This window comes from Falco biarmicus, chromosome 6, assembly GCF_023638135.1.
Source record: "Falco biarmicus isolate bFalBia1 chromosome 6, bFalBia1.pri, whole genome shotgun sequence".
Lineage (NCBI taxonomy): Eukaryota > Metazoa > Chordata > Aves > Falconiformes > Falconidae > Falco > Falco biarmicus.
In genome coordinates, this window is record NC_079293.1 from 54,163,113 (window position 1) to 54,451,470 (window position 288,358).

Here is a 288,358-nt window from a genome sequence, read left to right on the forward strand (position 1 = left end):
CTAATTTTATCTACATGTCAGAGAGCATAGATAAGTTCTTACAGCATTGCTCTGGCAAAATGGATTTGCTTCCCTACTATGGAAATCATGCTATTGCTATTAGTCTCAACAGAAACAAAACAGATTCTGACTCAACTATTTCTGCTTAATAAAGGGAAAAAAACCTTTTAAGAGCTAGAGCGTAAGTAATAGCAAATAATATGATTTCTGATTTGGTTCTTTTTCTATTGTGAGCTGCCTAGGAAAACCAAATTTGCTGAAGCAATTTGATTTTCTTAGCTTGTTTGTTACATTGAATTATGCAATTATTTATGCCTCATATAGAGCTTCTTTGAAGTATTTAAGCTGTGTTGATAACATTTATTCTTATAGAGGTTGTGACAAAGTTTCACTGTCTTGATTCAGTGAGTAACTCTCAGACTCCTGTTTCCAAGGTCAATGCAATCAAATATGCAGTGTACTTGATTATTCTCTGATACCAAATAAAGCATCTAATATAGCCTTTGCATCCTTTTCTCATTGAACAAGAATGGTAGCAAAATTTTTCACCAGAAAAAATCATGACCATAAAGTTGGCCAAACAATCTCAAATGAATTTGGTTTTATCTAAGTGTCTACACAAGCAAAATAATTGTAGTAGGTCTGTAACTCCAGGCACTCTATGCATATCAATCATATTTTTTTTAAGTCATGCCGAATAGATAAAGGTATCTGTGAGGCAGCCTTTAGGAATAAAACTACATTATTCAATTTAACATTTTATTGATTTCATTTTTAATAATTTTACCTGTATCTTAAAATTATAGAAGTATTGGGATACCTGAAATGCCTTCTCCAAATCTTTTCTTTCCAATGACTGACTGTCTTAAAGTAAGGGCAAGAACTGCTTCACTACTGCAAAGGCATTTCTCAGGAATCACAGGGTGAAACCTTTGCTTTCCATGTGGGAAGACAGGCTCTGCAGCCTCACACCAATAATGAAATTACTGCTTAAAATTCTGGTTACTTTGGAATCCTGAACCCTGACTCATCTCACAGCCTCATCCCCAGCTTCAGCCCTCAGTATCTCCTTTTTAGGGACTCTAAACATCCCTCCCTGACAGGGCTGACAACTGCCATTGCACTCCTCACTAGCTTCTCATACCCACAGGAGTTTTGCTCAGGAAATTTCCCTTATGTTGAAATGGCTGCCCAGCCAAGCCAGGGAGAGTGGAACCTTGTGCACCTCTGAGCAGTGGGAATAAGGCAGGATAGCAGGTCTTCAGAAGCAGCATCACAGCTCAAGAACATACTGGGTATCTACTCCCTCCTCCTAAAAAAAACCAGAGAACATAATTTGGTTCTGATTTCTTTTACAGACAATTTTAAATAAATTAACCCAGACATCTTAAGAGCTCTTTTTCCTCAGCTGATGATGAGAAACAAAAGGGTCATGACTATCTCTGTCTAATCACTTGCCCTTATGACAGTAAAACTACTGGGTTTGCAATGGAGGAAATTGTTCTGAGAAAAGGCAAGACAAAAAACTCAGGGGAGATGAAAACAGGGAAGAGGAGGAAAGAAGGAAAGACTTTGAAGACTGACATTAAAAAAGTGTTCATTGTAGGAGGTGAAAATGAGGGATGATGCATATGGTGATGTTACTTGCCACCCTAAGAACGATGTATGGCTAACAAATTATCAAATTGTTTGGTTATCAAAAGATCAAATCAATTAAACTCCAGTGTGGCACAGGGATACTACTGGGATGGTTGTCTTTTGTGACTGGCAGCTCAGGATCTTCAAGAAACTGAAGACAACACCTACATTTTCCTGCAAAGTTCTTTCGCGGTTGAGGTAACTCTATTTTGGCTGCTTAAATTGAAAATAAAATAATTTTCATGATTAAACTACAGCATCTCTCAGAATGAAGGTAAGATCTGCTTGAATTTCTTTCAAAATATGGATAGAAAGGGAAGGAAGCTCTAGCCATGAACAGTGAAAAAAGGAGCTGCCACGGATCTCGTTCAAGAAAGGGAAGAGTTGCCTTCTCTGCCTTGGCTTTCTAGTGGCTGCTGCAGGCGATGCGGGGTTGTTAGACACCAGCTGCTTGTAGTTTGCTGTGGGTTTTCTCATTGATTTGTCATTCCCATACATTTTAGGGCATCTTCTTGCTGATGGACTTGGCACATATTTATGGATACAGTTACATTTAAGAGATCACAACAGCAGCATATATAACTAGTGCAGCTGTAGACCTTTGTTTTACTTAGCTTAGTATATGATCTGACTGTGCTTTTATTCCTCAGCACCTGGCAAGGCATTTCACTACAGGAAACGCTAGCAACAGCCACATCAGTCTTGAGAGATTAGGTACAGTGTTAGGATGGTGTTTGCTGTCTCTGGTTTACTCAGGAAAGTTGGACTCAAACTGAATTTAGAAGTATATGCAGCTCATGAGCATGACAATGGAATGAAACATTTAGACTGGCTGGCCTCACTGGATCTTTTTCCATAATGAAATGAACATCCATAACTGGTTTTGTTATCTATGTGGTTCACATTTTCATGGCTGATGTTATCAACCATGCCATCCAGGGTATGGCCATGATCCTCAGTATATTTTAACTTGAAATATGGTGCAACAGACCATGGGGTATCAGGTATCTGTGAACCAATAGCCAAGTCAAAATATGAATCCTTGCAGTGACTTCTCTGGGACGTTCTCCTGGTCTGAAAAAGGCCGTCTGTTCCTGTTGTTAACATAAAGGTGGTCTTATTAGAGCCAGTAAAATCTTGGCAGAGTGAAAGAAGTGTTAATTCCCATCTTGATTACCTCTTCAGCATTAAGCTGGAGCATTCCAGCTGGGTGAAAAGACTGTTCAATGTCCTGCCTTCAGAGCTCAGTGGAACCGGTTCAGTTTTTCAAAAGTTCAGGGAAAACCACTGTTTCATTGCAAATTGGACCATTGAGTGGGACAAAAAAAAAATGATAAGATGAACTTCTGACTTTGAACCTGGAATACTTATCTCCCACACCTCTATTAATTTCCATACATTATTATTAATTTCACAATTCCTTTGTAAACTTAATGTTGAATGCTAAGTAACATCATTAATTAAAAGCAATTGAAACCAATGACATTTCATACTCTGCGCACAGTTATCTGCATAAGAATGACTTGTTATTTCTCTGTGCATATGAAATAGAAATCATCTTTCCATCTGGGTAAAGCAGTCAGGGACTCAACAGTACAGAGCTCCTTGAATTGGCATGAAAAATGAAAAAGAAGGGGAGAGAAGCCAGAAGAAGTTGTCTGAGGTTGTTTAGTCACAGCAGCAGCAGCCATCCCACAGGAAGTATCTCTGGCCAAAAGGGAGAGGGGTGGTCCCCCTTCCACTGCCCTGACCCTTGCAGTGTCGAAGACGTGTCTGCAGGGTTTTAGAGCCAAGGAATATGCTGCTTAAGAAAGCCTGAGACATTGGAGTGAAGCAGTGAATTACAAACCATGACTACATTTGCACCAGGCAGCAACCCTGCAGGTTCAGTGCTGTCTTCGAGGGGACTGATGTGATGCAGACAGGCTACAAACAAACAACTTTCAAAATCCTGATCACAGCCAGCATTGCAAACCTCACTGCTGCTTTAGTTCACCATGATTTCTTCACTGCAGCCTCCCTTCTGATTCAATCAGATACTGTATGCTAATCAAGCAAAGAATTTCCACTTATCACTTACTAATACATCCAATGTTAGACACAACAGTCAGCTAGATACAGATGGCTGCTTCCAACAAAACTCAGCCACAGGCTTTGCCCCGCACTTAGGAGGATTCTTCAGCAATGTAGCTGGGCCAAGCTAAGTCTGTGTTTGGTTTTTAAAAGGAAAGCAAAATTATGCAGATGTAGAATTTTGGGAGGCCAGATGGATTGTATCTGGAAGTGTTTATCATTTTTAATATTTTGAAACCAGATGCTGATGCACAGACATTGCTGGTTGCAGCCATAGGAAGCTGTGTTAGAAGGACATTCTCTAACCTTTGTTAAGAAATTACAATGTTTTGATCCAGTTAAGATCAACTATTAGTTCAGAACTGGCCAACCACTGCTGTAAGCTGTTAAAAAAATAGGAAACAGATGCTCAATAGAAAGAAAGCTATCAGCCAAAGCATTCCTGATCTTTTTATAAAATGTAAACTTAAATACTTTATGTGTCCTTTAATGAACTGTTATGGAACAACTTTAGTAGTCAAAACATTTCACAAGATTACACAAATGCAATTTGTCATTTATTAATATTTTCACAGAAGTGGTGTCCCTGGGAAAAAGGGCACAGAGGTGGCACATGCCAGGTGATAAATGTAAAGTGCTTCTGCGACAAGAACTCAACACAGATCTGATACTTGTAAGACTGATGGCATTTTGATTGTAAGAAGGCAACAGCTTTTATCCCTCAAATAGACTGTGGCTGTGGGGGAAGGAACAGCCATATCTACATTATGTGGCAACATCTATAAATGTTAACAAGTATATGATAATTGATCATATTTGCAGGAAGGACAACCATAGCAGCGCTCAGAAACTGTGAATAGAGTAGAGATTTTGGTCTTGAAGTCCCCTCTGTTGTTACATTGAAGGATTAACTCTGCTTTTAAGAGTTTTTTAAACTGTCTTGCAAAGCTGAGTGATCTGGTTCTGCCCTGTTTTCCTAGTTGGAGACTGTGATGAGTGGCAGGCTCAGGGAGCGCCTGCTGCTCTCCTCAGAGCTGTGACTTCTGTGTCAGAGATGGAGCTGGACCAAGACCCTGGCGTAATTAAATTGTCTGGGTTCCCCATGTCTTCCTTTCTTTCTGTAAAATAGGGACAATAATGCTTCTTACCTCCTGCTACTTTGTCACTTTAATACAAACCAATAATGGCAATCATTGCCAAGTGGCTTTGAAATTCAGTGAACCAAACCAGCATCCTTTCCTTCAAACCACATTATACAGATTGATTTGCTACTTTGAGCAAATTGAACAGCTGGATCCTACCCTCATGGGTAGGACAACACAAGCATGTTAAAAATGGAGACATCTTAAAGGTAGTTTTTAATGTGTTCTGGAAACCAAGGCAGAATGATCCTTCCTTATGGCAGGGGTCTTCTGCAAAACACTTCTAGAGAAGCACTGAAATTGCTACCTGTCCTGCCCACTTTGTGCTCTGCCTGTGCTCTCACAGGCTGGGGAACAGGCGCAAGCAGGCAATGGGGGGTGATGGGACGGACGAGGTATTCGATCTGCATGGTCCTTCTGGGTTTCTTTCATTGTCTAAATGGTCTGGGGGAAAGTAAAATCAATAGTCATAGACGTGACTGAACATAGTATAAAGTTATCGGAGATAGAAAAGATTAAATATCAGTAGAAGGGAGTTCAGGATAAGAGTATATTTGTTTCCTTTCTTGGCCACATAGGCTGGGCTCAGTTACCATAGTCCTTGGCCATTTGTACCTCAGGTCCCAAGGTAACTCAGGCCCTCCATCCTATGGTGTAATCATGGGAAGAACAGACCATCAATGTACCCTACACCTAATGGAGGGGCTTTCAGAGCTGTTCTCTTGTGAATTATACTGGTTGATCAAAAATTTTAAAATACTGTTTCTCAAACAGAGCAGCAGTAGTTTGTTAAAACATTGGACTCAATTGCTGCACAACCAAAATAACACACGCAAAGCTCTCCTCCCCATTTAGCACAACTTCCAATGTTTATCATATGAATTCAGCTCAACCACAAACTGGATTATTTTTTTCCCTTTGTCTTTTACCCAGATTAGATGTGATTTGCACATGGGGCAAAAGGAGGGGATACCTCCTTTGCTTGTGTTTTAGCAACCAAATAGTTTAGTCTTTTGTTCACAAACAAGCTGCTGCTTCTCTTCTCCCTGTCCTTGTGTTTGGAGGCTATCCCACATTTCAGCTCATGCTAACCAGAGCTATATTACATCTGGCACTGTCCCTGTGATTGCTCAGGCAGCTGGAACAAGTTAGATTGCATTGTTTCCTACAACTTCCCCTTGCATATCAGTTGCCATTACTCCACCTCTGCTGGAGCGCTTTTCCATCTATGTTCTCTCCTTCTGTTCTTTGCAAACTGCCAGAAGTTTTCACCATTTCTTCATTTCCACTGTGAAGCACACAGAAGGCCAAATACCCAAAAGCAGACACTAAGGAAAAAATAGTATAGCTTTTGGACCAAAGTAATACAAATTACAATAAACGCTACTGTACTACTGCATTTGGGCCTGTCCCTGTTAAATATGGGCACTTCTCTTTGATGAGGGAGGACAATGTGAGATGCTTTTCTGTCATTCTTTTTTTAGTTTAGAAATCTGAACACTTCCAAACAGTGGCCTAAACCCCTGGTGCACTCTGCATGTAAAGCAGCAGTGATATTAGCCGGAAGGTTTTGGCAGGTGATAACTTTGCAAGGGGAAGCTCCCCAAGAGCTCTTTCCTTATATGAAGTGCTCATTGTCTCAAGAGTGCCGATGTGAAGCTATATCCCTGTAAATCCAGCCTGGGAAAGCCACCTTCTCTGTCCTTTCTGAGAGCTGGGAATCAGTGAGGCAGCTGGTTCGGTTTCTGTGATGCAACACAGCCACTAGTTCATGTTTCCCTTGTACCTCGCGTGCAGCTTGCTCCTTCCCTGCTAGGTATGCCTTCTGGCCAGAGGCTGGGCCCCAGCCCAGGTGGGCTTTGCAGCAAGTGCTGACATAGTTCATGTTATCATTGCACTGTGGTGCTTGTCTAAAAGCCACTTCACCACCCCAATTCACACCTCTGGAGCTACCATGAAGGATGGTGGCTTTCCCTGGCAACCCCATGAGCTGTGAGCTGCAGGTTATATTTTCTAATAGCGATCATTTGTGGTTACAAAAGAAAGAAGGCATTGCATTTCGTGTGTCATGGGTAACATGGAAGATCTATACATTTTTTGTAAAGTACAGATACACCCTAGCCATTAATTTCTGGTCCAGATTTGGATTACTATTGTTTATTTGTTAAGCGCCAACAATGTGCTCAGAGCTGTAGAAGACTTGAAATGAAGACAATCCCAGCCTTCAGGAACTTGGATATGAAATTCTCCAAAAGTCAGAAGAAGGTTTAGATCAGGTGTTCCAGTTCAGGCTCATCCCCATTAGGAAGTGGTGCTGAAAAAATCCAGATGCTTAATGAATAATCACTGCATTTTCTTGTAAAAATGTAACATTTATTGTAAATGACTAATTTTCCTAATGAATATTTTGGAAGTGATGTTCATGTGGAGAAACTATAAACTGCAATAAATTGCACAGGGGTTGCCTGGTGTCTCTGGGGGCTAAAGAGAATGGAAACTCTTGGCCAAGATGATGAAAAACTTTCAGACAAGCCAGGGAGTGAGTGCCGACATGGTGTAATCTTAGGCATCCATTAAAGGTTTCAGGCTGCATTATCTATGTAAGTGCTGGACAGAGATGGACTAAGGCACCAGAGCCTGTTATACCAAATAAATGTTAAGGCTGTGAGAATGTGTTGATATACATTGGAAACTGAGGATATCTCTCTCTTTCTAGCCGTTCTCCTGAGATGGGGGTGGGGGAGAGGAACACAAGAAGAGTGACATGCCCTTTCCTGGTGAAGTACAGAGGAAGGCCAGGAAAGAAGGGGTTAACCTTCTGGTGGGTATGGTTGGGCTTTAGCACTCAGTTCCTTGCCCAAAGCAGGTTAATCCTGTGTACTGCATTGCTCATGTATGAGACGAAATACAGTCATAAAAAAGTGTGTGTGCAGCTTTTACTTTTCCCTACACTTTCACCTCTGTTCCTGTGGGATTCTGGGCCTCAAACACCTTGCATTAATGTGGAAAACACTCACGGTAGTTGACAGGAGGCGCACATTTATTAGATGTGTAACCTGCTTTAACCAGAAGCAAAGCCCTAGGTATTCTAGCCTCAAACAATCTATTCCTCAGTACTACTCCCATGACAAATAAATCCAGCTGACACATGTGGCATGATCTGAAGTCCAGGGAAAGTCCCCTTTGATTTCGATGCCTTTTAGATCAAACCATCACTAGCCAGAGAAGTACTTAAATTGTAAATAAAAGTTATTATTAAAACCAAAAAGCCATCTCTGTTTTGTACACATCAGGGAAGAAAGCAAACACCTGTTCTTGGTAATTTTATTCCAAGTTTGTGTGAACATTTTGTTCAGCTTATTTTTCCTCCCATATTCCCTTCTCTCCCCATCTCTTCAAACTAGCCACCTTTGACGTTGCGTTAACATAACTGATCTCTGGGTGGAAAAATTACATTCCATCACTGATGTCTCTAGCCTGAAGCAGGGTGAGTGACACACCTGTGTACCAGACCTACTGCGATGTTTAGCATGGATAATAAATGAGTGGATGTGATTTGCTCAAGGAATGTGTACAATTACAGGCAAATACTGTAAACCACTCAAAAGCCTTTCCACCGGGACAGATCCTCCTGTCTTTACTCAGACGAAGTTCCCACCACTTTCCCGTCTAAACACAACCTTATTTGCAGTGTAGGTTTATTGTAGGCAGTCGGAAGGGAGAGGGGAAGGGGAGAGGTGTTGCTAGTGCTGCTGTGCTGAGAAGCTGGTCTCGAGAGGAGACAAAGAGTGGAATGACCCCTGGTGGTTTGCCTGGGAATTACTGGCCTTCAGTTTAACACCAAACCGCACTTCCACCGACATCCCACAGCTGGTCGGCTGTGCTGGAGCAGCGACAGGCACAGAGGCTGCGTGCATCGGCAAAGCCGCACTTTCGCGTCTCTGTCTCCCAGACTTTGGTTTGCTTGATTGGGAGTGGTATTTTTAGCAGCTAAACGTAAAGATGCATGAATTTCTTCTGATTTACAGCACATCATTTTGGAGGAGAAAATGGCGCTACTGCCTCCTTTAAATGCCTCTCTCCTTCAGGAAGGTGGTCCAGGTGTGTGGATAGAGGGTGTGGGCAGGAAGAGGCACAGAGAATTTACTGATTCCTGTCTACTCTGCTGTTAATGGTGGTGCCAGGTATGGCCTGTGACAGCCTACTCAGTTTTCAGCTAGAAGCACTTCAGTACGCCTCCCAAGCTCTCAGCTGCATTTCGGTTTATCTCCCTGCGTCATCTCTGGTAACTTCTACATCAGTCCATGGCTGCCTCACCAGCCCGGAGCCTGACCTCCCACGCTGGCTGCTAGGCTGCCTGCAGCCAGGTGTCTGAACCCCCCCTGCAACCAAAACGTGAGTGTGAACCAACCTTGCAGCTCCAGGCACATTATGCCCCGCTGTTTTCCCCACAGCATCCCAGGAGATGCGGGTACAGAGCACTCCATCACCAGCAACGCGGTGTCGGGAGATGGCGGTGTCTCCCCGCTGACGGCTGCCCCGCAGCGCGGCGTATCCACCAGCAGCCAGAGAAAACACGGCTACAGCAGCACAAGCCACAGCCACAGCAAGCGTTAGTCTTGTTCTCCCTTGAAATACACTCAGCTGTGTGTTTGTACAACCTACGCTTGATAAGCTGGCCCTGGAGGAGAAACTTGGTGGCCGGAGGCTGGGGAGCAGCAGTGGGACCAGTCTGTGGCACCCGCTGAGCTGGAGTGATCAGTCTGTGCTTTGTCAGGCAAGGGAGCATTGCTCCCTCTTCTCCAGCCTTCAGGGCGCCTGTCCACCCTGCTGCCACTGCCTGAGGGATGGGGACCAGGGCTGGCTGCTGGGCCACAGGCTCCCTGCTCCCTACAATTACCAGCCAGCTGGGTCAGGACCTACAGAGGCCCAAAACCAGTCTGAAATGACTTCTGCTGAGCTCTGTGCTGTGACATCAGTCTCCCCAGGGTATCAGACCAATGCAGAGAACCGTGGAAACTCCCTTCAACTGGTGAGCTGAAGACAGCAATTGCTCTGCTACAGAGCTCAGAGAAATGAGAAGCTGGTGCAAGGCAGGTGAGCACATGAGCAGTACCTCCTGTCTTCTGCAGCAGGCAAAATGCAGCTGGTCATAAACGATAGACCCTTGAGCAGCAGAAGTTTCACATTCACATGCAAAACTTCCCATAGTTCAGGTACTGAGAATCACAGTTACAGTAATCGCAGCAATATCTGCTTGGGATCAGCCTATATGAAAAAAGGGGAAATGCGGACAGATGGTGTAATGTAAATATTCATAGGCTTCACTATTCTAGGCAAGGACAATCACATAGCTGTTCACCTGTCACCCATTATGGTTTATCTCTGCTACCAGGGGCTGAGTGACAGGAGAAATAATTCATGTTTTTTTCTGGGGGGTGTTCAATGTGAGGCAGAAAGGGAGGTTGTCATTCTCCATCTCAAAACCAGCTCATAGCTAGAGGAGACAATGGCTTTCAAGCAGCACAGCAGTTCAGGAATAGCTCAAACACCGAGTGCTGCTGCAATAACCACTATACAGATCTCAGGCCCTGATCTGTACCAGCCCTCAGCCCTGTCCTAGCTCTGCTCCGTGCTTCTCCTACCCCAGTTACATCCCAAAGCTCATTGTGCACCTGATTCAATTTGGCAGTGAGGAGGGGCTATGCCTCCCAACCTCTTCTTCTCCCTTAGTGTCTCTCCTCCATTAGCTGGTCCCATGTCACATGTCCTCCCCTGCACCACCCCAGGGACTCCCAGGGTGAAGCCGGTAGAGTCCCTCTAGTTTATCTTTGTTTTAACAACAACAACAACAAAGGTTTCTGCAAAGGTCTTTCCTTCCTTCCTGGTGTTATTTTCCTAACACCTGGAAGGAAATTTATCTCTGGATATGTCTATTTTATCAGTCCCTTTTCTCTCCCCAGACTTTTAAGGACTCTTCCACATGTAGTCCAAATCACCTTTGAGAAAGATAACTGGCATTTTCTGACCAACTTTAATAGCATGTCAATCTGGGACTACTAGTCTGTCCAGAAAGTGAATGCATGCATTAGTCAGTGCTTCCATTAGTGTGATTTTGGTGCCTGAGATGGTGAAGCATTTCACAAAATCTTGTGCTGGAGCATTATGTTATTAAGATCAGTTCTACTTCCAAAATGAAAAACAATAATCTGCTTGCCATTGTGTGACAGTGGCTTGTGTCAGTGTCTGAACAGTGGTGAGGTCAAAGGATCTAGGGACCTGCAAAACATTCATCCAAAACTCGTATGGATGTCTTCCACTGAGGCAGATGTTGAAAAGTTTGTTACGTGCTACAAATACAATTCTTTTGCATGTTTCAGAACATTTAGATTTCTGCTATTACCAGTAAGTTTCATTCAGTTCCCAGAATAAAACAGGCAATGGAAAAACATGGCAAAACCTATGAATTTTTTTAAAGGAACCCTGGAAGGATTGCCATTGCAACACTGCAGCCCACATTGGTTTGCTGTTCTTTCCACCAGTTTTACCAAAATACTGAGGAGTAGAAAAGACTGAGAAGCCACTATAGCTAGAAACCTTTGGAGAAGAGAGGCATTCGGTAGTACCCTATTTTTCAGGAAACAATATTATCCCATCTTTCCTCAACCCAACATATGCTCTTGATCAATTGAACTGAAGTATGCTGAAAGTTGTAATAGCACTGGCAAAGCCTTTTGGAGACCGTCAGCTACTGTGAATAATGCTATACTAAGCCTACTATTTAAACGGCTGAGGTCTGGGGAATCTGAGGGTGTCAGATACTTACGAGATTGGCCCACCAGCTCCATTTCATTTGCTTCTCCTAGAATGAATCAATACAAAGAAAATTTGTGAACTCAAACAGGCATCCAAAAGAAGACAGAGACACAGCTTACTTAACCGCTTAGTTACTTGACTGACACAGCTGCCCAGAGAGAGCCCTGGTGGGAACACATAGCCACCCCGGTGCTGGGCTGCCAGCTGTGCCCTGCTCTTATGCCAGTATGGGACAGCAGCAGGGAGCACTCCTGCCAGAGGTGTGCCTGGGGAGAGGAACTCCTCCACTTAGTGACAGAGCTGCAGTGAGGGGGGAGCAGGTTGAGGAGTATCAGGGAGTGCTGGAGTATCAGACTGCTGGAACTGCACCCTACCTTCCCTGAGACAGGCCCCACAGGCAGACAGGACACATGATATGCAGCATTCTCCGTCCTCCCTCCACTTGACTGAACATAGTGACTTAAGGAATAGGCGGCAATGGTGACAGGTTCCCGCCCAGTGCAGCAGGTGCACCTCCTCTGTGACTACCCCAGCCTTCCCTGGTGCCCTTGCACAATAGGAATGAGGGTCTGCAAGTGGAACTGAACAATAACGGGGATGATGGTTCATCTAGCTTGGAGGTGTCACCAAGGTTAAGCCAGCCTACGACCTGTGTCAAAACTGCTTCCATAAAGAAAAAGAGACGGGTTGCTGTCATAGCAGACTCCCTTCGGAAGGGAACAGAAGGCCAAATACGCAGACCAGATCCACTTCTTAGTGGAGTCTGCTGCCTCCCTGGGGCCTGGGTTAAAGATGTGAAGAGGAAGTTCCTACTTTGGTAAAGCCTTCAGATTATTTCTATCATTGATTTTTCAGGTAGGCAGTGATGACGTTGCAACAAGAAATCCGAGGGCAATCAAGAGAGACATCAGGACCTTGGGACAACTAGTTAAGGAATCAGAGACACAAGCAGTGCCCTCCTCTGTCCTTTCAGTTGCAGGGAATGGTGAGGAAAGAAACAGGAAGAGCCAGCAGATCAGTACCTGGCTCTGAGCCTGGTGTCACTGGCAGAATTTTGGGGTTTTTGATCATGGATCCGTTTACATGATAGCAGGCCTGTTGGCAACAGAAGGGATACACCTGTCTCAAAGGGGGAAAAGGATCTTTCCACGGGAGTTAGCAGGGCTCATTGAAAGAGCTTTAAACTAGATTTGAGGGGCAAAAGGAATAATACCAGGTTCACTAGAGGTGAGCCTGGGGGCAGCATGCCGAAGTTTGAGGATGGTGTGAGAGCGAGGGCCTTCGGTCTACTGACTTAGTGGAAGTAGGGGATGGAGGTCCATGGAGCAGCAAAGACACAAGGGTTACTGATGTGTTAGAAACCACAGAAGCACCTAAGAAAGATCATGTAGGAATTAGGGCTGGGCTTCCCCCCCCCCCAAAGGTTGTGTATCAGTAGCCCAGCTGAAGTGCATCTACACCAATGCACGCAGCATGGGCAATAAAGAGGAGGAGCTGGAAGCCATTGCACATCAGGAAAACCATGACATTGTTGCCATCATGGAAATATGGTGGGATGATTTACACAACTGAAGTGCTACAGTGGATGGCTATAAACTCTTCAGAAGGGACAGGCAAGGAAGGGGAGGAGGTGGGTTATTCCTGCGTGTCAGGGAGTGTTTTGATTGTCTAGAGCTTAATGATGGTGGTGATAGGGTTGAGTGTTTATGGCTAAGAATCAGGGGGAAGTCACCATCCCTGGAGGTATTTAAAAGGTGTGTAGATGTGGCACTTAGGGATATGGTTTAGCGATGAACTTGGCAGTGCTAGGTTAACAGTTGGACTCTATGATCTTAAAGGTATTTTGCAGCCTGTACGAACCTATGGTTGTATGATTGTATGATTAAGTTTGCTGACAATTTGTTTTGCACAAAGCATGGGAATGCTGGTTCTTTTTTTTTTTAAGCTAGGGGGAGTGCAGGAACATTTTCTAGATAGTAGAATGGCCCACTCTCAATATGCTATGACCTCAGTAGAAAGGAAACTCATTCAGTGAAAATACTGGTTTTTCTCCTGGCTTCTTTGAAAATCCAGTCCTGGCTCCAGAGCTCTCATGGAATGTCTCCTGGGAATATGACTATGGCCAACTCTTGCCTTGCTAAGCACAGGGTGATAAAGTCACAGAGATCCCAATCTGCCCCTTTATCTCTGCCTGTTCTAACATGCTGAGAGCTGGAAAAGCCCCACATGCTGCAGCACAAACCCTCTGGACCACACTCCTGTCATCTCCGAAGGCTCTTTCTGTTACTTCTGTGAGCAACAATAGGTCTGGTCTGGTTTGCAGATAAATTATGCGACTCGTCTGAGACATAAATTTGGCTTACAGCAGAAGCATTTTCCTGGCTGAGAGGCGTACTGTAACAACAAATGTACTTATTGGATTGTCTACCATCACTGAAGTCATCATCTTACAGCTGAGGCCAAATGTTACGGTGCACATGTCTCCTCTCATCTCTCAAGCAAATCACAAGACTGCTTACACAACTCTGAGAAAACTTCACTGCAGATAGCATGCTATGGAGCTGACACTTTGGTAATGTTACACATGTGTGATCTCAGTTTATTGGATGACAGTCAGCTTTAGAGATAGCAATTCCAGGAAGTTTTCTCAAGTAACTCTCTCAGACACTCGCTACTTCTCAGTAAATGGGCCGTGCAGCATACTCTTCTCTTCAAACAGCCTCCAAAACATTATTGCCACATCCTAGGGAGATGCCTGACTAGTCCCAAAGGTGGGCTAATTCCAAGGCAAAATGTTTTTTTAATCCTTTAACCCCTAAACTTTAACCACTATGAAAAGGTTATCCCTTGGTACCCCTCAGACTTTGTAAGGGGCATCATCAGACAGCTGGAATTCTGTCTAAATCGCTGGATCCGATGTTGTCTGTTAACTGGAGGCAGCTAGCACACACATCAGTAGAAAGAAATGGTTAGCATTGTTTTTAAAAGGAAAACAATAATCCTAAAATAGTGGAAGTTCTTGATTACAATTAAGTAGGAGAAAGATAATTTTTAATGCACAATGGTTACAAAATGGAGTAAAAAGTGTGTTAGAGATTAGCAACAAAATAAATGATAAGAATACTGTATGAACGGAGATACTCCATCAGCAAGGGGCAAGAAAGAGTGAAATATCTAAATGTTGTTTTAGCTACCCCAGGCATCTTTGCTGAATGCACAACTATGCACTACACAGTGTAGAAGATAATTTGCTTCAGGAAAGGTGGGAGTAGGAAGAAGCGGCCAGGAAAAATACAGTGTCCATTTCCAGGTATGACTACCCTTTTTCAACATGCCATGTCCAATTGATCGAAGTAGTCAATAATTAGCTACTTTACTTTCCGTATTTTCCACAATTCCTCCTCCCTTTTAATATTGTGTGGGCAATACCACATAAAATCGAGAGAACAAATAAATAACAGAAAGAGATATGTTTTCGAAACATTATACCTGACCTGTAATTTTGACTGCCAAGTGAAGTTTTGCGGGAAGGAGCATGACAAGTTTCAGAAAAATTTAAGGTTAGGTGATGAATATTAATACCATCAATTCCATCAGTGCAAGTAGGAAGTTACACAAGTAGCCAGCTTGCTTTCTTAAACCAGTAGCCGCTGCAAGACTAGAAGAAATTTGTTCAAGATGGGTCACGGCCTCTTCATCTTTACTGAAAGTTTTTCCTTTTTCCTTGAAATACCTGCTGCTGGTCCCTGTCAGAGACAGGCTAGACCTGATGGACAATAGGTCTAATTAGATCTGATACGGCTTTTCACAAATCACATGGCACCTACCTTACTTCTGCTGAATAACTTTGGAAGAAAGACCCAAATGACTTCCACTTGTGAAAGCATCCAGAGAGCCCCAAAACAGGAAAATCCCCAAGGTGGGACAAGCTTTGAACATCTGGGCCATGGCACACTGCAAGGAGCTGCTGAGGGAGCGCAGCTCCCAACATTGCTGCAATGGGTTCTAAGCCACTGAACTGGCCTTTCACTCATCTCATTGCTAGGCTTTGTGCCTTATTAGAGACAGTTTTCTCAATGGACAATTGTTGTAATGATTTCTGTGTTTTGAAGAGCAGTAACAGAAGGAGTCTTTTGCAGGCAAGATCAGTTTATCTGAAGAAATGGCTGCAAGCAGGCAAAACGAGCAGCTGTTCCCACAGCTATTGGTTTGGGACTGCCGATAGTGCTATAAGCATCTGCTTACGTCTTAGAAAACAAGGCAGTCTTCTTTTCTTTGGGCAGCCTTATTACACTGAAAAAGCCAAACATACATGAATGAATGTGGCTTTTTGAAACCAAGCATTGATGTTACAGAGCAGTAAACTGCTGTGAAAGGGGAGATGTGTGCTCAGCCATGGAAAGGTAAGCTGGATCATGAGAAAAGCTCTGCATTGGGTAGCAATCTGCACGCTGAAAACCACTGAGGGACTCTGGATTAAGTACAGACATGGAGAGACAGGCTTATCAGCAAGGATCACATTACAGAGCCTGCATGCTCTGTTACTCAGTTTGCTGTTTTTAACAAAGGAAATATCAACACATTTATTTAGTTCCTGATTGTTCTAATAAATCCCAACAGCATGACAAAAGTTCTGGCTTCTATTCATTGCATGGTCCTGAAATCCGCAATGGTAAAAACTCTGAAAGCATTGCCTCTCCATATAAAAAAGCATCATGGAGATTGTCAATTTACTACTGTGAGAGTCAAAAATTAAGTTTAATAACAAAAAAACTCCTACAGTTACAAGGCTATGAGTATAATGTGATGATTTATCATGAAATTTTTTTTCTGGTAATACATCTCAATATTGAAATCAATGGTTACCAGAGATAAAGAGGTTCAGCCCCTTTTAATTCAGAAATATGTCAAAACAATGTCCACTTTTTTACACACCTCATCCTCTTAAAGCCATTTAAAAGGAGCTGTTACAGGGCCCAATGGCTGCTTTCTATAGCCAGATGTTTCGTTCTGTGCTGTTACTGTATCACCACAGAGATCACTGCTATGGCATCACTGCAGAGGTCACTATTGCAGAATCTTCAGAGCAGAGACAAGATTCCTTTATTAATGCCAGCAGTCAGTTTGAGTGTCAAGTGTCTGTAGCTTTGCATGCTTGAATGCAGGAGCTGCTGGCTCTGAGATCTACAGGTGAAAGAAAAGATATTTAAGCTCAGGACTACCACTGGAGTTGCAAGGAAGACTGAAATTCAGTCGACAAGCAGCTGAAGGAAGTAAAGGACCACATGTTCTCCAGGTGTTTTCCAGCATAAAGCCACAGAGTGGAGTCTGAGTGGTTCAGCAGGAGTAGGGACAAGAAATGGCTACCAACTGAAGATATATATTCTACCTAACTCTATAAAAGCGGTCAAATTACTAGATAGAAATTCAGTATCTCCTTCAGTGATTCCTCTTAAAAAACATGTTTTCATTGTCAACCTACACCAATCTTTACACATGGAGCAGAATAAAAAGTTCAACAAGGATAAAAGAAGTCACATGGGGCCTTGGCCAGAGAAGAAGAGGTACTGGATTTAGCAACAGGTAAGGGCAGAGAGATGAGGTTAGTGTGGGACATGTGATTCATATCCTGCCATGCTGTACCACCGTAAATCACTTAGTGCCTCAGTTGCCTACGTGTTAGAACAAAACAACAGTGCTTTTCCAGTCAGCAGGGAAGAAGCAAACTGTGCCTCTCTCCCTAAAGTTCTCTCCCTAGGCTTGCTTAGTAGTAGAGCACCAAATCTCTTGGTGGGGAGCTCCATGGTGGGCTTCATCTTGTTGGGAAAATGGAGGATTTCCTTGTTAGGGCAAGTTAAGACAAAAGCAAAGAAAAGAAAGGAAAAATTCTGTTGTTAAATACAAACCACTAAGCTTCTACCTGCCTACTCTGCTTTTTTTTCTGTGGGATTTGTGAAAATAGCCATGCTGAGACCCAGCAGTAAGTAAATGTGCCAGGAGAGGTCTAGACTTGCCCTGGTCAGGCCTCTGTGAACATGGTGTTGGCTGATGATGTATTTCAGAGTGTGGGAACAAGTGACGTGTTAGAGGTAAACAATGGATTTCTCTTGTAGGGTTACATCCAGGGTGCAGTGTGTTCAGCCCAGCTGCAAGTGAGGTAGGAGCTGGCTTGGGAAACCACATATAAACCATAGCCTGGCAAGCATTACTTGCCGAAGGGACTCTGCTGTTACCCACTTTAACGGAAATGACTGAATCTTCCTGATTTTTTGCTAAGAGGTGCACACCTGGCCACTGAATTTACAAAGAAGATTAGGAGATTAAGAAACTTTTTGTCAAGAAGAAACTCATCAAACTGGAGGTTCCCATCACCTACACCACTGCCCAGGATGGGAGAGGTTTCTATCTTTTGAAGGAAGGATCTCAAGCAGTGTGGACACTTGGGGCAGTAATGCTGTTTAACACTGTGGACTTGGGTAACAAAATGGATAGCAGTGCACATGGAGCTGGGAACTGCACGGCTGAATTCCAGAAAAAATGTGACAGTCCACTGGTGCACACTGCCCCCACTTCCGTGGCAACAGTGGAGGCCGGCCTTCAAAATGAAGAGGGCATCAGCAGCTGTGACCCAGGAGCCCAGCAAGAAGAGACCAGTGGCTTTCAGCTTCCAGCTTTTTGCAGTGGGACCACCATCATGAAAGGGACCAGCAGCACTTCTGCGGTGGACCAGTAGCAGGAAAGGGATTTGCCTGAGCGGCACAAGGGGTACAGCAGCGGTACCCACCTGCCAGCGGGTTTCCTTTACTCCATCCTCACTGCCACGTTCCTGGGGGCCGGCTTTTTCCCTACATGTGCCCCAGTGCCGTGGCAGCCAGCAGCAAGGGGGGAGGCCACTGCCATACATTATTTATGGTGAATTTGGGCTTATTATTGCATGGCATTCCAGCACACAGGCTCCACAGCATCTCGTGGGGAGACTGCTGTGTGATGAATAGACTGAGAAAGGCCAGGCAAACAGTATTATTATAACACTACATAAATATGTTTTTTTTCATTTAACATTAAAGCACCTGATTTCCTTTAACATTGTAAACATGTCACTTTATTAGGTCAGGGAGAGCTGATGAATTTAAAGTCATTTTCAGCAAACAAATAGCAGCCTTTCTGCGTTTTAAATGGAAGTGAAAGAAAGAAATTTTTATCATGAAAACATATGGAGGAATGAAAGGGACAGGAGAAAGCTGTCACCTGCTCTGAAGTTTCCTATAGAGAGGGGAAGAGCTGCCCAGGTGATATTGGTGGAAAACAGTTAGAAAATGGGGAATACACAGGATATAACCTCCTTGAAACAGTTGGCGCTGTCTCTGTGTTTTGTAGCTAATAAATTTAGCTTTCAGGAGGAAATTCAAATAAGCTGCATTTACTAGTTTTTAAGAATGAAAATGAATGCATTAATTATGTACAATGTTGCCATCTGCTAAACAAGGCAATTTTGGCCAGGGCTTGGCAATTTCTTGCCGGACGTGAAGTTTAAAACCAAGGCTTTTCAACCGTAAAATTACTGCCTTGTAAAAGGACAGATAAATGTCTAAGCAAGCGCCTCATTACTGTCAAAGCAATGATTTGTTGTTTCATTTTACTGTTGTGTTTTCCTGGTTATTAGAGTGAAGGCTGAGTCAGCCTTTCCATTATAAATAAACTGCTTTTAAGGAACTGCAGTTTAACTAAAGAAGAAAATTCACTGTGAGCATTTAGGTAAAATAAAAACACTAGCAAGTGCTTGGATACCCTGAACGGTTCTTGGCTTCTTGAGGGCCAAAATTAGGGGTTGGGTTTTTTTCCTCTCTGAATAGGTTCCTCCCAGCTTGGACCCCTGTTTCACTCAGAACCAGCTTAGTCTAAGGAGGGTGTAAAAAAGCTCAGAGATATTTAGTAAAGCACTGGCAGCTGCAGTTCTTGCTCCCTGGGAGCTAACCCCAGGGTTGGGGTATTGCCCTTTCCCACTGGCATGGTGGCAAGCAAAGTTGTGGTGTGCAAGGAGAGGGGTCAGGTAAGTGGGGTGAGTGCCCAGCTTGAGAAGGGACCTGGGCAGGTTCAGCCCTTTCCTTTCTCGACTGGCTGTGGGGGCCAGGTAGCTACACAGCCTCTGTTGTGGCCACCAGGCAGTTCAATATTGAATATGTTCTTCATTTCTTCTTCCCATCCCTTACCTTTCATTTCCCTCCCATCCCCCCTGATTTCAGAAGCATTCCTCTTCACTATAAGACCTCACTAGGACCTTTTTGAGTCAGAAAGCTAGAAAACAAGATCCTAATCCACACAAACTGAAAGCAAAGAACAGGAGCTTGATATGCCAGCGGAGAGCCACAGTCACCAGATTCCTGTTTTGCTGGGTAATCTGGTGGGCTCCTGATTCACCCTTTCTCTAAACAGGACTAGATATGTTCCATTCACTGACGATGGTGTACGTAGTCCCAAAACATAGTTTGGTTTCAATGAGTCAACAATTTCTAATAGTTTCCAAATAGTTTCAGTTGCTTTTTGTCATGATGAAAAAGTGTGTGCTTCCTGGTAGGGCACAGTAGGTTGTATAGTAGCATAGGAAACATGAATCACTTTATGATTCTTGCTCCTCTGCAGCAATTCATTCCCCCAGACAGTGAGAGCACAGCAGAAAAATCAAGTCAAATTAACCTCCATTCTCAGCCTGACTCCTTGATGAGATATAGTTCACTTAAATCCTGTCCTTCATGCTCCTCTGCTCTCTTGCTTCTTGTTTACTGCAGTACATATGTGAATTTCTAGTAACTTATGTTTAGATGTATGTTTGATGACCAATTCATTTGGCAAATTTGAGAAATGGTGCTTTGTGCAGCAAAGGATTTTCTTTGCTAGTCCTCTTAAAAATCAATTCGTGAAACTTTCTGGTGTTTTCTCCCTTTCTCCCTTCCCAACCAGAAAAAAAAAAAAAACCACCAAAACCTTGATTTTGTTATTAGTGGTTTCAAGTCAAGAGATTCAGTTTCTGAAAAACCAAGCCTTGACATTTGTAGAGAAACTAACATGCAAAAACAGACTATTGAGAAGTTTTGACTTTCTCAGCATTCTTCCTGCTGCCTGGGCTTTTGGCGACTGAAACAATTCCCCCAAATTTATAAACATTTGCAAAATGTTTCTGAATCCATTATTTGTTTGGAAAAAAATAATGGATCAAACATGTCAACCCTAAACATGCATCCCCCTAGAGATAATATATTGGCAACCAACAGAAGAGATACATAAATCCATTCTGAATTTCTGCTTGGTTTTCCTTGGGGATTTTCTATTGGTAATAGATAATGAGAAGAGGTTATTTTTGCACCCAAATGAGGAAGAGTTATTTCTCCACCCGTAAATGCTCTCAGGTTAATATTGTTCAGTTCAGCACTGTGAATTGTCACGTGCTATAACCCAGACAAAAGCTTTTAAGATAAAAGCCCCCAATATCTCATTTTTATTCTGATGCGACAAGGGAAAAGCTCTGAAATCTCCCGCAGTTTTAATGGAGAGGAAAATAATTTTCTGACTACCTTTTATCTCAGTCTCCTGAAATGGTACTAAGTGGTTCCTCTTCTCTACAGTCACATCCAAACCCAGCTGGGAGACACAGTGTTAAAACTACTGTTTACTATGGGTCTGTTTGCTCAGTAGATGGGCCTTCTTTATATTTTGTCCACTCTATTTTTGAAATATTTTCCTTTTCGTTCCTAAAATTGAAGTAGTGACAGATGTACATACAGAACATATATTTGTAACAGACATGCTTTCAACTACTGGGGAAAAAAAGCCCCACTATTTGCAAGCTGTCTCTTGTGGCTGAAGCACTGTGGTTACCAAGGCTCTGCCACTCGCTATGTTCCCAAGATCCTACTATCACACTTAAGTGGGCTGATAGTCCTCAGTCCCACTTTTGCCCCAAAGCCTGTGCAAGCAGACTGTGGGTGGACTGATGCCTTCAAACCAAGGTCAGCACCTCACTAAGACATGAAGCCCTGCTCCCAAAGACATTTACAAAGTTTCATGAGGCTGAGTCTCAGCTGGAGTGGCTGCTTGCCCTTCAGTAGCCCAGTTTCTTTCCTAACATCCCATGTCCATATTAGCATAACATTAGTGAGTAAATTGGTAAGGGAATTTAAACAAATACATTATGTGTCTAGACCATCAAATTAGTTTGTTCTGTTTTTTGCCCCACGGACACCACAACAAAGGTGTTATTGCTCAGGCTGCACCTGGGGCAAGGCACCTAATGTCTGGGGCAAGGCACCTCATGTTCTTGGTGAGGAAAGCTCGGTGGAGACCAGAGGGAGGTTCCCTCTAGATGCTGCACCCTGCAAACTGTACGCAGGTCAACCAGACCACATGGGCACAGGGTTGCTCCAGGCACGAACCACAGAGGCAGTGTGGACATACTTAAAAAGAGTCCAAGGTCACACTCAGTTCCTGCTAGAGACATTGTGTACGGAGGGTTTCAACCACAAACCAAGCATCTTACAACATCATATAGTGCAGAAAATGACATTTCCAAGTGTATTTATTGAGAAATAGTAAAGATGTACATAATTTTACAAGCTTTTCATTTTAATTTACATTTTCTTAAATTATGTAGGCCCTAATAAACTATAATCTGCTAATACATGACAGAGACCCTTGGCTTCAATTATATCTCCAAAATGCTGCTCTTGCTGGGATTTTGGCTCTTGTCACTTCAGCTCCTCTTCAGAGATACTAAATACCATATTCATTTAGAGCATATGCCTGGTGTCAATCCTGTAAAGCAGAGATGACTTTTGAACCGAAACCCTAGATATGGATACAACCTCACAGCCAAGACTAGTCTTCCTATCATGGGTCAAGTCCATGTTCTCCATAAACTCTGCAATTCCAACTGGCTGCAGGATTTCATCTGCACTTCATCATGAAGTGTGCTTGTATACAGGATTTTGATTTGGCCTCGTCTCCCTTGTCAGTGCTTGCACTGGAACATACTCTGCGTCTGCTTTAGATGCAGCCACTGCTGCTCACACTGGAGTCTAATGAAAACAGATCTGGGAGCTAACTGCCACCTATATCTTTGTGCACAATTTCCACAGGCATGAAAAAATAAGCATAATTTTTAGGTTTTCCTGTCCTCTTTTACTGATATACTGAACTGCACAGAGTTATATCTATTTAAGATACTATCTTGTGACTGCAATCACACAGTATTTGTATTCTGCTAGCTGACTACTCAAATGCCTAATGAACGTTCAAGTTCTGTACTGACAGAACTGCTAGAGTACCAGCAAAAGGCATTAAATTCTCTACTTCTTTTGCCCAAAACACTTGAAAACATGACATTGTGCTCAATTCTGGTTGTTGAGAGGCTGAAGGGAAGGCAGTTTCTGGTTAACATGCTGTTGATTGAAAATGCACTCAGTGTCAAAAGACCAGCCTTCAGTTTAATCTACTTAGGCCCATCTGGAACAGTCTGGCGTGACTGTGTCTCTGCCTTGGTTATTTTCTCCTCTGTACTGTTCATGCAGGAAAATGTATTGCAGTAATTTTTCTCTACAAGGAAGGCATGTTACACACTTTTATTTAAAGATATGTATCAATTTTTGCTTAGCAAGACAGTATTTGTGCTCTGAAATTTTGTTTTAGAATTTTAGTATTGCGAAGGCTTTTGAGTTCCATTCTTGAATTTTCTTTGGATGTACGTTTTCTTGGATTATTTATTTTTATAATTAACTTCTGCTATGGCAGCACACAGAATCCAAGTTAAAATCAGAACTTTGTCATGTTCTGTAAAACTTCCCTCCTTTTGCCTCCATCTCCTCTCCAGAAGTCCAGTGTATTAATTGAGCCATACCTGCCACAGAGAGCTAAGCACAACTCCAATGAAGGCACTGCAAACCTTTACAAGAACCAACGGTTGTTGCTGGGCTATTCTTTGTTCTTACATTTGATTAGGAAAAGAACACTGAAAAGCTGAACAAATAACTTGAGAAATAATATTGCTTCATGCATTTAAATAACACTATGACTTGTCCAAAAAACAACAAAAAAAGAAAAATAAGCTAGTTCACCATACCAATTTTTTTGGTTTAAGGCTTTTACATTGAGACTTCTATGCAATGTTATGATGCTGGAACTTGAGAGGGCCTTGTTTGAACTTTTTTCCTATTCCAGTAGAAACACTTTTTTCCTCACCTGAAAAACTACCAAAAGCTGGTACTACAGCTTTTTTTGAAAAACTTACTTCCAAGGCAACTTTGACTAGACAGGTACTGTAAATATAAAGAAGGTATGCGCAATTTTTACTTTTTGGACACACAAATCTACCACCCAAATAGCTAGTGTATAATGAATTCATATGTGGCAAGTCTCATGTGATGGCTTTAAACTGCCTAGTGATAACAAGTTACCATTAGTTTGTTGTGTGATGACTTGTATACCCAGTTCCAACACAGCAAAGAAATACCATTTTAATGAATTTAAAGAGGAGTTTTGCCTTGGACTTTTAGTGGCTCCAGGCTTTCACCTACCAACTAACCTTCATATAACCTACAAGGTTTAAATCAACAAAATTATGAATTGGTACTAGACATATGGTGGCTTCACAGCACAGAGAGGGAAGATCTTGACCTCAGTGCTGGCTACTGTACTTGTGTAGGCATCCTGGAGTTTACACTTAACATCTTCTCTTGCACATACCTCTTCATGCAGTCAGAGCACAAGTAACCTCAGGTGTCTCCACGTACAGTGTTAAAAATCAAAAAGCAGTTTCCATCTTCTGTCATGAGAGACGAACCACCTGCTGTTGTTCAGAGTGCTCAAAGCTGCACGTGGAGCACTAAGGTCCCTGTGTGCAATACGAACCTTACTCATTTTCCAAAGCTGAAAGGCAGCATGTTCAAAACTTGCAAGATAATTATCACTGTATGGACCGTAATTTTTAATAGAAGTGATGAAAATTAAGGTAATATATTTCTCAACATTTCTTCATAAAAATTCCCTGCTTATCCTCTCTTCAGATGCTACTGAAATTTTTGATTCAGAAACGTTTAGGGTTGTTCCTGTGTAATAACTATTGTGCAATCAAAAATGGGTGAAAGAAAATCATGTTGACCCAAACCAGAAGACACATAAATGTGGAACAGAATGGAAGAGCTACCAAAACACTGTTCTATTTACTGAAGTGGACTGTGTTCCTGAAATGGCCAACATCATCATGCCAGCAATTTCAGCAGCTTGTGTTGATCCTGAATATGCTAAATGTAGCATCATTTGTGCATCTGTCTGGTGAGAGATTCTTCAGTAATTTTTCATTCCTACCAAACTTGTGTTTTATTCCCCATCTGGGCTAAACTCCACATTTTCACCTTCCAGTAATGCCACCTGCACACTTTGTCTGCTGGGTGGAAATTTGTTATTTTAAACACAGCAGACGCACTCACTGTATGGCTTTCGGTGGACTAAGCAATTCATGAATATGGCTCTTAGTTCTCTTGTCAGAGAGTCAAGAAATGATGCTGAAGGTGTTAAACACTTTTTTTAGCTTTCAAGGTAGCGGTCCCCAGTATCAACTTCCCAACATACTCTTAACTTTCCTCAAACAATCAGTGGAATTATTCAGAATCCAAATAAAAACACAAACTTTCCTTTTATTGTTTTTTCTTACTGCAACAAATACTTAAATGCTTTGGTGCAGCCCTGCTCTTTGATTTCTTTGAATTTCAAATTTGGTCATGTCAAAAATTATCACAAAGGTTTTTTTGTTTATCTACATACTTCTTAACCAAAATTACATTATAACACACGAACACAGTCTTCTCTTTAAGGCACAACACATCATTATGCACATTCTGTTTGCCAAACTTATAAAAGAGACATTATATAACCCTCTCCCTCCCCTGCCCCCCCAAAAAAGAAAGAAAAATTGCATCCACTTCCAAAATCAGCTGCTAATAAAGTCACAGTAAATTATTTTCATCAATAATTTACACAAATTACAGGTCTAGACAGGATTGTCATTATACAGTCTGAGTGCATTCCAATTCAGATTTTCTGGGTTAGGTAGGCTAAAGTCTGGTTCAAACCTCAGTGCTGAGAATATATCCCATTTTGAGGAATGTTGTTGAACACCACCTTGTTGGCTGGAAAATGCGTGTTGGTGCTTTGCCAGTTCGAGTCCTTTGTTCTCTCCTGTCAGGGCTCACTTGGTGTGTACCAGCAACCTCCACAGTTTTAATTCATTTAAAAACGTTGCATATATAAGACCATAGAGCTTCATTACGTAGCACTAATGTTTTAACTCCATTCAGCAATCTGAATTCTTCAATTTGGAATTTTTAATTCCAAATATTTCTTCCCTTCTTAAGACAATTCATATGTGTAAAGCCAGAGGCATTGAATCACACATAAAACTTCAGTGTACTTGAAATACATATATAAAAAAAAAAAAAGGATCGCCAACTTTAGAACACAGTTACAAATACTCTAGTTCCAGTGCTTGATGGAGAGCCAAGAGGTCCGAATGACTGGATATCCTCCAGAAAGGCATGTTGTGCTGCGTTTGTTAGAGGGGGGAAAAGGTCAGGAAAGATGAACACTGTGACACAGGGTGGTATGTGACACACGAGGCTAGTCAGACTACCACCACGTATTTTACACCTTTTACACCACTGTGTTTCTGGATTGATTTTTGCTAGTAAAGTACTGACAAAAATCAGACCAAAATAGATCTGAGTTTAACAGTTCAACTGAAGCTAAAATAACTAGGTAGTCTTTCTTAATACTTCCTTTGGAAAGAGCCTGTTATTTAGTAAGGGCTACTTGCTTATTGTTAGCATGCAAACTCATACGAAGGAGCATTAACAGAAAATCCCTTTCTGCTCCACTTATTAGTTATTAGACATTGCAAAATACCAAATGATCATTTTAAGAGCTAGAAGACTTTCATTAAAAGAGGCTTCCCACACAACACTTTGAAACACATCTGAATTACATTTTTCTCCATCTAGGGGGGAAAAAAGATCTCTTTGGATAAGAAAATAACACATTTCTGGTTTATGAAAAAGATTATTTGTGTTGCAGAAAGCATCAGTATCTGTGAAAGATGCATATATATGCACTATTCTCCTTCAGCAATTCATCGGAATAGAAAAAACCCCATACTTTCATGTTGTGTTCAGATCTATTTGTAATGTTCTATATTCATTCAACTCTTGGAATTCTGTTTCCATCCATGCAATACAGCCAACGTTAAGAAAAAAAGCATGCTGAACTGGAAAGTACACAATCCAACCACCTTTGTTTAGCACAAACTATAAAAGACCCATCACCAGCACTGTACCTATATTAAAGAACCATTTGGAATGAGCATTTTAGTTATTATCATTTTGTTTTCACTCCAGCCACAACACTAAAAGGGCACTTAATTTTGGTACTCCTAGCACAATGATATTTTACTTGTCCTGTGCACACATTGTGAGACAAAAATTTTCAATTTCTGCACACTTTCAGAGGTCATACTGGGAAGTATGGTGCAAATTACTAATCTGAGCTGTTTCTGAACATTGAAAACTTATCTGGTAAAATTTAGACTTGAATTATTATCATAAGAAAATTTAATTAAGGAAAAAGTTCATTTTTAGAAACACAGATTTGATGCATGATCTCTATTTTGTGTTCATTTTCCTTTTGCAGGTATGTCTTTCTTGAAGCAAATTTTATGTTCACCATATTCACTCCAGGAAACTATAGATCTTCATCTATGTTAGTAAAAAATTGCACAGTCCTTTGGATGTTTTTCCACACTCTCTGTAACACTTCTCTTTCACCATTTAAAGAAAACCACCACTCAACCATCGTGTCATAGCTCTTTCTAGCTCTTCTGTTTATCTTTTATTTGCTTGAAGCTAGTCAGACATTTTTTCTGCATTTCTCATTTATTTTTAAAATAATTTTGCATTGAAGCAAATGCTATAATCCAAATGGTTCAATTTACTCTAAGTTTTAATCTCATCATGCTCTCGTTGCCTTGCATCTGTGGACTGAAATTATTTGTCATTCTGCAATTTTGCAACACTGACAGAAATGCAAACAGAAAGGCTTGCATTAGTAGCTATGTATCACACCAACATTTCAGAAGACAGGTTACCTTTTTTGCTGCCTGTTCTTCTTCTACACCATCCCCAATTACAACATATACTACTTTTCTGCCAAACCTTTGCATTATTCGTTCAAAGCAACTTTCTTTTCCTGGAAGATAAATGAGATAAGAGTTCAGCGTGAAGTTACCTGATTAGCTGCATGTTCCTCATCTCGTCCATCTCCAATCACAACATAAGTTATGTTAGTGCCAAATCTGGACACTATACGTTCAAAACAGCTCTCTTTGCCTGAAAAACAATGCACTACTTATTCAAGCTATCAAGTGAGTAATGGTAAAGTCCTACAAAGGATTACTGCAGGGGTAAGACATTATTACTACTACTTTTTAGAATTTCTCAGCCTTGGGATTTAGAGCCAAAACTGGTAAGAAGTACTTAATTCCCTTAGTGATGCCAAGCTGTGCCAGGTAAAACTAAATCTCTTCCTCAACAGTTACAGGAAAGTCACTAAAATAATTAGCAGCACTGCAAAAATGAATAGGTCAGTGAATGAATAATTGGGTTCAAATATTTCCCTATTATTGCAGTAATATTTTTTCAGGAAAAGCAGAAATTTTAATTCTAACGTATTTGCAACAATGAGTGATGTAGCAATGGAAAAACTATTCAAAGTACAATGGACAAGCAAAACAAATTTAGACAACAGGTTCCTGGGAGAACTTCATGAAGCATTTGGCTCTTTTTGAGAAATGTGGAAGCAAGCAGGCTAAGCCAGTAACAACAATAAACAGGATTGAAAGAGATCAAGCAAAATCAGACTGATCTTCTCATTGTACTGCAGGTTCAGTTTCAACAACAAATGCTTGTCCTATCCATCCTAAAACCGCCATAGTATGATGTTTCCACTGTTTACACAAGCGATATCCATTTTTAATTAACCATTTCCATTAGGAAGTTTCTCTTTGAAATGCCACCTACACATGCCCTATTGCAAAGAAATCACCACCTATTGTTATACTTCCCACCAACGCAGAGAACGATTATTTCTTTCCTCTCTGCAATAGCTTTTTACCTTGTTTGCTATTATGTCTATCCCCGCCCCAGGTTTTTAGTCTCTTCTCACAAGCTCATGATTTCTAGATCTCTGATTCTCACTGCTTTCTTGCTTTTTTTCAGCTGGTCACAAAAAAGGGCTTATGATTAGAAAAAGCATCGTGTCTATTAACTGTTGAGTGAGGACCAGATTTCAGTGCATGCAAGCAACAGCTGCAATTATAGTCCTGTGCTCGGCACAGTGCAGAGATCACTGACATGAAAAACAGAGAGAGATCTTGTACCCCAGATTTTGCTGTGCTCCTGACAGGGGTGTAACAGCAGCCACACTGTTCTCAGAAGGAATTCCTGGTGCAGAATTACTTCGACAGAGCCTCCAGAGACTGTGCTCCACTTCACCACCCCTTCTGTGCTGCTGGCACTATTTCTTAATGCTCCTTCCTTTGGTCCGAGTGCAATCTCAGTGACCGAATCCAACATGTACAGGCTGTATGACAGATGACATTCATTCCAGAGGCTGCTCAGTACCCTGTGGTATTTGGGATACTTCGTGCCTTGACTTAAGTTTTTAAAGTATTTGAGGCACTTCTGTCTAGAGGACTGCTACAGCTAATTAAAGGATGACCAAGGTCATAGTTTTTCCTGACACTCTTAGAATATGCATTGTTTTTTCACTTACTAAATTAGTTTAGGAAACCTATTGTAATGCTTTTGTCAATGAAGTGTCACACTTTGTGTTATATAAGGCGTCATAGTTATAGAAATGATTCATTCCTTAATTAATAATTGGTGAATCATGAAATCTGCCAAAATAATCAGTCATTGTAGGCTGTCACATTCCACAGCAATAATAACTTTTCTTGGTTTACAAGAAAATTTTGGTTGCCATTTCCAGAAAACACAGATTTCCAAACAGTAATACACAAGAGGTACACAGTTATCAACAGAACAGGGAAGTGTCCTTGTGGCATCCATCAACACAGCTTCTGTTGGTAACATTGCCATCACTGATGTACTACGCTTCCAGAAAAAGATTGTGAAGTGGTAGCCTAGCTTACACAGAACTGAAGGTCAGAGCAGAGAGTATTTTAACAGAAGTTCTGCTTAGATTTAATTCACACAACATTTTTCTTCATTATTTTCTGCACATTCCTTGTTTTCACCGTACTTAGGAGTTTCTGAGGCTTTTGATCAGTATGAGGACCTTATTCTTTCAGGCATCACTGAAAATAAGGTGAATTCAGAATTTATTGACATAAACACATCTGAACATATGCAATGCCTAAATCTCATAACTAACACTGCAAGTGTCAGGGAAGTTTCTTGGAATCCATCCATTACTGGAAAAAAAATATTGGTAACGCAATGTAGTCAGAATGGATGAAAGAATAATTTTCTTACCTATTTTGGTTGCACTGTAAATATTTTCAATAGGAAAAGCTCCTCCTAAGCTGTATAGTAGAACTTTTGCAAGTGCTGGGATAAGCTGGGTTGTTGTTACCAACACATTTACACAGTTACTCCTAAAATAAGAGAAATAGTTTAAGTTTAAATAGTTTAAAACCATTACCCAAATGCTGATGAGGTGAACCAGCTGTGAGGAGCGTATTCAGGATTCCTCAACATTTACTTTCACTCACACAGCAGTGCTGCTCAGCACCATCACTTCCAGAAAAATGTACATAAAACTTTTGGCAAAGTCCTTTAAAGAAATACACAGGATTTGTAGGAAATATTCTACACTGGTTTATAAAAAACAGGTCCTTGAAGACAAGTCAACTAAAATACAGACATTAAGTTTATCAGCTACCCCCGAAAATAGGCATTTGAATGCTTTGGAAGCATTGTTTTCATGCTGTCAATTAATTGGCAGTAGCTACCAGCCAAAGAAAAGAATGAGGAGAATGCAAACCCATCATTTGTTACTCCTGTCTTGAGGGGGAATAAAAAGCCAATTCACATTTCTGCACAATGACATTACTTTCTTCATAGAATTATAGCATCGTTTAGGTTGGAAAAGACCTTTATCATCAAGTTGAGCCATTAACCTAGCACTGCCAAGTCCACTAATGTTTCAAGAGTAAGAACATTTCTGAGAAGAGGGAGAGAGAAAAAAAATCGTGTTAATATGCTAGCAAGCGAATGGTGAGGATGAAAACTTGAATGGAGTTGTGCTAGCAGTTACACAACAGAAAACTCAGAGCCAGGCTACTTCACGTACTGACAGGCTGGAACGTGAGTGTGACCATGGTTTGAAGATGGAGCTGAGAGAAAACAGTTGCGATTTTTTCTCCCAGGTCTTCCACAAATTCCAAGCAAGACCTTAGGCTACTATTTCTGCTTTAATATATCTTGATTTTCTGCCAGTAACATATAGGTAATGTTTAGCTGCCTCACAGGGAGCTTCTGAAGATTTAAAGCTGTACAGCTCTTTGAAGACAAGACAAAGGACTTATTTAAGAGTCCTAAGTAACTCGTAAGAGTTTTCCAGGCTCATCCACCAATGCTCAACTGGCCTTCATTACCAAATGTCTTTTTGAAGACTAGCAATTTGGAAAGCGGTAAACACAATGGCTTACACAATTTTTTTACTTTTCTTTATCTTGAAGTGTTTAAGACACTTTTAAATAAACAATAAGTAAGAGAGAAACATGTTGCAAAAGTTGTTAAATTTAAAATAATTTTTTCACATCTTTCCAAGTTTGTTCTTTCCACTTGATGCTGAGTCTTTTCCCAGACATGTTCAGAAGGCAAGATGGCTAACATTGGATTTTTTTATGGTTTACAACGAGAATTTTTGAGGATTTCTGATAAGATATATATTGCATGGCTGGCTAAGTAGGAGCAGTGTTCACAGTTTTATTATTTCAAAGGAACAATACACTTTATGTCTCATTACTGGGAACACAGACTTTTAACTCAGTTAAAACAGATTTCTGCTCTTCTGAGAACTTAGATAGACGCTTAAGCATACTGATTTGTCTGGAAGGACAGAAGGAAAATGTTTTTGTGTTCTGGGATCTATACAGTATTTAGGTGGCATTGTGAATAGGCAGAAACATCGAAGGAAAGAAGAGAGAGATGTGGAGTTCAGAGGATGCTGCCCAGAAGATAATAAATTGAAGGCTGGCTCAGAATTCTACAATTCCCTTTCAATGTCCACAGGGACATTTATCACATTTTAGAAGACACTTCATACTATCTTTAGTAAATACTAGAATCACTGAAAATGTAATCACTTTGCATGGAATTTTTCCTATTCGGAAGTCATATTAGATCTATTCTGTTCTTTAAAGACACTAATTTATTGTAACTTAAAATGTCAAAAAAATAGCCATTACAAGCCCAAAACTAAAAAATTTTTTACAGTAGACTTGAATACATACCTTGTGCTAATAATTGATAATGATTTAAGTGCATTTGTTAGCCAGGAGTCTGTCAGAGCTTCAATCTCTGCTCTTAATTGCAACCATGCATCTCTTTTAGCAGGACCTAGGAGTCCTTTTATGTAAAAAAGCAAGAAAAGAAAAAAACCAAACAAATTAAGTTCTGTATTAGCTGGAATATATAGATTTTATGGTCATTGACTCTATTTTAAATTCTACTAGAACCTGAAAAAACATCAAAGAGAAAATCTATTGTCTACAAGGCTCAGTAAATGGTGCTCTGTTTTTATTTGCACTCCACTATATCAAGCAATGTCAGAGAATATTGCAGATAGCAATAATTAGTTGTCTGATTACTATGTTTCAAAGCATACCTTTCAGAAACACTTTTTTTTTTTTAAACCAACCGCTCACATACATCTTCCTCTTTAATTACCAGAGGCAGTGACAAGTAGATCCATGCCATCGGGAACATAGGGAGAAACACTCACAAATCAAGAGACTTCAGAATAAACTTGCCTTTGCAGTATCTGTGTGTGTTTAAAACTGCCCTGCTTATGACTCTGTATACAGATGAACTTCAGGTTACACATATGGAAATACATTTGTTTGCTGATGGCTTGCTCTTCACATCCTTGTAGTTAGTAATGACAGCTCTTTTTACAGCGTTTACAGCCCTGTAATGGCTGTACATCTTACATTCTCATATCTCAGTTAGTCCCTTAAAAGCACCTTAAAATTCACTTTTGGGTATGCATGGTCAGGTTTAAAAAAATACCCTGCCTATTGAATGTTGAGACATGAGTTCTTTGGAACTAAATAACCTGAATTTAGATTTGGTCCTGGAAGAGCAAGGAAGCAAGCTTCATGACCTTTAGTATCCCTCTTTTCCTACAGCATATGTTCCCACGCAGTGGTGATGACTGTCTTCAAAAATTTTAAATGAAGCAACGAAAAATACTTTAAAAAGGTTCGATCTAGCCTTCTGTTGCCTTCTCACAGCTATTTTGGAATACATGCATATGTGATAAAAAGATTTTTATAAAAGTTAAGAGGTACAGGATGAATGAAGGAACTTGCACGCTAAGGATGGAATATATTTCAGAAACAGTATTTGTGGGAGAGAATAAAAGCCTTAATACAAGTCACCAGATATCTGCACTCTGCCTTTGCAATGTTCCTTTTAGTGTGTTTCCCTATGCTGTGCTATTGGACTTAAGCTCTTACTAGGGTTAAAGGTTTTATGAAATGCAACAGCTTTAGAACCTTAGATGAATTAGGGCACATAAGAAAGCCCAGTAAACTTTTGGATAATACTGTTTGAAGCATTATTAATACATAAAAACTCTATTCACGACACCAGTGAAGGGCAAGGCAAGGCAAGTGAAAGCCAACCATCTGCTATCAGCCTTCGGTCCTACTGCTTCTTCCCATGACAAGTAAAGACTGAACTACTCTGAGTGAAAACATATATTGCAGATTTACATAATTTAGAAAATGATTAAGGTAATGAATAATTCACTGTCCATATTAGTTGTACTGTTCCTCATGTCTGAGAGACTGCAGGAAGTGTTAAAAGAACACCAGACTGTCTGGGTTTGCTGAAGGTGAGTTTACTTTAAGTTTCAGGTTCCTTTGAAGTAAATTTCAGATGAGTTGAAAAAGCCCATGCTATAGAATGGGAAAGTCTTCACTTGGGCCCCTTCCTGGTTGGGTTGGCCTCATCTTATCTTCAACTGTGGCTGGAGCAATACCTGAAGACTTGTAAATATTCCTTGTTCTTCCAGTCCCTGCAAGTCACACAGGGCTCTACAGAACATATTCTTTCAGTTCTGTTGCTTGATTTCCTACAAGCCTGCTAGCACAGACATGAGTGTGTCTATGAATGAAAACAGGAAAGCTCTCAGCCCAAATAAGACTTGGATTTCTTGCTAATGTAATGAACTGTGTAAGCTACACGGTCAACAAAAGGGGCTAGTGGCATGGCAGTGTTTTCTTGCATCCACCGGTGAAACCAGACTAGCAGGTACCCAGCAGGGAGTTTAGCAGACGGTGTGCTGTTATGAACCGAATAATGAAAATGTAGGGTGGAAAAGGTCAGCCACAACTAATTTGGGCTGTGGAAACTATTCAAACTCTTTTCTAGAATAACAGCATCTTTTAGGTAGAATAAGTGACTCAACCAATCAGTGAGTATAGCTGAGCTGGGTCTGAAGGAGGAAAATGGGCTCTGTGGAAGCTAAATGGAAGCCTGCTCAGTTTCCCCATCTCTGGTTCTGCACAACAGCACAGTATTGTCTCTGCTGTTACAGTCAGTAGCTTTCAATAGCCCACAGTCTAGTTACACCACTTCCCATTCATTCTGTGGCTTCCGAGGCACATTCCCTTGATGGGAGTTCATCGCCATGCAATTTAACCTGATCAGCATTCTAAATTGATTTTGACAATTAAACTCACCTCCTATGTTGTTCTTGTAAGTATTATACAACTCTTTTACTCTTCTGTAACGGAAAGCCAGCTTCCTCATCCAGTCAACCCCTCCTCTTACACCTGTTGGCAGACAAAGGTTTGCACTACTTGCAGCTGCATGGAAGCCATCAGTTGCAAAACTGTAGGTACTGCAAACACCCAAAATACAGTAAAAATAAATACAATGTATTCCTGTAAGTGCTCAATTTAATCTTTGAAGAAAAAAATAAATGAAACAAATGCTGTATCTTACCTTAGATCTTGTCCATTATCATCAGAAGAAACATCATCTATATGAACTTGATCACACTCCTGTTGAAAAAAAAATAAAAATGATAAATTATAAGAGAGTATGCTCATTATATGCCTAGTATAGATGTTAAGAAAAGATCGGTGCAGGCCACTAACTGCACCAGAAGATGGCAGAATATGTACACCTATAGCTTCCTATCACCCTACAAAATAATACAACCTTCAACTCCTACACTGTATGATGTATTAGTTAAAATAGGCCTTTTAAAAAGCGGTATGTAATTTTAGTGTGACTTTAGATTAAAATAATTTTAACTAAAAAAAAACCCCAACAATTGCAAGCCTCATTTATAGTCTCCCTAGCATACCAATGTTTCAAAATCACCTAAACCTTGTTTCCCCACTTCCTAAAAGCTAGTGATGATGGACCTCAACAGGCATATAATTTCTATTAAGTTTCTAGGAGTTTGGATGTTTATCAGATTCCTTTATTGATTTCTCCAAATGTCTTTGGCTGGAAAATCATAGATAATCAAGCCGTCCTGGAGAACTTAATTATTTTCTGGGTTTGGAAGGGATGGAAGTAATTCCAGGGAACTGAGATACACTGGAAAACTGAACTCCCCTCCAAGCTGGTTTTACAATTGGATTGCTATCAAATATCCCTTTCTGCCCAGTGGTTACGGCAGAAAGGTATGAAAATGTGGGGGAAGCACAAATAAATGTCAAACCATCACGCAACAGTAAATATTAACAGGCATTGTATTACTGTTTTCTGTAGCTGTTAGAATTAACCCAAGGATGCACTTGACATTTGGTGGCCAGACATTCTACCTTCCTGTATGTAAGTAACTTTTTAATATTTAAAATAGCTGTTGTTAGTGTAATATAATTTATGGAAAAGTTAAAGGATGTATTTAAAAATTACTCCCCAACTAATGTTTTCCCATAATTTAACCTCAACACTAAGACAAAATGAGGCTGAGCTTTCAGTATGTCCACTTCTGTGCCTCAGTTGAAAAGCTGCCCGACTAATCTATGTCAAATAAAGTTGCTGACAAGCAGCACTTAATTCAGACTCTCTGTGACATACAGGAGTACACAGTTCTAAATTTCCAGTCTCAGTCTCGTACCAGTGCTAAGTTGTCCAGATACAGGATAAATCTGAACACAGGAGTGATTTGCAAATGTGTATGACACAAGTTCCTGAAGTGTGCATTTGGGGAATGACCGTTTCTTCTTTTTGTTTTGTTTGCTTTCCACTGAATGAAAACTTAACAGATTTTTACCCGCATGAAGCAAGTTGTTAAAAAAAAATGAACCATTTTTCTATAAAATAAATATATCATTTCATTTTCAAATACGTAATTTCTTCGCATCATACAGGCAGTCATCATTTACAATTTTGGATCAAGACTAAAAGAACGAGTGGCCAAACTCTACTCATCTAGCTTAATCCATTAAGACAGGCATGAAAGAGCTGTGTTCAAGGACCAGAAATGAAGCATTCTTCTCCCCACCAGAGAAACACAATTTTTTCATTCTGTCTGAGGAGATTATCTTGAGCTGTAGAGTACTTTAAAGAAGCTGCTTTTGGATGTAAATAGTGAATGAAAAGAGAAAGAAAAAGGGGAAGTGGCAGCTGAAATAAACGATTCCTTGCTTTACCCTTATTTATTATTTACACTCCAGAAAAAAAATGCAACTATACTCCACTCAGTATAGGACAGGAACTCAAAAATCAGAGAAAAAGCCCCACTGGGACAAATTCTAACTCTATATTTTGCAATATCTGAGCAATATCTGGCTTCCTAACTACCTTCACAGATTTCCCTGGAATTGGTCAAAGCATAAAATAATTCTAACAGTTCAAAAATCAGTCCTGTGGATTTGAAAGTGTACTAATTAAATTGAGGGCATGCAGAAGCCCTGATGGATAAGGAGGAGTGTCTACTGCCGTCTGGGTTTTGTTAAGCCTTTCAGCTACATTGTTCCAGCCTTGAAAATTCCAGATAACTGTTCTGCTGATAATTTCATTATTAAGTTAAATATGAGTGGGTGGCAAAGGCTCAGCTGTTTACTTTTTTTTTTTTTTTTCTCTCACTGTTCTCTGAGTCCATGAACAGGAGATGAGGGAAACACGCAGTTTTCTGATTACTTGCCACCGGTCCCTGCAAGGAAGTTGTTAAGCTTGTACAGGGCTCAAACCCAACAGCACTCTCCAGCTTTCCCCCTTTCTCTTCTCCTCTCAGATCTATCACTCACCTCTTCAACACACCCGCCATGCACATTTGCTGACCAACAACAAACTCATGCTCATGACTCCTTGCTTTACTTTTTTTTTGTTTACTTATCTACAACTAAAAAGTTTACATTTTACAAATTCACTTACATGGTATGAAAATAACTTTCCAGAAAAAGAGGAAAAGCAGATGGCTTGAGCAGATTTGAGATAATTCTTTACTTTTCTCATAGGAAATGGGAAACTGGTGGCACAACACTACATCTGGTATTTGGTTTGCAGAAGATACCAAGCAGTTGTGGGGAGGAAGGAAAGCAAGCAAGCTCTCTGTCACTTTAAATGTTAAGGTGAAATAATTTTCACATCAGCTCCAGTACTAGTTACACTCAAATCACAGTGGCTTACTGTCAGTGCAAGGTCAAAACTAAGAAAGATAAAATATATTTCCTTTTAGTGAGAATACAGGAAAGGAATCTAAGTACAGTAACTGGCTGTTGCTTGAAGCAATACTAATTTAAATTATATCTGAGTGCAGTCAATTCTTTGCAGCAATTTTTAGAGCCTGAAAATTTGAGAGTACAGAATCAACAAATCATCCATACAAATTATCCTCCTGGAATGGACAGTAATTCCATTATCCAGTAAAAACAGTGACTCACCACACTGAACAAAAAAATGTTATTACTGAGGGGATATTCAGCACTATGCTTTCTCAGGGTACGCAGAACACCCCTTTTTATGTATATGCTTCAGTCTCTGTTAAAACTAGTTTGACCTGCCTCCCAAATTGAGACTTACCTAATTCTTATTTTTTATTTCTTATTTCTATTTCTGAGAAAAAAACAATGACAAAATCTTGTTTAAAATATGGCAGGATTATCATTCAAATGGAAATGTAATTCAGTTTGTCCTGAGAGTGGAGGGGGATAATGGAGTTGGAAGATTCATACCCAAATTTCTGCTTGCACTTTGTAGAAATTGGAGGTTTTGCATGCATAGTATGCCCTACCAACATTTCTAAAAGCTGTCTTAAAATTAACCCTGAGATAGTGAGAAAAACTTCGTTTTATCCCTTATCTGGTTGAGAAAAGAATGCATTAGTCTGGATATCATTACAGAATTGTGTCCTATCTCTAAGCATTGTTTAGGCACATGAACTTTCTAGAGCACCAGACTCCTATTTTCATGGCAAAACACCAACTGCCCTCCCAAGCGATACTTCTCAAGCTAACTAAAATTTATACACTGAGAATGAAATAGCTGGAGAACAGCCTAGCCTGAAATAAAAGTGCAGCTTGGCTGATTAGAACATGGGTTACTGGGTCAGCAGGGAATGTCTCAGCAGATTGGAATTTCTGCATCAGCAGTCATTGTAGTGAGACAGATTTGCATAGAGGAAGGAAAACTTTATTTTTGTATGTGATAACTTCAGTAACTTGGTTATTATTACTATACCCTGGTATGCCGTGTTTGCAACCAAGAAAAACGGCGGGGGGGGAAAGAAAGCTTAGGGAACATACTGACTGGAGCCAGTATCACAGGAATATAGGTTCATGACTCAGCACTAAAAAAAGTGAGATGAAAGGATAAGTAATCTGTCTAGTGAATAAAGTTCTATTTCACTTCCTCCAGTAAGAACTGAAGGTCTTGTGTCTTGCGTAGCCATGACCATCAGCAGCTCAGCACTCGCTTCCCCTCTCCTGGGGGAGGATGGAGAGAGGAAGACAACGAGAGAGAGATATGGAGAGAAATGAGAAACACCCCAAGTCAGAACTGGGGAATTCTTGTAATTCATTACACAGTCATCATGCAGATGCTCTGTAATATTCAGTAACGGCCATGTGCTCTGCAAACATCTTTAAACAGACAGATTTATTCATTTGCATATTAAAGACACAGGATGCCATGCAACTGTATCTTATTTGCCAAGAAGATACAAAATTGTTGTCTTCTTGCATATGCCAGAATGTGTGCATCCAGCTCATTTGAGAACAAGAAGTTTGGAATTTTGGTAATCTTATAAGAAAGTTGGTTGTGAAACAACGATGAATTGGTTAGAAGATTCTTAGCTGCATACAGAAATTTGTTTTAATCAAATCAAATTGATTGAGTTACGAGATTCTCCGAGAAAGTCCCCAAGTAGTATTTTTTGATTTATCTAAAACTGAAAACTGTTTGGATACCGTTCAAGCTGGAATAAGCTGGAGTATGAATTCTTGGACAGGATATTAAAACCATTCTATGAAGAATATACAAAATGTGATGATCCACCTACGAAAGCTGAACCTGAGATCTACAAAGAAAATAAATAAAAGGAATGAAGCTTCAACGGCCATAAGCAAAAATAAAGAGGTATAGAAAGAGGGTAAAGCTCCATTTTGCTGAACTCTTCCACTTGAACTCAGCACAAGATGGAAGAACTCTGGGCATATGCTACCGAAAGGCTTAAAGTTCATTGGGTGCCATGTGAAATCTGAACACACAGGGACAAAGGTCTGCTAAAAAGAAATTCAAGCAATGCTTTGTAAAATTGGTTTGGACTCTATTCCTGGCATGGGGCACCAGAAGGAGAACATTCACCAAACGCACTTGCATTGTCAAGTGATGATTCGCTAGGACTGCAATAAAACTCCGACTGGCAAAGGCATGTCCAGAGCTTTACTTTCTTTTGTTTCTGCTGCTGGAAGGAGGAAGTGCAGCTCAGGTACAGGGTGAAGTACATCCCAGTCTGTTGACTTAAAAAGAGCTAAGAATAAATGAGGTCTGCAAGGGACGACAAAGACAACCGCAGCCTGGTACCTTCAGCTTTTCTTATTGCCTACAGTCGACAAAGGAACAAAAGAAGTGCACACTAGGAAAATCAATGTCCCATTGAATAGAAAAATCTCACTTACCCTCATTTTTTCTATTCACTCACCAGAGACCTTTCTATTGGATTTTAAACAAAAAAAACCCCTCAGTGTCTTCCAGCTGCCATTAGTGGCAAAATCTCTTTCCATGGAGGGAGGAAGAACACAACTGATTTAGACTAGGGGAAGATCTGAAAAGCCCACAGTTTAATTTGGGAACTGTTTTTCACTGCCTGTCTCTTGACACACGTGGTTGTAAGACTCACTTTCCATATTAACAGATTTGGACTCTCAGAGTGAAACAAGAAGTCTGTGAAGCCCAGCTGATGAGCCTGATTCCCAGACTGCTGTTCCTGTGGCACTCCACCTGTGTCCCCCTGACAGGTGAGCAATCCACAATAGTCACTCTCTAGAAAGAGGTCTCTCCCTTTTCTGACTGCATGACAAATTCCATACCCTGGGTACATCGTGACGAAACATGTGGTCACCTGGTTGTCTCAGGAAGAGGCATCACTGATGTGTACAGCTGCCATAGTCCCAGCTCTCTGATGCTGCAGTCTTCAATGAGGAAAATGAAGAATATTCTACCCTTGAGCAAGAAAGGGGGGCCTGTGGCCAAAAGGCTACTCAGGTGTGTGAAGAGAAGAACACAGTCCCTTGTGGTGAGATGGCAGCACCCACTGAAAGTGAATGTAGAGAACTTCAAGAGAATGAATAGGTGGCACATATGTCCCGCCTGGAAATGACTGCAGACAGCTCTAAATCCATGGAAACTGAAAAGACAGCCATAGGACAAAAACAAGAAAGTGTAGTTTGCAGATTCTCTGTCTCACCCAGTTTCATGGACGGACTCTGGTCCCACAGGAAGTCACTGTCACCTGGCTAACCTCTCTCTGATTACAGTATGACAAACCCAAAGTCTAGGTAGGTGGAAAATGTCACACATAACAAACACTAAGGCACAGCAAAACCACTGTGTTAAAACCCCAGGAGTAACAGTGTTTATGTTCTTTTGATTCTTACCTCTAAATCATTAAAAAATAAATGTGTGTCAGCAAGATTAAAAATCATTTCTTCCATTCGCAATCCAAGGGTGACTGCCATTGGTGGATCCTTTGAACAGAGAAAACAAGGTTAACTACTTAAATACCTTTAAGTTATACCAAAATTACTTTTAAAACTGCTGTATGCAAAGTATTTTGAGAAATTAACACTGCAAGAAAATTTCTCTAAAATCCTTTCAGTATTAAGCTATTTTAATATAAGGCTACAAGAGGAGACTGCTGGACTTGTGTGAGAACATCTGGGGAGCTGAGGAAGTTGAAACATCAAGTTTTTTGGAAGTCAAGGAATTTGTAACCTGGCTAAACTGAGGGGAAAACCTGGTGGCTGTATGAAAACCTGCATAAAGGCGGCTGTAAACAGGGAACGATCTTCTCACAAAATGTAATATAAGAAACTCAATATTTATTATTGTAAGAATGCACTAATTTTTTCATCCCTGAGCATTTTATAAAAATATGTGAATATCTTGCCTGTCAATTTGTGAGCAGAAAAAAGCAGTCATGGAGCAATAACTGATTTTTCTGACTGAATGTCTTGAGTCAGCAGCAGAGGTAGGAACGAGGTTACTTCATGTGACACCCAGTCCACTGCACAATTCCACTGATCTCTTGGCTCTTTTTCCTAATTTTTGGGCACACAGAAGTTCTCACCAAGGTCATGCTAAACAGGACTAGGAAAGGTAGTTATCTCTAACAAATTATTACTCTGTGAGCAATTATCCTACACCGTGATAGGAAGGTGTGGTTTCAGAGGCCTTTTTAATTTCTAATGTCCCTGCTTTATAAAAATACAAAAGGTAGTCTGAACTTATGCCCATTCCCCCAAACTGAGTTTCACTTTGGATAAATCACCACTGCCTTGCCTATGCTTAGGCCTGTATCACTTCTTCTCCACACTTTCCGCCACTCCAGTATGTATCTTCAAACCCTGCACTTGGTCCTTCTCTGTCTCAATATTTACACTTCTTCCATATAGGCACTCTGATGAATTTCTGGGCTCTCCTTTATGATTTTATTGCAGGTATTCATTCAACAAAGTGCCTGTAAGTGTTCTTCTAAGTGTTCTTCAGCATGCCTACAATCTATGGCACAATTCTTTAGGTGGTCCATGGGAATGGGAAAGCATATGTGAGTTTGCTTGTTTGCTACAGATCATCCCTTCGTTTCTGAAGAACTATAGGATTCCTGTCCCTGGATGACATTCATTCAAAATGTTGTATCTGTCATAGGTCAGCTTTCACACCATTAAATCACTCTACCTCAACAAGATACCACAAATCTACCAATCTGCAGTAACAGTTTGTCTGAGAGGACTTAGTGTCCAGTAAATGTGAGATGATTAATTTAATTTTGCTAGTCTTGCTAGAAAAGAGTTTAAGCTAATCTGCATTACCTTACTGAGAATGCACACGGACAGTTCCTGATGCTTAACTGACACCTGGTAACTAGTTTTACCATTGCCTTAACCATCTGCCTGAGCTTGTGCATTCAGTTAACTTTTTTACGCTTAAAATGGGAGCATACGACAATGGACTTTTAAAATACATGTGATCCTCTTCTCAGTAAAATAAGAAAAAAAATCAGTATTTCATCATTTAAAACGCTGACACTAGCAAGTTTTAGAAATCCCTTCTTAAATACCTTGAGATTAAAACTCTTAACGTTTACCAGCATCTGGCTACAAAATCACAAAAAACCTTAAATGATCATTTGCTAGTATTAGGATCAAAGGCTTCCCGATCAGGATCAGACGTCTGCTACTCCAGGGCTTCGTAATGACAGAATAAAAGATGGCTTCTGCCCTCAAGTATTTCAAAATTAATGGTAAAATCTGAAACATAGACATATTTTGACCCTTGCTCATGAAAAAGTCAGACTTGAAGGGGAGAACAGTGTACAAGAAATTGTAATGATCTAAAGTTAGACCCAATTCTCTGCCAATGAAAGGAAATATTTTTATGTTGACCCTTGAACTGGTCTAGACTACCTTTCAGAAGTAAAAGCAAATGCACTGTCTAGTAACATAACTTCATCCCCTACGTCTTCTGCAGTCATGTTCAGTGGATCTGAAAGTCACGTGGCTGAAGGCAGCCACAAATGCGAAGGTCAGTTTTCCAAGGAGATGATAAAGGAACACAAGTTAACAGATTTGCAAAAACTCATGTAAGATACTTAGAACACAAATCATCAAAATACTCTGGACTCCTGCGATTCCTCATCAAGTCATAATGCTTTTATCAAAATGTCATCACATATAAACATGTGTTTCTCTCTCCTTTCTCTCGTGGTTTTTTTCAGTGCACAGTAAATTATAGATTTTTCTTCCTAGGTATAATATAATAGAGTATTTGCAATATGCTTCTAACCGCAATTCTACAAATATTAAGGCATGTGCATAACTTTATGCACAGGTGGTAACTCATTATTATTTATGTGAGTTAAGTTATTCACTGGAGCGCTTCCAAGACTGGAATCTCAGACTTTTGATTCTCTGCCTCTTTTTTCCCCTTCCTGGGTAGAAGCAGACTTAAATGCGGAAATTTGCTATAACATATTCCATTATAATCCAATTTATTTTTACAGAAACTACCAACTACGTATCACAATTTCCTGCCTTGCCTAGTATAGTTGAAAGACATAAATGTGACAAAGCTTTTATGATTTTCTTATTAACAGTATTTTTGTAACCAACTATGCCTGACTTTATTACCGTTAAAATGAGATTTCCTATGTTCCTGTTTTGACAAAGGCATGTGAATGATATTGCTAGGCACTATATGTAAAATAAAATAAAGCAAAGCGAATTCATTTCAGCTTAGCATGAATCAGTCTGGGATCTCCCCATAACAAGTTCTCATAAGAAGAGTCACTGGGATTGAATTCTTAAGACATGAACAATTCTTCCTTTAATAAATTGGCCAAAACTTGCACTGCAACTGTTTAACAAGAATTTAACATCATGTTCCAGCTCTTGCCATGTGAAGTTCATTCCTTTACATATAAAAATAGACAGAGGAAGCAGATTTGTCAGGGTCTTGTGGTTTTATGTTTGCATAATGTGGAGGAACATCCCAATCATCATTATACTGTCTTTCAATTTGAAGCCCAAGTTGCAGACTGATTCAAGTGGCACAAAAAACTGAGTGTTGAAAAGAAAGCAAGAAACATGTGCAGCTGATACAGATTTGAGCACAGCAAATTGAGAAGCTGAGTAAGAGGCAGACTGAACTTCTGCCAGAATGGTATTCTGTGCTATCTGCACAAGCATATACAAAAAAGGAAACAATTAAAAAAAGAAACAACCCTGGAAGCTTTTCCCAGATGATTTGCAGAATAAAGAACAACTCTTTGGCTCTCAGAGGCATGATTTTAGCCAGATATCATTAGCGTGCAAAAGAAGCAAGACCAGCTACAGCACTTCTGTATACCAAAATACAAATTACTTTGGTTACGTTAGTATGAAGGGCACTAAACTGGAGCCAGACTGTCTGTCTGTTGACTTCTGTACTAGACTGGTCCATCTACTGCAATGCCTCCTGGGAGACTAGATAAAAATATGCTGGGAGGACCAATATTTAAACGTTTTGACCAAGAGGAAAGCGACTGGAATAAAGCCCCAAAAGCTAATCTATTTAATATTGTCTTTGAAGGTCAGGTTTCAGCACAAAATGTTCAAAATAATTTCATTTCTTGGGAAAAAAAGTACAAACACAACAAACTAGTTTTTATGAAACCTCAGAAAACAAACAGATAAATAGATTATCAGGTAGATTCAGGAATTTGTGGTGACAGGAGTATCAGGTGACAGGGCTTTGTATGCATGAAGCCTAAAAATAAGCAAGAAAACAAACAAAATATATGAATAAAATTGTAAGAATAGATTTTTAATGGGTGGCTGTTCTGAACAGACAACAAAATCGACTTCTGGAAAAAGTGGAAATGCTTCAGTTAAGTACAACATTTTTAGCTTAAAGACACTTCCCTATATTATGTAGACATCTCAGATTTAACTTCAGCTCTCCCTCTCTCATAGGGGACACTTGTTCCCAGGAGAGCTTCATGTGGGTGACAATGGAGAATACATCTCTTCTAAATAACCATATCTGGTGGCTGATGAAGGAAGACTTATGCACTACAAAGGGGGTTTCTATTCCACACTCTCTAGAAAGCAGTATGAAAATGGACTTGAGAGGTCTTATGACAACAAGGGAGTGAAAGGAGAGGACAACTGGAGGTCATGAGAGATACACATTAATACAGGCAGACAAAAGCATATTTATGAGTGAATTTGGGAATGCTAATGGCGACAAAGTTTTTTTGTTTAATGACTGGACAAGCAGAGTGAGCAATAAAAAGCCTCTGAGCCCTTTCCAGAGAAGTGTACGAGGTTAATGTGGCCTCTCTGACAACTTTCTGTCATTGGCAGTGCTATCAGAAATGTCAAAATTTGATCCTCTAGTGTGGATCTATTTTGATTTTTGCACTTGGAAATCACATTCTCCCCCTTCTAAAGTCACGAGGGGCTTTAATTCTTTTTTAACCAGTTGCACCTGTGTCACAGCATTTATCTGGGCATCCTTGCCCTCTGGATTGACCTGGGAGAAATGAATGAAATATAAATGCTTGGAGGTAGACAAAATCCCAACTTAATCAGCCTTAAATCAGCAAGAATAACTGGAATGCAATGGAACAAAGAATACATACTGTTCACAGGGAATAAGAATGTACCTCATAAACTTTTAACAGATGATGACATCTCCTAACACATGTCCTGTCACATCATCAAATCCTCACTTAAGGGCTCAACATCGTAGAAAACTGCATCTGCCAACTGGTGCTCAGCTGCAAAAACCATCATCAGCCACACAAGTCATAATATAACTGCTCAAATGCCAATGTTCATAATTTGCTGCTGTAGTAAATAATTAAAAATAGAAATGTACTAGTTTTATGAAGTACGAAGCAGATGAGCAAATAAGCTGAACAATGAGAGGCAGTCTTACTGATGGGAGGTGGCATGGTTTCCCTGCAACCAAAGAGGTGGAGTGTCGTTTTTATTCTCTCTTTATGTTAGCTCTGGCCAGCCCTGTAACATAATCACTATACCAAAAGTCAGACAGAGACACCCACAGGTAGAAAACAGCAAGCCACAGAATATTTCTCTGGGTAAGTTTTATATTTTAAATATCAAAGTGATGCATTGACCAACCTCTGGCCAAATCTCTGCCACTTTGCCACTTCAGTGGAGTTTAAAGCTATACTCTACTGGTGTCCAGACAAGCAGCAATTTGTTTTACATGAGATGCTTACAGCTGCATCCAACAAGTTACGTCTTTCAGCAAATCACTAGTTTTTTTAAACATAGTTATTACAACAGCCCTATATAATTCTGAAATCAAATAATTATCACACCGTGCAAAATGCTGGACAAGTGTATACCAAGGAGAGTGTCCATTCTCAGCCTCAGAAATTCTCAAGCATAAATCAGAAATCTGCTGTTCTCTTGAAAAACATATAACTTGAAATTAGCCTACTGGATCAAGGCCTTCCTACATAATCTCTGTCAACGAATACCCCCATTGCTTATGGGGATGGTGGTATGCCTTTCCTTTTTCTCTTCTACGCCAACCACTTGTTAAGCTGTAGGAATCTTTTGAAAGAGAAACTGTTTGTCTCCTGGTATCACTGCAGCTCTCAAGTGCTCCTGCACTTCTGCAGTGGTCCCTCTGCCTGGCCATAACAGTGTGATGGCCACCTTCATATGCTGCACTTCCCCTCTCTGCATTCCCTGTGCAGCCTGAATTGCAGTACAGCAGAGAGATTAAAAGACTAATTTCTGAATGTTTTGTTTTCACCCAGTTACTGCAAGAAATAAGCAAAGAGCTAGTGGAAAAGGGGAATGAACGTTTACATGCCAAGGATTAGATGGGAAAGAACAGAAGGTGAATATTCTTGCCTATCTGTATATTCACATGACCGCTAAATCCAGCATCTCACTCCTTGAAAGTATGAAGTGAGCACACTTGGTATGAGAAGATGCCTTCCCTTAAAGCAATGTTCACATTAAAGACTCACTAAGCTCATTGAGGCTATTTAAATATGGGGCAGGGGAAAACTTTGCTTTTTCTGTGAGGTTGGGCCCTTTTTGTCTTTTTTTTTTTTTTTGTCATTTCTTTTTTGGGAGTAACCTGATTATGTTATACAAAACATATATGGAAGAACACAGTATGCACAGCTGAGCATTGTGTGACATCACACACCTTTATTTTTTAAAAATCAGATAGTAACTTACCACAGTTAAATAATTAGTGTCACCATTATTTTACACTACCTAGAAATTTTTTTCATTGTGAAGTAAAAATTTTATACCACCTTTCCAGTATAAAAAGCTCCTTGAACACTTTTGAAAGACCTATGCGCTCACAGGACTTACACTGAGAACCTCACAATTCATGGACTATTTACTCTCATAGTAACCCAATTCTCATAACAATCCAGACTTCACTCTGGATTAAGACCTTGTTTACAGACGGAAATCACGTGCAGAAAAGATAAGGGCCACATCTGCTAAAGGCATCATGCACCAGGGATGGACTGAGGTCCAGCTGTGCTATCTTTCCCTTTTCCCATGTCTAACTCTCAGGCGCTCAGGCTCAGACACATCCCACTTTAACTTTAGGCAACACCTCAATGACATGCAAAAGTTAAAGCCTACTCATGATGAGCTCTCCCTGTATTCCGTTTCCTAGGGATCTAGCCCTCTTGCAATCAACAATATATGTATTTGAGTTTCACTAATAATTACTCATTACCTTCTCAACAAGTTCTCTATAAACATGGTAGTCAATGCAGGAAGCAAAATGTGTACTACTTCTGTTTTACAGTGTCTGGAAATGAACATACTTCCCTAATTATGTGAATGCCACCTATCAGTAACAACAAAAAAAAGGAAAAAAAAAAAGGATTTTACTTATGAATTCCTCTTCTTTTGCTTCATAGTTGTTCATGACATTTGTTTGCTGATGCTGATCTCAGCAGTATAACTACATTAATTTCATTTGCCCTTCAGATACTCTTCGTTTATAGAAATCAACTCTATCTGCTGTCAGTACTACTGGCTGCTAACATGTCATTACTGTTTCTATGGAGACTCTCTATAAAGAGTCAATTTTAGCAGCAGATGTGTTCTTAAAGAACAGCGGTACTGGGATTTTTTCAAGTATCCCTACTCATAAGGAAGTGGGAAACCAAGAGAAATTGTATTTCTGTTGCTGTCTCTAAGCTTTCAAAGTTATCCATAGATGTTTGTGAGCTACAAAATGTGCTCTGATTATTAAAACTTTGTATCAAAGCTGACTTAGACTTTACTCATATATTACATGAGATGGAGCATGAGATGTAAACACCCTAAGGGCACAATCAAAAAAGGATGAAAGGAGTGACTGCATCACTGGGGCAATTCAGCAAATTCTGGACCCGTCTGTGGGCTACACTCAAGTGATATAAATGTTTGTGTTCAGCTAGGCTTCTCTCTTGTTTTGATAACTATGTTAGAAATGGTTCTGACAAAGTCACTGCTGTTACAGTGTTTGCAGAACAGCAGAAGAGGAGTTTTTGACAGAGTACTAAAATGGGCGCTGATTTGGCACTGTGAAGCTGCAAAACAAGTGAGGCTGTTTTTTACAAGACATGAATAACTACGCTTATCTTAGCACTCCAGAAATTTGGATTTTTGTCTGGGCCTGTGAGTTTTCTATTAGCTTTCTATTCTAATAAGCACAAAAGGCTGTCTCAAACCATGGAGGACTGGCCCACCCGTGGTTATAATCCACGGTCCTGGTTTTGGACATTCCTAACTCACTGGCTGGGGAGGTGGGTGTGGAAAGCATTTTGCTAATGTACTGTTTCTCACATCCTTTTCATCAGCATCTGAATCTGGCTAGGATAAAGAAGCAGGAAACGTGCTAAACAAGCCCTTCATCTGATGCAGTATGGATGTGGTTATGTTCTTTAACAGAAATACCTCTGTGCTAATTTCACTCGAATGGCACACCACTTAGAAACCCACATATGTACATACCAACATTCCCCCTTGTCCATTTCTTTCTTCTGTACATTTGCCCTAAGTTTTTGTTTTATCCAGGCCTTTAAGTCTACGCCTCGCAGCAGTCTCCTGGGCTTTCCAACCGGCCCTTCTCCCCCTGCCTAAGTAGCCATTGCCTGGGGTCCCACCACCGGCCCCGTGGGGCTCGCTGCTGACCCAGCAGGTGAGCTCCTACTCCTGCAGGCTGCCACTGCCTCTCTCACTCTTCCTCCTGCTCACTGCTCTGTGTCCTGAACTCCTTTTGGATCCCATTGAAAGGGTGAGGATGCGTGCAACTGCCTGCCTGGGAGAGGGATTCACTCCCCAGCATTACTCACCCCAGAGCCAGCCAAGGGAACCAAAGATACAACAGAAAAGCTGTGGAGTCCAAGAACATCCACAGCTGGCACTGAAACAGGGCAGTCACTTACTCATGCTGATTCATCAACTTCCCCGTAAATTCCCTCGTCCCTCCAGTTTATTTCTTATTTTTCCCTCTGCACATCCAGATACTGTCAGCTATTTCCATCTGCCCACCACATCTATTGTCTCCCTGCAATGCCTCTTCCAGTGTACCTCAGCTACCTCATCCTTGTTCCTCTATAAACTCTTCCCCCATTTGCAGCATCTGCTTCAGCTCTGCCTCATATATTGTGCTTAGGGTCTGTGTCTCAATTCTCCCCTTGGTTTCTTCACACTAACCCTCTGAAAATGGGTATTGTACTCTTCCCCTCTACCTTCTCCCAAGCCATGATGAACACAGGTGATTAACACGTACATGTGCAGGCCAGATAGCTCTAATACAGTGAATCAATGCAGAATTCACAGCTCACATACCTTGCCATACTTCTGTGCATAGGATCCTGTAAGCAGCGAATGAAAAACTATGATTGTTTCATCCAAATCCCAAACAAATACACGCTGAAAAAAGAAGTGGGGATAATATTATTACAAAAATCAACATCAAAGTCCCACCACCACCCCACCCAGGGGGGCTAAAAGTCAACTGAGTCCTAAAGTTTAACCAACCAGCCATTTAACTGAGCAGGTTTGCTCTGAAACTCAGCAAGAACAGTATATCATGCGTGATAAAAAGACAGGAGAGTAACTTTTGAACTCTTCAAACATTTCTTATTTTTCCTCTAAAAAGCTTTTCAAAAAAGCTGTAAAACACAAATTTCAGAAAAATGATGGGGGTCAAACAGAACTGTTAACTTAAGGATAAACAGTATTTTCACATCTCTGCACATCTTATGATTCAAGGTTCTTCTTTATTTCTACTGTATAGCTAAAATTATATCTTGGGTAAAAGTGCTATAGGTCACATATAACGTCATGCAGGATTTAAATAATATTGTAGGATAAACCAGATTAACTCACAAAAAAAAAAAAGAAACTCCTTATATTGATAAGGGATTCATTTTCACTGGCAAACTCTAAAGGAGACAGGAAGACTGAAATGTAAGAAGTTAAGAGTCTTTCCACTGGAAAAGTTAAATCCTTTGAAAAGCTAAAAATGTGTATGTTTCTGTATAAAAGCAATGGTATTTACATTCAGTGCCTAGCACTGCAGCCCACCCTGCCACCCCAGATGTGTGGCCAGCTGAGTCCCAGCAACAGTCTTGACTTCTACTGTACCCAGAGCTGGTCAGTGAAGGCAGAGCAGTGGGGCTGGCCAGAGCTGTTTGCTCCCAGTGCTGGTCTGGTGGCAGCAGGGGACACACTGCACTGGTGGGCAGCACGTTCCCCTGATGCCAGAGCTGAGTGTTTCACACACACACAGGCACTCTGCTTCCTCCTCCTCCTCCCCCTGTCACTGTAAGGCAGCACACTGCTAACACAGGAGAAATGTGACTATAATTACTCCGTTGCTAGGAGGTCACTTGTGTTTTAAATCGTCACCCCATGTATTAGGCGGATATATTTCTTCACTAAGGCACTGATATTGCACATACTTAAGTCCAGCCATAACTTCGCTAATGCAAGCTGCCTCATTGAAATTCACTGACATCACTTTACCAGCACAAGGACAAACCTGTGCCTAAGTATTTGAAAGGTTATGGTCTGATGATCCTGCTTATTTACACTGTGTTCTTAAATACATGTAATTAAGCTGAGCAATATATGTAAGATTTCCTATGCAAAATACTAAAAAAACCTGTGAGAATTTGGAATACAGAGGTCTCCCAGGTTTGTTGTTCTACTGTGCAAGAAACTGAAAGGCACGTAATCTTAAGAGCTAAAAACTGCAAGGCAGAATCACATTTACTTTTCTGCCTAACTTTTTCATACAGAACACTGATGTCTCATTGTACACGTTACAACAGCAACAAGTATCAGTTCTATTCAGTTAGTGAGACCGAGTCCATGATGTTTTCTAAAATGCTTTAAGCTATTTCCACAGCTGTAGTTTTCAGAAGTTACCTTCCATCAGAAGAAACCTCCACATTACCATTCATCAGTTACTGCAGGCATACCTCCAAGTCACTGTCCGGAGGGGGTGATGGATTATTCTTCCGCCCTCTACCCCGAGACTTTGACCCAGAACTCCTACATGTTCTCTCATCAAGATCTTTGATTGGCGTGGAGGGGCTCTGCACCGTGTCAAACTCCCCTGTAAAGTCAACCATTCATGGCAAAATTAGTGCTGGATTTTTAAATAATAAAGTTTGTGGGGTTTTTTTCTCTCAAAGCTAGCCATGTCTGCATGCAAACTCAGCCACAAGATGCACCTAAAAGAGTGGTATAAAATGAGTGATAACACGATTTGTCTTACATAGATGGAATCTGCACATGACACATACACTTTTGACTTTACCAAGGAAACATTATAAACCTTAACAGAGTAAGAGAAAGATTAAAATTACACACACGCATGTGCAGATATATATATACACATGAACTCATGCAAAATATTGATATATCCAAGGAAGATGTATTTTACAAGTCACACTAATGACCTCTTAAAACATGAAGCTCCTTTCAGTTAAAGTAGTTCATTTCCCATGTTTGTAGTTCAGCTAGACTTATTCCCAAGTCCTGTGTTACTTTCACCAGAACACCCTTTGGCACTCATCCACGCACCAGAACAGCCAGTCACCTTCCTGCTTCATCTCCTCCTCCCATGTCACCTGCTCTTTAGTAGAGTTCACCTCTTTTTTTTTTTTTTCCACCTTACCTCTGCCCATAAATTGGCAGAGGGAATTCATAATATTAAATGTAATATTCCAGTTACTACCAGAAAGAGGGTGAAGTCATACTTCTTGTATTCCGGCCATCTTTAAGTATCAGCTATTGTCTGCTGTCAGAGAGATGTGCTGGAAGGAGCTTTGATCTGGCACGGCACAGTTGCTCTTAACACTCATGCCTATCCCTGACTTACTCATTTAATCTACTTTGCCTCTCCTGGTAACAAAGGGCTTCAGAGGTGATCACAAACCAGTACCTATGTAAGGCAGACAGACTGAAGAAGGTATCTCCAGGAAGGATGGCATGGAACTTCCCTTTACAAATTACTTTTATGCCACAGCTCAATAAATAGAAAATATCCTTTTCTTCACAGCACAGTACCTTCAGTGCCTCTTTAAAACTGATACCAGTAAACACAGCTTGGCTAGGTTCCTGAATGCTAAATAACATAAATCCTCCTTCATCATCTATCTTATTAACGATTTGATTTTTCTCCATTAAAAAAAGAAAGTGTAAAACTTTGACCTGACATCTACTACAAAGTTTGATTCCAGGGAGTCCTTGTGCTGCATGTAGTTGTGCATTTCAGGGCCACTTTGGCAATATTTGTTAAAAGTGTTCACTACGTCACATCTGCACAATAGATTAACACTTGGTACAAACATTTCCCAAGAATCCTCTATGATGCATTTGATTTTGAGCTGGAATCTGAACATTTTTCATTTTTACTGAAGACCATCTTTAAGTGGCCAGTAGATCAAGTCATTTTTCTGCTCCATTCTGAACTTGCAAAACCATATCCAGAAAAACATCATTTTGGGTCCCCAAGTAGAAGGAAGATACTGACAAACTGGAGTTAGTCCAGGTGAGGGCCACCAAGGCAGTTAAGGGGCTGAGCGTGCAGGAAGAAAGGCAGAGTGACTCTTCACAGAGGTATGCAGAAAAAGGACAAGACCCAACAGACAGAAATTACAGCAAGGGATATTCCTGTTGGATACAAGGAAATAAACCCTTCACTATGAGAATGGTCAAGACCTGGGACTGGTGTCCAGAGAGGCTGTATGTTCTCTACCCCTGGAGATTCTCAAAACTCCACTGGACACAGCCCTAAACAACATGATCTAAGTTGGCTCATCCATGAGCAGGCTGGACAAAAGACCCACAGAGGTCCCTTCTAGCATGAATGATTTAATGTTTCTGTGATCTTCCCTGAGTTATTCATCTCATTCTCCCTCCACAACAAAGAAAAAACCAGTTTTGGTCTAGCAGAGTCTAAGAAGAAAATATAGACTGCAGTCTCAGTTAAGAGTCTGTGCATAAAGTAACACAATAGTTAAAATTCTTAATCTTTTCCATCATTTATTTATACCTTACAGTGAACCACATACAGAAGATTATTAAAATAAATACACTGGGAGATATATTTATATATCTTGACTGGAAAAATACTGTTGTATTTCTTGGAAGAATGAGATTTAAGCCCATAATGTCACATTCCTGAGTGAGAGCTCTAGACATTGTAAGGAAAGAATTCAAGATTTAAGGAAAGGGGAGAATAAGAAGAAAGTTAGTTGCTGAGTGAATTGTTTAGGACATTTACCTGGAGAAGGATGTATCTAGGTTCCACTACCTTCTCCAGGGTACACTTGTTTATTTGACTGAATGACTGATACATACCAAGTATAAAGGCATATTTTCATGGCCCAGAATCCACATCCCTGTACTCTCAAGTGGTAGGTGATGAAGGTTCCATAAAACAGGAGGAAATAAAATCTGTCTCACTTCCTGGGAAAGTACTCAAATTATTCTGCTATCACCTGGAAGAACATACTATTACTTTTTTCTCAAACTAGGTGATGACTACTTCAATGTCACAAAACCAACATGATTCTCTGCTTGGGCAGAACAAAGCTGAACTTTCAGGCAGCTGCTAACAAGAGATCTTCAAAACTGCAATTCGAGAATTTGTTCCAGATACCATTTTAGATAGGTCTGTCCTGATTTGGATAAGGATCATATGCATTCTAAAGCAGTTTCTCTTTCAGCTAAAACTCTCATTTGCCAAGAAATTATGGGACAATTAAGCATCAATAACAGTATCTAATGAATAATGTTCCCATGGTGTTTTCATTTGTCCCTACAGAATGGAGAGAGAGAGAGAGAGAGCGCGTTCTTGTTGACTAATCATTCCTATTCCCAGCATGGTGTTGATGTCAGTAAGGACACTGCAGGCAGTAGAGAGATCAATAAGGTCACATTATCTTAGTCTTTTCCCCATAAGAAGAAAAGCAAAATATACTTTGGTAAATACACAAATGTACAAAAGGATGCTTCATAACCAGAATCCTCATTCAGCAAAAGCCTACACTGGCTTCAAAAAGTTCTGAGTGTGAGAGAGTTCTGTACGAAAAAATAATTTCCCAGATTTTTCTGACAGAGTGGAAAAAATGTCCCAAACCAAAGCCCCAGCAATGAAAAGGCAAAAATTAAATAAGTTAGGATGAATGTTTACATTCTTACCACAAAAGTCTTCATATTTATAACATTTCAACATTTTACAACAAAATCAGGACTCACTTCTACAGTGATGTATTAAAACATCTGTTCTCAATGATTGTGTTTAATCTACCAAAAATAAAATATAAAGAAAAGCCCTGTTCTAAATCTTCTCTAAAAGTATCCAACAACTGAAATAAATAACTTCAGTTTTCATTTAGCATTAGCCATTACCAGTTGCCCCAGGCTTCTGCTTGGGTCAACACAGTACATGATTGCATAATAATCCATTAATCAGTACTGTAACTAATCACTGTACCTTGTAGGTTCTCGATATTTAAAGCCAACTTTATTTCATTACACTAATCTCTAAATCAGAATAAGCAGCTGTCTCTTACTTGAACGCAAGGTATGCATCTATTTTAGAACTGCAGAAGTCAGTAGTGCATGTTTTTTGGAGCAACTGTAGGCTTAATTACTTGACTTGCTTTTTACCAACAGCAGGCTAAAGGGGCAACTGCATTTTCTTACCCTCAGTTTGCTTTAGAAAAGAGGTCAATGCTGATAAAAGGAAAACTTACTAAAAATTCAGCCACATAACATAAAAGAATGTGAGAAATTCTAGCACCAAGGAGTACTGAAAACATTACCCTCATGAAGCGTTCCTACTGCAGCTCACATTAGACAGAAATTTTTATTGCAATGTTTGAAATTTTTTAGGTTTTTCCAACATTCAACACATGCCTAATAAATATACTTCATAGCCTCCTCCCACTGGAACTATGAGCAGCATCAGAGATCCAATAAAGCAAGCAGAAAACGTTAAAACCAGAACATGGAATGACCACTTTACCACAGATGTTCATACACATACTCATACACTGGTTCATGTCCAGCATGAAGCCTTCCATGCCATGGAGACCTTGCAGCAGCGCCAGTTAGAGGACAGGGAGTTACAGCACTGCCATTACAAATGGTGGGGGTCTCTCATACCCAGACATTTTTTCCCGCCTCTAGTTTGACGTAAACATTCCCTCCTCCCCTGTTAAAAGACAGTTGTACCACTTAAGCAGGAGGAAAGAGGTGTGGGCACAGCCTGCATGTAGACCTAATGCCATCTCCTGGAGAAGCTGCAAATGGTGACTTCATTGTGGGTATCAAATTCAGAGAGACCAAGCTCTGCTGCATCCCAGTAACCAAACTGGAGCTAATATCCTACAAGTGATTCACCTCACCTAACTCTGGACATGTGTAAGTGAGGTGCCTAAACATGAAGCTTTTACTCAGGCTTATTTCCTCTGCCAGAATTTTATCTGCCCTAGATTAAATGTACTCATGTACTCATCAAATGTACTCATCTCCTGAGACCACGTCTCAGGATTCACCTGAATTATTCCAATTTGAGATGAAGTCCCCTTGGAGAAACCTATTTGTCTCAGAGATACTCTGTGGTAACAAGTGCATTTTGAAAAATCTTAATATTGGACAGGCACAAAACAAGCTCAGAAGAGAAGTCCATGGGATGGTTAAGAAACTGAGCCTTACACAGATGAGGGATGGATGAACTTCTGAGCCCCTTCATACTCCCCTTATGGCTCGACTTTTGTTACATATTCTTAACAGACAGAGCAGGCAGAAGACGGCTTCAACATTATGTCTTTTCTTTCCTGACTTGTAATGTGTTATTGCTTGCTAACGAGTAGCAGAAAGAGTAAAGTCTATTTCAATTGTCATCTTATTTTCTTTACTTGGTCAATAAATAAAACTGTAACTGATATTAACTGTTTATCTGGTGAGGTTTTATCATGAAAACAAGAAATCTTGTATTTGTGGAGAGTACTAGAGGCTTTGATTAGTTATTTGAATTAATAGCTAGCAGAGATGGCAGAAGAGCGAAATGCCTTGCTGTGTTTAACTTTAGGTTTTAGTTGGAGTCTTAAGGACTGAGCAATAAAGGGCTGTTAGACTGAGCAAGTGAACATGGTGAGTGCTGAAACTCTGCAGTATGACCTACTGTATCTGAAGTGATCTCCAAGACACTGTACCTCACTGACGGGAATTTATTTTTACAGTGAGACAGAACCACACAGGCATGTCATGTATTTGCAAAGTGGGTGTTTCACTCTCAGCAAAGGGTCGCATGATCAGTGCAACACTTCACAGAAATAAGGAGCGTGTGGGCAGATCTGTAAGTTCAGATGCACAACCTACTTAACAGGAAAACCGGTTCGTATGTTTAAACAATCCATACACAAGAAAAATCCTTACTGTTTCACAGATGTGAAGCCTTCAATACTTTTTCAACCTGTTCAAGCTATTAAGATTCCTTTTCTTTGCCAATGCTATTCAATATTAAGGGAGTTTGTAATACATGATAAATTTATACAACATTTCTAGGAAACACAGATACACAAGGGAGAGACAATATGGGAAACACTGTCTGATTTTCTCAAATATGAACATGAAGGAATAACAAAGCAGCAAGGGAGAGTGCACAGGACGTGCAGTTATCAAAACATCACTTGTAAGTACTCTTCGCTCTCTTTTAAAAATACTTTACATTTGATTTGTGTCTGTTATGGATGTCCTGCAACTGTTGAAATTTCGCTTGATTTCATGTTACCTCTTAGCTTTTTCTTCCTAAACTTGCATTCTGAGACTACTGAATAACATTTTATAATTTCATCAAAAACCAAGGGAATGTGTGTCTCCCCATATCCATTCCATACCATACCATAACACAAACACACACATACATACACACACGCTTCAAAAATCAGCCTGAGGAAAACAGCTGACTAGAAGAAATTTCAAGTAATGCAATTCAAATTCCATTGCTTTTAGTAAATTTAAGCAGATTATATGAAGTGTGAAGCCTTGCTTACACTTTTCTATACAGTATTACTCTTCCTTTATTCATGGTTATAATGTGTTATGCTTCTCTACTACACTTTCAGCGAGATGGTGCAGTTGTTAGGATGAGAATTAGGAAGATTCATCCAATGAGCTGATTTTGTGCTTAAAGTGCATTTCCTCCCCCTTCACAGCCTAATCCAAAACCCAGTTTGAAAGTATTTTCAGAAGTGCTCACAGTCGGTGGGTAAGGCTGACACAACCCATGCCGCCCAAGTGAAGCCAGCGTCCCTGGCAGAGACTGCTCTAAGAGCACAGAGCCAGGCAGCTGGCAGCTGATAACCTCTCGCATGCATGCTACGCACAGCCTTAGTAGGCTACTTAGGTTATGAATATATGATAAAATACTGAGACAGATCTTTCAGAACTACCTATATATAATAGAAACAACACAGGGAAGTGAATGTGAAAAAGAACTCACTAATGTTCACCCAGTAATAACACCACATTCAGCTGACTCTGGCCATGAATTCCTAAACTAGCCCACCAAGATCTTCATAGCTCTGCACTACACTACGCATAATTTCAAATACATAACTTTAACTTTTCTTTACTTTAGTCTCATTTATATCAAATGGGGGAAAAGGAATTGGTGAGCTGTTCAGGAATGTAGAACTAGGAACACAACTGTGTGACAAAATACTGTGCAGTGGTGGATGTGCACAAGGGGGCAGAGCCGGGCAGGCAAGTCAGGTGTATGGATGTCTCCTAAGAACGTTCTTTTTGCAACTCCAACTACTTCAACGCTATTTTTTTAAAAGAGACTTGTGCCAATATCAGATTGCTCTATTTTTTATTACTTAAATCAGTGAATTAGCAAGCATGACTTGCATACATTTGAATAAAGCCCATGTACTCTTGCTAGTATGATTGGGGCATAATTAAAGGTACAACAGTATCTTGTTTTAAATTCTTTACAGCAATACTTCAGAACACGTAGGTGGATACAGGAATGTTCCACCATCAGTAACAGGGAGGTTATTGAATTTTTATTTCAAAATTTAGTAAAGGTTTATTACTGTACAGTTGTTTTCGGTATTAACCAATCTCTATCCAACTGTTGCAACTTTTTTCAGGCCTACCCCTTCCACAGAAAACCATCTCAGTCTGCAAAGACCTTTACTGAACTAACAAACAAAGTAGACAGGTTTCCTAACTAAACAAACAAACAAAAAGCTTATATGGCTGGTTTGCATGGCAAAGTTTTCTGAAAGGCATAGGCTTAAAATGTCAATATTCAAACAAAATGGACATGAAAATCTTGTATTTATACCAGTACAGAATAAAAGACAAAAATTTTTTTCACCTGAATGTAGATCTGTACCTGGTTGACTAGTCAGGCCAGGGAGAGAGTCCTGTAACTGGTAGGTTGATGATGATGATGAAGTGCCATCAGCTGTGTTGTTTGAGGTCATATATGCACCATATGTTGATGCTGAGTAATACTGTGCATATTGATTTTGGCCAAAAGCTGTGTATGATGGATAATCCTAAAACAGCAAATGCAGCAGAGTACTTAATTGAGTAATGAGTGATTTTTCCAAAAAGTATTTCTAAGTGTGCAATCATATGACTTCTGCAAGAGTTTTGGGGGTTTAGTGTAGATTTTTTTTTTTTAATTTAAGGATATTTAACATTTTTTAATGTAAGGATATTTACCAAAAGGCTACAGGGAGGTTGCTGAAGTATTTAAGTGCCAAAAGATGCAACTAGGCTTCCACTGGGATTTTGATTGCTTTCCACAGAAAACAGCATTGAACCACAGTGAGTCTAATTCATTGTAATAGATCTAAATTAAAGCAACGTGCTATCATTGGAGTTATAGAAATCCTTTTGTAATTGACAAATACAAATGTTAATATTCATACCTGTTGTGAACTACTGAAGTTTGTAGAATTTGAAACAGAATTGTTTGCATAAATAGTGGATGATGGTGTAAAACTAGAACCTAAAATAAAAAAATACAATTAACTGTGAGAAGTCGCTTGTGAATCAAAATAAAATTCTAAATACAATATTCTATGTTAAGATGTAGACAAATCAGAAGAGCAAACAACTTTTATTTTCTGTTTAAACAATAAAATACTGCAATGAAATTTTAAAAGAAATGAAATGGTACTTCCATGCATACAGACATACATTCCTTTTCACACCATGCAAGGAAGGTATTGGCAGTAAGTCATTACACTGGCTGAGAAAGCATTTTTCAATTTATTGCATTGTCTCACCTCTACTCAAATATTGTTTTTCTCTTTTGCCTTAATTTCTAAGTTCTAATACTTTAGCATACATTCACTTATGAAACAAAAAGCTTTTCAAAGAATATTTTAATGATCCACTTGTTTTTAATCGACCTGTAATGAGGCATGTCCTTGTTTTCAACAAGTCAGATGATTAATATTGTAATTTGTAATATTTCAAAGATTAATTGTTTTAGAAGAAGCTTAAACCTTATCCAAATAAAACAGGTTGTCAATGATCAAATAGTAATAAGTGAATTAATAATTGAATAACAAATGAAAGAATAAATATGAATTAAGGAGAAATTCTAACAAATTATGTCAATCAAAAAAGAAACCAGTATCAAATGAGGCCATACTCAGAACACGGAAACAATGAAAAGTGACTTCTGCATGCTAATAAATACAACAAATGCTTCCAGTCCTGCCATGTGATTTCACCCCATAAAAACATGAAGGTGCAAACAGGGACTGCATTGCATGGTGAGATCTAAATTAACAGATGACCAAAATGAATACATATATGCATATTAGTACTGGGAAAAAATACTTAGCTTTACATTTTAGAGGCAAAGGTAGCTGACAACAACAAGCATACTTGCGGGAGTTCACAAAAATGAAGGGAAAATATATCATAAATATGAGGGAAGAGGGCCATCAGCAGCCACGGGATGGGATGAGCCCTGATGATGGTGGCTACTCACCTGGCATCTGGTAAGAGTAGGGTGTTTGGCCTGGCTGTGGGGTGGAAAACCCTGGGCTGTAACTGAGGCACCCGCTCTGCAGTGGTGATTGGGTCTGTGAGAGCCCACTTTCCGTCTTGATGCCTGGCAACATTACACCCAAATCTGTATAAGAAATCAATTTTCAACTGATTCTTTAAAATATTTTCTTACAGGTGGGAGAATAAAGTAGAAAGAAAAAAACATTCACATCGGCATCGCTCTTACTGCTATGTAAAGTGAAGTAATAAGAGATCAAATACCGTAAGTGGGTAAGCTGTACGGCTGTCCTGTCTGGGAGTACGCTGTATAGACCGCTGGTTGCTGCATTCCTGAATACTGGGTTTGTCCGGCATAGGCAGACATTGTTTGAGCTGCTGGTGTAGAAAGAATGTGTGGATAGGGCCTAAATATCAGGAAAAATAGCATTACTGTGGCAACAAATACTTTGTATGTTGATTCAAGCAATAAAGTAAAGAAAAAGGTTTAAAGATGTCCAAAGGCAGTTCATTATTCTGCCAACTGTTTCTCTTCTGGGATTTATTCCATTCCCCACTGAAATAAGATGAAAACCACTCCAGCTCACATTCCCCATGGCAGGGTGAATACTTTGTGCTGCCCCACCACTACAATTTAATTCACAAGCTACTGTGTCCAGCTCTAGATGGACTCTGCCACCACTATACAGTTTTATATGGATATGACCCCCTTCAGCCAAGATTAGCACCCTTGAATTAGAAAAGCTCCCAAGCTTTTTTAATCCAGGGGAGGGAAACTTGGACTAGAAGAATAAAGGAAATACAGAGGTGGACGTTAAAGCTACTACATTATGTCCTCTCTGCATGGTTCTGCTTCAACAGACATATAGCCTTCTGGCTTCAACGGGAGATAGATCATGCCTATTGAGACTGGCATGGATAATATTGACAGCAATACTTTGGCAACCAGATGGTCTTTAAATGTTTGGAAAATATGGACTTGGGAAATAGAATGGAAATAAAAATGGGGTTTTATTTATGAATACTGGGGTTTTATAGAAAGATTGAATAAAATCAAGTTTAAAATTTTTGCCCTCCAGAGTTGCAAAAACATACAGAGAAACATTTGTCTTGGATTGTTTTGTAAGTCAAATAAGACTTTATGGACCAAGAGTTGAATAAACACACTCTGCAGAATTACGCTAGCTGAAACCTGGCCATTAAAAGCCATGACTAAATTTCAGATTATAATTTTTATTTTTTTTTTCTTTCTAATTAGTTCAGTACAGTTGGCAGCAGTTACTATCAGAAAAAGGATTACTCATTAATTTAGATGCCAATAAACTGTAACAGTAGATTAAAAATTCTATTAAACCTTGTTACATATTTGGCCAAAAGTATCTGATATAGTCTGCCAAAACCTGTATTAAGTGGAGTGAGGACTGTTCTTATTTCAGGCACCTACTTTCTGTATCAATACATATTGGCTACTATGATATGAATGCAATTTTGTTAAATTATAAAAAGTCTAATCAGCTACAGTTTCAATATTTTCTCTGCATCACAGTCACACAGGCAGCTGAATCCAATACATGGAAATAAATAGATGGCATGCTGGAATCACGCATCCTTGTGCACAACACTGATTGTAGACAAGCAAACTAACAGACTGTCAACTTCAAGAGTTTCATGTAACATCCTCAGTGCTTTTTCCTACAGTTCCCACCCTTGATTCATGTGATTGCTCAAAAGTCTGTTTTCCTCCAAAAAAAGGTGGAAGAAATTTTCTATTCCTAACAACGCCTATTGGCTTCAGAAATAAAACAAATGAGATTAAAAGCTTATCCAATTTATTTGATTTTTAAATCTTATGATATCAGAGAAGGAGAAGGAAAGGGTGGTTCATGACTGTGGAATGTCTGGAAGTGTGGCAATGCTGGCACTGGGAGGGTCTGTGACAGGGATAGCACTCAGTACGCATCTTGCACATGCAATTGTGATTTCTAAATATAAACTGTTTACTTCAAAATACGTATGTATACATTGACAGCACTGTTAAGATGCTGATGTCTGAGAACATAACAGTCCAATATTTTCCTTTTGTTGCGTGCAGATATTCAAGGGTATTTCTTATGCAGTAATACTGCACAGAGCAGAATCTTACTCCGCAGCCATGTGAGGAAAAAAAAAGTTGGAGAGGAAGCTATGATGGAGGCAGTACTGAGGCTTAAGTATTTTTTTTTCTGTTTCTTCTGCTGATGAACTCTTGTTTGCAACAAACCACAGAACTGCCTACAGCCAATGTCAATTCCCTATAAAATACTAGAAGAGGTGCAGACACTAACTTGGAGGGATATATTTGTGGAGAGTACTGGTGTGCTGATCTTGGGCTGTAGCCACTACTTGTTATTACTGCAAAACAGAAAACAAAAGTACAGCAGTTAGAAACATCATGAGACCAATACAGCCAAACAGTCTGAATACTAATATGCAGCAACACTAGCAGAGAAGCTTATTGAAATGAACAACTTTTCAACAGACATCACCTGAACTGCAACATCTTAATACAAAAATTAAAATTTTCCCATATCATTCATCGTTGTACAGAACTCTTTAGTTCATATGGGTGTGTCATGCTTTTTCAGCTTGACTGACATGTTTCCGAGTATATTGCAGAGGCATAAATCTCATACACCACCTGTGATCCACACACCATAGATCTTTCAAATTTGCAAGTTGTATAAAAATCGGTAGTTAAAAGAATCTTATGATTTAACATATGGTATCGCATGGGATTGAAATAATATACACATACTTTTAAAGTCTCACATTAACAAATTTAATTTTAATACTGACAGGAAAAATATGGTTTATATGGGTGTGGTTATTTTTATTCAGAATACATGATAGAAGATAACAGATGGACTACTAGAAAATGAATACTATTTCTTATCAACAGGCTGATTAGAACATATTCACTAACAGTATTTTTATTTCAAAAGTAAGCATAAATATTCCTGTCCAGTAGCCATCAAAATTGTGTATGTCTATACTATTCACAGCTGCATTCTTCCAAGAAAGCTAACAGAACAATAGCCATCTCCCATTAAAATTTCATTCAGAAGTGGTTCTCAAGCTGGATTAATTCCAAGTGTTTGGAAGTTTCTCTTTCTTTTAGCCATCTGTCTTGACTAAGACAGATGTATTCCAAATATATGTACTCTAAAGTGTTGAACCAATCCCTTCAGAGCAAATACATACTGGGCAAACATACAGGGTGTCTTTATTAGCCATCTGCTGTTCATTCACTTTTCAAAAGATTAAAGTAGTACACAACGAAGCACTGGAATTTCTTTAGTCTAATCAATCATAGTTGTACTTCAAAGTGTACCCTTTTCCTGAGTTGTTCATAATGGTTGTAGAAATGAACTTTCAGAATTATATAAGTGACAAATAGGTTTAGGTTCCTAACTATTTTATAAAACATGATATACTTCTACATCCAGGCCTAATTAACGTCTTTGCGATCTATTGCTTTGAACATATGCAGAACTTTTTATTTTGAAAGCTAGTTTAAATGCATTTAGAACATGTAGGACTTAAAAGGAAAATACAGTAGAATAAAAACAATTAGCTTCTTTTTTAAATGTGTAGTTGAGTATGGCTTGTAAAAAGAGAAGAACTGTATAATAATTTTTGGATCATATGCCACCAGATTTCATAAACAAGTTGCTGATTGAAAAGATATTGAGGGCTTGCCTGTGATGCAAATCTGCTGAATTTAATTTTGTGTGGGTATTCTTTTTTCCTGAGAATGCCTTTCTGTGGTTTAAACTTAATCCACAGACTGATCCACTATGTGTGCATACAGCTATTCCCAGAGTTAAGATGAACCTATAGCTGTATATATCAACATAATCAGCCCATAGAACTCTAAAGGATGCTCTTAGTTATTTAAGGCTGGAAGGGTAATTTATCTTCCCTGTTGGATCCCTATGACCTTTCTAAAGACAAGCAACAGCTAACAAGAGTGACCTTGGTGATTCTCAGGGAGAGGAACTTTCATGATCCATTATCAGCATATCGGATCTTTTTTGCCCATACTGCTCACTTTTTGTCTGATCATTTGCTGGATGACAGTTCACTTGATTAATCAGTTTGGGTAAAGCACATTTACCATTCCACCACACCTGAAGTAAACTACAAAAAATTAATTATTGTTCATTTAAACCACTTGAGCTATCAAAAGCTAGATTTTTTCAGCAAAAAAATGTCCTGCCTACTCTTTTATTCTTTCTGCATATACCTTATTTTATAAATTCAGACAAGAAAATAAAATACTACCAGTTACAGGGAAGAGAGAGAAAGAGGCAAGTGCCCCCAGAGTGAATTGTGTACTTTTCAAATTAAAAAGTCTGTTCCTTTCACTCTCTCCGGTAGCTTGTCTCATCAATTTGTGCGCTACATTTTAGACAGTGAGATGTTTGAGAAACAGGGTGTAAGATAACTGAGTATGACTAAGAATAGGACTCATGTCATATCAGTTACGACTGAGCAGAGCCTGTGGACCACACCTGTATCTCATAGATCAGATTGGTAATTCTAAGGGTTATCAAACTTAACAGAACTTTCACTGCTGGATAGCCTCCTAACCCTGCTTCTGAGGACTGCTGGCAATGGAAGAGATGATGGAGGCAGGTTGTTATGGTTTTTATAACTGCACCACTTTATATAGCTATTTATATGAATGGGGCTAAACACTATTTTACATTACTTATATTAACAACAAAATAAAATCTGTTTCTCCTCTGAAAAACTAAAATATTTCTACATCTTCACTAGGTGAATTTACCAGAGGAACCCTCTTCAGGGCAGGTATAAGACCTTTGATTTCTCAGGTCTCACTGTGGCACGAAGGGCATATTCCACTCCCCACTAACACTGACTCACAGAGAAGACAAGAAGCTGGCAGCCAGCTCTTACCAGTCACCCTGTTAGCTCAACTGGCCAAGGTGGCTGCAGAAAATTTAAATAACCATAAACTGTTCTGATAGTATGTGTTGAGTTCTGTATATTAACACAGGCTAGGATTTTTATTTTTTCATTATGCATCCAGAAAATTCTGTGCAAAGAGGGTACGTTAAAAGGATCTCATTTAAATAACAAATCACAATGTCTACACACAAGGGGACTAAACGTAGCTTACACAGCGGTGGCATTTCCTAACTTTGCCTTAATAGCCTTCAGAAATTGTTTTCTATATCCTTTTTGAGTGTAATAAATACTAAGTAAAAAGGATGACGAGAACTTCACATGCCTCTCCGCTCCATTAAAATGATAAACAGTTCTCAAGTTAATCCAGTATTGTAAGCAATATAAACATAAGTATGCATGCACTCGCAGTACAGCAGCTGCAGCAAATTCAGAGTATGAAAAGGCTCAGTTCAAGGCTGTCCAGATCTCCACATCCTGAGAATACCCACCCCAATGGGGGTCTACTGCAGGACCATAAAGCTTCAAATCAAGTGTACTGATATTAATTACCAACTGTCATTCTTCGAAGAAAAAGGAGGAGGAAGAGTGGTGCATGACATGACTCTCCACCTGGCTAACCCTTTCCAAGAGGCAGAGTTTCTCCCAGGGGACACTCTGCAGGACAGGAACCAGAGCAAGACGTGAGCTGCAACATCCGAGCAGAGGCCTGCCAAAAGGCCTCTGTGGTGACTGTAGCTCTAAATTTGAGATATCTATGTGCTTTATTTGTCAACTTTTCAATCAAAAACTGGAGTTCCTCACAGCTACCTGTGAAGCCTAATCTGTCTTTCCTGCTCGGCACCTCGCACAGTCTGTTTGACCATCACTTTCTGTGTTACAGCTGGTCCTTAGGGACAGAGCTGGCTACTTTACTTTGCTTTGAGCCTTCTGCTCAGCTCCAGGACATGCCACAGGTTTTGACTGCCCTTGGAGCATGGAAATCAATTTTAATGGGTAGAATATTTGAAGGAGAGGATTTCTGCATGGCAGACTCTCACATGGCTCTCAGCACCAGGAGTTGTATTTTCACCCACGTCTCATTTCATAAAATATTTGATAACATCCCTAAATCCTTCCCTACTCAACAAAGAATGCTTGAATCCATCTGACCTGTGTTTGTTTAAGACAGGGTAGGTGACATCCCTTCTAGTGGCCTATATGCCTAGGCATCCTCACAAAACGAGCTCACAGGTGATCTGAAAGCTGCAGGGAAGTACTAGCATCATCACTTTGTCATAGTTGGGAATAACACACATATGTAACTGATCATTAGGAAAAACCAAACTGCTCACTGTTGAGCTTTGTTACGCATTGTTTTCAATTGCAGATGGTTTGTCTGAAATCACATCTTTCTACTAGTCAGTATTTATTGTCTTTGGCAACCCATTAAAATTCTGAAATAACCAGTTAGGTTAAAAAGTCAGAGGAATACTTCTTCCACAAACCTGAGCCAACCAAACAGTCCAATTCGCAAGTACCAGTAAAAATCAAGTGTGAAAGTAATGGATTTACTCCCTATAAAAGGATCAGTGCGTTATCAAGGCAGCTCCGTGCCTCTCATGAAGACTGCACATCACCCACACAGGCAGACTATTGATATCCCACTGTGAATGACCACACTCATTTAATGCTTGAGTCTGTGGCCTAAACTGAGAATCAGGTTCATATTTCTTTTGAGTATGCAGGTGGCTAACAGACAAAAATGATTGTGTAAGGCTCAAATTCCTGCCTTTTTTTGGAGGCACCAATTGTTTCCAAATCTCCAAAGTGTAGAGATCTCAACACTTCTTTTGAAGTCAGTGGAAGCTAACGGGTGAGTGGCACCTGGGGAAATCGAGCTGTTACTTCACTGTCTAAACCTGGACTGGAGGCTGCAATTTTTGGCGCTCCTGCATGAAAATGTTGCCTTAGCCATGTTTTACACATGGAATTCAAATCAGTCCTAAATACATGGCAGAAGCTGATAAAACTTCACCAACAATGACAAAATCATATATAGGGTTGGACATTTTATAAACTGTAATCATTACTAATAAAATTTTAGGATAGAGTAACAACAGAGTGAAAAAGAAAAGCTAATTTTTATCCAAGAATATTAATTCTTTTATGGAACTTGTTAGACTTTAACTTGATGGGGCTCCTTTCAGCATAATCATAATGAGGACAATGTTTTCATTTTTTCTAATCAGAAATACTATACACTTGCTCTACATCTCACAAAAGACCTTTTCTTGAGGCACTAGATTTGTTACAGATACCTTTCTGAATAACCAACTTTAGAGTATATCTGCATTTACTGATGCCTAAAAAACAGTTCCAGAAACATACACTCAATTTTTAAAACATTTTCATTACACAAAAACATTATGATTTCCAAAATATTTCAAATAGGGCTTGACAACCTAAGTCTACTAAAGTAATAGTAGTATCAGTGTGGAGTGGTGACTCTGGGCATCAGTGATGTTTCAGTCAGGCCATCACTGAAATAGTGTTTTCAGACACAAGATGTAATCTCCCTCCTCTCCTTGTTAATATTTTTATTATTAGCAGTATCCATTTTAATGAATAGAAGGCAGATTATCTGTACTTTTCCACAGTTTTCCACAGGAATCTACTTAAAAATTTCTGTTTGTCTGAATTTCTTAGAAGGTAACAGAAACTTACAATTATGTGAAGTAAATTATAGACTTTATTTTCATGTAAAGAAAGTAGCTTATGGCAATCAGGTCAGTGTTTAATCTAACACACTGCTCATTGGAATAAAAAGATTAGCACTGAAATAAAATCCTTAAGATTTTAGATTTTACAAATTAAAATGGCTGTAAACAAATACAATCTATTTCTTCCTTCCTAAGATTGTACAAGACTAACACTGAGAAAAATCTACAACACAATAATAACATTCTTACTATAAAATTTTTGCATACAGTAATTATCTTAGGCATCACTAAAGCTTCTTTAAGATCATAGCTCATGAAAATTGCAAGTTTTCAATTAAAAAATGAAAAAGCTATTACTATTATTATTTATTATTATTGCTATGTATTTAAATGTTACTTTATTTTAGTTTTTTACAGATTGCTACCATGCAGTGAAATGTTCATTAGTGAAGGTTATTAAATGCCATATTAATGTGCCTCTAACAATACGTGATCTTATTATGGCTTTACCTGACCCAGTAAAAGTGTCAAGCGATCCATCTCCAGTTGTTGTTGTTGTTTCACTGCTGTTCATGGGTTCTGTTTTGACTGCAAGAAGAGACACTACATAGAAGAATAAGTAGACATGAGAATTTACTTCTAAATTTACACTGGAGTCCTCATGCCAGTCTCACTAGCTGTAGTCCAGCTACAACAAGCATGCGGTGCAACAGCTTCGACCTTCACTCTACCACCGTATTGAGACAATCTACACTTGCTGTTTGGAATGTTCATGCATCTACATAGCTTTTTATCTGTGCATTTGTCTATCTATTTGTTTTAGCAACTGGAATATCTTCTGGGGAGATTTCAACCTAAATCTAATGGATTCTAACAATTCCCTAAGAGTAGCAGAGAGGAAGGAAACATTAGCTGTCAAGGGATGTAGCATGTAACAAAAATAGTTTTGCCTGACAAGTGAAACAATAATAATATGGTTTCATGCTCATATAGAAGCAAATTACTTTCACAGTGCCAGCATTCTGCCTTTCCCCTTCCCCTTTTACAGAGTCTGCGGGGGGGGGGGGGGGGGGGGTTGAGCTAGGTCACCAGCAAGCAATTTTCCATAAATGAAGAGAGATGTTTAAAAGAAAAAGCAAAAGCAAAAGAACTAGAGTAGGACACAAATGACAGCCATGACAAGTCAGCTTCTAGCTCAGGTTACCAAACACTTGGGTTCACTCCGAACTCAATTTATTTCTTATGGATCATCATGCATCTTGCCATCCAAGCTATAACTGAAAGCACAACAGAGGCAGTCTAGATTTTATAGTTCAGTATGTTGCCTGAACAGACTGTCTGGCACAGACTTTTGTAATGCAGTTTGGGAACTGCCCTTCTAACTGTTGTAGTAAGAAACAGCAGTACAGAATACACTGCAGCTTTTATTAGATGTTTGACTGGAAAATGTGAAAACCCTCATCATATTATCACAATTGTTTTGCGAAGGTCAGTTAGGGGTGTGTGAACATTTATCATATGTATCAGCAACTTTCTTATAGATACCACAGGACTGGTGGCTGCCCAGGGGCACAGAGCAAAGTGGTAATGAAGACCTGCATAGGCCACTGCCAGGGTCATACACCAGGTATTGAAATTCCAAGGACACAGCCTGAGATTTGAGAAGAAGTCTTTGCTGTGACAGCTGGGCTGACAGAGCCCCTCCAGCAGGTCTAACATATGGCAAGGAAAGGCGCTTTCTGCCATCTATTTACCTGATGCCTTCAAGGACACCAGGTAAACTGACCAAAGCTCTTGTCTGTCAACATGGCTGCATCCATGTTTGACATCAATGGCAATAATGGGGGGGTGTGTGTGGTATGTGTGTGGTGGGGTGTGTGTGTGTGTGTGTGTGTGTGTAGGGAATTTTATATTATGAGCTAGCAATGTATTTACAAACCATGGCTCAGATTCAAGTCACCTAACTGAGGCATATAAAATGTGCATACTAATCTTCCTTTTTGTTCAGTTGAGAAAGCAAGCTACTTCCAGAGGGCGATTCAGTCCAAGCACAGCTTGAGCTGCCCTCACGTTCACCATGCCTCTTACAGTCTGTAGCAGAAAAGCTAGTGGATGAGCTGAAGAAAGGATTTGGTTTTTCTCATGGGGAAAAATGTCCATAACACCTACAGAACCACGAACCATTCTTCTATTCCTCTCTGTGTCTGGGAGCTCGAGGAGCTCACCAGGAACTGCACAGCCACCAGTACAGCTGCCTGTGACTGGCCTTGCCTGAGTTGCCTCTCCTACAGTATCACACCTGATTTCTAGTCATGCTGCTTAACGGCTCTTCAGTGAGTCATATGAGAGGCTGCAGATGTCTACAAGTGCACAAGGGACCTATGCTGAATTTGAGGGATGTCTGTTTAGATCAAGTAGGGAAAATCTAAAAAATCAGAATGCATTTGTCTCTGACAGGGAGAGTGCCCTTTGGTGTTGCCAGTGCACTGGTGCTAATCAAAGCAAATAGCACCTTCTTACACAAGTTACTACAGTTATATCTTTCTATTTACCGTGAAAGATTAAAAAATATTTGAATGTGTGTCTTTTAAGCATAAACTTCCTTTCGTTATTGCTTCTCTTCAGTATAATTGCCACACCCATATATCGTCCCTGCAAGCATCAGGATATTAATTCAATATGAAATCATCTGGGAAGAATTTTAGTAGCATTTTTTCAAGCTGTTGTGCCCTCCTTGCCATTTTCCTGGCTGTTATCTTCTCATTAAAAAAAAAAAAAAAAAAAAAAAAAAAGAAGCTGTGACAAAAATTACACAAAATGTACAGTGATTCATAAGAATAATCAATCATTCCCATTTCTCTATTTAGATGAGACAGGTGTGATTTTATTTCCATCAGATCAATAAAATATTAATCAAGAAAAAGCTTAAGGGTCATTCCTCACAGAATGATTGCCTCCACTGAAACTCAGGCTTCTCAGTCATGTTGAACATGTATTGTTACCCGAAGCATGAACAGTAACTAAATTTGTTTTCTGATTACTATATACAGGTATCTGCACATACATCCATAGGAGTATGAAAAATCATACTACTAAGTTTGAAAGATCTGTATTTTCACCTCTGAAGAACTTTGGTCATATTTTACTTTATAAGATGCATGTCTCTCTTCTCTGCAAAGTGTACACATTTACCTACATGAAAAAAACTACTTTTAGTACCTTTACCTCCTTGTATTCAAGACGGTATTCCACTATTGCCTATACTGAGCTACAAATCTATGCTCAGTATTGCATCCAGAAAGACAATACAGTATGTGTCTAACTTTTTATTTAACACAAACTTCAGTAATGAATTGAAAAGTTTACTTTAGAGTTGTGTCTAGTTCTGGTTAATGCCAGCTGCAGTGCACTTCCATCGGCACCAACAGTCACCATCTTTTTCTCTCCCTGTCAAGCAGAAAAGGATCTAAACCAAAAGAAACTCTCTCATGTACTTAACTTGAGAAGAAACATCATATTGGCACTGTGTTTTGTTGAAAAATGCATGTAGAAAGTAATTTTGTACGTGCTTGATTTTAAACAGTTCTACTTTGTTACATTCAGATTTTATCACAGTAAGGAATTCCTCAAGGTCTTTCCTCAGTGTAGCTAGAGAATTGGACTATTACCTTTCTTTCTTTGTGTTGCATGTCATTAAACCAACAGGGGGAAAAGCACAAAGCTAACTAAGAAGAAAAAAAAAAAAAGATTTCTAACATCAGATCAAAAAACTCAGGAACATTTAAAGCTGAAATCAAAATAAAAGCTGATTCCAATTAAAAACACAGAATCAGCCCTATGTTTCCCACATGCAAGATAAACTGTGGGTCTGATACTACTATGGCAACTGCTCTAGACATAATGCAAAGACTAAGAGTCTGAATCAGCATTTTGGATGAATACTTTAAAGATGATGCATTTAATATCTATTTTTTAAAGCATGGATTAGTGTTGGGTGTTTTTTGACATATTGAAAGAGTCAAAATAAAATTAAAAGCAATCTCAAGCTGGAAACACATTTGATGGTTGCTAACAGTGAAGGCTGCACATGCTAACAGAGTAGAGCTACCACGATTGTCAGGGGCTGGAACACATGAAGTACAAGGACAGATGGAAGAAGCTGGTCTTGTGCTGTCCTAGAAAGGGGAGAGCTAACTGCTGCCTGCAGGTATCTAATGGGAAGCTGCAAAGATGACAAAGAAAAATGGCACACTTCTCAAAAGGTACCCGGTGAAATGGCAGGAGGCAATAGACACAAGCTGCAGCAAGGAAAAAATCCAATCAGATGTAAGAGGAAAATTCTCTGCCATGACAGTAGTCAGGCCCTGGGACAGGTGCTCAGAGAGGCTGTGGCACCTCCACCTTGGAGATACTCAACACTCAGCTAGACGCTGCCTTCAGCAACACGATCTAATAACAAAGTTGGACCTGCTCTGAGCAGGGCTTGGCCCAGCTGACCTTCAGTGATCCCTTCCAAACTTAATTATTCTCAGACAAACTCAGAATGCAGCTCACAACAGGCCACAGCTTCTACAATGTAAGTTCTTCACTTGATGAAAGGACTTAGCAGGCCACCATGAGTACTGCTCTGCCAACCTCTTTTTTTCCTAAAGAACCGCTCTATGTTAATGACTGAAAATGAACGTGGTGTTTTAGGGGCAAGAGATGTCACTATTATGCATGAACCAGACAAACAAGCGCAATAGCTGTTAGAGCAAGCAAGTCTGACTGAAAAGCTCACTAAACCACACAGCTTGTCATAGAAACAATTTTCCTTTCTTTTAGCAAGCCTTAACGGTCTTCCTAGGAATATACTCAACAAGAAGCACAGATCTAAACTTCTGCATATGGAGAATCAGATTTAATGCAAGTAATGCAAGGACTTTCACAATACATTTCCTCACTACAGATAATTAGTACTTAAATTATTGACTTCCACATTTATCTGAACATGCTGAGTAGTTAACTGAGGTGACAGACTAAGTTAGCTCAGTCCTTCCTTAAATTCTTGTAACTGAGCAGGAGCATTCACATGGAATCAGTTATTCTAGTGCAAGCAATCTTTTGTGCTCAAGTCTGAACTTTTTTTTTTTTTTTTTTTTTTTTTTTTTTGTAAATTCTCTCTGGATATGTGACTGACAAATGGCAAGCTAATTCTGAGCACTTTTTATAAAAGGAAAGTTTTTGAGATCTGCCTATCTTTAGTCCAAACCTGCACCTGTCCAAAGCTTAAGCACCTGTGTAATGGCTTGTAGAGTCATAGTGATGCATGTTTACACCTATCATTAACCCCATATGTACTGCAACAGTGTCACATACTTGATTATTATTAATCATTACAACTTATAACAATTAATACCACATGACAGGGAACTCATTAATGAAAACAACAGCTTGCAAAATTTGGCCAAATGTTTGTGAAGTGGCAAGTTCCATGTAGTAGCACACTAGACTTCAATGAATAATGAAAGTAGTAGTAGGAGTAGTAACAATAGTGACAACCTTGATTTGTGCTCAGGTAATCATGCAATGTTGTTCCTAAAAATAAAAGAAAAAGAAATGCACATTCTGTGGAAAATCCATTGGTCTGGCTTCTAGCAATGCTGATTACTGGCAGTTCCCAATGATGTTGATCACCATGTCTCTCAGAGCATGTAGACAGTTAAGCTAATTTTAAGTGGGTTAAGTTCTCCTTGCTCATCAAATGACTTTCAAAGTATGGCAAAGTAACTGTTTATTGTAGCTTCCTACCAGTTTTCTGGCTGTGGGAAAGGCCTCTGAGAAGGGGTGGAAAAACAGGGGTGGGAAAAAAACCCATGAAAATGTTCAAACCACATAACAAACGAGCAGAGCAAACCAAGAGAGATGTCACACAGCAGTCACGGAAACACACCACCACACACATGCACTGTACCAGGGTCTCTCATACTTGTTGCAGAAGAGGGAGTACTGCAACTCAGCAACCAGTCTGCAGTATTTAACACAGTCATGTTGTCTCCTGAGAACAGGAATAGTATAATGGTTCATTCTCCCAATGTCTGTTCAGTGTATGTGAATAGTCTTCTAGACAAGTAAGTGTTTTTGCACTCTGAGCCAAGTTTTTTAACTGCATTGTATTGTTTTTATGAGTATTATTTTAACTGTTTTATTTATGCAAGTATAATATAGAAGCATTGAGTTATTTGTGTTCTTTAATGGTATGCTTGAAGTTTTTCCCTTCTCTTTATGCCAGAATAAGGACTGTATTCAAAAAATATAAATAGGTTGAACCTTAACGATTCAGCCCTTCTCTGCAGAGCTGTTACCCTCACAGGCACATACAATTTTAATTGACATTGACAGATTTTTTTTTTCTAAATAGGGATAAGTGAACAAAATGCTTTACATTGTGGCCAGAAAGAAAAATTAACAACATTTTATTGTGGTGCCAACTGTTAAAAAAAGACAGCAATGTATAAAATCCAAAAAAGAGGGCTGAAACTCTAGCTTGACTTCTGTCTATGGTGTCACTCTCATGGACACTAATGGGAACAGGACTGCCATCTCAGAACATGGTATTCCACATCCCACTGCTCCAACTCAGCTATAGTAGAATCTACTATCTGAAAGCACTGGAACATCTGTGTTGTAGCTGCATGGCAGTGCTGTCCCTACAGTAATAGATAACAGCAGTAATAACCAGTTACTTTTGAAGAAAATCTAAAAATCTCTTTATGACAAACTATCATTACCTGCCAAGAAATGGAATTACCATGTTTGTCGTGTAAAAAAAAAAAAAAGTCTAATTTTGATGCACTTCTTTCGACAGAGATTATAAACTAACCTAGATGTGCATAGCTCAGGGTATAGAGTAAATTATTACTCAGCAATGAAGTATGGCAAAAAAATGCAATCTGTTTGATGTTACCAACAGGTATAACCTTCAACACTGTTCAAACCAACCATTGGGAGATTTTCCTTGTTTCACCTTTTGTACACTTCTGTCTCTTACTTCAATCAGTGCAAAGAAAAGAAGTGCTGCTGGAATTAGTAGATTTACACTGGTAGGACTGCCAGTTTTTCATAATTTTTGCTGGGTTTATAAATGCGTTTATGGTCATCCTTAAAATTATGCTAAACATGCATATAACTAAAAATTATCCAAAATTGTCTATGTGCCAGCAGTGTCTTACACTTACCTCCTGTTCCATTTGTTGTAACTGATGTGCTACTGAGATTAAGTTTATCCAGTTTGGAACTACCTGGTGCATCATTACTTCCAACAAGATTATGAGGACTGGCTAGATCTTGCATTTCCATAGACCTGTTAAAGAAGAAGGTGACAGTATTTAAATGCATTTTTATACTGTCTGTAATAAACTGCTTTTTCTATAACAACCTTTTTACATGGAGAGTTTGTAATTGAATAATAAAAGCCGGATTAACAGATCAGTACAGGTTCCTTTAAGGTCTTTGCTTTTTACAAACCGAGGAAAGTAGCTAATAATTTGATGTGAATAACACCACCAGTATTTTTCACTTTTCCTTTAGGTAATACGAAATAAATGACACAGGATTATGAAACTGTTCAAAGAGCTTGTAAAAGATGTGCACAAAGGAGTGTGTATATATGGATGGACAGATGGAAGGATAAATGCATATATATAGTTATGTCTTAGAAGAAAACAGAAGTTAAATGAAAAGTCAGTCATTACACAAAAAGTCAGAATAGGAACTTCTGCCTCTAATTTTCTGTATTCCAATAATCAGCAGTCACTGCATGCACACTACACCATAGAAACAGACCATACAGGTGAATGAACAGAACTTTCACATACATCTGCAAGATTCTTCTCTTACAAATGTATATATTCTTATGAGCTCACTTGATTTTATTTTTTTTTTTCTTCTGAGTCATTTCTAGGAAACTTGCAAAATTTCAAGTGATTTAGACGGCAATGGATTTCAGCATGACAGTTATACTGGGGGGACTGTGGATGGCTTTCGTTCCCTGACAGCAGATCTGCCTTTCTCAGAGAAAGCAGACAGGGAGCATTTCTTGATAGACCGGTAATTGCAATCCAATTTACAGTGTGTGCTTGCCTATTCCTTGCTTCATTTATAAATTAATTATGCAGATTTTTTCCCCAAAGAAACATTTTTGCTATATAAAAGCAAAGTTGCCAGCCCATCTGCAACAGGAGAACTGTCTACCATATGTATACTACAAAGGCAAACAGAAAGATTGTCTTACAGAGCTGTAAAAGCCAAATTACACTGTAAAATACTGAAATGGCTAGGAAAGAGGTGAACAGTTGGGATAATTCAATAAAAATAATTACTCCTGTATATTCAGATATTATATGAATTACATATTCTTCATATATTCTGACCAGGAAAACCAGTGGCAAATCGTTAAGGCAACACCCAGCATCTCAAGTCTTTATTGCAAGTTTCACTTCGACATTGTCTATCTTCTGTGCTCCATACACCTTCTTCTGGAGAAAAAACAAAACAAACAAAACGCCACCATCTTTCCATCAAATAGGGATCTGCTGTCTGATTCTATTTTTTTAACTCCAAGATAAGGAAAATAAAAAAAAACACCAACCAACACCATGGAATGAAAATGTCTCCCATTTTGTGCTCCTAATTCCACTAACCTCCTGGATGCTCTAGCTTGCCTCTCCTTGCATTCATTTAACCCAAGACACAGATTTAGAGCTTTCATGTCTTGAATATGCTCCAGGAAATGTTTGAAATACTGCATCTCAACTGGGAAAATGCACCAAGGCCTTACCCAAAGGTACATGAAGGAAAGAATGCCATTTACTCCAGTAAGCGCTCAAATCAAACCTGAGATGCATTGATACTCCACTGGCAGGGCAGCCTCCCCGGCAGCAGTGTGGATGAGCAGGGGAAAACCGATATTGCAGGAGGGTATGCATTAGCAGGCAAGAATTTTATAGCCATATTCAAGGAAATGCAAAGGCAAAAACGAAGATTTGAACTGCCTTGACCCAGATTTCTTCATTTAATTGTATATACATTTCCGCACATCTGTCAGCAGTGCATTATATTCATTGTCTACTGGAAATGTGATCAGTGTTAGATCAAATAAAATGAATTCAGGTGGTTTAGTAGTCCTTCAGGTTTTATTTAGTAGTTTCTGTACAAGGATAGCAGCTAAAGGTTAAAAAAAGTCTGTGAGTTTCCATCTTGTATATATTTAAGGGAGCAGGAGAATGCTACACAAAATAAACAATATATGTTTCATTGCATATACAGTGTAATACTCCCCACGTGTTCACTTAGCAGGGTAAGTGTCATGATTTCCTGTTCAACTACTATCAGCCCACAGACACCTAATGGGCAGTTCTAGCTTAGAAAGTTCACGTGCTTTTTTTCTTGTTTAGCATGAAAATGACAATAATTTCTTTTCACACAGATATATATAAAGGCCACCGATGTGAATGCTTCAGCAATATTTTAAAAGCAAAATCACTGATATACCTAGCCAAGTGTATTTAAGAAGTATCTATCTTAAGCACTCTTCACACGCAAATGAATCAGATTTTCTTAATCGAATCAGGTTTTCTTAATTAGAAAACTAAATCCACCAATTTTCATTTGCTTGGCAAAGAATATAAACATTCCAACTTTGTAAAAGGAATAGGTTTTGTTCCATACCAGTATGAAACCTTCTGTGCAGAAAAGTATTTTGTTTGCGTTATATTTTTTTTCTAAAGCAAATGGCACCTCAGTCCACAGACGTAGCAAGCTAATTAACTAATACTATTTTAAAAGCAGTGTATTTACAAATACATTTTCTTTGCATGAGTAAAAGACATCTTGCACTTACTGATACTCTATTAAGGATAAAAAGGATATTCAAACCAATAAAAGTTTCACAAAACCATGTGTATACATTATACTTATCCTGGGTGCCCTATGTGAACAAGTAAGGGGATTATTTTAATATATCCCTAAGTGATTTACTTATTGAAGCGCACGTTACCTTCTGTGTAACAGATGTCACTCAATTCACCTTTCTAGATGCGTTTAGTTTATCTTTAGCCTAAAAAATTCTCAGTAAGATGTAACAGACCTACTAAAATCTTACAGTTTCAGTGAATAGAGGATTCAGGAAAAATGCTTAATAAAATGGATGAAATAATTCCAACATCTTGAATTAATTTTGTCAAACTAAATGTTTATCAGAGTCCTGCTTTCACTGACTTAATGAGAAGCAGGTTTGGGTTCAGTATGTGTTTTCCTGCACTAAAAAAAAAGTAAGAAAGAGAGATCTCCAAAGGACCAATTAATACTTCTAAGTTTATGCAGTTATTTATTAAAGACTGTTTTGTAGTAAATGCAGTGTGTTCCAGTGTAGATAGAATAAAGCCTATTGTTAAAGCTGCTTAAAAATCTACATTGTACAGATTTATTTTCCATGTTTTGTTTCTCTGCCAGGCACGTACCTGTTTGAGCATTAGTTCTCCCCCTCAGACGCCTTTATAGAGCAAATAAGTAAACTGCTAAATTGTATCAAAAGATACATTTTGAGAGGAAATGGTTCACTTGATAAGAAGATATTTTGATTTTCTCTTGACTGTTTGTTTGAAGAACATTAGTATGATTCCAAACTCCAGAGCGAAAACCTGAAATCTGGCAAGCCAGATTTGTCTTTTACTCTGCTTTGGCTATGCTTTAAGACTTTGAAAATTGGTATTTGCACATGTTTAGTAGATCATTTTAGGGGCTTACTGGAAAAGTCTCTAAAACATCCCATTTCACAGAACAGTCTCTCAGATGCCCGTGGTAGCTCCAACCCAGATGTGGACAATCCTACCAAACTGAAGCAGGTTTGTACCAAAAAGCCAGCTGTGCGTGATTCCTTGGCCTTCCACATTACAGCACATTTTGTTCCCTAGCTTGACATGACATCTCTTCAAGGGTTAACCTAGATTCAGAAGTGGGTTAAGGAACAGCATCCAAAGAGAGAAATTACCCCCCAAACCACCTCTGTCTTTCCAAGGGCAGGCAAACAGAACTTGTTACGCAGCCCAGACCGCCGAAGTGCATAGCCCATCACCGTAAGCCAACCTTGCATAAGAAGGTTTGACTATGGCTCATTATGACTGCCCGATTTGACAACTGCATCACTGTATTTCTGTATAGCTCTTGCTTGCATTATTTGAAAGGTAAAAAGCTCAAGCCCTGCTTCTAGGCTTGTGTTTTTTAAACTCCTGTATTTTTTTCTTTCATTGCAATCACATATTCATTTGTACACTGCTTTTCTTCAGCAGACTTAAATTCTCTTTCCTGAAAATCTGGGTTGTTGTAACTCTGTTATCCATTTGCACTTCCAAATAAACTACTATAAATGTGGACTAAAAGCTGTGTCCTTCCACCGCTAGAAACTCTGTTGATTATTCATGAATTTTACTAGTATATCATATTTAAGTAATTTTCTTCTTTAAAGAGATCATGTTTTAACATGTAAATCTTTTGCTACATAATCTACTTCTACTATAGTTGTAACTTTTTTTACTAACAAGATTGACAGTATGAAATCATTTGCCAAAGATTTATAAAATAATGAATATTCTAATGTAAAAACAGAGTACTTCGGAAACATTTTACAAATGTTAATTCCTCACTGTGCAAAATTTGCAGCAAATCCAAAATAAAAGTGATCTGAAAGAAGGACTAGCTAAAGGCTATTTAAAATTGAATGATTTAATTTAGTTTATAAATTAATCAGAATCATTTTTTTAAAAAGTATTTTAAAGGATTTTTCTTCTGAAATTTCTTTCATAGGACTTTCTCTACATAAATTTCTTCATCAGAATCTTTACTAAACTTCACTGTAGCAAAAATCCACATTATCTAGGGTTTTTTTTTGTTAGTTCCCCCTGCCCGCTTTTCTTATATCCCTCCTGTTGTAATCCCAGTTCTTACATATCCCAAACTTTCTCAGGTGTCAGCTACCTTAGAGCTTCTGAAATTAAACAAACAGGGAATTCCCTTTTACTTAAAATTAACTATTAAAGCAATATGGAAGTTGGGTAAAAGAGCTGTTCAGGCTCAGCTAAATCTGTTCCCTACTGCTGTCAGCTCAGCGCTCTGACCAACTACACAGTTTTGAAAACAAGCGGGGTGGGGTTGTTTTCCATTTCCCACAGTCATTTTTTAGCCAGATCTTTCAGCCATGTTCTGAACATGACTAGCAAGCCCACCTCTCTTCCATATACAGTCTGAGCTAGCTCATACAAGCCTTTCACTCTGATAAAAAAAAATTAGAATAGATGCACAAACACAAATGTCACTAGTCCAGTAAAATCTACATAAAACCTGCAAGAAATGTTAAAACAATCAAGAACAATAGATATTTTTTTCCTAAGGGGTTTTTTTTTAGAAAACTGTACTTTACATGTGACATTCACAGTCAGACCAGGATTTTTTCATGTTTACTTGCACCAACACAAACTGTAAATAAAGCAATGAAAAAGAAGTTACACGAACACTTAAACAGTCCCCGAAGACTACAGTGGGCAGTAAGAAGGTGGAGAGAGAAGGATTCTGGATGATGCACAGGTTTCTAGGGTATATACACATGCATAAAATACATGTACACCAATACACAGGTACATGCAAACTTTTAGTAATTGCTAAATATCCACACATACACGTGTATAATCATATAAATACACAACAAAAAACTTTCCAACATCTTTTCACCAAAGGCTTCCACAAATAGCGTAACACAACACACAGCCTAGGAACACTCCTCAAATGAGTAACATTTCCAATCATAACCCTAAAATACAGGTTAATAATGTTGGGGTTTTTTTCCAAGTGCTTTTATGCTGTGTATGGCAGCCTGTGTCATTTTTTTGCCACTGTAAAAGGTAATGAAGAAACAGCAAGACTGATGAGAGAAATTTTCTCCATTGAGATAAGTGCCTCTCCTTGTTTTCCCAGGCTCAAGCTTAATAGATGGCCAAAATAACAGATCTTTTTTCTGTTCTAGACACAATATCACAAAGCATGCCCCTCCATCATGTGAGTTCTGGAAACTTGACAGAGAGTTAAAAACAAATACTGCTGGACACTAGCAAGACCTCATTTCCATTCTCCTTGAGGCCTCGTTTCTTACCTTGTTAAGCGATCTGATACAGTGCTAAGAAGCAATAAAAAATGTCATGTTATAGGGATAAAACCAGCAAATGCCCTTCAGTTTTATTTTATTACTTTTTTTTTTAAACAATTCAAAAAACAAGTGCTAAACTTTTTGCAACCATTTGGGGATGGACGGTGGGTTCTAGCTGTATAATTTTTATTTCTCGTGGTTTTGTAAGTAGGGTGTCAACTTTCATATAAAAAAGTAAAAGAAAGAAGGCAAACTAATGCCACATTGTTATTCCAAAAAAATACTTCTCTGTCAATCTACAGCCAATGTCAGAGGGTATCAAAGGGAGGGAACCTTAGTGAAACAAAGAATTAAAACATTGGAGTTTTTCTACCATGTTAAAAAATGCCACATAGTTAATAAATAATAAAAGTATCATGAGGTTCAGCTTTGTAGAACTGTAAGTGTACAGTAAGGGCTGTGGTAAACTCCTTATGAGCATGGATGATTTATTACAAGTGTGAATATCATCATGCAGCTTCCCAGTGCACGAATTCAAGCTCATAGGAAAATAACCTTTACCCAGGGACTGCAATAACCACACCGTGGAGAGGGTCCTTCTAATATAAAGTGACAATAATCTGAGGAAAACTCAAAACTGCCTGATTTTGTTTAATAGCCTTTTCGATCTCAACAATACTGCTTATCTTGCAGAGGATGGGACTCCTTAGGTGATTGTTTGGTGCATAAAGTGGCACTGTTGTGATTGTATCTCAGTTATGTTTTCATGCCTATTGTCCTTCTCTTGGCTATTCAAGCTCTAATTCCAGAAGAAAAAACCCTCGCACAGACAGTATTACTTTACAGGAGCTGTCTGACAGGCAGCCAGTTTCAGTGCTTGGGACGCAGTTGGTGCAGAGGGCTCAGCTGAGAACGTGGGCAAGCAGGTTCAGTGACAAAGGCCAGCATTGTAGTGTGCCTCCTTATGCTGTTCACAGCTACAGAAAAAGGACACTTTTAACAGCACTGCAGCTTCTCCCCCAGCCCCCCTTCCCATTTCCCCAGTTAAACTTTTGCCATCACCCTCCCTTTTTGATCCTGTGCACCTCGAGATTCTCTGTGCTTCCTGACAACTGGGTATCAGGTATTTTTTGTCTTCATTAAATCTATGCTTCCCTCTTTCCCCACCGCATGAGTGAATGCAAAAGGCCATAGCTTTTGTTTATCTAGCATACAGTTATTCCTATAGTAATAGGCAGATATCGTTTTACTGAGACGGATATACGGCTTTCTTCCTCATGGGGCTAGTGTGAAAATATGACTAAATACTGTGAAAAATAATTGCTTACAAATTCAAGTTTATCCTTGCTGTAAAAGAAAAACTGACACTTTCTTTTCCTGCCTGAGGAATAAAACTGAAGTGAAAAGGTTAGGTTTGCTCTGGTGATGACTAAACACAGCAATGAACTTAGAAGGCTTGGATTGTTGTGCTGTATAATTGCTGAAAACTATTATTTGCTTAAAAGTCAGTAACTGTATGGTTTCCCTATTTTCTGATTGACTGAGACATTTTATTTCAGTTTAATGTCATTTAATGTGGTTTCCAGAAAACCACAGAACACTGTCTATTCTAGTGCAGTTCAGTTGGCTACAAACCCCTATTACATTGTTTTCTCACTGCTTTCTGACTTTTATTGGGAATGAACGTCATTTCCCTGACATGATTAAAAGACAATGCATAATTAATTTGGATTTCCACACTTGTGGATAAAACAGAATAATTTCTAGGAGCCATCACTGGATTCTCCTGTTGGACATGCAGTCCATTGGTCCAAAGCCAACAAGTATTAAAATTAATAGATAAAAATCAAGACAAATTGGGGTTGGGAGGGAAACATATTAAATTATTTACCTCAGCATAAACTTTCAGCTCATCCTCTCTATGCTCAGGAGATTTCTTCAGTTACAAAACACAGGCCTACACTAGCGAAAGGGGCAGGCTGTCACTGAGAAGGTAGATAATGAGAGCCTTTTTCTCCATACGGATGCCCTTCCACCTCACCTCCCCACCTTGCAGTTTGGGATTGGTTTGATTTGACAAAGGCAAATTATAATTTTATATGGGAAACTACTACATTGTGATGTAATAAACTGATGTATGCACAAAAAGCAAAGCTACGCAGAGCGATATCTTCTGGCCGGCTGGATTCCAGCCCTTGAGATCTCTTTTCTGGGCTATGCAAATATGACAGCCATAGGTTTGTTGTGATACAATTTTAGCTCAGGGTCTATGCTGCAGGCACTGGAGGAAGTATCTGGAATGAGGTAATGTTGTGTCTGAACAGATATTTCCCATCTTGTCAAAGAAAAAGGCAGCGGGTTGGAGAAAACCACTCCAGAACCCACACAGAGAACATCTAAACTAATAAGCAGCGTGTACCAGGGACTGATGGAACAGCAGAGAGAATGGTAAGGAGCTCCTTTCTCTTAGTGCACATACAAGGCTGGCCCTTCCTGAACCTGGGCTGTACCGGAGCGTGCCCGGGCACCAGTTAGCCCACAGCAGACCCCTGCCCAGCACAACCCCAGCAGCAGTCACGATCCTGTGCCACAGCTCGGGCTCAGGCAGGGGCACGTTTCACAGGCTGCCACGACCCTGGCCACACAGCCCACAGCCCACAGGCTGCATTATGTGGTTCCTAGTCCTGGTGTGAACAGAAAATGTGTGAAGGTACCACAGGAGGTTAAACTCACATTTCGCCTGGTACTTAAGAAAAGGTGACTAAAGTAGGCTTGAGGTCATTATGTGAGCATTTAAATAGATCAAAAGCGATAATGACACTGCAGTTCCACAGTGACCTGTCAGGTATCCAACTTACATGAAATACAGACTACTGGCTTACAGATACATAAGACCTAAATGCAAGTCTTTGGATCACAAGGCCACATTTTCAAAGAGCAGTTCACCCAACAGCTCCCATTTCCATTTCTGATCACTTCCAGATGTGATCGGCACTTGCAGATTCTGTGGTTCTTACAGCACGATGAGCTATGTCATGAACAAATAACAAACACTTCTGTGGAGATGGCTGCAATGCAAGCAGCAGGCCCGTGGCCTTCCCTCCTGTGCCATGTCTGCAGCACAACTGCTTGGAGTCCCATCTGAAAAACCTGATAGGAATTTCTGAGTCCTTTCTGCATCTCTGACAGCTGACCTGGTCAGTGGTAAGGAACAGCTAACAACCCCAATGGCTGGAGAATCTCACCAAGTGTGTCTTTGTTTTCTTTAAGTCTAATTTGAGCCACAAAGACTATCTCTCATATATACAGAGAAACATGGGAGATAATCAGCTCTTTCAATTACTAGCATGTTGCTACTCTGTCCTTTGTAAGACACAGCCTTCAAAGCCACATGGCTTACTGCACAGAATTTCAAAACATCTCACAGAAAACACAAGACTGTTCCTTATGGCATGACAGCCTGATTTTAAGTGCAATAAGGAGAGGAGTTTTGAAAGGGCTGTTTGAGGCCCTGATTTCCTATGGGCAATTAATAGGGGATGCTCTAGCACCTTCACTCTTTAATGAGAGGAAATGTCCTCTTCCATACCACATGTTAATGGCAGATTGAGATGGAGAGGAGCATCAAAGTACGAAAGGTCCTCCAAATCCCTGGTACTCATCCATGCAAGAGAAAGAGGATTTTCTAGGCATAACTTCATCACTATCTTATCTTCTAACTACCTTTTGCAGAGGAAAAGGGATATAATTCCCCATATCCTTTCCTAGGGGGCTGGACAGTATCCGAAACTTGCTTTTGTGATGGGGGAGCTTTTCTGTTTAGATCTGAAGTATCTGTCAAGTACCCCTCGTTCTGGGCTTGTCTGTGCAGTAGATGGTGGTACATCCTTCCTTCCCTTGACCTGCCACATAAATGCAACCACCAATGAAGATGGGACAGCTGTGATGCCTGGATCCAGATACTGGTGCCTGATATATATCTACATTATAATCGCAATATAGTAATAACATTATTAATTGCAATATAATAATGTCAACTTTATTGATGTAAAATAATATTTAAGCAAACTGAAAATTGGGAAATCAAGGATGAAAGGCTGGGAATTTTGCTTCATTGGAGCCTGGACTGCATGATCTAAGTATGAACTCATATTTTCATAACAAGAGAGCAGGAGTGGATTGTGTCTGACTTACCCTGAATTGGAATGTCTGTTAAATTTCAAACTAGTTATTGAAACCTAGTTCTTCTTCATCAGGGATTTCCCACTGGAAAATAAGCTCTTTCAGGTGTGTTCTATTAGAGTGACCATACCTCATTTTAACAAAATTTCTTTAGCCACCAGTACAGGGGCCTGCAAGACCTTCATCTATCTCCAGAAAGGATGACTTAGGATGACAGACTGGGCAGAATACAGGAGTTGCCAAAACCTTGTAGTTTTCATGTCCCATTCAAACTTCGTGTTTTAATGCAAACATTCTGAGTCTTCTCTAGTTTTGGGGGTGGGTTTTTTGGTACATATAAAACATGGAGAATTATTGGCAAGCAGTCTTAACATGGGAAACATTAACGCATCTCACTTTTAACAGTGAAGTTCCCTTTAAAAGTTAAACCTGATCTGAACCTTGGCTCCCAAGAAAAATATTCTGCAGTTTACCTCATGTGGAGCACATTATGTTTGGCTCCAAAACAGTTTGTGTCAAAAGCAATTATTTCTCTTCTCTAATCGCAGTCACAACAATGAGCTAGGTTTAGAATATAAAATAAATATATACAACTTTCTGAGAGCCTGATGCTTTAACTGCTTCAGCATCTGATTACTTCTGTAAGATGTAGCTGGGAAAAGCCATTCTGGATGGCAAAGATACATGTTGCACACATCCCTTTCCATTTTGTCCAAGAGACCTTATTACCTGTACACCTGAAAGAACAGGGAGATTATTACATTTACTTTCAATAACTAATTACATTCAAAACAATTTCTGTTATTCCGAGCAAGAGACTGAATGATACCCTGATAAATGTACTCATGCTGGCTGCCCTTTACAATTGATATCAAATGATTACGTTTCATTTTACTTCACTGTTTGATTTCCCCAAGTAATTTTATAATGCGAGACTTAAAGCATATGCACAGCTTTTATGTACCTTTTTAATTTGGGGTGAAGTAGGTGATTTTTCTAAGAGTCAATAAATACATGTTGCTGAGGACTCTGGGGCACAATCTCCCCCGAATTATCCCCCTGAGCCACAGGAAGGGGCAGGTACCAGCCACAAATCTGTAACATCTCCAGTTCCAGCTCAGCCTGCATCCCAGCACCCCAGCTGGGGTCGGGGATACCTGCTGGCCAGGCAGAGGCATGGGAGTGGGGCAAGGGCAGAGCCACAGCTCCAGCCCCTCACTGCCTGTGCACACACACAGCCTGTCCAGTGGGAACTGTCCTTTATACCTCCCTCTCCTAAAAGCCCAGCTTAGACCAAATGGTTTGACCTTGCTATGACTTCTGACATACCGCCTAGCCTTTAAAAATCATTAGATATTTTATTAGATATCCAATTCTGTTCAAGTCCTGAGGAAAAAAAGCAGGGTAGGAGGAAACAAACCCTGCAGTGGTGTTGGTTTTTAAGTTCACACACATGTATACTGCAGATGTAAGGCTATAACTTGACTGCATTTAGCAAAGGTGCCCCGGTGGTTAAGAACCCGGTTTGTGAGACAGGACATTAGGGTAGGAGATGTTAATAATAACAATTGCTTTTTGTAATTCAATTATTTTCGTTTCTCAGCAGATTTTAAAATATTACTGTTGTGAAATGTGGTGTAATAACGAAACGCTAAGGGGAATGAATATGTTTCTCTGGTACTATTTTGAGAAAGTTATGAAAAGCACTGCATCTTTGAGAGCACAGGGGTTTTTTTCTATTTAATTTAATCTACATAATTAGAAGGAAAATAAGACATAAGCCTGAAATAACATAGAAATAAAACATGATCTTATGTCTAGTCAACTGCCAATTCTACACTGTGTAAGTATACACTTAAAAATTAAATTGACAGAGGTTCAGTTGTAAATTGAAACAGAAATACAATGAAATTCACCAAAAAGGATGCGCTCCCTCTCTGTCCTCTTCTGTGCTCGCACCACACAACAAATAATTCTGCTAAAAAGTTGATCTGTGGAATTGCTTTATTTAATTTGGGTGCTGCATATGCCTTTCTCCACAAATCTGCCAAACATACCTTCCCACAGACTTGCTGGTTCAGTCCTGGGCCTCTCTTAAATGGCAGATGAGAATCCCCTATGAATTAGACTGAGACCATCATACTCATTTTCACATTTAACCAAATCCAGATTTGAACTTAGGTTTTCAAAGGTGGACAGCTAGGGGAAGACAAGGATATTTCATGCTTCAAGGGGAGGTAAAGTTACCTCCACTCTACAAATGACATAAAGTAACTCCCAAAGAAATTTTACAATAATACGGACTCAGATCATAGTAAATTATATCACTTGGCAGCTAAACTGGAGAATTAAGTCCAGAATTGCCAACAAAGCTCAAGGCACACATTTGGATATATGGAAAGTTTTGTGATTTCTAACAGAAAGGAGCCTGGACAGGCATCTTAGGAGACCCATAAAGAACCTTATCAGCTGGAAAGGAGTGTGTAAATTCTGAGGATCAGATGAAAGTTTTTTGCCTTTTTTTTTTTTTTTTCTTCTTTTAAATAAAAGCATTCAGAAGAAGAAGATAGAACAGACAGACCATCTGCAGTGTAACCACATAAAAGACCCCTGGGCAAATCCAAACCCATTAGCAGAAGTGCTTGACAAATCTGCCAAAGAGCCAGATGCTGCTTATGGAGGAGTCTCTTTTTCTACTTGTCATCTGGATCCTCTGACTTCTGTTCCCAGAGGAGGACAATGATGGCTGCTGCTCAGACTAAGCTGTGTGTGGAGAGAGCTGAGACAGAGAGTCACTCTCTGATGAGGCTACCCTAACACAGAGAGGAGACCAAGTCCGAAGTATTAAAACAGCTTTAATGCACATGTGTGTAATGTGTGGAAGATGTAGCTGTTAGAAAAGAGAAAGCAAACTCGCAATTAGTTTATTTGTATGTGGTCTCTTTCTATATGGATTTTTTTGGTTAATTCTGTTTTTGTTTCCTATGTTATTTTTTTTCTAAGGACTGTTCATGATCTAGCAGGATGGCAAAGAGGTGATTTTTGGCATGTTAAATACTAGCACAGCATACTAACTGCATGGTGTTAGTTAAATGCTTACTAAGTACATTGACTGATGATATTTAAGATGTGTCTGAACCGGTTGCGAAATATCTAGCCAAGAACATACACTTAAAAAATATCTGAGAAAAAAAGTGATTAATTTAAAAAGTAACCTGTACTAATTTCAGAATAGGGGATTTGGATCTAAATGACCATTTTTTCTAATGGCTGCATTCTTCTAGGAATCTATTCAATGGGATCTGAAGTGCAAAGTAGGTGGAACAAAATACTTTTACTATTCAGACTCAGCAATGGTAAAATATATTTGGAGTATCCAAGAGGTCAAAGAAGCTGGAACAGAGTCTGAATTAGTTCTCCTGTGTACTGCTGCAATGTGATATGATGGAGCAAAAAATAGACCAAGGGAGAAAGAAAGAAACAGAACTCCTCATTGTGATTACATGTGCTGCATTTGGAGAACAAACACTGTCATTTTATGGCTCAAAATCCAGTTCAGTTTTAGGGTAAGGCTCTAAGAAACTACTGGATTAAGTAAAAACTTGCGGGTATAATCTTAGGTTATCTTCTTTTATGCAAAAATAGTATTTACCCTATCCCAAGACATTCCTGAAGGTTCAAAAATACTAAATTCTGATTGCTACATTAATTAATATAGAAATAGATGCACTTCTTTTCCCTCTCTTTGAAATTCAGGAAGACTGGGTGTACCAAAAAGTATCATGACTTAGCAGATCAACAGATTCAGTATAAACTAGTCTAAATGGGGGTAGGTATGTAGGGAGGAAGAACAGAGAGGGAAAGGGAAGTATAACAAATGCTCGTCCTTTAAAGGTCAATCACTTAGACCTTGTCCACCTGCTTTGCAAAGCAGCAATATACTCACACAGCAATTAATGTCAGCCAGCCCAGTGACTGCCAGGCTGACATCTTGGAACTGCTGGCAATCCAAAGGCACTTCACAGCGAGTTAACAAACACTGGCTAGTCTATAATGCAGCATGAGGAACGGACGTAAAAGTGAACTCAAATACTATCTGTCTATGCAAGTGGTTATAGCTCAAGCTGTATGTTGGGCTACCAGCGCCCACACCATGAGCTGTGACGTAAACTGTGTCACAGGCAGGTGGGGAGGACCCTGGCCCATTCACCCACACTGGTATCTGTTGTGTCCAAAACAGATGAGCAAAAAACACATGCATGTGAAGCCCCTGGGATGGCTTTGGTCCTGCTGCCTCCATACACCTGTAGCTCCAGCTAGAGAAAGTGGATGGGGGAATGTGACAACAGCCTTGCAAATGGACTCAAAATTACATTTAACTGCTGCAATCAGCATATATGTTACATTGTGCCATCTTTTTATTTGGTAGTAAAGGCAGAAGAACATACATTGTTATCTTTTCCACCTGGTGTAAAAACACCTGCTGTGGTTGGCCAAGTTATGCTGTGCAACAGCACCCACATACAAAAGTAAGTGATGATAAAGGGAATGGAAGATACGGATGGAAGAACTGCACTGTGCGCTGCTGTACCTGTGCTCCTAACAAGTTGTTCTGCAATGCTGACTAATGGATTACATGGACTATTTCAATGTGCTTTCAAGAATCTTTGATTACAATATTCATGTTAAATTGTCTGTGTACATTTTTGCATATAGGTTGCCATTACTAGTTGAAAGTCATTACTATGAGCGAGTTGGTTTTAGTGTGCTGCTTATATATGAAATTTTGGAAATTTTTGGTGTGTTCTTTTCAGTTCTTCAGTAGTCCCTTTTCAGTCGTTGGGGGGGTTTCTTAGTACTGAACTGCCATTAATACTTACTATTGAGTCCAGACCTTCATTTTTGCAAGCTTTTGCCAGACCTTATAAAGAGTGCTATCATGTATTTAGGTTGAAGAGCACTCACCATCGCACTGCCTATGATGGCAGAATATACGTAACAGTAGTTCAACATGTGTGAGGGTGGCTTCATGGCTAGGGCATGCCAAATAACTTGCACTCTTGAGCAAGCTCAAAAGTCACAAGGCACTTTGGAGGTCACAATTATATCAAAACTATTGATTATACAAATATATGGGGTGGTTCCAGTCCTCCTCACAACTAACCACAAACATTCATGCAAGAAAACTTCCTTTGTCTGAAGAAGGACATGTGGAAAAAAGAATGATGAGAAGAGTTTAAAACAGAGATGGGTACGCAGCAATATCCTGGGAGTCACCACCTTTGTTCATACAACAGTAATGGTAAGCTAACAATTACTCAAGATGATGGAAAATTTTCACACAGATCAGTTTGGGATAGCAAAAGGGACTAGACTTATGTGTGCTGGTTACAGGACACCCTGGTTCAAATCCCCACTCCAAGAAATATCTAATACTGTACCAAGTGGAATGGCTTTCATAACAGCCTAATGTTTAGGGCATTTACTCGAGATATTTAAGACATAAGGCTATATACAGTGAATAAATATATAAAATATCAACTACTTGTAAATGCGTATCTTTTTGTACCTGTTGAGTGAAAACTAGGAAAACATAAGCAGTAAAGAAATATTTTAAGAGTAGGTGGTTCAAGCCATTATTCAACAGGATTTTAACTGTTTTCAAAATACACCTTAACAAAGAGGAATGATAGCACTGTTCTAAGGGGACAGCAAACAAAAAAAAAAACAAACTTTAAATTTATATCAGTAAATTCCAGCATGCACTTGCACAGTATTTTGTATTACCTACATTATCTCATAAGTAGGACATATTTCTACCAACAGATGACAATAAACTCAGAACTGCTAGAATAGCATGTTTCGTCCTTTCTCAGAGACCTTTAACTGATTTCCAGATGTATTTGATTTTTTCTGTTTGGTTGATTCTTGTATTCCAGTAGCACAAATCCATACTAGAAAGTTCTTATATGTCATAGTATGTGATGTTGGACAAAAAGACTACCTGCACCTATGGGTAACTCCAGAATCTCCAAATTACTTCTACTAACATTTCTGTAAAAATTGTTTATCTTTTTTTTTTTTTTTAAGGTGATATAAATTTCCCCAAAGCGTTCAAAACTTCTTGAGTTTTGTTGCTTTCGTTTACTCCAAAGTCTCACCCACCATTGATTCAGGTTAATGGAAGTCATAACACTGACATGATCTGGCTTGGCATCACACAGAGAAACTATTACTAATACAACAGAAAATATTTTATGACCACTTTTAACAAAAAAACAGGAATTCGTAACAGACCTGAAATATAAAAAATACATTAATTTTATTGTTTAAGCCACAGGGATCTGTTAATATAAACCGTTAAAACACTTCCCTGTGATGTCATCAGTTACCATGTGTTTGCACTCTAAATAGATTATTGTAATTTCTGTAAATATATCATACATATTTTTAGAACTCTTTGAGGCTTGATCCAGAGCCAACAAAAACTGACAGGCAGACAGTGACCAGCTTCAATAGGCCTCGGGTAATCAGAAGACTGAATTTCTAAAGTTAACGGATGAGAACATCCGTGTACAGCAGGCAGAGAGATACCACACAGACTGCTCTAAAAATAGGAAAGACTGTGCTGCCTGAAAACTACATGCCTGACAACACAACGTACGTAGCAAGGCAACATACTCCTTTGTAGCAACTGTCGTGCAATTGTCGTGGATGGTGTATGTCATTCAGTTACACGTATCTGCATAGTCATCTTATGAACTATGTTATTTTGATTGACTCCAACTGCTTAAGTGGCCTGCAGACTAAATACGGGCACCCAATCTTTAATAAGTAACAGATTTGTATAAAACATTCTCTCAACTGCAAGCTAAATCTGCATGTCCCAGAATGTAGCCTTTATGAGAAATCTTATTCCACAACGCAGTTATTTTAAAATTGGAAAATTGTGATACCTTTTTTGCCAGCCACTGTCTTGACTGAGAAGTCTGGGCTTGATCCTGCCAAACGTTTCTCTTAGGTGAAGTGTTTATGACTACAGTGGCCTCACTGACACGAATGCTATATTCTGACAGACATATACTATCCCTCCTTGTTGACTGGACTTTTTCTTCTAGTTCCCAAAATTACTTGTGGCAATCTTTCAATTTCAACTTTATTTATTCTGTCTTTTCATAGCAAATTTGTGTTGCTCTCTCTGTTCCTCTTCCCCAAACCCAAGAAATACTAGCAGCTAGTCACAGTGTGTTTTTTCCTGGCTAAAGAATACTCTTATTTTTATATGTACTCCCTTCTGGAACTGAACAGTTTTGCAGAAAAGCAGAATCTGTAAAATCAAAATAAATGCTTTCATTGCCTTTGTTCATATTGTGTATCTAGCTGGTCTTCTTGTAATAAATCAGCAGTACAACAGGTGATTGCTGGTGGGAGTCTGCATGGTTGCTCAGAAGAAGAGGGATACAGTAAGCTGCCTTCCCGGTCAATAGAAAGATCAGATAAATGGCATCTCAGAAGTGCCTACCTCACACATCTACTTCAGGGTGAGATGAATCTCACCTTCAAAGTCTAAATCAAACAGAATTCTCTCTATCTCATTTCCTCAAGTGAAGCCCATTTATCAGATTACTATGATCTACAGATTATTCAGCATGAGATACAGTGGAGCTACACTATCCCTGACTCAGAAAAGCACTTAAATTACCCTCTAGCCAAGGTAAGTTACATATGGTTGACAGACAACAAACCCTTACCTTCTAAAAAACTTTTAAGACATGAATGAGAAAAAAATGAGGGAAAGTAACGTGGCTAAACAACACATATGTAAACTCGGTAGTTTGAGCTTGCCCATTTTTACTGTGCAACCAATTCTATTTATTTTTTCTATTATAATTGCTGAAACTTTAAATTTTATTGATGGCTTTTCCTGCTTGGCAGCTCAATTGTAAAGCTCCTCTTCACCATGTAACAATAAACATTTGTTCATCTCCTGAACTGCAAATGAATGGGATGGTACTGCTGGTCTCACTCTCCTAGGAACTGGTATGCAAAGGGTCAGCTGTGATCAGTCATGGGAAAAGCATGACAGCTTCATCACAGAATCTGTCAGATGCCTGTAAAGTTTGGATTTGTGTTCAGGAGTTACAATGTTAGATCTGGTAAACATGTACAATTACATGGTATTAAAATAAAGCCAATACCTGACAGAAAGAATCAATCATCATCCTGAGATAAGACTGTGAAGGTCTTGTTGAGGAAATTAGTCAGTGAAAAAGAGATCTCATTTGTATTTTACACAGTCCAAACTGCTGAGAATGAAACACTTTTGATTATGTGGTTGTCTGGAATAAGATGTAGAATATACATGTTATTTTCCATTTCATTTTTGTTAAATATATGGATGGCCACGGAAGCACTGTTCAGTAATGCACCCATGCAGTATTAATGTAGCTCAGATACAGTAAGTATAGTAAACATCGTATTCACAACACCGCCCTCAAATTACAGAGGAAACAAACCTTGGTCCAGTGAATTGAATGTGAAAACTGTGGTAGCTCTCACTGACATTCAATACTACCTATTTACTTGCAAATGCATTAATGACAGCAGTTGTCTCTGGACACGTACATGCACCCTATATCCTGACCAATGAAAAACCATGAGCCGGTATCAAAATGAGACCACCGAGAAAACGTGAAAGCCTATTTCTCATTCAGAAGTTTAAAGACAGACTTTTAAGATGAAGAAACAGGAACATGAATTCATATCGTTTAAATCTTACTATGTGGTACACTTTTAAGTAGTGTGGGTGTGGAAGAACAGAACAGCAATCATTTGATGAACAGCTGCAATCTATGCTAAAAGACCCACTGAAACCCACATTAAATTGAAATATTGGAGACCTTTTTTAAACACTTAAAAAAATCCCTCTGTGCTTTTTTGGACAGCCTGTGTATCTGGCAACTGTGTCCATGCATATGACTCAATATTTACCAGTGATCATCACTGGTGAATTTGTGGTTCACTAATACATAGGAATGAACTTTTTGTAGCTGGTACTAATGCAATAGCTATAATGCCTCTGATTACACTCTTCTTATAGCATCTAATAAAGTTTTAAAAGGGAGAATTTGCTTAAGAGTGGCTTCTTCTCCCCTTCTTTTGCTTTTAGAAGTTTTAAAAAAAGAAGTATATAAAGGAAAAGACAAGTCAGGATGAATGGATATAGCTTGAGATACTGGATCCACAAGTTTGTAGTAAAAATTATGCAACAAGAATGAAGGGCTTCTTACTCCACAGGGCTTAGCTTTAACTTACCATTACACAGATCTGTTGCCCTCCATTGCACTTCTGTGAATACACAAGTAATGTCTTTTTGACACCACTGTGTATTTTCACAAGTTAATTTGCCAGCTAACTTTCATCCTAAGCTTACAAAACTACTTGTCAAAATGTTCAAGTTTTCCCTTTTTTTCCTCATAGATACCATCTTCACAATATAAAAATCATGTTTTAAAGAGGGAAAATATATGAACTGTATGGTCATTTTCCTTTAACCTTCCAGGAAAAAAACAAACTGTCTCAGCTGTCAGAAAAATCTCCTCATTCTTCTGCAGAGAGTAAAAAAGCATGATTTCCACCCTCCCCCCCCCCCCAACCCCCCCCAATCAGTGGACTTTGAGGAAGCAGCAGAAGACCCTGCCAAATTTCCATCTGCAGGAACTTCCTCTCTCTCCCCTCATTTCTCTCCTCCCTATTTCATTCTATAGCCCAGAAAACCCAATACTTATTGTCAGACCTCAATTCCTGACGTGACTTTGGTTTTATAGTGGAATCTCTGGCAGGCCTGGTGGGAAGGGAAAGAGGATTTGGGGGTAGCAGAGATGTGTTCATCAGGCAGTCTGTTGTCTCAAGGAAAGATGCTGCCTTGGGATGTGCAGCCAAACCAAACGTGCTGTAACTGAGTGTGAGCGGAAGTCTGGGACTTGGTATTTATCATTTTACCAGACTTCAGAATTACACATATGCTAGTGTTTACCCCATTTCCACAGCAAAGTCTTGGTGTATGAGGCTGCAAGCGTGGCTTACAAGTTTTATGGCAACAAAATGCTCCCTTATTAGAATTAAAATGACTTAGACGGTTACCTGTGTCAAGAGGAAGCTGGTTAATAACTGCAAACAAATTAACTTTCATGCACTGCACCAGACTTCAGCAATTCTTGTATAACATTACCTTCAATGTAGGAACTGTTCAGCATACTCAGGACTGGTACCATTTTAAAGTAGACCCATCATATAAGAAAATGAAGAGCAATATATGTTTATAGGCTCTGAACACAGGAACTTATCTTCCTAAACTTGCTAGTGAATTTGATACAGGGCCAGTGTGCTGGAGTTGTTACCCATGCATGTTACTCCTGTGTCGGCCAGACCTGTAGTATGACAGTTGGCAAGTACCAACCATTTACTGCCTCTGTCTCACACACCAACAGCTCCAGAAAGCTGTAAGCATTTTGCATGACTAGATGGCTACCCAGACTTGCAGGGTGAATTTGATTTTTGTTACAAAATTATGAAGAAAGAATGCCACAATATTGATACCGCCATGATTAGCTATAATACCACCATTTAGGTATAATATCTAAACATTTGGGGATAAAAGGAAGATTCACAATCAGTTGATAGGGATTTAGCAAAATAACAACTGAGAAACTTTGAAAGAATTTCTAAGTAATTTGTGAGTCAAAATTTGTGACAGCAATACTGAAGTGTCATGCATGTTTAAACCCTTTTGTGTTTACACCTCGCCTATTCACCACAACATCAATTCTTAACTACAGTTCTGTCTCCATCTGTGCAGTTTACCTCTCTGTTCAGATAACAACCATTTTCTATAAATAAATGCTGGCAAGGTTGATTTTTACTGCATGTATAGCTGGATACTTCTGGAAAGCATTTTTTGATATGCTGCATAGGTTAGTAAATTCCCTTAAAAAAATTTACAAGTCACATCTGCAGTTTGAATGTTTCTTTCTGAAAGACAAATGAAGGCCAAGCAAGACAAAGAATCTGCTGATACATGTCACTCCAAGAATTCTCCTGACAAAGTTCCCACACCCAATTTAATTATTTCCCTACTGTAAAAACACTTTCCATCTGCATGTATTGTAATAGTTTCAAATCCAAAACCAACAGACTATAAAGCTAGCTAAATAAATGAATGATATTGGCCTTAGGTCCCAAGCCAGGAGCTATTCTGTAAGGCTGTGTGTCTCCAGCATTCATTTTTATGCTGATGTTTCATTTTATGTGCAATGTTTTCACTTAAGCCTTGTTTAGAGAAGAATTACCTTGCTCCAGGCTTTACAGTTCTATGCACCACACGGTGCCCTCTAGCACTGCTCCAGCCAGCACCGACAGAGCCCCCCGCACGACCAAAGTCACATCGCGAACCGAGATCTGACCGGAAAGTCAGGCTGTATATGCAGCACTGCCCACACGCAGGCCAGCAACATGAATTCCAACTGTATCTGATAGATCCTCAAACTGAGGCTGCGGAGCTCAAAATGGAAAGCATTTGTGTTTGAAAGTACACCTTAGAAAAATGAAACTACCAGATTTAGCCTCCAGGTTGACCACTTGTAACATGGATTCCCTTTTGCACTTGGGAGAAAAAAAGTAACCTATTCTTCAGACTCGGTATGAAGAATTTAACTACAGCTCGTAAGAAATTTCCTGATGTACATTATATTCTGGGTCCTCAAGTTTGTTGCAATATCAAACTGATGAAACTACATCAGTCTATGGACTTCATAATCATTTTTAAAGACTGGAGATGTAACAGTCTCAACTGGACAAGCAAGATGCTTAGAACTATGCATGTGCACAAGTGTTTAGCTAAGCTGGGATTCTCCATACCATCAAAGCACTTGGAAAGAGCCTGACCTTTATACTAAACTTTAATCCAACACACAGCAGATACATTTTTCATTAAGAAGTTATGGAGCAAGGACTGAAGGGCAAAACGTGCCTTCACTGAAGTCCAGGGCAAAACTGCTACTGAATTCACTGGAAGCATATTAGGACGTTGCATTTTGTATTCCCTCACATACATCCAGTTCTTACCAACCTAAATGAAAGGATGTATTAATAACTGACATGACCTAATCAAAGAAATTCAGATGGTGCACAGCACAGCTCAAGCCACAGATATTCTATCGACCTTGAATATTGCAGGTGACCCCCAGAAGATCCTGCTGTAACAGTGGCACAAAGACATAGTTAAGGATGGGACCCTGAATTATGCTTTTCTGATTTTTAATCACAATGTTAGTATGATGTCAGGTTTGTTTTGTGGCCCTCCCCTCACAATTAAAGCTTCTGAGTTTTTTGTGAATCTGAGATAGGTCTTCTAAACAGAAACCAGACAAATAGACAAAAAGCACTGCAGACCACCAAAAATTGAAGAAAATCATCCACTGTAGTTCAACAGCTTACTAATCAAGAGCAGGATGCACGCCTAATGGCACATCTAAAACATTTGCTACTTCACCTCCTCCAAAGTAGCCACACACGTACATAAATATGGAAGTTAAATTGATTTCCTTTTCCCCATGTACATGAAATCAGAAAAGGCTGTGTTTGAGAAGGTTTTTTTTAAATAACGTATGGCCTCTTCCCAAGTTATTAATGCAGTGGCATGTTCTTCATAGGTGAAAACAAAGAAGTTTTGATAAAGCTGAATTTTCCCAAATAAAGACTGAATTTCCCACACTAAAAATAAATTATATTATTAATAAACTGCAAGACTCAGGTGTGTGGAAAAGTAATAAATGAAAAGAGTTAGATTTGATTACACAGATTATTTAATGGTTTGGGTTTTTTAAATCGAGGATGACAATTCAGTGTTATGGCACCATCTAAAGTCAACAACCTAAACGCTAGCCCGCATCTTTAACTGGGGAAAACAGAAAAAAAACCTTCCAGAGTGAAAACCATATAAATTGATTTAAAACATTCGTTCTTTGCAAAACGTGTCTCTCATGTTTTGATGCTACGCAGCCACAGCACAGCTCCGCCTCGCACCCCGCCACCGTGCTGCAGGCAGTCGGCGTTTGCCCTCTGGTACCGTACCTGGGATTCTGCGGCTCTGAACCATCTGACTCTGTACACGGTTTCTTTACCTGCAAAAGCAAATGAGTGCCAGTTACTCTCACTTGAAACACAACTTCCTTGCTCACGGTTCACGCACTTACAGCGCTTAAAGTGGATCCAGCTCTGCTCACCATGATCTCTATAAAATACTTCCCGCATTTTACAGCAGCAGTATGCAATACTAAACAGTGTGTTTCATTATTATCCCATGAACAGCTGCCAACTGCACTTCCCCAGGCTCCATTAGTATGTAAAATGTTCGGCTAAAATAGCATGGGAGAAGTCCAACTAGGAACAAAGAAACCAAAGAATCAGGTTCCCCACTTCGAAACGAGAAAGCCATACTGTTCTCAGCTTGGTAAAGAAATGTTTTCCCAATTGATACTGATTCTGTTTCCTGCTAAAGTTCACAATAATAAACACCAGATTCTGGGGCAAAGCGCAGCGTTAGCTAAATAATTCATACGTTAATTTTATTTTGTGAATCTGCTAACTGTATGTTAACTGTATTTTCCTATTACATCAATGAACACATACAGTGTTTTCACTCATATCTGCAACATACAATTACGTAAAAGGTACTTCAACTTCCGGTTTAATCTTCACATTACATTGCTGTAGGCTCATTAAAGGTGAAAAAAATCCATCATTTTCACACAAAAATAGAAAACTGTTCTCTTGCAGACTAGGTATCTCATTGGGATCTTCACACATTCCTGCAAAAATTTAATTGTACCTTCTGGTAATTTAAATTTCTTGTACTTTCAGAAGAGAAAAAAAAATATTTGCACACTTCTGTGCTAATGCAGAATTCAGGGCTGTGTGGGAGATCTCAAGACTCCATTTTTAAAGCCATCTAGAAACACCACTGTCACTCAGACTCACTTGATGTGACTGACACAATACAGAGAACATTCCCATTAAAACTAGCAAATGTTCAATGAGAATTTTGGGGAATACCTTTGCATCAAGAGATTCTTCTACACATTTTTGCTACTTAAAAGCATTTAGGAGAGAAAAGATCGTGAATGTTCAATAGAATAGCATTTCTATTGAAGTAATTGGCAAAATATTCACCAATTCCAACAGAACAAGGATTAGGCAAATTTTCCCTAAATACCTCAACTGAATGCTATGCAACATCACTCATAGATGTCTGAGTACAAGCATGGTTCTACAGATGGTCATTTTTATTCTTCATTTGTATTCTAGACACTGAAAAAATAATATGGCTGCATACATGGTTATTCATAGAAATCAGACTCCAGTAGCAGCAATAAAAATTTCCCCATGACGATAACGTAAAACTGTCTGTATTATTGTAACAGGGGTCATCCAAAACACTAAACAAGTAGCAAACACAAAGGATCTTCTAATTATGATTTGCTTGATTTTTACTACAAAACTTTTTCAACCTATCCAGTTATTCAGTTTCATCACCAATAATTTTCCTCCTCTTGGATTCTTTCTTCACTGTTCCTACTGTGCTACTCCATGGACTTGGTAGTCACAATGGAGTGCCATGGAGGTATGTGATGGTGAAGTGGCTCAGCATGAGACGGCGAAGGCTCATGTAAACCAAAACTCACAGGTACTATTTCATAAACATTCAGATGCAAACATCATTGCTATAGTTTCATGATCACTACATTGTTACTGAAGTAATGTTGGATCTGAAATACAGTAAAATACTTGGGATATAAGCACATGATCGAATACCAAGAAAAATGCCTGCAGTGTGTCTTCACATACAACAAGAGAAACAGTCATTCAGATTGGTGTACTGACAACATCACAGCCAACCATTCAAAAACCTTCAAATCATTCAGAGACACTGAAATTGAAACAGCCCTTCCTTCGGAGGAGGTGTGTACTTTCAGAAGGAGATTGTCTCAACTGAGTTACAGAGGGACTTGGCCAGAAAAGAATCTTTTCATTTTCCATATAAAATATACTTTAAAATAATTAAAAATATAAGGTGCTAAGGAGTATGAAGTATGATTATAAAATATAAAAATATCAAATATAATAACAGAATTAAAATAAAATTAATGAAAATATAAATGCATCTAACTTACTTAATTCCTAGTAAAGCTTCTTTTTCTTTTTCCCTTTAGCACATATTAACTACCAGGCTATTTTTGCTGTCTCCTTGCTGTTAAATTTACTGGCATTTATACATTCCTTTCCCATTCCTCTGCTGTTCATGTGGTTGTCACCAGTAGCACTGTCTGTCACACTTGCACTTGGGCTCAGATCTCACTCCCCAGGTCAGGAAAGTTCAACCACTGACTTTAACCAGTTGCTGGAGAGTCTGACAGTCACCCAGCACATCCCAACACTGATTTTGCAAAGTGATGGCAGCGCCTGTGGTGGGCAGTTACCACAGAAATGCAAAGAAAATTCAAACACACACTACACTACCTGAGATCTTTTAACATACACAATATATTAAGAGCCTTGGTTTCCTTGGGCAGGGATGAGAAGTGCTTCTTCCCCCGGTTAAGAAATAGCTGGGTACTCACAGATGCGTTGTCCTACCCCTGCTCATGATACTACTGCATCTTGCTTTGACCAACATTAGAAAGTCACTGAAATGGCTGAAAGATTATGCTCTACCTGTGTGGTGAACGTAAAAAAAAAAACCAACCAACTGACAAATTTTGATGTACCTTAAAACAGAGTAGCAGAAAAGTGACAGACCAGCTGCATCAAAAAGACTCACCTCCTGTGAGATGCAACAAACTTGGGGGGGAAAAAGTGAGTGTTTTGTATTCAAGAATATTGCAATGAAAACAAAATATTTTTAAATCTAAGAGTACTTCAGTTTTTTAGCTTGGTATATAGATGATGCATTTCATCTGTGATCATTCTCTAAAGGAAATGTGCAGCAGAAGCACATGGTATAGACTTGTCTTTTCCTCTGAGACTAAATGTAAACTTCATTGTGTATCTTTAGAGTCCCTCTTTGAGAGAAAAGATTCAATAATTAAAATCTTCTTTCTTAAAGGAGGAACAGGCATGTGATTTTCTTTCAAGTGGCCATATGGAATGAACACCATTTCTCTTTAAGGCTACTCAAGTAGCAAAACACGTTTTGTTAATCATAAAATTATGCCACCCTTGAAGGTGAACAGAAAATGACTGTGAAAACATCTGATCAAAGACCAAATATTGTTCCCTTTGTCTTCAGCTGCACTGTTTTTCCTCTTAATCTGCCTTGCTGACTGTTTTCAAAATAATTAACTGTCACTAACATCACATTTATTTCCATTCTCATGTGTTAAATGCTATAAAAAGAACTTTTTCTTTACTTCTGCTCTATTTTCTCTTCCCCCCCACCCCCCACCCCCCCTGTTTACACAGGTTTTCTCATAATTTTAGTTATATGCATGTTGAAAATCATTCACAAGAGCAGGAAGTTACCAGTTTCAGTAGGGTTTGAATTTTGTCAAACTATGCTGGAATCTCCTACCCTGCCTGTTTGAAACGTTTCCAGCTAAAAATTCTTAAATGCAAATTTTTGAGAAAACACGCTGTTGCGTACATTTTAAAAGTCACACCACTATGGTGCTGAGCAGATTTAGCTCCTGCGGGTTTGGAGGCTGAACCCCAAAACTGGAAGTGGGGGCAGTCCAAGGTGTACCAGTAGCCAGGAATCATCATCTCTGTGAAATGGTGCCCAAATTTGTTTCAGTTTATAAGCTTCTAAAAGCCCTGCTTTCACACCATTAGTGGACTCCTGTTGTAGTCTGGCTCCTGAATTTTTGAAGACCCTACCTGCATTGAATACTCTCCATCTCAAAAGATGCTGGTGCTGAATAAGACTTAGGATTACTTCTCCCCAGCGGCTGGAGCCCCCCTGACACCAGGAAAGGGACTGACGTTAGCAAAACTGTCCCTCTCTCCTCTGTCAGTCCTGTCTCCCACCATGCAGGTACCCAGGCAATACCCTGAAACAGAACCCCCCTGTAGACTTAAATACAGGGAGGAACAGAGAAAAGGAACAGAAATCAGTAGACAAACAAAGAATGGGATCTGCAGGGGGCAAAATCAGAGAGCAGAAGCCAGGTGAAAAAAATGTGGCAGGCATAGGGGTGGAATGGGGAAGAGTACAGGGGCTGGCTGGGATGGGACAGCACAGCAGTTTGCTCTCCTCTCCTCTAATTAGATTTGGGACTAACACCACAAACACAAGCCTGAGCATTCATCAGGTACCTGTGAAACTCACTAGTAAAGTCTTTAGTGACCAGTTTGCCCAGAGTAACAGGCTCGTTCTGCTACACCAGCTGCACTGCAGACCTAATTAATGATCCAAGCTGGGAAACTATACTTTGAAATTACAAGGCAGTGTATAAACGTTATGTTTATCCAGAAAAATGAAGGTCTAATTTGACTCAAATTGGGGAAAAAACAGTCAACATTTAATACATTTTCTGCCTTCATCTCTGCCTTGGTTCATTGTATTTTAAATATTAACACTGTTACAAGTATCTGATACTATGAGGGTAGTGTGAGAAAGAGATGCATTTATTAAGCATTGAAGAACTTCACTTAAGGTATATGAGAAATACTACATAATGAATGATTTTAGATTAAGCATGGCCTTTGGATGCTTTGTGTTAAACAAATACAGACTGGGAAACATAAAAAGAAAAAACTAACTACACATTCACTGAAAAAAGGACACATCCCCTGGAAAGCCTAGTATGTCATGTAATAAGATCTGCACCATAATGCATAAGAGACTAGATTTCCACAGGCCATATTAATTCTGGCATTTCCTTGCTTCTGATGTTTTCCTTTGCAACATTAACATCCTTTTAACATGATTTTATTGGGCCTCATTACACTAGATGTTAAACCATGAACGGGTCCTGTTCTGTGAGGTGTTCTTGCACACACAATCATGGTATTAAACTCATAATGCAACACAGGTGAGAAATCTCTTCTAACATTTACAATAAGCACTGCTGAAAATTCTTGCAACATCAGCAGTAAATTATTCTGGCAACAAATCTGCTGAGCTTCATCTACTTCATCAAATATTGCCTCAAGCACCCCTCCCAAATTGGTAGGTGAGCAACAGGGCATGAACAGAGCCAGCAATGCTTTGGACCTGGAGGAAACAGCTCTGCATATTTGAGCTATGGAAGCTCTGGCATCAAGGAGACAAGAATGAGGAGGCAAAAGTCCTTTTTGCAGACCCAGAGACATCTCTTAAAGCATGCCTACATGCTTGCTTAGCCTGTGCTAATGCCACTTCTGATTTGTTTTCAATGTGGGCAGAGCAAGCGCACTTCTACTGCCTGGACACCTCCCTGCAGCAAACTACCCTGGTGAAAGCTCACCAGCTTCTACTCACTGTCCAGGGAAGGGATCGTGTCTGTCGAATGGCCCCAGGAGAGGATGGGGCAATCAGGGGGAAGGGTCTGATAGAAATACATGAGAAGAATGTATCTCAGGATGTCTGTGGCACTGCTATGAGAATGAATAGTAAAGAAAAGTAGCTTCTCTTTCAAACGTTTTGTAGATGCCAACTTTGACACTGTTTACATTTAGTTTTACAACCATCTTAAAAACAACAACAAAAACCTTAGCAGAGACTGTCTGTACAATGCCTACTGAAACAAAGGTTTCCTTTGCTGCTATGACATCCTTCATTGCTACCATAAAACAAATAATGACATTATCTTGACCTACAAAAACAGGACCAGGGCTAGCTTAAAGATACAGTGCCATGATTTAGTAACAAATTGTAGCCATTCTGCAAATATATATGCTTTCAAACTCATTTTTAAAAAGTATCGAGATATTATTGAGAACGAAGCATTTTTTTGACTGCTAAATTCAAATAATACTATAGCTGTGCATGTCCTGCAAAGAGAAAATCTCAGTGAGGCTTCTGCAAAAACAAACAGAAATGCTGAAGATGCCTAAAGAAACATCTGAAAAGAATACTTATATAACATAAATGTATAAAACCAGTTTTTATTTAACTGTAACGTGAAATTAAAAGGTACATTAAAATGTAATATCATAGTTACTCACTATCAAATTTTGTGTAGGTTTCTGACTTAATTAAAAACCCAAACACTGATGCTACTGTTGAGCAGAAGACCTTGAACCAATAGAAAATTTTTTTTCCCCAATTGTTCACAGTGGAGAGACTGTACATAGCTGTATTTTAAGTGAATCACATTCTAAAGTGCATTTCTCATATCTCAGCAGATTGGAAAATATCAGTTCTAATTGCAAAGGAAGAATGAGGAAAAGCATGCTGTATGAATCAACTTATTTTCCAATTCACTATTAAAGTATTTTTTATATTAAAATCTACACGAGCTAGTCCTAAGTAAAACAAGTTTTTCACTCATCACATAAGCTAGGTTTACCTGTGCACTAGTCTCTTCCACTTTCTTAGCAATGGAATTGTTATGGCATCAACTAAAATCAACAACTCTAATCAAAACAGATCAGAGCTTTGAATATGCTGACCTTTTTTTTAAAAAAAAAAGAAAGTAGAATGCAAATTATTTTAAAGTTTCAGGTATGGAAGCAGACTACTTAAGTTGACCTTTGTATTTTATGTAGCACAGTAGATGAGACTTCATACTGAAAGACATCATATATGTTTCCACATCTTTAGAAATGGAATAAGAACACTGTGGACACTGTGTGGGGGCATCAAATGTGTAGCACAGCACAGGGGTGAGAGGAAGGGATGGAAACAGAGGAAACCATTGCTGTTCCACTGTCACTTCTTTCTATTTTCCATGCAAACCTTTCCTAAGGTAAGACATGTTCATGATTAAATGTATCATTGCTACCCTTCTGTCTCCTCCACTCCTCCCCAGGCAAATACAGTAGTAACTCTGGTCTGCAACACTATGCGGTGTACATGTAACTTGCAATGAAAAATAACCCAGAGGGTTATTTTATTTACATCTAGTATCAAATACCTGCAGTTTAGGCACCTAAATCTTTCTAGGCTTGTCACCCCAGGCTTCCTTTACATCTAACAGAAAGATATAGATGTATTTCACCTGACCCAGAGAAGTCATCTATTTCAGACAGAGTGGAATTATGCCAAGATTAATTGTGAATAACGGCTGCTTCTCTCTGCTGGCTACTGAAGAGGACAGGTAGTGAGGAAAACATTGAGGAAATAGAACGGAGGTGCCAGCAAGGTAGGGAGTGCCCACTGTCACCACACAGCCTGTGTGCCTCATTTCACCTTCCACGAAACCCGCTCTCCCTGCAACACTGACTACAGCAATGGAGAGATGTCTCCTGCTAGTTTCATGCTTTAGAGCCTCAGCTTCCTTGAACCAGTCATTGACTCTAATTGTTTATAGAAGGAGCTATCACTTACAAAACATATACTAATCTGCTAAATGCTTCCACTTTTTGAAGTGAAACTCTTCACCGTTCCCACAATGCTTTAGGTTTTCTGTATAAACCTCTGCAGAGAACAGCGTGGATGAAACTTTGACACGAATCAGCCTAAAGACAGACCAAGCAGCTGCAAAGTGGTGCAGCGTGTCCCCATGATCTTATTTCACCAGGCGGTCATGATGAGCGGCGACACACTAGAGCCCTTGCTGGTATGCACAATACATAGACGGTAAATAGGGATTTCATCAGTCCAGGTAAATGCCTTTTTCATTCTTACAGGGAGACCATAAGGATTGCACCTTTCAGGAACACTGCACAGTCTTACCATTGGCACAAGCCTTTGCGCTACTTAGAAAGTTTTATCCAATATAAAACTGTTTCTATTGAAAAGTTTTACAGAAGTAGGTGTCACTAAGGTGTATTTATGACATAAACTGATAAAATCTGAGACAACTTTAACTACTCAACTTTCTCATTCATATGCTATCTTTGGGGACAAAGCTTTCCTTCCCTGGTACTTTCTTGCTAGTGGAAGTGTTTCCTGCATGTTTGTTTTTACAACCTGATTAATGGGTTCACTCGGTTCAGAGCTCTAAGCTTCTTTAACGTCTTTTTATACCTGCAAAAAATTTTAAAAACACATATTAAATTGCCTTTGGCACAAGTGCACTTTAAAAAATACCAGAGGGTGTGACAGTCAAGTCATAATTTAAGCGATTGGAACCTGTAAAGTACTATCCTCTACATTTTGAAATACATTTATACATGCACTGTGGGAAAAACTGGCTTTCTTTTTTTCTTTTTGTTTGTTTGTGTACGATGAAAGAAGGAAATATGCCTTCACCTAACTGGTGGGGCAGGCAGGGCAAATGCCACACCACAATAGCACTTTTTGTTTCAGCCTGGGTTACCTAATAGCTCATAGCTCACAGAACACTTTCCCCCGTCCTGCTGGGAGGATGGGCCTTCAGCCTGGCTCCCTTCCCAGAATGAAAGAAAGAAAAAGAAAGAAAAGCAGTTAGCTCCCATTCAGCAGTTGCAAAAGCAGGGAAGCTCCACCAGCCTGGAGCTCATTTATTGCCCAAGTCACATTCTGGAAGAAATACTAATGCACTAGCACTGGAAATCTCTCATTCTATTTTTTTTCTCTGACATTCTTTTTCCCTCCCTCCCTCCCTGTCTTTTTTTAAAAACAAAACAAAACAAAAAAAAAAAACAAAACCCAAAACCCCACAAAAACAAAAACCAAACGACTAAAGACAAGCCTGTGGCCTTTTTTTACCTTTACAAGTCAGCAGTATGTCTCAGTGCATCTGCATCTGCAAGTATACCCTTGGTGCCTCCCTGGTATCGCCAAACTGTAAATGAGCTAGAAGATACTGTTCTTAATCTAGACACAGAAAAATGCATCTGATTTTTACCCCAGTAATGGTCCTATGATGTCCTCCAGATTTGTTGTAACCACACAGTTTTTATTATTTTTATGTGTTTGCTTTTCAAATCTCAGCATTCCCAGATACCATTGATCTCTTTTTTCAGGAGAAAAACATACTGGGATGTAGGAAAAGAGCCATGCTGTGCAATGCTTTCTAGATTTAATCTTGTGATTCATCAGATCCACAGAAATATCATAAGCAAACTAGGTGTATCAAAACTGTTTTGGAGTTATCATTTAATATTCAAAGGAATAACAAATTGTCTCTCGTTATATGCATAAAGTTCAGTGCCCCCTCAGCAAACCTGAACTTTCTTTCCTCCTGCTTTTCAAAACTAACCAGGGCCAACAAATGCAAAGAAAAAAAAGTAAACTTTGAAGCTGAAATTTAAAGCAATGAAAGTCAGGAAGTTCAAAAGTTAATGTTCCTATGGCTGTGTTAACTTGGCCATGTTGCAAATACATCATGCAAATACTTCAAGCTATTTTGTTAAAGGCATATAGTACTGTGCCATAAAGCATAATAAAACATGCTTTTTTCTTTTCATGTGGAAACCATCTTCTATGAGCAACAGTACAGTGCATTTCTACTGCTAATGCTGATTTCTCTACCACAAGTCAAGTATCTCTGCCACAAGGCATTTCCCCGTTCTGAAGATGCTGGTGCCTCACTGGGATCTAGATTTCCCCTAGGTCACCCAAGAGCTTACACATACTGACCTCCCCAGTAACAAAGGCCAATTTCTCTCCTGACTTGGTTGCCTCACCAGAAAATAATCTGCCTTTCCCCCTTAAGATCAAAGAACACTTGTCAAAGCTTTTCCATCCCTCACTTACCAAAAATTTAAACAAATGGCCTTGTCGATCACCTCCTCTTTTCCATTCTTCACTATCCTGATTTCTACCTAGGAAAATACTGATACCCAAGTACAGTAAACATCATGTTCACACATCCGTCAAATACTCGTCCTCACCACTGATGATGAAACACATATACGTAAAATATTCCAGTTTAGCAGAGAAGTCCTTTTTCTCTCCCTGTACTCTTTTGTTTGTCTTCTGTATTTTTAATATACATATTGCTATGTGCTAAGGTTAAAGGAGATCAGCCCCCAGAAATGTGCCTTATTCCTGGTCAACAATCTTGTGTTTCTTAGCTACACTGAGAGTTCACTCACTGATGCTGGGTCAGCGCTGAGTAAGAAATGTCTACACTACCACCAGCTTCACCGTCCTCTCTGTCTCAGAGGTGTGTACTCACCAGTTGCGTTGTATATCCCAGAGCTAAAGGGACTTTAAAGACAAAGATTGTGGTTTTGAATGATATTTAAAAAGTTCAGAAAATGTTGTTTAGTGGAACAGAAAGACAGGTCTACTGTGTTCACAATACCCTGACAATGTGAGCTTTGTACTAATTAGCTTTCAAGCACCAAAGTCTTCATAAAAGTCTGGTCCATTTAAGAATGAATGAATGAATACCTGATTCTTCTCATGGTCTGAGGGAATGGGATGGAATAGTTTGGGTACATTGAAAGCATTGTACGTGGATTAAGCTGCATGACAACTTAGGTTATTGATGACCCAAAGAAAGTTCCTAGGTTGAGACCTGAGTTATTCAAGATAACATGGTAGGCACAAGCTCTTCCAAGTGCACCGACTTGTTCACCAGTACCACTTTTGCTCAGGTACACTTCCAGCCAACTTTTCTTCACTGCTTTTTATAGCTATAGCTATATGAGCCAGATGTAATGGTAGGATATCAGTGTATTACCTGCAGTGTCTGACAGTGGAACCCATGCTGTGTGGCCAGTCAAGCACATGTATGTCACACAGAATTGGAAGAAATGTTGATCCTTGTAGATGTCCTTCAGCAAAGGAGAAAAACTAGTGATGTACTGCAGCTTTTCAGTACATTTTTTAGTGTGTATCTATTAAGAAGAACTCAAATCACTTCTGTGTCATTTGGACCCTTCTTCATTTCTCAGGAGAGACAACTGTATTCAGTGGACACTGTTGTATGTGCACAAGAGTACCAGAAAATGAGAAAATGTAAATGACCATTATTCACAGATGAAGAAAGGTTATCTGACTTCTTCATTAAAGCAATTCAGTTCCACATCCTGACGAGAGTTCAGACTATACCTGGTCTAAAATGTCAACTTCAATTAAATGATGTCACCACTGGGAAGTTGCGCTGTGATAAGGCTCAGGAAAGGGGAGGCTTGACTGTAGCTGCAGGCAAGGATCATTCCAGACTGTTGGCTTCCTCAGCTCCAGCTGAACACCACCAGCACGTTTGACAGAAAAAAAAAGGAAATTACTGCTCTAAATTTTGATTATTTTTGTCAGAAAGGATACCAGTTATTCACTGCTCTCCTTCACAACCCTGAAAGGCAAGAGTACCTCCACGTTGAGTACATGTGCCAAGCTCCGGGGATGCAAACATGCTGTTGTAGTCAGTCCTTTAGCAAAAGGCATTCCCTGAGCTAAAGAGTTGTCAAGCTTGGGACAAGCCTACAAAGATGTAAGCTTAAGTCTAAATAGGAACATGGCTGTTAGGCCCATTACCTCCAATGAAAGGATTCAGAATAAAGAAGGTAAGTATGTGCATATGCCTTTGTAGGACAGGAGGCTCAATTAGTGGCAAAAAGCAACAGGTGGACAGAGCAAGAGGACAGGTTGGAGGGAGGATGAACAAGGTAATATGAGCAGGTAATATGAACAGGATTTTAGCTCAGCACCTGCCTACCCATTATCAGCTGGCAGAGTTTTGTAGGCATTGTGGAAGGTGGGAATGAGATGGAGACCATGTTAAAACAGTATTAATATAAAATAAAAATTTTAAAAAACCAAACCACAATAACAAACCACCAACAAAACCCCCTGTTCTGCTATTCCATGGTAGTTTTTCTCCTGGTAGTAGATCAAAGATATTTGACCATAAATATCTGACTTTTCAACAGATTATATCTGTGAATATGAACATGAACAAATAATTTGATCTATGAAAACCGCCCAAGCTGAAGTCATCAGCTAATTCTACAACACTAGGATTTTTTGTACAATGCACTGAGGCTTTTGCAATTAACCCCACCTACTTTAAATGTATAAAAATGACTACATTGCAAATTAAAAATAAAAGTGTGTTCAAAACTGGGAAAAAAGTCGAAGTAGAAGGAGAAGGTAATAAGCAATTGCACATCCCATTCCACCTTGAAAATTACCAAGTAAATCGCCTGTACATTCACAGTGAACAGCTGTCCTTTTTCTTCAGTTTCATACATTTCTGTTCTTCCTCATTACTGAAGCTAATTTGTTTAACATTGTAGTGATAATTTCTAGCAGCTGTTGTAACATTAATTAACTACATTAGATAACCAAAAACTTTAGCAACTTACTTCTATTAGGGTAAGGATGCAAAAAAGTTCTTTGTACCTCAAACTACTTGCTAGTCAAAATAAAATAATCAGTTCTTTATGGCCCAGATGTTAACTCATGAAAAAATAATTTCTTAGAGGAAATTTAAAATGACATACAATGGTGCAGTAAATTCTCACAAACAAGTGGATATACTCTAAGACCTATTCACATGCATTTGTATCGTCACGCAACCAAATTTAGTTCGTTTCTGGTTAGTTTACTGTTCAGTGCCTGTAGAAATCTTCAATAAGAGTGAAGAAAATGCTTCTAAGAAACAAGCATTTTTTTCAAAGGGTAGGAAAAAAGAATAATTTATCACAGGCAAATGACAGATAAAATACTTTATAATAAATACACAGGAAAATATAATACACATAATGTACACACAGTTACTATATGCTAGTAAGCAGCACAGAAGCAGAATTGTATTTACTGAAACTACTTTGTATTTATACGATCTACATTTAATTATTCAAATATTAATGAACAGGTAAACTCCAGGAACACTTACAATAGTCATTAAAAATGCTATTGATATCATAGTGTTAAAATGTCATTCAGGGAAATAAATCGTAAAACGATAAATGATTGATTTTATCTATACAAAGGGATACATCATATGTTTGCTTGTATATTAGTAACAACAGCCACAATTAGAAAGCGCATTAAAAATACCTTCTTTTTTAATTTGCTTTATGCTATAGTTCTCAACACTAGCCAAAATAGCTGTATTTACAGTATAAAGTGTGTAAACAAATGTCAAACCACCATCTAGTAACATATTTTTCATTATTAGCCAATGGGGACAACATCAGAGGCAGTATAGCTCTTAAAATGCCACAAGAACCACTTGATAGATCGTATGTCAGCTCACATAAAAGGCAATTTTGCTTCTTTTTTCAGATATGAAAATCTGACTGGTTTGTCCCAGTATACTACTTTAACATATCCAAATAATTTCTTAGATTTTTTATTAATACTGGTACATTAAAATATGTAATTTTATAATACTTAAAAGTATGTTTTACTTTTCAAAATGTTCTATAAATAAAATAGTTGAACTAGGTTTCCAGTAGCAATTAATTAACTGGTGGGTTATTAAAAAAAATATTCATACAATTTTTTTTATATTTGCAGTCCTCCAGTAAATTCTTTAGCTAACAGGCAATTACTTGGAATAAGGAGTTCTTCCAATTTATTTTGGATGGATTTATACACACATCTCAGGCATCAAATAAAAAAAACCTCTTCAGTTTAGGAAAATATAACAACCAAGATTCTCTAAACTCTGAAAGCACTCAAAACAAAAAGAGACAGCTTCATAGTGAAGGATGAATTTCATCTACCAAAGTCAACAGTCAGAAATAACAATAGAGGATATATTGCAATGCGTCTGCAGTACTTTTTTCCCACAAGAGTCTGTGCATTTGCCCCTATTTCAGAAAAACAAGCAAGTGTCCTTTGTCTTCGGCTCTAACATGCCAAGTCTCCTGCGTCTTTTGACCCCCTCCCTCCTCTCCTGTCTCCCCAACCTGATCCTGGAATGTTTTGGCCACGAGGTTAAGAAAGATTCCCCCATTTATCACAACCTGCCAAGCACAACAGGGTCATAGTCCCAGCCCCAGTCCTACCGCTTAACTAATCCAGCCTCAGCACAGGCATGAAACTTCAAAGATTTCTTGCCACAGGCAAAAATTAGTCCTTATTTGCTTTAAAATCCAAGTATCAATCAAGTTAAACTGTGCTTCAGTGGAGCTAACATTCTGAATGTGCAGAGCAGCATGTACATTTGGTTCTTAGCTGTGACTCTAATTGAATGCAGAGCTCACCTGGAACAGCAGTACAAATACTGTAAGTACAGCAAAAATCTAACACCATGACATAATTCATTTTATACAGGAGAAAACCCTTGATAAAATGAACTGTTCAAACATGCATGCGAACACACAAGAACATGGTTTTGCGCATGTGTGCAAATAAATATTATAATACATACAGAAACTTTGTTTACATGAAATCGCTTCCGATTATTTTACCCTCCAAAGGTTTTATTATCAGTTACATCAGACGATCAGCCAAAGTTATGTAACTGTAAAGCTCAGCTAATTACTTTTAAATATTACTCAAATGAATTTTGAAGAACAATTACAGATTTGCTATGAGAACACACCGAGAACTTTGCTTCAATATTTAGGAAGCCGATCTTTGATTAACCCTAGCTAAAATAATATGGAAATTCTACAAGTCTGCGATACAGCTTACCGCTTTCTGTTCAATCCAACACAAATAAAATAATTATGCTTTTTAAATCAATCCATTTTCTTCAGTATATATTTTAACTTGCACCCTTTTGGAGTTAAAATGGGACTAATTTTAAAATTAGCTTTTAAAAAAATCTTCACATTTTCTTCAGATCTTTACTTATAATTGAATACTTTTTAATCATGTATTAATTCGGGGCAATGATTAAATATTGCATAAAGTAGAGAAATAAACCACATAGATAATATACTTTCTGTTAAGATATTACAGAAATGTATTTTTTCCAGCACCACAGTTGAAAATAAAAGTTCATAAAATAAAATATAAAAACTAAATAAGTAGCATATTAACTAAGGCATTAAATTCTACAAACTGCTCACATACCTTTTAAACATAAATGTGATACAGCCATGCTATCCTTTTATTTGAAATACTGAAATGATATATAATGTTAAAATTGTAATCCCTTCTAAAACTATTTTGTAAATTTTTCAATTCAAAGTTCAGAACTGAGTAAAGTGCTATTTGTTTCCTATATTCTCCCAAAGTAAATGTAACTTCAGGAAAACTGTAAGTATAGCTACTTGCAAAGAAAACAATAGAAAACAAAAAAATTAAGCTAGGTAAGCATGCAAATGAGACAGATAGTATGCAGTGTGTTTTTTCACTTGCTTCCTCTGTTTTACAGTATACTCGGACATTTTATCAATCCACAGCCGCTGAAGTTTAGAGAATAACCTTGACTTCTAATTTCTGTAACAGATGAATTAGCTTCCCTGTATGCCCACTCTAACATACACATACATGCTTGCATGATCACACAAACATAGAGATATATTGCCAAAGACAAATTTGAGGTTTTTGGCTTGATACTATCCACATACATATAAGGCTGATGCTACTTGATTTGCTGTACCATTTAACAAGGTATACTAAGCACTTTAGAAATCTAAAATTGTCTTGGAAAAATGCTGTGGCAAGAACTGTATTTTTAATCCAGGAATTTATAATATTACTTGTTCTATATCCCTTTTTCAAATTTACATTTGAGTTACTTTAGAAAAAATTCTAATGGCAAAAAACGTAGTGAGACAGTCAAAAGCTGTTCCGCTGAAATTGATTTCAGAAAATAGTGAACAAACCAAGAAAAGAAACATGTAACTGGATCCTGATGCTTGCTGCTCACCAGACCCCAGGAACAAAATCGAAGAACTTATTGGCTGCAATAATTTATCATACCTTTCGTCCAAACAGGTTCCCTACACATTACAATTCTCTATAGCAGTAAATGGCTCTTTACAGCTGGGCCAAATGGCGTTGCTCTTTCTTCCCTGGGACTTCGTTTTTGCTGTGCTAGGATAATAAAACTGCACTCCCAGAGTAAACCCCTCCTGAGTTTCCCTGAATGAAACGGACATTTAAGAAGCAGTAATCGTTATGCCAGCTCCACCGTGGCCCTCTGAATGCAGCACGGCAGCCGGCACAGCTGCAATTGGCTGCTACGCAGACCCCAAGGCAGAGAAAAGCATTTGAATACAACAGCAACAAACATGCACAGAGTCCCTGAAGAAGTAAGGTTTTAACCAGCATTTATTCTCAAAATAATGGTCTGTGAAATTGCAAAATGCATTAAAAAGTTTGAAAGAGATTCACAATGAAGTAAGACTCAAATACAAACTCATAGCGGCAACTGACAGATAACGTTACAGAGACAGTTAAAGTGAACTTTGAGAAGGCAGGACTGATGCTTTAGCATAATTACACTTTAGCATTATTTGTTCCAAACTGATGTCTAATCAACTTCGAAATGGACTAAATGGACTCGAATGAAGTATTAGTAAATTAAATTCACTTTATTTGTAGCCACAGGTTTTGTCATTTAGGGCTAATTAATTTGAACTCAATTTATGTCTAGACACCTGTCTCAGCATACTGGCCTTTAAGTGTCTCTTACAAATACGTTATTGAATAACACACCAAAGAACAGCACACAGATTTGACAAAATGTGACATTTGCAGCATCTTACAGAATGATGCCTTTTAGTTCTTACAGTACTTAACAAGTAACCTCCTGTTGTAAGAAAAAACTGCTCCTGAAAGAATCTGATGGATTCAGTCCTGTGACCTACCTAAACTCCTGTACTCTAGAGCCACTATAAACAAATATGTTGTTCCAAAAACAAGTTTGAAACTGCTACTACAGAAATGAAACCCAAATATCCTTTTCAGAATAGAATCTGAATGTGGAATTAGTACCCATTTATATTTCCCATTTTATCACTAAACGACATTTGCATCAATATCACAAATTAAAATCCATCATAACCTTACCTCAGTTGTCTCTGAAGAACAGAAACGAATTCCCCAAATATGCAAAGTCAGTTTCCAGGACAAAAAAAAAAAAAAAAAAAAAAAAAGAGAGTATCTGTTATGTTTCACAGTAATTAACTTCCACTGTAGAACAGCTAAGGTGAGCAGACAGAATTTCAGGACCAAAAAGCTTTTGCACCAGCCAGCTAGGATTTTTTGAACTCGGAAGTACTGAAGACACTTTGTTCTTCTTTGAACTGTCACACCAAGCCCAGCACAGTCCGGTTACTTAAGTTAACTAAGAGGAGATCTCGATAGTAAACAAGCTTGGCTCTGTCCAATGGCTTTCCACACCCTTCTGTTTATAGTAAGATGACTTGCATTCAGAGGTCACCCCATCAACAGCTCCTGTCTTTCAGTGGGTATCTAATGTGCTGCATTTATCCCAAGGCTCTTTTAATGAAACCACCTTCCTGGTCCCTGCTCGCCTGCTGTCGCTATGACACATCTGCTCCTTATTGTGCAAAGTCCTATTAAGTGTTAAAATATACGGAAAAGACGTACCTGGGCATATATATTCTGCAAGTGATACAGGTATTTATAAGCGCTAACCATGTCTGTGAATATTGACAAAATAAAGTCTTTTTAGAGATCAAAGAAAGAATTTTGCCAGCAACATTAATCTTGTGAATAAAGGAAATTCAGAAGGAAGGAAGATGGATGCCATTGTTTGATCTGGACTTTAAAACTTTTACAAATACTCCCCAAAAGGATAATGTATGTGTCTGTGCCAGATAATATTTACTTGAATATGTTAACATGCTGGAAACAAGAGATGAGTGTCCTCGAGCTCTGCTGCAAAATGAGACAGAGCCAAGAAAAACAAAGGTCAAGTGCCAGGACCCCAATGCAAACACAAAGTCAATTCTGGGCTAAAAGAATACATGGAACTGATGGCTCTTACAAAACACAGTAAATACTCAGCAGTGTGCAGACTCCAAGCTCCCCTTTCTTATGCATACAGTGTGCTACTGGTTACAAGGGGGTTGCAATCCAACTGGCAATTGTTATTTTCTTCATGTGGCATCGCAAACCAAAGTACAAAGCCCAATCTACTTTACTGCAAATTACTCATTACAACAGATGTATCTAAATTAACTGTATCTTAAAATGAGGACAACAAAATGGTGTTTATCTTTTTTTTTTTTTCTTAAGTCCAAAGTCTTACAAAAGGAAGACCTGAGAACCGTTTCCAAATTCCAGCTGATACATTTCCCTCCACTTCTTAGCCACCGGCAGCACTAGGAAGCTTAGGCTTGTTTCACATGGAGATGTGAAACTGAAGATGGCACTCTCTCCCCATGCAAACACAAACTTGACTGCTACTCAGAAATGCTCTTTGAGTGAAAGTTACACCTGCAGCACATTTTCAGCACCAGTTTTTGTCACCACTACGCCATCGAATTGACAGATAGCAGCTTGGCTCTGTTAAAGCTAGTAAAACATGATTGATGAACTGGGCTAGAAAGCCGTGTCAGTTCAGATTAGGATATTTGTGCCATCATTTGACAGGTCCCACACTTTATTCTTAGAATGGATTGTCAGGACTGTAAGGGCCACTAATAAATATATCCATCCAGATTCCCTGATGCCTTTTTTTTGTTTGGTACTTAAACCTATTTATGAAGTTTAAGTACAGAAGTTTTTTCATATGAAGTCTCACTTAATTTTTGTAAAACACTTGTGCTTAGAAATCCAATATACTTCCTTAAACAGGTGCCTGTCAGCTGCTATTATCTCATGCACTGAAATCCAAGTAATCCTCATTTTACTGCATTATGTGGCATAATAAAGGCCCACCTCTTCAACAATGAAAACCCACCGGAGCATATATAAAGTACTAGGGAGAGCATAATCAGCTTTCAGATGTTGTTTTTGACATTAGCATTGGGTATAGCCTCATTCTTAACTGCTTAAACAACTAAGATGTCAGATGGTTGCTAATGCAAGATTGCTTGCAAGCAGTTGTTTTTTTCACTATCAAAAAAAGGGAAACAAAGGAAAAAGCTATTGCAGAAAATGCTGCCAGGGGTAGACTGAAAGCCATGGGACATTCATGGGCAGTAAGCTCTAAGGCTCAAACCCTTAGACGTTGCGCAATGAACTGCAGAGAGTCTTCACTAGTAGCAGATGAGGAACAAAATGTGTCTTTTCTTCTACCAGGCTTCAGGCAGGGGGAAGCCAGCCTGGTCTTAAGACTCCCCAAGCAGTTTAGGAGCATGCCGTCACGATTTTTGCACACCTCTGTTCACAGCAGGTCTTTCCTCAGTGGCTCCAAACCAGAGCAGACTTGTTTGCCACCCCTGGCCACCACTTCGCCTCTGTCCTCCCATCTTCAGCTACGGACTAACATGTCTTGGCTCCCAAGAACGCAAGGACCAAAGAAATAACCATCAGCCTTCCGCCTTTTCCCAGTAAAACAAGATGGTTTTATCATTTCTCAGTTCTGAACACCTGGAGGCAAAGTATAGTCCCATACACTTTTAAAGGTGTTTATCGCATAGTAGAGAGAAAAAAATTATATGTCATAATTCTGTGCACACAGCAGTAGTCAAGAGGTGATCAGAGAAACTTATTACATCCTACAGCATGAGCTCCTTTCTCAGGCTGACAGGGGAAACCACTGTCCCAGCATCCCTGTGACTGATGAACTGCTCTGTTTGCAAACTGAGATTACTAAGGAGGAGATGTTTTCTGTGGACATATAAATCAGAAGTTACTTCATGCCCTTTATTTACACCAGCATGATAAGGACACAAACGTGACAGAAAGGAAAACAGCAGATATTAGTGAACAAAAATTGTACTCATTTGAGAAAATACAAAAGTATGAAATGCTATTTTGAATTTCTCAATTAGTTCTGCAACCAAAAGTGTTTGGTTTAGGGCCACAGTAGTGACAATTACTTCAGATAGCATTTTTCCTGTTCTACAGTTGCTTTATAGGCTGTTTTTCAGTTTGCCTGCAATACAGAGAATACAAAACCAAAAAGGAAAGCTTACCAGCACACTTTTACATTTTAAGGAATGTCACAAACCACCAAACTATGCAGGGCCGCGTAAGCTCCAATCACTGTTACATCCACAGCTTTGCAGCCTAATAAAATAGTAGTGGAGGTATGAAAGATTTATTTACCTCTTTTTTCTTTTTCCTCTATGTAGAGAAATTGGAGAGAAGGAAAATGCTCTATTTATATAAACTGTAATCTCTTTTTAAGATACTAATGGGAACATATGCTTCCCTTGAATGCATTTTCACAGTTGCTGTTTTTTCACTATTCCTTCAGATTTCATCACATGACGCAAAGTATTTCTCAAGGGACATTAGAAGGAAAAACACACAGTAGCAGCATGTTTTGTTGCCATTGAGTAACCTTGTCTTAATACATTCTGAGAGCCACCACAACCACTCCACATTGTGAGTCAATTTGCTTTTCAAGCAAGACAGTGATAAAAATCACACACACACACACACAAAGTGAATTTAAGAAGCGGAGACACCTTTTGAGAAAGGCCTGCCTGTGAAATTTTGGGTTGGTCAATAGTTTCATTACTGGAGATCAAATTCAATGTCAAATAAATATTTTAGTGGACTCTGATCTTGCATTCAAAGCAGGTTTGAAGGTGCTTTGAACAAGAGGACTGCGCCAGCCCCTGCCTCTCCCCACCTCGGGGCCTCTCCACATTACCCTGGCTGGCTGCCTGGCTCTGGGGGTCACGGCAGGCCCTGGGGGTGGCAACTTTTATCCATATAATGGACAATGGTATAATGGTGCCTCCAGCCAACACAACTTTGCCAAAAAACTCACTCAACTGCTTTCACCTTTTTTTGTTAGTTTGCCTTTTTAGTTGCAAAACTGTCAGAAAGAATAAATTCCCAGATCTGAACTGCTGTGCTTGTCCAAGAAATTTAAACTAAATTTAAATTTACAACCCCCACTAAGACAGCTGTGTTGTCTTGTAACTTTTGGTTTGTTTGTTTTCTCTGAGCTGTATCTGTGACAATCCATTAGGCTTTATGGGCAGACAAACTGTCCTTTGAATTTTACCTTATGAGTGCCTCCTACCTGCTCTATGGCTGGTCTGTAAAACCGAGTGAGACAAATAAAATAATTACTATTATAATACTGTATTTATTACACTCCGCAGCCACCACTAAAGCTCTCATGTTCCGGCTGAGCACTCACCAGCCTGCAGCTCCTTAGAGCAAAGTCTGCGATTTGATCACAGTCCCCATCACCTTCTCTCTCCTTATTCCCCTTAGCATTGCAGAGAGCAACGTCTTGGATACAGAGAACAGCAACAGTAAAACCAGTAAAACCAGGTTGCCAGCTGGATTTCAGGGCATGCACTTTTTTCATTATCGAAACTGCCACCAAAATGTAAAAGCTGTTTGATTAGATCTCAAAAGACAAATTGAAGAACAGATGGAAGCTAGCTAAGTTCTGAGTTCAAAGAAAAAATAGACATGTAAGTATATCAGATTTTCGAACAGTGGTAACCAAAAAATATTATAAACATAAGGATTACGCATTGTAAACATGAATTATTAACAGCAACAAACTGTACATATTCACAAATCACATTCCTGGAAGAGCTTTAAAACACTTTTTTAAAAAAAGTTTTGAGGTTGTCTTAATTTGCTTATGTTTTCTTAGCACTCACATTTTTCAATTTATTTCTGCAGTCTTATGTGTAACTCTGTAAAATGCATGTATGCATCTTCATGCCTTTATGTTTAAATATTAAGCCTTTAACTTGAAACACCAATGCCATAAACAAAAAATTATCGTAACTGGAAACAGTATTTTCTGCCTCAACATCTCCCATCTTGATTTCTTCCACTGGTTTCAATGAATTTTCTTCCAAAAAGTACTCATTCACAACTCATTTCCACCTGTCACTTTGAGTGTCTGTTATATTAATTCTGATTGAAAACAAAGGAAAAAAATGAACTTTGCAAAATGCATTTCAAGTTCAAGGTACAAACTTTGTGAAAAGCATTTTCATATAATTTCTTTGAAAGGGAGGCTGTCATGTAACACCTTATCTTTTGCAGGCATCTAAGGTACAAATAATTCATAAAAGTATTAATTCAAGCCTCTGCTAATTATTATGTGGTTTTATTACCACATTTTCTAGGGCTCCAATCAAAATTAGTAACATGTCAGTGATCAGTGCTGGGCACAAATACAATCTTAACACTGAAAGCTTAAAATCTAGTTTTAGTTATGGTTCTAGAGAGTCAACTCTAGTATAATCTTCCAAGTTTGTTTTATGACCAAATAAAAAGTTTATGTAAGAAAGTACAGGAGACAATTACAGTTACATGAAAGCTGGGAAGGAGTTTACATTTTTGAAGCAGACTTTCAAAGCTGCAAGGGAAAGAAGAGATCGAACTGTTGGGAGTTTTGACTTGAACTTCTGATCAGCAGACCACATTTTCAATCGTTTTAATTATTACGCATTCAAAGACACCCAGTAAGAGTGTTTAAGCATCTGACTGCTCTCAGCCAAGCCTCCTATGCTAGGTAACATCCAGTTTGAGTAAACAAAATGCTGTCCATTTATATCTGTCATTTTTTCAGATGGGTACAATAGTTCTCACTGCTCATACCGAGCACTTTTTAAGCTTCTGTTCTGCTTCTGCAACAGGACCAGCCCTCCTTCCTCTTCCCCACTCCCTCAGTACACACGTGGCTACTCCATTGCTACATACTCAGAAATGATGGTTTGAGTAATGGCATGATAGATTTTTCATATAAAACAAGGGCTCTCTCCTTGCTTTAACTTACTGTTTATTTTGAAAACTGACTCTCACCTCCGTAATTATCATGGACCTCCTCACCAGAAAGCTACAGCAGTATCAGGACTGAGACAACCAAAGTGGGGATTCCTAAACTGTGGTATGCAAACTGCTTCAAGGCTGTACTTTTGTGCTGGGGCAGGCAAAACGGGAGCAGCAGCAACAGATCCTGACCTTTCTGGGCACAGTGTTAGGGCTCACACTGTTTATTTGTGCCTGGAGCAAAGCCTGGTAGGGGAAGTGCTTTTTGCATGAGGGGAAAGATGGTGTTTAGGTTCCGACCTGGGAGACATGGGAATTAAGGAATGCCTGACTCACCCTGAAAAAGACTATCCATATGTGACTCTCTTCTAGCAAATAATCTCTTTTAGACTATCTCTTTAACGGATTAACAAAATCAGCAGTTTCACTGAGGTCACCTCCCTTACTATGATTGATACATATGTAAGAAAAAATCCATCTTTTTTTTTTTTAAATACAAACTTTCAGTGCAAATGATTACTTCTATACATGCACTAAAAATAAACTGGTACAAATAAGAAATTCCAAAAAAGAAGTAAATCTCAAGATTTGTAATTTTGTAATTGCCTGTACAGTAATTCACTTAAAAAAAAACTAAAGAAAATCTCTGAGTAAATGAAGCTTATGTTTCATAAATTTATGGAAGCCAGCCACTTTATGGAAAAATGGTTTACACTGTATAAAAACCTTGAAAAGAAGCCTTAAGTAAAAACCAAAAGCACACATGAATTACATAGGATATTACCGTGAAAATTCTTCTCCATGTCTAGTTATGGACAGTCCAGGGAGATACCTAGCTTAACTGGGTCAGTTAATTTAGCCTTTACCGGAAACAGCTATTCTCAGACAATTATGAGACACTGTCCTGCCAGCGTCCTTTAACATTTTGAACAAAAGATAATTAAAAATAATAATTACTTTTTTTGGTACCAAGCTTTTATAGCTCTTTCTGTACAATGACATTTATGCAATGTGTCACCAAAGTGTTAATAAAGAGCTCATGCTCTGAAAGTACTGCTGAACCATATCAACTGTTGATCTCTCAATATTTTAATCTAAAGAGACTAACAGCTAGTTAACAACAATCCTCAGGTATCACACAGCCAGCTTTTCCCTAAAGTTACAGATAACATCGTAACTGTTAGACAAGTTAGTATTCCAGGGGTTTTATGTATGCATTTGTTGCTAAAAGCATTCCTTAGAAACATAATTCTAACAACCTTTTACCATAATTAATTAATAAATTTCTTATATGCTTTCTTGATTTGGGTAAGATCTCTGTGCTTTCTCCATAGCGCTTCAAAAAAGTTTGTATCAAACATGGTGCTGATAAATTTGTTTCTTTGAAAGTATATGTTCTTCTGTTCACCAAAGGAGGACTTGCACAAAAGTTTCCATTTTTTCCTCTGTTTGTGTTGGCAGCTTTACCAATGGGAATTGCAAAGAATTTCACAGCCTGGCAAAAGGAGGAAGTGACATCTCTATATCCTCAAATTATCCAGCTTTCAGCAGCTCACTCCTTTTTCTGCTGTACTACACTATAGGCTTTTTATTCCTTTTTCCTCCAGTGACAGCTTAACTAAAATACAATCCTCCCTCTTTGTAATTTTATTAAATCCACCCTTTGCTTTAAGCTATTGCATCCTGAAGCTGAAGTTTTTAGTTCTCTGCAGCACAGAATAACACAGGGGCATATTCTGTTCTTTAGAGGAGTTCATCAATTTTGTGTGGAATGCACCACAATAATCAAGAGCAGAACATGGGTTTTGACTTCCACAGATAGTTTTGCCAAAATATCATTGTATTAAACTGATCACCTACTGAACTCTGTAAGCTTTTTAAATTTGTGAAAGACCTTAAAATTCTTCACTGCTTCATATGCAAGAATACTTCAGTACTTTTCAAACATGCAGATTTACAATTAGAAATACAATGCTATTAATGTCCACTTATGACAATGTTCTCCATTACTGCAGTGTCAATTTAAAACTACCCATAATATAGTAGCAAAATTTGGCCCTGGGTGTATTTCTTTACCTAGTATTTCTGTGTATAAAGAACTCATTTTCTATGTATAAAGTTTTAAGTCATTGCATCCAGTTTTATTCTCATCACACTTGCAATTCCGCTACAGTCAATGAGGTTGCACTGTTGTGAGAGTAAATTTGGATCAGGATACAGATTTCAACACTACCCTACTAAAAAATATAGTGTTTCAGAGTTTTTACCACAACTTCAAAGGTGGATCATCTTTCAAGTGACTAGAGCTGGAGAGCAAACATCCTCCATCATCATAAACAATTTTTCAGCATCAGTGCAACCATTTGGAAGAATTATTTGCTTTACATCATGATCTCTATTTCTGGAAACAAGGACAAAAATACAGATAAGTTGTATGTACATGCTACTTAGATTGCATATATAAATTAAGAATAAAATACCACAAATCATAGTATTTTGTAATATGACTCAGAAGATTTAATAAAAGCAGGTTTCTGTTATTGTCATGAGACATTAGTTACACAGTGCTTCAAAAATGATAACAAACCCCCCAGCAACCTACCGTGAGGTTTTTTTCTTGTATACCTTTAAATCTATTTTAATAAAAGACCTCTAAAAACTGACATTATGGCCTAAATAGGGAACTTTGTCTTCTGCTTCTCCAATTGGGCTTTTGATAATTTAAAGTAAACAAACAGTACCTCTTCAAAACTGAGAATAAAATGTAGAAGCTTTAACGTATTTCTGTGGAGAAAGCAGTGAACTGAAATACACACAAAATGGAAGAAGAAAACCTAGTAATTTCTGCAGGTAAACAAAATTTCTGTCCAAACTGGGAACCAAGCAGCAAACCCTAATGGACTACAGAAAAAAAAAAAAAAAAAAAAAGAAAAGATAAACCCCAAAACATTAATGGTATTTTCTTGTAGTATGCCAAAGCAATTTTTCTCAACCTTGAAGGTAGTGTGGTGCTTCTGGTCATAGGTCCTACAAAGAGAGTACAGATAAACCTTTTTCTTCTCTCTCAGACAGACACAACTGTATTTTGACAATTTTTAGGATACAAGAAAGCATTTCGGAGATACACATTTAAGTAAGGTATTTCCTTCAAAATACTGGTTTCTATGCCAATGTTTTCAACATAACCTATTAAAAAGCATATGCATGTGCTCATTTTTTACGTGAATTGTTTCACTGGCTTTAGTAAGTGTTGATTTAATTGTGCACAGTTAGGCGTATGTGCCCAGGTGGCCAACAAGGCCAATAGCATCTGGGCTTTTGCCAGAAATCCTGTGGCCTACAGGACTAGGAAAGTGATTGTCCCCTTGTGCTTGACACTGGTGAGGCTGCACATCACTGTGTTCAGTTTGGGGCCCATCGCTACAAAGAAGACATTGAGGTGCTGCAGCATGTCCAGAGAAGGGCAACGAAGCTGGTGAAAGGTCTGGAGCACAAGTCTTATGAGGAGCAGCTGAGGGAATGGGGCTGTTTAGCCTGGAGAGGAGGAGGCTCAGGGGAGACCTTACTGCTCTCTACAGCTGCCTGAAAGGAGGTTGGAGCGAGATGGGTGTTGGTCTCTTCTCCCAAGTAAGAAGTGATAGGACATGAAGAAATGGCCTCAAGCTGTGCCAGGGGAGGTTTAGACTGGATGTTAGGAAAACCTTCTTCACCAAAACAGTTGTCAAGCATTGGAACAGGCTGCCCAGGGAAGCGGTTGAGTCACCACCCCTGTAAGTATTTAAAAGACCTGTAGATGCGGTGCTTAGGGCCATGATTTAGTGGAGGACTTGGCAGTGCTAGATTAACGGTTGGACTTGATGGCCTTAAATGTCTTCTCCAACCTAAACAATTCTATGATTCTATGATTCTGTATGTGTAAATCACCACACAAATGGAACCTGAACTGAAAAAGTACTGTTAAGTTTCTGCCAGGGATTTCAGGTCTATTGTCTTTTACAGATTTGTAATACTTCAGGGTTTTCGACAAAAATGACATCACAGTGTAAAATGTGCAATTAGAAATGAGACTTCTCACACATATTTCTAGAGATGTACAAACACCTTCAGATATTACTAAAAAAATTATATAGTGCATGAAAATACTGCTTCAGAGACTTGAAACAATTCAAGCACATACGTTAATTCAAAATGAATCCACTATAAATATCTTCAGTTTTAGCAAAAATTCAAGGGAATATTAGAAAGTATTAAAGAATATTTTAAATACCTTGAGGTGCACAGCAGAGAGAGGAAACATGCAAGCTGGTAACTAGGACATCTAGCAAAACTAAAGCTCAGATACTTCACTACAAGAAAAATTGTATCACATATTCAGAGTGCATGGCATTACTGACTTGCAAAGCCACGTACAAAAGGTTTATTCTACTTTGGCCCAGAACCGTCACATCTGTACAGAGGCAGTGCCTAACCCTAGCTAGTACCCTGTTTCTATGTGCAATTGCAATTCTGTTTTCTGTCCTTGCTCCAAGCACACCAGCACTGTGGTAAAAGCACTGAGGGATAAAAGGAAGTTTCAAACAACTTCCCAAGTGAATTTTAAAAAATTAAATAAATGCCTAGCTGGGTCTGTGCGGAAGGGCAGGGTAGAAAGACAGTGAGTCACAAGTGAAGTGCTTCTGAGAAGAGTGCCTGTTTGAAGAGGGGAGCAGGGACAACTGGCAGTAGAAGAGGGAATGCGGGACTTTTTCCCCAGTGAGTGCTGCACTCCAGAGCTAGCTCAGAGCTCCATTTAGAAGATATCAACAATGGTATCCCTGCTGTCAGTCTCTATTACAAATTAGACTACTAGATTAGATCTTTGGGTTATACAGGATACAATGACATATTTATGGAAGTGGACATTACTAATGGTTTTTAAACTAAAGAGTCACCCCGCTGTCCAGTGAAGTTATGGAACAACCTGTCAGGACAAGGAGTTCAATCTTACCACTATACTATATGGATTTGTTGGTGTGTGCAAGAAATATTTCTAACTGACCAAAGCAAAACTGCTTAATATTTGTGGATGGTCCTTTTTCATGAAATAATTTCAGTCTTGCAGTCATCCATGTTCTCTTGTGGCAGTGAATTCCAAATCTTTATTATGTGTTGGTAGAAAAATATTCTTTTTATTAGTTCGAAACATATTTCAGTTTCTCTTAATACTCCCTAAATTGCAGCACTTGACTTACAGTCTTTATCCTAGTCATTACTGCATATGCATTACTGCACTCATCTGTCAACTGTATTTGTCACAGTCCATAAAGGAGGGTTGGGGTTTTGAATATCTTTATTAATTTCCATTTCCCATATCTGAATTTTGTAATTCTTCCAAATCCACAGGAGGCTGAGCAAACAGAACTGAATACAGAGTGCGGATTTCCCTCCCTTCCTCCCTCCATGCTTCCCTGTGACAGCGCAGTAAGACTGAGAGAGATTAGAAACTGACCATTGGGTAACCTTACTGTAGATTTTGTGTGAGATCATTTATGCTGTCCTCTAGAGTATCAACGCTACCACCTATCTAAATAGTATGACAGACAAAGGGTGGCAGGGCTGAGGGGTCTACTCATATTTTAAGAACTACAATACAACTCAACTCCACCACTTCTTCTGAATAGCCCACTTCTCCGTTCAGTCTTGAGACTCTTCCAGCATGAGACTCAGCAAACCAAGACCCGATTCACTACTGCAAGAGGCCACATCTCTTCATTGGCTTGGGTTCCTCAATGGGGAGTTACAATTAGGTTGGATGAACCTGAATTTTGATTAGCTAAAAATCTATGTAAAGTTAGATGCCTGGAGCACATGTGTGAACTCTCCTACTACCATATTAAAACAAACAGTTTTGTGGTGTAACTAAAGATTTTGCTTTAGTGAAAAAGAAAATCAACACTGGGAACCTTAAGGTTGATACTTTAGTGAAATAAAATCTAAACTTCTGGTTTCTATAATAAGATTTACCATATAGACAAAACAGGAGTGATGACCACAGGTTACTAGGTTAGTTTTGCAAGCTCAGAGGGACACATTGTCTTAGAGCTGGTTATTGGGAAAGGAACACAAATAGGACCTGGAGGTACACCAAGTTTAAGAATAAACTAAGCAGCTCAAAGAGGAATTCTGCAGGGACAAGTAGCTTGAAACAGCTGCCATCTCAACGAAATGTAGGAAACCAAATACAAAAAAGAGCTGATGGACTGTTTCAGAAGAACATGTGTGAATGAACAGCTAACCTTGAGCATTTGGAAAACACTAATACCTTCCATTTGACATTACGTGAAAAGATCACATAGCTTCTTACTGAATGAAACAAACTCTATGTCTTGCTTTTTCTGAATCTTTATCACATGAACCTCATCAACACAGCTAAAGATTAAATCAGGGGTCCTTAAAGCTGAAGATGGAAAATGGAGTTTTTCATTAAAAAAAATTCATTTCTGTGATTACATCTCTATGATAAATACTACACAGATTCTCACATTTCAGAGGTTCAATAAATCAGCTGAGGACTTCTTCAGCAAAATTAAGTTAAACAGAAGCCATTTTCTGAAGGTGAGAGAGCAAATTCAGATGGCCAATTCAGTTGAAAGGGAATTAAAAATGAAAATGAATATAAACAGGAGCTGTGCTAACAGTAAAAATCCAGAAAACAGATATTACGAAAATGTTTTGTTCTGCAAGATTTTTTAAATTTACTTAGGAATTTGGGGGACTAAATCCTAAAGTTTTTTGAGATTTCAATCACTGAAAGAGAAGTTTTGTAGTGACTGCTAGGTTAAATACAAGGACATCAAATTCATTTCATCTACATGAAAGAATTAGCACTAAAGAATGTGACTCAAAAACCCAAATATTAAAAGTTTTGATATAATACAATTAAAACTCAGCAACCTTGAGCATAAATCAGGATAATCATTATGGCATACAGTCCATTACCCAGAAGCATCTTTCAGATTTTGTCTCGATGTCTAAGTTGTACAAGGTTTGGAAGTTACCAAGGCATGAAGAGCTGATTCATAAGCTGACTCACAGGGTTCAGTGCCCCTCCAACTTTAAGAAGATGGTCTGGAAGCCTACCAGGGTAAGAATGAAAATTTTGCTGAGGAGGAAAGGAGGCCTGCTATCACTCATGCAAACTATCCAAAGGTGTGCTGAATATGGCTATCTTTCTACAAAATTGTCTTGCTAGAAACAGCCAGTTTCTTTAAAGTGCTAGTATAGTATCTGGAAATATAGCAGAAAATATTAAACATACCAAAATGTTCCAAGAGACTAGTGTCCATCAAATGTAAAAACAGAGAAGCCACATTTTAAAGAACAGGTATTGTCTACTATTTAAACGATTTGTATTAAATTCTAAGCATTTTTAAATTATATTTGTAATTGTATGACTCTATACTAACACCAAAACTTTCTAGAATTATTGACTTAATAGAATTTTTTTAAAAAATAGTATTATTGAGTCATTTATTAAACAGATAAACAAGATCTTGTTTTAATCTCAGACATAAATAGGAAGAAAAACTTCTAAGTATAACTCAAGATTAGAAAGCAAACTACAAAATCATACTATACCCAATATGTAATTGTTTTACAATATATAGGGGATAAAATGTTGGCAATTTTATGTTTTTCAAATATTTTGTTTTCACCTGAACAAAAATGAGTTTTCCTAGACACTTCAAGTTTCAGTTTTCTTCTCAAGGGAAGTCAAGTTTTTCTACCTCTAACATAAAGGAATTCAATTAAGATATGGAAAAGGAGGAATTTTTTTTCTTTTCCAATCCATAAAACAAATAAAACAATAGAAGTTGAGCTTTACTAGTTAAACGAATTTTGGATGGGTTCTGGTACACAGAACTTCAAAGGGGTCTAAGCAGGAAGAAACCTAATTATCAATTCAAACTTATTTTTTTCAGATGTCAGCAATTAATTTAATTTGTAATGTATGAAAATCCTCCCGTATATTTTTCAACACCTTCATGTATCCAGACAGCTTTGACAATCTCTCCCAACATAATGACTTGCTCACTTAGTAACTGTGATTAATAATTCTCTTGTATAATAAATCTGTTATATTTGCATGAAAATATTTTTGCTATGTATTCAAAATGTTTGACTGCTTTATTTCAGTAAAAGAAATTAGATGTTGTTTTTCTACATTTCAGTGGAATTCTGGTTTGCATCCAAACTGCAGGTTGAGTTCAAATTTAAATTTCTATAAACTAACAAATGTGGTATCCTTATTTTTAACAACATATATAAACAGAGATTCTAAAGGTGAGTGAGTCCATAAAATTTTTTTTTTCAGGTCTCATGCAAGACAGGACCACATTTCATTGTTATACTGTCAGTGACAAGATTTCTCATAAAATCCCAATTTTCAAATACTCATAAAAAGCAAGATAAAGCCCTGTTTTTCTGATGGGTTGTTCAAATCATGGTTATAAGTGGTGTTTTAAACATTTTGGCTGAAACAGGGAACCCTGGGAAGTGGAATGACTTGAATTAATTCTAAGAAATCTTAAACAAGAGCAAGGAGACTATTATTTTGAAGGTCTGATTTTCACCACTGAAGCCAAGAGCAAATCAACCATGGATCTCATAGGCCAGACCCAGAATGCTCTGAAGAGTCGAGAGCATCTTTCTCCTTGTTAGCATGAGTTTTAGCCTCTTGACTCTTGGGATGACAGAACAGGCCTTAAGACTGAAATGAGTAAATCTAGAAGCACAAAACAGGCAAATTCACATCCACACTCATTCACAAATTGTACATTACATCTTTGCATATATTATCTCTGAATTCGAGTTATTAAAATGTTTGCGCTTATAAAGGTATTGGTGATACACTGAACGGTCAGGAGAAAGGCTAAATAGGTAATGCAACTAAAAGGAGCACACATTAATAAGTTAGTTATCCACTCCTATAGTAACTTACACCTTCTTCTGGCTCTTTGGGATGCAAATTACAGTGACTGAAACCAATTTACATTCACATGTATACATCAGAAAGTGGGTGGAAATCTAGATTGGCTGAACTTACAAATTCCAATTTCTTGGCAAGTTAGATATCTCACCTAAAATCTCCTTATCCATTTATACATTAGGAAATGTGGACAAACCAATTATGGAACAGACACAGACCCAATGAGATCAAAAGCAGATCAGTATGCAAGGGTGATAAGCCTAATGAAAACATGGTTTCAAATGGCATATTTTAAACTCAGTAGGAGCCAACTAGGACTTGGAAAAAAGTGTATGGGGACAAGTCCAAATGCACAGAGTTTACATCCACATACAAACTGTGGGGAGCAAACACTACTCAGCAATTAAGGAAAGGTGAAGTTAATGCTGTGGGGATTGTTCTGACTTTCAGCCAAGGCAGTTAGGCGACTGCACAGTATTATGGCTGTCCTGCCCAAGAAGACTACCAGAATGTTCTACAGAGCTGGACTCTTCCAAATAAATCATGTCCAACTGGCCAAGGTTTAATTTTGCAACTTAACAATGATATTAAACATTTGTCCAGATCACAGTATGTGCTTGAATAAAGAATGGAAGGGAGTCTTAAATATATAAAGACTAGCCAGTATTACCCTCAAATCTGTCATCTATTGAATGCATCTGGGAGAAGCTGGACAGAAAACTAAAACCTTTAAACTACATCCACAGATCACTGAAATCTTCAATAATTCTCCCTGAAAGCAAGAAATGAATTGGCTCAGCAGACAACTTCGCAAACACATACACACCCGGGTGTGGGTGCACATCCACCCTCAAAAACAGATTTCCTAGTATCTGCCAGGTCACCATGCCAGAAGTGAGTTTTCTCTTTTCTGACTGGATAGTATTATTTTTATGCGCAGCTGTTGAACAAAATATTCTCCATAGTCCTTGGATAATAAATCCTTTGAACACATTCGAGTGTGTGTGTGTGCATGTGTGAAACAGTGACTCTGAATGTTTCCAGCCTGTCTTATAATAGCTTGTTCCAAAGCCTACAGCATTTAATTGGAAGACTCCTCCAAGTTGTCAGTGCGCTTTGGATCAGCTCTTAGACAACAAAGCCAACTTGAAGTTTGATTGCAATGCAGAGATGTATGTAGAACCCACCAAATGCAGAATAATAAACCTGGCCGCTAACACACAGCGGAACATCCTGCTTTTTAGCAGAACACAGTGACTCGAGGGCTGACTGGCCAGTACTGGAGAGGTTTATAGCACTGAGATCAGCAGCTCAAAGCCAAGTTAAATGTGCCCCTTTTAGTGAGGTATGATGTATTGTGTTCAGAAGCATATGCAGATCCCAAAAGAATACACGCTGTGCTAGCAGAGTGGGTCACACTGCATTCCTAGAACATGTGGCCTCCCTGCAGTCTGCATGGGAGATCACACTATTGCACTAGCCTCAACAAGCTTCTCAGACGTGATGCAGGTTAATGTAGTTTTTTCTACAGTTAACTCTTTGCTTAAGAACACATGTAGATCTGTTCAAGATAACAAAAAAATGCATTGAGACCAATATCCCACCATCAGCAGATGTTGAAAATGTGTAAGAATAGGGAAATAACATAGTGACACTTGCCCAAAATATTCTCCAACACCCCCATCTTTAAAAGTGAACTTTTTAAACTGACATTTAAAAAAAAAAAGAAAAAAGAAGTCATTTTTTCCATTACATCATCCAATCCCTTTTGACCATTTCACTAGTTTCCTATTTTCTAACCAGAACTTTATCCATGTGAGAGCCTACCCTCCCCTCCCAAGCATGTTGAATATCCTCAAAAGCATTTCCAAGAGAAGGCTACTGCATGCCGTTTGGAAATGTGTGAAAAGCTGATCAGCCAGATCCACTGTCTCTTGAGAGAGTTATAAAACAACAATGAGGCATCCGAATCCTTTATTGTCTTGTTTACCATTGCATAAAAGAGAATCTTGGTGGGGCTAAGATCGTCACTGGATGAAAAGCTGATTTTGAAATATGTATAACAAAGCAGATACTATATGGCATGTATACTGAGAAATCTGTAAAATTACGATAGAGCAAATTTCAATCTCCTGATTTTAGTAAAGAAATAGAAAAGAAATGCACCAAGAATTCAGCATGCTTCAAGCTTCGGTAATTTTTCCCCAGTGTTTTTAGGACTTCTAAATCAGACAAATAACTCTTTTAGGCTGAGGTGTTTCTTTCTTTAATTAACATCTTACAAAAATTTACTGAGTCATATTGCATATTGTACTTATTTAAAGCATAATACAATTATCCTGTATAATACCTATAATTACTTCTACCATATAGCATAGGCTCTATGGGACAAAGAGTCCAGACATCACTGTATTATGCAAACAACAATATCCACTAAGAATCTGTGTAAAGTTGACAAAGAATGAAAACTGCCCTTTCCAAAATACTCAGCACCTGAGAATACTACAGGGCAAGAAAGTCTCTGTGATGCAAACAATTCCCATTATAAATAATTTTCACCTGTCCTAAAACTGACAGTAAGTCATTTCAGTCTAGATTTCTAGGTATTTCTGCCTTTACCACTGTCTGTTACAAATTATATGATGCCATTATAAGGTCCTGCTGCTGTAATTGCAGGTTTATGTGTGTTTGGGAGGGACAAAGAAACAAAGCCACTTCCCATCACATAACTGGCAGCATATGGGACTTGAATACAAATTGCTTTACCCCTTCTAGGAAAGCCATGTAGTTACCATGTAACTGCAGTTTTGTAGGAAGGAAAGGTTACGAAAAGGTGGCACTGGAATTCCCTACCTTCTCCAGTCATCACTGCTGATAAATGCTTGGGAGACAACTGCCGTATGTCACTGAAGGATATTATAGCGGTTAGAAGTAGACCGTTTGGGCTTAACAAGAAACACAACTCTGATGGGGCAACAGAACTTGTATTTGGGCTATGCTGCAACAGATGGCAATTTCCTATCAATTTCATCAGAGGTAAGATCTTGCTTTGAAGGTCTTTTGGTTTTCCATGACTTTTATTCTTCCCTGCAGCACGTAAGGCCCACAACACACTGCCAAGCTCCTTCATCAGCACACCTAGCCTGAGCTGAAGAAAGACAGGCTATTCTTTTGAATAGACCTTGCGTTCAGCCCAGGATGGCTGTAGAAGGCAGCATTCCCTCAGCTTAGAGGAAGAAGTCTCCTCACGTGCTCACTCATTCTCTCCTCTGAGGCTCAAACACGTGCTGTGCTATCAGGCCAGCAGGCTAATGGTAGCCTACAAAACCTGCATTCGTTCAGAAACTCCTGAATGTGGTGGGTTGTTACTGACACCCCTCAGCATCATCTGCTCTTGTTCCAACTTTGGTCTTACTCTTCTTTCTGAAGCAAAATGATTTTTCAACAAGAGACAATGAAGGGAAACCAAGTATTCATGGAACGCTGGAACTACAACAAATGGCAGTTCCTTCAAAACAAATATAGATGGTAGGTAACGTGCACAGCCCACGAGGCCAAAGAAATAATCACTCTGTGAGCAGCAAATAACCAGCTCTGGCCTTGCAGAACCACGTTGCATTTGGCAAGTGAAAGCAAAGTGGTGTTTGGCTTGTTAATGGAGGAAAAGGCAAAAGGGTTCATTCTTCATGTAAGACAACCATGACAAGGCTCACAGAGCATTTGTGGCTGGTACCCATAGGGATCATTTCTCCCACATGAGCCATGCTTCCCAGATAAACTTCATATATGGCCAAGCAACATAAGTCCTTAAAAATGGCATTTATAATACAAACACTAATTTAATCCACAGGAAGACAAACATCACAGCAGAACATGGGAGAAGCTGCACAAGTGTGAGCACATACATACATATAAACATAGGTGTGATAGCACAGACCAGCCCAAAGCCTTGCACATTTTGGGCACAGCCTCCATAAATTATGCCTACATTACTTACCTCTAATATGTCCATATGATAATTAACTACTACAGATGAAAACAAAACCAGAATTTATTTCTGGAATAATGAAGGTGATTGGTTATGTAACGACTGAATCAAATGAAATATTAAAACATCAACAGTTACTCATCAACAGAAACAGGACTAATATTCTGCCTTAAAGTTTGATATAGAAACCAACAAAATAGAGATCATGATAGCACACAAAAACCAACACAGCTTCATGAAAAGCACTGCTCTTCTAAAGTAGGTCCTTTCTTAGAAACAGAGCAGACACAGCTTCCATTTATTATTTATGGTGCCTTGTGCCCATGTCAGCTCCTGATTAATAATTAAAATTAATCTCATTAAGGCAGATTTCATTACAGGATAATTTAATTAAATGATGAATTGGCTCCCAGATGTCACCATTTGTGCCATCTTTTAAAAGATGCTGATGATGACACAGATTTACAAGGTTTTAGTCCTAACCTGAAAAGCTGTATTATTTAATAGATTTATAGCAGTTTTTCACAAGCAAGGCAGAAATATAATTCAGATAAGATGAGACAGGCACTTCCAAGTATAAACAGAGGTATATGTATATTTATATATGGCATGAGGAAGGATGAGGTCAGCTTCAATTTGTCAAAAAGAACTCTAACTTCAGTACTTGTGCAGATCCTACACATCAGTATTTTAAGCAGCTTCTTCCTTGTAGCACAAAGCAGCTGAGACAGCTGAAAAAAAAATATTTCAGATAGGTTTACAGAAAATTACCTTGAATTTCCAAATTCAGTGTCTCAAGACTTAAAAGAACCAGAAAGACGGATGAATGAAAAAAAGAAATGTAGCAGGAGAAGATGAACCTGGCTGTCCCATACTTCCCACTACGCTTTTCATAATGCTATTCAAGTTTTCTCTTGCTAGTTAACTAAAAAAAAACCAACAGTGGAGTATCAGCTGCTAGTGAATCAGCACTACTAGGACAGGCCAGAAAGCGCTAATGAGGGTGTTTCATAAGCCATAGAGCAAACAAAACAAAGAGCAGAGATGACGCCAAATAGTGACATAAAATACCGTGACAAAAAGGTTCAGAATAGTGGAAAGGCATTTTCTCTACTATTTCTCCAGTGGACTATATCTCACAGTGAGGGTTACATTCCACAAAACCTCACAGACGTTTTTAAAAGACTTAGTGTAAAGAAAAATGAAAAAAAGTATGAAGCTGAATTATAAGAGTGCACCATGCCAATATGCGCATTTGTGGGCTAATGATGCTATTTTTAGGCAGCTACATTTGCCTAAGGCATGATCAGCAGTCTACTCTTGATCTGCTGCATATTACTGCTCTCCAAAAACACAGTTTAGTGTATGAAAAGCACCACATATATTGAAGTTCATGATCATCAAATGATCTTTGAATGCTATCAGACAGATAGAAGGCATAGCCAAAGCTTCTGTTTTTGAACAGAACCCCTGCTTCTGTTCACACCAGGGATTGCTCCAAATAAAGATACAAGTTATCCTTCAGAATGAAAATACTTTAGTACAAAATAATACAGAACCACTCAGAATACTTTCAATGTTGAAGCTGCACCTCCCTTAGGTGTCTCTGACCCATTCAAACCACACAAACTCTGCCACAGGTGTGCTGTTAACAAAGACCTCCGTGGAACATCATTGCTCCCATTTCTGTTTGGTAACAAGCAAGGTAGTACTCACTCATAGGTGATGAACTTAGTGGCTGTTTTGATCACCAGATAATCTTACTGAACAGCTAACAGTGTTACCAAAACTGTAACCAACCAGGTACCAAGGGCTAAATCTACAAGCAGATTTAGGTATTTAGAAGTAGAATCTTGAGCCCTAATTTACTTTTTGGGCTCCACATACAACACATGGAGGAAGAAAGGCAGTGCCAAAAAAGTCAGCGTGCTGTAATTGTCTACCTGATGGGAAATGCTGAGCAGATAAGTGGGTTTGCTTGTTAACCTGCTGTTTACCAGTTAGATCAATGATTCCCCACTCTGTGGCCTGGCTTCTCAGCTATGAGCCACCTGGCCCCATTAGGTTCCTAAGCAAGACTGGCTTTTTTTATTTAAATATATATATATATGTATATTATGGGAGGGTGTTCTCCAATAAGAGTAAAGCAATGGCTTGCAATAGATACACACATACTTAAGTTCTCTGTCTGATACGCAGCAAGAAATTTAGCATAAAGGGTATTTAATTCTTCTGTCCCAGAGGAATGGAAAAAAACCCCATGGGACACACATACAGACATATCCCCCAAATGTCTTAATTCCCAATGTCCCATGAAGTCATGTAAGACTTACTATTAGAAACACAGTGCAGAGGACAACTTGCAACAGTGAGGTATGTACCTAGAGTGAGACTGGAGCAGTACATGTAGATGTCATCATCTAAAACTGCACTCCTCAAAATCCCTGCTTACTAGCTGTAATTCTTCCTGCTATTGGATCTCTGCTTCTGCACAAAGCCAGAAATGTCTTATACTGAAAACCTGAAAACTCTTATCTCCATGGAGCATCATGCAATGGTGCATCCTTGGTATTCTGCAAATATTATAGATTTTGCTTTGTTCCTTACAGAAACTAGAAAATATGCAACTGCTCCTCTTTAAAAAAAAAAAAAGTAAATTACATTACTGTGCAGTTCAGGGAACTGTGTTTATAAATATATATATATGTATATAAAATATATATGTATAATGTTCTAATTCATAGAATATCTGTATGAAATTAAAAAAAAACTTTTTAAAAGACTACAGAAACAAACACCTTTGTTCTATAAATCTGTTCTAACCCTCTTTTACCATCTGCAACACTAATACATCAGTCCTTTCAACACCATATGACTAGGCTTCTAGCAACAAACTGCTATCTGAAATGTGAAAGACAAGAGTGTCACTGTTTATTTTTGTCAGTCCCATGGTTCCACTGCAATTGTAACACCTTCTTTCCCAAGAGCTACATTCTAATTATTGTAAAGCATTTTCACTTACAATATCTAAGTTATATAATAGTTCATCATCAAAAACGATATTTTGCAATGAGTTTACAACAGCACACACTTCTACAGACAAACACTTTAAGGGATGAATCAACAGTATTTCCACGCATGTAAGCCACAGTCTATCACAAAACTCTTGTGATTTAGCAGCAGTGCTGGTTATACATGTCTACAGGAAGAAATTTACTTCCTTTCCCTAACGCCTTATCTGCTTCTAGTCCCTCCTCTCCACCAGACAGGGGAGAGGCCACGAGGGAAAGAGAAGACATCTCCTTCAATAACTTTGTTCTACTTACAAATCTGTGCTGATTATCTGAAAAATTATAGTCACAGAGCTAACTGGTTTATATCCTTTTAAAAGAAATGTGGGCTATGTGGGTAAAAATATACAATGTCATGCTGTAATTCAAAATTTAAACATAATATAGATGCTACATTCTTTTATTGTATTTCTATATTGATCCGTGCTCTCTGCAGAAATCACAGCACCCAAATAATATAATAAAAATTAACATGTTATTTTAATGCTATTAGGGAAAATTTCCAAAAAGCAAGCCTCCCCACTTAAAATCCTCCCTCAAGACAGCTATGGTAACCCATCACCTTTTAAGCAGTATAGCATGTACCTCATTATCAAAATTAGAATTTCTCTGCTGAAAAACTACTCACAAAAAGATGGAAAAAATTTCAGCTATGTTCTTATTTTCTGGAATTCCATGGCTCTGTTTCTCAAAAAAATGAGAGGGGGAAAAATCCCTCTTGACTGTTCTGGTTTCAATATTTTTATTGGCAATTTTATTAGTAGTTTTATAGAAAAAAAAACTTGTAACATATCATTTTCTGGGATTTCCTCTGCCATTTACCTGGCAGTTAAAGCTGCTGGTTAGTGTCTCCAGTTTCCCACCTTTACATGCATCTTACCAAGCTGGGCTCAGCATCATGCTTCCAGTCTTTTTAACTAGCATAGAGATCACCGTGTGCTCCTACTTTGCACCACTGCACGCTGCAGGCATGCCTGGTTCTTCCATGAGGTAACCCTTCCCAACAAAATAGCATTCCATGGGGGAAGAAAAAGGCAAAACAGAACTGACATTCTGGGGTGACAGCAAACCCAGAAAATAAAAATAAAAATCACAGAGCAGTTGAAAATATATATAAAACACACAGACAAGTGATTTTCTACATCTTATTGTTGCCTTTAGCATAATGTACTAGTGAGCAGATTAAATGCTATTCTTACTTATGTTTCTTAAAGAAGCCTTTAGCAAAGTTCTTTTGTACTCATCACACTACACACCCTCTGGCTTTCCCCAGGTATAGTAGGAAAAAGACATTAGAATGTGATGTATAGCTGGGTGCTCAGTGCTACATCTTCCCATTTTCTGGAAGAATTACAGAGTGTTCCCTGTGGTCATTTAACACCACCACCTTTACACTAAGCTGAGAAGACACTGTGAGGCATTACCATGGAGTTTTAAACACAACAATGCTGTACTTAATGCCAACTTAATTGCTGTACAGGTAAGAGAAAATGCATTAATTCCATTGATTTGAGACTGCATATATTGATTATGGGTTTTGCCTACCATCTCTAGAACTGTGTACTGGTGGTTTAAGAGAGCAGCAACTACCAATTTAGTCAATTTTACTATTACTCTGCAACAAAATGGATGCACATCATTAGTGTAACTGTATCAGAAATTATGCTCTGGTCACCAAACTAATGTGGAGAAGGGCTGAATTTGCTTTCTCCCATACATACCTTGTTCACTCTTGCTTCCATCTATACTTGTGTTTTTTTGATGTAAAAGCCTTTTCTCCACCAAGGAATGAGTGCAACTGAACATGTGCAGAAAGTATGCAAAGACACAAGAGGAAAGTCTAGAGAGTCCACAGCCACCCTGCCTTCAAACAGATAACTGCAATTACTGCTGTCTCTTGCACAGAAACAATTTTATATTAGTAACAGAAAAATCAAAAGTAGGAGAAAGGCTACATCCTAGTGGTTAAATTCCACACCTTAGATGCCACACCGAAGTGGTTTCTTGGACCAGTTGGAAGAGGGCAACAGTAGCTGATGCTTGGTACTTAAGGCTGCTTTACCTGAATAGATTTGCTGTTACTCGTTCCCTGCCCTTACCCCCTTTGAGGTAACAGAGCAACGCTCACCAGTGGCATCAAACAATGCTTTTACAGAAATGAGATATACAACTGTTTTCCACCAGTTTACTGCCAGACCCATGAACTAGAAAGGACAGAGATGGAAGGGGAAGAGCAAAAAGACTGGAAAAGGAAGGGGATGCATTTGATGCTGTAATTTTGCCTTGCTCTCAAAGCTCTATTTAGAAAAGAATAGCTTATTTCACCTACGTTAGGAGCTTTCCATCTAATAAGGACATTGATTACAATTGCTTTTGATTATAATTGCTTTTGAATGCTCAAATTAATTTAATGTTATACTATATACAGTTATGGGAACACCACTAAAAAATAGACTGGCTTCTTACTGATTTAGCTTTGAATGACTTTCTGGAAGTTTATTAATTCAGCAAATAAGTGAAATTCTCTTAGGACAAATTATATCCTCATAGAAGTGTACAAATTACCTCAATTCATCAGCAGGCCAAGAAGTTCATAGATACTTACTAGTTTCAGTGTTTCATCTTACAGGCAGAACCTAGCTCACCATCCACCGCATACAAGGTGAAATAAGAATAACTTTACATTTTGATGTAAATATTTTCCCCTCAAAATACATTTTTCTTGCATCCATTGAACAATAAAACCAGTATTTTCACCAACAGTCTTTCTGCTATTTACTTAGCAGTGTTCAACAACAGATCTAAAATCTTAGTTATTAATGAAGAGTTGAAAGTACCTGACACTGATGACCCAAAAAATTAAAAAGTAAAGATTAATATTTTTATTTCAGAACTTTTTAGAAAAATATATGCTGAAAAAATATATGACACTTTCTAAAGATGAACTTAAAGAGGAGTAAGCATGAAAATATAATTCAAGAACCTCTACACTTCTTTGGGAAGTATTTTTTCATAAAAATGTGCTTTTCAGTCAGGTTCTTTCCAACAAAACCTTGCCAGTTTTACAGGAGTTAGGTGAACAGGTAAGGCTTTTTCCCATTTTTTGGTCAGCTGGGAACTTAGGCAATGCTTGTCTATTACCACAGTCTGATTCTAAAGCTACTTTAATACTTAATGCCTTAATCACTTGTGCTTGTTAAATTATTTAAAATGTGCTCTGAACAACAAAGAAAAGAAGGATCTTCCTTTGCAGCTAATGAAGCAAAGGAAAGTTCTAGTTTCTCAGAACCTGTAGGGTTGAATGGGCAGCTAAGGAAAGATGCCCTTGAAAGTTTTGTTTTATGCCTTTTGCCTTATTTTTCTACTTACACAGGAGGCAAATAAAAAATAGGTAAAATAGTAGGAAAATAAAAAATGGGTAAAATAGTAACAGCAGAGTTGCCATCTCATCATAAATTTCTTCCCAACATAAAATCATTATTTTTCCTGTTCTGTTCATTCATTGTAATCTTCATATTCAGTAATTCTTGCACCTCAAGATGTAGGTTACAAAACTGAGGCTACTGCTTTAGTGTCATCACAGCATCACATGCTGTGAAGGCTGTATAGGGAATCTGCATCTTCTCTACAGATACCTCCTCGTGAAAAGCTGTAAAACAAGTAGCAGGCAGAAATACCATGAAAAGGGAGGAATTCAAAGGCCTGTCTTTGGTACGACGTACATGAGTTACAAGCGGGGGTGTCTAGCGAGGGATAAATTAAAATATGCAAAGAAAGTCAACAACCACACAGGGGTGGTACATGGGCATGGCAAGTAGACCAGTGACTGTGCCAACCCTTTGAACAGTCTGTTTTCCACAGGGCTGGGAAGCAGTGTCCGAACCCATACATTAATGGCTGACAACTAGGGGAAGGATATACTCCATCTTACTTGCCAAAAATATTCTTTAATGAGGCTAAGCACAGAGATGGTAATGTTCAATCAGCAAGTACTACCAGCCTTCACAGACAATGTCCCACGTTATCACACAGAACAGAAGCGTCTTTTCTGTTTAAAGAGAAACACTTTAGAAAGGTTTATGAAGTATTAAGCATTTGTCAAGAAAAAATAAAATAACAAGCCTACTATGTTAAGATGTGTCTGTCTGAGTAATGCAATAGTTAAAAAGGCTATTAACTACACAACTGAAAGACAGTTTGGAAGAAATGGGACAACTATGAAATGAGCATGACCACAGAAGACCACAGAACAGCTTCAAAAAAATATATTAAAAAGTTAAATGACTTTACCAAATTAAAAAGCCAACTTTTTTCCACTCATCCAAAGATCCTTTTTGATATATGTATTTCGTAATATTTTATTACATTGCCAGGCATAAAGAATATTTTGTGTTCCATTGACACAGAGACAAAGCTTCTTGATTTCTGTACGTTTTTTCTATTAAATACTCAACAGAGACCTCAAAGGAAACACTGGAACCTACCATCTATCAGAATTCTCAGAAGTGACAAATAACATGCAAACTGCAGAATTTATATTATTTGAGTAACCTTCCAAAACTAGACACCAAACAAGTCTTGAAACGTATTTGAATTTTATGTATATACAACTACTTAGGTGTGGTAAGTATAATAAAATTTGTGATTTTGTGATTTGTGACCTTTTTTTTCCTTAGTAAAAACACTAAATCAACAATACATTATTACTATACTTTAAAGAAATTATCAAGGGTGAAATCAAATTTATTGCAGCTGTAACACTTCCAAAAGAGAACAGGAATCTGGGTCTGTGCCAAAGAACACACTTTTGGCAGTTGATCATATGATCTTTGAAATAACTTAATTAATTTTGTTGTAAAAATAAAACCTAAACGCCACTAAATATCAAAACCAAAGGGTACCAAAGTGGTTTCCAGACTGAAAAGGCGGCTTTCTTTAATTTCTTTAACAGTTGCTATGGCATCTAGCTTTCTAACATGAAATGCAAATATACTTTCTATCAATACAACCAATTTCAAAACAAAAGGATTTAAGTGATGAATACCATAAATATAAAATCTAATTCAGCTCACAGATGAATGCACCTTATCAAAAACTGAAATGACCTAGAGCAGTAGGAGTCTTCCAGAAAGCAGGAATAGCCGAAAAAAAATAGTTTGTCTTCTAATATCCACCCCCAGAACATCCCAGGTGGGAGATTACAACCCACATGCCAGTTACTCTTACGGGCTCCAATTCAGAAAAGCATACCTATTCAGGAAAGCACTTAATTAAGCACATGCTTATACGCTTTTCTGAATCAGGTCCATGGTACCATAGGAAATGGGTATAACAGACATTAAATGCAGGATTAAAAGTAACTCAGAACTTAGCTCCATAGCATAAGCTTTCATTTATGTACTTTTATATTTTTAAGATATGATGCGCTGCTTAAAACATAGCCCAGCTAAGCACCCTCAACTGTAAAATGCAGTGGGGCCAAAAGGAGACCTTTTGTATAACCATATCCCAGGACCCATTCAGAATCTCACGTCTAGTCCACTGTAGAAAGTGCTACAAAAGGTGCAGAGTGCAGAGTACCCTTTTTTTGCATTACTTTATTCTCCAGCAGATGGGCAGCTTTGGGCATATTGACATAATGGGGATAAACGGCAGGTGGCCAAAGAGCTGTTCACCTCTGTGGTTTGGAGCTACTGATACATACCTAGTCAGAGTGTGCAAAAACGGAGCAAGGGAGGAAAGAACCCTGTACATGTTAATCATGCACAGGAAAGATGACTTCAAGAAGGTCATTCCTTTTTTTCACTAGCAGCACTGCAGCACAAAAAATTTGTATTTTTCCTTCCATTCAGTGCTGTTCTCTGAGAAACCTGAAGCTGAAAAAGGTGGTGGCTATCAGCAAGCAAGATTGCACAGCGGCTGCTTTGAGCAAAGCAGGAAGCTGACAGGGCACACATGGGCCAGATGGATTAAGAGCCACTGGCAAGGTCTGAAAAATGACAAGTTTTGGTATGCTGTCATATCAGCATGTGATTATCAGCCAGCAGGAAAACCCTGTGGTCTGCACTGGAAAAAAAACAAGTCTATGAATGGTAATGATGCATATGTGTGGGAATACCAGACCCCTTCTTTAGTTTCAAATAACTGTTTTGCTGAAAAAGGTTACTTTTTTCACATAGTTCATGTTGATTTTCTATCACTTAAAAATAATACTAAACTGAATAAAAGTATATCGTAGCATAACCATTCAGAACATTATATTGAGAAGTTTAAAAACATTCTGCTGCCTGTAAGAGCTTTGATCAAAGAGGTAAAAGCTAGATTTGGAATCTCCCTCAGTGCAAGATGACTATAATTTTAATACAGGAAAATGAAATAAAAAGCTACCCTTTCATTCTGTGGCAATGTTTATTAACACTGGAAATCAGCAGAAACTTTAATAAGTACCGACCACTCTAAACTTTGGATTTAACAAACCAGAAGCTACACACACTCTCACAACATTACTAATATATTTTGCAGTCAGCCAATCTGTCAAAATCTGGGTTGGTATAATTCAGAGTTATTAAACGTAGTTCTATGAAATAATCTTGAAAGCTAAATTCTACAAAATAATCTTGAAAGCTAAAATAGCCAGTCTAATGAGATATTATTTTCTACTTTCACTTCCTAAACCATAACATCATGCAATTAAACCAACGGAATAGTTTTCACATAGGCAGCATTCACAAACTGATAACCTGCTGGTCAGCCCAACCCTATGTAATGGAAAGGTGTATATAACCTGAGCACACTTGACAGGGCTGCAGCAGTGTTTCAGACAGGGAAGCAAGGTTCTTTTCAAGTCAGAGCAACATGACAAATAAGTAGGACAGAAATAGCAGAGGGCTGCAAATTCTGCATACCAATTAATGCATTACTACCATAGACTGACTTACAGTTTCTGAAGGCTTTACTTTTCATCATGCGACAATCATTGAAGGATCTCTAAAGCATCACATATCAAATCACAAACCCATGCAACTATGCAGCAGTTTCTTTACTGTGTGCTTTTAGAATGCCAAATAGAATGCAGGAGATCCTCTTTGAGTATGAAGATGAAATACTCTTATCAGCAGTTGTTTTTCTGCAGCCCTCAAAACCTAGCGTCTCCTACAGCCATATTAATTATGAATACTCTACAGAATTACCTGGGTTGCATTTTCATTTTTCCTCATGATTCTCTACAACTCATTCTTTGTATCAATTTCTTTTTAAAATTGATATACATACATAGCAGGGATTTACAGCTACATGCTGGGCACACACACACACCCACCCCATTACAAGTCAAACAGGCTTGACCAAAGCTCCAAAAAATTTGTCATGTTTTTGCTCATCCTTAGACTGAATTTGCTCAAATAACAAAAAATTCTGGTATGAACTACAAAACACTGATACATAAAGTGCACACACCTGCTAATCCCACTGCATAATAGAGTGGAGGGTCTGCAGGGTTTGTTTTCGTCACCATGTATTTGGTTTCTTTGTTTGCTGTTGGTTTGGGAGCCAAGAATTTTCTGCTGAATTAGCAGATGTTTACTGGCTTATCAAAATTCAGTATTTAAAATATTAACATGTCAATGTTCAAAACAGTGAGTTTTTTGCTAGTAGTAACAGTGCTTAAACTCACTCATTAAAAAAATATATATCTTCCAACCATTTCCACTAAATTTTATATATTAAAATATTTACACCAAGAGCAAGTGTGAAAAGTGTATTTCTTTATATGGTATGGGGAGTTTTTAATCCTCAGGCCAGCTTTTCACTTCTGTACAAGTAAACAATGTTAAGTTTCATGCAAATGGAGCAGATGACTCCAAGAAAGGGCAGGATCTGCTGTAAAACTGTAGTGTTCCTAATTTTAATCTATGATTTCTTTCCTTTAAAGAAAGTTTGCAAATCTAAAGTCCCAGGGAAGCAATAACTCTTAAGCCAAAAAGTAATGCTGGTCTTAGGCACTTAGTCTGCTATTCAATACATACAGTAATAAAGTTTTAATAAAGATGACTACAGTTATTCAAAAGAGTCTAGTGTCATATGAATGTGGGAGGTCTTTAACCGATGGTAGAAATTTTTATATAATATTTCTTTCTAAAACCACACAATCATTTCAAATCATATATATTGCATAAGAAGTAGGACAGTTTTGAATTCAGGAAATTTAATGATTTAAAATGTACTATACCGTATTAGGCAGTGTAAAATTGTTCATAATATATGGCCAATTATATACGTAGTGATGGCCAGTGTTGTCACAACTAGAAGACCTCTGCTGGCATAATAACAGTTATGCTTCCCACTTAATACACATTTCCTGCTAACTATAAATGTTTGGTTTGTTCATATTCAATACATGTAAAGACTCTGGTCATTCATCCATAATTATAAAAAGAAAGGATTGTACATTTGAATAAAATGTAAGTCTTTAGAGTATCTAAATGTTGTCAAAATTCAAGGGCTTAATTCTTTATGAGGGCAGAAAATGGATGCCATGATTTACTGGAATTATGCTATAAATTTCTTAGTAGTAAGACAGATGTTGGATGTTTTTCAAAATGTACCAACTGGAGACAGGATCCAGGTTATGCAGGCATGCAATGAGGCTGCTAACGAACCTTAGACTGCTATTCATCATAAACTAGATTTTGGAAAAAAATTTGCCTTCTCCCAAATGATTTACTCAAATATATTTCAAGCGAAGTGAGCCTGTACTGAAAAAAGGGAGAAAAGAAAAAAAAAAAAAAAAAAAAAGGAAAACTACAACATCCCCACTAGCCTAAATGCATTACTAAAGAAATTCAATTTTTTCTTCTACTTACAGGACTTTATTCTATTCTCTTAAGGTAGATGGAAATGGAAAGACAGTTGGCAGGAGCACAGTATTTCCCATGATTTCTTACTGTGTCATCTACAACAGAACCCTTTAACTCTAGTTATGCCACAGTGATTTACACTTCTTTGCACTGAAAAGGCATGTCTCCTTTGTTACACGTGGCTTGTGTGGGTACTGGGTAAAGCAAGCACAGCAGTTATCTCTTGTGTTCTATTACATGCTGCCATTAAAATAATGTGTAACTAATAGCTTCCTTCAAGCAACTAAGAGAAGTACATCAAGCACAAAAAAGCTGAAGGATGGTTGCAAGCCCACACAGCATCCACCCAGTTATGTATCCTTTCAGTGGAAAATAGTGCCAAAAACTACACACTGCACAATACCTTTATTACACTTTATTACACTTTCAATATTCACTTTTTATTAATGCAGAATAGTCTTGTCAGCTCCAGAAATGACAGAATGATTTATTCTGTCATTTTCTTTCCCTTTGGAAGGCAGCTACAGTTCCTCTTTATTTCCAAGATGAATCTTTTCTCCATTTCCCCCCTTTAATCTGACACCATTAAATTTACGACTTACAGGGCATTATAACCTCACAGTATGTACACTATGATGTTAAATGGGAAGCCCTGGGAATGAAGCCAAGCTGCAGTGGAGCTCATGGATGTCAAACTCACAAGCATACCTTAGTTTGGCCTTGCGTAATTCACTCACTGGGTTTCTCTAATTTAAATGGAGCTATTTTCTTCTGGGAGAGCAGAAAAGTCACACATGTAAACTTACCAGGTGACATTAGTAACATTTATAGATAAGAATACAGCTTTGTCTTTCGCCCCAGCTGGCCAGAAATTGGAAAACAATGGCAGAATCATGGTTTTGGCCTTCACAAAACAGTGACCTTTTTATGTAGCCAAATGCAAAGGCCTTATCTCTGTAGCAGCAGTCATAACACAGACAGGACTACTGCAGAGATCTCCATCAGCATCATAAAAAATCTTATTCTTACAGACAGATTTACACACAAGCCTTTGCTGCCTGATTTGTACTATGTATGGCATCTGCTAAAGACCATTTTCCAAATCCAGATTTCAAGAGAAACTATTATACTCTCTTGAGAGAGAAAAGTCTTATAAAGGAAGGCTAGGAAAAAAAAATAGAAATAAAGCAGCTGGAGATACTTTCTGCACAATCTAATATGTCTGTGCCTCTATACAGTCTTCAAGACTTTTATAATGGTTCGACTGTCTGAGATAAATTTTTTGTTAGCATTAAGCTCAAAAGCTGCCACTGCACAGCAGCAAAATAGCAGGGACTGATTCTACCATTCTCTCCCAGGAACCAGTCGTAAAGGATGGGTGAACAGTGGGAACAGCCCAGGTTAGCTCCAAACATCAGAGGATGTTCCATAAGCCTCCCCTAGACAACAGTTAATTTTTCAAGTAGTACTCAGTCATGGCACTTTGATGATTTGTTAGAGCAGCAGCACCAAAACGTATAAAACATGAAAAGTAAACACAGTGGCTTGGCAAAACCAGCAGCCACGGAGCCGTCTCTGTATTACTCACCCCAACAGGCAGCCATGCTGTACTTCACTTTCCTACATTACTGCACATACTTGGCCAAGTATCCTTACAATCTTCACTTACATTTGGTTACCCTTTTTCCCATGGATGCTATATGCCATCTTTTGCTCTCTTTCAGCATTAAAAATTTGCAAGAAAATCAGCCGTATCCTATACATTCCTATGTGTACTCTCAACTAAAAATTTCCTCAGTGAACATGTAAATTTTTCAAAAGAACTGAGCTAGCTATTACAGGTGGTGTGAGTATTACATGTTAAAAAAATAGGGGTCTGGATGACACTTTACACACCTGCTGTGTGTTGAGAAAAATACTCCACATAAAACTGTCAATGCTAGTGTCAGTCTTCTGCACTTCAGACACCGTTTCTGATCTATCTGCTGCGATCCTCTTCAGAGGAGTTAACATCTGCCTTGCTACTACAGCCTTGCTAATGAAGAGAAGGTGAGAAAAAGTTACAGCAGTTCAAAGCTGTCATAGTGTTTCAGTAAAATTAACAACCTTGTTGATGTTTTCCATTTTAGCTGAGTTACAGGACAGCCTTGCCTAGAAAGAATTTTAAAATTACCATGCTTAAGCAGTGAGGCTCCAGTTAAATCCTTCCAGTCCAAGGGGCCTGGTAACTAGCACTGCAGAGACATAGAAAAGAAACCATGCAAGCCATGCACAGCCAAAATTCACAACCTAAGTCTCTTCATTTGAACAATAGCTTAAAATACTACTCATGAAGAAAAATAAACTTTACTGTATCTTCTTCCTCTCACTACCCACGGAATAGCACAACTGGAAGCAGACAAAGAAAGACTGCTGGAAGGATACTGGCTAATACTAATGGAAATAAAGTTTCAAACTCCAAAAAGGGAAATGTCCACTTCCATAGAATAATGAAGGAGAGATTTCCAGTGAGGTTTATCAGCTGCTGGATTTTTTTTCTTTTTTTTCTTTCTTTCTTCCTTCCTTCCTTTCTTTCTTTCCTTCTTTCTTTCTTTTTTCCCTTTTCCTGAGTTTTATGTGTACTCATTATGGATGATGTTTTTACAAATACACTCTTGATTAGACTGTATTGTGAATATTGATATCTTCTCTCATTCTTTTCTGAAACTATGCTACCAGCAAGTATAATTTTTGAGCACTGCGAAGCACTCAGCTGAAAGTGTCAGATGTTTCAAAACACTACATCGTTTCTGGTTAGGCACTGCACCCTGTATTCAATAAAACCTCAAGAGCATCTCCTGAGACTGCTAGAAATCAGAGGACAAATAGTAGGTCAGTTCCTGCTCTTAGGACATGCCAGACGGGTTTCTGTAACTGGTGATTTTAAAGAAGCCATGCTGCAGTCCTTTTACAACCAGCTGGCATCCTTCCTCTTCAATGCATGTCATGTTATGTGAACCCAGACAGCAAAGAATATAGCAATGCCCCTGGGATAATTACAGTTACTCATTAGCTCCACACTCCTACAGGTAAATTGGTGAATTTTGCACCATGATTTGCAGGTCCACAATCAGGTCATATCCACAGCACTGACTATTACTGCAAGATCAGTTATAAACGGAAGTAGATTGAGACATAAAAATTTTAAAGGTCTTTTTGATGCACATTAGGCTCTTCATAAACATGAGAAATTAATCCATCCATGAAAGAATATGTAGTACAAGTTCAAAGCATTATAGTCTGCTTTTTATCATTATGTAATTTAGCATGTAGACCACATCAAGATTTCCTTGACTGACAAAGTATACAATTTCCCATACACCACAGAAGATAAAAGTAGCAATTACTATGATCTAAACATACCTCTTTTTCTCCTTTTTTAAGTGCTCACATAAGCTCTTTGCACAGTAGCTCTGCTTGATAGGCTGACAGGCTTTCAACAACAGGTGAATTTTACAGCTGCATGACTCAGAAATAATTATGTTGGGATAAGGCTCTATATAGGCATTCAGTTTTTGTAGACATAAAAAAGAAACATTCAGCAGGTTAACTACAGTTGCATGGCTACAGAATGTGTAAAATGCCAATATTCTAAATAATTCTAGGTCTTCTTCTATCTGTACACAGGCATTTAGGTAAAAATATGAAGGCGGTCAGTAGACTTTCCAAACCTATCACTTCTTCAAACCTGGTTATATTTGGTAGGATGTCCTGTTATGCAATTATTCAGTCTTATCATGCCAGGACTTTCAACAGAACTCTTTATAAGGTTAAAGTCCAAAACAGAAGACATCCAACAGCATCAGAAAAGCACTGAAGTGTACCATCATTATTGTAATACATCTGCTATCATAGGCATATTCTAAATTACAGTTTAAATTACATGAACTTGAGATTTTCAGTAAACATTTCAGGATAAGGTTCTCAAAATGTTAGCTAAATCTAACCTTTTAAAATTTAAAATAGATACTATTTCAACCTGGAAAATTCAGGCCAATGTTGACTTTTCCGGCAAATCTATCAGTATGTGTTTTCTTTTGTCAACATTAAGTACTACTGAAGTCTAGGACTAACAAGAAAGAACTGGAGTTTATGAATGATCAACCAATGATGCATCACATAAGTGCCCTTTGTGCTGCAAAGACTATTTCCTCTACTGCTACTGTCATTTTGCAGTTATCTCCAGATTAAGTTTAGCATCTAGCAAGAAAAATGTAAAAATTTCCTTCAATTAATTAAACTCTGGATTCCTTGACTTAAAAGCAAGTCATGCACAAAACTGAGTATGATATCAATTCCTTGGAAGCCTATGATTTTCACTTGTGATGCCCTGAAGAGTATGGTTTAAATTGTCATTTACTACATTTATTAATAAATACATAAATACATTCCGTTTGAAAGAATGAAGTGATAAGGAACCCCTTGCACCTTCAAAGATATAGGAAAAAGGGATAAAACTAGTTTCATTTTTATGAATTTTCTAGATACAGATGCCACATTAAAAAGGCTAAAGGTTAATCCTTACTTTTGTAATGTGGTGCTAAAAACAATGAAAACTCATTATCAAAAAGATTTAACTTGGGCAATGAATCTGAGAAGATGACAGACAAGCAGTTAGGTAACAGGATAAAGAGCAGGATGGCTGGATGTCCGTAGCCCACCAAAGCTCTAGCACCACTACAAGACCACAACTACATGAAAGAGAACATACAGAGCTTTCTCTTAAATACAGCTTTCTGTATAAATATAGATACATACAGAGCTTTCTGTATAAATACAGCTCTTAAGATTATTTAGCATATACTGAACAAATGAATGTGCCAGTGACTGGCACTTAAGCTTAGGCTGAGTAAAAAATCACTTGAAAATTAGATAATAGATGCGTAATGGAAGATGGTAAGCAGTAGCTCAATGTATGACTTGGAGTACAAGAAACTGATTAAATGTATCTAAAGGGAAACTGATTGGATTCAAGTTCCTGAACAGTTAGACCATGGCATATAGGACACTGACAGTACACAGCATTCACTCCTGCTGTCTCCTGTACTTCCCTGAGAACAGAGACTCCTGTGTGAACTCTGTTAAGTATAGAAGACATTTCTCCCTCTGATGGTAAAAGCTACTGAAAGGATAGAAATGCTCCACAGATTTCATTGCAGAATTATTTTAATTTCACTGTTTCAAACACTATCAAGTTTACGTCACACCTGAAATAAAACAAGCTAAAGAAGAAACAACAGCCTGTTCCACTCAAGCAAATGCCTCAACTGCTGGGAAGCAAGATGCTGCGCTCAAGGCACAGGCTACTGGAAGGATTTGAACAGTAGAATAAGAATCTTTCAATGGGTAGAAAAAGAACAAACAGAGGTTTTGCTAACTGCCCGATAGCCTCTATGAGGATGACCATGTAGGGAACAAGTTATTTCTCATGCTTAGTCCAACCTGGGCTGATAAATCTACAAATCCTATTTACTCAGTCAGTAAAAAGAATTCCTAAAAACAGTTTAAGCACACATTACTCACTGCTGGTTTCTGAATTACCATCATAGTTTGACTCTGTGAAAGAAAGAACTAGCATCTACACTGCTGTGACCAGCAATGTGAGGTTCCCAAGGTATGGGTGTTTATCCTGTAAATCCCAAATATGCTCAGGTAGCACCCCAATGCATTTCACTACAAAGCCACATGCAGTCCCACAGGGAAGGTGACTGTGTGACAAACTGAAACTTGAAAATCTGTGCTAATTTTTTAACAGTTGCTAACTGAAATGAGATAGAAACAAGTGAAGTTTGTTTAGCTCCTTCCCTTGTATATTTTGACTGAATCACATGAACAAAAAATTTAAAGCCAAACATTTTGACTGAAACACATGAACAAAAAAATTTAAAGCTTCACAGAATAAGGTACAACTAAAGGTTTGCATTATAGAAGATTTTTTTCATTACAGAAATCCCACTAGTCACTTCTTCCACTACTAAAAAAAAAAAAAAAGTCCTAAAAAGCAAAAATCAGGGTGAGTTAACATTCACCCATCTATATTTAACCTAAGATCCAGATTTAACCTTTTAGCTTCATATTACCTTATCAAATTATATCATTTATGCCTCAAAAATTCTATGTCCAGCATTTTCCAGATTGGAGCCTGTAGGGGCTGAGGATGAGGGGCAGTGCAAGAAAAGGAACCAAACAAGCATTAGGGATCAAAATGCACCTTTCTTCCAGGTTCTCTGAATCAGACGATCTTCCAAGAACCTTCTCTGTACCTTACCTGCTAGTGGGATGTAGAGCAAAGAGCGTACTGAAAATACAGATGAGAATGCCAACCTGCACACACCTGAGCTCAGCAATGAGACTGAGCAGGGTGCCTGAAGGACCCCAAGGGTAAAACCACTTAAGTCTCCACTTTGAAGGCTGTTTCACAGCAGATTCTCTTCCTTTTGATACCACCAAATTCTAACTTCAGCAGCTATTTTCACAGGGGAAAAGGTACCCCTCCCCCCATATTCTCTATTAGCATTGAAAAAGAATGTCAGCCGGCGCTGGAAAGTAGTATCTTGTAAACTTCTTTCAGGAACTGGTCAGGAAAGCCATACAGCATACTGAGTGCACTAAAAGTATCACATTGGTAATACATATATAATACCGTAATATGTTCGGCCTTGTTACTCAACTATTTTTATTCCTGTTAAGCAAATCTAAAAAAAAAAATAAAAAAATCATTCTAATGTTGCTGTTTACTGTGAAAATTTGTTATTTCCAGTGCATACCAGCAACAATTCACGTTATAAAGAACATCTGACCACAAGATTTTTCACACCTCTGTATACAGCTTTTTCTTTCACTACAGGAAAGCATATTAAGCTTTTCAGATTAGAATTTATATCAGTTTCAAACACAGAAGAAAATCTCTGTCTATTGCCCAGATACAGCTCTGTCATCTACTGGCATCAGCAAAAGAACACACCTGCAACAGTCAGCAAGTCCTACTGCGTCTGAGACTCAGGTTTATCCAAAGGCACCTGTGCAAACCACTAGACTGCTTTTTTCTTTTTTTCGCTCTCTTTTTCTTTTCCTTTTTTTTGGGGGGGGGGGTGGTGGTGGTGGTGTTTGTTTTTGTTTTTGTTTGGGGTTTTTTGCTTTAGGCAATGAACCTGGAAAATGGGAAAAACCTCTTCACTGAAACAAAAATTTTACCATAGGTGGCCTAGGTTTTCTAGGGTAAGCAAATTTTCCATAAAAAAAACTTAAATTTCAGGTACAGGTTCTTAAACACTACAGGACTATAGATCTTTTCAGAGTATTTCTCAGCCTTGTTGTTAGTTGACAAATGACAAGTGCTGAGCTTATTAGTGGCTCTGTTCAACAACATTCTGGTCTGGTTTTGCCCTAACTATCATGAAACCAGTGTCAGGATGCAGTTAACATATACTGACAAAGAAAGTGAGATGATAAACTAGGTCTGTTGCCACATTTAAGAAAAGGTTTGTTGAATCAGCTCTGGTCTTGGCTGAAATAAACTTTGTTTCTCATCTAGAAGTTGCCTTTATAAGAGTAACACTAATGCAAAACTGGTCTCTCAGCTGCAGCGCTGCTTTGTATTTGGGTCAGTGGACCTCCTGGACTAAAGCTCGATCACTGCTTAAGTCTAAGTGCTGGCATGCTGCAAAGCACCCTACAGCAACAATAGTCTCACCTGTCATCAGGTGTTGGTTTCAGAAGTATGGAGGATGAACTAATCTTAAAAGAAATTATTTTATTAATTAATAAAATAAGCAACACAAGATTTGCATTGTTTCTTCAATGGGATCCTCTGAGACAAGTTCTGCCCCAAGTGATATTATGGCAAAACTATTCCCATTCACTGTAGCCCTAACATTTCAACACTAAACTTTTCCTCCTTTAAGTTGCTAGAGAATTAACCTAATACAAAAGAGGACAAGGATGTGACTGTAGTTTAATGGGTCTGGATGTGCTCAAAGTGTTTAAGACATACTTTATAAAATATGAAATTATATTCTTCATCTAGTGTCATTTTATGATTTAAAAATGTAACACTTCTCCCTGTCATTCCCTTTTTTAATACAAGTTGACTTGCAAGACAACCACTCAGATACTGAGGCAAAGCTCAGAGAAAAGTTACTAGAGGGAGAATAAAGAAACCATGACTGTTATATGATGCTAAATAAATATTAGCCATAGCCACAAATCATTCAGAAGTATTTGCTAATAAAATACTTCTGAAATTATTGCTTTTATTTTGTATTTCCAAGTATTTTCCAGAAAAGTATTTAAGCACATGCCTAACTTAAAGCACATGAGAAATCCCATTGATTTCAGTGGGCTTACTCACATCCCTTACGTCCCATACATTCTTAAGCACACTGCTGCATCTGGACTTTTTGCAATAATCAAATGAGAATAAACCAAACATATGTTCAGTGTAATCCATACTTTTCACTTAGAAATGTAGGCATAGTCATTTAATAGACATGAAAGCACTAGGCTTTTAGCCTTACAAAATGAAAAGGCTAGAGAAGATCAATTGGTTGTCATATTGTCACGTTTTGTGTGCATTACAAAACACTGACACCTTCTTATTGAGGAATAAAGTATTTATTTCTGTACATGTTAACGTCACCTGGACCCTGCCAAAATCAGAAGCCTAAGCTGATACACATACAGTAAGTGTCCTAAGGAAATGATTATATTTTCACTTTGCATTCACAGATAGGACTGATATGGACATCCTTGGAAATTTCATGAGTAATTCTAAGTTAAAATACAATATTAAAATAATTAGAAGTATAGCATTTAGAAGTTTGGTATTTTAAATGCTTGAACAAGTACCTTATCTTATAAGAAAAATCCATCTGCAGAGCTTGGAATGTGTCTTGTCAGATTTCAATGATTTCACATAAAGAAGCATTTTTAGGGAGAGGCAATACTTTTATTAGACTGGCTCATATGTTCCATATCTTATATTTACATGCATATATACAAACCTTTTCTTATGTGACTAAGCCTTTGTTGAGGCTCCAAAGAAGGCCTAAGTTGGCCCACTTCTCAGGCCTTGAAAAGAAGTTTTTGTACCTGCAAGTTTTTTCCATTTTTTTCTAGTGGTATTATCTGTTATAATACAATAGAAGTCACCTCTGATATCCCTATAGCATCAGAGCTACAACTTCATTATTAATACAGAATTCCATGCTCCCGGACCCCTAGAGCCCTCTGGGCAGAAGACAGTATCTACCTTGAAGGAAGTTTATCTAGCTTATGGAAGTAGCAATTTTCTCAAGTAGTTTTATCCCTAAAATTCCAGTGTGGAGCCTCTCTGGAGCCAGGAATACCAGTCATAACAAACTATATGGTAGTTACGTGTCAGTCCTTGTCAGTGCTCCAAGGACAGTATGTGACAACAGAATGTATTTCTTTTATTGGTTTCTGTTGTTATTAAACATGGCCCATAAAACGCCTTTCCATTTAAAACTCTGATACTGACTTTGTAACATCTTCCAGGAAACAGGTGGAGAGCTGACCCGGAGGAGATGTGACAGTGCCAGTGAGAGGAACAGTTCTGTTTGCTTGCCAGCCCCTCTCCTCATCCCATCTTGCAAAGTTACAGGCTATGGATGTTATTCTGTCCCGTTCTCTTGGATATTTTTTGAAGGGATCATGTATTTAGCATTCAAATCATAATTTTAATTAACTCACAAAGAAATGTACATTCTATTACATGTGTCAATACTTGTATCTTTGACCAATGCCAAAATGTATTATTCCTATTATATGCAATTCATACAAAACACAAATCAGCTCAGTTTATTCCATGTGTCAAAATGCATTATCTGCTTCTGAGTGCCCTCTGATTTGGTCTCTCCCATTTGGTAAATGGGAAAAATAAAACACATACACGACTACTAATGTAGAGTGGAAAAGCTACCTTCAGATTTAGCACTGGTGGATTATGGTATAGAAATTACAGAATGCTGAAGTGGTAAAGGGCAAAGAAATTAGAAAAACAGTATTTATGTGTTCACAGAGGTTGTCATGCCGTATGTAAAGATATTGCAGCAGGAAGAGAACAATGGTGATGTTTCTGCCTCAAATTCCTATTAGATTACAGGCAAGGCATTATGGTATTACACTTTATTTTTTATCTACTATAATTCAAAGTGGTTAATAATTTTGGATCATCAAGCCATCTATATCTCTGTGCCAATTACTGTGTCTATAGAAAGGGGGTAATAAAATACCTAAGCAACCTTCCAAAATGCTCTGAAATGTAACTTGGAAAAGACACACTGGTTCTCGTTTACTTCAGCTGACTTTCAAGTTACAACATTTTTCTTTCAATGATTGCTTTTAGTTAAAAGCAAATAATCACTCATTAAGGCAACTATATTTTGCTTGCTAAATGTGTAATTTCTTCAGAAGATACTCACTTACTGGTATTTAACATAGTTCACTGCTTTCATAACAGTGAAATATTTGTGCATACTGACAGCATTTCATGACCAGAAACTAGACTAGATAACTTCCAGAGGTCTCTTTCAACCATCACTAATTTGACAAGATGAATTGCCTGTACTATTCCAAGTCCTACAAATATTGGTATCACAGAAATAAGAACCGCAACCTGCTATGCGGTGATACAGAACAGTCTTCTAAAGTATGATTGACATTTAAAACTCAGTAAAAGAGCTTAAACTATTTTTCATTTCATTGAAATGAGCTTCAGCCAGAGTTCCCAGGGTGCAAGCAGGCTGCCCACCCCGGAGCAGGGAAGACGAAATGCTGCAGGCGCAGGGCTCATGCATCAGAGAGGTAGCTACCACTGAAAACCGATCTGCAAGGGGATCAGATCTGACACCTTCACACGTTAAAACAAAACAAAAACGGGGAAACAACGCTGTCTGAAAAGGTTGCCAGGGATGTCCAGCTGCAAGCAGGACATAAATGCAAGTAACAGATATGATAGTCTGTATAATCTGATTAAAAACAAATAACTTACCAAGGGCACAATGAGGATGATTGTCCAAACATCATAAAAATGAAAACCTGTTCGTTCAGGTTTAGCCTCACATCTGCTAGCATCCTGTCCTACAGCACTGCAATCTATTGTTTAATTCTCAGCTAAAATGAAGTAATCTAAATATGCACGCTGTTACATAAAAGGGCCAGAGGATGAAATTACACCAGCTTCTAACAAGGCCCTTTGAAACCCTAAACTAGCAAGTTAGCTGCCAAATTATTTTTCTTCTACTACAGATTGAACAGCAAATAATGGCTATAAGAAGATAAAATAAAGAGTCTAGAACTGACGTTCTAAAAATCCTGTGTTTGCTATACCAAAGCACAACAGAGGACTATTTAGGTGCTAAACATTTATCATCTTATTAACCATGTCCAAGACCAGTATTAAAAACTTTTGTCTCCCTTTTTGCTACACTCTTCATAAATAAAAGATCTATAGTTTCCTTCTCTCCCAACTTCAAAGATAAATAGAAGAATTTTTAACATGCATCTTTTGAAAAAAGTATTTTTTAGAATTTAGCAAAAATCAGCATATTTATTTCAAAGGATAGCAATAACAGTAGCAAAATCTAATGTGTTTTATTACCTTCTACATTGTTTTTCTTTTGTGCATATAAAGACTATGACAATCACAGTTATTAAAACTATGTTTTTACCTTGCCACATCTGTCTGTGTGAAACCAGTTTGTGTAGCTTTAAGTATTCTCTTACTTGATAAGTAGCAGCCTGCACTTGGTGACAGACATCACACAGGAACAAAAAAAAGACCATTTGGTTATTTTCCTCTATCTGTGAAATACCTGTCTTACTATTTTCTTCTTTTTCTTTCAGAATACTATAAATTGAACCTTTCTATTAATGAACAGAAGATTTCCTCTTATGCACAGATGCACAAGTATATTCTGCATCTGAATTGGAAAGAAAAATGAGAGTTGTGAGCTCTTTAGGACACAACTTGCCCCACAAGTACAGCACCATGATGAGCCCCAGCCCAGCCCGCTCCATGCCAGCTGGAGGAACCTGCTGGATCTCAGCTGCACCTGAAGAGTCCCAGCTCTACTCTGTGCTAGGTAGTAACCTGCATTATTTTCCTGCTGATCTTCAAGATACAGCTATTTACCTATGCAGTTGTGTGTAAAGACAGGAAACCCGAAGTATACTCCACTCTGATTCTCACTCTTTTTATCACTGTATGATTTAGATAAATAATAAACTCCACTCTGATTCTCACTCTTTTTATCACTGTATGATTTAGATATGTCTCAATTCCCGCACCTCTGCCACATGGGACTGGGAGTGAGAAGGCGAAGGAAAGTGGGCACAACAGGCTTCCCAGTACAGAGGCTCTGTGGTATGACAGGCAGGCAAGGACACTGGCTTCTGGTCAATCAGTGCAGAAGGATTTAAAATTTAGCAGGGGCAAGGAATTTACTTGACATAAAAATAGGAAAAATAAACAAATTACTGACATAATGCAATAAATAGTGTATATATTACATCTAATCAAGCTGGCATCTCAGAAAACACAGCAGCTGCTCAATTCAGTCAAATGCAATTCTTTAGAGGCTCAGAGAACAGGGGTGCACTTAGGTTTCTGAAGCAGCATGTAGTCCTGCAGTCACTGGTCTGAGACAAAAGTGGCAGAGTTTATTTCTTATGCCGCAGCTGGGATGCTGTGGAATTGCTCATAGCTATGATCATATGACTTTCACCTGACTGTAATATAGTTTAAGAATAGGAATCATAGAACTAATCATTTCTTATTAGTGTATTTTAAAAGAATAGAAGACAAGACTAAACAACAAAAACTTGAGTTAGAACAATAATAGTGATCTCAGAATTACAGAGCAGATTGTCAAAATAAAAGCTACACTACAGTCCATCATACTTCATGAGGACAACCCACTTGCAGAAACCAGCATAATTTCTTTTCTTTAAAATGAAACTTGAAAATTAATCTTGTTCACTGTCCAAAGGAACTGTGCCTAGCCTCCTTTCCCAAGGACAAAAGGCTCCTAACAGACTGCCGAGGGAAATTAATTCAATAAAGGAATCTCTCTATTCAGAAAACCCAACTGTCCATGAAACATGCCACCCAACCTTCTAACCAGAAAGCACCTTCTAACCCATCTTGGTTGCAAAGACAGGCAGTCTGTCAAGTAACTAAGGACTAGAGTATTTGGGGCAAGGTGCCAGCACAATTTTGAGCACAGGTCTTGCGTTCATGCTTATTCACACAATCTAATACGCTCGCAGCAACAGCTAGATCCTTTGGCTCCTTGAATTTCCATGGTCTAAATCTTATGTACCCAGCTCCCAGAGAGGAATCCTGAAGCCGAATGAAGTATGTAGGCTCCTTGAACATGTCAAGGAACGGAAGTCCTGCATGATGAGCAGAAACTGCCTAGAGCTAACTAGTACAAAACACATTAACGGATACAAAACACCAGGGCAGCACAAGCAGAAGGGCTGTAGGATATACAGCTGATACTTTCCTAGAGCTTAAACCACCAAAGTCTTGGCTAAAGAATGCACCCTTCTTCCTGGCATCTCTAGCTCACAGTCCTGCCTTGTGACTTCAAAGAACTAAGCCAGAAACACTATTTTCTTTTTTAAAACCTGGCTATGAGAGGAGTTTAACCATGAAATAATAGTGAAAAGGCTTTTGAAGTGGAGAAATGAAAGTCCAGTATCTGCTTTAGTCAGACAGGCCTCACACTACAATTCCTTTCCCAGGACAGTGCCCAATGCCTGGGTGAGATCTTAGTACAGGTGCACACTTGGATGAAGAGCATGATGGAAGAGGACTCTTCCCACCCCTTCTGTTGAAGTTCTGCCACTGTTCATCAAAGAGTAACAAGAATAAATGCTTGTCTTGAATCACAGTTTTCTGTGACACTAACAATAGCATTAAGGACAGGAAATCCTATCTCCATATGCAACATGGCACAGGTTTCACCTCAATTTGTAATTTGCAAGGTTGTTCCCACATATTAGCATCAAGCTATGTAGTAACTATGAAAAATACTACAGAAAGCATACTACAATAAAGTAGTAAAATGGCTACTAAAGTATGCATATACCAGGCATCCAGTGGTGCAAAAACTTTTAACTGCAATGAAAACACAATTTTGCACTAAGCTATTTCCTATTAATAACCATACCATGTACACTGCACAGAATAATTGTTCCACAGACTATGAGAGAAGAACTTCTGTGTAATCTTTTATGACCTTTATAAAACTTTATTAAATTATGGAGCCATGTAGCTTTTACATGCTCTGAAGTCTTGGTTGGGAACAGTTTAAATACATACATAGGCACGGCTGTCCCAAGCAGTGCCATCATAGTGACTTAAGACACTGTCAAGACTTTCCAGTTCTGTACCATTTTAAATCAGTAATAAAACTCTAGTCCAAGATAAAGTCTCAGATAGGAGCTATCCAGTCAGGAGCAAAGCACTTATTAAATAAAATTACCGACATTTTTAAAACACATGCAACTCTTCTCAGTTCCTTGCACTTGGGTTACCTATAAAAGTCTCTGCTATAAAAAAAGATATTAATACTAGTTTATTACATGGATAACCTCTTCCAACGTGTCAGAAATAAAAATATGAAATCCCTTTATTCGTCTTGAGTACACTGAACCCAAGCTGAGACCTGTGGGGATCATGGTACTCACACAATCTGCCAGTACTGTGGAAGCTAGAAATTAAGATGTTAAAAACAGTGCCAATACTTTTGGATGGCGAGCCCAGCCAACTTTAAATTTGATCAGAGAACGCTGTCTCCTCAGAACTGCAGCATGGTGGTAAGGAAGTCTGGAGACCACATCCTTAAAGGAAAGGAAAAATTAGAAAGGAAAAAGGAGAAGAAACGTTCACCCTGTTTTTCCCAGCTATTTCATGAATGACAAGGGGAATCTCCCTCTGACATGCGACAGGGAGCCATACTGCCAATTCTCACAATTCCCTTGAAATCCAAGACAGTCCTGAAACAATTTACATCGTCTGCCACAGTCTGACCATCTGAAATGTCTCATTGGCATTTCCTTGCTCTCGCTTTGGCAAAACTATGGATATGCATTTTGATACAATTATTTGAACAAGGCATACCATTGTGCAAGTTTTTAACATTTTATTCTTCCAGTGTACCTTAATTCCATCCATCAGCTCTCCGACAATTCTAGTTCTGAAAAATGCTATACAACTATGATCTTTTACCTTTCAACAGGTTAAAAAGATTAAAACCCCTCACTTTATGTATGAACTAAGACAAGGTTTGAATCTAGTAGCTCAGAAGCTTTCCCCTGTTTTTACTATAATTCTCAAACCTGAAGCAAAATCCCTTCAAACACAGCTTGAACAAAGTGCAATTTATGCAGTTGAGTTTAGCAACATTTGCACTTACTGACTGTTCACTTGGATCCTGAGAGTCTTCCATGGAGGTTATTCACTTTTCTTTTCCCCCTCAGGCAGAAATTCTCTTCCCTCCAATTTACAGCTCAATACTCTAAAAAGAAGAAAAAAAATGAACATATTAGTCTGCGGTTCCATTTTCAAGGCAAACCTGCAACATACACCCTAACTGAGGCTGTGGTTTCACTAAAATCTGCAGCAAAGTTCCCATTGACTTCTATGGAGCCTAATTTCATATAAAATGTTTCAACACCTCCGGTATTATTTCGGTAAGCTATCTAAAATACACCAACAGAAACAAGAATACACTTAAGTAATAATTATTCAACTCCTGCAATAAAAAATAGTTATGAAAACAAACCAATAAAAAAGCTAAAAAGCTAGAATATTTAATACAGGCAGCTGTTTAAGTAGACAACGCAAGATAACCCTTGGGAGGGCACATTAGAAAAACAATTATGGAACTTTGAACAAAACTGCTTAATACACATTTAATGATAACCTCTTAGTCATTAAGTGTCTGGCAGAAAAAGGTTACTATGCAATTATCAGCATGAAGTCCCCTCTCTAAGGTCCATTAAATTCCTTTAGGATTAAATAAAATACACAAAGTGGTTTATAACAAGCAGCTCCCTACAAAGTGCTAAATGGCAGACATTACCCTAATTATGTGCTATGTCTCTATGCCTTCTCTCATAGGGTGAATCACTCTCATCAAATATTGAGATCTTCAATAAGAAAAGTCCATTTTCTAATAGTTCTGCATACAAATTATTATGGTAACCTTAACTATAAAGCCACACATTTATATTATAATCTCCATTCTCAGAAAAGATCCGCTTTGGAGTTATGCAAGTTTGCATAATTTAGAACAAAACAAGTGTCAGGGATATTTCATATATGCAATAATCATAATATTTGTAGCTAATGTTACATTTAAAAGAAAACAAAATATGTAACAGTATGTAAACACAAAAATTAAGGAACACAAACAACCTGGATTTGTTTATCAATATTACCTGGATTTGTTTATCAACAAGGCACCCTAAATAAACATGACCTGGGAGTATGCCCAATAACATAAACACATTATGGATCTTTGTTTTAAATTCTGACCAGCAAACACTGACACTTCATGCTACCTCTGCCCTGTCCCAAGGTAACCACCACTTATCTGAGGTTAAACAATGTGTAGCTCTGTTGGCACTTGCAGAACACTCAAAGGAACCGGAGCCACAGCCCATCGCACCCACACATTCCCACCCACTGCCCTACCTTGTAATGTGAATACCTCCTTAGTCTGAAGTGCCACTTACTTGCCATTATCTCCATTTACTGCCTAAAATGCAACTCCCAAAATTTCTTTGTCTTTTGTACCAAGTATTTCCTAGAACATACACACGTGCACAATGACACCCCCGGTCTACTTTTTTCCCAATTCTTACCTGGATGATACTCTTCTGTTTTCCTTCCCTCTAACTTTCAAAAATATTTTTATTCACATTTCATTAATTTTTACCATGATGTTATATGAGGAAAAGACCAATGCCAGCAAATCATGTTGCATGTATTTCAACTTATCAGAAAGCTGAAAATAATTCTTGTTTTTCAAAATGGTTTCAGTCTCCCGTTGATTTAAAAGATGTGTAGACATGGTGCTTAGGGACACAGTTTAGTGGGACTTGGCAGTGTTTGGCTTACAGTTGGACTCAATGATCTTAATGGTCTTTTCCAACTTAGATGCTTCTATTATTTCAGAGGGAGCCAAGACACTGACATCTTCACCCATGATGCCTTCACCAAAACAGTAACCACCACTCATGGCTTTTTGGTCAATGTGGTGCACACACCCTTGTATTTTTAAAATTCTTCTGCTATTTTTGTCCAATGGAGACAAAAGGTGAATTGAAAGGCTTCTTTAAAACACCCATTACAGGCAAATTTCAGAGAGAAGCCTATGAAGAACAGTGGGTGTTTTGAGGGAAAGCAATTCTGCATGGCAGCTCCTGTGGCAGCCTCTGCCAAAGAAGGCAATTCCAAAGACAAAGGCAAATTTTCACAACCGATCCTAACATATTCCATGAATAACTTAAACACAAAATCTGCTTTAATTTAATTAAGAGTTTGAAGTGTGAGCATGTTACTGCATTACTAAGACTGCCTGCAGAAAGAAATGGTCAAGCACTCAGTAGTAAAATACAAGATTCAGAACAAATTGACAAGTTTCTAGGTTTACTGACTGAAAGTCAATGCCTGGCTTGCATTCAAACATTAAGTGCTCTAAATCTGTCAGATCCCTCACTTTCTGTGTGAAACTCAACTACAAATCAACTACGGAGCCACACCGTAACAGACAGACCCATATTCGTGTTTCTTTTCATATTGATCATGATCTTAATCAACGCACACTGGAATCAACAGATGGATGTCACGTTTTTCCTTAAAAATTTAAGAGTATCAATATTTTAAATACATCCTGACCATGTAAGTCCAACATAATTTTACTGTTAAAAATTCTCTGTGACTCACCCACAATATGTGTGTTGTGTCCCAAAATTCAGGTGGATATATCCACTGGAATGCATCATTAAATATGCCACTTGTATTAGTCGTCTTCTAAAAAACACGGTCCTTCACAAATTTTTAAACTTACTCTACTGAATTGCAAGACAAAGACAAGCTTGTTTTAATCTTTGCAGAAATACGCAATGCGTTAAATATATCCTTTGCACGAACATGCTGAATTATAGTAGTTTCTAGGGCTCTGTTTTTCATCTTCACACTGCTTCAAAATTCGAATACTCTTACTGGAGCTTTTTAAAATAAAATTCAGAATTAATACTTTATCCATGTTCTACCTATCAACAGATAAATTCTGCTACATTTTGAGCCTAGTTAAAGCAGCTGATTATAACCAACTGCTAACACAATGATTTTTATAATGGTAGTTATGCCAATTGCACTTAGACCAAATCCTTTAGGGTTTAGTTTTATAAATTTGTAAAAGAGGAGAAAAACCATTAGAGAAGTCAGTGATTTAAATAAGACCAACATTACTCCCTAATAAAGATATAAAATTAAAGGATAATAGTAACCTCGTGCTGTTTTATGAGGCAGTAATCCAGTTACCAATTCAACCTTGTAGTTTATTCCATCAAGAGAACCAGATTAAAAACAGAGGGAGGGAGGGCACTCTTATCCCTATTATATTGCAAGTGTTTCTAACTGGGTTTAAATATTTTTAAAACTGTTGTTAAAAGTCTTCAACTCACAGACAAGCCAGAATGAAGAAAAATGCCTGTTTCTGCTCTTGATCCAGTCCTCACAGATGTGGCTTTAAAACTGATGAAGTGTTTTATGCTCTCAGATAAAAATTTTACCTTTCTAAGAAATGTCTTAATTAGGAGGAATCCTGACTTTCCTCATCAACAAATGCATTTAAATCTAATGTTTTATTTATTTATTTTTATCTGGGGGAATAAAACACTTCATCAAATTTAAACTGCAACTTCCAGGACTCGGCCATGAGGAGAAACATGTGTTTCCTCCCAGAGATATACCCGTAGGTTCAAAAAAAAACCACACCCCACAACAACCTACTTGAGGATCTGCTCCATACTGCTTTGTAAATGACTGAAAATGTAAGACAGGAAGGACATGATGCCTTCCCTCACAATGATTTCTTCAGAAAATGAAGATTGGAACAAATAAACTGACTGAGGCAGCTTCACTTTCTGTAGGATGACTAATAACATCCTGTCCTGCAGCTTTCACAATCTCAAGACAGAATGTGAAGCTTGGGGATCCACAGGTAAAAAACAGCCTTAAAGCACTTAATGTTTTCCAAGAGTATTTCAGAGGCTGTTTCAGGCCCTCCAATCAGCCACATGGAGAGGTGGAGCTCCAAGAATAATCCATCATCTGGAAGAAGGGTTTAGCCATCAGGCAAAAATTTTCCTCCCTTTCACTTCAACCCAAAAACTTAGAAAGAAATTCCTCTCTTTGGTCCACTAGGAGTTCATTTTCTTAAATGAAATTATGGGAGGGTGGTCCTCTGTTTTCACCACAACAATTTTTTTCATTATAAGCCCCTTGAGCACATTGTCAGGTTCTTTTTATTCCATCTCATCTGAAGAGCAGTTACGTCTACTGCAGTTGTATCATGGTGATGCTCTGGTAGTATAATACAGGAGCTGCAGCATCCCAGTCAAATTTACGATATTGTTTTTTACATTTTGAAATGTGCCCATAAGAAGCCCAGAGAATAAACAGAACGGACGCTGCTGTGGTTAACACAATTGAATCATAGCCACATAGGAGAAGTAATTTCTATCACAGCCACAGGTTCAGAGTCAAAACATTAAGTGAGAAGTGATCACAAGTAGAGCAATTTCTCATTTTCTGGTGCTCTGCTTCAAAACACTGTGACAGAAGAAGTACTCAGTGCTTGGAACTGCAACTGATTGTATGCAGGATGTGCAGCAGTAAGGTGCCAACAAATGAGGACAGGCGCCAGGGCCAGGACTCCCCCAGCCTCAACAGAACATCAGGAGAGTGAAGCACAATTTAGGCACTGCCAACGGTTATGCAAGGCAGGTAATGAGAAAATTAATTGCTCTAGGCCCAAGTGCAAGGAACTAGTGCATATGCACTGCAGTCTCACTAAATCGGATTATTTCATGCTAGTTATTTGATGAAACTCACTTATTTGAAGGAACAGAAGAGCGGGTACATGCAGTAACAAAAAGGTACCGTCCAACATTCAGTCATTTCTTACTTCGGATTCTTCCAGTTGTCTGCATGCATATCACATGCAGTCTGATGTGAAAAAGATAAAATATAACCTAAATTAAAAGAAAAAAAAATGCTGATTTGTTAGATTTTCAGCTTAGCCTGTATCTACAGCCCCAAACTATATTTTGGACAGTAAAAACATACGGCTTTGTCTGACCCCAACAGTATCGTATTTGAAAAAGAAGAAAGATCCATGCCCCAGGTGAGGAAGGAGATTGATGCGCTTTATAACCTAGCTTTCTTCAAAACTCAAGTGAAACTATTAGCAGGCAAGTCAATAAGAAAAACATAGTAATTTAACACTTTTAAAAAAAAATTATAATCACAGGCCTTTGCAGAAACTGAAGATCACTGTGCTTTGTTAAAAAAAGAAAACTCAGCTCAACATAATCTCAGAAAAGCTATTGCTAGATATATTTCTAACTAATTTTAGAACTAATTTATATATATTTATATCAACCAATTTTTAGCTTCTTTGGCTTTTGTGTTTTCTTGAAAGGAGTGTCAACCCCAATAAAAACAATTTGTCTTCAGAGGAAAAACCAATAAGAAACTATCTTTACCTAATTTCAAGGAAGAGCAAATGACTAACAAATTTTAAATAACATAAACATAATAAACATAATAAAAAAGGCAAGAAAGCCATAGTGTCAAGTATGACCTTGTCAGGGACAGGTACTGCTTTCCTGAGAAAAACTGGCCAGTGGAGAGAAATACACAAAATTGCTATATTTATTTTAGCTCTCAAACTTTTTTTGTTTTGTTTTTTTTTCATTTCTTTTAGTCAGAATGATTTCTGCAGGAACTAGAAGCGGCTTGGGAATCTTGCATGCGTATTTAGGCTTTGCTGAGATAACTGGTCAACCTCCTGATATCAAGACAGGTGAAATGAGCCTCCTGAAAAAAACATATTGTATTATGGAAACAAATCTTGCTCCACAGACTAGAGATTTAAGGGGAGTATGGAATACCCGTCTTTCCCTTCTTTCTCTTCTAATAGGTTTTTTTTTTCCCCTCAGGCCCTCATCTCTAGAGTGTTAGATATGGTTCTCTTTGGATCAGTTTAGTTTCAGCCCAATTTTAGCTTGTTCAGGATGAGAATTTTACTCTTAGAGAAGTTTTAGAGCTTTCTGGAACCCTTTGTAGCACATCCAGGACCCACTTCTCCATCTGTCAGTGACCTCCAAAACACTAAGCTCCTTCCTTACCCAGACCCTCGTCCCACAGGCCTGAGGCGAGCCCACCACGCCGCCCACCCCCCGCAGCCCACTCCAGCTCTGGGCACCTCCAGCAGCCCCTGGTAGAGGGACGTGACCTTCGCTGGGTGCTGTGCTCTGCGGGGCACCTGCCCACAGCAACCTGCATTTGCAGGTGGGTTGCTTAAATAGAAAAGATACACTATTCCTTATTTTGAATTAGCGGAATTTCATACAACTGGCGCAACTTTTGTAGGCTTCTGAGGACAGATGACTTTCCTGCGTACTGCAACCACGTGCACTGCCCTGCCACTCATTTGCAGGGAAGGAGTACAGGAGGAATTTCCAGAATATGCTGAAAAGCCAACGGACCCAGCCAGCTTCCTCTATAAACAACAGCCCTCGCTTTCACATCAAATATGTGGGTGTCTGTGTACCAGCTATTTGGAGGGAGCTGTGTAGGGCACCCTTCAGGGCCCCCTCAGCATTCTCATCCCAGCACATTATCCGGCACGAATGTGCATAAGAACATGCGTATATCTAAACTCGGTATACAGTATACATTCTAATGCTCATAGAAACTAAGCTTCTGAAATGAGTAAGTTCCAAGGTGCAATGTCAGACCCTATTAGCACAAAAAAAACCCCAAACCAAAACAAAACAAAATAGGAATTAAAAATAAAATCCTGGTATTCTATCATCAGGACACTGATAACCCCGAGGCTCTGATTCACAGAAGATTCAGGGTCTTAGTATCATCCCTACTCTTCCTACCACTCCCAACCCATACCTGTGCAACAAATACGAAGGATTAGCTTTAAGAATTTCAGAGTACACAATTATAAACTCAGCAATTCCTCCTTTATCCTAACATTGCACAATACACCGTGAAATTGCTGAGATTGAAACCAGAGCCGTGAATCCACTGATGCTTGAGGGCTTCCCAATGGTGAGAGACCTCTTCACTCACACTTAGATAAGGCATGCAGCTACACAGACCTCTTCCGACTCATTCCTGATTAATCAATTACAGATTATTCCAACCAGGAATAAATAAAACAAATGCTGTTCCAGGCCTGGATTTATAAATAAATCTGATCTAGAATCTCACTGTGTTCCCCTAAAAATCAAGGGAAATTGATTTGCACAAAAAATTAAATGCAGTGTTTTCAAACCCATGATTGATCAAACCCACACATTCCTTACCAAAAAGATGGTTCCCAGGGGGGAAAAAAAGTAATGCAAAGATGCCACAGGTGGAAGCATACTGTTTTAGAATTTTTATAAAAAATTTAGTTTGTTTTTCCTACTAGCAGGCCATTTCAATGGTTTGAAGAACTAAATTTTTTTAGGAGGAAGGATTTTTTTTTTTACTACACAGCATATTTTGGTTAATTTCTGAGACACTTTCCTTCTCCTTTTTGTAGAAAACAGCTGAAAACAAACCAAATAAAACATTTCAGTTCTTTATAAACAAGCCACTGAAAAGAGAAAGAAAAAGGCTATGCTTTGTTAGCCAGCATATTTAAAGAGACACTGTCAACTTGAAAATATTATTTATTTCCTCTCCCCAAAAGACATATCAAATTTACTTTCTATACATTAAATATATATATATATCACCTTGTGACACAATAATAGCATAAGGTAGCAACAAAGGTTATTTCTAAAGCAGAAACCCTGCTTATAATTTCAGAATTTAGGAGAACCTAAAAATGAGCACACCCTCCAGGTAAACGCAAACAGCAGTTTTACAAGACTGGACAAATTAAGCCAAAGAATCCAATCAAGTGTTAAAATGAAAGCCATGACAGCACAGTATCTATACATCCTGTTTGGTTTAAAAAGCCATGCCACATTTTGAAGACTGCATTCATCAGTATGAGTATGCAATGATAGTTACTGAATAAGTTCAAATACTCACTAAGATTCCTAGAAGCATCCCAAAGAAAGAGGAAGCTCGCAGCTTGCCCACCCTTTTCAGCTGTCAGCGTCACTGCCCACCCCTGGCCAGCAGCTGCCACTCCTGTTACTGCAAGTGTTTCACATACAGTTCTTCAATGGAACACTTTGAAATGCCAGGAAGAAATACAAGAGTAAAGCCACCAAAAATAAACATGGGTACTTTGGTTCTGGTTTGGTAGGAGAAAGGCAACCTTTTTCTTAATCAAAGTTGACGGTAACGCCTGAATATCGCATTTGAGAAAGTGTTCCATTCCCAAGGAATTACTGAACAATGGGAAACAAAAAATGTGAACACAAAACTGTCCCAAAATAAGGAACTCCTGCTGGTTCCTTACACACAGCCCAGGCAGTTTCTGATGGAATGGAAGGACAATTATTACTCATCAAACCTAACACTGCTGCATTGCGGCCATCAAGTTAAACTGAAACCATCAACATACAACAAATTAAAAGTAGCAAAATTCCTATGTGCCACATCTGTCCAGCACAAACAAAACTTTAAAACCCAGATTAGAATTGCTGTGTAGTCTACATTTTTTATGCTGATGATCCTCACGAGCTCTCTGCACTCATTTTGGTTCCCAGCCCATCAGCAGTCCCCATACGCAACTGAAATGCTGTGACATCCATGGAACAGCTCACCATTTTACAGGCAAGTCTTTTACTAAGAGCCAGCACTAAGTGTGCAACATGAAGAAATTGTGAAAAACAGGTATTCCCAGATTTTAATTATAACTGCTGGAACAATGGAGCCTTTACCAGATCTCCTTTCCCCCATTTAGGTATTTATTAGCCATGGTCAAATTATGCTACCTTCTCCTTTAGTAAACCAAAATCTGCTTATTCCCTGGAAGACATGTTTTCTAATTGTTTAATTACTCCTCTGGTCTTACACCTGAAACTTCTCCAAATTTTCAAGCTTCCTTTCCAAAGCTAAAAGAGGGCACAGCTTTCCATTAGTAGCTGTACCCATATTATCTACACAGGTAATGTAACCTCTCTTACTCTACCTATACTTTGTTTAAATTACTACTCCTTTTTTTGGCTACAATACCATCCTGATCATTTGCTATAGCTTCCAATTGCTTTTTTAAATAATTAAACCATAGGCTTATAGTGGAGCACATAGTGTTTGCTTGCTTTCCATTTGCTGAACGAGCCAGACTACTCTTAGCAATCTGCTCTGTTCATTATTTACTCTTCCCTCAGTCTTTGTAGTAGCAGTACTGTGGACATTACAGCCTAACAACAGAAGTACAAGAAAGTTTGTAAGAAGAAAGATCTCTTTTATTAGGTCAGCAATTGATCTAATCAAAGGTATATACTTCTTGTAGAACTCACTGATCTTTGTGTCATAGGTAAAATAATAAATAGTTTTTGATTTGATGAACAGCCCCTGAAAATCTCTTTGTAATAGTCCTCTTTACAGGCTCATTAACAAGTATTTTTGAAATCTATGCTTTAATTTGCTGTTTAGTCCATTTCATTTGTGCCAAGCTGAATTTGTATCCTTCAAGTTTATTAACCAAAAAGTCACATCAACTCCAAACCCTTACAGACCTTTATTACAACACTACTCTTATCTCTAGAAATCTAGAAATTGTACTCACATCAAAAAGAGTATCACTAGTTTGGCATGTTCGAGTGTTCCTAAATGCATGATGTGGTATAACATGCGTATTTCAGTGTTATATGGGAACAACATGTAAAAGGCATTTGGAATGTCACAGCATGTAAGTTAATACTTTGTGACAGTTGAGACTAATAAAAAATAGTTGCCATAAACTAAGCACTTGTCTACAGTGACAGCTAAGTAATGGCCACTTTTGAGAAATCATTCTACTTCTTTCCCCAGGAACAGTGGTGAAAGAACACAGGCTGTCACAAGCGCTGCAGCCCCTGGCGATGGCATGCTCCTCCTGGTGCAGTTGCTCTCTGCCTGCCCGCTGTGAGCCCAGCTTTTGGACAGCGGTGCACAGACCTGGAAAAGTTCTGTTGTGTAGTATCACATCTGAACTCCTGCCTTCCTTTCAGAACGTCATAGCTGTCCCCTCCAAAGGCACCATAACTTTCCCTATTGTTATTCTCTGTGCATATATCTGCAAATTATATGGAGTCACTTTAGTTTTAGTTAAAAAAAACATCAACAAAACCTCTTGGTTAAAGATCAAGGGATCATCTTTGTAGACAAGGTTTTTGTTCTGAAAAATTCCACCTATCCCGCAGACTTGACCCTGCACTTCAGTTAACAGAGGTGGCAGATTAGGTAACGGAGACTGTGGTTCCGCAGCTATTTCTGCAGCGCCAGTGCCAGGCTCAGCAGCACGAGTGCTGCCACTCATTCCGACCTTTGCCTCATTGCCAGCACAGCTGTTTGTGAACCACAGCAAGGAACAGATCCAGCTTAAACGAGTGGCTGGCAGAGGAGGGGTAAAGGGCTGCTTAAGAAGCACTGCCACCAAACGTGAAACCGTAGCCTCGCGCTCTTCCGTCCTCTGCCACAAAAAACGGATGGACATAGGAACTTCAGTTATGGTTGGTCACATCATCGAGTCACATGCAGATTACTGCTGTTACTGCTTATGTGAACCAATACCCCTAGCAAATGATGTAAAAACAGAGCAAAATGATGGACCTCTTCCTTGCAGACCTTACAATCAAACTGCTGCAGGCTTAGTCCTGATTTGACAGCAACTCTAAAGCTGCAGTTCCAAGCCTGGACTTTCTTCAATGCAGATCTAAGCAAGGCCTCAAAGACCTGGGTGGTTTCACAACTATCAAGCAGTAATTCCTTCCATTTCATTTGTCTTAAGTCAAAAATCTGACTGCTCAGCTACCCCTGGGAGAAATTAGGCTATCATTTAATCAGAAAATTGGAGAACAATCTGACTCATGCCTAACTAGCTACTAGAACTTACTAGCAAACACACGGGCTAGCCATTTTAGCCGAAAGATCTTACTGCAGGTGACTCCCAGCCATATTGCTGCACATTGAGCTCAGCACTTGGGTGGTGCTTTGAACACAAAAATTGCTTCTCTGAAGGAGCAATCAACCGAATCAAATTAATATGAACATTACACCAGCTCCTTCTAGCACACCAGATTAGAATAAACATAAAAATAGGTGGCTGAGTGGAAAAGTAATCTTTCCACTTGGAAAACCTACCACAGTTCCAAATCTTGCCTTGGGGTAACGTGGAAATTTTATTTTGGAGACCCTTTCCCAGAATATAATTATTGCATTTGTAAAAGCTCTCTACCATTCAGCCCTATTAGTTTCCAGGCTCCCTAGTTCTCTGCATTAAGAAGACCAGAACAGGAACATTAGGTTGAATCTGAGTTGTATTGCTAGAACTTGGCAGACAAAATGTGCATAATCTGCCTAAGCTGTGCCTGGTTTTGTGAAACCGTGTCTATGCTGGGACACTCAGGAGAGCTGGGAGAAAGACCTCATATACAGTGTGACATCAGGATGCACAAATCAGCATGTACAGAGGCTGGGCTAGCTGCTCTCACTTGGGAATAAGGTGAACTTCATTTTCTGTGATTCTCTGGGAATATACTACAGCGAGTAAAAAGGAACATCCAGGTGACATTTAACATGGTAAACAGACTTTACACCCTTCATTGAATAGGCTTGGCATTCACAAAATGTCCCCGAGTAAACGCAAACTGACTATTCATTTCTATGAGCAACAAAGTTGCCTGAAAGGAATTAAAAGAATGCAGTCAATTAACAATATTTCTATCTGCATCCTTTTTGGGACTACAGTTACTGTAAAAGGTGTTTCTGTGACCATTTATAAAATGCTGTAAAAAATACAAAGATATGTTCTAACACAAGAATATGAAAATGTCTTAAAATGGAAGAAAATATGAAAAGTTGATTTGGACATTTATACTTAACACTCCTTTGCTTTTTCTAAGTATTGCAGGATCACTCCTCTGTGCACATGATCTCACACACATAAAGTATACTACAATACTCCCCCAGAAAAACAGACTGCACTAAGAATAGAGGACTAGATACTAATCTGGTATAATGTGAGACCACTCTAGTAATTTCAACATTCCCACTCCAATTTGCAACAGCTAAGGATCTGGCACAAAACATGAAGTTAAGTTTCCAATTACCTCATGCACCAGCATTGATTTCAATAGTTATATACACATAGCCATACAGGAGAATTATTTGAAAAGTTGCAAACTCAGCTCTGTATTCCTTTTAATTTTGTGGTCTAAAGCAGACCCTCCATGGTATTTTAATATAGGGGTTTGTGGTTTAATTATATATGTGTCAAGAGCAGAACACTTACTTGCTGCATCTACGCAATTAAAAAAAAAAGGCAGCAGTTATTCTTGACACTGCTGACAGCATCAACTTATGCTGGGTCATGTCACAATAGTAATAAATGTTAATGTTGCCAGAAAATCTAGTGCATATTAACCTGAATATGTAAGCAAAAAGTTATCACCTATATGAAAATTAGTCTTCTGTATGTGAATTTTTTGCAGGTTGTCTTGGGAGGTCTTTTTGCAACATACTGCTCGAGATTAGTCAAATTGTATAGTCCAGCCACAACAGGAGGCAATCCTGGTGGTAAAGACAGTATTCAGTCAGCCCAGACAGACTGCGTCCTTCGGAGACATTACATCCAACTAAACAGCCCTACACAGTCCTGCAACATTACTCACTGCACTGTGTTTCTACGGACAGCTGTTTCATGAAAAAAAAACATGATTTTATTTATTTTTTTGATTCTAGGAAAAGGACACAGACCTCCAAAGGAATTTAGGCACAGATAACCTCCAAAATCCTTCTTTTCAAATCTATGGTAATTGCAGTCTAAATCAGTTTAGTGTCTAGTACCTGAGCCTAATAGCTTAAGACCAAATATACACTAGTCTCACTGGTATATGGACCCCCCAGAGTTCCGAAGATTATCACTCCTCATTATAATCTTCCCTTATCATGAAGAAATTTTAAACAAATTGAAAATAAAATGCTTAAACTTTAGTACTCCTCAGACAGCCATTAGCATTTGACATTTTGCTCAAAAGTCTGACAACTAGCCTATAAACAGTCCTGTGAGTGAGACTGCCCAGTGATGCATTTTGATATAGGATAATCAATCATCAAAGTAATTTTACTGTTTAACATTAAAGCAAAAGGCAGGCCAGCTATTCGACACATTTCTGGGGCTTAGAGACAAAAAGAAGAAACTGCTTTAAAATAGTTTTCACCAAGGTCCTCTATTACAGGCATCCAAAAAGCAATCCTTCTGGCAGCATTACAATCTGCAATGTGTAAAACTAAAAATGTAAATTTCACTGCCTTTTCAAATAAATTTTATTCTTTACTTGACAGATAAGCACTCTTCCTATCTGAGCTTTCACACTGCAAAGTGCATCCAAGTTCCTTTAAGCACTTCTGATTTAATGACAGATTTAATAACATTGCAACACAGATATGTGGACTTGGCCAAAAGAAAAAATTTCATGAAAATCTGATTTCTGTACAGCAACTTCTAAAGTGTCACCTAATACATACAAGTAAAGCAGAAAGTTTTAAATGTATATTGTAAAGCCTGGGGCTTTGATAGGTAGAACATCTCCTGACTTTGAAAGACCATTAAGATGATTTATTTTTAATAACCATTTTTGTTTACATTTTAAAAGAGTAGCAGTTTATGCCTTCAGTAGAATCATGCCCTGAAATCTCAGGGGTGATTAAAGGGCCATGCCAAAGCTGAAAGGTTTCAAATATCAAACTATACTATTATGTCAGGGCTAGCAAGATCAATTAGCATTTTTCAATGACAGAAAAGGTTAAGTTGGACATACATTTACACAATATTTAAATCCAAAAAAGAAAAATAGCACATATTAAGTTTACTTATAAGCCTCTCAATCGATGACCAAATACCAATGCTCTTCTTCCACTTGCACAACATAAATACTGCGTTTCTAACACAAAATGGCAAGAGTCTAGATACGTTAGAGAGCAGAAATGACATTGGCTTCTCAAGTACAAAGTAAAAATCAAAGACATCTTAGTGTTTCTGCTACCAGACTTGGTTTAGTGCTAAACTTTCAAAAAGCTTTAAAAATACTCGACCAACTTGACAGATGTCTGTTAGTCTGATGCCCCTGTGTTCGCATACTTCTTGCAAACCCTAACAATACTAAAAATTAATGATAATGAACAAATAAACCTATTCCTATGTTCAACTAAAAGACAAACAGAAAATTACCATACAACAAAAAGCCCCATAAATTAAAAATATTAATCTATAAACTAACTCATCTTAAATCTGGAAAAAAGCAGGCGTACACCTTCTGCAATTAAAAGCCATACAGAAACATGCACACCAGGAAGCAAGGGAACTAACATTCCAGTTCTTAGTGTCAGAAGAATACTCACTGGAAATACAGGTATGTTTAGAAGTTAATTCACCACCTGTTAATGCAAGCATCGCCACAGTAAACATAGCTTGAACAAAGTACCAGGTTATGATATCAAATAAACTCAGGGTAAGCGCACAATATAAGTGCAAGAGATGAAGAAAACCTAAGGAAGAAGCACACTGTGTTAGTGATTTAGGTTGCAATTGCATTATTTTGAGTAAAAGCAAAGCAGGATTACTTTTGTTCAATGATATATTTCAAAACATCTTTTTTTTAAAGCCCCTGTCTCTATTTATTTCTTCAAGGAGTGATTTGAAATATTTACTACCAAACAGTACCTAATTTTAGGTTTTAAGTGCTTTAACAGCTCTATGAAATATGATCAGCAGCTGCAATATAGAAGTATGCTGAATAAACTCTCCTTATAAAAAAGGAGACCTGTTTTACCCTGAGTTCATAAAATTGCTGCTTTCAAGAAAGCAAAAGATAACACAGAAAAAATTAGTAGTTGTGTCCTAGAGTACTTGACAGAAATTCCAGGAATTTCCTTCTTCTTTCTGTATTAACCTTTGTATTTAAGAGGAAGAAACAGTTTAAAATTTAACACTGGTGAATTGCACTGACCATCGTGCAATACCACCAGGTCATCAAGGAAAGAGACAGGTACCTTTCCCATACCAAATGCTAATGTTTAATATTGATTAATTCTAGGACTGAAAGGTAAAAGTTGCATAAAGTTCAAAGAGTAGATCTCAAAAGCTTGCATCAGAGGCTAAAAATATGCAACAGGATACTATCTACAGCTCTATTTCTAGTTGCCTTGTTTGAAACATTTTAACTGGCAACTGCAATGAACTGGGAATGCACCCGTTTTCTACTCATTAAATTCCTTGTTTGGAATTTATCTATCCCATTGGCATTATCCATAGAGCAGAATAAATTTCTATTGCAATGTGTTGTGAAGCCACTAATAAACACAAATTCAGCAAGAGTAACCTTCAACTAAATTTATTAGCAGTACAACCATATACACATAACAATTTATAACTGCACACCAATTATCTGAACAAAGATAAATAAAGCATTAGTCAATATAGTCCTCTTTATTTTTTATTAATTTTGATCGAAGAACGTTTGGTAACATCAATGCCAGAATTTTCAAAAGCGAGCAAGAAGAGCTGTTTCAGACGTAATGCAGCTAAGGTTAGATGTCAAACATACAGGAAGAATCACAGGGAAGAGAGAGAAATGTCAATCTGCACTTCCACTTTACTCGCAGTATGATACCCATTGTAGGTATGCAAACATTTGTTATTCGGCAGCATTTTCAGAAGTACTAGGAGAAAAAGTCAAACCCACAGTAATTATAGGCACTTCTCTTTTGAGCGTCAAGGAAATGAAACAATGATACAACCTGAGCCGTAATGCAAAACACACTCTTCAAATAACCACTGAGGTCAGACCGAAGGAAAAAAAAATATTTACCATACAGAAAAAAAGCTTGTTTTGTACACTTTGCTCTAACTCTGCACTGTCGGTTAGTTTAATCTTAGATCCGCTTTCTAGTCTCAGCAAGTGAAGCACGTAAAACCGAAGTCAGAAAAGCGAAAATACTGGTTTCTTACTGTTCCAGCATGACTTCATGCTTAAACCCGCATCGGCCAAGGCGCTCCCTTGTCTGGTACGGCGTGCCTCCCGGAATTTTTGGAAATACCAGCTACTTCACACCGCCACTAGCGAGATAACCGTGTCCCTCCGTGGGCTCCGCTTTAAATCCTGCCCGCGGGATAACGGGAAGGCAGCGCCGTACCTACTTGGCTCTTAGCGGCATTTTCATAAATGTAAATGAAACTTTAGATGCCAACTCGCGATTGGCAGCGGCGCTGCCCCGGGATCCCGCTCCCGCTGCTCGCGGCTGCCCCGCCGGTGGGTGCCGGGCGGCGGCCCCGGGGCACCCCCCGCCGCTCGGGCACGGCGCGGGGCCCCCGCGGCTCGGGCACCGCCGCTGCCGGAGCCCAGTGAAACCCGGCCGGCGGTTCTGCGCCGGTATCTGATTTTGGAAGCGTCTGTAATGACAGCCGGAGAGGCAAATTAATGGCCAGCAGCCCACTGGGTTTGAACACGGAGAATCCTGTTACCGCCTCACGGATCAAGTACGCGCGCACACACACACACACACACACACACACACACACACTCACTCACAGGCTGCCCCACGTGGAAACGCTTTCAAACCAAAACAGAAGACCCCGCAACCGCCGCCGGGACCCCCGCGCCGGGGCTTTCCCGTGCCTCGGTCCGCCGGCGGCAGCGGGGACCCGCGGCGGGGGCGGGGGCGAGGTGGGACAACCCGAAAACGCACCGTTTTGTCTTTAAACCGCAAGAAAAACAAGCCGGGGCGGGGGAGGGGAAGGGCAGGAGGGATCCCTCCGGGAGAGGAAACGGCGAGGAACAAAAACAACGGGTAGCTCTATCCCCGCTCCTCTCGACCGCCGGGAAAGCGGCTGCACCAGCCCCGGTGGCTGGCGGCCGGCAGGCAGCCTGCCCCGTCCGCCGGCACCGCAAACGCCGCCGCCCGCGGCGCTCCGCCCCGGGGAAGGCAGCCCGGGGGACCTCGGGCGCTGCCGCCGGCTGGGGCATAGCGGGGCCCGAGGGCGGGCGGGGAACCGACCTCCTCCGCCGCTGCCGCCGCCGCCTGCGCTGGCGGATCCCGGCCGAGCTGCGGGGCGGCCCGCGCTGCCCAAACCCTTGCCTCGCTGGCAGAAACGGGTGTTCCGGGAAGGGGTTCGCTACCACCCCTGCGTGTATTCGTGCCGCTCCGCCCGGAGGGGCTCCCCACCGCCAGAAAACTTGTTTTCCCCCAGCGTCCGGTACAGCCGCCGCCGGCCTCGGCGCCCGCTCCAGCCCCGGCCCACACAAGCGCGGGCGGGCGGCTCGGCAACCCGCCGGCAGGCAGAGCCCTCCCGCCCGGCCTGCCCCCGCCTCGCCCCGGCGGGCCGGCATCCCCCGGCTGCTCGCGGGGCGCACCCGGGCCCCCCATTTCCGCCGCTGCGGGGTGGGCGGGAGGCGCAAGCGGGGAACAATGCGACGGCAGCCGGCAGGGCTTGCGCCTGTCTCGGGGCTGACCCCAGCAGCTACGGCAACAGCCAGTCGAAGAGGAGTGAGGGCAAAACGGCAGCGACCGTACACCTGGAGAGAGCCATAAAGTCCCGCTGGCCGGGCAAAAAGTCACCCCGTCCGCACCGGGGACCGGGGGGGGTTTCCAGCTAAACTCGCGTGGGGCCCGGGGCGAAAGACCGTCTCTGCCCCGCGACGGACGGCTCCGCTGCTCCTTGCCATCACGTTTGTTTTACAGCAACTGGTTTTTTGGTCATCGGACCAAGAAGAGAACAATACTAAATACACCCTGAACACAAGCGCACGCACACACCCATCTCGCGGACACATGCACATGCGGCGGGGAAGCGGCTTCCCCCACCTCCGGGCAGAAGGGATGGGAGGGAGGCTCGGGGACGGGGGACTCAGACACTCACCTTCTTGCTGCCGGGATATGCCGCTACCTTTATTTTAGGTCTGCTCCTTATTTATTTATTCTCGTACCTTCTCCGAGACGAGGTTCCCCTTTTGCACTGTTCCTCTGGCAAAAACAGGACATCCCCTCCACAAGTCCCGTCCCCCCCCGCCGTCGTCGCCCCCCTCCTTTCTCCACACACAAATAAAGCGCAACTCGGAGGAAAACGGGAGGGGAGCCTCAGGGCGGGGGGGATAGATGGAGGAGGAGGCTGGTACGGGAGAAGCCAAACACTCCCCGCACTTCAGCGAGTGCGACTAGTTGCGCCTCACGCACAGGCACGGAGAAAGTTTCCCTGACAAGGGACGGGGCTTTGCTAAGCAAAGGTAACCCCCTGCCGCCCAGAAAGGTCGTCCCGGGAGCGGGGGCGAGGGGCGCAGGGGCCAGCGCTGCCCCGGGGCGCCGCTTTGCACTTGTGCCGGGAGGGGCTGCGCCCGGTGCCGGCCGATGCTCGGCGCGGGAGCCCGGTGCCCCGCTGCCCGCCCGCCGCCCCGCTCAACACGCCTGCGCTGCCGCCGCCGGGCCCCGGCACCGCGGCGGCACGGCCCGCCGCCCCCCGCACGCACCTCCGAGGTGTCCCGGCCCCGCGGCCGGGGCCTGGCGCCTTCACCACCGCGGCTCCCTGGCAGCTGCCGCCAGCAGCGGTGGGAGCGACGGAGAGGGCCCCGAAGGGCACGGGTCGCGCGTCAGCCCCTGGCTGACTCACGCTGATCCGTCGAGTACGAGTAGCAGAGCCCACACTTCACTACTGCACTTTTTCCTTTTGTTTCGTATACAACAAACCAAGCCTATAAACCGTTCCTGACCTTTTGGGATGGCTGGGAGCATATGAGTAATCAATTACGATGAAGCACCGTATGGCAGGACCTGTCGCTGTACCCTTTTGCAGGATGCATTTGTCTCCCCCTCAAGCTGGTCAGTGTGGATGGAGACCAAATCCTTTCCTGCTTTGAAACGGAACACTCTTTTCTGCTGGAAATTCAGCAGCTGTGTTTGGTCCTGTTTGCTGCCCAGTGTGGGGAAGTAAAAGAAAATCCCTCATTTCTGAGTCACGTTTCATATTCTTACCCTTCACCTCATATTATCTCCTGAGTGGATTGGGTGGCTCTTGCTCAACCAGCTCCATCACCTTCTTTCTATCAACTTAACTTCACTCTCCAAGGCTGCAAGTCAAAAATTCAAAGAAGGCAAAAGTTAGACCCTATAGCTGGAGAGAGGTGCGAGAGAACAGTCTTGGTTTTCAGAAGTACTGAATGTCAGAAGCTTTTGAGGTCAGCAAGTCACATGAAATGATGAAAAGTACAGACTGGGGAAAACTCCTTCCTACCTACCTTCTGTTTGCTTACTTTGCATCCAGTGATACCATTTAAAGCAAAACTTTACTCAAGCTGTGTCCACCTTTGAATTTCATAATATGCAGTCAATGAATTGTACTAAAATGGTCATCTTTCTCCTAAATAATTTCAAACTTTAAATGACTGAATCTTCATGAAAACAAGTCTATAAAACACCTGTATTTGCTGTCTTAGGAGAGTCGCCACTCAGAAAGAGAACAGACTTGGAAAGCTTTTTTTGATCTACAGAAATACAGCTAGAAAAGCACTTAAACTAAAAAAGCCCCCCAAAGCCAGCCTTCCAATTGACATAGTGTAGGACAAGCCAGAAATACGAAGTGCATTTTGAAACTGAGAGTTTAGAGAGTAACCAGCATGGGGGGAAACTCAGATTTGCAGGAATAATTACGATTGACAACCCTGCTGCAGAGTAACAGTCGTGACTAACGCCAGCACCCATCTTGCTAACAGGCTCCTTCCATAGGGGAATGTACTAACAACTCCTTCCTTTCGAGAGGACTTTTGTGAGCGGCAGCAGTCTAACATCGGTACACGAACACAATAATGAATGTTTTCTGAAGCCTGGTTTCCTTCCACTTTACCTCAATGAAGCAAATTCCTGTTATAGGGAACAGTCCCCTAGTAACATCGGTTGTTTTAATAGACATGTCATTTTAAAGCAAGGTCGTACCATCTGTTGCACCCTCTCTTAAAATGTAAGGTGCAGCTGACTTGAAAAGATTATGTATGATCTTGTTCAGTGTAACATGTTTCATTGCCATTGAGGAGGCATGGGAGATTTGCTGTTACATGGTACGGACCCGAGGTAAGTGTCCCATTAAGGTGCCTGGCCTTGCTGTCATTGAACAGCATTGCTATTTTGCTATTGGTTTTGGTGACAGTGGGCAAGGTCTAATGAGCATTTGGCCTGGGTCACATGTACCGAAAGAAGTCCTACAGAAACAGATCTCATGACCAAACAGTAGTTTTTTCACAGTGATTTATTGTAAACGCGACTTTCACAGGTAGGAACTAAATGACGATTTGCGTCAAATGGGTGTCTTTGGATTGAAGTAAATTCCAGTGAGCTCAGTGGAAGTGATTTCAGAAGGTGGCAAATCCAAAATCTGGTATAATATACTGAGCCATATAAATGACTCTGTGTGACCATATAGAGTCCTGCCTGGAGAAGGTCATGCTAGAAATAGTCCTAAGAGCCCAAGGAAGGGCTGTAGGGTCCACTTTTACACAAGAATAGAAGAATAATACCTTATCCATTTAAAGGAACAGGGGAATGTAAGTAGGCAGGATGTAATTATCTAGATGGGTATTAGGCCAGACACTCCTACACTTGTAAAAACTACCATAGGGTATTTAATGACCTCAAGTACTTGTTATCCTTTGTTTTACCTCTTCATATAAAGACAACATTTATGATCATATACTTTATGCTGGTTCAATACGGAGTCAGCTGAAGAATGTTGCCCTGCACAGATACCAATTCATATGGTAATGGAATTTCCTTGGAGATCTCAAATGCAAATACTATAGACCCAACCGTATCTACCTTGTGAAATCTAATGAGATTACAACCATAAGTAGTACGGTTCCAGACGATCATGTTTGCATATGTAACTACAAACAAAATGGGCTTTAGAACCTTTATAAATAATTTTGAAATTAAACCAATATACTTCTACATGGCATCTCAGTGACAAAAAAGGTTTGTTGTTGTAATACTTACTTGATCTGTGCAAATCTAATGACAGACAATCACTATTTTGGCTATGTATCTTTATTATGATTTATTGAAGTGCCTACCATATGCCACATCCAGCTTAGGTACCTGTTGTAAATTTTGTTTAATATAAGCAGGGCTTTAAAATATGGTTTCTTATTTACAGGTTCAAGTATGAAATCCAAAAGTGTATTAATTAGGCAAAGTCTGTTGATCTGTATACCTAAGGTTATTATTGGTGCTTCATGGCTTTATAGTCATAAAAAGAAAGAATGAATGAGGGTTCCTTTACCCTGGTTATCAGATTTCAGGTTTAAAAAGAAGGTGACCCACCCTTTTCAGTAATTCGACATGCAGGGTTCAGCTGTGGGTTCAAAAACAGGTTACAACTGGCTAGTCGTTGTGATCATGAAATGCCAGCTGTGCCTTTAAATATGTTATATAACTTTTTTTTAAATGTTTCAGTTTTCAAGCATACCATCATTTCAGTGTTATTTAGATTTCCATATTTTTTTAATCCAAATAAATCTGACCTCAATCATAAGGTTCCGTGGCTCCAAATAGCTGAGCTTTTATAATATTTTATTTTGAGTGCCTACGTTCAATACTTCATTGCATAGATATGTGCTGTGGATAGTGCCAAATACGGTGCCAGGGGTGTCCTCAATTATCTTCAGTGCTTACCAGGAGAGGGCTCTGTTCTGCATCCCATACACGGGCAAAAGCCCCACTGAAATCGGTGCAAATTTTGTCTTTAAAGCTTGCTTGAAAAGCAGCTGGCTAAGTGCAAAGGAAAACCTGCATTTTTCAGCTGGCTGTGCAGGCAGAATGAGGTGTGCTTGGTAATTTTAATTTGCGTCCTGCAATTATACCAGGATTCTTTTTTTCCTTCCTGGGAGAGACCCACTCTGCTTCCAGCAAGACCTTCATGTTTCATGGAGGTTTCATCAAGTTTCATTTAAGTAATACATGGAGCCTACCCAGAGAAAATGCTGGGCCACACTTTTTTTTTGATGAACCACGTGTTCCTTTTCACTGTGGGATACAAAAACTGTGTCTGCACTGATCAGGGCTAGCAGACTGATCTGTGAGCTTACTTCTTGGCATGGTTTTGCTCTCACAAGTTAGCCTTCTCCTAAAAAACGCCCTGGTGTTATTTAGGGTGTGGTATGGGCCAAGGACTGTTCCTGGTGCTTTGTCTGGTCCAGCCATCCTGTGCTGGAGAGTATGAGAGCTGATAATGAGAGTTTCAGCCTTACGGAAACTGCTCTGGCAGATGGCCTCAGGGCAGAGGAGCAACCTCCAGAGCATTTCCTAGTGCAGATGCAGCCTGAAAGTCACTCTTAGAGCTGTTCCAGAGACAACATTGGGTCAGGTTTTTGTGGAGGTGGGAGAGATGTCATGGCTGGTGTTACCTCACCTCCAGAGCCTCTGTCACTGGGGGAGGGCTGAGGGTGTGCCCCACAGCATCCGTGTTTATTCTGGCCATAGAACCTTGTTTCAGATTTCATTTCATCACAAATAAAATAAAGAGCATTCCATGGATGACTTATAAAAATGTGAACATTTTAATCTGTTTCATTAAACATTAGTTCTGCTGCTTAGTGTAATTCCCTTGTATTTGATTTTTAATCAGTTTCATATTAAATGTAGTTTCCTCACTTTCTGATTACTTCTAGGAATTTCAGCCATCTTTTAAGACTTTTGTCTGCTTGTTTATATCCATTTACAACCACTCTTCAACAGAATAACTTTGAGATGGCTGCCATGCTATTTCTATAAATCTATTTAAAGCATCCTCAAATTCCGTAAAACCTAGCATATTGAAAATAGGTTTTGGCTGCATGTACAGATAGCATAAATGAAAGACATGATACAATCATTTTACTGTCACTGATCAGAAATGGTCTGTGTAAGGGAGCACTTGTGTTTATTAGTCAGTTATCAGTCATGTTGAGGTTTCCAGCAAAACCAATGGCGAAGCATTCATCAGTGTCATCGTCAGCAGGACTGAGGTTGTTATGCAATAAACTCAGATACAGATTCATGCCAAGAACTTTTTACTACACTGCAACTTCGTAGCATTGCTGTATTGCATTATAATATAATAACACGCATTTGGTAAAGAATAATTGGCCACAAACTTTTTCACATCTTTTATAGAAGTAAAAATGTCACTTCCAAATGACGCCACAAATGACAGTATTACTGTTACGCTAAAAATAACTTTGTTTCTTCCAGAAGCATGATTGAATTTGATTCTCCTACTAGTAAAAGATTAAATGAAGCTCAGGCAATTTCACTCATTTATTTGCAGGTGGTATGCAATAGAGGAAGGAAACACAGAAAAACTATAAAATGAAAAGCAGGGATTCCAAAAAATTATGTCAAAGAGTGTTTTCAGAAAACCTGTTTTATTTCAAAGTACAAGTTCCTTTCTCCTGTTAAAATGTTCTATTCAAAGACTTTAGACATTTCTGAACTTGTAAACTACAGCTTGGAAAGTATATATAGATTTAAGCTGCTAGTTTAGTTGCAGCACTGTAAGTATAGTAAGAGGCAGAAAGCCAAGTATAGCATTTAGGAGCAATTGTCCTTCATTTTCAGAAGGTATTGCAGTGTTGTCTTGTCTTGGGATATTCCTGACCAGACTCTTTAGTTTCTGTGAGGATCTCATCCTGAATCTCAGAAATATCGATTAAGAAAACACTGTTCAGGTTACTTTAAGGGCATTTAAACAGCAGTTGTAGAGATCTGTTTTGTACATGGATGTGAGTTAATCCTGAGGGCAAACTCCTTATTAAATCATTCTTTATGCACTGAAATCTTAAGACATCCAGCAAGAGTTAAGTTTTTTCCATTCTGGCTGTGAAGTAATAAATGTACTCTGAAAGAGTCCTTAATGTTTATGGCTTCTGCATTCTTCCAGTGGGTCTAGCCTGTTTATGTAATATAATATTAGTTATTAATGTAGTTATTGTATTTACATTTGATTGCTTATTACATATATTAATAATTTATACAGTTTGCTTGGAGGTCTTATTGCACTCTATAAACACAGAGGCAGACACGGTCCCTGGCCCAGGGATCTTACCAGTTAGCCCCATGTAAAGCACACAAAAGAAGTTACTAATATAATTTCCTCTGTCGTGGTCATCCACTGGTTGAAATCAATGGAAAGAAGTGCTTCAGTTTTAGTATTAACTGGAACATACCTTGGTACATATCTGTAGCTTTTGTGTGGACATTATTACTGTAATTACACCTGGCTGCATCTATGATAAAACAGACTTTCAGCAGAGAACAAGCTAATTGTTTGATGTACTTTCTGAAACCACGATCTCCAAATTATAAGCAAGATAAGAAGATGCTAATGTGGAACTATTTAAGGCTTTACAGCCTTTTTTCAGCTTACTGAACACTATTGATACATCAAGAGCTATGAGAACCACCTGGGCAGCAGTCAACTGATTTTCCCAAATCAGACAAGTAGAAATTATGTGCTTTCTCAGTTCCATTTTGGGGGAAGAAGAGCAAATCAGACAGATTGCTACATGTGATTGAGTATTGATGCAATGGTACATGCACAGCTTTCTCTCCATTAATTTGCAGTTGGGCAACAAAAGTTCTGGGATAGGAAAAGGACTTTTTTGCCAACAGTCCCCAAAGCGCTCCTGAGTAGGTTAAAATGGGAGGCAGAGGTTCATCAAGGTAAACAAGCTCTCTTTAACCTTTATCCTTCCTCACCTCCTCCCATTATATTCTTCTTTTCCTAGTAACAAATACTTCAAAATTTCTTAAAGAACTAAACCCAAATAGTGTACGTTTTGCCACAGCTTTTAAGTTCTGAGACCTACAAGTGGTTAATTCAGCTCTGATTTCAGAGCATCTTTTCTATTACAGTGCAAAAGAGAGGTGGAGGAAAGGGACACAAGGGATGTGGACCACAGATGAGAACAAAGCAGTTAATGTAAATCTCTACACTTGGCCCTGTGGCATATATACCTCCTCATTAAAAGACAAAGTTCTGTTCACCTTTTGCATTAGTTGACTGCACTTGGGATTGGCTGTGAATGTGAGTACCTTATTAGCATTTGAATGACGTGTACTGCTCTGTAAATGAGACTGAAGACTGAACTTCATGTCAGGAGAAAAAAAAATATACGTATCCTAAAAGGTGGCAGCCTGTGTTTCATTTTCCCTGCCCCATATCCTGTTCTGGGAAAACTTTTCTGCACTTCTGACTTAATAAAAGCATATACACATTCTGAGTGGTTTTTTATGTATACATTTTTATTATTCACACTTTTGAAGCACAGAGAGGGATCAATTTAAAGGGCCTAAAGTCTGGGGAGAGTTTTGCTCTGGAAACAATTATTTTTGTTGAGAACTATTGATGAGGTGATTACCTAAGAATTCAGTGGTAGGAAATTGAAGAGGAGGCAATTTCTGAGTTTTGAAAGATCATCAATAACAAGTGAAAACAGGTCAGGTTTCTCCACGGCTTGTTTACACAAGAGTGGTTGTTGATAAATGAACTTCAGGTTGGGTATTAAAGTCACATAGTGTGCAAAGCGTAGTAACAGTTTACTGCTCAGAGCTTGTGAGGACTGCATAATTTACAGGCAATTTACTCAACCTTTGCAAACAAATAATAAAATCCTTGTAGTAGTCTTCATCATCATGTATCCTGTTAATAATGGTGGATTTTTTTTATACAGGAACCTTCTTACTTGTCCTGTAAATGAATCATAATGTGAAACAGGATTTCTAGAATGGGGATGTACTGCTGAAGTAATTAGTACTTTCTTAAAACCAGAAAGGTTTGAGTCAGGGTTTGTTTCAGCAATTATTCTCAAGTGGAACAACCTGGAAAAGCAAAGCAATATTGCCCTGACATAGAGCCACGTGACAGCCAGGAAGGATGTGCACTGTTGGTTCCCCGTAGAGGAGGTAGATTTCCTCCATCAGAAACAAGAACCACCAAAATAAGTTTCTCAGCCTGTATAGGTAGAAATATGGTGGGGTTTTTTTTCTCCTAATATTACTCATATTTTGATGAAAATTAAAGAAAAATAATCTCTATAACCTCAGTTCTAGGAAGTGCTTGGCAATTAAAATTCTTACAGATTTTATTGATGGAGAAACAGGCCTGAAGAACAGACTCTAATGAGATGTTCAGTGGGAAAGGGTCCTCGGTCTGAATTCTTCTGGGGTTCTGTAGTTGCAGCCTGTACTATTATCTGCAAGAAATGCCCATGGAAGGAGGAATTACATTCTTAACAGCTGAGTTTAGTGACATTTATAATGTTGAAATAACAAGGTATTGATTTTTGGCCTGTATTTTTTCCCCTTGTGATCATGTTCTGTTTGAAGTGACTTAGTATGTATCATATTGTATTGCAAATACTATGTCTGTAGTTTGTATGCAAATGCTTGAGAGATTTATTGTCTGTCTCATTTTAATTCTCTGAATTATATATATATTTACAGTTAAATTAGAATTTTGAGTCAGTTTAGAAAGATTAATAGATAGCTTAATAATACTCCACATTTAGTAGAATTTCATTTAAGATTAAGGCACTGTTATTTATGTCTTAATTTAGTCTCTTGAGAACTGCCAATTCATTTTCTGTTGTGTTTCTCCAGATTTTTTTAGTTTTAACTCTGGTATCTTCTACTCATGTTGTAAAATAATTCCATTAGTCTTGTCACAGTGTAGAAGCTGCATTTTACTAAAATACTTAACATTTTTTTGAGATTTCCTTGGCGTTTAGTCATACATCAGTGATTTAAAGTTTATTCCTTATAATGTATATAAATATTTCTTGCACTATTTTACAGAAAACAACGTAATAAAGCATGAATGATTCTTTTCAGGAACTATACAAAGCCTGAGTTTGACAGACCTTGCAGAGGACCAGAGCTTTGCTTACCCAGGTACCTAAGGCTGTAAATGAATCCTCTGACTACAGAAGCAGCATGTGGTGAATGTTGTCAGTGATACTTCTTCCACCTCCAGAGGAATTCCAAGCTAGTATCTGCCCTAGTGCTTGGGCAAGTTGTAAATAGTAAATATATGAAAAAACACAAATGCCAAAAGTCAAGAAGAGGGGAAGAAGAAAACCACAGATATATACATGAAACAAATCTTTCAAACATCTACAGGTTTAGGGGTTTGACTCTGTATGTTGGTTATAGTTACACTAAAATTACTGTAAAAGGAGGGCAAGTTTGCAGCGTTGGAAGTCTCTAATTAAAAAAAACAACCTTCCATCAACTGTAATATTGGCTTCATGACCTCATGGTGCTTATCATCTGACAATGTTATTCTGGAAACCAGGAACAGATTGCTACCCTCAGGTCCCATCTCACCTGCCTTGTACTACCTGGGATTGGGAAACCTGTGGGAAGAATTCACTGCTGTCACTCAGCAGTGGTCTTTCTGGCTAATTAAAGAGGTGCGCTGACAAGCTCTGAAAAGAATCCTGTCAGCCCCCATCAATTAGAACAACGTGACATATTACATGAGTCCTGAGGAAAGGTTTTTAAAGAAAAAAAAAAAAAAAAAGCAAAGGTGGGCAAGTAAAGTCCCCACAGGGATAATGGGATGATCCTGCAGAGGCAGCTAAAGTGATGTTAGACATGATCCTGTCTCCCTAGTTTCCATATCAAAGCTTCATATGTACCACAGAGATTTATACAACTCAAATTAACACTGCTGTGGGAAAACACTAGAGACTTCCAGATTTGTTCTAGCTTTGGGAAACAAAATGCGTATCAGTCCAGGGTGGGGCTCAGTTATATTGGGTTATGTTACATTGGGTAATGAAAAGGAAAGAACCTTCCTGCAGAGCTTCAAATTTAAGGGTGTAGGAAGACAAACATAAACTAGTTAAAGTAATTCCCCAGGGTGAAACAATTCCTTGGTACCAGTAGCTGGAACAGAACCCATGCCTCCTGTCAAACCATATTGGTACCTGTGGTACACCCTGTACCATAAGTATGAGAGTATAATAAGTAGGAATTTTCATTCTCAAATTATTAGGTTATTTTTCTAGTTTTCAGAGTTACAGAATAAGCTGGATCCACCCCCCACCCCCAAATGCAAAATTATCTTTTCTGTGCTCCCTCTTGAAGTGTCATGGCCTTCCAGGCTTCCTTGCTGTTACAATTGTCATTAACTACTCGCGTAAATACACTGGATGAGACTGCACTTAGGGTAGAAGAAAAGGAGGACCATTTGTGGTATAAGCACTGCAGCTCTGTTAAATAAACTATCATCATGTTAGCAAGCAAAATGGATGAACACAGTCTTGTACCTTGTTGCTACAAGTAGCGACTGTAGGCTTGTGTAAATAGATATTAACTGATTTAACAAATCACAAGGTGAAAAAAACTGTAGTTTACGTAGATGAACCAGGCACCACTTCATGGCTTGAGTCACATGCTGCAGTACACTTCAGTGTTAAGAGAGGTAGATTGCTCCTATAATAGGTCTCCATTTCTGCTGAAAGCATATAACTAAAAAAACCCACCAAAAATTATAAAAGGCCTCTTCCGTATTCTTCTCACATACCTCCTCTGAGGTACCTACCTTTTTTGAGTCAGAGGGGAGATCGATGGCACAGCTTGTAAATGTGAAACTGTCCATATCTAAGAGACACCTCATACAACTTAAGGCACTTGGCTCCATTCGTCTTGTATTTCTGTTTGAATGATGGAGGAAAGAGGGTAGAGAATTAAACAAAATAGTTGGAGTAAAAATATGAATACCCTGCATTAATTTACATTTAGGGTTTATTTGTTTGCTAGTTTTTCAAAGCACTTCCAATTTGCCCAAGAAGCTCAAATGGTCAAAGCAGCTTGCATAGTCAATAGTGTACAAGAGACTCCAGGAGCTGGTCAGAATTGGCTCCTCAACCCGATTGACAAAGTACCTGTCTGGCTTGGTTAACTGGAAGATTGTCTTCAGCATAATTTAAACTCACACTTCTGGAATTGCAGCAAAATAACTTCACCACCCTCCTGGAAAGCTTGTCTAAATAGCTGCTTCTACTGAAAACCTTGGCTGGAGTCTTTAGTTACATTGTCCCTACTCCCCCATTATTGCTGGTATCAGATTATTTTGGTTATTCTAATACTGATGTTGATTCCAATTAAAAATAAATTTTGTATCCCAGTCATCCTAGTTCTTAAAATCTAGACTGCACTGAGAAGGGCTATATTTGGTTCCTATATGTACAATATTTAATGTTTTGGTACATCTTCTACGCTTCTTATTGAAGCTGATCTTTCTACCATTAAAGTTGCTTTAAACGATCTCATTAAAAAACCTTTTAAAGCCAGCAACACATAATTCTTAATGTGGAAAAAAAACCTTGAAAGTATACAGTCCTGGTTATTGGTTTAATGTAATTTTTTCATGTGGTGAATCAATAATTTGTAATTTTATGAACACCAAAAGTCCAAGGTTTTTTTCAGCCTCCATAAAAGTTTTCACTTTGTTTTTGTGAAATACAGCAAAGATATTTTACTACTAGGGCTGTTCAACCTTTTGTTTGCTTTCTGTTTCCATCTCTGTAACACATCTTTTTATTTGGTCCTTCAACACAAAAAAAGCTGTTTAATTTCCATCCATGCAGTGACAAGTCTAAATGGAAAAGATCTTTATAAACTCTTGTACTTCTCTTCTTTCTCTTTCCTTATTTTAAAGTCAGAGAATTAAAAAAATACAAATAGTAAAGTCACCATGAATTGTTTAAATATGAATAAAAACCATTTTGCTCACTTCCATTTCCCTTTTATGTAAAAAGTATATGCCATCTTTAAACAACTAAGAACCTGAAAGAGTTACTTGCTCACTGTTGATAGTGTAAACAGCTGTAAATATTTACAAGTTTGCAGTCAGCAAAGAACTGTGGAAGCCTATAGCACATATACTAGCTTAAGTCTCCTGTTTAACTAACAGCCTCTGGTATTGCATCTGTACCTATAAACTCACTACTAACTTCATGTTTTGCCATTATTTCTCAGAAAAAAAAGTTGAAACCAAAGACAAAGGATTTGTTTGACAAGGCAAAGTAATGGAGTGAGGTTATTTAGAATAATACTTGGATGCATAGTATGCCTTATACTGTGGATCTTGAAGTGCTTTGATACTAAAAGTTCTCTGACACTTCTGCAATGTAGGAAAGAGTGGTCCTTCTATTAGCTTGAGTTTCAACAACAAATGCATGTGATTAAAGGCATGACTGTGCTAGAACTTGTTTTAGGTGTCTTCACCCATTAAGTAATTTGGTAAAAATGTTGCATAAGCAGTGCCCTCCTGCTGTTCAGCTCTCCTGAAATCAGATCACTTTCATCTCATATTGCAGTGGTTGTTGTTATGGGGCCCAGCGTTACACTTTCTGCCCCCAGCAACCACCTTCACCAGGTCCCAGGCTGCAGGAGGAATATTTCTGCTAGAAGATTTGGCAAGATCAAGAGGTCTGAAAAGTTTTGGTACCTTTTCTGGAGTGAAGGATGGAGCTACTACCCTGATAACCATACTGAGATGGCCAGTCACCTTTGGCAGCTATTTGGAGAAAAGGTATTCAAGACCTACAAAGCAACACTAGACCATATCTTTGGAAGATGAGCAGATGTTGATCAGTAACACCAAAACCCAGGCCAGACAGTTCAATAGCTTTAGCTACGTTAGCTCTTTTTCTGTGAACAGTCTCCTAGATTTCAGTGGATCTCCTTAGACTGTCTTACAAAAGGATAACAGAATCTGGCACAGGAGAGAATTTCTTTTAAACCTCCACTTTATTCTAAAATTCTTTTCTTATTGGAATATGTTAACACGATTGGATTACAACTATATTAAGGGAAGCTTCACAAGCCATGACAGGACTGTGAAGACAAACTTCAAAGGTATATCTTTAGTGTTGCAAAGGTTCACCACTGATGGATTGCTCTCCTCTCTTTCTAGGAAGCCAGTGTGAAATTGCTATGAATAGTGAGGGGAGATAGATTCCACGTTACAAAACAACACTGAAATCATGAAGACAAATGCTAGAGACAATTTTTGGCAATTTCATTAGTATGTGCTTGCAGAAGGAGAATAGGATGTCCCAGTACAGAAGGGGAATCTTAGATACGTTCCAGGGAACACTTGTTTCTTGTTTCCCTAATGCTGGTGAAACATGAGTTTATGGAAGAAAACAATACCTTCAACAGTGATTTTTTCCCCACTACCTATGATCCATAATACTTAAGAATTAAAAACCAAAAGCTAGAACCACTTATTGACAATTGTATGAGGAAAGGAAGTAGTATAACATAGCAGCTGTGGAAAAAGAAATGAAACCCCCACCTGTGTAGGCATTTAGAAACACAGGATGGGAAGTCCTGGCTGATGTAAAAATCAAAGGCAGAAATCCCATTGACTTCTGTTGGATTATTTCACTCAGCAGAGGCTTTGAGTAAGCAAAACTAAATTATCTATACGCTAGCAAGGCCAAGACATTGTAATTTAAACTTGTGAAAATGCCATGCCATTGATGCATCAGCATATGTGTAGTGCAAATTCAATACATATTTTTGTTAACATAGATAGTTGTAGATCCTTCCATGAATTACATGAATAGTGAAATCAAAGACAATTGTAACTAAAGCCAGAACTATAGCAAAGCATCTGCATGAATCATTTCTGCAGTCTACGTTTGTTTCTGTAGGACAGAAACAGGTTATACTCACACAAAGCTTAGCATAAATTCTGTGTTCTCCAAAGAAGTGCAGAACTGCAGTACACATGTGGTGTTTGCATAATGCTGAACTGAGGAGTTTCATCCTTTTGTCTGAGTGACATGTTTGTAATCTAAAGAGTGGGAGACAACTCGAAGCCCATCGTTACTGTAGGCTATCTTAAGTATGCTTCCATGCCAGGCGTAGTGGAGGAGAACCACTTACAAACACAATACTCTGATAAGATGATGAAACACCTCGGTTTCATTGTCTCAAGGGGGACCTCCACTTTGAGGAGGACCTCCTTCTCGCAAAGGACCTCCTCTTTGCCTGACATGGAAGTGTACTTCAGATAGCCCACAATAACAACCGGTTTTGTAAGAAAAACAAGTGGTAAAAGCGGGCAACAGCTTAACCAAAGTTCTCTACTGAGGCAACTGTGAGTTTTGCCATTCCCATTCAAGGAAAAAGTATTTAACATAGGGCTGGAAAAAATGCAAAAGGATAAAAAGCTTTGGCTGTAAAATTGTAGGTATCTTATTGTAGTGGACTATTAAAATATTGTAATGTGCAAATATCTTAGCATTCATTAACATCCAAACTAATAAATCATAGCATATACTTTTTAAGTTGTGCACAAATCCACTACCTATATAAAAATTCACTCTATATAAAACTGGGGTTAAACACATTGCTGTATAAATAAGCTTATTAATGGAATATTTTTGCTACAAGTTTATATACTAAGACCAATAGGCAAGTGACAGGAGAATGGAACTAATAAAAACGTGCCAGTTAGCTTCTTTTCACCTCCTACTTTTGCCAGATTTTGCCTATAGTTTACTTGCTTGCAGAGTAGTACTGTGAATACTTTCCTGTATCAATAGTTACAATTATCAGTGCTTGCAGCATAAGGCCCTTTGGCTGTGAGCTGTTGGCAGGGGACAGGCTGGGCTTTGGATCCCGTGAGCCTACCATGCCGGCTGCGGGCTCTGTATATCATAAGCTCTGATGGCTTCCTCTTTCTTCCCCAGATCTGCCTATCCAGTGGTGTAACGTTTGCCATTCTAGTGTAAACGCATCATGTAAGCGTAAAGTGTACTAGCCCTTCAATTTATGAATTGCAATACAGAACGAAAATCAGAAAGAAGGTTTTCTAAAAATAAAATCGCCATGAAGTACTTACCATCTATTATAGAGACACACATGGTAAACGTTCCACTGTATTTCAATACCGGTGTTACATCTCAAGAACAATCACACTAATAGGAAACCCTGTTAAAATATTTTCCCACAACACAACCCTCCAGCCGGAGACCGTTTCAGACAACGGTTTCACTTTTTTAGTAATGATATTCTTAGCAGTCTCATTGTTCTAGGCTGGTCCCACAGATATCTAATTTTTAGTAGGATAACACACATTATTATAACATATCAGAATTTTTAACCAGAAAATTTCCCTCCTACTTTACAAACATAAGGGCCCTATGTCACCATGTGTGTTTTCTTGCATTTTTCTGACTACTGTATTCTAGAACTAAACAAACTTTGTCACACCATCCTTATCCGTGACAGATTTCCACTGCCTGGGGGTGTTTATGAACAATAAATAAGCAGTCTGTTTTAACTCATCAGAAAGTGAGCCTAATGAATAGGCTTAAAGCCTCATCTGTTTACTAGTATTTCATTATTTGTTAAACTGACTTGTGATCACTCTTACTACAGCAGTGCCATTCTCACCACCGTGCTTAGCTAATGGCCTATCAACATTTCCATTAGAAACTCTTTTTGAGGAGTTGAGAACTTAGCTGTGAAAATTTACAATTGCCACACTGACCTAAAGTACTAGTTAACAGATGTGGTTTGAATATTTTTATTAGACATTTAATACGAATGCATGTATATGAATGCTAGTGAGGAATGTTAATAGCCTTATTTAAACCAGATAGGCATTGTGCAAGTTGCAGCTCCCTCTTGCTTAGCTTGTGCACCTCAGGCTTCACAGGCAACACCTCTATTATTTACGTTGCCAGGTTCTTTTAAACAACAAGGTGCCTTAAATCAAAACCCAGGGATCTACTATCCACTTGAAACTGGGCCCAAGTATGCTCACAAGGTTCTTGAACACCATGACGGGCCAATTCAGACAGTGCTGCCAAATTTGCAGCCGTTGGGGACTTCCTGATGTTTATTAGTCATATTCCAGTGTCATGTGGTGTGCAACATGAGCTGCTTCTTGCTGACTGCAAACTCCGCAGTGGCGTCATGAGCCCTCTGGGGAACACAGACATCATTCGTTTTATTAAGGACCTGGCTGGGACCCACCACTTGTTCTGCCTACTTCTTATGTAAGAAGAAATATCCATGTGCTCTCTCCTTCCCTCTTTCTTTAAAGAATAAGTACTGTAATCAGTTCTGAATACTTTCTCCAACTACCGAAAACAGAGCCTGTCAGGAAATTTCTTCAACTTTTATAGGAGTGGAAACGTTTAGGAAAACAATGCTGAACAGCAACCCCAAGGGTCCGGTCTGACCGGAGGGCTGTACAGACATACTACAGCAAGTATGTCGCAAAGCAGAGCAACCGGTGCTAACATGAGTAGAAGAGTAAAAGCCCTTTGGCATCCCTTCCCCGGGTTAATCTGTGTCTCCTAAACATTTTGGTACAACTAAATGGTTTTGAAAATACAGGTTTTCATGAAGCTGCTGGGAAAGCAGCTGTCTTAGGGATGCCATGATGTTCTCTCCACACATACCCTGACATAATCCAGGCGTGAGCTACAATGGGTCAAACCCATGCCAAGTAGCCTGCCAGTGCTAGGTGATGGCTGGGTGATGCTTAGCCCTGTCCCCTGCCACTGCTTCGTGCGGGTGCTGCCATGGAGCAGCCTCCTGAGGTGGGCACCAGCTGCCACCTGCCGCAGCGCCCACGGGCTGGGCTCTGGAGGGGCTGGCTTTGCTGGCTCCTGCAGGGCGCTCGGACCCTCTCTGGGTGGCACTTCGTGAGTTTAATTTTGGAAGAGGTTTCACGGAAAGAATCACCGCCACACCGGGTTTTGATATAGTGTTGAAAATGGCTCAGTCTGGTTTATGCTGATAGTTAAACCGCCCTTAGCGCTGCCTAAATTGCTTGGGTGGGTAGTCAAGATCCATGCACTGTCTTAGATGGCAGATTATGCCTGGGGGCCCTAGATATCACAGTCAGGCCCCAGGTGTAAAGCATGAGGTGCAATCATCTCTTTCTTGATATCTTGTCTGTGATGTATACAATTTGTGCTGTTTAATAAAATTTGACATTTAAAAGAAATTAAATGGCATTAATTATTACTAAAGCAGATAGAAATGTATCAACATACAGATAAAGAAATGGGATTAATTATTACATCTACACCACATTAAGAGTATATCAACTTGCAGATAAAGAATTACTTTGAATCTCTTTCTACATTATTTTAAAAAGATATTGCTCTATAATGCAAACTATTAAATTAAAAATGAGATTCAAGCAAGCATGAGGCTGCATTCACCTTTCTTGAATTTGATATAACCTTCAGGCTGAATATTCTGCACTACTAGTCGTATTTATGGGTATTGAAAGATAATCTAATGTTCTTATAGGCACTCAGACTATTAAGTTGCTATACATTTGTAAAACAAAATATTAATAAGCACTAGAGTCAAATAAGAAATAAAATTTCTGTTTCATGCTGTAATAATGTTTCAATAAAGAACTAAAATTCTCTAAATTGTCCCAATAAAAACTTTCTAAATGAAATTTGGCTCTACATAACAAATTTCAGATTTGAGAAATCAAATGTAATGAGAATTAAACTACATTATTTTAATGTAAAAGAAACTTTAAAATTATGCTAGAAGAGGCTCCATGAAATAATCTAATAGAGTAAGTGTAGATTTGTACATCTACATACACTTAGTGCACGAGGCCAGAAGACTGCTGTTAAAAGGCTCAGTCCATCTCCCCTTAAATTCAATAGAAAAACTCATTTGAATAGGAGTTGTAATATGCCCTAGAGCTAGCTACTGTAAAGTGGTAAAGACTTACTATGAAATGCTGGCCATATTTTAATCATACAGACCCATCTTTTAGGAGGGGCTGCTTTGGAGAGTAAATTATTCCAGTGGGAAAGCCTTTCGTTCATTCAGCTCTAAATACCTACATGTAATATTTTGGTATGTAGTTTTTTATGACCTTCACATTTTTCACTCTAGAAGGATTGTCCGAGTTGACTAAAGGAGTTAAAAAAACATCTATGGTGGTGTAGGATTTCACAGCTGAATGCAAAGATCATTCATTACTATATGGGTTTTTTTTTCATTCCCAGGTTAGGAAACAGCATAAGCTCATTCAAAGTTCATACTCCAAGTTATTTTTTTAAGGTGTCCTTTCTGTGATATTTAACAGTAGTATTTTTATGATATATATTCAGTTGCTGCTGTGTGCATGTTTAAATATATTTCATAATTCTCAATATGTGGCTTTTGATGATGTGAGGACTAGTAAACGAGTAGTTCATTTAGTTCCTCATTCAATTAGATAAACTGTGGCTCAGCAAGACAGTGTTCCTATAAACACACAGTGACACCTCAAACTATTTCTCCCTGGAAAACAGCAGCTTTTGTAGGGCCATTGGTTAATGTTGGCTGGCTGAGCCCTGACTGTGGTCCCAAGACCATAGAGATGACAAAAACCTAGGCACCAAGTAGGGTAGCATCAGATGATGTGAGAAATAAACTCCACGTGGGGTTTCTTCAGGTGCTCTTTGTCACACCAAGTTACATGAAAGGGAGACCCCATGATGCTGTGTGGAAATTTGTCTTTATCAAGACCCCTTTTAGTACAGGATGTCATTTAGGCAGTGTGTCCCTACTATGGCACAGCCTTTCATCTTCTCCATGACCCTATTCCCCAAACGCAAATAGGAAGATAGGACGGAAATCATAGCTGAAAGCCAGCCAGGAGTGTCAGGAACATGGGTCTTGGAGCCAGAGGGGTTCTCCCATGCTGTTCTGTGACTACATGACATGCAGGTGATTCAGAAAGTAGAAACTGTTACATGGCCCAACACAAGAAAAATGTGTATTGGCAGGAAACTAAAGGAGATGGAAGAAAAACAGGGTCAGTTAAAAAAGATAATTTAAATAGATAAAATAACTGTTGAGTTAGACCTTTAGGTCTCAGAAGATGAGAAAGGTGGAAGTGCTCCATTATGCCAGGTTTGCTTGGACACCTTTAGTGCCTGAAGCAGCCACCCAGGAGGAGTTGCAGTCTTACCTTGAAAGCGTAGGAGCCATGGGCTTTATGGGTGAGCATTGCGCAATGCTCCAACAGCAAGTTGGGAGCCCATGTGAGTCATGGGCCCACATTTTGTAATCCCAGTTCACGAGTTATAAATAAACAGGTAATTGATCCCTCTTCACAGAACAAACTGGATGCCTTCTGGTGTCAGCTTTATGTTAGGAGTAAGTTTTTCATTTTCTTCCCAAATATTCAAGGGTGGTTGACCAATCCTAATTAGTTAGGACAACATAATTTATTTCTTTAGGATTAAATGGACAATGAAGCCTAATAATGTTTTCAAAGGCTCTTTTGCGATACTTTTCTATTCTTTATTTGTTCTTATTCATAAAATTCGAGATACAAATTTCTACTTAGTTGTGGCTTTTTGGCCCTCCTGATTGCTTGCTTTTCAAATCTTAGAACTGGTTTGTTATCCTTGACTGCATGCAAGGCATTTTCTGCAAGAGCCTTGGACTTTGGCATGGTCTGAATTTGTTGGAAACATCTCCTTCCAGGTACACAGGAGAAAACCCAACTGGTTTTTAGCAGTTGTGGAGACCACTGATGGTGGGCTTCATACTGCCAATGTTCAGTGCCTGGGCACTTTTACAGGGAGAGACAAGAAGTACTGAATACCTGCTGCACCTATTAGGAAAAAAAGTAGGATGAACAAATGGGTAAACTTTAATGCCATTCAAGTTGAAACCCACATATTTTCAAATGCAAGCGATGTTTGTCACTGGAATAAATTCCCACAGGATATGATACCTGCACCATCTCCTTATATCTTTCTAAACCAGTTTGGATGCTGCAGTCAAAACCATTATTTTGATTATGAATTATAACTACACGGAATTATAAAATTTATGTCCTTTTAGGATCCTCTCTTATTGTCCCTTTTAGATTTAAAGTCTGTAAATCTTGCACATTTTTGATAATGTGGGTAATAATAATGTGATGGTTTACTGACTGGTTAGATTCTTGTGAGAATGAAAATTTTAATACAACTGAGGTTTTGGGGACTGTTTTGTTTTATTGGAGGCACCACTTATTCATCTTAGTTTTATTTAAATAAAATAAATAGGTATTGGTTTTAATGCTTTTATGTTATTTACTCATCTATCATCTCTCCACAGCTTTGCAAGCAGCCTGAACATAATTTAGGCAGAAATGATAACCAGTTACTGGGTGTAGGATGCACCTAGCAGAATCTTTCTAAAGACAAGGGAAGGCTTTATGCCTGGGTTTGCACAACTTGGGTTTTGGATACATAGTGCAACCACTGTGGAGTACTGATGGAATTTTCAGTGTAAAATGAAGTTCTGAGCCCAAACAGACCTTGCAATGGTCAGATAATGTTCTAAGGAAGATTTATTTTCATGGCAGGCCTGAAGATTAATCCCTAACACAATAGCTCTCAAAGGACAAGACATGCATAAAATAGGTAGAAAATGGAGTGATGTACTCCCTTTACAAAAGGGGAGCAGAAGCACCAGGAGCCTTGCCCCAGGACAGATGGGGATTCAGTAGTGAGCTATGAGCAGAATTCACTCCAAGCCATAAATAAATCCATCCTACAAAGACAACCCTATTAACCAGTGTTATTGTTACTCTTTCTGTTACTACAATTACAGGAGGTCTCAAAGAAAACTAAGGGAAAACAAACGAGTTTATCAGTCTGTTTTGTTTTATCTATGTAAGTATAATGACTACTACAATGTACAAACTCTGAACAGTACATAAAATCTTTTAATGATCAGGACAGAGCGTTACTAGCTAAAGAACAATTAAGCTGTTACCTCCTAAGTCGCCTGTTATACATTCACATCTGGAGGGAAATTGTACTCTAAAGGCTAAGCCTGCAAAGGGTTCTTTGGCAACACTGGGCGATGCTCTGCCTCATCTCAAGCATCCTAGGGCCAAAGCCAAAAAAGAAACTTTGGCCTTGCAATTCTTTCCATGGCAGTGCCTGTAAGGCAGGCACCTCGCTCCAGAAGCGCAACATGCCTGCCTGCCTCAGCGCCCAGAGGAATTCACAGCAGCCAGCATGCTGAGCAGCCACCAGGGCAAGCTTTGAGGACATGGTATATCTTAGGTGTCAGTACTTTCTAGGGCACAGATGCCTTACCCTAGCTGCAGGGCAGCAGGATTCATAGTCTCGCCTCGTGGAGTGGGGTGTTTATGTATCCTTTTTTTTTTCTTTTTCAGCAGCCAAGGATTGGCTGTTTCATCCTTTCTGAAGACTTCATAGAAGGTGGTACTCCCTGTGTTTCAGGAATCCCAAAACCTGGCAATATACTGGGAAGAGCAACGAGCAAGAAGTTTGCCCTCTGAGCCGTGTTTTGTGTAGGAGCTTCTTTCTTAACATCTATCTCTGTTACTGGCGAGGTGCCCCCAAAGGCTCTGCACAGTCACATTCAGAGGCTGCATGCAGCAGAATCTGCAAACTTGATAAAACAAGAGATCCACAACGTGTGATATTTAGTGCACTAGAAACTTCTCAGTGGTTTAAGGATGTGTATTAGGCTTTCTGAAGTGGGGTAGTTTGAAATCAAAATAGAACAGAGTGAAGTAAGAGTTGGTGATACCACACTTACACTGAGTGCACCTGGGAAGCTGTGGGGAAGGAGAGGGGAAAAAAGCAAGTACCCCGAACTTGATGCAGAAGCACCTGTATGAAACTTCACTACCGTGCCCCTTAACAATGGACAACACTGTAAAAAAAGGTGAAATAAACTGGAATAACTAAAGCTGCGTTTCAGTAAGTAGAGGTTTACAGCTGATGGCTATCCTGCATCTCATTCTTTCTTTGTTATTAGTCACTCAGTGGTCTGAACACTTGCCACTCTGGGTACAGTATCTTCCTTTGCGTCCTCCAGAAAATGTTACAACAGCCAGACCAGAGGCTATACTAGGAGAGAAAAATAGGTATTTTAATTTACTGGTCTAAAGAAAGGGAAAGTGTGAGTACAATCAGACATGATGGCAGGCCACCTGAGGTAAGGAAGGCAGCCCTGGATCCAGTCTGACTGCTAGTGGTGACTTCATTTGAAAGACCGGAGCTGTTTCAATAGGAGGGAATTAGATATTCCAGGACAGCCAATAGCCTTGTCATCTGAGATAGGCAGATAAAGGGTAGAACTGAAGTTGCATAAATATTTTAATCACTACTAACCTCTTTGGTGGCCATAGTCGTGCTGGGCTTGAATATTTAAGGGTATTAAAAAACTGGCTACCAGAGCAAAGTTCATTTAAGAGCTGAGTGAGGCAACATCTAATTTGCAAATCCTATTGAGCATCAAGAATAAGTAAATTACCAAATTGCTTAGTCCTGTAAAAAAACAGGTTTCTGGGCATATCCAGCGGCAGATTTTTGGATGTTTAGGAATTTTAAAATAAAACATTTAAAGGGAATTAGGCAAAATCTGAGAAGGAGGTTAAGAATCTCTGTGGCAGACCGAGGCCCTCGAGGGTGCAGGTAGTCATCTACTCCTTCATGGATGTGGCTGTATCTCTAAAGTGGCTCTTCAGCACCTCTTACAAATTTCTCACATCCATGCTTAGGTCTGAAAACCGGACATGTTTAGATCTGAGTTTTTCACTGAATAAAAGGAGTAAGTTCCAAGCTTTCCCCTACCCATTCCAAATAAAATGTGGATAGCTTTAAATGTGTTAATTCTGATTTAATAAATGTTTAACCAAAGTTACCTGTTCTGGGCACTGAAAAACCTGGATACTAACAAAAAAATCACTAAGTTCCTTTAGAAACCTTTAATTAAGAAAAATTATGACAAGTTATGGGATCTTTTCATTGCCCTTTTGTTTTTGAGGGGTTTTTTTTCCTATTATTTAGTACCTACTTACTTTACACTGTCAGACTCTTCTTGGCAAAGAAAGAGGAGCTAGAAGCTCACATTATTGATTAAAAAAAAAAAAAGAGATCCTTTTGAACTTGCATAATTTTAAGGCTTACGGTCCCTTGAAGAACTCTCTGAATATGATTCAAATAGTGATGCAAAGCTGTATTTTATCTCCTAAGGGTTAAGGCTGGCACTTCTTTCTAGAGGGAAGGCAAAAGGATGCTATAAATGCAGGTAAAATTGCCATTGCTGTGCTGGGGAAGCACAGAGAATGCTTTCTCCTGATCCCAGCGATGGAAAAAATCCCCCTGGAGCAGGCAAGAAGGCAGGCATCACTTTCTCTGTGTACAGCGACAGTGTGATTCCCAGGGCAGGGGATGGCACAGAGCTATGTGTTGTCTTTTATTTAACTGGTTTGCTCCTTGGGTTAGGAATATGTGCCCTAGGAAACTCCTTGAGCTGCTTCCTTACTTATGTTGAGTCCCTGCGCTACCCTAAATCAGCCAAAACCTGTAAGGTACAAGCTGGCCTTGAGTGTTGTATTACAAATAACACACAACAATATTCTTTCAGAAGGGACATCCTCCTTTCTGTAACTGTGTAATTCCTTCTGCTATTAATGGGAGCTGCTAAAGAGGGAGGATAAATCTCAGAAAGCAGTGACCACAGCATGACGCATGTGCTTAGTTTGGGGTGTGAGGCTTATGCAGGATGCTTTTACTCTCTTTAAGGGCCATAAAACTGTTGAGGGAGGCGTTATTATTTCCCAGGGCCATCAGAAGTGAATCCAAATGTCCAGCAAACATCTTTTTATACATATAATATTTGTCTTTCTATCAACTCCAGTGAATTTTTAGTTCAATCTCTAAAAACATGAAAGGGAAAATACTCCTGCTATTATTGCTATTACAAGTTACCAGTGATGTGAAGGTGCAAGCAAAGCCATACTGGAAGTTTTAAGCATCATGCTTTTCCACCTGTAATAAAAGAATTCAATGTTTTTTAAGTTTCAGGGAACAAATGAGAAATTTTCAAACCTTTTATCTCACAGAAAAATATTCAAGGGAATGGAAGCTTTCTGTAGGAACATACCAGTTCAGTACAATATTCTGGGGATCTCTCTAGTCCAAAACTTGATTTCTTAATCAAAATGGGAGAGAAGTTGAAGGAAGTGATGGGAAGAGAAAGAGACAGAAACCCCAGAATAGCAAAGAGCAACTTAATCAGACACAGACTTGGGCAGAGAAAGGCACCAACTAAAGTATTAGTTAGTGCCTCACTTAGTATTTACTTATTACATGAATCTAGAAGATTCCAGCAGGAAAGGTTTCTTGTGGAATAAGTAGTGGCCTATTCTTCAGGGCTCTTCACTTTCAGATAAAGAGGATGCCATAAAAGGAACTGAAATTGTCTCTCATATGCATCTTGAGCATCCAAAACAGTATACTACTATGATGGATGACTTTTGACTGGCTTTTCCTTTACCTGATTTTATGAATAGAGCTTCAAAGAATCTTGATTTCGTGGTGGGAACACTTAAGAAAACTTGGCAAATTTCATGGACAAGAAGTGTGTTTCCCACCCAACTCTAAGGCAGATGTTTATTCTTTAAATTGGGAATTTATTGCAGTGTGATAATCTGTAGAATGACATTCTTTTCTTAACACAAAACTCAAAGTTTTCCCTGCTAAAAAAAAAGGTAAGTGAGCCTTATCAGAAACTAGGACTGTCATAATTATGATTGTCAGGATCCTCAAAATTAATTACAACTTCAAGCTGTGACAGAGCCTAAAATAGTAAGAGCTGCTGGTGATCCAAAAATCACTCACAGCATGTCCAAGCTAGTATTTGGCAGAGAGCATATGCAACTTAAAAAAAGAACATAACCCTTTAGGCCCATGCAAGCAATTAAGCTCTTTGTGGAAATGTCAGGCCATAAGTATGAAAAGACCTTTCAATTGTTTACATACAATTTTCCTCTAATTAGTAAGAACTGTTTTTAATTTTTCCCCCTTCATTTTTCAATAAGACCAGATGAGCTTAAGTTTGGAGGGTAGCTGTTCTGTTCAAAAGCAAAAGAAAAAAAAAAAGAAGTGATCCTTGCCAAGCCTGAGCCTGTGATTCTTATAGTGAGGGGGTACAAGTAAATGCCAATCAGCTTAGCAGCATTGAAAGATACGCAAGGAACTTAGCCTGGGAGCTCTGCTGACGACGTAAAACAAGAAGACATTTCCAGAAGTGTCTGTCAAACAAAGTATAAAAATAATCAGAGACTGATGGCACAAGTTACTGACACTCTAGCTGATGTACAAGTGGGTGAAATTCAACAGCACTTTGATAACTTTAATTTCATTGTTGCAGTGCTTCTTGATAATGTTCTAAATGCAGTGATCAGTGAGGGAAAAATATACAATATGGCTGTGTTTGATCAGAGCTGCCTCAAAATGCAAATGGAGAGGATGTTTCTGACATCACACAAACTGTTAAATCACTGCTGTTGTATTAACTTGTGCTGTCTCTGCTATCTTTCCACTGCTGTTTTATCTGAGAGACAACGACGTATACCTGTCTCCATCTACTCCTTCTGCTCCTCTGGGCCTACAGCAATGTGCCTTAAGTCTCGAGCATGATGACCCCAACACTGTCTAACTGCAAAATAGGTCAGTAGAATGCAAGGCAAATGTCACCTAGCTAACAGTCAAGATTGCACATCTTTGCTTCTGGAGTCTTGCCTCAGCTTGGATTCATTAGGAGAATGCCAAGCCAGTCCCTTGACTTTCTGTGCTTCAGTCTGTAAATTGAGAACAGTATTTACCCATAGTATCGGATAAGGAGGAGGCTGCACTTCAGAATAGTTGTTTGAAATCCTTGGGTAAGAAAGTGCTTCTATCAATACTAAGATGTAGACAGTCCATTTATAAGAAGGAATAAATAACATTAAATACAGTGATTTTATTTTCTTATTTTCTTTTATTCTCGATGTCTTTCAAACACCTCCTGCAGTCCTGCTGAAACAGCCCAAATGTAGGACCTTACTTAGATTTTTCGTTATAAATATGTATCCTCAGAGCTCATTCTGAGCTCCTTTTAGAATTTAGATGAGTTATCTTTGTTCACCTTGCTTCTGTTTTCCCTTGAATCTGTGGTCTGTCTTACCTATTTGGATTGGAAGAACTTTGTAGCAAGGGCTATCATAAGGTGTCTGTGGTACCTAATGAGTCAATTTTATTTTGGCCCTGTTGGCTCTGCCATAACACATAGTGCTAAAAATTAATCAATTTAGTGTTTAGATTTACAGCTGCAGCCTGATGGAAACTTACAGTCTGGGAGACAAGTGATATCCTCTTACACTGGCAGAGCCTGCAGAAAAGTGTTCCTCTCAGTAGGTCAAAGCAAGAAAAAAAAAAGTGAGGGAATGTGTGTGATGTCAGCACTGCTGCAATATAAAGCTGAGACAGAAGCATACATCTCCAAGAAACAAGTAATAAATGAACACTGAGAACATCAGAGTAGATCCCATTGGATGCCTGTGCTGATTGCACTCTTTGTGAGTGTAACGGCTAAGTGCTACCTTTTGCTTTGACTCCCATTGAAATTTGTTCTCTGTTCCCACTTCTTCCTATCATGTTACTTGCTGCATATTTCTTTTTACATATAGAAGTAAGCAACATTGCTGAATATTAAAATCAATCCAGGACACACATACCAGTATTTGGTTGTTGACACAAAAAGAGGCAAATAGTGAGTTCTTGGTCATTTCACTACTAAAACTGCTTTTTAGCAAGGTGGAATCATCAAGATTCTCCATGTAACATGTCAGCTGGGGATGGGTTGTGTTTCAAGGCATCTTATGAGACTGGAATCTCAGGATGATGAATCATTTAGTCCTGTGAGGGACTAACCACGAAAAAATACTCAGCGTTCACATAAGCACAGGTGTTTGGGTCTCAGAGGTTATTCATTTGCCCTAAAAATCCAAAGAAATGCAAGTTCACAACAGTGATGGGAAGCTGGCCAATTGAAGAAGAAAACTGGTGGTTGTCCCAAATTAAAGAATGGATGGCAGGTCTGTGTTTGAATGCCGGAACCAATGCAGTAGCACAGAGTAAAACCATGACTTTCTCTTGCAGCAGATGGACATAGCTGTGAAGGGAAATATTATTCTGGAGCCTATTCATCCATGTTTACATTTAAAATGCAGTAATATAGTAGGAAGTAGCACAAGTTGGGATTCATTCCACCAACTTCAGCACAGTTTGGGTCTGCTCTGGAAAACATTTCTCACCAAAGACTTAGCAAGGTGTTAAAGCACTGGCTGTAGAGTATCTCCATGCTTCCTTGTGAGGCTCAAAACTAGGGAAGAAAGAGACAGTTAGTCTGCCCTCCTCCTTGGTTTGTCTGCAGAGCCTTCTAAGGACAGGTGCCCAAACCAAGCCCATTTCACAGATATCACTGAGAAGCAGCTGGATGGCAATGACTTCCACTCGTTAACACCAGCCTGGCCTGGGGCTGACCCAGCAAGCCCAAAGCAGAAAGCTCTGTATCCCATTACCAAAACCCTGAACTGTCCAACTTATTTGACCTCTTATTGTATAGACTATAAAGAACTTCATTCCAGACATTGCCAGGTGGTGCAACAGGGTGAAGGCCACCACAGAGGAGAGTGTGCTCTCCTCAAAGCCTGTATCTGAAAGCTTGCTTTCAACTTGTCTTTCCAGTGGCTTACCTTGAAGGCCACCTGGCAGAGGTGGTGTTTTTTCTGACATGTAAATGGGCACTGGCTGGTTTTTGACTAGGGAACTGTGTTTCCCTCAGTCTTTGGAGGGAACCAATGACATAACCTCTCAAGGATTAGGTAAGCCAGGGGGCTAAGCAATAGCATGCAAGTGCCAAGGAACTGACTTTGATGTATTGGCTAGGACTCCATAGGAATTCCAAGGCCAGATCCCATGGATCCTGGTGCTGGCACGTGGAGGAAGCTTTCCCTCTGCTTCCTCTCTCAACCTCTTTTGCAGAGGCAGCACAGGCAACAAGGATGTTGGACTGCCCTTGGCTCCTGGCCAGCACCTGCATGCTGAGCCTTGGGCTGGAGGTGATGGACCACAAAAGGCTTCCTAAAGCTGATCCCAGCGTAACTAACATATTCTTCACTCTGAACTTTCATTCCCATGCTTAGTGCATTTGTTTATTGACGTTCCTCTCACTAGCAGGCTCTTCCTTCTGTGTGGCCCATGCTCCCACATATGGCAGCTATACCAGTTTGTCTGCTTTGGTCTGCCTGTTGCCTTCTCTGTAGCCATGGTTAAGGCAATGGATGTTGGTGGGGGGACACCTCCTAAAGCCATCTTTCCCGTTTGTAAAACCTGCAGTCTTCCTGAGGCACATTTCTTTGCAATTCCTTTTGTAGCAGGCTTACATCAAATTTGCCACTGTGGGATCTGATACCTTGTCTGTTCAGTGTGCTGCAGAATGGCTTAGGACACTACTTTCTTTGTTGAAAGCAAGAAGAATGGAACCAATATTGGATTTTATTTTGTATTATTTTCATGCAAAAATGGAAATAAATGTTGTTGCAGTGGCTTGGAACATTTACATGAACACATTGTTCCTATGGAAGCTACATAGCTGCCCAATAAAGCAAGAGTGATTTGGGAGGCTGTATTTTAAGGTTAGCAACAGCTAAATTACAGCAATGGTCGCCGGTTGTGTCTGCTTTCTATCCCAGTAGTAAGATACCTAGAAGACGACTGAGATTAGAAGATGAGGGGAAAAAATATGGAGAATTAATATAGACATACATTTAAAGATAAAATATTACAGTATTGGCAAAGCAAGTCCTGCTTAGGAAAGCTTTTAACAGTTATCAACTATTCTTTAGAAAACAGCCACAGTTTACATGTGCAGCCAGTTGCTTTCTAATTGCTACAGCAGGCTACCACTGGGAAGAACAAAGGAAATATTTAGCACATCGTAAATTCTTCTGCAGCCCTGCCGAGTGGCTGGAGTTCAGATTACACGTTTATAACCAACATTTGAGAGCAATTTCTCCTCCACTTTGAGAAAGTGGGTGGGGAAGCTGTTCGACACTTTCTTCAAATGCCTGAAGTAATGTGTGTCTGAAAGAAACACGGGTTCAAAATTCACTTCAACTTGTCTTTTGATGCAGGCTTGTAATGTACTGCAATATATTGAAATGCTCAGAAAAGAGTTAAAAAAAGAGTCCTACGTGCCATTGTTGTTGCTGTTATTATAAGTACTAGCTTCCAACTTCACCGCTGTTATGGATGATTTGCTGAAATCTTGCAAGCTGATCAGTATTTGCTCCCACCAATGCTAAGGGTCTTGCAAGCGCTGCAGGGGTGTGTGCTGGTAACTGGATGGGAGGTATGAGTCTCCCTGAGTCCGTACTTAATCATGTCTGTGTCTCCTGAATGAGGTGTTGAGGCTCTGACAGTTGTAAAGGTTTCATGATCTAGCAGAAGATACGCTGGTGCTCTGGCCAAATGAAGGCACCCTTTAGTTTCAGTTCTAGATGAATTCAGATGTTGCTCAAGTTTCTCTTAGCTTCAGGTGGATAAATATTCTCCATTAAATGTTCTTAATGAGAAAGCAGTATTACTGTCTACTCAGCATCTGCCAGTAATGTACAAGAGATGTAAGAAAGGGAATCTTCTGTGTTACAGTTATTGTAAGCAGTTTCACTGTTAACCCACAACTTTTATGAACTTCTTTTTAAAGAAAAAAATGTCTTAGATGTTTGTCTATATCTACTTTGGCACGTTTTTTGGGGTTTGGTTGTGGTTTTTTTTTTTGAGGGTGTGTGTCAATATTCCAATAACTCAGCAAATATTACAGCTATAAATGGGACAAGGATGGCTTTTGCTCCCCCTGCTCCCCCCAATAACTTAAAAATGTAGCACACTTGGAACTGAAAGATTGAGATGCCCAAGTGCCAGTAGCCAAATTAGAAAAGAAAATAGAAAAATGAGGGATTAAGTATCATTTTAAAAAGATCATTTTCCAGTGTTTCTGACAGCACTGAGTCTACATGCTTTGCTACATCTATTTTTTACCTTACTGGTCTGACAAAAATTTCATGACTTGAATATTCTATTTGAACAGCTTAGTATTGATACATCAGAGAGACCGTATCTCATTGAAAGAGGAACAGTACATTTGTCCACCAAAAGTCCTCCACCAACCTCCAAGTATCTAGCTCTAAAATAATAATGTACTTACAAAGCCTACTGTCAGTCACTCATATAACAGATTTCTGGAGATGTATTCCTTTGTGAATAACAGCAGCTGACAGTCTAATCATACTAAAACCTATGGAAGATATAGAAATGCAAGGAAACCAGTGCATCTGTAATTGGAGGGAACAAGGATGAAAGATGATGTTGCAGGTGCTGCTCAAAGAACATGGGATGAAATCACAGTTCCAGGCGGAGTTACCTTAACTTCTGTGTTATCTGATCATGGCAGGTTTAGCTAGAAAATGTTAGAGTCACACTAATTCATTAGCTTAGATCCAACTGTTTATCCAACTTTCTCCAAACTGAAGATCATTAACTAAGTCTATTCTTTAAAAAAACATTTAATTATCACAAAATTCTGAAATTTGCATTAACAAACTGTTTAAAAAAATATAAATAAAGTTAAAATAATGTTGTGTTCAAATTGTTGCTTGTCAGCCCCTTAAAACCAAAATGAGGATAGCTGATGGAAAACAGTCCAGAGAATGAAGGCAAAGTAAGACATAGTATTCTCCAGTAACAATAATGTACAGCAATTGTTCTAAATCCTAAAAAAAAAGAAGTTACTAAATAGTTTAAGCCCTGCCTTTAACTTCAAGAAATCCCAGTGTCCCACTTCTGAAAGACATTTGTTTCTGGGATAGACATCTATGATGACCAGAGCAAAAGGCTGTTGGAATGATACAGGGACTGATCCACATTGACATGAACTTGGGTCTCTTAACTGAAAGCAACTACTGGTTTAGTATGGTCCAGCACCATCACTGTTACTCCATAAGAATTAAGTAAGATTAGGTAAACTTTTAAAAATAGTTTAGTGGCAGGAGATATAATAAGCCTGCATCATTAGAGGAAAAATCCCAGCACCCTGCCATTACTGGCAGATTTAAACACTGGAAGCAGCAATACAATGGAATGGCTGAGGTGCTCCATAGATGTCTGTTTCTATTTATGTCTTTCTATCATCAGCTTCGCACTCTCCACCCACACACACATTACACCTCTTCCACTGAATAAATGAAATATTTCACCCACGAATAACAATGTCCTTTCACTAACCTAAAAGTGCCACACAATGCCTTCACACCTGCAGCATTTATAAATTGCAGGTCCTGTGGTCATGAAAGGAACTTAATAAGCACGCTTCACAGGTGAAATGGCTGTAGGTTTGAAGCAAAATGCTCTGCTAAAACCTGCTGGATTTTGTCATTACAAAGCATGTAGTTTCCCCAGCCTCATGCTTCTACAGCCCACGGTCACAACAAAACTATTTCCGTGGCAGTAAAGCTATCTAGAGGCGTATTGTAAATGCATTTACTTTTATAGTTTGTTGCCAGTTCAGTAATCCATGGTTAAAAGAAATTGCGGAAGTGATTTTAAAGGTTACAGAAATATGCAGACTAGAGGACTGGACATGGAGGGGCTGCACCCACCTCCTGCCTTTAAATGAAATGACAGATGGATGAGACCTTGTATCATGAATATAGTTGGTACTTTAACAACTGATGTTATTGCCACTCTTTTTCCATTCATGCTTCATCAGAACTTCTCCTCTCCTTCCCGTCTCTCCTCACTATTCACATGTGAAGCATTTGGGTCTCTGTTGGGAGACCCAATCGTGCAAATGCTTCCTGCGTGTGAAATATGTGTTTCCAGTGTGTGTTAACATCATGGTATTTACTTGCCTGAGTAAGGCAAGCTAAGTTGAGACTCTGCTGATGACCTGCTTTTGCTGATCTTGTCAGTCCTAGTGTTTTCATCTGAATTTCATGTAAAGCAAAATATGAGTCTCATGCAAAAACCAGATAACATTGGCTTCTTTCCTTACATTGAAGGGGTGACACAGGACTGTAGCAGAGCCACTCAGAGGTTCTTGGATCTCTTAATTTCGTTTTTTCAGATGACCCTAAATTTCCTCTCCTTTGCCTATTCCAGCCTCTATAGCTGTGACCCTGGGATTTTAGTGTTGTGAGTCATAGAGGGCAGGGGGATTTAAAGAGGGAAGATGTGGCTGGATTGGAAGATGTCAAGTGCTCTTGAGGGCTCTGTGTGTAGATCATCTCCCATTACAAATAACAATTGGGGCCTGACGGGTTAAAACTAAACAGGGAAAGCAGTATTCGCCCATGTGCACATAATGTATGTGCTCTGCAAGGGTGTGCATGGGCGCACAAAATGGGGACTATATCTATTAATGGATAGAATATATATAATATATATCCTTAAATGTTTGGATTTATATCCATAACCATGCAATATTTAAGTCTGTGTAAAATGTAAATTACATTCAGAAAATAATTGCCTACTGTTCTTAGTTTTTAAGTATTATGCTACATCCCAGCTGGGAAGATACAATCTTGCCATGGTGAGCTGCAAGGGCCATGCGTAGTGAATGCCTAAAACCATTCAGAGTCTTAAGACATGAGGAAATTGGATTCCAAATCAGAAAGCATCTTAAATAGCAATATTCTAAGAAAGGTGAGACCTGCTGATGCATTAATTGAAAAGCAGTAAAAAGCAGTGTCTTTGCTTTATGTTATTGCTGGTTTTCCTTTTGGCATATTAGCCCAGCTAACTATTGTATGCAGCAGCAGCCCTTGAATTTTTTCCTTCCAGGAGATGCTGTACAAAGCTAGTAACACACATAAACCAGTCAGCTGGTATACAAACCAATGGTGCACAGCCCAGTGAGAGTTGCAAAAGACTTTTGCAGGAAGGGAATTTAGTATCTTCCAGAACTTGTGAAGGTGCATCTGCTGATGAGCATCTGGGAAAGGATCACACCGGGTTAGATGTTTTTGTGTCATGCAGCACTTTTGGAAGCATCAGATCCTAAATGTAAAAGATCGTGTAACTTTCAGAAGCCTGAAGTCACCACCGTCTGTCTGCATGTCAGCTCCTTTTGCTGTTGCCATTGCTCCAAAACAAAGCTCATATTAAATGCTTTGAGTCTTGGCATAACATAGATCCCCAAACCACACTTATCCCATGACCAGTGATGAGTGTGCAGTTCTATTGTTAGAAACAAACCACTTCAAAATACCAAAACATACATTTTACACATATTTTCAACTCTTTTCTGTGTGAACAGCAAAATCTTCTTCTGCCCTCTTCCCCCCGCCCCTTCCTTCTTTTTTTTAAAGTTTTTAAGATCTCCACAGTAAGATCTTTGGTAATTTTTATCTTAGAGATGAGTACATTCAAACAAGTGTGTTTTGACATCAGATCTTTCTCTTGCCAAGCCTAGGAGTCCTGGGTGCAATGTGCTCCCTGAACTAGTTATGATGTCACTGACACCTAAAAATGGGCATTTTTCTGTCCTGATTTAGTTGTCAATGACATCATCATCTGCTGCAGTGGAAACAAACCCCTAAAATATGCCTGCATATGTAAATTGAGGAGTAGCTGTTTTTTGAAAGATTGTGCTTTAAAACGCAATATTTAGTCTAGACGTAGATTCTGTTAATGATTTGGATTCATGAATGTTCTGTGTACAGAAGAATTGCTGTTAATGTTTAAGAGAAAAGAAAAATATATTCAAGGTTATAAAATGCTTTTATATACCTGAAAACAAGAACTGCTCCTTAAGTAAATAGGAGTGTAGATGGTTGTAGAAAATGTTAACTAACTGCCTCGTAAGGCAGACTAATCTGATTTGCTTTATTCAAGTTTATCAAGGGAATATGAATCAAAATCACCTGAAAATCTTTAAAATTTATGACTGTGACTTCTGAAACCAGTGGAGCTGTGGCAAAACAAAATGCATGAAAAAGAACTCCTGAAATTTGAGTTTCCAAAATACACTTGGCTTAAGCCTTACCCAACCTCCCACCTTGATCTAAATGACCGTAATAGCTTTGGAAAAATCCTAAACTGATTTTAAAAAATCATAATATTGGCAATGATGCTAACTTGTCACATTTATGGACTAAATTAAACCTATTTATTTGGCACACTTTCTTTACAGATTTTTTACAAAAATACTTAGTTCATCTTCAGTTCATCTGCCTGCAAGGCACATTCTAGTACACATTTATCCCAATAAAAGTAAAACAAAATCAAAATAACCAGATGTTGCCAGTTCAAGACAAGAAAATTTCTGAAGTTCTTGTCAGCTGTGGAACCAGTAGCCTCCATCAGAATGAGGATTCTAGATTTGAAAAGCAGCTAGTTTCATTTGGGGCAGCAAAACTAAAACCCAATCACTTTTTCATTCTCAGATGGCCTAAACAGGACTATGGTAGTTTAAGTATAAAAATGTGGGCTTCCATTTCATGTGACAGAGCTATTACATCTGCTTTGATCACAGATTTCTGAAAGCATTTTCAAGGAGATTAAAGGCAATTCCATAATTTTCGGTAGAATGCGCAGTGAATTAGATGCTGTCTCTGCATGGATCATGCTGTTCCGTTTGTCTTGGTTCCTGTGCTCAGACTGCAAATTTATCCAAGAATAGTTTAATGTAATGTACAAACATAAACCTCTCTCAGGGTGGAAGCCAGCAACTCGATGGAGAAAGAGTCAAGTTAGGAAGTGGGAAACGGGGGTTAAAGTGCTGTGAGATAAAGCCAGGAACTGAACCTTGGTCACGGATTTCTTCAGTCAGCACTCAGACCACAGTGTTACGGTGTAAAGGGAACATGAGAGTGGTGGGAGTCCTTCTTCAACTGTTTTGAAGAAGTACAGAAAGTGCTGCTGCATTTTATGGGTGACTGTTCCTTTACTGCTGTGCGTTAGGGGTGACTATGCAATGTATTTCAATGAGCCACTCCAGGAATTTAGCAGATGCTAGGCAGGCTTAAGTGTGACGGTAGAAGTGAGCAGATCAGCTTAGCTTATTAAGAATGAGACATTTTCTGCATATAGACAGAAGAAATGTTTTCAAGTGCTTGGGCAACTTTCAAGTTACCAGCTATCATGTCTCAAGGAGCAACTCAGAGGCAGTTTTCAGAATCCCAACTTTGCATATATTTAACTACATCTTTGCCTAAGCCCCTCTTTAAGTCCCCAAGTTCTTGTGCAAATGAGCACAGACCAAGACAACACCACTGGCCAAACACAAACCTCATTTTTGACAGTGCTTATTTTAACCTGGTGCAAAGTGACACCTACTGTCCCTCTATATTTGTATTTTATCTGGAATTTATTTGTGGTGAGTTTATTTTTGTTTAACAGTAAAGCCTATACTGGCATGGAAGCATCTTGAAAATAAAAAATGAAGACAAGACCATCCCAAAACCATCTGTGTACATTAGCTGTTAGCATTACCATTGCTCATGGATATTCTCACAGCAACTGCATGCCTTAAAGGTTCTGGAAGTTGATTGATTGTTCCCAAACTACTACATAGTTTTAGTTGATTAACCACATATATTTTTTGCCAATACGTCTGGCTACCTTTTAGAAGTTAGTGTGTTGCTGGCCATATTACAGAAACAGATTTTTTAAGGATTGGAATCAGATTTGGCAGCAAAGGGTTCAGTTGCAAATTCATAGGTGATCTTAAAATTTCATTTGACATAAAAGAAAACTCTTTGCAATGGAAAAATAAAAGCCTGGATTCTATTTAAAATGACATCTCCACTTTCTTTTTTTTTTTTTTTTTTTTGAGCTTTAACATAAGCCATTTCAGGGACAGGGCTTGCTGAAATTTCTGGTATTTTCCCTGTTCATTCGAGATCATCTTCCTACCAATGAAGCAACATCCTGTCTTTTTAAAAGTAGAAAAATATCTGTTCAAAACGTCTTCTCATTAAAAGATCTTTTGTCCTTTTCTTTGGCTTTTTCAGTTTTTAATGAGTTGTTTATATATCTCAGTGGTTTGAAAAGACAGATGTATTTTATGTAATCTTCCGTGTAAGCTTTTTTCATTTTACTTATAAATTGCTTTTCCATATTTTAAGATGCAGTTATGTTTTCATGGAAAAATCACTAAAAAAATTGTGAGCAGTCATTTGTTGCCCACCATGAACTTCCAGATAAAGTGGGTATAAATTGCAGTAGGTAATAAAATCCCAACTTATAAATAAGCCACAATTTTATTGTAGAAATAGCAATTAAAACTGTGTTGTTCTGTATTATTTTTACTCTAAGACTGTAATATATGAGTTTCATTTGGGTAACAGTTAAATAGTTAACAGCACATGCACTGTTTTGCTCTAAGGGCAACTCTATGTACCGAAGTTGGAGACCCCAGGCTGCCCAGAGATACAATGATGAACGGCCTCCTTATAGCGAAGGGCTTCCAGAGCCTACCAGGAAAGGCTGTAGCCTATACATTATAAACTCGTAAGGAACAATGAAAGACAGATGCCAAAACTGTGAACCTTGCAACTGAATAGCAACAATTTAAGCCCATATGCCAGGCTGTATATCGTGCATTTCTGCTTCCTGAGGCACAAGCTTGACCAAAATGGTGTCCCGTTTGTTCACCTCCACAAACCTTTCCTCAGTTTACCATCAGATACGCCTTTAAATGTTATGGTTTCAGACAGAGTTCAATCACAGAGCCTTACTGCATCTTGAGCCTTAGTCTGCAAGGAAACACAGGACAAAACAATTGTTTTGGTGGTTTAAACAGATGTGCAAATGTGTACTTTGCTGATTTGGAGTACCAAGCTGTTCGACCTGTGGCAGGGCTCCCAAATCTGACTGTGAAATTGCCAGGCTTACTTGGCATTTCTTCACTGAGACAAGTGTTTCATCCAGAGAAAGATCTGTGGGTTTATGGCTTGGTATGGAAGTGGCATCCATAAATATCTTAACTGTACACTTGAAAAAAAGAATATATACATATTTCTAGCTGGGGAAAATCAAAATCTGGTGTCTGTGAAGCTCTCAAAGCAAAACACAAAACAAACCAAGGACAGACTTGCTGTTTTTGTTCTCTCTGGTGTCTGTGGTTAGAAGTTGTGAGGTGATTGTGTTTTTGCTGACTCCTCCTCTGCTCAAATCCTGCTCTTGTTTAAAATTATTTCTTTTAAATTGGATGTAGTCAAATAACTCACCCATAACTGACAGTGCTTCATCTGAATAGGGCTCAAGTACTGTTTAGGTTTCCTCATCATCCTCTACACAGAGCTATGTGTCACCAGGCAGACAGAAAGTCATGGTTCCTAGGATGGCAGAGCTGGTGAGGCATTTATCATAAAGTCACAGGGAAAAAGGGAGGAAGAGAAGCGAAGGGAAGGGAAGGGAAGGGAAGGGAAAGAGGAAAAAGTGAGAAAAAAGAAAAAAGTAAGAAAAATGACAAAAAAAAGAAAAAGTTTGGATTATCTAACCTCAGGCTATATTTATCCTAGTGTTATTTTTATTAAATTTAAGCTGATATAATTTGCTGAAAACTCCTCTCAATTATCCCGTTGTGTTGATTTCAATACAGTTATATGAAGGGGCTGAATTTCATCCAGTATACTACAGTATCCAGTACACACAAGCAGAACTAACCTACACACAAATAAACCATGGAAAACTAGTTAATATATATTTTTAGAAACATTCTTTTTTATTTAGCAAAATTGGTTTTAGTTAGAACAACTCTCTTGTGCTTATGAATTTTGGAAGTAATTCCAAGTTTTCAAACCTTCATCTAGCCATAAGGAAGCTGTTGAGAATAAGAGCCAGGCAGTAGACTATATTATAATGAGATAAGTTCTAATATCACTGCCACATTACAAAAGTATCTAATGAAAAGATCAGATAGTATGAAGTCAAGAGACCTCTTTGATTCTCTGGCACATGCATTAAAAGATATATTGGTGTCTATAAAATGCTACATGAAATACCTTGTACAGTTCTATCCTTTAAGCATATAAAAATATTTTATAGTTCATAGTATGCTGACCACATATGACATTTCTCATAGGTATTATTAAATTAGCCATTGTTGTAACATGTATCTACTGTATTATTTTTGTTGACAAGGAGACACAGAGGTCAGATTTTGCTCTTGACTATTCAATTTTCCCATGGTCATCAATGCATTAGTGTATCCTGAAGAAGATCTTAGTTCTCTGTGTGCTAGTGATAATGAAAAATGCTCATGAAATTTCAGGTAAAATAAAATAAAACAAAACAAAATGGTCATGATCTTTATTTCTACTGTAATTGTGAAAAATGGACAAATTTAAGAGAAGCAGTTCTGCAGAAAAGCAGTTTGCAACTTCATGATGGAATTTTCAGTTTTCTTCACTGAAGTTTTAAGTTATTTTAAAAAGAAAAATGTGTGTTTGAATCTTAATATATGATTTCTATTCACGGAAATGGTCCCCAGGTTTAATTCTGCATGATCAACATGGGTCCTGAGGGGGAAGCCCACCTGGAGGACTGAGCCAGCTCTCCTGGCAGAGACTGGTGCTCTGGAATATAGCAAGTCCACACATTATGTTCACACCCCTTAATAGACACTTAGTTCCACAGGGGTGTCATAGATAAGAGAAGCAGAAATACAGCTTCCTTTACTGGTCACATCTTCACATCCATCACAGACGGTAGCAACTTTCTCAGCTTCTCATCCTGATTATCTGGATGTGATCCTACTCGTCCTCAAGCCACACAGTCATGAGAGCGTGGTGTGGTGCCTGAGCTGATGAGCTCTGGCACAGCATTTGGCCCATAGCGGGAGGATTAAGTGTAGAAGTGATGCAGAATCAGAAAGGGTAACCACTTTTCTTTTTACTCACCCATTACTATGAAAATACTTGAACTATTTTGGCCTTCTTATGCGAAAATATGAATTGATTGCTTGGGGTTTGCTTTTTCTAGTATCTTAATGACACAGTCATGGGAAATTTTGTGTTGGAGATTTTTCTGGGTTTTGGTGGTGGGGTTGTTGCCTTTAAAGATCTGAGAAACAAAGCTGAAAAAGCATCAAAACATGGCTTTCAGGAGTTTTGAGGAAAGAATTTGGAAGGATTTTGCACTCAAAATATGAATTATGCTGTAAAACATAGTGAATCCATTACTTTTTAAAACACAGACAATTCAGGAACAGATTCCTTAGAGAACACTAGAGATCTAGAATTGTATAAGGATATGTCATTGACTGCTATTGGCTGCTACACTTGGTCACATGCTAATCAGACTATGTGTATTTTAAAGCCCATTTATAGCTTAATTTATGACCAATTGCACTACTTGCATGGTATTTAAAGGTGTCACAGACAGTTTGGATGTAATCCAAAAAGCAAGCAATGTTTTCTTCTTTCTGTAAGAATCAAGCAATGCACTTTTCTTTCCTTGATGAAAGATCCTGGCTCAGCAGGCTGAGGTGCCTCGCAAAATATATATATGTCTGAAATATAAGAAGCTTGCACTGACAAAGGAAAAGCCAAAAATAAAATAAAGGCAGCTAGCTTGATGACAAGCTGGCATGTTCAAATTTGAGGCTCAAATTCAACGTGAATCACAACCATGTGAATCATACTCTGTTTCAGAATTGAAGAAGAGCTCAGATCTTGCAAACAAAATGATTCTGCCTCAATTTACACATGTGTAGACCTGTTCCAGTCCATGGGATTGCTTGCTCATGTGCAGATCTATGTGTGGGCTGGATTATCTGGGTAATGCCCTGGAAAAGCTTCCTGGGTTGTTTTTTTTTTTTTTGTTTGTGGTTTTTTTTTTTCTGTTGGCTTACCATCATGACACTTTCCATCTTTTGGAAAGGCTACCAACAGGAAGGACTGTTGGATATCATGAAAAATAGTTCCTATGAAAATAAAAGCTGGATAGATTTTTCAGCAACACTACCAGGACTATTTTTACAACCCTTTAAAAATGCACAATTGTTCCTAAAGATTTGAGAGAAGGGTTTCAGTAGAAATAGGGCATCCGTGGTTTCAGTGTCATACTGTGCTGGGAGTTGAAGGGAGTGGGGGCAAGGAGAGGGAGAGGTAGGAACAGATTGTAATAATAAAATCACACAATAGTATTACACATGGAGTTTAACATTAAATAAAGATTGCCCAAATTCCTACCTGCGAATGCTTAGTCTGGTGTTTGTTACACTTCCAAGTGTGAAAGAAAAGCCACAAACATTTATCATGATTGTCAGTAAGGCCCCCTTCTGCACCTCTCCCATGCTCTCCACTCCTTTCTCTGCGTTTCAGAGCTGTCAACATCCGTGCTTACTCAAGCCTTCATTTCTGGCCATTAGTGTGTTACAGGATTGTTTTACATGGCCTGCCTAAGAAGCAGCAGCTTGATTTGAGTGGGCAGGGACGGGCTTTTAGGAGCCGGGAACAGCCGGAGCCCTGGCAGCATTCAAGGTATCCTCACTGAAGCTCTAACCCGTTGGATTACCCCAGCACACGCTGAACCCTTCACATGCAGCATCCTGTACCAAGCACTCCCTTTCTGGGGAATGCCACTTGCTGGTGGCTGACAGTGGCCCTCAGCTGCAGAAGCTGCTCTGCACTGAAGTCACCAGTCCTTTTTTCTTGTAACTGAGGAATGTGAGAAGTTACTGTCTCTTAGCAAATTCTTAATGGGATTATTCTGTATTTATGCTTTCCTACCGTGTGTGTTCTTTTTTTTTCCTTGGAATTCAATCCCTTTTCTTCATCTTATTTTATACCTCTTGCAGATTATCAAGGCTTGTTCAGTGATCATTCTTCTATTTTCCTACATTTTATCATATACTTAAATGCATAGTATAGATCTCTCAGAGTCTATCAGTAGGGGGAGTGCTTTAGGAATAAAATTATTAATCCTCATTATTTTTAACCCAAATGCCAGGCATTAAACAGAGAAAGTGCTTTATGGGTGTCTGAAAATGCACTGCACTTGGGAAGGTGGATTTTTCTATCATGTGGACACAGTGTGGCACCATCTCAGGAGGGAAAGGGGAGGTCTGTGGAAAGTATTTTAGGAGTATCCAGGGATGATGGGGACTCACCCAAATTCTGTCTCATTGAAATGAAATTAAATGCAAAAGAAACCCATCAGTGAAGGTACATTTGGCTTCTCTATTATTTCTGAGGAGTGCACATTTCTGCAGTTCCCTTTCTCCCTCCTAAATGGCAGCCATGAGGAGCGGTGTTGTGCCAAGGTGACCCACATGGGCCCATGGTCACCTCTTGGATAGCTTGAGCTCCCCATGGTGCCAGGTGCTGGCCCAACACCCCTCCAGGGCCACCCTGTCCCACTCCGCTGCTTGCACTAATGGGAGGCACCACAGCTACATCACCACAGCCAAAACCAGATCTCCAGCATGACGAAGCTCAGCCCAACACTTGCTGGATGAAGCTTCTGCCAGCAGTGCCATGCACTGGGTAGTTTAGGGTTCCTCTAAACTCTTCCAAATAAATTCCACAAATCTTTAGTGGACCTTTGTCTTTCCTGGAGCAGTACAGTAGATGCCACAGTGGTGGCCTCTCCTATTCATGCATTCCAGTTTCCAGCTCCAGCATCTTAAGGAAAGCACACTGTGGATGCTGCTTTCAGACTGAATTCTTTTCAGCACCTGTGAATGAAGGAAGGAGGTAGTTAATACTTATCCTGGTTGTGATTTTTTGGGGTGGAGTTAGGAGAGGAAGCATGTGGTTAGGATGATAAAAAGCTAATGAAGTGACAATCTTCAGTCATTGTCAAACTGAACTCCATTCACAGCTAGGCATGAAGGGGTTTCTTTTCTTTTTTTTTTTTAACCACAGCAGCCCCCCTGAGGAATCTATATCACCAATCTATTTTTAATTATGGTGATTACTAATAGATGATTCCACTCACAGTCTCAGTTCTTGTATTTGCCACTCTTGGTATTTCATAGCTTTCATTTATGCTGTTTCACTGCCATTGGCTTTGTTTGGCAATTACACAAATAAAAAGTGCTCCTTCACCCTCCTGTGTGCTTTGTGTTGTCACCACACAATAGCAGGCATTGTCCACATTTTGAAGAAGGTCTGATGCAGAAATTGGCTAAAAAAGTAGCCAGTATTTCAGAGACTGAAATGGATATCTCCTAGTTGCACAAAGACAACTAAATGAGATATCCTAGGGTTATTTAAGTCATTTTTTGTAGCTATCAATGACTTATCTGTTTAGGATTCAGGCACTCACCCCTGGCCTCTGTTGTGGTTTCCTTCCAATACCTGACCTCAGATTTTATGATGATAGGTACTTCTGTATTTGATAGTCACTACAATTTTTTAAATAATCTGACTGCATATACACTTCCATATACACAAACATGTGCCTTAGGTATTAACAATTTTATTTTATCCTACACCTCTGCTCAGATTCTTATAATATTTTAAAATGTAGCATAGGCTGTTAAGTATCTTTGATAGTCCTTTAAACTCTGCAGATAAGCTACGAAACCTGTACATGCCTCCCCTGACTGACTCTGACTCTGACTCTGACTCTGACTCTGACTCTGACTATGACTATGACTATGACAGGTATTGTGGTCTCACAGAAAAGCAAGCTGCTAGTTATTGTGGTACAGATTTAATACTTTGTCAGGGAGGACTCGCAGATATCCAAGCATTTATACTTCTTCAGTGCTAGTGTTATACAATAAGGAAAGTTTCACTATCATTTCCCTTCCTCCGCTGGGAGTTTGTAGGTGTTACCTCCTGCCTACCTTCATGTGACCTCAGTGAAGAAAGACAGTTCAAAATGTCAGTCAACTCAGACTCCTGGAGAAATATACTATGGGACTGCCAACCCACCAGTGAAGTTTGGTTCAGATTAAATGGAATCATTTTATACAGATCTGCCTATAACAAAACTTTCCCAGATGCTGTAAAATGATATCATGATGCTTCTGATTCTGAGCTTATGAAAAAGAAGAGTTATACCATTTTGCATGCAGATTTGTGGAGAACAGCTACTGAGGCTTCTCTCTAGTTCCTATTTATACAGATAAATCATGTGCTTCTCACGGAGTCTGGTCCTTAATCCCTTCCAGGGACTACTTGTATTGAGTAGCACTAAAATGAGACTCCCTCCAGAGCAAGAACTGGAGGTATAAGAGTCCTGATAATCAGAAATTAAGTGGGATGAGTGAAATAATTTTTTAAACCTTGCTGCACCTTCCTTCCCTCTAAACCCAGCTCAGGTTTACACATTCATGTTCATATCACTCTTCTAAGGAAATGCAGAGTGAGAAAGACACAAGTGTCTCCTCTGCAGCATTTCTAGCCTAAGCACCTTGTGAAATATTGAGTCCCAGAGAGATAATTCTGATGGTGGTGTCAACACACACTGATGCTGGCATGACATAAAGACATATGCATTTAGAAAGGTTTCAGAAATCAATCCATCTGACTTTCTGTTCCCTATTTCCTTTCTGGCTTCCTTTTATGACAGGGTGGTTGCATTTTTCTCTTAATGCAACATTTCTTCTCCATATTCTCCCTGATGTCCCACCCCACTCTGGAAGACCATTCCTTTCTAAGCTAAAAATGAATATTCTGATCGCATGGAAACAAAGGGAGTGGTGTCCCAAAGTGCTAAAGGAAAGCCTGGATTTTTTGTGTAACTTTCAAAAATGTCTCAGTCCTTGGTTTTAATGCTGATACCATTAAAAAAAAGGGAGAAAAAAAATTGTTTAAGAGGACCAAACAAACCTCTTCCCCTCTTACACAGAGGAGCCAATTTAAGATGGCCAGCCCTAGTGGTACAACACAATTGTAATTACCAGTGTGGTGGCTGCATAGAAATATGGAAGTGAATTTGAAATCAGCTGTGCCTTTAGTAAAGTTCTGGAGGCATGAATTCAGGGAATAAACTGACTGATTCTTCAGAACCCAAGTTTAGCTTTGACTCCATGGGTAAGCCACTTCTGATGCAGCCGGTCTGATGTAGCGGTCATGTCTAGAAAGTCTGGGGCCACAGTCTCCTGTGTGTGTCTGTTGGTCATGCATCACAGAGTTACCTTTACCCAAGCAAGCCTGGTGATTTTCATTCCCCTGCAGGAGTATTGAATATAATCAGTTTAAACATGGTTTTATGGTTAATAAGTACTCTTCACGCTGCTGGTAAGGGCCCCCCAGGGTCTAACAAAGATCATTTTTTGTTTTAAAAGAATGTCATAAAAGTGGATTGGTCGTTCTGATCACATCGACAGATGTGTGCAGTCCGAACGCCCCATATCCCCTGCAGTCCACAGTGTGCACTTGAGGGCGTTCAATAATATGAACCTCACTAATCATCATGGTGTCAGTTCATGCTGCCACAGACTGAACGAGGTGTCCCTGCATTAGAAATGCAATGGAGTCCTGTCATGCTCTGGAGTACAAAAGGGCCACACTGTGCTGCATCAGTGGGGACAGAAAGCTAACTCTGAAAGATGCTGTGTCTTTTAGGACAGCAGTGATGGGACCTCAGCATCTCCAAAGGTGCAGCCCTTTATCCCTATTTCCTTTGTCCCCCTTACCTGAAAAGTTCAAATTAGCTGCACCTTTACAAGTTTTTAACTTGTGCCGTTTAGAAATGCCTGCAGTTTTCAAAGCAGTACACACCAGGGTTCTGGAAATCAGATGCTATTGTTTAGGCATTAAATAGCTCAGAGGACTCTACTTGGAGTCCACTCATGCTTTTTTCCCATCTTCCTATAATTCCACTGAGTGCCTGATCTGAAACCCCTTTGTTTTATCTTCCCACAGTCTTCACAGATAAAAATTTGCCCCTGTCAAAACTGCTGAATCCCTCTGTCATCTCCTTCAGTTCTTCACTGCCTAAGCCTCTCCTGTTGAGATCACTGATTCATAATCTATTAGCCTTCTGCTTACAAGCATTCAGGTTTGTCTTTGCTTGCCTGCCAAACCTGATGCTACTCATACCCCTAAGCATACAGCTCCCCTCTCAGCCCTAAACTACTCAGCAATACTCTTCCCTATTGCCAGCTCTTCAGTTCTTCTTTCCCCATCCGCACAGAACCATCCTTTTCTCTTTGCTCTCTTGACTACATGGATCTGATAGATGCTAGCCTTTTGGTTCCAGTCCTAAGCAAGTTTCTATAGCCACCAGTTGTTTCTCTGCTATTCTCGTCAGCAGCTCTCATCTTCTTGTGGCGACATCCACAAGAAGCAGTTTGTGCATGGCCAGTGACAAGAGGACACTAGTTGGTGTTTTAAAAAAATCACAGACAATATTATTCTCTGAAGAGGCACTTCCCTTTTCAGCTATTCTGCTTACTTTTGTAAGGCTGCTTTTGAGCTGAGGTGTGTACAAGACAGTCCCTTTATTATTTGCTGTAATATTCTATAAGGATTTGTTATGCAGCTTGGAAAGCGGTGACAGTAAATCCTTTTCTAATACACCAAGGCCACTACAAGGAATGCTCTGCTTGTTGTTAGGCAGGCACCTGAACCAAACTCAGTAAGGTATTTGGCTAAAAATGCTCACTACTGACACATCTGCTTTATCCATCTATTATGGAGGGAAGGAGAGGCAGAAGGAGTTGTAGCGGAGAAAAATTATAAAAAACCCCAGCACCTCAAATTATTATTTTAAATTATCTGTGTTGATGTGAATGTAGAAGAAGATCAGCTGACTTTCTGGAATCACAGTGATGTATGAGATGAAAAATGCTTTCTAATACACAGAAACACTCTGTTCTTTCTTCTGCTGCAGTGCTGTGTGCAAGAGAGACACCCAAGATTTGGCTTACAAAGCTGAGCCAGAAAGCACTTTATGTTTATTCTTTCACTGCTCTGTTCATAGGCAGGCAACGGACTACTTTCTCCAACATGTAGCCCATTTAAAAACAGAGCTATTTTTTGATTTGCGTGTCAATTCAGATGTCTAAAAAAATCTCTTCCAAATGTAGTGCTTTTAATTCCATTTAAAAACAACAAAAAAGGCGTTTTCAATCCATAGGATTAAAAAACACTAGAAAGGCACTGCTAGAAACTGATGTGTTTTTTTCTGACTTGAAGACAATATACATCTTAAAGGCAAACTAAAATATTCTGACCTATTTTAAGAGCAAGGAAATGAGAAATATCTGCCATGTACTATCTTATTCCTGAGAGTACTCACTGGTTGTGTTCAATTCACATTTCATAAGAGGCTTTCCATGTGATGCTGTTGCCAAGGCCTCTGATTTGCTCTCCTGAGAGCCCACATGATAGGAAGTACATAGTTTTTAGTGAAGTAGACAAGGATGTCAATGAGAGCTCTTCAAACTGTAATCCTTCATATTCCAATTGACACACAAGAATGTTTTGGCAGCTAGGAAATCTGATGAAAACTGTTGCTGATTAAATCTCTTAGTATCTTTCCCTTAAGAGTGTCACCTGCAAGACAGGCTTTGTAAGGCAATGTCTTAGGAAGCTCATGAGAACATGCTCGCAAGCCTGTTGAAGCCAGGTGGATTTCAGGATATCAGCCTGTTCACTGGATAGAAAGGGTCCTTTCAGTCATGCGTGTTTTTATGGTTGGTCAAAATCTTGACCTGACTTGTTAATCTCACGGTGCTAGATAACATGCCCATGTTTGGTTCCTCTGTACATCTCCAGCTTTGGTGACAGCTCACATTTTCCTATTTGGCCCACCAGTAGACAGGAAGAAGAAAAGTAATGACTTACACAAATCCTTAGGAAATTTTGCATCAAAAGTTAATTTGGGACAGGACTTGTTTCCTTTTTGTCACTTTGATGACTGTTTAAGTAGCCCAGAACATGATTTTTAAGATTGATTGTACTCATTGGTGTTGGTTTTTTGAATCTGTATCAAGCACTCATGTTAGCTTCAAGGTTGTGTAATTGATGTAATAATTTCCAACTTACTTTTTTGTCATTCCTTGCAGAATAAACCATTTGGGGGAAGAAAAAATAATGTTTGTCAAATGGTTGTTTGTCAAATAGATTAAACTCCTCAAACAAGATGGTTTTGAGTTAGAACTTCTGTACAATAAATACAATTCTACCATTCACAAGACTTGTAAATATAGATCTTGGCTTATTTCTCCCCATTAAATACTATAAAAGAGTTAATAATGCAGAGGCAGCAACATAAACTGGGAGAACATGGAGCTTTACTTGAAGCGGCTGTAGTGCTTGTGGTTGAGCCTATGAGAAGTAGCCCATAAGGATTTCTTATAAAAAGATGGCCAAACAGTGATGAGAACTGTGCTGGACAACCTTAAAACTCCATCCATATAAGCAGAAGCTAGACTTGTTATCTTAAGTTCAAGGTACTGGAAATCTGCAAAAGAAAAAAAGCTAACCTTAAAATTTACATCAGCCTATAGATGTCTACAAGCAGGGTACGTGCCCTGCTCTTCTAGGGGGGTGGGGCGTGTGTGTAGCCTTTGACACTCTCTTCATTTATCTGTTTGTGGGAGGAATTACAAAAATTTTCAGGATTTCAGAAGGCATAGCTGGTGCTCACCTAATATCTATTCCTGCAACACAGGTCTCTCTATATATCTATTTAAATACATGTATGTATACATGTATATATGGATATACATGTCTTTATATACATATGGAGAGAAAAAGTGAGACAGGAAAGCAGAACAGAGATTTTTTTAGGACTACTTTTTAGTTACTGAATCTGTTTTCTGCATTCAAAATACAAAACAGATCAATTTCATAAGGAGTTTCCAGGTAGGCCAGTTTCCTAACTAGAAATAGCAGTATGTGAAACAATGGGAGAAACATCAGGATTGTTCTTTTATTCAAACAGAATTTAGTCTCCAGCAGTATTAAGCAGTAATTGACACAGTGTTTTCCAAACATTGCGACTGGAACCTGACCAGCTGCTTTGGGGTATATACGCAATCCTGAACACATCACAAATGATCAATTCCAATGGGATTTGAGACTGCCCATAACTAGGTCACACCACCTTGCATTTCTGACTCAAATGCTCAAAAAACGTGACCCTAACCTTCAAAGGAAGAAAGATATAGGCATCTTGCAGTACTAACTGTAAAATAAGCCATGCAGTGGAGATACTTCTCCCTAACTTTGAGCAGAAACTAGTACCCATGTTATACCTGGAAGTGTAAAGGATTTCCCCTTTGTAAAAGTTTTATCTCATCAAATGTCACTCTGTGAACTAAATGTATTCTTCTCGCTTAACTGTGTGTTTCTCTTTTGAAGCCTATTCCATTTTTACTTGTTCTAGTCAAAACCATTTTGCTTAACTTTTTTTTTTTTTTTTTTTTCATTCAGGTCTTCATTTCAAAGATAACACACTTCCACTTAATACTTTTGTTCCCACAAAATTCTTTTTGTGACAATTTTTGAGGATAAAACACTATTTTCACGGGTTTATCCCAGTTTTTCGTTTGTGGAAAATTCAATCTTTTAAAATATATTAATCCAATTTTCTCTAAGAAGCAAAGACTGTAAAGCAAAATATCTGAAAGTTGCTGCTTTGTCATTTCTTCATTTGGTTCTACTCAGTGAAAGAAGTGCTAGAAGCCAAGACAGTGTGTTTCACCACAGGATCTTTTACCATAAGCACAGTAATGTTTTATGAGGTATCCCTCAGAGCAGCAGGGAAATAGAGCACCAGCTCTACTCCCACGGAACAGAATGATAAAACACTTTTTAGTGCTGGAAGTATCAGCCCCTTTCTCCTTTGACACCTTTTAATTTCACAGCATGTCTCCTTGTGTTGTACCATTTTAAGAACAGGTATATAGGTTTTTCTGATTAACCTCTCTTCTGTATTCATTACATTGTAAATCTTTAGTGTGATTCCTCTCAAGCAGTCTTTTAGCAGACACTTTTAGTCTCTTGTTATGCAAAACAGTTTCCGTATCTGTACTTATCTTTGCTTGCCATTTATAACCATTGTCTGTCTGTTGTTAGATCCTTTTTGAAGTGGTATGCCAAGCACTGACCATGATTTCTTAAAAGATTTTAGGAGTTTAATGACTGTGCCAAAGGTCAAAAAGGTTTATCTGGGCAACAGTTTCCTTCTGTGTTGTTTCACAAGCTGGTAAAAGTGTCATGTATTAAAAGCATAGCCAAAAGTGTTGCGATGGGAAGCATACTTAGGGCAATGTGTTAGTGGCAGAGTATTACAGGCCTTTGTATCTTATTAGCCCAATGGCAGTGTAACACCTCCTAAACGCTTTCTTTCGAGGAATCTTCTTCCTTATCATAAGAGCTCAGTGATACAGCTGGTGCACAAGGAACAGAATGGGGCAGTTGATTTCTATAGCCTATATACAATTGTCAGTGAGGTCCAAAAGCTGTTGTACAAGCAGTATTTGGACACAACAGATTGATGGTATTGGCCATGGTACCTTTTCCCTCATGGTGTGACATAATGAAGGCATATTGGAAATGGATCCAATACTTGTATGACATCCTTTGGATTTTATTGTATTGTCAAGTATGACATGCAAAAGCCTACATCAATTTTGGGAAAGAAATAAGCATTTTATTGCATCTGTTCAGACCTAGGACTCTGAAGGAAATCAAGCAGAAGAGTTATGTTTTAAAAGCGATTTCAAAAATAAATTCCTCTCATGGCACTTTTCTGTCACATTCTCTCTCCTGTGTGTCATGGTGATGAAAGGACAGTGAGTTGCATAGCGATGGCTGATTGTCCTTGCCAGGCTGGCCCTCATTCTTTCTGTATGGGGAGATGAAGAATACATCCAGACTCTTAGCGCTGACACATACTGAGTCCTAACTTAGGGTGGATTCCTCTCTGTCATCTTTAGCAGTTCTCTGTGCTGAGCTCTCTGACTGACCAACAAGAATTTTGTTCAGGGGCTCTTTCTTGGTTCTTTTTTCCCCATCAAAAAGGTCTCCAAAGAGCAGGTCATTCTGCACAGCATTCTGTGCTGTTCTGGCAGGACAAAGTCCAAACTGCAATGAGATTTTATGAATGGAAGCTTGCACACATGGGAGGATGCAGGAGTTAGTTGGAGGTGTGCTCCCAAAGAGGAGCTCAGGTGGGTGGAATGGCTTTCCAAGATCTGGGATTTGCTGTTTCAGAGACAAGGAACTGGTTGATTGCATGTGCTATATTGGTTCAAATTTAGAAGCTATTTTTTGAAAATAAGGCCCTTGATGATGTTAATTACTTATTATAATCCTTGAAATTGTATCAGAGGTAGGAATTTGAACACTAATCACATAACTTAATAGAGTTATAATACTAACATTCCTTTCACACTGTTGAGCTATCACTGTGCTTTATGAAGTACAGTATATTTTAAAAAGCCACTGGAAACACACAAGTCAAGATAGGCATTAAGGTGCTTAACACTGAAGGAACAGCACCTAGGAAGACTCAAAAAAGATAACATTTCCTTCATATATTAATTTCATAACCGTATAATTTTTAACCTCTCATCACTAATTCTTTTTTCCTTTTGGATTTAAAGGTTCTGAAGTATAAAGAGGAAACCAGGATGTGGGCATGTACAAATGCCAATCAACATGACCTTCATCAATACCCTTTTTCATTAGCTTACAAAACTGTTAAAAAAATGCTGCAAAATTCCCACGCTGAGCTGCCATGTCAGCACAGTTCACTGGGTAACACTTTTAAACCACAGCAAGTCCAATAGTTATTGCATCCTGATAGTCTTCATTAGCAAAATCCAACAGTCTGATCCTGTCCAATGGATCTTCTAAAAATTGCTAAGCCAAATTTATACCCAGCAAAGGGAATCTGAGGTGCTCTGCTCATAAGGTTCATACATACAGTGCTGCAGGTTCAGCTAATGGTTGCCACATGGAAAAAAACAAGCAATGATAAAGCTGGATATTAAGAGACACTAAAAATCTTGTTTTATCAGCTGCTTTGACATTTTGGTATCAAATGGTTAATAGTATTTGGAGCAATGCAGAATTACGACATTACAGCCCTAACAGTCATTACAATTTCAGTTGAAAAAAAAGACAGGTCATATGTCAACAGGCTTTTTTTCTACCTATTCAAGCACTTACCTTGTGGAAGCTATCTTTTTCTCACTCCTTAAGCCTTATCTTCAGGAAATGCTAATTAACTTGCCTTTACATAGACTTTCTTTTTAGTAGAATCACTGGGGAACTCTTTCTCCTGTTGCAATTACTGTCATTCCTACCAGGTTTTGGATTTTAGTAGCCTGGTCACTAAAACTGTGGCCCACATACTGTGAAGTCCTGCAGGCTGTGTAGTTTAGCCTGATAGAATGGTTGTAGCATGGACACCAGCATAATGCGTAGCCCTGAAATTGTTTCCAATCTTGGTTTGCACAGGGATGCATGGAATATATTTCAGCTCCTCAGGTGAGATAGGCTGTTTCCACAGCAGTGGAAGCCCCCTCTAAATGAGAGCATTCGTTCTCTCTGCACCAGGGGTTAGCTCAAAATGTATCTCTTGTACAATACAGAAACAAGGACATTAGCATATGACGATCTGGTGATGAACATCATCATTGTTATTGCCTTTAATCATAACAACATTTTTCCAAAATCAAACTTGGTATGATTCAGTATGTATCCCTGGCTAAGCTGTATATATTACAGGGCCATTTTAAGAGCATACAGATGGGTATGAGTTCCATGGTTTGTATTTCTTCCTACAGTTTAATATCTCAGTAAGTGTTAGAACAGACATATATCCCTATACTGTCCTTTGTCATGCAAGAACTTTTTGGGAAAGTTTCATGTGTCTCCAGACTGGTCAGTCTATTCCTGACCTGACCCACAAACAAGTGTTTTGGCAGCCTCTGAACACCCGTAGTTCCTCATTAAAGCTCTGTGAACGGCACATGTGAACAGTCATGAAGCCATTGCCACTTTGTAAGCAGTTCTGCTATGACAAGAAAATTTTTATAAGCTCTCATTCCTCTGAATGATTTCATCAGTGAAGATTACATTTTTAAGATTCACCTCCAGTGACTGTCATATATCAATGTAATGCATTGTTCATATATAAAAAAAAAACAACAAAACAAAGAAAAAACCCAAGGCATGGTCATATTTGTGGTTATATGGCCTGACCAAAACTATTTGGAACTAATAATTTTTTGGGGAGAGGGATTTCTATTTGCTTTTATTAAGAAATAATGAGCATGTTCATAGTGTATCTATGAATAATCTATGAATTTTCATTGTCTTTTTGAGAATAACTTTGCAGATTTACCATCTGTTTTAATACATGTGGTCTTCAAAAATGTGTGTCTTCTAAATCTAGGAAAAGGATTTGGGAAGGGGTCTGGAAGAACCACTACAGCCTCTTCTAAACTGCAAAATCCTCGGTGAACTGACAAACTGAAGTTGTTTCTGCTTACATCCAGTTTCTCTTGTGGGAAGGCAACAGCAGAATCAGATCAGACAATGATCTAAAAAAAATCAGCTATGTCATCTTGTCTACCTGAGAGGTCTTCTGTATAAAGATGTGGTTGGTTGCAGAACCCAAAACTTCACAGATTTAACATTGTTTTGCCTTAGTAATAATAATCTTTCTAACTGAGTCTTGATTGACTCCATTTGTACTTACAGAATTTTTTAAATGAGGGCATGCTTAACATTACAGACTGTGACTGACAGGCAGGGTATTTAGAATTTGCCTACCTTTAAGCCCATGAGCAGCAATTTTGATTTTGAATTTATTCAAGCTTAAAAAAAAAAAAAAAAGAAGGAATGACTTCAGCTATAACACTGTCCTACTGTCTTTGAAATCTATTGAATTGGGAGGATCAGGAATAAATTGTGTGAAATCGCAGTCCCAGAGACCTCATTGACTTCAGTGTTATTTGGCTTTTTATCTACCACTTTCTAAGTAGAATTTGAGCCTTCTCAGATTATTATGTAGGTGATATACATTAACATGGATCTATACAATACAATGAGCCCTTATACAAACTGCCTGTGAAACAAGCCCCTTGTATTCTTCCCATTAAGTCATTTAAGGCTACTATAAACATGCAGTCCATTCTTGAAAGTAGAGAGCAGGGGTATAAATTTGAAAGTTTAAAGTTGGTGCAGCTATATTATATTATGTATGTCTACCAAATCTTTTATTCTTTACATTGAGTGCAGAGATGTGATCTGTACGAAAGACAAAACCAATGAGCTTGTTTCATTGAATTCATTTTACCCTGCCCATGTTGAAGTGATATGTATAGTTTAGCTCATCAGAAAGATTTAATAGTAGCAGAGATTTGGTGATATAATGTAGATTCAGGTACTGCATAAATTGATGACAGGGCCTTTTTATGGAAATGACACATTGTTCACCTTAGAATATATATCTTGGTAAGAAAGAAAAGAATGACTATGTGTTCATAGTTATTGATAGAAATGGTGAGTTTTTTTCCCCTTAGTGTTGAGGTCCCGTTCTGCATCAGGTGAGAAGCAGATGCTGATGATACAGTGTTATTCCATAGGTTTGTGCAGGAATGTACCATATTGGTACAAAACAAACCCAGAAAGTCTTAAAAAAATAGTCACAGGGGAAACAGAGGAGAAGAATGACCCATCTCATCATTCTCCTCTGCTTTAATGCTGTTTTGTAACTACTAAATGAAAGTGACTGGAGGGTATGTTAACAGGCACACAGCTGTAAGCCCCACAGAGCTTTAAAAAAGGCTGCATCAGAGCAACTTAACTTTATTTTGGGAGGTTATGGGATAAGTCAGAACTTGATCTCTGTTACAGCTAGATTCCAGAGATATGATCTATTTCAGTGAGGGCTCAGAGCAGCCATATTATTGGAAGTGGGTGAAAATCCACCTGGATTTGGCAGTTCAGACATGCCTAATTAGAATTCTTTAAAAGCTGTAATGATTTTTAGAGGACTACAGATAGACGCTAATAGTGTAATGTTTCTGTAGCATATCCATTCCTGGAAACTGCATATGAATTCTTACAAGATTGCTGTATCACTCACATATTCTGTACACGTCTCAATTTCAGAAAGAAAATTTAGAAAATCCAGGGAAAACCAGGAAAGGCTGTGTTACATTGCTGACTTTCTGCTTTGGAAAAGGATAAGCAAGAACCTATAGATATTCATAGTGGAGGATCATTGTTAGCAGAAGTCTGTCTTGCCAGACTAGAATTTGGAAAACACAGTTCTATTTCTATTTCTCCTCTGGACTTTGTATGCGAATGACTTTCTTAAGCAAGTCATCAGAACCCAGATCCATCTCACCTAACTTTACCATCTAGAAGGGGAATTTCTGCTCTAAGCTAGTTGCTTAGGCTCTATATTTCATCATGCTACAGCTAGAAGACATTTTGCTCCCCCTTCTATATTCTGCATGGACTAAATCTCTTCTAGCTGTATGTCTCTGATCGTCTATTCTGCACAGGTGTTAATTTTCTCCCCAGCTTCTTCCAAGACAAACCCTGAGCATGAATGAAGAGGGAGCTTTGCCTCAGGGTCCGCTCCAAACAAGAGGTAGGGGCCACACCAACAACTTCTGCTATTTTTGTAGAGATGTGATTACAGAAGAGCCTAGAACTTTGTCTTAGACTAAATGCCTAACTTTGAGGTAGCTAATAAGTGTGATGAATTCTAACACTGGGTATCTACATGCTTCTCACACTGTAAAATAGGAATAACCTTTTGTTTGTCTCAAATTATTAGCATTCAATGCTGACCTTTAAGTTGCTTCTGTGTTAGAAATGTGCAATTCTGTACAACCACATTAATACTAATCAAATAAAATTTTAAGTATATTTCATCAGAATGGCAGAATCATACAATTCTACCTATGTTGAGGTTGGAAGACACCTGTGGAGGTCATCTGATCCAACTCCCCTGCTCAACCTACAGCTGGTTGCCAGGACTGTGTCCAGATGGGCTTTGAATATCTGAGAAACATTGCTATTGATTTTCCTATTACTGGTTAAACACAATTGTTCACTTAATATTTAAGTTCCCAAGACAAGCTACAAAAACTTGCTCTTTTTTGTTTGGGGGGGTGCGGGGGGCAGGGGGGGGAGGATTTTATTTGCTAAACATAGCAAGCAGATAGTAGATCTTGATATAGATAACAGACTTGAAGTCCATAATGACATTACTTTTCCAGGTCCTTCATTAGTCCTTAAAAGGTCTCTTTATCTGTCACAATTTCCTTCAAATGGGCAGCCTTTTGTTGTTTTGTTGTTGCGGTGCAATGGATTAGCTTTCTCTGACAGTTTTTTGAGGATAGTTTCAAAATGGCTCAGAGGGGAAAAAAGAGCTAGGAGATTTGAGCCAAATTTCTGCTGCAGTTTGTGGCCACCCTTCTGAGTGCGCTCACAGGGTGCTGGCTGCTGGCTTCATTAAATGCAGCACAAACCATTCTCCACAGCTTATTGCAGCACTGGGGCAGGTGTCCAAGTCGCTGTGTTAATTAAATGCCACTGATATCTGTGGAAAGTTTAGTGCCTCTGGTTACTGAAATGAAAAACACAGGGAAACTTTCAGAAATCGTCATGCATTTTATGAGACGAGCAGAAATCTCATTAGCAAAACACTGATTTCCCATGTTTTCCCGTGAGAGCTGGTGGGGGAGAGGTGCATTGAACAACCGGGGCAGTTTTATTTTAGGAAGATGATCACAGTTTTCTCTGGTTCAGCATCTAACGGACAGTTGCAAATTTTTATTCCCCTGAAATCTACCAAATCTGGGAATCTGGAGTTACTCGTGTGGCTCTTTCCAGGCGGCTCATGCCAGTGAACACAAAATGAACATAATGTTTCTCACAGGGTGGGAAAAAAATAAAAGGACAGTCAAGAAAGGCGGGGAGCGGGGAAGGAAAGCGGCGTACCCACATCACTGCCACTTCACTGCGCTCCTGAGATTCAGATTCCAGTTTGGACATAGATGAAATTGATATCTCTGTGGGAGGAATGTGGGAATAATGGGCTACGGACACTATGAATGAACTATGCACTGCAGGCATGGGGCTCCTCAGTGCATCACTGTCCGAAATTTTATTTTTATGTGGCACATATTTAGAAAATTGAGGAGCGCCTTGGAAAGTTGGGACAGCTGGTGAGCGTGTGCGGGGTGTTGGGGGTGGGGGTGGGGTGGGGGGTGGGGGCGGAGGGGTGGGTGGTAGGAGGGGGGGTGGGGAATGGTGGGGCTCCACCAGCAGCCTCTGGCCAAACAGGTCTCCAACAGGCCGGCCAGCCCACCGCCCCAGGAGCAGCCCCCACTGCCTCTGCAGGGCCGGACAGATGCTAGGAAAGGGCGGGCATTAAGTGCCTCTTGCAGGATATTAAACCAGCATCCTAACCGGTAAAAAAAATGAATTGTCACTGACATTGTGTCGGCCCGCTTGGAGCCCTCTCTGCTACTTTCCACAGTCTGGTAACCATTACGCACAAGAGATCAATAATCTCAGCGCTGGAATTTAAGTAATGATTTCCAATAAAACCTATTTCAGACTGTTCTGGCTAGAGGACAGAGACAAGCCACAATACATAATGCACGTAAAGCCTTTCTTTTCTCATCTTTTCTTTCCTGTTTTTCCCCTTCCTTCCTTTTTTTTTTTTTTTTTTTTTTTTTAAGAACTTGAATAATGGAAGCAAGATCTAGCGATAAGATGCATGCAGCACACAAAAAGGAGGCATTCTGGTCCAGGCCAATCTGCTCAGCTAATGGCTGTAAACTGACACCCGTAATGAAATAAAAATGTCTCGGTGCAAGTGCATGGCTGCGCAATTGCTACCGACACCCACCTCGGCAGCCCCAGTGATGGGTGCTGGGGAGCACACCCTTCCACATCACTTTTTTGTGCTTCTCCCTGTTTTGCAGCAAATAAGAAATACATTTCCAAAATGGGATTAAGCAAATACTTCACGATTTTGTGCTGCAGAACATGGTGAACAGCTCCAGCTCCCAGTAACTGTAATTGACACTCCAGGTGCTCAGCACTTCTGAAAATCAGGTTTCTAGTACTGTTCCAGTCCTTTTTTTTTTCCTACTTGAAAGCTTTTTTTTTTTTTTTTTTCTTTCTTCTGGTCTTTGCGAAAGAATCTGAAGGGTGTAAGAAGATGACTGGTACTTGAGGAATGAAATTTCTGATCTATTATCTGTTACTGAAGGAAATAATTTACAGAGGTGAGATAGATAGAGACGTACACATATATCTTCCAAGTTGTCATAGTTTTATATTTTGCCTTTGGCCTCACTGTACTGCCTAGTTTCTTTGTGTCCCGCAGTGCAGACTTCAGACAGAGAAAAGACCCTGTCCAAGTGTGCTAAGACTGGACTACTGTGGTTAAAATGGTTTCCCCTGGATCTCCGTCACAGCTTGCAGTTGTCTGATTTCAATCAGTGGCAGGTCTCTCCACATGTCTAGCCATCAATCTTCTCCTGCTCCTGGATGAGAGTGTCACAGCATGGTGCATGTTCCAGTTAAAAAATAGGCTGTACCACAACTCTCCCTCCTCAGTCATTGATAAGTATTCCTTTGATATTTTTATTAAGAAAAGAAAGAAAACACATTATATGTTGCTTAAAAAAAAAAAAAAAAAAAGAAAGAAAGAAAAAAAAGAAAGCCAGGAGCACATCGAAACCCTGGAAGCTGTAGGAACAGCAGGAAGCGGGGCGGGGAGTTCAGGTTTACATGGTTATGATGAAGCTATTGCTTGGTAAATTACGGTTTGTGTAAGAGTTGAGGATTTCTCTCTCTGTTGCTTTCCACCCTGCACTCCTCCAGCAATAGAAGTTCTCTGGACATTGTGTGAGTCTCCAGTGTTCATCTACTTCACACCCCTTCCTTTCCCCCCAGTGAACAGTAATTGCTACTTGGAAACAGAGCTGCTTAGTGGTGGAGGGGCGTTTGTACAAAAACTAAGCCAAGCATGTCATAGTCCCTTGCACTCACCTTTGGACCTTCTGGAAAGGGAAATAAATGGCTGTTTCTCTGTTTGAATTTATCTTTTAGGTTACAGACTGGTCTGCCAGTCTCCTAGATCAGCTTTCCTCTGCAAGGCTGAGGTACGTGCACAGGAGCATCCAAAAGTTGCCTGATAGGGGACAGTATGGCCTGTCTCCACATAGGTGTTCTTACCCAAAGTAAACCCACCTTCTGAAAAGACTGAAGCCGTAGAGGGTCTGCATAATAACTCTGCTTCAGACAAAGCACTTTTCCATGACAGAGCTCAAAGTATTTTATAAAAGGTAAGATTATTATTATTGTTTTATAAATTGAAAACTCAGACACAAGGAGGAAAAGCAAATTGTGCAAGGAGGCAAGTGACTTGGGCAGCTATAAAACTCCCTTTTCCTCAAGTGTCAGGGTTGTATTTAGGAGGCGCTCTATCTCTCACCCAGTAATGAGCTTTTACTGTTCATATATCGAAGTCGATGAGACTCAGCAGTTAAAGAAAGATTGCATAAATAGGCTTGAATCAGTTAGGATTGAGCCTGTTTTTCACATATGAAGTGAAAGTCCATTTCGTTTCTTGTGTCAATAATTCTAATTTAGGAAGAAAGTGAAAGGGGAAAGCAGCCAGCTGGGTAATAATCACATTTAAGAAAGACAATTAAAAACTAACCACTTGTGACGCTGGCACATTGTCCCTTTTCAGTCAGCGATCTGCAGTGAAATCAGTTGATTCTTAAATCTCCACATATTCTTAAAAGCCCTTTTCCATAATGTTAACTGAAGCCCCTAAATCTGGAAAACTCACACAATCACACAATTCACTTTCTCATGGAAAGCCATGTGATGAAAGCTGTAGGAAATAGTTACTGTTAAGGCAGGTCACATGAATAACTAACATCAGGATGAAAAATCTGCCAACAACACTATTAATTAATAAGAAAGAGTTTTTATGGTCTATTTTGCTTTTCATTGTGTATTTTATTGGCTCATTCTTTTACACTGGGGACTAGTCAACTTTATTTTTATGCAAAACAGCATAGCATACATTACTTTCTATTTCTCCCCTCTGGTGGGCAATGCATCTCAAAAAAGTGAATACACATAATAAATAATGATTAAATAGACATGCTTCTAGCATGGATTTGTTGTTTAATAAGATTCAGGTCTTTAAAAGGGTATAGAAGAAGATGCAAAATCATTGCAAAGGATACCAAAATTGGTAGTTATGAGTAAAGATGATGACATACCAGTACCGCACAGAAATCTGGGTTGATTAGTGAACTGGGCTCACCTGTATCACTGCTAAATGCCACATGAGATGGTTAATTAAGATCTTTAATTAAGAATGAAAATTATGGATTAGATTTATAGAATGGTCAGCAGCCTTTAGGCACAAAGTGACTCAGAAAAGGATTTAGTAGTTTTGCTGTGCAAACAGATGAGCAAGAGCTCCCAGGGCAACACAGAGGCTGAACTAACAAATGCAGTCCTGGATGTGTGTACGGGAGAAGACTACCAGATAGAAACAAAGGACTTTTACTACAACAGATTACGGACAACTAGTAAGATCATTACTAGGATGTCTCTGTCCACTTCTGATGTATGCATTTAAGTAGAGCGTTGATAATAAGGAAAATGTTCAGAAAAAAGCTACAAACACAACTTCAGTAACAGAAGTGAGAGAAAAAAACCACCTTAATTTAGTCACTGAAAAGTGGAGAATAAGAAGTGATATAATGATGGCTTAAGAAAAATTCTCTAGAAAGAAAACTAGAGAATCTGACTTTTTAGGTAAACAGAAAAGGTCGTGAGGGATGGAAGCTGAATCTCAGCAAATTCAAATTAGCATTCAAGCACACAGCTCTCTTCAATGAAAGATCTTAACTGCTGAAAAAAAAATCTTACCTAGGAATACAATGGTTTCTCTCTGCTGTGAAGTCTCTAAATCAAAACTGGCTGTCTTTCTGAATGTGCAGTTACAGTTCAGGCAGCAGCAGTGGATTTCATGTTGGGAACACTTGGCAAAATTCTTTGGTCCTGTGTTATGAAGGAGGTCACGCTACATGGTTATTGTCATTCTTCCTGGCCTTAAATGCTATCAATCTATGAAACATGGATTTAACTTTAAGTCTCACTCTAAATCATTTTACATTCGTTTGACTTCAGGGTAGCCATTTAACATGGTTGAAGTTAAGCATGCGCTCAAGTGCTTTGCTGAGTAGAGGGGGACTTGCTCTCTTATAACTGGCCACATGCCAAAGTGCTTTGTGGAAATGGTGCCACAAGTCTTTGTAAGTCATCAAAGGCGCAAATGAGAAAATCCCTTACATTTGGTTTTTTCATAGTTTTGAGTTCAGAAGCTATACTTTTGGTTACAATCCCACACCCCCCGACATCCCCCCATGTAAATCCATGTGTACTGCACAACAGAGCTGCCAAATGGCACTGCCTTTTCCTGGACTGTTTTCCTGCTCAAGGATGTAAGGACAAGTCTGAGTTCTAGATGAATCCGCAGAAGTCATTGCAGGTACACTAGAGGGTTGTATGGATAGGCCATTTCTGTGACGGTGGAAAAAGACTCAGCTTCTGGGAGGCAAGACATTGCTTTAGGAGGCATGATTAGCTCTGCCTACCTCCTTGAACATGGTATTAACAAAGCTACAGCTTTTATTAGTGTAAACTGTAAGGGACTGAATTAAATAAAATTGATGCCATGCTTGTACAGGACGTTTCCATCAAAAACAGTAGTTAGCATTTCAAGCACTAAAGCAGTAATATTATAACATCCTCATTCACACTGGTTGGTTCTTCACTGTTTCAGTTCAAACTGAATTCAGAGGTTGCAAAATTATATTTAATGGAAGGACTTCCTGACCTAAAAAAATTTAAATGAAACAGGCCTTGCTTTTTAGTATGTGTTGTGGTTTTTTTCCATTTTAGTATCTGTATCTTTATGCAGCATTTATTTAATTTCAGTCTAGTAAAGAAACCCTCACCCCATGTCTTCGCTTTTAAAAAGCAATAGAACTCACAAATTCTATGATAAATCTTGCTGTGCTCCTTTAAAGGGTAGCTCACTTTAGAACAATGTGGTGAGACGTATTAGTCAAGTCCTGAATTTCACGTTAAAAACAAATAAATCACCCACAAAACCAATCAAGTATTTGGTACTGAAAAGACTTACTATAGCACAAAAATGAAATACAGACTGTGAAATACTGTGGGAAGTGCTTATAAAGTTCATTATCAATTTTCATATTTTCAGCAATTTCAAAAGCCAGAGAGAATGAATATACTTATATTTTATCTCAATCTTTCACTTTGCTTTACAGTTGCTGCCAGGCAATTTGATCTGTAAGGCTGAACTGTAGGGGCATTCCTATTAATTTAGATATTCATCTCAGCTACAGTATGCAGTGTTGATTCCTTGTTAGGCTGAATGGTTAAAGTGAGTATTTGCAACTTTGATTTACATCTTGCAAATTGTATTATTTATAGCAGATTTGCCCTAAAATGGCTAGTTAACAGAGTTCAGCAAAAGTTAAAATGACTTAAGCCTGATGTTAGATCATGCATGCTGTGCAGCACTGACTTCTGCTTCTGGAGAGCTTGGTTCCATATTTACAACACAGACCACAAAGAAGTGCGAGCCAGAATTCAGCCCCAGTTAAAGTAACCCACAAACATCTCATTAAATCATTCAACACACAATATCAAAAGCTGAAAACATGGCTACAAGTTTGCGTTTTCCAGCTCCCTGCACAATTTTAGCTCTGAAATGGTTTTCTACCACAGGAGGTGATGGCACATTGTGTCTTTGATGTCCAGGTCAAACAGATGCCCCAAAAATGTAAGACTAGGTGATGATTAGAGTCAAGTACTGCTCAGTAAACATTAAAATTAAGGGCTTCTTTTTAACTATTATCACCTCACTGATCCAACTTTAAAGTACAACCCCACAAACAACTGAAAGAACACAAGGAAAGTTGGAAACTGGAAAACTGTAGAAATTCTTGAAGGGCAAAAGTTTTATGCCAGCTTCACCACTAAAGGGAATGTAGTCAGCTCTGATCATATTAGGATTTTCATTCAGCCCCAGGATGGCCTCTGATTCCTGTGACAGTCTTGTGCTGGACTTCACCACAGAGATGCTGAATGACTAACAGTCTTCTCTGTGCTCTCCCATCCTGAAAGAAAGGAGATGAAGAAAGGAAAGAATATCTTATAAGCCTGAAGGCACAAAAACTTTTGCTGTCTTGGATAATTGCACATAATTATGTTTTTTCACCTCAATGTTTCAGACTTGGCCATGGGAAAAAAATTAAAAAAATTCCATGTTGCACTCCTGTTTTTCTTCAATTAGCAATAGCAATAATAATAAAATCGTATTTGGAAATGTCTCCTCATTCTGGATTTACAAAGTCATTATGGAGCCAGGCTAAATTATTTGAGTCAAAGAGAATATTCTGTCCTTAAAATTATGTATGCAAAGAAAGGAAGACTGGATCATTGCAGAGTGCTTGCCAATTACTTGATAGACCTAAATTATATTCCTAACCTGATCACTGTGTAATTTCTTACAGGTCTAGTGAGTTCAATTACTTGTTGACAGACACAGAGCTGTCTCTTGCAGGCTGTCCTATAGGTAAGGTGGAAAGGACATGACTTTGCATAGGGGATTCCTATGGGAGGGTGGCAAAATGCATTTACATGAACTTTTCTCTTGCCGCCAGAACTCTTAACAGCTGACTACCTTTTTGCATCTTCACCTTTTCAAGCACGTAATATAATTCAGCCTTTCTTCTTAGCAGATCACTTCCCTGTTTGACCCAGCCTTTTTACTGTGGCCTGCAGATTTGTATCAGCACAGAAGGCCACAAAAACTATCTTTTGAGGCATCACACCCTTCTTCCATGGACACTCACATGGCATTTTGAATCCTTGGGCTATGCATAGTGCAAAAAGCAGAGAGCACAATGCCCTTTTTTCTGAAAGGAATGGTGCTTTTCTGGCATATTTTGCACATTACCAAGCTACTGGGCATACATTCCAAGCAAGTTTGAATGTCAGAGCTACTACATCTAAAGGGCCACATTAAAGAGATCCAAAATCAGCCCAGTCTTTTTATATAAAGAGTAGTAAAAGCTCTCCAACTTAACCTAATAAATTACTGTTATAAAAACAGTTTTATGTAATGTGCAGAAGTCTAAGAAAAACTGTTTTAATGGTTATATAAAAGAAAGATTTGCAAATCTGTGAATGTAAGTTAATGTTATTCATTTTTCAAGTAAAGGGAAAAAAAAAGGGGGCTAAAATTGCCAAAGTAAAATGCAGAATAATGGAGTCTCAGTTTCATTTTCATCCAATTAACTACTTTGAAAATGAAAAGGCTGTTCTACAGAGTTCCTTTTACAAGTTGGATTAATTTAACTTTGGAAGTTGAGTACTAGGAATCAAGTGCTGTGCCTGTACTTTCCATGACCAGCTGAAGGAGATGAGGACAGACAATGACTGAGCAGAGCTCTCTGTAATGAGTAATTCACCACATATACAAAATGTTGACTATGTTGCAGTCAATGGCATTTGGCAGTTGACGTGAATGAGGTCAAGTTTTCAATTATGTTTATCTTAAAAACTCTAAATTAAATTTGAGAGAAAAGGAATCTGAGTAATTGTCAGGAAAAAAAATGAAGTTTTGGGGAGCTGAGTTTATTTGCAAATCATCAAGATTTAATTCCATCAATAATTTTGGCTGCAAAATAGGAATTTGTTAAAAAATTGTAAAGCACTGGATTTGCTTCAGACACCACTTTTTTCTGCCCATAATGAAGGCTAAGCTGAAATAAAATAATGGGCTTATCCATCTGAAGGTGTTTCACTGTGTTTTGTTAAATCTTTGTATTTAGACAAACGATCATTTATTTCATTTCCTTGTTTATCATTTTGCCCAAAATTTCTGTTTCAGTTTGACACAAAGTAGCAACCTCCTTCACTTTTTGATGGCAAAACTGGGAAGCCCATTTTTCACAGAGCTTCATATAACTCATATATGATAATGCATATGCACCTAGAAATAAATTTTTTCGCCTTCCTGCTGAAAATTGCAAAAACTGACTCCTGAAGCCAGACATTTGGTTAGAATCATAGAACCACAGAATCATTTAGGTTGGAAAAGACCTTTGAGATCGTCAAGTCCAACCATTAACCCAGGACTGCCAAGTCCATCACTAAACCATGTCCCTAAGCACCACATCTACATGTTTTTTGAACACCTCCAGGGCTGACGATTCCACCACCTCCCTGGGCAGCCTGTTCCAATGCTTGACAACCCTTCTGGTGAAGAAATTTTTTCTAATATCCAATCTAAACCTCCTCTGGCATAACTTGAGGTTGTTTTCTCTTCTCCTGTTGCTTGTTACCTGGAAGAACAGAACAACACCCACCTGCCTACAACCTCTTTTCAGAGAGTTGTAGAGACCGATAAGGTTCCTCCTGTGTCTCCTCCCCAGACTAAACAGCCCCAGTTCCCTCAGCCGCTCCTCATAACACTTGTGCTACAGACCCCTCACCAGCTTCATTGCCCTTCTCTGGTCACGCTCCAGCACCTCAATGTCCCTCCTGCAGTGAGGGGACCAAAATTGAACACAGTATTTGAGGTGCAGCCTCACTAGTGCCAAGTACAGAGGGATGATGCCTTCCTTTGTCCTGCTGACCACACTATTTCTCATACAATTCTGGACACTGTTGGCCTTCTTGGCCACCTGGGCACAAATATAATTTCTGATAGAAGGTAATAGGCACAGCAGGTGTTTAAAAATATACTTAGCACCAAGAAGAATGGAAACTTTTTAAAAAGTTTGGCTGGTAAGAAGGTGTCTAGATCACAGGTTAATCACAGCAATAGCTAACCTAGCCATCTAATATTGTTTTATATTTGCATTGCATCCTGGCCAAGGTGCCAGTCAGTTACAGAAATGCCGCTGCACTGAACCCCGCACACAGACTTACAGAATGTGACTGTATAGGCTGTACACTACATTTTATTAAAAGGTGGTTGAAAATTAGGTGCAAAAATGACAATACAGGAAAAAACCCCACTATTTCTCATACAATTCTGGACACTGTTGGCCTTCTTGGCCACCTGGGCACATTGATGGCTCATGTTCAGCCAGCTGTCAGCCAGCACCACCAGGTCCTTTTCCACCAAACAGCTTTCCAGCCACTCTTCCCCAAGCCTGTAGCACTGCGTGGGGTTGTTGTGACCCAAGTGCAGGACCCGGCACTTCTTCTTGTTGAACCTCACACAATTGGCCTTGGCCCATCAGTGCAGCCTGTCCAGATCTCTCTGCAGAGCCTTCCTGCCCTCCACAGATCAACACTCCCACCCAACTTGGTGTCATTTGGAAATTTACTGAGGGTGCACTTGATCCCCTTGTCCAGACTGTTGGTACAGATATTAAATAGAACTGGCCCCAGCACTGAGCCCTGGGGAACACCACTTGTGACCGGCCACCAGCTGGATGTAACTCCATTTGCTACCACTCTCTGGGCTTGGCCATTCAGCCAGCTTTTTACCCATGGAATATGGGTAACCCATGAGTACTTCTGATACTCAGAAGTATATAACTCAGATATATCATCATGATAGCTGATGATGAATAACATCAAAAGATACCCATTTTGACTAAGACAGAATAACAGATATTCAGTAATAAAACCATGAAATAACAATAAGAAGTAGGTTCAAAATTAACAGATATGTGGCTTAAACCTGAATATGCACAATAAGTCACAAGTGAAGAGAAAGTGGACTTGTATGCCTAGACACTATAGCATGTGCCTCTGTAAATATATCATACCTAACCCCCAGAGTTTGCTTACATACCCCTTTTGAAAAGCAACACCTTTTCAAAATGTCCTCAACCCTGCACCCACTTTGTGCTTTAAACATTTCTGTAAGTACTTTTTTTTCCTGTATTGTCATTTTTGCACCTAATTTTCAACCACCTTTTAATAAAATGTAGTGTACAGCCTATACAGTCACATTCTGTAAGTCTGTGTGCGGGGTTCAGTGCAGCGGCATTTCTGTAACTGACTGGCACCTTGGCCAGGATGCAATGCAAATATAAAACAATATTAGATGGCTAGGTTAGCTATTGCTGTGATTAACCTGTGATCTAGACACCTTCTTACCAGCCAAACTTTTTAAAAAGTTTCCATTCTTCTTGGTGCTAAGTATATTTTTAAACACCTGCTGTGCCTATTACCTTCTATCAGAAATTATATTTGTAGGTGTCAACCAAGGCTGTGCAGGTCACCAGCTATAAAAATCCTGCACATTGTTATCTTGTTTTTCCTTCTCCAGTGGAAAACAGCTTTAGTCTCTCAAATGTTTCCTGAGCACTGTCCCATCTCCAGAGCAATGGTATACCTTCTGTGAGGAGACCCAAAGTGTCCAGTTTTGTGGAGGAAATGGATCTAGCACCTCATACAGTCTCCAAACACTGGAACTAATTTGGATTTCTCTCCTCATTCATATACTCAGTCTTCTGTCCCCACTCTGCTCCACCTGTTTTCCTTTTCTACTGAAGTCATACAATGAACTGATGACTGAAGATTTTCCTAGCCGCAATCCCTGCAATTTCTTTCCAAGTCAGGGCACAGCATGATAGCTGCACTTAACTGTATTTTGATTTTTTGGGCCAAATGCAGCACAGTACCACCCTGTACAATCCACTGAAGTCAGTAAGATTACACAAAGAGTAATTCAGTCTACTCCTACAAAGGCTTTAACTTGTTTTCCCAGCTCACTATGAGCACTAATTGCCTAGAAAACTTTCAGTTCTTAGTAGTATCTGGCAACTTTAACTCTTTTTCCTTATTTTGCCTGTTTGCTGTCTCCACCCACTGTGCAGTGCTGGTTCCCTTCCTGGATCATCTTCAGTGCCACTCAGTACCTCCAACCTGTTGGACACCCATGGCTTCATTCATTCCCTTCCCTTATCAGCTCACTCATCACTGCCCCATACATAATCTAGTTCCTCCAGGCAGTGTCTCCCCACCTGGCATCTCGCTGCACTCTCACAGCTGGGAATCCTCCTCTCCTGTCATTCCCTGTGCCCAACTAAAAACTACGAGGATATCCTTAAAGCACCTCTCCAACTCAATAGCCCCTCTGAAAACCCAAGGTGTCTCCTGTAACCCAAGCAGCGATCTCTCAAAACACGATGCTCCCCTTCTGTTGGCTCTAACGACCAAAACCATTTCTGGCTTGTGCATCCCATTGTAGATGCCCAACCTTCTTAGTGGGAGAATCCCAGCAGTGCCAGGAAGCCCCAGCGTGCCTGGAGTTTCACACAGAAAATCACACAGAAAATCTGACAGTGAACTTAGCAAAAGGAAGTGCTTTGCCCCAAAGTACAGTCTCTAGAGGGAATGGGAAAAAAGTCAAACCCAACAACAATGAAAACAAGACAGTGGCTGAGAAGGAAGACCAAAATACAGGGAGGTGACCTATTCCAGAGAGTAATGACAGAGGCAACCTCCCCCGGTCCAAGGTCCTCACTTCTCCACCTGAATTGCAGGTATCAATAAATAAGATTCACTTGCAGAATGAATTCACCAGAGAACAATCCAGCCAAAAACCTCACAAGTCCAGACTTTTACAGCTGAATTTGTGTTTGGATGGCAGCATGCTGGGGCAGTGCCCCACACATTGCTCAGGGGTAAGGTAAGTGCTGAGGATGGGCTGAGCCCAGCATATGCCACATCTGTTATTTGCCAAGGGGAGGCTGCTGCATCTGTGGTTTTGCCACCAGGTCCTCAGAGCAAACACATTCGCTACAATATTCCCCTGAGCAGCAGCTGCAAGAGGATCACTTAAAATTGCATAAAACATTAATCTGAACTCTGAGACAAGTTTGGTACCACACAGTTGGACATAAGCCAAAGTGTCCCATGTAGTAAAGGAGAAGGGGGGAGGGAAGAAGAGAAAGAGAGGAAAAAAGAAAAGACAGTCCTGTCAGTGGTTTTAAGCTGCCACTTTTTTTTTTTTTTTTAATGGAAAAATTGTTACAAATGGGTTCTTCAACATATGTTATTAATTTCATTGTACTGGCTTCTTGCCAGTTAAGCATCAGTCCTGGTTTCTTTGCTTTCAGTTTTAACTAGCAAAACTCATGAGGTCATTAGCGAAAATGGACACGAACGTTTTTTTTTCTTGCACACAACTCTTATGGAGCAACTGACTCTTCTGAAGGTTTTTATTTCATAAAACTTTTCTTTTTTTTTTTTTTAAATAGGGAGATGTATCCCTATTAATATACTATTTAACAAAACATTTTTTAATAGGGAGATGTGCTCCTCAGCAAAATCTGGTGTTTCTACTATAAACAAAGCAACATGTGAAGGACTTCAAACACATTTACTGGTACTGGCAAGAGTCACAAAATCAGAAACTTTAAAAAACACTCATAAATGTTAAGTAACATTTCATAAAGCTGCACTGCTATTTACTTTGCTCAATATGTATACGTGTGAGAGACTAAAGCATTACTGAAAAATAACAATGAAAGAGAATGTGGTTTGATAAAAATATCTACATATGGAAATGTTGATAGAATGTTATTAATGTTTGATCTGGCTTGCAGAGAACTGCAAAATCCACTTGAAGAAAGAATGCTGTTTCATGTATTTCTGTGCAAAGCATCATCTCCCACATTGTGAGAGCCACGCTGAGCCTTTAATCCAGTGTGCACGCTTGCTGTAGATGCAGGCAGGGAACACAGGCTCATTTGAAGAACAGACTGGTTTATTTTGCAAGTGGAAACTGGCATTATTCACCCCCAGGAATGGAAACAGAGATTTGTAGCTGCCGTGATAGTAGTGCTTTTACTGGTCTGTAGGGTACTAGGGCTGTTCTACATTGCATCCCACATGCCTGCAGCCTCCACTCCCTGTCCGCTTCCTGGCCAGCTGTCCATGATGGCCAAGCCCATTGTGAGGTCCTTTGCAACCACTGCTCCTCGTACCCATCTCCAGGACTAAGCTGAAGGCTGCGCTTTGTAACCTCGCAAATGAGAGGAGGATAAGGCTTTCCTAAAGGCTTGGCCCCACTCTGCCTCCTGCTTTCCGTCTGCCGTGTACATGTAGCAGATGTTGTTGGATAGTGGGCACTGAACACAACCTGGCAGAGAAAGTCCACACCAATGTCCAGCAAACCTTATGTATCGTATCTATCTACTTCATTATACCTGTAAAGAAACTGTCCTTTAGGAAAGGAGGAGAAAGTAAGTTTCGCAACAGTAGTCATACATAGCCTCTATGGGTTATTAGTACATATGACAAAATAAATGCTAAATAAATAAATAAATTAATAACTACATCCTCACAGTCAGCAGAGCTACCACTATGCACAAATAACAAGATTGGAGAAATGCATGCTCTTATTACTTTTATTCCTGTCCTTAATTCCCCTCCTTCTCTCCTGTTGTTTAGCACGGTCCTATTACATCATGTCTAAAATTAGATTGCCGCATCAGGCTTTCTTGTGAAATATTTAGTGCTACTTTCTTTAGGCGAGACCAGCAATTCTACAGGAAAGACTTTTTTTTTTCATTACTTTTTATGTCTGAGCCTGATCCTGCTGCTGCCAAATGAAAGAATTACTTTTTCTTGGCTTCAGAGAATCTTGGGCTGGGCCATGCAGCCAGAGACCACAACATGGCATATTTCTTAGATAAAGGAAAATGCAATTGTGTGTGTATAAATAGCTGATCTGCCTACTAGAGAAGATGAAATTAAAATACTAGAGAGATTTCAAATTAAAAAATTATGATTCAAATGGAACTAAAGTCCTTGTCCTATGCCTAAGCAGCCTTGCAAATTATCCTAGAAGGAGATACAAGAATACATCTTCCTATTCTAAAGATGCAGAGACCATAGCAGATAGATAAGGATATGCTGATGTAATCTAATATCCAGGGCTCTGTTACACACAGCTATGCATGTGTACACACAAATGTATGCAGTTTCCAAGAAAGTCTCTGGTAGTATAAGCTTAGAAAGTACAGTTTGGCGAGATAAAGGCTGCAGATCACTGCCTTAGCTGTCTATCTCTTCCAACAAATTATTTTCATCGCTTCGCTGTAATTACATTAAGATGTTTTATTTGGTGGAGGAAGGATGAGTGAGAAATTAAAACTGCTACTTAAGATTTTATGTAACTTCAGCTCAAATCCATGTTTTACACAGAGAGTCCTCCGTGCCTTAAATTAAGTGCCTGTGTCCCATACATATTTATAAATGTAAATTTCTCCCTCCCCTCAGATGATTTGTGAGAACAGGTACTTTAAAGTATAATGGGACATTTATAATCGATCCTTATCTTTGCATGGTCTGTTCAATTCCTCATTGCTTTTCTTTCACTGTCAGGAATATTGCTTATCCTGAAGGTCCTCCCAAAAGTGTCTGGCTTCTAGATCCCCTCAGCTGATCATGGCAAGGACAGGCTGCAGTAACTGGAGAAGCTAAACCTAAAAAAAGGTGGTGCTCTTTCACTTTAGTTTGGGTTGTCTCAGAATGCATCCATGAGAAGACAGATGTTTAGGTAAGGTTCAAACTTACCTTCGTTGGGCAAGATTTACCTCACATAGCTTTAGACGTGTGAAAGTTGGTTGGCTAAGGCTGTGCTTACATCAGCATTTTGGCTGCAGGCAGCAGCATGGTGTTGAAGTGAATCCTCTGACCATTGCCTCTTATTGCACGTTGGTTTGGTTTGCAGAGCAGTTTCTGTAGGTTGGAGCTGGATTTCTCCAGAGGGAAACGAGACCAGAAGCTCTACTTCCAGGACCAAAATGCTTTCCAACCCCTAGTGGGGACACAAGGATGCTAACCCCAGACTGGTCCTTTCGACAACTCTGAACTACAAGCATGAGCTGAAGCGACCCCCCCTGAACTGCATGCAGTGCTGTGCTGGAGCCTGAGCACCAAAACTGGTCTCCTGGTCTGTTCCTATTGCATTGACATATTTGCTAATGCTGGCACAGCCCAGCTCTTGCCTAGCCACATCAAGCCTCCTTTATGGGCAGTAGAAATAAATAAGCAGAGGCAAATCATCTTCCTTACCTGAGACAGCTATCTCAGGACAAGATAAATAGAAAGCACAACCAGCTTAGACATACACAGTGCACTTTGGTGTTCTGAGTGAAGACAGTCAATCCCCATCCCACGTGTACAATTCTATATACACTGAGCAGTAAGTGAGGGACCAGCTGCAGACCACTTGCATACGGCAGAAGGAATGATGCTGCAGCTTTACATGGCAGGAGGGGACGTGACTCTCAGGGAAACCTGTGCACAGGGTCTCATCCTGGGACCCCATGCACAACTGTGCCCCAGCTTGGGGCAGGATTTGTAGAACTTACTACATCTGGGAACAGGAAAGGGCTTCCCAGTTTCTAACATTGTAAAGGATCTGCCCATTTCTGATGCCTCCTGCAAACTTAATCACTGTAAACCTCAGAGGGAGTACTGCATTTCTCCATGTTCCTTACAGGTCTTTACATTTTACTCAACACAGAAAAAAATTCTCAAAGAAGCAAACATTTTATCTAATTAAGGACATATAAAACCTATCTGCATCAATACAGCCTATTTAATAGAAGCTATATAGAACCTACTCTACATGAATATCGTCATAACATACGGAATAAAATTCCTCTCTTCTTTTTCCTTTAAAGTTAACTGCTATGTTTCAAATTGAGAGTAGTTTTATAGTTTAATTTATCCTATGACTTGTTATGTTCTGTTTGAGAACTTCTACATTACCCATTTTCCAAAGCTCTAAGAACTCACCATAGCAGTTGCCAAATATGTAAATGTTGAAGCAATTACACTTTCATTGCCCATGAAAAACAGCCTTGTAAGGTTTCAAATGGATGCAGTTCTTTGGTGCTGAAAGTATTTTTTAAAATCCAGGAAAAGATTTTTTGTTATCCCTTATGCTAGTAAGGGTTAATACACACACTAAACTTTAACAGAAAAAGTTATGATCTATTTGATCGATTATTTTATCAAAACATTCACTTTCTGATCTCAGAGGAAGACTGAAGCCAACTAGAAATACACCAATGATTTTGTCATCTATGAAAGATTTATTAGATAATGTATTTCATAAAGAAAATCTATTTGTCACATATGCTTGACTAATCTATTAAGCAGGCGTGACTTCAAAGGATACATAGGTGCAATAACCCGTTCACACAGAACAAGTGGCAGGACTGGGATGTAACACTTGCAAATTTAAAGAAAGTGGCATAAACATATGTTACAGAAAGGAGAAATATCTACATACATGGCAAAAGGCAAAGTCAAGTGAATTTGTATTCTGGCTATGCGTAGCTACATACCAGTTCTAGCTATAAATTTTTTTAATACATATGCTGCTCTGTCAAGATCAAAAGTTTGTGAGGAATGTGTTAATTTTAAAAACATTTTGTTTCCAACGTGAATGACAAGATACATGTGCTTTTGAGTTTTACCATAAAAAAACATCTTTGATTTTATACTTTATATATTGGAATGTAAAGATTAACATCTGAACTAAAAGGAATTGAAATCTAGTTTCCACAACCTAAAGACATTTTTAACAGCTTGATTTACAGACTATGTTTTTATTTTCATTCTGACTTCAATCAAAATTTATTTCATTATATCCAAATGTTGCAGATTTTAATTCTGACAGGTTCAGTTACCCAGGCATTGAAGCACTTCTCTTTTAATAGTGTCTTTTCTTCATCCCCAGGTGATGGTGGTCAAGAAGCAAATTAAGAGAGCATTGGTCTAGGTGGTAGCATTTTGTTTTCTGGCTGCAAAAGGTAGCATACATGACAATTATACTTTCTTCTCTCTTATGGGAGGGTATCTTCTATGACATGCACTTTTAAATTGCCTATGGTACTATTGTTCCAGTTCACAAACTTAATATCAGATATGATGAAGTGGCCTAATTATTAAATTATGCGTTGTACCTGGGACTATATTTACATGCTTGAAAAACTAAATTCTTCATGTTCATATTGCCACTAGATCTCTTGCAGTTTTAATACTTTCCTGTTAAAATGCTTTCTTTCATACTTTGGTCTCCATCTCATTTAATCTAGGATGCTGAGCACTGAGAAGTAGATGATCCTTTCACCTTTGGACACTTGGAGTGAAAAGCAGAAAGGCAAATTACTCTTGCCCTAACAGGAACTGTGTTGGTGTTGCCAACACAATGTGTCATTTGTCCAAGAAGAAAGAGGATCGTTGTCAGGAAGGACAGTGAGATGTAGTAGCTTAACCTCTTGGGCTAACAGTACAGTTTTCATGCACCTTGACATTATGCTTTCTGGCCTGAGAAAGAATGGTTCACAAATAAATGAAATGAATGAAAGCACTCAAGCTCCAAAATCCATATTGAATTCATTTGTTCCTTTGTGAAACTGTTCCTTTTTAAATACAGAGATTTGTGAGTTTGTTCACAATATTTGCCTCTGACAATAAAAATCTCCCTGGTATTGACAGCACAGATAAATATAGACAAGAAAAGACAGGGAAGATCCTTGACAAGCTGTACTCCTGTAGGGTGTATTAATGCCATGATTTCAGCTCATCTGCAACTCCATTGGGCAGATCTGGTGATGACTGGGAACATTTGAAGCCAAAGAAGCACCAGCATGCAAGAGGGAGCTTGGTTAAGCTATGAAGAAGTCTTACAGGACATGGCATCAGCTGGAAGGAGGTTGCACTCTCAGAAGACTGGATTTAGAGCATGGGCATGTCCCCACCATGCTCCTGTGGCAAGAACCAGTTTGCAGAGTACTTCCTGAAGATCATCAGATTTTCACTGCAAGCTACTGAAATGGATTCTAGATCTCTTTTACACTTTTGGAAATGATAATTTGCCTCTTTAGCTCATAGCATGGATTTCAGCTTCTGCAGAGCTCAGCAAACAAGACTGGAAAACAAACTGAATCTAGAAAATGTTTGTGAAATCAGAAACTGTGGCCTTCATCAGAGAGGGACTGCCCTGCAATGCTTAGCATGTCACGTTTTGCTCTTCACTCTCTTCTAAAGATCCATGCCTTCCCAAGGTTCAAAATAAAGGGATACGTAAATAAATCCAAGGAAATGCCAAGTAATAACTTTTAATTCCCATTCATAGTTGTGAATGGATGAAGAAAGAGCTTACTAGTTTCAAACTTCCCTGCTGCTCAGCCTAGCTAGAAGTCTTCATATGCGTCCTGCTCCTGTGGACATCCCTGTTTTTCAGGTCTTCTGGAAAACTGTCATTGGCATGGGATGCTGTAAATGGAAGGCACATTTCAAAGCTGGAGGCCTGGTGCCTGTTCCTGGGGAAAACTTCCTGCCTCATCTTGTCCAGGGTTTGAGCACAGAGCTTTTGGACAGGAGCTTGAGCATCGTTAATTCACCTAACTGCCCCAGCTACTGTCCTTGAAACCTTAGGGCATCAGTCTAGTTTACTAGGTGCAGCATCTCTAGGTACCTTTATTTCAAGTACTTTTATTTATAAAATGTTTTATAGCAGGTTATTGCCTTGTACAGTTGCCCTTGCCCTTATCTACACTTTCTATGGGTGTTTATAGTTTGTGGCAAGCAAATAAATAATATACCCTTTTAGAAAACTGAAATGTAATACATGCAAACCAATCAAGGCAATCCCAGTCTGACAATGATTAACCACAGCAGCAGCAGTGAAGCTGTGCATTTTAGAATTAAGAAAAAAATAAAAACCAAAAGCCTTCCAACAATCTTATTCATAAATAAGTAACCAAAACTACCAAATATACCATGTGTTAGATTGAGCTGATCATCAACAATCAAACAGACTTAATTTGCATGAACTTTGTAGTGATTTTATGTTGACTGCGCAGTGTATGCGTGCACTCCTGCGGCCCTTCGGCAGGACTATGCTGCCAGCTTGACTGGGTGCACTGTCGGCACAGTCGCTCGGCTTTGCCTGGAATGCTGTGTTTTGTAGTCCAGATGTACATGTTGGTGGTGGTTTGGGGATTTTTTTTTTATAAATGAATGGGACTCATGGAAAGCAAAATAAATATTGTGAGTTTGAATGTAAAAACACGGCTGGGAGATTCTAAAATAGAATAAGATCATTAAAATAAGAACAACCTTTCTACCTCCAGTTCTCTTAATTGACTGCCTGAATATTTTCTACCTGAAAATGATTTATCAGAGATCCTTCACAAAAATGTGTTAATTACCATGAAAACTGGTAATTTCTGTGTTCTGCTAATTTCACTGTTAAAATGACTTATCAACAGGATTGTTCAGAAGTTACTATAGTCCAGCGTAAAATATAATCAGAATTGGGATGGAACACATTACTTAGAATTTTATTTTCAAATGAGTATCACACTCAGTGGAATAGAAGCAGCTGAATAATAAAAGGACACTTGGGTCAATGTGCCGAACATTTTTACTTCGGAGCATTTCAACCTTCAGAACTTTTCCACGTGTGCCCAACTTTAGGCAGATCAGTAACGCTGACTTAGCTACGTTCTTGGCTATGTGAAAACACATAGATGTGTCATGGAAGGTTGTAAAAGTATTTTCTGCTCCTATGGCTGTTAACACTGCTCTGCTTCCTGGTTGTGGTGAGCCTTTGCAGATCAGAGATTTCCAAAGAATATTAGTCACAACATTTCCAGGCCTTGCCAGAGGCAGAAAGTTCTGGAAAACTCAAAATGTATTATTAAGCATTTTTCAGCTCTGATTAATGCATATGAGGAGCATAGATAGCCACCGCACTTTTCACTGAGCTTCAGACTATCCTCAGGTTTGTCTGGCATGGCCACCGGCAGTGCATACACCAGCGAGGGGAGAGCAACGGCCCGTGGGAACAGCACAGTGACTCCACACCGGACCATGGTATGGGAAGAAGATGTGCTCTCTGTTCTGCAGGGCACTTTCTGGTAGCAACTTAAAATTCTCATAATTTCTTCTTACTGTCTGCATTGGTTTTCAAAGTCTTTTCAAACTTTTATATATATGCATTTATATACATTTTTTCCATAAAATAAAAAATGCAGCACTCCTGTATTCTCAGGTACATTCCCCAAAGCATACATTCTGCCCTTGTGCCTCCTCCGGTCCCCACTGACACCACAGGCTGACTGTCCCATGTGCTCATTCTCTATACACTGGTTTTTCCTTGCCAGCATCTGCCTCCGCTCTCCTTCCTCACTTTCCCCCACTAGGCAGAACGAAGAGCAGCAGAGGCCTGGGCTGTCTTGGGGAACTACAGAGCTGGAACCCATCAGCAGCTTGATCCCACTGGGGTACCTCAGCTCCAGGTCCATGAGTGGTCTGGAGAGGGCATACCCCAGGGCACAGAAGGAAACAGCAGTGGAACGTGTCCTTGCCAGGCATGGACATTCACTCTCTCCTGGAGAAAAAGAGGCTGGAAAAAGGAGCAAAAAGCTATCTCTGCTGATAATACATTGTAGATTTTCCATGTGTTTGATGGTGGGGTGCCATGTCTGCTAGTTATAATATACTTGTGATAAAGTAGTTTACTTGTGATAAGGCAAGGCAGCACAAATCTACTTGGGTGACCTAATCAGTCTTTCTTCAATATTTTGGTTTCAACGCATTTAACTACTGAGCCATTTAGATTGTCAAATGAGTGAGACTGTCTAGGCTGCCAGCTTTATGTGTCATTAAGTACTGCAGGGTAATTGTTCAAAGGACCTTTGAGTGGAAAATTATATTTGTGATATGGGACAATAGATAAGGTAAATGACTGACTTTTTTTTTTTTTTTTTCCAGTTTAAATGACTGAAGTATTTATGTAATGTAGTAATGTAGGTATGTTCAGACCAAAAGTTACAAATGAACAGTCTTTAACAGGAACCTTGATCTTGGAGAACACCGCTTGATTTCATAGTTTTAGATGCACAACAAAGGAACATATATACAAATACAGATATTTGTATGTATATATATTGATATATATGTATCACCATATAGGTTTCTACATAGGGAATATATAGAATTGTAATTCAGCTGGAGGAGAACAGGGAAAGTATGATGGCAAATGGTTTTCACATCTTCCCACTCTTGCTGACATTTTGCTGCTCTTACGGTGTAGGACTGTTTTTGTTTAACGCTTACATTGCTAGGCTCCCATTCAGAAGAATATCTGTGTTGAATATCTTTATTAATGAGAGAAAGGGATGTTAACTCATCAGTTTTATTGCAGTGTGAACATGTAGAGGATCAGATACAGTCAGGAAGTTTATTAGCAGATTTAAAAAAATGCAATTCCCATCAGTCTGGCATTATGTTATTCCCCAAAATGGGCACCTCCTCATTTTCTGACAATACTTTCTGGTGCTCACAAAGAGCTTTTACAGTTGGTTTCTGAAGGCTGGAACAGTGACTACAAACAAGCTTTTCCTCCTTTTTGAGGTTCATTGCTCTCATGCAGCTGTTGTTTTAGCCTCCTGCACAAATAAGTTTAAAAAATAGATACTTCCTTACATGTAACTGTTCACGGCATCTGGAATGACAGGGTGGGCACATTACAGTAAATTCTGTTTAGAAAGAAATGTTGTGAAAACAAAGCAAGCCACATAGGAAAACACTGACAAAACCATACAAATATGTGGCTTATCTATTTTGACTATTTGCTTTCTTTATATTTTGGAAGTTTTCACAGAACGCATGTGGCCCTCACTTCCAGGCACATAGTATGTAGTTTCAGGATTCTCCAAATGGGGAGAGTAGTCTGAAAAACTGTGAATATAATTAGATATGGAATACTTTTAACAGCTGGAGGGATTTCACACTTACAGCCTAATTTACAAAACTTTGGGCTTGGCACTGTTTCAACACTAGCACTGGAAGTAATAATTTCCCTGGCATTTTTTTGGCTCCTGAAATTATTTATGTCTATAAATACATCATTTTAAAATCACACACACAAAAAAGAGTACTTCTACCTGGTTAATGACAAATGAGCAACCTTAGAAGCAGTGTCAGAAAGAAGTCAGAAAAAAGTGATCCCACACAAGACCCATAATTAAAAATTACAGCTAATTTCTCTCCCTGTTTATAAAAGGTCTTGTGGAATTTTCCTGTGTCACTGAAAGTGTTTAAAACTTTTTTTTTTTATACTATGATGGAGTTCATTTGTATGAGATTTACAAGGGAAAAAAAATTAGCAAGTAGCCAGTTCATCAAATACTGTGGCTAGTATCAAGTCAGTGAATCAGATACCATTTCTGAGGTGAGATCTGAAAGAAATGAGAACAATAACAACAGAAGAACAGATGATTATACTTATAATTTTCATGTCTTTTCTTGGGCATGTCTTAATAGTAGAATAAGAAGTATATACAAGACTCTTGTAAACTGCAATGCCAGCCATTCTTGCCCTTAAAGCTCCTGTGCATGATTTCCTTTCACTTTTGTGGCTCTAGAAGCTAAAAAAGTTACATTATCAAACTACATTAAATAGCAGAGTGTTCCTCTCAAAGGGAGAGGGTTATAGCTCTCACCAAAATGATATCTTACCCAATTAGGGTAATAACAGCGTAGCATTCCACAACTGTGAAGTCTGTATTAAAAGAAAAACATATGTTTATTCTTTGATAGTCTATAGATCACTAATACTGAAAAAGAAAAATTACAGTAATTCAGTGACTTTGTGATGACATCTGAAACAGTGATTTTTGAAACATGTGCTGTTCCTGGAAAAATATACCATGTAAGGTCCTGACAGTAGTGCATGCTTATGTTTTGCATTGCATAGATAAATAGTTCCAAGAGAGTTTTTACACAGAGACACAAATGAATGCTCTATTGGCAGCTAGTGAAGGGGGAAGATATACATCCTTTTCCTAGGGTTTGCAGAATAGGTTCATGGCTGCAGACTTCTAGGTTACAGAGCTAGTATCCTCTTGAAGGCTGTGGAATAGGCACTTGAAAAGAAGGACTTCTGTTGTACAACCTCCTGTGGGTATATGGCTGTGCACTCAGGATCAGTCTTGTAGTAAGTGACTCAATGAGTGGATTAATGCAGTTACAGTGATCTTTTTTTACTTCACTTCCCACCTGTCTTACACTGCTGGTAACTCAAATATTGTTGCTATTTGGAGGAGGAGAGGCTCAGTTGCTCCATCCATTATGGTCTAGCCTGGAACCCGTAGGATTCAGGCCTTTACCAAACATGCTGATAACAGGCATGGATTTGGTGACTCATCTAGCTACTGCAAGGAACCAGCATTGCTGAAGGTCATTTAATTCCACACACCAAATAACTATCCCATAGTGAAACCTCTGGCTTCACCAAGCCTGGGTAGGCTTTGCATCGGCAATGAGGTGCTGAGAGCGATGAGATGCCTTCAGCAGTGCCCCAGGACACACACTGCCTAGGCTTTGTTTATCCTTTCAGAGAATGCTGACCTCTCCACAAACTTGCAGCTATGATGGAGTTTCATCAAGCTACTGCATTATGAATAAAATTAGTTTTTTCCCTTAAAGGCACAAGCACACTTCTGCTCCTCCCCCCATTCCATCACTCTGGAAACAACTTTTAAATGTTGCAGAACTGAATGCCATGATGAAAAAAACTTATTCCAAGAGTTCCCTTTGTATTGCCAAAACATCTACTTCTACTGTTAACAACCATGAGGGCTTATCCCAAATTCCAGTTAATTATAGCAACAAGGATGGGCTGTAAGCATTCATTAGTACCTCAAATAGACAGGAAGGAAGACATAAGGGCAAATTCCTCATTGATCCATATGTTTAACATGTAGCGTGCATGTTAAGAATTACATCTTAACACTGTGGTATTTTTCAAAAATAAAAACCAATTTGGGTAGTCTGAAAAGAATTATATTTGAATACATACTGATAGCAGGACAGACATTGCTAGGGAAAGGTTACAAAAAAATATTCATAAAGGGTTCTTTAGGTAAAATAGATACAGGAGTGAGAATTGAATTTGCTTGTACCCGGTTCTGAAAAAAAAATAAATAATGAAGGAATTTATTTATAGCTCCATGCCTGTCACATTTGGGTTATTGAAACATTTGTGCATCTGACGTGGAGTCCTCTAAAACCAACCTCTCCCCAGACTCTGGATCAAGTGTGCAAAATCAAACACACAGATAAATCTTTACCAGATTGAGCTGTAAATAACTACACTTCCTGCTCCACCCCATATCTAATAGCTTTAATCTCTTTCCATGGGCAAAAGACACTTATATCAACTGAAACAAGTGGTTGAAAAGGAACCTCCATGGGCTGCAATCCTACTATGGCATTCTGAAGTCAGGGGTCCCCTCACCTGTGTCCCCCCTCGTGTCTGCCAGCTCCAGGTACCCACCCTGTCTGTGCCCCTGTGCACTTGGCATGGAGAACCAGGCCAACCTTGACAAGCTTTCCCACTGCTCAGCATCGACAGCCTTGTAAACCCCAATTCTCCCTTTCTGTTTTTATTTTAGCACCAGCGAGGGGGGAGGCAAAATACAAGATATTCATGTGCCAAGCAAAGGATGGATCAGGTGTCAGCTGACAATTGTCTCCGCTAAGGAGGCAACATCAGGAGCTGGCAAGATCAAACGCTGGGAGAAAATATGGTTGTAATATTAATAAAGGCCTGTCTGGTATTACTGTACCTGCTGGACTTCTCCAAGCAAGATGATTTATCACCTAAATCTGGCAAAACAATCTCTTAAGCCCCATCACCATATGCATCACCAGGTCAGTCTGAACCTGTTCCAAAACCTGTGCTAGAGACCCCGCATACTTCAGACATGGGCTTTTGAATCAAGGAAAGCTGTCAGTTCCTATCCCTCCCTACAAGCTGGATCAAGAGGGAAGGGCACCAGAGGGCATGAGGCTTTGGGGGCACAGCTGCCACCCTGCCCTCCACAGCATTGGGGAGGCAGGGGTGCAGGGCCAGGGAGGTGCCTGGCACCAGCCGCTGGAAGGGCTTGTCCCCTTGTTTGCATGCATTATGGTCTGAGGTGGCTGGAGTGCTAAAACTCACTGGAAATATCATGGACATCCTCCAGTTCCTTGGGGAAACTTTGTGGGACTATTTTAAATACATTATTTTGCAGGATCAGGGCCCAACTTGGCCATCCAGTCCCCTTGGTATAAAGAGGTCACTCTCTTGACCTGGCCTGTAGCCCCTGTGCTAACCTAGTGCTGCCAAAACATGCTGCCCCCCCACTTTTACATTGCTGTGTGGACAATCCCCGATTCAGTCCATAAATAAAACTGGCCCATTGGAATCCATCCAGCCATTAAACCTCTTGATTCAGAGTTTAAGCCTGAAATCAGGATGAGGCCTAATGTGTGTGGAGTGGAGATTATCCCACATCTGCCAACTGTGGTACGCCAGCATCTGCTGAGCACCTGGTGGGGGTCATGGTCAGATCCACCCTACAGACCCAGTACAGCAATTGCTATATTCCCTTCTCTTACTCAAGTGGCAGGATGTCATCAAATATGTATTTCTAAGACAGATTGGCCCCTAATTGGACAGCATGCAGCCCCAGCTGAAGACAGTATGTTAGCAAAAGTAACTGTGCCCAGTTTCTGCAGCCCCTGTGCAGGAGTGCTGCTGCTGGACATGCAAAGCCTTGGTCCGAGCTGTGCTGCCCACCTACACGTGCCCGGGTCGGGGCATGGGCAAGGAGCGTAAACAGCCATTTGTGTTTTCCTGATGTGCAGTCATTATGTCTTGAGAAATGGCATGAAAAGGCATCTTCAGGAATTGAAACTAGCAAAGGTTGTAAGTTAAGATCCAAGAGGAAAACTCCCATTGCTTCACCAGATCCCAGACCTTATCCGTTATCTCCATACTGCCTATCCTGCTCGAGTGCTCTGTTAGCCGTTCCTCCGACAGCTGCACACAGGAGTAGTGCAGTAGCCCCATGGTAGAATATTTATTAACACAGAACCAGTGCCCTTTATCTGCTTGTGCACGCTAAGCAGTTTTGTTTCACTTGCACATACAGTCTTCCAGGCTTCTTTCTGCAGGTTCAAGCCCACAATAACTAACTCCCCTTCATCTGCAGTATAGTAGGCTGCAGCTATTGTAATAAAATAGCTGTGATCTTCAGCAACTGCAACAGAACATTGTCTTGAGATCAATTTCCTTTTACAATAAAGTCTTGGGTTTGCCTTAGCATTTATGAAGTGGTGGGAGACCGTTATCCATTGAAATTATCTCTTTCATATACTATACCATAAAAATATGGCCCTCTATGTGTAGTGTTATAAAGGTATTTGGCTGACTGACTGACTTTAACCACCCAAGAAGAGTAATAAGTTCAGTAATCCTCTGGAAATGCATAGCCTGGAGTGTTATTGCAGCTAGTATGCAGTGCACTCTACAAAAGCGAATCACAAAAACAATTACATTTATGCATTTAAAATCCTTGATTGATATAGCCTTGACATAAATCACAAAGTTAGAAAAATACACTGCTGGATTAGCAAACCACATTATAATAGTGTGGCTTGCAATGTCATTTTGCTGAGATATTTATGATACCAACAAAATCAATGACAGTCTTAAGCAAGTTGCTGTTGTTACAGGGTGCTATGAATAGACTGTGCATCTAAATTTTTAGTGTGTGCAAAGTATATGCAACTTGGAGATATATCTTGGGACAGATTCTTAGACCAGCGTCTAAGAGTGGCCAGCCCAGTAAGCTCTAAAATTACACTTGAAGAAAAAACAGTTAGCAATGTGCTATAGGTGTATTCTGGTGCCAGTAATGGACAGAGGATGGATAGGGAAAAGGATCTTCTTCGAGTGTGTAGCTTCACAGAAATGGTGTAAGATGCAGAGACCGGTGAAAGTCCTAGCAGACTTCACAGTATGTAACCAAACTGCTTTGAAGTTTGACCACAGTCCACATCACTACACGGTCAACTCAGCAACTGGGAAGCATTGGGATTTGGCATTCATCAGGAAGCATTGCCACACAGAATTGCTGTTAGTTCTTCACACTGCAGTTCCCATTGCCCACAGTACAGTATCTTTATTGTATCCCTACATATCTACAGAAGTAAGCAATCAGCACGAGTGCAGACTGAAGGCCTTTCTGGACCCACAATTAAATATAATGGTGGCAAACTGGAGGGCGTAAATTTTCCTTGAGGCCAGCATACCTAGAGTGCAAGGAAAGATACTTACTGAAGGAGCACATATCTTCCAAAATAATACTGCTACTTTTATTACAGTTTATGTCAACCCAAGAAACAGCATTTCATATCAACCATCTTAAGGCAGTGAGAAGACAGCAGGAGGGAGTGGAGCAGAGGCATTATATGCTAGTTTCAGAGTGCTTTGTAATTGTATGAGAACATTTTAAGACACAAGTTTATCAAAAATATCAGAGAGCTTATCCTGACCAAGTCACAAATTATCCAGTAGTCAGAAGGCTAGTGTATCAGGGGGTTGCTACTTTCAGTGTCAGCTGTGTGAACCAAAGTTTCACAGGAGGAGACAAAACCATTGCTGGAAGAAATGTTTGGAAGAAAAATCACAGGTGGATATTGGAAGCCGGTAAGTTACCTGGTTGAGTAAGCAAGATACAATGCCAGTACATCTGAGGCCATGTAATCCAGTTTATACACAGCTTTTAAAACTGTACAGATCATTTAAAGTTCCCAATAAGCATCTCTTGTATTTCAGATCAGTCACAGCTTTTGAATCCTGGTTTTGAGAGCAAATAAATGGTTGTCTGTGTTGAGGGTGAATTAAGGACTATGTGAGATAAGAGACTGGCTGTGTTTCTGCTATTGTGGACTTCAGCCAAAGAAGGAAGGATTATCACTACTAATAGAGCATGGGACTTTGAGATGGTCTATCAGCTGGAGCAGAAGAAAATGTAATACAAACTCAAAATGCTGAAGGGAGGTAACTGACATGGCCTGACTTTGACAGTGTCTGAGCAGGAGTTCTACTGGAGACAGCCTTTCCAAACCTAAACTACTCTTTCTCCACTATTTATGCTTCAGCAGCAGGAAATGAACATTTGAAGTGTGGCCTGAATTTTGAGGTAAACAATGCACTTTCCTCCTTTCCTTTTGCTTCTTTCTGCCAGAGTACAGAACCCTGAGGGAAGAGAAGGGTTTTACCAGTAATATTTATTGCTGAGTCAAATATCTCCACATTTGTACACTTTGAGACCAACCCCACAGCCACCATAAACCAACCTAGTTCCCTCAGAGCTGCATTGCTTTGCTCTGCTGCTGATCCAGTCCAACAAGAATAGGAGATGAATAAAAACAGAGACTCCTGATTGACAGGAATAGAAGAAATTAAAGTAAAAAAGGCCAGGCAAATAGAGTGTGTTGCATATGAAATTTGTGTATTTTCTCAGTACTTGCTAGTACAGCAGAAGCCCTGCAGGTCAGGTTTAAGTAGTTGAGAATTTGCAGTATGGGATCAATTTATCTGGTACTGTATTTTGAGGAATGATTTATCAATGGGTTTCTTTACAAAACAGCCTGACAACTGTTCTGTATTCCACTCATTCCACTGAATCTGCATAGAGTAGAAATCCTGCAGCCATTTTTTACTTTTAATCCCCTGGCTTCACTACACTGTTTAGGAAGCTGATGATTGTAATGTGTCAGTGCAATCAAAAGTGAGCACTTGGTTCTTGCTAAAGAAGATATTCTTAATATGATTTGATAGTCTTAAAGTTTTTGTTTCTGAACAGATTTATCATGTGAAAATTATCTGCCTTGTAATAGGTGTGGTCAGCTGAACTGCTCATGGAGAAGATGCTCTGCATGATGCCTGAATGCCAGTGCACAGCTGATGGACATGCTTTCTCTCTGTCCTCCACACACAGATGTGCCTGAGGCTGTTTGAAGAGAGCGGTCCAGATAAGTATGGAGCATAGCCATTTCCCATAATGTGACCCAGTCAGAAAGATTCCCCAAAACAGTTTTATCTCCCTTTTTCATAGAGTCTTGGCCTGGCTGCTTTAGCCAGGTTCCATTTGTGGAGATTTTTTTATCTTAATGACAGTCCACAGAGTAACTTCAGCTGTCTCCGCAGTATTGCCTCAGGAATTGTGAAGGAGCTTCCAAATTTTGTGGAGGCTTAGGCCACGAGTCCCTCAGAAACATGGTATCTGGCAGTTTTCCAAAGAGCTGTAAACATAACACATCTCTGGCTGCACAATCAGTGATTTTCATGGCTCAGATAGACTGCATACAGAGGACTGCATCTCATGATCAGGGATGTGATGGTCCCAGAGACGTCCCTGCGTGGGGCAGCAGTGGCTTGTCTGGAGCATTTAGCACCCCATGGATCCAAAAGAGGATGGGAACATTCTCCGTCCTAAAGAAGGTGTATAGAGCTAAGCAGGGGTGTTTGTGCAGGTTGTAATCGCGGTGATATTCTTCAGAACCATTGTCCAAGGACTGTGCTAGAAATAAACCTTGAGTGCACAAACTGCTACAAAGTCCTGCTTTGTCCACTGCTACTATACTGAAATATTTCAGAACTTGAAGACTTACTGTTACTGTACACTAACAACAGGCATCTCTACAAATACCTCACTATGTCTATAAATCAGAGTCCCCATGTACCTGTCTATGTGAAGGAAAGAGCTCAGATAATAATGTATTGCAACCAGTTTTCAGGATTTGACTACCAAGTGCTGATACTTGCTAAAAAAAAATAAGTAAATAAATGAAAGAATTGATCCTGAGGACATAAACTTTCATTGAGGGGCACTGCAGTGGCCAGATGTAGGCACTTCACTGCTAGAGGAAGAATAAATTTTAGATAGGCTTTTATTACACATGAGGCAAAGGGCTTTACTTTCTCTGTTTAACACAAATACGCAAAGCCTGCCTTTGTACCACAACGCTACCACTTTCTTGGCAGCAATATTAAAGAGGTCCCCTTGTTTGTTGGATATTAATACCAGGCTGCACTCTGAAATGTGATTTTAAAAATAGAAAGTAAGTTAATTGTTGCTGGGAAATTTTAATTGAGGCTGATTAAAGGAAGCAACAAAATATATTGACTACTAAACCTCACTTCTTGTTTTAAGTATGACCTGTAATGGACTCCCCCAAATCATTACGTGGTCCCTCTAAGCATTCCAGGTTTTTCATTTGAAATTCATTAAATGTTTGTGTGTCTGATTTTTTTTTTTTTGGGGGGGGGGGTCTGAGAAGTTTTATAGTCACAGCTGCACTAGTTATAGATAGGTTTATAGTGCCTTGCCCATCAACTGGCCCACATGTCCCGTCCAGTTTGTTTGATACCCTACCTTTCACAAGCGTTCAGCAGTTCTGGAGGTGTTCTTATAAAGCTGCCAGTAAATGTACCAGCTGGACTCATTTATGTACATGAGCAGCCTCATTCCGACTGCCTTACAAAGAGCCAGTGGCAGTAAATCTGTGGTCAGTCCATATATGTACTTTAAAGTATTTTTTTACACTTCTGAAAAGAAAACAATAAAATATTGCTAAGCATTTTAGTAAGTCATATGTGGTCTTCAGAAGAACTTGAATGCTCTGTGGTGAAAAAATAACCTTCTGAGAGTCCCTTTTTCTTTGCAGTAAATTCTTTATACTGTGCAATTAAAGCTGTTAGAAATGTCTGCTCTCTTAGAAGCACACTGATGGACTGCATTTTTGTAGAAAATCATGTGAACAAATTGCTCATTATTTCCTTTTGTGACCGTTGCAGGTGCAACACGAATAAAGGACTTCGTGAAGGCTGCAGACACCTTCTTCACATTGCCCAGGGAGGTTTGGTGGTAAACAGGGCTGGTTTAAAAGGTTCAGATGAGTGGCAGAATGAGAAGGTGCAGACGAGCCACCATGAATAAATAATTTTATTTATTTAGTAAATAAAGTAACCCCAACAAAAATTAGCACAGGTGAAAGGACTTTCAAAGGAATGAAGGGGGAGGAAAAAAAATAAATGTTTTATTCAGCATCTCCAGATTTACTCTGAGAGAGATCCTCAACATAATGAGAGACAAGAAAGGGAACCACTTCTCCCTGACCACACTGGCCCACCTGCCAGCATCGCGCTTCTTGGAAAAGACCCTTTCCTTTTTTTGCCCTTCCTTTTTCTGAATCTACTCAACAGCTCTCCTGTGCTGTGTGTGACTGTTTCAGTGCTGGCATCAGTTAGTGCAAGGTTTTATTAATGTTTACCAATGCACATTCCAGTCAATCCCATCTGAGAGCCTTTAAACTATGAGGGAATTTACCTCAGCATTTCTAGTCAGAGCAAGGTCCCTGTGATTTCTGTCTCTTTAGGTTAACAGGAGCTTTCAGCTAACCATGTGTGTTATTGCTATAACCCACTGGTGTTTTTTACCAGAGCTAGTTTTCAAGTTAATTCTCTGACAGCGTGCCTACCGAACATGGCAACAGTGGACTTCCCTGCTTTGTGTTTTACCAGGGGAATACTTACAGCAGTAACACTGTCTCCTCTATTGCCCTACAGACCAGTCTCTGTAGCTATTCCTATAAGATAAGTAAGTGGGTTCAAGCTTCAGCAAGGAATATAGCCAGCATCTTACCAGGATAGCTATCATGGGTATCCTTTTCCAGCCATAGTTCTGTTGCAATGAAAAGATACTAATACACATTATTGGTATCTGTGCACTATTGCAGCCCTAGGACACTTTTCCTTTCTGACACTGCACCTTATCTTCTTCCTCCCTTGGTCTAGAACTTGTTTTGATGGTTACCACTAACTAAAAATAAAATGGTTACAACCTCCATATGGTATACTGCAAACTATAAGAAGCATTAAGAAATTAAACTCAGAATTTCCTAAAGCAACCTAATACTCACTTTGGTTTGGGGATGTATTTTTGACTTTGTTAAAATGTATTTGCTGCAAGCAGCTGTTCTGTGTTCTGGGAGCCCTTTCCAATGCTTCAAATTTCATAGCAATTAACAGTTGCAGGGAACAATCAAAATATAGTGCTGTTGACCCATATGATCATAAGTCTTTCCTAACCCCACAGCTTGTAAGTCTTGGAAATTTGTGCTGCAGGAAGCTTGGAGCCAAGCTGACCTGAGGGCATGGAGGCAACCAGCTGTGCTGCCAGCAAAGTGACCTGACACAGGGGCTATGGCCAAGCCCACAGACCCTCACGCATCTGCACTGATATTCATGCTTTGTGGTTAATCCAGTCATTGGTTGCCCTCTGCTCATCACTTGTGTGTCCAGGGACAAAGTCTTTTTCCCCAGCTTTCCAAAGGAAGGAAAGAAATACTTCTTTCTGGCAAACTGAACAATTCTCATTTCTCAAATAGCACCAGCAAATCTGTATCAGTTCAAATTCTTGTTACCTTGTCCCTTCATTAAAAGTGTAGGAGAGGTGACAGAGCATTGTTTTTATGTGTCAACATTACGTTTCCTCCCAGCATGAAAAATTACTTAACTGGTTTCATTGGGTGGAGAACTCACAGCCTACACATTGCAACCAAACCGTGCCCTAAGAGTTCAGAAACACTTCCAACATTACCTCGTGCATGGTTATTTACTACAGAGAAAATCAATAGGTTCTCATTCTTTCTTACTTTTTTAAACCAAGCTAGTTCATCTTAATTAATGTCCTTTTCTTCATCTTTCTGCCGAATTGAAAAGATTTGACCTGAGGTGGGGAGCTAGATATTTCATATCTTCTTACTAGTGCAATGTTGTTTGGGGACTAGTTATATTATTGGAGAGAAATGCAATACAAACTCTATGTATATGATATTAAGGGGGCAGCGTCTAGACAGAGATTGGGTGCCTCTAGACTTGTGTCTACTACAGGGATTGATAGAAAAATGAAATGTCTTAGTAAAGCTTTCCTAGAAACCCACATAAGCATTAATGGGTTTATTTATGGTGCTAATATTTTAAGCATAACATAATTGTGAGTTCAGCCATTTAGAATAGCAAATGAGTCAGGGCCTGATGCATGACTCCAGCAAGCAAATGCAGTAGACTGTCTTGTTGGTGTTGGGGTGGTGTCCTCTTTTTAAAATAATACCTCTTAATCTGTCTATGTCATTAACAGAAAGGTCATCAACTATGCCTATTACTGATTTTATTCCTAGTTTAACTGTAAATTTTAAATGCTTACATGGTACACAAATTAGCTGCTGAAGAGCAGCCAGGAGTGGCAGGTGAACATGGCAGGGGATGTCAGAAGTGACTGAATTTTGGAAATGGGATGGCTTTCTTAAAATAGATCAACATGAGCCATAAAGAGATTTCAGGGAAACTCTAACTCCTACTGTTAGGCAGTGAGGTAGAAAACTTTGTAGGGTCCCAAGGCTGAATCCAGAAAACAGCAAGGTGGTGAGCATTGGAAGAAATCAGTGGAATGGACTGTCAGTGGTTTTGCACTTTTTAGATTGCTGTGCTTTATCAGAGTATATGAAAATACCTTGTGTAGATACAGTAAAGCATGTTGTATTGATTTATGTGCCTCATGTTTTGGAGGACAAATTCTGAACAGACAAAGAAACTATGCTATATCTGAACAGTTTTGTTTTGTGTGGAAGTGTGGACACTGAAAAAAAATAATTTGAGGAACCTGAAAAATGTCCTTAAGCACATGTTTATATTTTGGAAATATTGCAAGAACATAGCAGGGAGCTGCCTGTCTAGCGGCCAGGTCTTACAGAAGAAAAACAAAAAATATTTGCAAAAGCCTAATAAGAATATAATCACTCCCCTAAAAGCCTAGTATGAATAAGATGCAAGGGGCAACTTGCTCTGAGGTAAGCATGGCCTTAACTTAAATGTCAGTGTAGTAAAATCTGTGGCTGACATTTTCAGAAGGGACCACTGGTCTGGGTTATCATCAGAGCATTACTTTGTACCTAAAGTTCGGCATCACAGCATGTGGCAACCCAAACCAGCAGCTGAATTTGAATATCGTTCTTATTCTTTTTTGAAAAAATTTATTGCAGTGTAGGGGCTGTTAGATCGTAGTTCTGTTCGTCGTTATTACTGACTTGTTAACATTTCTCTCATACAACTTCTGCTGCAGTGGATCTAAGGTTTATTATTATGACATAACCTGGAAAACATTTTAGATTTTTTTTGTCTCTTGGCAAGAGAACGCTCCCATTCTGGGATGAAAAGATAACACAAATTAAACCAGACAAGGATCATTACATTTGCTAATCTGAAGTGAGAGATTAATGTTGTACTCTGGACTAGTTCTAAAAAAGTGCAGGTTTTTACTTCATTTTCAGAACACCACCTGCATCTGCTGAGGTGTGGAGAGAGGGAAAGGATCAACACTGATTTTCCAGTCTCTTTTATGCAATAAAGGTAGGGCTGTCATGTTTTGCAGCTTAACGACTTAAGGATTTGCATGTCACTACATCTTGTCCACTGTCACTTTTTAAAATCAGAGTGCAAGAAACCAAGAGAGAGCTCGTTAATTACTTCAGCTTCTTGGTAGTAAGACATGCCTTTGATTTTAACTTTTTATTTAAAAATTTAAAGCAAAGTTACTACCTTTTGCTAAACTGTAAGGACAAAGGGGTCCTCACTCTGGTAAGAAGGGAGCCATGAAATATATTAGGCCAATGCTCTCCTTGTTACATTACTCATTACTACTGGGGCTAACCAGTCACTGAGCCCAGTGGCTGGTAAACTGAGATGAGTTCAAGGCCAGCTCACGGGTGCTTGCTCATATGCTAGTCCTCAGCTTTGCTGTCCAGGATATACACTGGGCCTTTCTTGATGCAGAGGTATACAATTCAAAGGCACTCTTGGGATGCAGTGTGCTCCCCACTGCTCTGCTGTTTGTGAAAGATGTGCTGTCTTGTCCTCAGCACTGCTGGCAACACTCCCAGCTGGACTCTTGGGTTGTTAGTGCCTAAACTAAGCTGTGTGATGAGGAGATTGTCACACAATTGCACAGCGCTGGCTGTAGGGCTTGGGTGCTCCTAAACCTGGGAATGGGAACTGCAAGGATGGTCCAGAAAGGGAATGTGATGCTTGTGGCTTGCCAGCATCACCCCAAATCAGCTCTCACAGCACAAGCACTGAGGTGGATGAGTCTATATATTGCAAGCCAAAAAAAACCCAAACCAGAACAGTTATTTCACTTAGAAGCAGAGGTACCCACATTGCTACCAAAACTTCAGATCAGACCCAGTGGGCATTTCCTGAAAATGCAGTTTCTCAACTGACTTAAACTGATCAGAGTGTGTTTTGCTGCTGGAGAGGGTGCTACTGCCATTTTGACTGCCTCTGCCCATATATTTCCACAGCCTCCATACAAGGCCGTCCTCAGGTTTACTACATCCTCTCTGAGGCTACACTGAGATTTGACATCTCTTACTCCCATTCCTGTCTTTGAAGCCTCATAAACTAGATATTTAATCAAAATTACTAATTTTAACACTTCCCATGAATTACCTGCTGTCTTCCATCTAACCTTCAGAAGGTTAATATATTGAAGGTATAACTCAAATGAGATATTAACTAGTAAGACTAAACAAAACACACCAACTACAGGCTAATATTCAACTCAGCTCAAGGGAAATTTTTTATTCACTATGAAGAAAATGCTCTCTGTTGTCTGGGTTCCAGATTCAGTGTGTAAATTGCTATCTACTGAAAACCATATATTCAGGTTGGAATTGACCTCTGCTCATCTGGTCTAACCTCCTTCTAAAAGCAGGGTTGTCTTAAAAGTTGGATTGCTCACAGCTGTGTCCAGCTCTGTTCTGAGTACTTCCAAGAACACAGACTCCACAGATTCTCTGGGCACCTGTCCCAGTGCCTGGCCACTTTCATGGTGATATTTATTCTTCCTTTCGTCTGAGTGGAATATCCCTTGCTGCAACTTGTGCCTGTTGCCTCTTGACCTTGTAGAGGTGCTCTTCCGAGAAAAGTCTGGATTCTTCTTCTGTATAGTGCCCTTTAGGTAGCTGCAGGCACCCTCTAGAGACCTAAGGGTTCTCCAAGGTAGGCAGACTGAGGTCCTCACCCTTTCCTCACACATTGTATGCCACAGCCCCCTAACCACACCTATAAGTGATCAGCTACACTTTGTGCAAATGTGAAAAACACCAGGTGGTTCATTACTAGCTCTTGAATGAAACTTGACACAGAACAGACAAAGAGCCTTGGATTCAGGTTGAACATTGCCAGACAGAGGGACATGTGGCAACGTAAAAGGAGTGCTCCAGAATATGTTACCCCAAGTTCTCTTGTCTTGTGCCAGCATGACACCTGGGCCCTCTGCCTTTGTCACCCCTTCCTAAAGCACCTCACAAATGGAAGAAGCCTTTTTTGAGAAATACGTGGTACAGTAGGACAGTTGCCAATGTGAATTTGGGCAGGATGAGACAAAACAGACACCAAAGTGCTGGCAGTCTAAAGTTCTGCTGTGAACAAGCAAGGATCTCTTGATCTGCTGTCTATAACCTCACTTAACCTAACTGGAACACTAAATATTAGAACACTGGAAAAATCCTGAACGTCCCCATAACTGTTTCACCTTTAACCTCTTGGTGGGTCTGATTTTATTCACTTTTAAATAAGACCAAGTTTGCCTTATATGAGGAGCTAATATGATAACTAATCTCATTTTTAGCACAAGGGTGCAAATATCTTTTTCACTGTTCCTCCCAAGGCTTCCAGAAGAACCACACTGTGCAAGAGGCATTTAACATCAGTGTTTTGGGGGGCTCACCGTTAATGATCATGGCTGTGGATAAAAGACTGGTTGGCAAGTGATACTCTGTCACCCACTGTTGTGTCATATCCAATATCTTACATTAAGGAGGTTTTAGGGGAAATAATAATAATTTTGAGGGGGAAAAATTAATAGAAGTAGAAGTTTGGCAAAAATAAATGTTTTATCAGGAACAGACCTTGCCAAGCATAACATTTTCTCAGGAGCCAATCTTGGCAAAATGAATGTTTTATCAGGAGCAGAAGTTTGGAAAAAGTAACATTTTATCAGAAGTAGAGACTTAACAGAAAATGTCTTTTTATCAGGAGTGAGGACCATGGCAATTTAAGGAGAAAGGCTTGCTGAAAGCGGAGTTTTATCAGGAGTTTTACTTGAGGAAAATAGTGTTTCATGAAGGGCAGGAATTTTCCAAAAATAATGTTTTTTTAGGGGGAGGAGATGGATGAAAACAACATTTTATCAAAAAGAAGGGGGGAGGGATGGATTTAGTGAAAGTGGTGCTCTAACAGCTTCTACTTTCCAATATGGGAAGCTTTGCTGCTGGAAAAACATTATTTGCACACTGAGTGCTTGCCCTAGCTAAAATGCTGGTTTTGACAAGCTGTGCTGCTGATAAAATGTTATTTTTGGCAAGCCCATCTCTCAAAGAGATGTTTTTAGAAAGCTCTCTTCAGACAGAAGATGTGCAAATTGACTATAATACCTGCAGCAGAGCCAGGTACCTCTGTGAGCCAGATTTTCATCTGTTTATTACCTCTCTATGGCTTCCCTTCCGCCTTTTGCTTTACGGTGATGATGTTGATGCACAGCACTTTGGATCCTGAAACACCATTCTGCTTCCAAATGTAGGCCTCCTTCATCATCCCCTTGGCTGCTCACTGACTCCAACTGGTTGACTCTTTTCCAAGTGTGTGTCAAGCATCCTTCCCACCAGGGCTCTCTCCCTACATGTGGAAGATTGCTTATACCTTCTTTCTAATTCCTGCGGTTGGTTTGACACCACTGGGCTTGAGATGTCTCTGAATGCAGTGAAGGACCCAGTGGCAAAAGATGTATGGAAGGGTCTTCATTGCATCTTTTTCTGGTGGTAAGAGGCCAATCACAAGAGACTGGATCTCTTGCAAAGCACACTCACAAAAAGGGACAGGAGAGAGGAAGGAAATGACAGGTTGAGTCACTTAGTACATCTCTGTATCTCATCAAATCTCAGTCATGCTGTACAATGCATTAATCTGCTTCCTAGTGGAGTTCTGGGCAAGTACCCATGCAAGGAGTCTCCCATACATGTTCTGTAGGTATCACCATTATGGAGGAACTAGGACCATGCATGAATGTAGCACTACATCCTCTTAACAATTTGTTGCTTGAATATAAAAATTGATATGACATGTAATAAATGGGAAGAGGAGAGCATCAATCACCATGACCGGATGGATGGGATTCTCAATAGATATTGTAGGAATTTGCAGGGCATCATCAGAATCACTCACTGTTTATTTACAATGTCACTGAGCACCAGGGGGAAACCATAAGAAAGGCTGACTCTAGTTATTTTTAACAAAGGTGACAGGTGTGAGCTGGTTATCACAGGCCACTCTATTTTCCTCCCTTCCAGGTACTGTAAGACACTTGCAGCAGGAATGAAATGGCTGGCTATTTTGAGAAGGGGGGCTCTGAAGCTGATTTCAATTTGAGCTCTTCTTTTAAGGTTGTAAGAGAAAACATCCTGTAAGACACTGGCGAATGAAAACAGACAAGCATAAATGGCACAGTATATTAACTACTTTGGCTGCAAACAGGATATGGGACATGCAAAGCACATGAAAATTCCCATAGATCTGACCAAGAGGACCTTAATTTTGTTACTTTTATAAGGAAGAAAGAATGTCCTCCGGTGTTTCAAAAATTTCCCAGTAACATTGGCCTTTTATGCAGGTCCCACTGAAGCATTTCTGCATGTGAATATTCTAAGTTAATGTCATTGTGTTAGAGTGATTGTGCTTCATTGTAGCTGAAGTCACTGTGCTATGAGTGACTGGCTTATTACTTGTACTATGTTCATCTGCATATCACTGAGTTACTGATGATCTGTCACTGTATCCCCTAATAATGTATCTTGCTGTTTTATACTTTGAGTCTGCATGTGAGAAAGAAGGGATTGCCTTTTAATGGCGAGAGGCTCAGGTAAGATTCACTTTTTCCATGGGTGAGTGGATCTAGGAAGTGAAGATTTTTAGAAGAAACCCTAGATGTTTGAATCTATTTTTGGTGACTAGCAACAACAACTGGCAGAGAAGTTACACGCAGGGCAAGGTGAGGTGGGTAATGTCTTCTCTTGGTACTAAGTAGCAGAACACACTGGGGAATTGAGAGAGTATGGGCTGACTAGAGAAGGTTTAGTAAAACTATATCTGTCTCTCCGAATACTGCATTTCAATTTGTGTTCAAATGAATCTCATGCTCCAAAGAAATTCTTATCTGAACCCATTGACTAAATTTTGGTTTCAACTTGAAACTCTAGAGAACTGTTTTCATGGAAATCTATTTGTAAACATTTTCCACCAGAAGCAGAAGATTCTTTCCAGTTCATTGGAGATTTTGCCCAGGTGATGTTAACCCAAATTTACAGCTGTGACAGTGTTTACCCCTGGTGGAAAGCTTGGCTTAGGTCTTCTGGACATCCTGTTCATGCCCTATGGCTCCCACTGAAGCGGAGTGCTCCCCCAAGGGCTCAACTGCAAAGCTGTGCTGTTCCCCACTACCATTATATGGGTGTAAGTTGCTCCTGAAATAAAGTGCCCTGCCGATTTCAGCCTCCGAGCTAAGAGTATCCCTAGAGATCACTCTGCTCCTGCTCCATGGCTCTTCTCTCAGTGCTTACTCTGCGCTTCCCTTAAACAGGCAAGAGAGCAACAGGTGCAGCAGCAAGAGGGCATCTGTCCTAGATTTTTTCTGCGGGTTTTTTCAGTTATTATAAAGTACTTACTAATAACATTAGAGTGTTGTTGTTTTTTTCACTTGATTTCCAAAAGATGATTTGTAATATGGTGAGGGTGCTCTAGTCCTGTGCACATACTGAGAGGGGCTGGAACTATTTGTTTCAGGTTACACAAATACTCTGCTTGAGCAGAACCAAAGCAACATTTTGGCTTGGCTGCTGAATGCCCCCCTCCACCCCCTGCTCCCCCCCCCCCCAAAAAAAAAATATTCTATACATAAACCTAACCCCAATGCCATGTACATTCTGGCAGAAATTGTTCACAGGGCTCCTCCTTCACGCAGGATCTTTCTGTGCATCCCCAGCTGTAGTTCTATCCTAGCCTTCCAGGAAACACCATGACAGAAGGACCCGCACGACCTTAGAGCTCCTCACCACAAATGACTCTCAGCCTGATGCCATGTGTTTATTATAGTAAGCTATGACATTGACCTCAGGGGGACAAGGGCTTGGCTCCTGGCTATTGAAATTACCCCGATCTCTGTCTAAATAGCTGCTGCATTTACAGCTAGGCAGAAAGCTTTAACAAGCATGGAACAATTGAAGGGAGAATTCATAGTAAGATTTAAATTTGTAATTTCTTTTCTTGAGAACAGTAACATTAAAATGCAGCCTTTGCTCACTTTTAGCATAACGGTATCTGAGCTGTTTTCAGACATTTCCAAATTTCAAATAGCAGTACTTCCTCCCCCTCAAACCTTGTATTTCTCAAACTCTTAGTATTGTGATACCCCACAAAGCAAACTTTATATTCAGTTCTTTTCCCCTCCCTCATTCAGGCCTTTTTTGCCATCCCTAAGAAAACCGTAACACAAGTAATATTCATGCCTTGTTTTCTCTAGCCATATTTCTGTCTTGGAAGGAAATGATAATGATGCATTTAAACAGCTAATAGAGATCTTAAAGCTTGGCTTGTAGCTTCAGAAAGCTTTCTCCTCCCTCTTTTGTAAATGCTACTTTCTTTCTGTTTTGTTTTAAAGGAGCTTTAAGCACTAGGAATCACCTTGAAGAAGATGAGGCCTACCATTTTCTGAGAAAGTTCCAGCAGTTTTCAGGCTTAAGAGCTACTGACATGACTGTTGCATGGTATTTCTGTAATAACCATGGCACATTGTTTAGCAGAAAATAAAGAACTAAGAAATACATACGTATACATGTATTTTTTGTCATGGAAAGTTCAGCCCAAGGGCTGGACGGTATTTCCGCTTGAGCCCGCTGCAGGGCTCAGTGCTCCCGCTCTGAAGTCCCACATCTCCGTGCCGGGTGGCAGCCCCACTGCATTCTGGTGATTACAGAAAGGATGACATTTTTCCCCTCTTTGAATTTGCCTGGCTTCGGGGCTTTAAGTGAGACCATTAGTGTTATTAAACTTAGCATTTGGTGGTTTATATATGATAAAGGGGTTATTACATAGTGATCCCTGTATGTTTAGGTCAGCTGTGGCAATCAATCAATGGACACTTTGCCTTTGACAGCACATGCTTCCATAAAAAAAATTCTCTGGCAGAGCCCTGTTAGCTAGTAATGACAGAGTAACCTCTGTCAAGTAATATACTGATAAATTTTGCATGTGCTGTTGACTGACAGAAGCTCCGGCTTCCTGTCTGACCAGCATATACCAGCTTCAAAGAGCACAGAAAAGCCTTTCTTCTCCCCAAAAGGAGCGCCTGAAATCCACGCGGCTGGAGTCAGGCCTGCCTCTGGGGGCGGAATAAAACAATGGTGTACAAGGGAGACGCTTTTATGCCTTTACAAAGCTAAACTTCCTCTTTCCCCTTTCCTTGCCTTTACCTGTCACTCACAATTACTCGAGACTTGCCGGCTTCGTGCTCTCAGCTGTGCAAAGTGCCTGCCCAGGCAAGCGGCCCAGGCTGAAGGGGCAAGTCTCCCCACCGGTCCTGTTGGCCAGAGCTGCCGATCTCCGGGCTCCATGGGGCTGAGCGGTCACCCTTTGTTTAGTCTGGGTGAAGGCGGTAATTGTCTGCAGCTGCGGCTTCTGCTTCCTCACTCGTCTTGGGTAGCTCTGAAGGTAGAGCTGCTGTGGGTCCGCAGAGGCAAACCCAGGTTTCCTATCGTGCTGATGGTCGCTGGTGTTTCCGTATGGTCTGGCAGTGGGCAGCAAGCCTGGGTGGCTGGGGCCACCCACCCCCGGCTAGCCCAACTTGCTGCTGCCGGCCGCACAGCCAGCTTAGGTGTGCATGGCCGTGGTGAAGGTACCTTCACTATACAGATCCCCATCAACATCTGTGATATTGTCGGGTCAGCTGGTCTGCTGGGCTCTTACCTTGAAATGCCCTGACCATGTGCAGAGAGGCACAAGAGGATTTCTAACCAGCCACTTATCTGATGTTTTCTCACCATCATGTGCAAACCAGGCAGCACGGCGGGCTTTAACCCTTCCTCTGTCAGCTCCTCCTTCAACACTGGCTTGCATTTTGCCATCAATACTGATGGCTGTCTTTAGCAGGTTATGAAAAATTTAATTTCCATGTAGCCAAGCAGAGCTCACATGAAGAAGACTTAAACCCACTTGCTCCCTCTTTAACCATGTGTATCTGTTTGTTTTGGAGAGAAGGGGTTTTCATCATTTGCTTCCACAGGGGCACAGTCTGATTATGTGGAATTAAGCCTGAAAACTACCCTAATCCTAAATGCATAAAAATATAAAGACCATCAAGCGAGTGTGTGATCTCAGCTCCTCCACTTGGCTGTTTAGGGTGGATCTGTGAAGGAGAAGCTAGCAGCAGCACCCCACTGTCAATTAGCTTATGGACTAATCGGAGTGTAATTTAAAGGGATTCCAAAGCCCACTTGTCAACAGGTGTTCTTTAGGGTGTACCAATCAAAACAATCTTGTTTATGGAAAATGTTATTTAAAACCAACATGTAGGCTGCAATAATAAAGTGACACAGTTTCTCAGCAATTGCAACATCACTTGGTGAAAGCTGGCTGCAATGAGAAAATATAGACCTGGGGCCCAAATGCATCTGTACTCCTGTGTTCAAACTGTGGTATTTGCAAAAGATAGCATTTTTTGCATCTAAAATGGTCCTTTCATTTTCAGATAGATACCTGCTAATAACAGCAAGAGTTCCTCTGGGACTGCAAAAGCCAAACATTTTCTAAATGTGATTTTTCTATGTCTGTATTTTTGATTTGTTATAAACATACTTTAGGGTTTCAAGCAGAATACAAAATGATGACACAGGCAGTTAAATAATACTTATCATCCATCTGTCATTCATTTGGTAAAGGACCACTGCAGAACTTATGCTATAATAAATCTTCAAAATATATTTCTCCTTTCTTTCTCTCCAACTTAAACTTGGAAACCATATCAGAGAAATTGCATGTGGAGATTTTAATTATCATCTGAAAAGAGTATCTCCACAATGAATAACCATAATGAAAGGTGCTAAACTTGGGAAATGTAAACAATATAGGAATTCAAACCAGCCTTAAAATGTCTGAGATGCAGAAGATCTTAAGACAAATATTTCTTCTGGTGGGATACAGAAATCTTGATGAGATCATTTTATACAGTGAACTATGCTGTTGAACAGAAACTGCTTGATTTATTCACAATGGAAAACATAATTTTCATTCAGGAAACTTAAAAATGATCATTTCAAAAATATATGTTTAAGGACTACATTCATAGTCAGGTCAGAAGTAATTTCTGATAGAGACAGATCTTCTGAAAAGGCCCATTTCAATCATTTTCCCTGCTACGTAAAATGTTGAGTGTGTGCATATGATGATTAATTAGGCACATTCCATCAAACTATTAATTTTGTGGAGCTTGAAACAGTGAGGAAGGATTGCTTTAGGTGAGCTTAAACTTTCCTCTAAAATATAGGCTTGGGGATAAGCAGTATGTATATTTCACCCCCTGTAATTAAAAGTTTACTGTTGAGTATGGGCCTCTTCTCTCTCCTGCTGCATTTAACATCTTATAGAAGAAATTCAATTCACTACCAAGGTATCCTCTGCTCTAAACAGTCTAAAGGAACATTTTGAAAGAGTTATAAACTGTTCTTCCCCATCTTCAGTCTGCAAATGTGGTCGGAATGCAGTTTTAAGCGGGACGAAGGATTAAACAAACAAAAAATAATGAAAAGTCAAAATACACACACTGTGCAAAAGTATGGTCGAATACATTTTGCCTTGTATAAACTTCTCCCAGTCTACATGGGTTTTAACATATTTCCATGACTTTAAATAAGAAAACATCTTAAAGCACAGCCCATGGGAAACCCAAGCTTGATTAGTTTTACCTTTTACTACAGCCTGCAGAGTGTAAAACACAGCACATCAGGATTGAATTTGTCATCTCCAGACCTCACAGGAATTTTAGGAACTAAACAGTTAGGAAGCATCCTGGTACTTCTCTTTGCTTTAATCATAGTAGAAGTTTCAATTTAAACATTCAGGAAATCTCCCTTATTTAAAGCAATCAACTCATTGCTGACAGGGTCTGGCTTTACTATGTTTAATTTTTTGGCATCATGCAAAACTTGATTGGTTACAGCCAGTGCGTGAACAGGTCCTCTCCCTCCCCCTCCTCCCCAGAAAAATATCCCCCAGATCTTTGCTTTATCATTCTCAGCCCTACACATCCTACTATATGTGCAAACCAGTGGGATATTAGTGAAAAAATTCCAATGGAAAATGTACGTAATAACTAATATAAGGCAAAGCAAAATGTTACTGCCAAATAACTTTCCTATGTGTTTTGGCTGCAAAAGCTTAGAATTCATTCTATCGTCTAGTTATTTAACTTTTTTGACCCTTATTTCGAGTGTGCCTCTTCTCATCTGTTTAGTGGTAGATTCACAACACATTTCTAAGATTGCAGCCTACCCTGGATGAAAGAAGAAAGCATTCACCTTCCCTGCATCTTTGAGCTGTGGTGTTGGTATTCACACAAATTAGGTTGCACTCTCAGAGAAGGAACCTCAGGTGAGCCCTGAGGTTGGCTATCAGGTCTAACATTTTAGCATAAGCATTGATGATTGACCATAAAGTAAGATGTAGTTCCTGATTAAACACTGTTAGTAGGTTGGGCCATAAAGTAGATTATAGTGTACCACTTCCATGCTTACTCCAGCTGATAAAGTATTTACAGTCAGATCTCTCATGGAAACCATATTATTTCAGGAATCCAGAGAGATGATGCCTTGATCTGGTCTCCTCCAACTCTGAATTGCAGTTACAAGACCCAAGTCTGTGAATGTGAGTCCATCACAGCTCAGGTGAGTGGAGGCCAGAAGAGCTCACACTCAGGGTCAGGGAAGGACATCCTAAACCAGATAGGTTTGAAGAACGCCAAGCAGTATAACAAGCGCATATTTTCCCATGGGACAGGGCAAAAGGTAATGCTATTTAATAAAATTCAATAATTTAAATATAATAAAAGGCAATAGCTATGCTTCGCTGCTATTCCTAAAGCTGTGAAGATCAGTGCAGTCTGCACAAAATCTCTGCTCACAGATCAAACAGCTTTCAGCAGGCCCTTCCCCATGCTCTGCTCCTCTGCCTGCTTTCCTTTGCCGTCCATCTACAGCCTACCGACCCACATGTTCACAGAAGACAGTCAAACAGGTTTTTTTCCTGCTCTTCCTCTGCTCCATACCTGCACTTACATGGCAGCACGTGGTCAAAGGTTGCCCACAAACCTTTGTGTGCAGCTGTTTGGAGGGGCAAGTTCAATGCCTTGGACAGGAAACCACTGAGCTGCAGGCCACCAAACTATGGCACTTCCATTTTTCCTCTTTCCTTCATGATGCTTTTACTTGTAACAAGAATAAGGACTTTTTTTCTTTTCAGCCAACATCCACCCTATGGCTTTTTTCCAGCACAACAAGGTGCTGAATCCCACAGAGAGCCAAGGGGTGATAAGCACACAGTGCTCCTGCTCGTGGTGACCGTGCAATGCTTCTATGCCACTTCTTCCTTGCTGAATTTTACTTACGTGGCAACAAGGTTCAGGTGGGATGGCAGCTCTTTCTTTTTTGGAGTAGGGAGGGATGATCAATTTTATTCTGTGTCAAAATCTTTTGTTTGTTTGTAGTTTTTTTTTTAATTGATTTTAGACTTTTTATGTGGCTTCCCTGAAGCTGTCTAGTTAGTTGGGAGGGTACTCTGGGGAGGGAGTGAAGGTGCTGGGGAAGAGGCTAGGGTAAAAACATGCTGGTTTTCTGAAGGATACTGCTTCAATTTTATCCAGCTAACACTAAGTAGAAGTGGTCATATTAACTACTCAGTATTTACAGGTAAGTATTTCACTGGATGATCCCATACCAATAAAAATATTCACATTTTCAGACTCATATACAGTTTCTAGTCTATAGACAGTTTGCAGAGTTTATAAAAACTCTTGTATCCAACTCCTCTTATTCTCATCTGTAAGCATATTTACCTCAGAAAACTTAATAAGTAATAATGCTGGAATCCCCATTAGAAAGAAATATTTCCATCTTTCTAAACATCTATGGCACTTTTGAGATCAGATTTACTCCAGCAAGCTGTTGCGGTTCCCACAAGTACTTCTGCAATGTAGACTTTTTTTAAAAAAGTATTTTCTTACAGTTTTCCTCAGCTTCATCCAGAGATCTAGGCCCAAATGCAAAATCTGGGACCAGGTACATGGAAGACATTTGTCTAACTCTTTCAAAGGCTTAAACTTATATCTCTGTCTCTGAAAGCTGTGATACTTTCCTTTACAGCTAGGAAATCTCTCACATTTTAGTTGTACTGGGATTGTTACAAATGCTACAACTTAAAAATGAATCAACATAATTGCAGGTACCAAAGTGAACATGATAAAATATCCATAAAATGCATAAACATTGGTAATTTATGCAAATTGTAAGATTGTAGAACTCAAATCAGGAGAAGTTTTCAGCACATTGACTGCTCAGGCTTGTATCTTTGGTACCACTTCCCAGTTTAAAGTTGAACTTCCTTGACACTGCCTTGAACAGGGGACCTGTGCTTGTCAGATCACGACTAAGAAGGTAACATGAAGTAATCAGAACAGCCATTAGGCTTGTACCGAGGAGCTGACATTTCCTAATGTGAAACTGCTGCATTTCTCACCTTGCAGTAGTTCTGTAACTCTCGCTTACAGCTGCAGTGGATTATTTCTTGAGGCCAAAGTCCACATTGCTCACAGGCTAATATTTCAGGTCAGCCTGGCTCTTCTTGAAGAATTTAGCTGCTGCAAATGAGCAACTGTCTTCTTTTTTTCCTCTGTTTTATGTTCTATGGTCACATTCACGGATTGTCATCTTGTTCATTGTTTCTGGGTAAGCTCTTCAGCTTCCATCTATACCACCCCAAATGTAAGTTAAGCATAGTTCTCTGCTCCCTGTGTTGGGTCTTGTCTTTCCATTTGGTGAAAGTTTATTAAACAGAATATTACAAATAATGGAATGATCCTCCTAGTCTCCTGCTACCTATCAAACTGAGTGTGGCTCAACACAAGTAGAATGAGGGAGTGGTATAAAATCCTTTCCTGCTACTTTAGACCAGGCTGTGAACACACACACTTACTAACCATGTGTGTCGTACTGTCTTGTGTGCCTTTTCTTGCCATAGGAGTTAGCTGAATTCAACAATGATTCACTTAACTTGAATTAAACATTGGTTTGGTGAAAAACACACCAGTTTCTCCTTCAAGGTTCATGCTTCGGGCTGGCAGGAACATCTCAAAAGCCAGGGGGAAGCAGCAGTTGTCAGCACGTACCTTTGGCAGAATAAAGAGCAAGACCAGTCTTCTGGGGAAGCGTGAAGATTTGCTGGCATATCTCCAGTACATATTTGACATAGATCAGTGTAAAAGAATTGCATTGCAGGTGGGAGGACAGGGAGAATCCTGATGCATCAGAGGGTGATGCAGCTTGTGTGGGGTGTGAAAAGCAGGGTCCATGTTCCCTGCAGCCATGCCCTTGCATGAAGGGCAGAGACAGCATCTGTTTTCTTTATGAAGGGTCATCCATTATAGCAGTACTTCACAAAGCAAAATCTACCTGCAGACAGCATATTTCAGGGAAGACAAAAGAAAAAAATCATTCTCATGCAACTTCTAAGGCAAATCTATGTCATGATCTTCATGTGGTTTAAATCAGCAGAGCAAATAGCACAGTTAATAATGTTAGGCTGATTTACGTGAATGAAGTCTGAATCTGACCAGTTGCATCTTGGCTGTGGGGCACCCAGATGAGACGTCTAACACATTATGCCTGTCAGTTTCCCTCAGATGTTTAACACATGCCACTAAAGCTGAAAAAATCACTGCATTACTGGCTAGATGCATTTTTTTTCTTTTAACAGTCAAGAACAGGGAATGAGAAGCAGGGACCAGTAGTAGATGGCTGCATTTCCTGAGCAACACGGCTGGAGCTACCCAGGGCTTCTAGCTCAGGCTTGTGTAGCTTGCTAAAGAACATGTCATTTTCCTATTAAGGCTTGATCCAAAGCTGAATGGAGTCAATAGAAATATTTTTTAACTTCAGAGCATACTGATGAGACTGTTATATATCTTGCTAAGCACAATGAAGGAGCTCATCCACATTAAACAGCCATCATGGGGCTATTGACGGAGAAAGCCTCTGCAGCAGCAGGCTCATGTTTGTTTCTGGAGATAAACTATGTGCTAATTATCTTGGCAGAACATATATGAAAATTTTGGCCAGAGATAGATTCATGTCTATCAAAATGGAATTAGTATTATGTATCCTAAGTCCTTTCACACTTTTGGAGTGGAGATGAACCTCCTGTTTTATGACTCTGCTGACCACTGTTGCATAAAAAGTCCAAAATGAAGCACAAGATTGATTTAAGTTCCTGTTTTCAAGACTTAGCCTCAATTTCTGCATTCAACAACTTGGTAGCTTGCTATTCTTATTCTGGATCAACAGTTTTTGGCTCTCTATCCTATATAAGTAGTCATATTGAATTGAAAGGTCTAAATCTGACAGAATAAAACAACTCTAAGCAGAGGTAATAGACAGAATATGCATAGTACTAGGAATTAAGCCTCTATGGAATGCAGATTTACAGTGTGGTATTTCTATGAAGAAATATATACATATTAAATAACAAGCTTTAGAAAAAGAAAGCTGGAGTCTTAATAAAAGCTAAAAAAACCCCTCACATTGTAAAGATGGAAATCTCTCAACACGAAGGCTTATGGGGTCAAGTTCCAACGCTCTCAATAATTATTACATAAATCTGGATTAAATTCTCTGAAGTCAATGGACTTGCTTTATTGGCATAACTGGGGAAAAATACTGACCCACTAGAAAACTGATGTTCACATCTATCTAGGTGATTTCAAGACAAAAGAAAGGTCTGAGATATTAGATGCAATCTCTTATAATGATTAATATGCAAGAATATTTATAGGTCCAAACTTCCACTTCAGCTACTGCATTTAGATTCCAGAACAATATTGAGAAATTATTCTGAATACTCAAGCTTTAAGAGAAGATTGACCTTAAAGACATAATAGAGAATAGTACACAGTATTTTTAATTATTTATTAATTATTATATTATATAATACAATTATTATTAATTTTAAAAAGGTGTTTCACACGTTAAATAGGCAACATCAAGACACCATACAGAAGAATTGCAATCTACTATAATCCAGAAGGGAATGACAAAGTACAGAGAAAGCTGAAAAAGGGGTAACTAAGAGAATTTGTATTAAAAAGTTCACAACATAACTGAATAATGTTATGTCATTGGAAGGCCTACTGTAATATTTTTAGATATTTTTTGACTTTTTTAGATTTCCTTGCAAGAAAAATATATACGAATAAACTGATTTTTGTGAGCTATGTAGTAAAGGCGATTAAAATTAAAATATACAAATCCATTTAAAACACAAAATACACCAAAATAAGCATTCATTTTCATAGTTTTTATTTAAGCCTTAAGGATATCAGCAGAGGTTTTTTTTCTGTAAATGGCTGAATGTACATTTGTTTGCTGAGATCAGAGAGAAATTAGAAATTCTTCTTGAATAATGAACCTGTGGAATTTATTGAATCCCCGTTAGAATTAAATTCAAACCCAAAACATACTCACTTTTTCAGATACGTTTTTCTATATTTTCAGCCTGCTGTGGGACAGTTAAAGCCAATTTTCATAGGCTTCGTTCAAATGAGTTGACCTTGTGAAACTTCCCGCTGACTTTAGGTTGCAGCAGTCAACACCTCCAAAATACAGGCTCTGAGTATCTTGCCTGAATTAAACAGTCAGGCACGCAAACTCCCTGTATAAAAATGGAGACTTTTAAAATGGATTAAGTTAATAAAAAGAATCATTATTGGTGACCTAGTTTCTCAATTCCCTTCAGCGGCAGAAGCAGTAAAAGTGGTCCTGAGACCCCAGGATACCAGAGAGTGAAGGATTTCTGTCAGGAGCTGTACAGCTGATTGCTGAAAACCCCATCAGAAACAAAGAAAATGGCAGGTATACAGGTTTGTGGGAGCAAGGCTGGAGTAGACACTATTTGGTCTGGAGGAAAAATCCAAAAAGGGCTGTGCCCTGCATTTCTGGGGACAGCAATTCCCCAAAGATTAAAATTTCTCAAAGGCATCTTTCCTGCCACCACTTTAGACAAGAGACCTGAGCTGTTTAGTTTACCCTCCATGCTGAACTCAGAAAACAAAGAACCCAAAAGATGGGAGCGCCTGGAAAATATGCATTATATTACTCTGAGCACCAACCTTTGCCCAAGAGGTCCATATACTAATAATTCACTTTGTAGTAAGACAATCTTTATTAAGGTCAAAATAACACTGGAAAAAACGCATAAATCATTCTTAAACTGAAGAATAATGTCAAGTGGGGGAATAAATATAAGTTGACACATAAATTACAACCACAATATATGTATAAAATCAGCAATACAACATGATTTATGACAGTACAGCCTGTGATCCCATGATTCAAGATGTTAGTAGGTCCACCAAGCCTATATAATTATAATACAGCCAGGTTTTCCAGAGTGACCTATTTGGAAAACATATTGTTATTATTAGGTTGCTAGTGCATTCACTGGACATAAATCTATCTCGTCACTGTAGGTGCTGACAGTGGCAGTTCTGGACATGACAAAACTTTATGATGCCAGAGCATCAGCAGTCCCACCTGCAGTATTCATTTGTTATTTGTATGTTTGGGGTTTTTGGCCAAGACAGCTCCCAAAGATGGTAGATTTCTGCTGCTTTAGTGTGGCCTTCCCCTTGATATACAGCCTTTTCCTTTACCCTGCACTCAGTATTAATTACCTGTTGCTTTACATGTCATTAACTTGGCTTCTTCTATATGAGATAAAATCACAGTCAGGTTGAAAAGACATTTAATCCTTTTTTTATTATTGGCCAGAGAAGTTACAAAGTCATTAGCTGACTTGAAAATAATGAAGTATGTAGTACTTTTATTTTATTACAGTGAGACCTTATGTTATGCTTGAGATTGGCTTTGGGGAAGACCTGTGCCAACAGTCATCTAAGGCAATAATGCAATTTATTGCTAGAAGGCTTCCTTTCATCAGGGCATGACTCAGCAAGGACTGAAGTTTAGTCCTTTCTGACAACCCAGCTCCCTGGGATGAGCATCCTTGGCTTGCCAGTGTTACGAAGCTTAGGCAAGGAATTGTGCAAAGGTGATGGCTATGCAGAAATGTCTTTGTGGCTCATTTTTATAAGTGGGGTTTCAGGGGGGACAACCAACCCAAATACACATCAGTTGGAGGGGTGAAGCTGATATGCAATTTAGTGATCATTGGCCTCAATCTCATCTACGCTAACATTTTTTTAAATTGCTCTGAATGTTTCCCCAGTGCCATCACGTGAGACAGCTCTGCACACAGCCAAGGGGATCAGTCATATCACCAGTGTCACACCAGTGTCATGCAGAAGGCAAAGGAGACAAGACAGTCTGCACTGACATACAGGCATGGTGCCTTAAGTACCTGCTTCTAGCCTGAAAAGGTGGCAATAGGTATTCTCCCCTCTTGGCTTTCCAGACCCTTTCAGGTAGGTTAAAGATAATTTGGCAGGGCTGGAGGAAAGGCACGCACATTGTGAAGCTGGTATTTCCTCCCCTACTTATATGCCCAGACATGCATCCACATGCTCGTGGTGTCTCTTTGCTCCCTTGAACAGTAGGGAGCTCTTGGTGATCATCTTGCTGATGATTTCCAATAAGTTCAATGAATCAAACTGGAAAAGAAAAGAATTAGAAAGTTCAGCTGATATTGCCACTTTCTTTATTCTCCCAAGTCTCTGGAGTTGTGTTATCACCTCCATGTGCTATGGCAAATGGACCCAGTAAATAAATTATGCCATGACCTAATGAGTACTTCCAAATGAGGCCAGTTTAAATAAATTACAAGACAAAGACATAAAGGGGACACCGTCCTGCTCTAATTCAGAACAGTTATGGATTTAGTTAGTAAATTCTAGAATGGTTTACAATTCTGCACTTTCATTTTGAAGTTCTGGACAACGTCTGAAGTCAAAAATAAAAGCCATTTTCTCATCCAAATACACTCTCATCTCAGCTTTCAATTGCATGACAAAAGATCCCATAATTTCCTCTTCAAAAAACGTAAGGTCTTAGCTGCAGAAAACATCTTTCCCATTGTCTGTGTCTCCATAATCCTTTTGCTGCCTGCTCTACGGCTGGT

The 288,358-nt window shown here is 39.3% G+C and overlaps 1 protein-coding gene across 9 annotated transcripts; it reads right to left on the reverse strand.

Moving 5' to 3' along the window:
* Nucleotides 1-22,220: 22,220 nt before the first annotated feature.
* On the reverse strand, nucleotides 22,221-180,320 carry EYA4 (EYA transcriptional coactivator and phosphatase 4). Of its 9 annotated transcripts, XM_056344611.1 has the most exons (20): nucleotides 177,976-178,803; nucleotides 161,980-162,081; nucleotides 98,920-98,969; nucleotides 75,650-75,774; nucleotides 74,401-74,469; nucleotides 68,943-69,035; nucleotides 63,084-63,150; nucleotides 61,024-61,166; nucleotides 60,743-60,886; nucleotides 59,667-59,746; nucleotides 59,123-59,288; nucleotides 51,678-51,814; nucleotides 50,038-50,121; nucleotides 41,077-41,166; nucleotides 34,964-35,022; nucleotides 34,699-34,859; nucleotides 32,242-32,356; nucleotides 30,257-30,378; nucleotides 27,990-28,090; nucleotides 22,221-26,256 (listed from the first exon to the last, which is right to left on the reverse strand). In XM_056344611.1, exons 2-20 carry the CDS (start codon nucleotides 162,010-162,012, stop codon nucleotides 26,176-26,178), a joined length of 1,920 nt encoding a protein of 639 aa, XP_056200586.1. In that variant the 5' UTR covers nucleotides 162,013-162,081; nucleotides 177,976-178,803; the 3' UTR covers nucleotides 22,221-26,175. The 9 variants fall into 9 exon arrangements, with proteins under 9 accessions (XP_056200586.1, XP_056200580.1, XP_056200585.1 ...); XM_056344605.1 differs by lacking the exons at nucleotides 27,990-28,090; nucleotides 74,401-74,469; nucleotides 177,976-178,803 and adding exons at nucleotides 27,850-27,950; nucleotides 179,884-180,320 and having other exon boundaries at nucleotides 59,105-59,288; XM_056344610.1 differs by lacking the exons at nucleotides 27,990-28,090; nucleotides 74,401-74,469 and adding an exon at nucleotides 27,850-27,950 and having other exon boundaries at nucleotides 59,105-59,288; nucleotides 60,743-60,865; nucleotides 68,943-69,020; nucleotides 177,976-178,802.
* Between the last annotated feature and the right edge of the window lie 108,038 nt (nucleotides 180,321-288,358).

Excerpts from the sequence above, each read along its gene's own strand:
- EYA4 (XM_056344611.1), bottom strand. The coding sequence starts at position 162,012 with ATGGAAGACTCTCAGGATCCAAGTGAACAGTCA. Across the intron at positions 63,151-68,942 it reads TGACACTTTTACTGGGTCAG|TAATAACAAGTAGTGGCTAC; the intron begins GTAAAGCCATAA and ends TCTGTTTTGCAG. Across the intron at positions 35,023-41,076 it reads TATTTTTTAATGATTTAGAG|GAGTGTGATCAAGTTCATAT; the intron begins GTAAGAATCAAA and ends TTTTTTCAACAG.